Below are 288,358 nucleotides of genomic sequence, written 5' to 3' on the forward strand. Positions count from 1 at the left end.
GCTACGTAACATTTGAGGTATATTCATTTGTTAGAATATAGTGCAGCCATTAACATGAATGAACTGGATAGATACAAGCGTGCGTGTGTGCGTGGGTGTTGCAGAGATACAGGCAACATGATAGATAACTGTATAAAAATATTTTAAAACAAACAGAAAGGGTAATTGTTGTCTGCTGTTTATACCCACACATATGGAGTAGAAGTATAAAAACATGAACAGAAGAATATGTGAAGTCAAAGAGACCAGAATTATGGTAGCAGTTTCCTCTGGTAAATGAGGAAAAGGGAGTGACATTGGGGAAGATGGAAAAAAGACCTTCACCTATATTCTGTATTCTAGAAAGATCTGTAGCAAACATGGCAAGTCCAGTGATCACTGTTTCAAAGGAAAAGAAAAGGCAGAGGAAGGAGATAGACAGCATGGTGAGTAATACTTGCAATGTAGATAGAGGGGCTACAAAAGCCCTCCTGGGTAGGTGACATTAGAACCGGGACCCAAATGCAGGGAGAGTAAAGCAAGTGAGTGCCCGGGGGCACCACTCTTGCAGGCTGGGGGAGCGGCAGGTGCAAGTGCTGGGGGGACAGCATGTCTGACCTGTTCAAACGGGAGGCCAGGGTCCATGGAGGATGGTAAGCAAAGGGGAGGGTGATAGGAAAGAGCTCAGCGGGTCAGGCTGGGGACCAGTCTGATAGGCCTGGCAACGAAGGTGGTAAGAGGGATGAGGAATGGACAGAAGGCAAAAAAAAAAAAGGGAGAGTACCTAAGAAGGGGAGAAGAAGAGAGTCAGCGGAGTGGTCAGTCTCCCCTCAGGAGAATATAACTAGGTCTGCCCCCTCATGGAGCAGCTCCAGTGCTCGGTGTTGAACAGGATTAAATAAATAAATAAATAAATAAATAAATAAATAAAATATATTTTATATTATATATTGCATGTAAATATAATTTTTTGAAATTTAATGTAGTGAGGTGAAATTCACATAACACATGCTTAGCCATTTTAAGGGAACAACTTGGTGGCATTTAATACATTCACAGGGTTGTGCAACCACAGTCTCTATCTAGTTGCAAAACATTTCCTTCACTCCAAAATAAAACTCTGTACCCATTAAGCAGTTTCTCCCCACTTTCTCCTGCCCCCCAGCTCCTGGCAACCACCGATCCACACACCATCTCTATGGATTTACCTATTCTAGACATTTCGTAGACATAGAACCATACAATATAAGCTTTTCCGTCTGGCTTTCTTCACACAGAATAATGTTTTCAGGTTCATCCGCGTTGTAGCATATATCAGGACTTCTCTTTATGGCTCAATCATACATCATTTAAATGTATTTTGCGGTCATGATTTTTATAATTTTTGGTGGTCGTAAAATACGCATGACATAAAATTTTCCATCTTAACTGGTCTTAAGTGTATAATTCAGTGGCAATAAGTACATTTACATTGTTATGCAACTGACGTCAGCATGCATCTCAAACTGTTTTCTTCTTCTCAAACTGGGAAGTATCCATTAAAAGATAATTCTCAGCTCCTCCTTCCCCCAGTTCCTGGTAAGTACCATTCCGCTTCTTGATTCTGTGAATTTGACTGCTCTAAGTTCCTCCTAAAAGTGGGATCACACAGCATCTGTCCTTTTTGTAACTGGCTTTTTTCACTTACCCTAATGTCCCCAAGGCGCGTTCGTGTGACACCACGTGTCAGAATTTCCTCCCTTTCTAAAAAAATTTTTAAAAATTTCTTTTAAAGGGGCTCCTGGGTGGCTCAGTCGTTAAGCATCTGCCTTCGGCTCAGGTCATGATCTCAGGGTCCTGGGATCGAGTACCACGTTGGGTTTCCTGCTCCAGTAAGGAGACTGCTTCTCCCTCTCCCTCGGTAGCTCCCCCTGCTTGTTCTCTCTTACTCTCTCTGTTAAATAAATAAATAAATAAATAAATAAATAAATAAATAAAATCTTGTAAAAAAAATTATTTTAAGTAAGCTTCATGCCTGGCATGGAGCCCAAAGAAGGGCGTGAACTCATGACCCTGAGATCAAGACCTGAGCTGAGATCAAGGGTCTGATGCTTAACTGACTGAGCCATCCAGGCGCCACAGAATTTCCTTCCTTTTTAAGGCTGAATAATATTCCATTCCAAATGTGTACACCACATTTTGTTTACCCATTCAGTTGTTGATGGACACTTGGGCACTTGGGTTTTTCCACTCTTCGGCTATTGTGAATAATGTTGCTATGAACATGGGTTTCCAAGTATCCATTCAGGTTTCTGCTTTTAATTCATTTGTGTACTGTATTACAGTCCTCCAGAGAAACAATAGGATATATATGGAAATTATATATATGGAAATTATATATATGCATATAATGTATATATGTATATGTATAAATGTATATATTTATACAACGTATATATGTATTGTATATATATAAATGTATATATATGTAAATGTATATATATAAATGTATATATAAGTTATATATATGGAAATTATATATATGTATATAATGTGTATATGTATATGTATAAATGTATATATTTACACAAGAAATTATATATATATATAATGGAAATTATATATATAATGAGATATATTATAAGGAATTGGCTCATGTGACTGTGGAAGCTGAGAAGTCCCATGTTGGGCCATCTGCAAGCTGGAGACCAGGGAAGCTAGTAGTGGGTTCTAATCCAAGTCTGACAGCCTGAGAACCAGGAGCACTGATGATGTAGATCCCGTGCTGGGAGCAAAAGGCTGATTGCTCAGCTGAACTGTCAGGCAGAGAAAGAATTCTTCTTCCTCCACATTTTGTTCTATTCGGGTCCTCAACGGATTAAAAAGTGACCATTCACATTGGGAAGGGTCATCTGCATTATTCAGCCCACCTGTTCAGATGCTAATCTCATCTAGAAACACCCTACAGACACACCCAGAAATAGTGTTGAACCGGACATCTAGGCATCCTGTGACCCAGTCAAGTTGACACATTTCAGGTATACACCCAGAAGTGGACCATCACAAGTATACACCCAGAAGTGGAACTACTGAATCACATGGTAATTCTATCCTTAAATTTTTGAGGAAGCGCCACTCTGTTTTCCATAATTGCTATACTGTATCACATTTTTACCAACAATGTTGTGGTCATGGTATTTTAATGTTTTCCAATTCAGTGTATGGAGGGAAGGCTGGGCAGTTCTGGAGCAGATAATCACCTGCACATTGCCTGATGGGCCTCTCTCACTGGTGCAAGGGGGCAAGACCAGGCAGATCTCAGTAAACCAGGTGCTTATTTCGTATAACTGGGGGGTTGGGGACAGACAAGTACAGAGGTAGTGTGGAAAAGTGCTTGAAATCAGGGACCAATGGACCAGTTGAGGGCTTAGACTAGATGATGCCTCTTGGAAAGGGAGAGATGGCAGCTAGAATCAAAAAGTTATATAACAAGTGTTGGCAAGGATATGGAGAAATCAGAACCCTTAGCACAGCTGGTCAGAATGTGAAACGGTGCACCTGCTTCGGAAAGCAGTCTGGCAGTTCCTGAAATGTTTACACATGGAGTTACCATATGACCCAGCAACTCTGCTCTTAGGTATATGCCCAAGAGAAATGAAAATATGTGTCCACTTAAAAACATGTACACAAATGTTTAGTGTAGCGTTAGTCACAATAGGCAAAAGGTAGAAACAAACCAAATGTCCTTCAACTGGCAAATGGATAAACAAAATGTAGTATGTCCATAACTGAAATATTGTTCAGCCGTAAAAAGGAGTGAACTACTGATACATGGTACAGCACGAATGAACCTTGAAAACAGAATGCTAAGTGACAGAAGCCAGTCAAAATACCACGAGTTTTTTGATCCTATTCTTATGAAATGTTCAGAACAGGGAGATCTATGGAGCTAGAAGGTAAATTAGTGGTTGCTTCAGGTTGAGGGTGATGGGGATATATAGAGGTGATAGCCAAAGGGTGTGGGCTTTCATTTGGAGATGATGAAAATGTTTTAAAACTGACTATAGTGATGATTGTACCTATCTGTGAATATACTAGAAACCATAGATACTTTTTGCTGTATACTGCAATTGGGTGCAATTATAATTGTAAATGAGTGAACTGTGCAGTATGTGAATGATATAAAAAGTTGTTGAAAAAAAAAAGGACAAGAAAATAGAACTTTCACTTCATGAGGGACTAGTTATCGGGGCTACAAAGAGAATGTCAAGTATCAGCTCATTATGATAGGGAGAACGTGATGGTGATTTCCACCGATGGAAATAGGACAGTGTGGAAACCCGAAGAATAAAAATGCAGTTTGGAGGAAGAGATCTAACAAGGTTAAGAAAAAAATATCAGGTCACTGTAAGTTACTTTTAGGATGATTTGAATTTTACTTGCTTCTTTCCCAGAAGCTCCCAGGAAATGTGTTTTTCACATTTTTTCACATCTCGTGGGCCTATATTAAAGTCATGTTCCCCAACCGAACCCTGACTCAATCTAGGTGTGATAAAGATATGAATTACCCCTCAGTTTCCACACTGCCCTTTCTCCTTTCCGCAGAAGAACCAGCACTTTCCCCACTTTCAGCTTAAAACGTGGCCAGTACCCAGTTTCTCTTTTGGGTGGACATGATCGTGGGTCTAAGTTCAAGTCAATGGGGTGGGAGGGAAAATGATGTGTACAACATCTATTATCCCTTTAAGGCCAAAAACTGCTTGCAGTGCATTGTCTCTTGGCTCTCCCTGCAGGCTGGAACCAGGGCGTAGAGCTGATGCAGTCTCAGCCACCGCAGGAGAGTGGCACCTTAGGAGAGACGGCACAGGAAAATGAAAGTGATCTGTGTTACTTAACGGCAGGCGGCACAGCATTACCCAGCCAGCCCCACATCTCCGACCACTGACCTTCCCGAGAGTTAGAAGTGAATCTCCATCGTATTTAAAGCACTATTTGGGGGTCTCTTTGTTACCATAGTTTGGCTTCTAACGGAATGAATACACTAGGGGAACGGGATGAGCTGATTGGCTTAATCAGTTCAGCCCCACCCCCGGGGGGCTTGGGGGTGGGGTCAGCTTCCCCTAAAGCACGTGGTTTTATAGTAAAAGGTGAACATCTGAATGAAAAAATCAAGGTGCTGGGGTGCCTGGGTGGCTCAGTGAGTGAAGCGTGGGACTCTTGATTTTGGCTTGGGTCCTGATCTCTGGGTGGTGGGATAGAGCCCACAATGGGGCTCTGTGCTGGGCATGGAGCCTGCTTAGGATTCTCTCTCTCCCACTCTCCCCTGGCCCCTCCCCCCATCAGTGCACGCAGGTGCGCGCACTCCCTCTCTCTCTGAAAGGAAGAAACAAAGAAAGAAAAGGAAAAAAAAATCAAGGTGCTTTTCCAAAGAAGAGGGAACAGACATCCAGCAACCCAAAGCAGAAGCTGTCCACTTACAGCCTAGAACAGAGTTTCTCCACTTTGGTACTGTTGTCATTCTGGGTTGGATCATTCTTTTTGGGGGTGGGGTATGTGTGTGCTGTCCTGTCCATTGTAAAATGTTAGTAGCATCCTGGCTTCTACTCACTGTATACTCCAGCTGTATACCACTGGCTCCTCTCTTCCCTCCACCCCCGTCATGAAATTAAAAATGTCTCTAGCCATTGCCAAAGATCCCCTGGAAGCAAAAATCTCCCCTGGTTAAAAACTGTTGCTCTAGAAAGAGTCTTGAGGCTGCCTTTTCTGCCCCTCACCTCTAGTCTTTTCCTCATACAGTTGGTAGATTTTCTTTCGTAACAAAAACATACCATGTTCAGAAAGAATGACTTTGTAAAATAGGCTAAAATCTAAACTATCAAGCAGGCTTACAAAAACCCTTGCAAAACACTCCCTTGCTAGTCTCTTGTATAATCCTATCCACAATACCCATTGCACTAGCCACACTGAACTTCTCACTAATCTCGAAATTGCCACGCTTTTTCCGTCATATGCATTTGTACGTACTATTCTTTCTGCCTGGAGTACCATTGTCTGCCTGCTCTTAGGGAAACTCCCATGTATCTACTCTTCAAGACCCAACTTGAACGTGACTTTCCCTATTTAAAAAAAAAAAAAAGATCTTGAATTTCCTAAGAACACTTCATTTCTCCATGCTACTTTGTTCATACGTCTAGGATCATTGTGGCACAACTTCTTAAAATCGTGTATGGTCTTTGTTTTTTTTTGTTGTTTGCTTATTTGTTTTCAAAGATTTTATTTATTTATTTGACACAGAGAGAGGCAGCGAGAGAGGGAACACAGGCAGGGGGAGTGGGAGAGGGAGAAGCAGGCTTCCCGCTGAGCAGGGAGCCCCATGCGGGGCTCAATCCCAGAACACTGGGATCATGACCTGAGCTGAAGGCAGACGCTTAACGATTCAGCCACACAGGTGTCCCCAAAATCGTGTATTGTCTTTGAATCACCAGTTCCTAACACAATGCCTGACACCAAGCTGTTGCCCGGTCACTGCGTGCTAAATGGATGAGGGAAATGAGGAAAATTGTCACAGTACCGCCTTCAAATTTCACTAATAAAAATTGTAGATTGGCCAGAGATCATTGGCTTTTATGAGCTCAGGCTGCCTTTACGACAGGTGTCTGTCACTGAACTGGAAAGCAGGTGGAAGGCTAACCTCAGACAGGGAATTAAATACTTTCAGCACTGTGCCTTGGTAGCCCATGGATCAGTGAGCATGAAGTGTTGAAACAGTAATTTCCAGCGGCTGCTGCCAGGGGGATATAGAGATGTTCTACAGAAAGTATCGTGTTCAAGTTTGTTACAGGGGAACCTCTGTGAGGGTGAACTGCCCAGGATGTGCCTGCGACAGCAGGGGCTCAGTCTTCAAACATGTCCATTTGTCTGTTATCTTTATAAAGTCTTCCTGTTTGAAGGAATTAAAAATATATGTTTGGGGCATGTAGGTATATCTAGTTCCAGAACCATATGAGGCCTGCATAAGTCTCTAAAGCAAAGTTCTGGTGTCCAGAAAGCACAACAATGAGAAGAATACGTCTTTTTACAGAATTACAAGGCTTGTTTTAATCTCATCGGGCCACGTGTCTCCCTTCACTTTAGGATTTCCGAATATGCCCACTATACTCTAGAAACAGCCTCCAAACTTCCTTTCTGCCTCTCATTACTGGTTCGAGAGAATAATAAACATGTCACACATGACCCCCCATCCTCTGGTGGGATTTTTATTTTTATTATTTTTTTAAAGATTTATTTATTTATTTTAAAGATTTATTTATTTGAGAGAGAGAGTGAGGGGAGGGGCAGAAGGCAAGGGAGAGAGAGAGAGAGAATCCTGAAGCAGACTCCCCACTGAACACGGAGCCTGATACAGGGCTCTTTCCCAGGACCGTGAGATCATGATCTGAGCCAAAGCCAAGAGCTGGCCACTTAACCAACTGTGCCACCCAGACACACCATTATTTCTTTGAGAGAGTGCAAGAGAGAGAGAGAGAGAGAGAGAGTAAGAGTGCACGTGCGTGTTTATAAATGGGGAGGGGGCAGAGGGCGGGGAGCTTGCTGTGGGCCTCAATCCCAGGACCCATGAGATCACAACCCAAGCCAAAACCGAGAGTCAGACACTCAACTGACTGAGCCACCCAGGCACCCCTGGTGGGTTTTTTAAAATCAAAGAACCTTAATTCTGTATAAACTTCATAGCACAAATATCCACTTTATAATATGATAAGCCAGATGGAAATTCAAGAAGGAGAAAGATGGAGAAAGGACAGAGGGAAAGAGAGTCCCTTGAGTTAGTGAGAGACAGGAGCTCTTGGGGTCTATTGTCCTGGCTTGCTTGTCCTGTTCCTGTGGGTCTCAACACTGTCTGCACACGAGGACCACTTGGGGAACTTAAACAATATGGAGCCCCTGGCCCCAGTTGAATCAGAATCTCAGGGGATGGTTCGTACAGCCAGTGCTTAAATAGCCAATCACATATCTGGAGTCTGAAAGTCTTATTTCATAAACACATTGCCTCTCCCCATGTGAGGGAAGCAGAGCCCTGTGAGAGCTCCACCATGACTATATGGAGCCAGGGAAGAATGGTTCCCCCACTTTGCCCCTTCCTCTCCCCGAGACTCACCAGAAAGAGAGGAAAGCGTAACCATGGAAGCAGGAGGGATGCTGGGCAGGGGAAAAAATGAAAAATAATTACTAGAGTTGGTCTAATTATGCCTACTGCTTAAAGTCTACACACCACCCGAATAACAACTACTAGTTGTGCCTAAGTCTTATTTTATTTCAGGATCAGGGCGGAGTTGAGCTGGAACTATAGGTACAAGGCTGGGAACACAGGATCCAACACAGGTAGCAGCAAATGGTATGGGCGTATTTTCTCAGCTTTCAGCGAAGGGCATAAAAATGGGAAGGGAAATTCCCTTTCTTTTTCCTGTTATGGTTGATATAACGTTGGAAATTTGAAGGTAAACATTTACAATCCCTCCCCAAAAAGTTTCAACTGGGTTATGTAACCTATAGCCAATTGGATTAAGATGTGATTCATAATCTGTGTGTGTGATTCTGCTTCTCAACCATAAAATGTATAATGTTTGTGCACATTATGATTTAAGGCTGAAGAGAAGAAAGTGAACTCTGCTTTGAATCCCTCTTATTCCAACAGAGACCAATGAAGGCAGTAAAGCCTCCTCTTTACAGGCTGCACGTGCAGGTGTGATGCCGAGAAGAAGCTCCTACTCCAGGTGCAAAGCCTTGCCCAAAGATAAAATAATCCACATGTCATTATGAGGTCCCCTTGACCTAGGCTCCTGCAGGTCTGGAGGGACCTGTGTCCCAGGTGGACTTTACTGAAGAATTTCTAGACTTGGTCCATTAGGCAAAATGTCTGGGAGGAACATTGATTCTTTTTTTTTTTTTTTTAAGATTGTATTTATTTACTTGAGATGGAGAGAATGTGCACAGGAGTGGTGGGGGAGTGGGAGGAGCAGAGGGAGAGGGACATGCAGACTCATGCTGAATGTGGAGCCCGTTGGGGGGCTCGATCTCACCACCCTGAGATCATGACCTGAGCTGAAATCAAGAGTCAGATGCCTAACAGACTGGAGCCACCCAGGCGCCCCAGGGAACACTGATTCTTAACTACGTACACCCAAGTCCCCATTTGATGAGAGCTGAAAAAGCACTAACATTAGTAACAGCAGTGACTTCAATTTCTTTCTACTACGTAGGCTCTGGGCTGGCTATTTCATCTCCATGTTTTATTTTCTCTCCAGCATAACCCTGTGAGGTAGAAAGGAGCACAAGGTCGCTTGGCTGAACTGAATATGTCTGAGGTCGGTCTTTCAGATATGTCTCTGAGACCAAGGTTTTCCCATTTTTACCCACAGTCTCTTGAACCGAGGGACCGTGTGTTGTTTCCTTCTTTGCCTCAAATCACTCGTAAGTTCCAGGGACTGGAGTTGGTGCCTGAGTCCCTGCCTCTGAATCTCCCTCTTGCCAATGGCCTCTTTGGCCTTCTTCCAATCAGCTGCTGCTGCCTGCCCTACCCCAGTTTGGGCTGACTTTCAGATTCTACTGTGACTTGGTTTATAGAGGTCAAAGTCCATCTGTCTTTTCCCCTTAGGCTTATCTTTTGGTTTTGGTATTTTCTTCAAGGCTTGCATCCTTAGCCATGCACCTATGTCCGGGCCAGTGGCCTCCACCTGTTCCCACTGGTATCCTGATTTCTGGCTTCTCCTGGTTGTAGTTTATGAAAGACCTGTTTGAACAAGGAGATGACTTCTCAGACTTCAGACGCATGATTAGATATTGAAACAGTGGCTATATAAATTTTCATATTTATATGTGCTGTAGCAAATGCTCCTTCTCCAAAAAAAATGTAAATTGTGGATCCTTGTCTTTTTGAGGGGCTGAGAGCTTCTGCATTAAAAATATAAACGTGGGGAGCGCCTGGGTGGCTTAGTCTGTTAAGTGTCGGGCTTTTTTTTTTTTTTTAAGATTTAATTTATTTATTTGACAGAGAGCACAAGCAGGGGAGCAGCAGAGGGAGAGGGAGAAGCAGACTCCCCACTGAGCAGGGAGCCCGATGCGGGGCTCAATCCCAGGACCCCAGGATCATGACCTGAGCCAAAGGCAGACGCTTAACAGACTGAGCCACCCAGGCGCCCCAAGTGTCTGACTCTTGATCTCCGCTCAGGTCTTGATTTCATGGTTGTGAGTTTGAGCCCCGCATTGGGCTCCACACTGGGTGTGGAACATACTTTAAAAAAAAAAATTTATTATATATATATAATGATATTTTAGTTTTTTATAGACAACATGTGAAATACAGATAAATATAAAGGAACAAAATCACCCAAAGTCCAATAGCCCAAAGATGGATAATCACCCACAAGTGTTTTGGTATATTTGGTCAATTTTCCTTACACACACGAAAACACAAGTATATACAAAATGGGGATTAAACCTAACATGGTCTCATATTTCATTTAATATTATCCCACTAGCATTTCCTCATATCATTAAAATTCTTTCCCTTCCAGCTTTATTAGAGTATAACTGTCGAAGTTATAATAGATTTAAAATATACAACATGATGATTTTATATACATATATACATGCATTTTGAAATCAAATCAAATTGATTAAAAACGAAATTAACACATCCATCACTTTAACAGTTATCTTTTTTTAATGTAACAATGCCTAAGATCTACTCAGCAAATTTCAAGTATACAATATTATTAACTATTGTCACTATTCTGTTGCATTAGATCCTCAGAAATTATTCATCTTACACCTGAAAGTTTATACACTTTGACCAACATCTTCCCACTTCCCCCTCCCCCAGGTCCTGGTAACCACTGTTTTACTCTGTTTCTGCAAGTTTGACCCTTTCCTTTTCTTTTTTCTTTTCTTTTCTTTTCTTTTCTTTTTTTCTTCTCTTCTCTTCTTGCTTTTGGATTCTACACATATGTGATACTATGGAGTATTTTCTTTCTCTTTCTGGTTTATTCCACTTACCATAATGCCCTCTGTGTTCATCCATGTTTTTGCAAATGGCAAGATTTCCTTCTGTTTAAAGGCTGGATAATATTCATTGTATATGCAGATATATACCCACATTTTCTTTTCCATTCGTCTGTCAAGGGACACTTACATTATTTCCCTATCTTGGCTATTGTGAATAATGCTGCAATGAACACAGGGGTGCATATATCTCTTCAAGGTAATGATTTCATTTTCCTTGGGAACACACCCAGAAGTGGGATTGCTGGATCAAATTGTAGTTCTATTTTTAATTTTTTGAGGAACCTCCGTACCGGCTTCCAAAATGGCTGCACCAGTTTGCATTTCCACCAACAGTGTAAAGGGTTGCCTTTTCTCCACATCTTTGCCAGCATTGTTATTTCTTGTCTTTTTGATACTAGTCATTCTGACTGGTGTGAGGTGATATCTCATTGAGGTTTTGATATGAATTTCCCTGATGATGAGTTATGATGAGCACCTTTTTGTGTACCCGTTGGCCATTTGTTTGCCTTCTTTGGAGAAATGTCTATTCGGGTCCTTTGCCCATTTTTTTTTTTTTTAAGATTTTATTTATTTATATGACAGAGAGACAGCCAACGAGACAGGGACACAGCAGGGGGAGTGGGAGAGGAAGAAGCAGGCTCCCAGCGGAGGAGCCCGATGTGGGACTCGATCCTGGAATGCCAGGATCACGCCCTGAGCCGAAGGCAGACGCTTAAGGACTGCGTTACCCAGGCGCCCCCCTTTGCCCATTTTTTAATCAGGTTATTTGGGTTTGGGTTGTTTTTGTTTTCGGTATTGAGTTGTAAGAGTTCTCTATATTTTTGGATATTAACCCCTTATCAGATATGTGATTTACAAATTTTTTTCTCATTCCATAGGTTGCCTTTTCATGTATTGATGGTTTCCTTGACTGTGCAGAACGTTTTTAGTTTGATGTAGTCCTATCGGTTTAGTTTTGCTTTTGTTGCCTGCTTTGGGGGTCCTGTTCAAAAAATCATTGCCAAGACTGATGTCGAGGAGTTCTCCCCTGTATTTTCTTCTAGAAATTTTATGGTTCGGGGTATTAGATTTACATCTTTAATCTATTTTGAGTTGATTTTTGTGTATGCTATTGAGTAATCATCCAACATCATTCTTAGCAGGTAGATATAACATCTTCCCAACACCATTTTTTGAAGACTATCCTTTCCCCATCCATGTATTCTTAACACCTTTGGCCAAAATAGCTGTCCGTATTCATTAATATTCTTTGGAGATATGTTCAGTTAACTGTACAATATTATACCCTATGAATATAATATGAATTATATAACTAATCCTGTTCAGAGACTTGGGTTGATTATATATTCATTGTGCTTCAATGAACATACTATGCATGAATTTCTATGTGTAATTTTATGTTCTGGACTACTGGGACAAAAGGTAATGTTGTCTAAGGCAGTGATGAACAAATTTCTTAGTCTCAGGACCCCTTTACACTCTTCACTATTACTGAAGACCTAAAGAGATTTTGTTTATATTGGTTATAGCTATCAATATTTACTATATTAGGTGTTAAAAATGAGAAATTTCAACGGTAGTGATTTAAAATATTTAAAATTTCACTAAAAATAACAGTAAGAAACACATTGTTTTTGGATTAAGGGGTGAATTCGTGAGAGGTAGAAATCAAGTACTCAGCTTCCCTCTAGGGGCTTACAGAAATTCCCACGTTTCTCCTGGTCCTGTCACGGACTTGGGAAATAGAGAAGCAGAGGTGTGGGAAGCTTTAATGGAAGTAGAGATGGGAAAGATGGTGAGTCTGAGGAAGTGTCAGCCAGTCTCCTCGCAGGACACATGGAACATGTTAAAGGTTCTAGTCCACTAGGTGAAACTTTAAAGGCATAATCTTCCTTCCCACGCTTCTAGAATGCCTCCTAAAATACCTGCTTTGTAGCATTCAAAATACCTGCTTTATAGGGTCCTAGTATGAATATTAAGCCACTTACTTTTTTAAGATCTTATTTTTAAATAATCTCTACCCCCAACATGGGGCTCATACCCACAACCCTCAGATCAAGAGTCACACATTCCACCGACTAAGCCTGCCAGGGGCCCCGAGCCACTTATTTTTAAAACCAAATGATGAGATACGCTACACAGGTAGGAATTCGCAACATATTTGTGAGGAAACTGGTAGGTTATGTGACTGGTCTCAGGCTGGGTTTTGGGGATGGAAACAATAGAATCATCACATCTAGAACCCAGTTGTCCTAACTACGAGTCTAGTGGTATGCCCATTGATTCTGGGGAGGGAATACTAGTAGTTCAGGAGTGTACGAGTGCTGCTTCTAAAAGCGATTGAAAGGCATAAAAAGTACAAGCTACTTCCTAGACTACGAGGCAGGTGCCTAGTGGTATCGGTGCGTATTTGGATCCCTCCCACCTTTCATTTTCCACCGAGAGACTGAATGTACAAATAGGCAATGGCCAAATATATGACCCATATGTCAGCAGAACTCTGACCCACAACCTCTGTTGCAATCAGAGGAAGAAGCCAAGCAACTTGGCTTCCAACTCAGGATCCCCACCCCCTTTCCAACCAGGACCAACCCGGGAAAGCCAAATACGCTCCCCATAGCAATCACTTCTAGATAGTCCGCCTCCACCTCCACCGTCCCCAGGCCAATACACTCCAGTCAGGGATTAACCTGAAGCCTCCCCTCTTTCCCACACTGGGGCTTAGCTAGTCCCCTGCCTGGCTCGAGTCTCTGCCAAAGGCAAGGGATGGTGGCTGACTCCCTTACTGTAGCAAGCTCTAGATAAATAGCCTCTGTGCTCATTTGGCCTGTCTTTCTTTATTTCCACATCGCTGAATGAATAGTGAAGGACATTATAAAGCCAAGTTATGAAGAAAGCATGGGTGATTGAACGTTCGTAAAGTGCTTTTCAATCATTTTAGTATGCCTTGTAAACACCTTGTGAAACACTGATATCCCCGTTCTAGAGCCGAGAAGGTTGAGAAAGAACCAGGAGCTTAAGTGATTTGCCCAGAGCTGGGATCAGAACATAACCCCCCCTCTGTTTGACGTCTGTTGTTTATCCACCGAGCTCAGACTGCCCTTTGGAATCATTACCATTTTAAAGCATTTTACTCTGGGTTGAGTGAATATTAAGGAGTAGATCACATTTCAGCCTGGCAGACGCTAAACTATTGTTTTTAGTTTGTTTTTCTAAGTTTTAGTAGACGACATATGGGCTCCATTAACTTTACTATGTAGCACAATTTCGAAGATAGTTTCTCTTCCAAAATATTTTTCACCGTAATTTAACATTTTAAAGTTCAGCACACACCATCAACCCCTGATACTTTGTTTTTCTCAAAGTCATGCCCTTTTCCTCTCCCCTGCAGGGGGGAGGAGTAGAGGTCATAAATCCAGCCAGGGGGTACCCTTGTGTTATTGCCACTGCGTGGGAGGGGGGGAGGATGAGGGTAACTGTGCCTACGTTGGAAAAAGTCCTCCTAAGGGAAGGGCTTTCCATTTTTTTTAAATAAAGATTTTATTTATTTATTTATTTATTTGGGAGAGAGAGTGAGCATGAGGGAGGGGCAGAGGGAGAAGCAGACTCCCAGCTGAGCGGGGAGCCCCAATGCGGGGCTGGATCCCAGGACCCCGGGGTCATGACCTTAACCAACTGAGCCACCCAGGCGCCGCTCCATTTATTTTAAGATAAGCAGTTTTTTGTGCACACTTCCCCTGCGCCCCACCCACCACCACCAAGTCTTAAGATGGTTGATGATGTTGACTGAAGGCGTCGCGAAGAAAATCGGGACGTAGACCCTGACTAGAGTCTAAGGCCCGCCTGGAAGGCAGGGGCAGGCGGGAAGGGATGATCCTTGGTAGCTCCTTGCTGTTGGCCAAAATGCACTGATCCCTGTTCCTCTGGACCCTGGGGCACTCCAAAAGGAGATGTGGCCGCAGCTCTGGGGCTGTGCGCCACTGGACGTGGTCGGTCCAGCGTGAACGTCTCCTGGTTTGTTAGGGGTCACTGGCCAAGGCCGATCGATTTACCACCATGTAGAGTTTCATTCAGTGTAAACCAATGACATCGATTTGCTGGCTCACGGTTCATCCACCCAGTGCCTGGAATCCTCTCCTTCCCCCACTCTCCCTCCCTCCCTTATAAACATATACGCTAGCTCCAAATTCTCTTCCTTCCACATTATCCTTTCAGATTTCTTCATTTTTTTAAAGCTCATTATGCATAAGCCGGCATTAAAAGGCCTGCCAATGTGTAGGGCCGGGTATGTGTTGTGATAGCTGGCAGGGTTTTCCTCTGATGCGGCAAGCGCGTGACTTTCCGTGACTGTGAGAACAGGTGAAGGTTCTGGGGAGACAGGTAGCTCAAGCGGAGTCTGCCGGCTCCACCAGTCTCCCATTTCCCGTGGGAGCCCTGCCACAGAAGGCAGAGAGGATTCTGGGAGGGAACGCCGCTCTCAGGGCCTGGGGGGTTGAGGGCGGTGCTGGGAAGGGAGGAGACAAGAACAAGACGGATGGGGGGCGGCACAGACCAGAAGTATGGAAGAGTCCACCACCATTCCTAATTTTTATCACTTTTGTCTAGCTGCATTTGGGCTTCCTTTCATCCCACAAAAGAAAGGCCCCAAACCTTAGGGTTCAGAAGTCTGCAAGATGTCACAAGTAACAGATGCTTATAGATCACCCATTCAAGGCCCAGGCCAGCAGGAGTTGTCGCAGCAGAAAAAGCAAGGATGGAGAGGCCGAGGGACAAGGTTGGGCAAGTCCTTCAATTCTCTGAACTGTATTTTTCTTATCCTTTAATCCACTGTAATTAGGACTTGGGAAGAAAAAAAAATAAGCCTGAGCCTCTAGCCACAGGTGGCAAGCAATAGATGACACTAAAGATAAAAAAGAAATGTAAGAGGAAGTGCTCCTTTTCCAGGCACTTTTCCATACTGCTGGGAAGACAAATTAGCCAGCTAAAAAGATGAATACAAAAGGTTGCGTAGGTATTGTTGGTGGGAATGCAAGTTGGTACAGCCACTCTGGAAAACAGTGTGGAGGTCCCTTAAAAAGTTAAAAATTGAGCTACCCTATGATCCAGCCATTGCACTACTGGGTATTTACCCCAAAGATACAGACGTAGTGAAGAGAAGGGCCATATGCACCCCAATGTTCATAGCAGCATTGTCCACAATAGCTAAATCGTGGAAGGAGCCGAGATGTCCTTCAACAGATGACTGGATTAAGAAGTTGTGGTCCATATATACAATGGAATATTACTCAGCTATCAGAAAGAACGAGTTCTCAACATTTGCTACAACATGGACGGCACTGGAGGAGATAATGCTAAGTGAAATAAGTCAAGCAGAGAAAGACAACTATCATATGATTTCTCTCATCTATGGAACATAAGAACTAGGATGATCGGTAGGGGAAGAAAGGGATAAAGAAAGGGGGGGTAATCAGAAGGGGGAATGAAGCATGAGAGACTATGGACTCTGAGAAACAAACTGAGGGCCTCAGAGGGGAGGGGGGTGGGGGAATGGGATAGACTGGTGATAGGTAGTAAGGAGGGCACGTATTGCATGGTGCACTGGGTGTTATACACAACTAATGAATCATCGAGCCTTACATTGGAAACCGGGGATGTACTGTATGGTGACTAACATAATATAATAAAAAATCATTTAAAAAAAAAAAGGTTGTGTAGGTAATTTTGTTGACCCTTCATAAAGACAGTATTTTAATATAATCATTGAGACAGAATTTAGGCTTTAACAAGTCCTATGTGTCCTTGTTTGCTATTATTTAAATGTAAATGGCCATTTCCCATGGAGAAAAGATGACAAATAAATATTACTAAAGACATGATAAATTGCGTAATGTACAATGAGATTCAAACTCAAAATGGAACCTCCCCCTCACCTTGGGGTGCCTGGCTGGCTCATTCGGTACAGCGTGCAACTCTTGATCTCAGGACTGTGAGTTCGAGTCCTACGCTGGGTATAGAGATTACTTAAAAATAAAATATTAAAAAAAATTGGACCCGCCCCCTCCTTAATGTTTGGGTGAGTGTAATACTAGATGCATTAACTCTATAGGGACACATTCCTGCTGACAGTGATACAATGTGGTGGACAGAATATTGAATCCGCAGGCTAGAGCTCTTGGTTTCAGTTTTGACTCTTGCTAATCAACATCATAATTTGGGGACAGATAACTTCGATTCTCAGCCTGATTGTGGCTATAGAGGTATTCTAAAAGTTACCTTTAAGAATAACCAAAAATAGAGACGCCTGGGTGGCTCAGTCCGTTAATTGTCTGCCTTCAGTTCAGGTCACGATCCCAGATCGAGCCCCACATCTGGCTCCCTGCTCAGCGGGGAGCCTGCTTCTCCCTCTGCCTGCTGCTCCCTCTGCTTGTGTTCTCTCTCTCTTTCTCTCTGACAAATAAATAAAATCTTAAAAAGTAAGACAAATAATACAAAAAATAAAATTCACCAAAAATATAAGAGCACAAGCAAAAACAAACTCTGCCCGCTCACCCTGTCTACAGGCTGGGTAAGACACACTACCTCACTTCAAAGGAGAGAAAGCAACAAAACCAAAATGCTTATCCTCAGCACATGGTCTTACTTAAAATAAAAGTATACACTTCAATGCTGTATACCTGGATTGTATCCCATTCTCCTAAGAAAGGCATGTAAGAGGGGTCTTGACTGGGTTTTCTCTTCATGATACAGAAGTGTCGCATGCACAGCCGATCACATTACCGTCCATTGCTGAAAGGAATGAACTGTAACGAACGGGCTTTAAAGTTCACACATGATCATTTATCGTGTGTCTACTATGTGTCAGGCCCGCTATTAAGAATGGAGGACCCGGAATAACATTGCCCTCTAACATATCAGTCCAGTGGTGGAATATATAAACTGATAACTTACATGTGAGTGTCTCGCTGATGGTATAAATCAACAGCCATGCCAGAAATCTGGGAGGAATAATGCTCTCCTGGGAGACTCTGGGAAGACTGTGGTGGAGGCGATGTTTGAGCTGGGTCTTGCGAGATGAGTGGAAATTTGCCAGGTGAAGAAAGAGAAGGGTATTTATGAACAGAGAGACTAGCATGGCTCCTGAAAGTGCCTAGCACGTTCGAGAAAGAGCGAGAGAGATGTGTACTGAAGCCCAGGTTTTGTGGGAGGGAAGGTACATGGACAGTTTGGGGCTAGAGCATGGGGAGCCTTGTTATGCCACCCTCAGTGGGGAATCACCCCTGTAGGCAACAGGGGGGCCACAGAGGTGTAGCACGTGGTGTGTGTGTGTGTTGTGCTTTTATCTTACTTTTATTTTTAAAAATATTCTATTTATTTGGTTTTGTATTTATAGCACATTAGCACCAGCAAGTGAGGGGGGAAGGGGCAGAGGGAGAAGAAAAGAGAATCTTAAGCAGGCTCCACACCCAGCGCGAAGCCTGAGGGAGGGCTGGATCTCACGACCCTGAGATCATGACCTCAGCCGAAATCGAGAGCTGGATGCTTAACAGACTGAGCCACCCAGGTGCTCCAAGATGTTATTTTTAAGTAATCTCTACACCCAGTGTGGGGCTTGAACTTGAAACCTTGAGATCGAGAGTCACCTGCTCCACTGACTCAGCCGGCCAGGCACCTCACGTGACTTTGAAGGTGCTCAGTACAAGGGAGACTGGCTGGCTGGCGGTCCTGTTAACTGCGGTGCATGAACACAGAACAGGATGGGCTCTCTACCCCAGTGTGCTCCTGTCTAAAGAATCACCATTGAAGCTGACACAGGTGGTCGGTGACCAAACAAGAAGATAGGATGTCAGCGGCTGAGAACGGGCATGGAGCCTACCCCAGAATGAGACCACTGATCTTAATTGCCAGGCTTTGAGCTCAAGGGAAAACATCACTTAAAAGCTCTTTAAGGGGCACCTGGGTGGCTCAGTTGGTTAAGCATCCAACCCTTGGTTTCAGCTCAGGTCATGATCTCACAGGTTGTAGGACCAAGCCCGTCTTCCCCCACGTGGGGCTTGGAATTCTCAGCCTCTGCCCCTCCCCCTACTTGTGTGGGTACTCTCTCTCAAAATAAATAAATAAATCTTTTTTTTTTTTTTTTTATTTCTTTAGGGGTGCCTGGGTGGCTCAGTCGTTAAGCGTCTGCCTTCGGCTCAGGGCATGATCCCAGAGTCCTGGGATCGAGCCCCGCGTCGGGCTCCCTGTTCTGCTGGGATCCTGCTTCTTCCTCTCCCACTCCCCCTGCTTGTGTTCCCTCTCTTGCTGGCTGTCTCTCTCTCTGTTGAATAAATAAATAAAATCTTTTTTAAAAAATCTCTTTAAATAGTTCTGAACGGTTCAGTTCAACACCATTCAAAAGCTGTTCTCTAGAATATGTCTCATCTATTGCAAACCTCTTGTTTGGTTACACTGCGTATGATTTCCAGTTATAAGAATGCGTAGAGTGGGAATTCTGGAGCCAGATTACCTGGGCAGGTGCCCCTAGGCAAGACATTTCAACGTCTTGTGCTACGGTTTCTTCTCTTGCAAAAGAAGAAGTTCTTCATGAGGCTGTTATAGGAATGAGTTCGTAAATGAGTTCATAAATGTAAAAGTGTGCCTGCCACATCCTCGAGTACCTTGTAAGTATTTGCTATCATTATTAATAAGTAATAGAATACTCAACTAAAAATGGTACAAATGTTAGAGACTTATCACGGAACCAGATTTAAAGTGGGCAGTTTCAGAGCTGGTGCTGTTGCTTGATAACCAAGTTATCAAGGACCAGACTCTTCCCATATCCCACATTGCCACACTCAACTTGTTAGTGATTTCTCCCCCTCATGGTGGCAGAAAGGCTGTAGTTGCTCCAAGTATCGAGCCCTTACACGACCAGTATTCCAAGCAGGAAAGAAGGAGTTGGAGGGAAAGGGGACCTTCTTCTTTGTGCAGCCCTCACTTATCAAGGAGGAGACATTTTCCTGAAGCCCCCAGTAGGTTTCCTTTCAGCTAGAACTAGGCCACAGGCCCTTCCCTAACTTCAAGAGGGGCTGGGAAAAACTCTGACACTTCTAACCTACAACAAACGAGGCAAAAGTGGAATTGGGGCTGGCCGTTGCATGGATAACCTATAGTGCCTACCACAGTCTGAGAAGCAGTTTCAAGGATGCCTCACTCAGGCCAGGGGTAATTGAGAAACAAGAACGTAGGAGTATTTATTCAGAGTGAGTCAGCCACAGGCTTCACCCTTCAGAGGTCATCAACTTTTTTAAGAATAGCTTTTTAACCCAGGTAAGTGTCCTGTTGGTAAAGTATGGAGAGGATATTTTTGAGCAGGGGGTCCTTCCTAATATTCTTGCTTCTTCTAGGCTGTCACCTTCTCTTCCCACAAACCAAAGGAGGGGGCTCATAATTCAGTTCGCTTTGTCTAAAAGGTTGGCCAGCCTAGTCACTGTTAAAGTTATTTACAAGAAAGCATAGGCAGCCTTCCCCTCCTTTACTGACCTTGCAGCAGGGGGTAACAAGCAGGGAGAGCTGTGTGACAGGAGCTACTCTTTCCTTCCTGGAAGCATGTCTGAAATCCAGCTCCTGCAATGCACATCCCCACACTCACTGCCAGAGTCAGGGCCCAAAGCATCCCTCATCTGGGCTCCTGCTCAAGTGTCTCCTTCACCAGAAAGAATGCACTGCAGGAAGGTGGACAGAGAGCTACGAAAGAACCAGAAGAAAACTCTTCTAAACACCCACAGAAAGCCTGATTCCCACTAACCAATTCTGTAAACAAAGAGAGGAGAAATTTTAAAATTCCAAGGCACTTAGTTACTAATCTGATTCTGGCCTACATGTGGATATTCAATAAATACTTGTTAAATTAAATTGATTCAAGGTTTTATTTATTCAGCCTACTTAAAGCTTATGTAAACCCCTTGGAGATTTGTGTCAAGCTGTTAGGTTGGAAAATATATGAAAAGTAGAATTTTCACTAGACCAGCTTTCCTCTTAATGAGCTTTATGAGCTTAGTGTAAATTGGTGTGTGTGTGTGTGTGTGTGTGTGTGTGTGTGTGTGTGTGTGTGTGTGTCCAGGAGAGGGGAGCAGAAGGAGGAGGTAAGGAGAAAACAGGAGAAAAGCCTGTTTCTGTCATTTCCTACTGTTTGTCTTCATCGCTATACTTACCAACCAGCTACTGCCCTCTAGTGCTCACTGGGTAAAGTTCCCTCCTGAATTCCGTTTGTATCTAAAAACCCTGGACTCCAGGAAGGGACCGTCTCTTGTTTTGCAGATGAGCTAACTAAAGTCCAGAGACTGAGGTGCCAAACTGACCCAGGCAGTTTCCTGGATTCTCAGGCACCTTGCTGCAACTCATCTGGCAAACCCGTTTTATTAAAAGCCATTCCTCAGACATTTCAATAACTAATCAATGAAAATTACAGCATACTTATTGTACACCAGAAACTAATATAACACTGTGTGTTAACACTACTAGAATTAAAAAATTAATAAATGTTTAAAATGCACATAAAAATTACGGCATAGTAATCATTTAACAATAATGTTAAGTGTTATGTTATTTCCAAGGTTATTCCAAATAAAGCCAAAATTGACTGTTGGCTAAATTTAGGTAAGGATGTATAAATATCACGGTTATGTTTTAAACTTGGTGAAGTTTAGAAAATTCCTGTATTACTTTTGGGGGGGGGGCGCGCAGGATCATGAACTAGAATGGACCCGAAGTAGATTTGGCTATTTATCAGAATTGACTTATCACTGTCTCCGTGTAGGCTAATCTTTTGCTAGAATTCTCCCAAAGGAACCTCTTTGCGTACTGATGGGAAGGGGGGGGGCGTCATTTTAACTTAGAGCACATATTTTCATCATTTAATCATTTTGCTGGTGGGAATAAATTGAAAGTTATCCAGCTGGATGTGTCACTTACAAGAACATTACTGAGTAACAAAAGATTTATTCAAATATTTAATTGGAAGGAAATACATCTGGAATAACTTTTATTGGAATTCATATAAAAAGGAAAGTAAATCCATTAGAATTAATGTCATAAACAGTTGACTTTATCTGGAACCAGAAATGTTAATGAACTGGAGCCTAAAAGTCCTAACCACTTTTCCTTGCAAAAAGCCAGTCATTTTTGAATTTATATGCCAATTATACTTTATTACTTCAGGTAGAGCTTTGTTTTCAGCAAATATTTTAGAGATAGATCACTCAAATTCCCTAATTTGTTTCCTTTCTCCCCTTGTCTTCAAAAACCAAACAAAAAGAAGGTGGGAGGGGGCATCTGCATGTCTTCAAGGCGCTTCAGAAATCCTGCTAAGATCCGAGAGTCAGCAGGAAGTCACTACATTTGGGCTACTAGTAACTACGTGAATTAAGAGACATCTAGTTTCCACCTTAGATGTCAACATAGATCCCATTGATCAAGTAATCCAGCCTCGAATAACGTCTCCTGCGGAGGGAATCTGAGAAAATTCTACCCAAGAGGACAAGGCCTATGGCTAGGAACAGAACCCCAAAGAGCAGGGTTCCGATGAGGAGCCATTTTTCAAATGGAAGGCCGTGTCGACTTTCTGGAACACTGTTCAGGGAGGAACCACCGGCTCTGGCCTTCCCATTTTCCTGGGAGGCAGTTTTATTTGGAGAAGAATCCACATTTGACGAAAGCGGCATAGCAGTGGACGAATCCACCGCTGACGAAGAAAGTGTAGCAGGGTTACTATAGGCATCCTCTGTGTTTGAAGTGAGGTTGGAAATTTCTCGAAAGGGCACCATCTCTGCGGGGGTTTTCCAGTCCGTGGGTGCCTCAGAGACGGTGTTTGAAACGGCTGCTGTAGTGGTGCTCGCTTTGGGTATAACCACAGCACGGGTCAAAATGGTAGACAGGAGGGTTGTGGGGAGCTGAGACTTGCCCGGGGCGAGGGCTGGAGCTGAGGTGGCCATCTCTGGTTCAAAAGTCACAGAAGGTATCATTGGAGCATTGGCGGTGGGGGGCAATGCAGGCTTTGGAGGGGCAGAGGTGATATGCAGAGAGGCTACGGTCACTGTGGTGGGGAGTGTTGTCCCGTGTTCAGGTAGCAGGGGAGCTATTTTTTGTTCTGAGGAAAACTGTGAACTCTGAGAATGGCCTTTCTCTTTATAAACAGGGAACGGTGTACTCGCTTGACCTATCTCGAATAGTCTCTCCAAGTGATCTGGGGACCCAGCCTTCAGAGAAAATGCATCTCTCCAGAAGCTATCAGTGGGCTTTGAGTGCCCTGTCACGGGAGGCGGGGTGGGAGAGATTCCCTGTGAAGACTGGCCACGGATGACAGACTCTTCTTGGGTTAACTCTAGGCTTGGCGAGTTAGTTCTGGCCGAAGTTGGAAAATCTGAAAAATGTAAAGACGAGTAAAAGGAGACTTAAATATTTCCATGCTAAGGCAGGTTATAAAAAGACAAACATATCAGCTTGTTCAGTAAATCCCCAAACTGTTGAAACTTGACATTTCGTAGAAACTTGCGCAAAATGGAAAAATACAAATTGCTAAATCAGAATCTGATGACACTGCTTCTCTACCAGATGCTGTGGTTTATTTCTAGAGTGATGGGACAGAGGAGAAATGTGTGGAGGAGGACCAGGCAAATTAAGGAAGGGGTGGGAGGAGCAGCACAGGGGAGCTAAGAGGAGCTCAGGAGGTTTAGGAACATGGGGACGCATAGGGGGCCGAGGCCAGGGAAGAGAGCTGGGCCAGGGTGACATGGCAGGAACCGGCGGAGAGACGGCTCCCCGGGAAACCCGCAACCACCAAGGGCAGACTGCACAGCAAGGGCAGCCCACAGGCACGAACGGTAATAGAGGCCTCGGGGCAATGAGGAGCCGGGGCAGAACCCCGCCGTTGGCTGCCACACGCAGGAGGAGGATGGGTCGGGAGGGAAGTCTGGTCTCCTCCCAGGGCACAGAGGCCAAGGCAGCAGCAGAACTTCCAATCAAAAAAGAAAAAAAAGGTTTCGGCACCACACTCAGGGGAGGAAGGCAATCTGGGAGATTTAATTTGGACTCTCAAAGATGAACATTTCAGAGCCAACGTTTTCGAGTCTGAGGACAATGGAACCAATGTCTGAGATTAGGATGGCCACCATGCTGACATAAAGAGCAGAAAGTCACGCAGTTCTGAGGGCTGTTGTGGGGAACCAGCCTCAGATCCTCCTCAGGGTAAGAGAGCGCTGAGAATTGTGCTCTTCGCCTCACACGCCATTCATCACAGCTCAACCTGGAAAGGCTGTTTGGGGCCGTCAGGGGCAGGGAATGATCATTCGACTGACTCTGCATCACTCTGCTACTTGGCTACTCATTCCACTTAGATTTGAACTGCAGCAAACACAAGGAAGGAAGAAAAGGAATTTCTTAGCATTCCTTGGTTCATTCCTCCCTGTTCTCTTTCCCCTTTTCTTCAGCTCCTCTCGATGCCAGTTTCTCAACTAGACCCCACTCTCCTCTCTGCTAACAGAGCCAGAGACAACCTCGGATTTGTAGTATCTTTCACTGCTCTGTAAGCTTCACACTTCAAAGAGGTCCTTTCGAACTGTCACTTACAGGGGCGCCTGGATGGCTCAGTCGGTGAAGCAGCTGACTTTTGACTTTGGCTCAGGTCATGATCTCAGGGTCATGAGACAGACCCGCACGCTGGTATCAGTGTGAAGTCCGCTTGAGATTCTCTCTTTCCCTCTCCCTCTGCCTCTCCCCCTGCTTGCCCACATGAGTGTAAATAAATACACTTTTTTTTTTTTTTTAAGAACTGTCACTTATTATCTGGGACAGGGGTCAGCAAATTATGACCCGAGGGCCAAATCTGGCTTGCCACTTCTCTTTCTATGGCCTCTGAGCTAAGATCTACATTTTTAAATGGCTGACAAAAATCAAAAAGGATAATATTTTGTGACACGTGACGATTACATAAAATTCAAATTTCAGTGTCTGCAAATAAAGTTTTATTGGCATGTAACCGTGCTCATTTGTTTATACATTGGCTGTGGGTACTTCATACTACAAGGACAGAGGCGAATACACACTGGCCTGGAAAGCCTAAAATACTTACCATTTTGCCCTCAACAGAAAAAGTTCGCAGACACCTGCTCTAGGATATAGTGCTTTACTCCAAAATAGAATTGTCTCTCCTCCGACAATGTTGAAGAAAAGAGTTTCTGCTGCAGGTTATACCACATTGACACATATAACATCACCATGAAATAAACAGCATCTGTATTTTTAGGTAGTATCCGATATTTTTTAAAGAACAGGACTCAACATATTAATTTTTTGATTTTTTTAAAGACCTTATTTATTTATTTGAGAGAAAGAGATAGCATGAGCGGAGGGAGGGGCAGAGAGAGAGGGAGAAGCAGACTCCCTGCTGAGCAGGGGTTCATCCCAGGACGGGAGGGACCGTGAGATCGTGACCTGAGCCAAAGGCAGCTTCTTAACTGACTGAGCCACCCAGGCGCCCCAATATTTTTCATTTTAAAGTTAAAAAAAAAGACTAGTTAAGTAAATGCTCTGTGATGTGTATGAACTCAGAACTTAAATAAAGCCATTGACAAAGAATCACCCAAACAGCTGCTTTCTTTCTCAAGAATGCAAGCTCATAAAGAAAGCAAGGCTAGGGCTAGTCCCATTTCTTGATAAGATCCATCTATTGGCAAAGATCCTAGAACCACACAGGGATCTTCAACGCCTGCTCCGTTCACCTCACCCACTGATGTTTGCCATTGGGGTGTGGTGCTTTTTCTCGCTCATGCAGAGACGAGCCAGAGGGGACTGCGAAACAGCCCTGTGCCCTCAATCCCTCTTTTGAGTTTCATTCTCAAGGGACTTCACAAAATAAAAAACTTAGGGGCTGACTATTCCTTGGAAACCAGCTGAGCAAATAGACTCCCAATTTATTCTATCTCTGAATTCCCCTATTCTAGTCCTTGGTAGACACGACAGACCACGAAGCTGAAAAAAATATTCAATAATGCCAAGTTGCAATGGTTTTATAGAATGAATAGAATACACTGTCATCTTTCAAACTTTTGGTCTGTAAATATTAGCCAATGAGTTATAGGAAATGGAGTTCATCTGGAAACAAACCACCAAACAGATATCTATTTAATTTCACTCTAAACAGGAAGCAGATAATTTATTTTTATAGGGAATCTTAATCCATCAACATGGGCAGATTCATAAATAGAGTTACAAACATAATTTGTAAACATCCTGTAGTTATAAAGTCAGCGGGACTCTAAGTCCAGGGTCGGTACCACTTTGCTCTGAGTTATCAATCAATCTGCTCTGGGCTGAGGGCGCCCCCTGGTGGCTACCACAGGCACTGTTTGATTCTAATTCCACTTTTTTACCTTCATACCCTCCCTGTAAAGGTTTACACACATGCCAAGTTCCGTTTTCTCCCGTTGCCGCTGGAGAGTATCTTTACCACATGCTCCCTCTTTTACACATGCATTATAAAAGCAATAATATTACAAAGTATTATGAAAATTATAAAACAAATTCAACTATAATTTTTATCATTATGTCCCAACAACTATTCATGTAATTGAAAAACAATTGGGTGTTTCTCACCTGAAATTTTGTTTATTTATATACCTCATTTTTATTTTATTTTATTTGTTTATTTGACAAAGAGAGAGAGCACAAGCATGGGGAAGAGCAGAGGGAGAGGGAGAAGCAGACTCCGCACTAAGCAGGGAGCGCGACATGGTGCTTGATCCCAGGATGCTGGGATCATGACCTGAGCTGAAGGCAGATGCTTAACTGACTGAACCACCCAGGCAACCGCCCCCCCAACTTATTTTTTTGAATATCTGCATCATGTTCTTTCAAGTGGACCCATCATATTTCACACCCAACCATTCTCTGGCAATTGGACCTTTATGCTGCTTCTAGTTTTTCACTCTTTAAACTAATTATACAATAAACAGCTTCAAACCAATAGCTTTTTCTTGTTTTGGTGTTGTGTCTTTAGATTTTATGGAAGTAGAATTACTGGAATAAATTAGCTATAATTTAACATTGTGCTGTAATGACAAAAAAGAAGACAGACATAGGGAAGCACACGGATAGTGGAAGAAGGGACAGAATGAAGAGGTAGTGAGAAGGGATAACAGAGGCAGAACGTTAGGGTCCAGCTTCCATATGACAGGAGTTCCAGAAGGAGAAGAACAAACGTTCCAATCAGTGTCTTGAGCCCTGACCTCTTTGGAAACTAAGACTGGGGTATCCATCTCCTGCTAGATACCACCCCTGGCTGTCTAATGCAATGTTGCAGGTGATCAGAGAGGAACAGCAAGAACTATCAACACCACCCCGTGGGCCCCAATGTTCTCAGCCAAGATGATATATATATAGGCATGAAGTGAGGGAGCCACGCAAATCAGGGGCAGCCACTCTGGCCCCTGAAGCCCCACAAGGGCAGGCAAGAGACTGTCCACGTAAAGTAAGGTCTCGAGTGTTTTGAAAAGCCGCATCTGTACTATGCCTAGTGTTTTTAACAACCATGATTTTACACTGTGCGTGTACGTTATTTTACATTATTGTACATACAACTTACCACTTTAACTCTGTGTAAGCATACGGTTCAGCGGCATTGAGTATATATTCACTTTGCTCTGCAACCATCACCCTCATCCATCTCCAGAACTTTCTTCAACTTGCAAAACTGAAACTTTGCACTTTGGGCAAGTTTTCTTATACTTGGGTTTATATCACTACTTGGGAAGAATTTACACAAGTAATTTGTGCTTTACGTTCCTGCTTAAAGGAATGTTTGATACATCTGGTTCATTAACCAAAACTGAGACAGTCTCACCCAGGGGACATAGCAGAGTCTGTGCCCAGGTACTGTGGGTAGTTCGTTCCCCAGGTACCTCACACATAATACAGTTAAGAGAGAACCCTTGAGGGGTGCCTGGGTGGCTCAGTCAGTTAGGCGACTGACTCTTGATTTCAGCTCAGGTGAAGATCTCAGGGTCCTGGGATCGAGCCCTGTGTCGGGTTCCACGTTCAGCATGGAGTCAGCTTGTCTCTCTCCCTCTGCTCCTCCTCTCTCTCTTTCTCTCAAATAAATAAATAAAATTTTTTAAAAAAAGAGAGAGAGAGAACCCTTGATTGCACTCCTCTCCCAACCCTAAAACCAGTCTCCTCAAACCTTCCCCCGCTCAGTACATGGAGCCAACATCCATGTAGACACTCAAGCCAAAGATTAGAACTCAACCCTGATGCTTCTGCCTTCCCTGTCGTCACCCCCCACCCCACCCCTTCGGCAAGTCCTGTCAGCTCTACCTCTGAAACGGCCATATATTTACTTCTACCTCCTCTGTCACCTCCCTAGTCCACAAGGCCACGGTCTTTCACTTGGGTGTTGCCCCCACCTCCTACCCGGTCTTCCCACTTCCCCTCTTGCTGCTGCATCGTTGTCCAGCCCCAGTAGAGCAGGCCCAGTGGGCTTTGAGAAATCACCTTGAAAACACCGTGTTGCAAGCCTGCTCAAAATCTCCCAGCGGCTTCCCATTATGCACCTAAAATAAGAACTTCCTACCCTGGCTTCCGAAGCTTCACGTGATGTCCCCACTTGTCAAACTTTTGCATAGCACTCTTTATATGGTTCACTATGAGTCAGCCAGCAGGGACTGAAGTGTTTGTTCTTCAAATACTCCAGAACTATTCTGCCTCAGGATACTGGAAAGGGGCTATTTCCTCTGCCTGAAGTTCTTCCCAGCTCTCACATCTGACTTCTTACTGTTCAGATCTCAGCCGAGGGGTTACTGCTTCACAGAGGCTTCCTCTGATCGCCTCATCAAGACTGGCTACTCAGGGATCATCTATTATATTGGCTTTGCTCATCTGAATAGCACTTGTGACTGTATTTTTCTTGACTACTTTTTTTTTTTTTTAAGATTTTATTTATTTATTCGACAGTGTTAGAGACAGCCAGCGAGAGAGGGAACACAAGCAGGGGGAGTGGGAGAGGAAGAAGCAGGCTCATAGCGGAGGAGCCTGATGTGGGGCTCGATCCCATAACGCCGGGATCACGCCCTGAGCTGAAGGCAGACGCTTAACCGCTGTGCCACCCAGGCGCCCCTTGACTACTTATTAATGACGGTGATGGTTTCTCTCCTAAAACATAAGTTCCAGAGGTGAGGACCTTGTGTTTCATGTTTAGTGTTATATTTTTGTGTCCTTAGGGTGGAAAAAATGTTTGGCACCTAGGAGATGCTAAATAACATTTGTTGTTTATTGAGTAAATGAACAAACAGAATATTATTAATCGTCAAGGCTGTAATGACAAAAACTTTCTGAAACTGAAATAAAAGGAAACTTGATACCAAAAGCATTTCATTCTGAACACCTATCAAGCCAAAATCTCACCAAGACACAGCCGAATAATTATACTGTTTTTCAGTTGTTTATTTTCTGCATTCTGAACAAACGCGCTTAGTATGGAGACTATATTTCCAATGCCTTGCACAGAACTTGGCACGTGGCAGATAACGCAGTAAATACTTCCTGAATGAACATCCCTCCAGATCTGGACATAAAATCCAGTGGGTTTGATTGCAGCTACTGTTCTTATAAAATCATTGGAACCTAAAGACAAACATACTGGAATTTTATACTCACATAGGTCCTAATTAACCCTTTGGAAACCGTCTCCCTGGGCCCTGGAGACCTTATTCCAGTGTTGTTCACATTGTTCTCAAGAGGTGTTTCCAAATGCTGTTATGAAAGGTCTGTGTGCCTTTAATCTCAGGAAGGCAAAAACAAAAGCTGCACAGCCCAAAATGCTATCATTCAGAGATCTTTGATTGGAAAAAAGAGGTTTGATTTAATGCCCTGAACTTGACCTCATGCGAGTTTTCCAGGGCGCCTCTACAGTTGTGGCCACTGTTGGCGGTTCTCCTTAAACTCTTTTGTAGAAAATCTTTCACACGAACCACATCCTTAAATAATTCTAATCACCAAAGAAAAAGAAGAGTGTTTTTCTTACCTCTAATTATCCTGTAAGTCATAAGTCCCTTTGCTGCTTTCAGTGGACAAGCTTCCTCGCTGGGACAAAAAAAAAGGTAGCAGTTGGGCTGTCTAGCTGTTTTTCGAGCGTCGAAGATCATCAAGTTACATGCTTTGTCTCCTGCAATGAAAGGCCTCGTAAGCATTATATTGAAATAGGATATTTTAAAGAGTAGGCCATGATTTATTCTGCCGCCCAACACAAACACCTTCATTCCCGTTGTTCCCTTGCCGGCTGACTGCTGATTCATTTCCTCTTCCTTCGTCACGTAAAGCGATTTGTAAAGGCCTTGGGTTTACTGAATTAAGGTAATTCTGGCCAAACCAACTTTAAATGATACACTTAATTCTTTTTTAAAAAATAGTACATTTAATTCTTTAGATAAGCCTTCCATTTGCTAAAATATCCAACAAAACATACTCAGAAATATTGACTTCGCCGTTTTTTCTGAAAGATTTCGTGCGAGAGAGAGAGAGAAAGCACAAGCAAGGGAAGCAGCAGGCAGAGGGAGAAGCAGGCTCCCCGCTGAGCAGGGAGCCTGATGTGGGACTCGAATCCAGGACCCTGGGATCGTGACCTGAGGCAAAGGCAGATGCTTAACCGACTGAGCCACCCAAGCATCCCTGACTTTGCAATTTTTACACACCCCACAACTGAGCTGGGACTTAAGAAGTGGATCTAACCTAATGGTTTTATGTATCTCTTATATCCCGAAGGCAGACACCTATCTCAGACACCTATGAAGCCATGAGTCTGGCTTTCTTGGGTAGAATCACTAAATTCAGCATCATTCTACCATGCCTCCTTCCACAGAGGATCTATTTTTTACTATTTTTTACTTTTATCAGTACCGTCCTTCTTTTGATTTTGTTTTCTTCACATTTCTACTCTTCCTTATCATTTCTGTTTTTCCATTTTCCTTCCTTTCTGGCTCTTCACTCTTAGCTTTTATTTCTGGCTTCTTTTTCTCTTCCTCTTCTGCCCAATAGAAGTCATTCTTTCTATTCATCATGGCCTAGAGTTGGCTTTGGCCTCAATCTAGTACAGTCTCACTTCTTGGCCTATGACCCTTGAGGGATCAGTATACCCCCGTCAGGATGAAGGTTAAGAGACATATAGGCTAATTATTAAAAATGCATGCTCTTTCTCACCACACACACACACACACATAACCATGTGTTAACTAACCTTGTTCTGGTAATCATTTCACAATACATACATGCATCAAATCACCACACTGTATAACTTATGTGTACACGATGTTAAGTACCCAATATATCTCAGTAAAGCTGGGGGAAGAAACCCTGCATAATTGACCATCAGCACCACGTCTTCAAATCAGACAATGGTTAAGATCAATCTTGACTCCCACGTTTGGAAATAAGACTCAGTGAGTTTCTGTGCGGGTCTTATCATGTCAGGTCTCCACTACCCAGGCAACAAGAAAGGTACTTCAGCTTTTCCTTTCTCAGCAATGGGATAATTCTGCAATACCATTTTGGGGGGTACACATAGGTAAAGGGGAAGGCCCATAAGCTCCCCAAGTTGTAGGCAAACCGTTGTGTCCTTTCTACTTCTGGGCATTTTTCTACAGTCTGTGGCTACAAGCAAATTATCAAAGTGCTTTTTTGAACACAAAGCAGTTAAAGACCATCGCTCAATAAAGGAGGGAAAAGTCTGAGATCCATCAAATGAGACCCACAATTACCTCTGCTTACCGTAAAGCATAACAGTAATTTTGCTTGTTCAATAAAGCAGCAAACCCCCATTTCTTACTAAACACCCATTGTGGAACTGAAAAGCAATGCCAGGCTTCCCGTGTTGCCAGCAGACACCCACACGGCATTCAGTCCTGTTCGCAGAGGATTTTCTATTTCACCTAAATGTTGATAACATTTAAAGAAAAACTGGCAATTTAAATTATATCTCTGTAATTTCCGTAAACCAGTCTATAAAGAATGTCCAAAAGCACACTGCCGAGTTTGAGAAGACCACTGAAGGGTTTTTTTTGTCCTCCTGACATCAACTACGTGGTATTGTTCCCACACTAATTGTCCAATTCTCTGATTCTCTGACACCAATGGAGTGTCTTACAACTCAATTCAGTTCTTACACTAACTACCTGGAGTTAGCAGCAGACTCCATAGGTTCAAGCGCTCAGTCCCATAAGACTCTCCTCACTTAGGTGCCAGTCAAAAGATGCTCCTGGGCGGCTCAGTTGGTTAAGCGTCTGACTTAGGCTCAGGTCATGGTCCCCAGGTCCTAGGATTGAGCCCTGTGTGGGCTCCCTACTCAGAGGGAGTCTGTTTCTCCCTCTCCCTCTGTCCCTCCCCTGGTTTGTGCTCGCTCTCACTCTCTCTCTCAAATAATAATAATAGTAATAACAACAACAAAAGTATCAGGTCCTAGGTTACTCACCCTCTGCCCAGTGCGGCTATAAATTCAGGTTCCCACAACCCCCCACCTCAGGTTTGATAATTTGTTAGAACCGCTCACAGAACTCAGGAAAAAGCTCTACTGACTGTTACAGTTTATTGTAAAAGACAGAAGTGAATAGCCAGAAGAAGGGTACACAGGGCAAGGTCTGGAAGGGTCCTGAGTGTAGGAGCTTCTGTCCCAGGGGAGCTGGAGTGCACAACCCTCTCGGACACATGGATGTGTTCGCCAACTTGGAAGCTCCGTAAAACTACGGTTTCAGGATTTTTATGGAGATTTTATTGTGTGGGCATAATTGATTAAATCACTAGCCATTGGTGACTGAATTCATTCTCCAGCCCCTCTTTTTTACTTGGAGGTGGGGGTGGGGCTGAAAGTTCCAAACTTCCGATCAAGGCTTGGTCTCTCTGGTGACCAGTACCCATGCTGAAGCTATCTAGGGAGCCCCCAAGAGTCATCCTATGCGCAAAACTCAGGTGTGGTTGAAAGGGGCTTATAATGAATAACAAAAGCAGTTCCTCTGCTCAGGAAGTTGCAAGGTTTTTAGGAGCTTTGTGCCAGGAACCAAGAATGAAGATCGTATGCATCTACTTCTTACTAGACCACACCCATTATAGAAAGAAAAGAAACCAAAGATAGAAGAGAAAACACAGGATTTGGTTGGCTAATAAGTGAGGTAAGAACCATTAGTCCAGTGTTCACTAGCTCTTCTAGGCTCCTTGGTGGCAAGACCTCGTCCATCTTATTCATTGTTTTGTCTGTAGCACCTAGCAAGGCATTTGGTGATCAATAGATCTTGTGTGTGTGTGTGTGTGTGTGTGTGTGTGGTGGTTGTTGTTTATTTATTTTTCACTTAGGGGGTTAGAACAGGATCATAAACACCTGAAAAATGATCACTGTTTCACTGTTTCTTTTTCAAGTCATAGGTCTGAAACTTGAAATATGTAAAGGTATGGTTCAAACCTGTGGGCCTCAGTTTCCTTCTGTCACACGAATGGGTCAGACCAAACAACTTCCTATGTCCCTTAAGGATTTTTGTTTCTAAGATATTGGAAACATCTTCGATACCAATTAGAACATAACACCAGTGGTTCTCAGCCTTTTTTCTAACCAGACACCTGGGTGATACACACACACTCATCAGTAACTTCGCCTCAGCTTAGGGGCAGGACACACTTATGGAATATTCTCCCAGTGATTTTGTTACCCACATTTCTACCCCATTGAAAATCACTAGTATAATCTATGCAGCCACATCAACCAGCTACTTGTGTCACAAAACACTTGGAATAAAGAGTTGCCAAGAGACTATTACTTACCTGTTATGTTTTTTGTTGAACAGCAAGAATTAATGCAGTCTTCCTGAGTTAATGTATGTATGGGTTCATTGCCTCTTATTCCCTTAGAAAGAGATGACTGGATGTCAATGACAACATCTTCTAGACTCTTGGTAGGGCAATTCTGACTGGTGGACAGCCTTAGTGTCAGGAAACAAATTATTACACAAGTATAGGTCAAGCTCCATTTGTCCCTAAAGAACATTTTAAATTTCATTCAGTCTTAGTCTTCAAAGGTCAAGGATAATCCTCCCTCTGGTCTGAGTTTGCTTCAGGAAGATTGTACAGGTCATGCAATTTCTCTCTAGAACAAAAATAGAACATCAGCAATGAGTTTTGTTTCTTTTAATAAATCTAGCAAAGAGACAGTTCGTTTCCTTCAAGTCAACGTAAACGATTTATGATTATAAAACAGAAATAAACAAGCATTTTTTATGTTTCCCTTTTAATAGATCAAGACAATCTTTCATTAAAAACTTGGTAAAGAGGGGGGTGCCTGGGTGGCGCAGTCATTAAGCGTCTGCCTTCGGCTCAGGGCGTGATCCCAGCGTTCCAGGATCGAGCCCCACATCAGGCTCTTCCACTAGGGGCCTGCTTCTTCCTCTCCCACTCCCCCTACTTGTGTTCCCTCTCTCCCTGGCTGTCTCTGTCTAATAAATAAATAAATAAATCTTAAAAAAAAAAAAAAACTTGGTAAAGAGGGGCGCCTGGGTGGCTCAGTCGGTCGAGTGTCCAACTCTTTGATTTCAGCTCAGGTCATGATCTCAGGGTCGTGGAATCAAGCCGCACATCAGGCTCCACGCTGGGCAGAGAATCTGCTTGAGATTCTCTCCCTCTCCCTCTGCCCCCTGTGTGCACTCTCGTTCTAAAATAAATAAATAAATCTTAGGGGAAAAAATTTGGTAAAGAACTAATTAGCACCAACACATAATACTACCCCATCAACACTTAAACGCTGACCAGTGTCTATGATGGAAGAGGTATAAATAGCAGGCCTGCCCCCAAGTTCTAGAATCCTTTTTCTTCTCGCTTCTCCTAACCAGGAGGAGAGAGGACACAAAATTTCTAGTCACTGATAAAGCAGTGTTAATAGGCTTGAGCATAGTTTCTTTCTCGGTAACAGCAACTAGCATTTTAACGTCACCTACTAGGTGGTGGGCAATGTGCTATGAAATATACATGTATTATCCTAGTTAATCTTCACACCAGGTCTGCAAGAAAAGCTATTATTTTCCTCATTTATGGATGAGGAAACTGGGGATGCCTTTCTTGTTGCTGCCTCTCCTTGGGTATCAAACCAGAGACCGGTAACTCTAATAATTTAATTCTAACAGTTAGCTGGTCAGTAGAGGGAACTCATTAATTTCCAGAATACAAATTGTTCACTGAATGATAGTCTAGAGCAGAATTATTGCTTCTTTGGGGCACCTGGCTCGCTCAGTTGGTAGAGCATGTGACTCTTGATCTCAGGGTTGTGAGTTTGAGCCCCATGTTGGGTGTACAGATTACTTAACAATAAAATCTTTAAAAAAAAAAAAAAAAACCTCCTAGAATATAACAGAGGAGAAAATCTTTGTGAATTTAGATTAAGCAGTGAGTTTTTAGATACAATACCTAAAGCACAATCCATTGAAGAAAAAAATTGATAGGTTGGATTTCATTAAAGTTAAACCATCTGCTCTGCCCACGACACTAAGAGAATAAAAAGATAAACCTCAGATTGGGAGAAATATTTGCAAAACATCTGATAAAGGACTAGTAGCTAAAATATACAAAATATACAAAAACTCAGAAAACAACCCAATTAAAAATGGACAAAGTATCTGAGCAGACACGTCACCAAAGGAGAAATACGGTTGACAAGCATGTGAAAAGGTGCTCAGTCATTAGGGAGCTGCAAATTAAAACAACAATGAGATACCACCATACACCTCTTAGAATGACTAAAATCCAGAACACTGACAATACCAAATCCTAAAAAAATCTACATACAAATGTTTATAGCAACTTTATACATCATTGCCAAAAACTGGAAACAACCAAGATGTTTCTTCAATAGGTGAGTGGATAAATAAAATGTGGTATATCCACACAGAATAGTATTCAGTAGTAAAAAGAAATGAGCTATCAAGCCACAACAGGACATAGAGGAAACATGATTGCGTATTGCTAAGTGAAAGAAGCCAGTGTGAAATGTAAGGCTCCTTGTCAACTATATGACATTCTGGAAAAGGCAAAACTATACCAAGAGTGAAAATATTAGTGGTTGCCAGGCAGAGGAAGGGAGGGATGAATAGCTGGAACACACGGGATTTTTAGAGTAGTGAGGTCGTTCTATAGGATCCTGCAATGGTTGTTACATGACTTTACATTTGTCAAAACCCACAGAACGGCACAACGCAAAGAGCGATCCCTAATATTGGGGGCGCCTGGCTGGCTCAGTGGGTGAAGCATGCAACTCTTGGTCTCTGGGTTGTGAGTTTGAGCCCGACGTTGGGTGTAGAGATAACTTAAAAATAATATCTTAAAAAAAAAAAAGAAGAGTAATCTCTAATATAAAAAAAATAGATGTTAAAAAGCAAAAAAAAATATTACCCACATACAGTAACAGTACAAGTCCAATACCTTCCTTGCTATTGTGTCCAACTTTTATAAACAGTCAAATAAGTAACATTTACGTTTCTCACGCGCCAGTCTCTATGTAAGCACTGTACATGTGTCATGTCATTTAATCCTTATAAGAATCCTAAGGAGATAGATTCCCAATCCTTATGAGATAGATCCCATTATTAACCCCATTTTCAGGGGCGCCTGGGTGGCTCAGTTAGGTAGGCAGCTGCCTTCAGCTCAGGTCTTGATCCCAGGATCCTGGGATCAAGCCCCACATCCAGCTCTCTGCTTAGCGGGGAGCCTGCCTCTCCTTCTCCCTCCTCCCTGCCCCCTTCATGTTCGCTCTCAAATAAATAAAATCTTTAAAAAAAAAAAATTAGTCCTATTTTCAGTCAAAATAGAAACAATTGTGGGATATTTGTGCTTCTTTATTAACCTATTGAATAACAAGTGGTACATCTAATAACTGCCATAATCTTGAACATTTTATTTATTTTAGAGAGAGAGAGAGCCCAAGTGGAGGAAAGATCAGAGGGAAAGGGACAAGCAGACTCCACGCTGAGCACCGAGCCCCACTGGGCTTGATCTTACAACCCTGAGATCATGACCGAGCTAAAATCAAGAGTTTGAGGCCACCCAGGCGCCCCAATAACTGCCATAATTTGCAAGAATTGTTGAATGTACATGATACTTGAGATCTGTGTAATAAGTAAAATCATATGAAAACACCTGTGATTCCTGCTGGTGACAAATTACAGCTGCCTCTAACTCTACTATGGCTTTTGACTCCGTGCCTCTTAGAGGACAAGCTCCATTTCAGTTAGAGGCTACTAAAATGATAAATGTTCGCACTGAAGTTCTCAGACTTTCTGAATACTCTCCATGGCTTCTCCAGGTTAAGACTCCTGGCACAAGCTATCTGTTTATGCTGTCACAATTCCCTAGGCTCTTTTCTAGCCCTCGAGAAAACCAAACAGGAACGAAAGAGGAAAACCAGGCCAATACTTTGCTTTGAACGGATTCTGACAATCTCTCCTGGAGTTCCTGCCAAGAAGCCGGAACTACGCGAGGGGATGGGGTAGGAGCTGTGGTTTCTGCAGGCAGCACCTTTCTAGCGCCGGGACTGCAAGAAGTCCTGAAGTTTACCTCGCTGAAGATGCTCAACAACCCTTAGGTAAAGTCATTCTTCTAATCATGAGTGCTTAAGCCTTAAAGGTCCACAGCCAAGTTGAATTCTATTGAAAGAGAGGGGGAAAGGGATACAGGTGGGAGCGAGAGGAAGCACCTGAGCTTTAACGCCTGCTTCCTATCCTCCCTAAAACGCACTTGAACAGAACTGTCGAATACTGGAAATCATTTTCTTTCCCTTCCTTTGAGGAAATGCAAGTCGCTTACTGAGCATTCTTCTGCCCCTCCTGATGACGACGCGGAGCCAGTGCCATTTATGACAGGTGCTGCTGCGGGAGACTGGAGATCCCCTTTGGGGGGCCGCAGCCCCACCAACACTCCCAGCCAGCCCTTCCTCGCCCCAGCCCGGGTCTTGGCGCTCCCGGAGAGGTAGAGGGGAGCGCCAGGAAAGGAGGGGTGCTCGCTCTCAGCGGTGGCGGCGCAGCCCGCGGTCCGCCTGGAGAGGAGGGCGGCGACGCCTTTACCTGGCAGCGACAGGCCCCGGGGGCCCCTGTGTCCTACCCGGGCGAGGCCAGCTCCGGCGCGCTCGCGGGCAAGGAGCGGCAGATCCGCGCGCGCGTCTTGGCCGGGGCCGCAGGGATGCTCTGCAGCTCCCGCCCGCCCGCGGCTTATGTGCTTAGCCAGTTCCTGCTTCCGTTGCTGCGGCCGAAAGTTGGCCGGAGGGGGAAGGGCACATTCCTGCCCTGCAACCCGGAGCTGCTTCCCCGCCACTTGGAGCGCGGTCCGTCCCCCGGGAGCCTCTCCGCGCGGTGGCTCCAGGCACCCTGCGATCGCGCTGAGCCCGGGACCGAGCCGGCTGCTGCCCCTCACCCCCCGCCCCGCAGCTGCCTCTGCGAGGGGCGTGGGCGCGACCCGCGGGGGTGTCCGCAGGTCTGCAGCCGCGCCCGCTCGTTCCGCAGGCCGCAGAACGCGCGATCACACCAGAGGAAAGTCAAACCGCACAAAATGTGCGCACTGCAGTCTGCCTCTCCGCGCTCTGTCCTGGTCTAGTTCCCCTTCCCAGAGCCACCTCTGAGCGCAGTTTCTCTACTTGGGAGTTCACAGGGCTTTCTATGGGGCGGGGGGGGGGGGGTTGTTGCTCGGTAATGGGAATTCTGTTTCGATCATTCCAGGCATGGGGGGTCCTCAATGAGAGTTGGCAGTTCTCGAGTTAAATGTCCTGCAAGTCAAGCCTCAGCGAAGCCATCCGGATTCCGCCCGAATTTACCGTTTATAGGTGTAGATAACAATGAAAATAATGTTGTCTGCTATAGTTACTAAAACGTATCCCCTGACATTTAGCATAGTACTTGGTATGTGATAGGTACTCAGTAAATATTTAACTAAAATGTATTTGTTGAGTGAACGAATGGAAAGGAACTACTAGGGCATAGGTTGTAGAAATGTGTTTCTAAATCCATGCTCGCTCACCCCCACCTCTTATAAGTGCAAACAGATGCAACTTGATCAAACCACTGGTTTGGTAACTCGCCAAAGGTCCAAACCTTGGACAACATCTCCACCTGGTCAGTGTGAAGAGCTTGCAAACCTAAAGCATTAAGCCATTGTACCTTATTATTCTAGGCCTGATACAGCCGTTCTGGTTTTAACCAATAGCTACTAGGAAGCATACCTTGACTGAGAATACATGTGAACAAAGGTCCTTTGTATGAAACTAACTCTACCAGTTGAATCCAGAGGATGACCTGCCTTTGAATTACAACAATGTTGCAAATACTTGGTTTTAAAGAGTGACTTACCAGGGGCTCCTGGGTGGATCAGTGGCTAGCATCTGCCTTCTCTGCTGAGGTCAAGATCCCAGGGTCCTGGGATCCACCCCCAATCTGGCTCCTGCTCAGTGGGGAGTCTGCTTCTCCCTCCCCCTCTGCCGCTCCCCCTGCTTGTGCTCTCTCACTCTCTCTGTCAAATAAATAAATAAAATCCTTAAAAAAAAAAAAAAGAGTTTCCAAAGTAAAGGAAACTCCAGAGTGATTTCTCATTGGAGTAATTTTCCCATTGCAGCAAAAAACTGCTGTAAACAATACATTTTCTCTCTGCAGATGACATACTTGAGGGTCTAGGTACAGAAAGGTCACGCGCTTTGTATCGTTTCACAGGATAGTCCCTGCTAGTCACTAAGTAGACCTTCCCTTCACTTAGAAGCTTCAGATTTAGGGTTTTAAACAAAGAACCTGTTACCCTTGAAGTGACATATTACTTTTTCAGTTATGACAGTGAACAGAGGCCACAGATCAAAATGATGATTCAAATTTCTCTACTGATATGAACTAGGTGTTTAAGTTAGAAATAAAATCTCTTTTCATCTCATTGCCTGAAAAGATTCTTGATCCTCTTTTCCGGATACCTTAGAAGTCCCATTTATGTGGAGGCAGTTCCTTTTTTTTTTTAAAAGCATTTTATTCAGAAAACGTGTATTAAACAGGTGCAGGGGAAATTAAAGACCCATAAGACATTGGCGCTACCTTCTAGATGCTTACAGTGGGGAAGACAATCAAACCAATTGTGTAAAGAACAAATGTAGTGATAGAAAATGCCAAGGAAGTTCTAAAGAGGGACGTATAATCTGGACTTCTGGGAGGAGATGAAAAATTTAATCTTTTTTTTTTAAAGATTTTATTTTTTTAGAGCAGTTTTAGGTTCACTGTAAAATTGAGAGGAAGATTCCCGTATACCTCTTGCCCCTACACATGCACAGCCTTCCCTATTAACAACATCCTCCACCAGAGAGGTACATTTCTTGCAACTGATGACCCTATACTGACACATCATCATTACACAAAGTCCATAGTTTACCTTATGTTCACTCTTAGTGTATTACACTCCATGGATTTTGACAAGCGTGTAAGGATGTATATCTATCACTATAAGATCATACAAAGTATTTTCTTTTTTTTAAGATTTTATTTATTCATTTGAGAGAGAGAGAGCGAGCCAGCATGAGCCGCGGAAAGAGGCAGAGAGAGAAGCAGACTCCCCACTGAGCCGGGAGCCTGATGTGGGGATCGATCCCAGGACCTGGAGATCACGACCTGAGCCGAACAGAGAGGCTTAGCTATCTGAACCTCCCAGGCGCCCCCAAGGTATTTTCATTGCCTTTTTTTCTGTGCTCAGCCTATTCATTCCTCCCCCACCACAACCCCTGGCAATCACTGGTCTTTTTATTGCCATAGTTTTGCCTTTTCCAGATGTCCTATAGTTGGAATCATACAGTGTGTAGCCTTTTCAGATTCTGTGCTTCTTTCACTTAGTAAGATGCATTTAAGTTTCCTCCATGTCTTTTCATGCCTTAATAGCTTGTTTCTTTTAAGCATTGAGTAATATTCCATTGTCTGGATGTACTAATTTGTTTATCCATTCACCTACTGAAGGACATCTTGGTTGCTTCTAAGTTTTGGCAATTGTGAATAAAGCTGCCATAAGCATCCATGGGTAGGTTTTGTGTGGACTTAAGTTTTCAACCATAAGTTAACCCTGAAGGATGAAGTTTGGTTAGCTAGAGAGAGAGGAAAAAGGCTGAATATTCCAGACAGAGATAATGGCGTGAGTATTCAGAGAATTGTATCCTGATTGGCACGAAGTTTCCCTGTGTACATAGAGGAATAGAGAGAAAGACCGGGGTCAGAGCAAGACAGTTCTCAGATGCCAAATTTTAAACTGTATCCTGGAGCCATGGGGAGTTATTGAAGGTTTTTATAGGTCCAGAGAATTTATTAATATTCTAAAAATTCTGTCTGCTAGCCACATGTAGGATGGATTGAAGGAGGTGAAGCCAGAGGCCTTCTGCTTTCCAAGAAATGGAAGAAGTGAGGAGGCCCTGAACAGGGTATGGAGGTTAGAAGAGAAATTAAGGAGAGAGGCTCTCCAGACTTGTGACTGGCTGGATGTGGGGTAGGGGAGAGCAGATTTATGGTGTAGGGGACTGGCTGGCTGGAGTGCCAGGCAATACAGAGATATGGGAGGAGGAGCTAGTCTGGAATTATAGAGGCATAATGAGCTTCAGAAAATTTGAATCCTGGTTTTATTACTTACTAGCTTTGTGATCAAGAATAAATTCCTTCACCTCTATGTAAAATTAAGACACCGTAATCTAATTTATAGGCAGGTCATACAGGGCCAATATTATTGATGCAATTTGGAAGTTTTGGGGTTCGTGAGCAAATGGCCAAGAAAGAATTCTTGAGACCTTTTTGGTGCAAAAAGGTAATTTTATTATAGCGCAGTGACGGGACCCATGGGCAGAAAGAGCTGCACTGGGATTGTGAGGAGTGACTGGTTATATATATTTTTTAATTAGCGGAGGTTAGGGGTAGCGTAAGTCTCTAAGGAATTTGGAAGCAAGGCCTTCAGGACCTTGAGGGTCCAGCTGCTGTTAAGATAAGGTTACTTTTAGTCTTTAATAAGACATAAACATTAAGGCAGCCATGGGTTCCTCTGCATGTTTCAGTTATCTATCAGTGGGCTGCAAGCTGTAAGGAGATTTAATTTAAGCTACATTTCTCTTGCTTCTGTTTCCCTCATCATTATGAAAGTGCTTTATAAACCCAAAAAGTCCATTCCATTGGGTCTATAAGTCACATAGGTTGCTGTTCATGCGGAAATGATTTTAAAGGCGCTATAAGGCGTCAGTTCCAAATGTCTTCTACCTCTAAAGCCCCTCCAGCAGAATCCTTAAATTATAAATGCCCAGTTAATTTTCTTGCTACCAGACTGTAAGCTTCCTAAGTTTAGGGACCGGGTCTTGTTGGATCGCTTATTCTTAGCCTCTAGCAAATGCCTGGCATCTTATAGGCTATCAGTAAATGTTGACTCAAGGAATGAAGACATTTTGTATTTCTATATCCATTCTCTGATAACAGCTTTATTGAGATATAATTCACATACCATGCAATTCACCTAATTAAATTGTACAATTCAGGGGCGCCTGGGTGGCTCAGTTGGTTAAGCGTCGTCTGTCTTCGGCTCAGGTCATGATCCCAGGGTCCTCGAATGGAGCCCCATGAGGCAGGCTTCCTACTCAGCGGGGAGCCTGCTTCTCCCTCTCCTGCCCCTCCCCCCTGCTTGTGCATGCGGGTGTACAGGCTCTCTCTCAGTCTCTTTCAGATAAATAAGTAAAATCTTAAAAAAATAAATTGTACAGTTCAGTGGTTTTTAATATATTCAGACTTGTACAACCATCACCACAATAAATTTTGAACATTTTCATCACTCCCAGAAAGAAACCCCTATACCCATTAACAGTTACTCCCCCTTTCTCCCTCCACACCCCTCCTCCTCAGCTTTACGCAACCACTCATCTATTTTTGTGTCTATAGTGCCTCTTCTGGATAGTTCATATAAATGGAATCTATAATATGTGATCTTTTGTTATGGGATCTTTTCCAATAGAATAATGTTTTTAAGGTTTATCCTTGTCGTAGCATGTTTTAGTACTTCATTCTTTGGTGGGAGGCAAATAATATTCTATGGATATACCACATTTTATTTATCTACTCGGTGGGAAAAAAAATTGGTAATGTAGGAGATCTCAGCCACTGTCCCCACAAAAAGATCAACAATTAGACGTTTACCCACAAACAAAAACAGCCCTGGGAGAGTTCTGGCATCCACTTAAGGAGCATCAGCCATACAGGACAACAAAAAAAAACTTGAGAATAATCACACGTGAGGAGGAGGAAGATAGCTTCACTTTGATTGCATCGTCCCATCCTCCAAACCAGCATTGCTCAGCACCAAGAGGAAACCTCCCAGCTAGAAAGAGTTCTCCTTCCCAGGAAAGGAAGAGTAGAGTGAATGACCAGCTTCTCCAGACTCACAGGAAAGTGCACAAAGGTCCCACTTCAGTCTCGCCCCACCGGCAAAGCTGAGACATATAGACAGATAGAGACTGCTAGGAACAAGGTCTTCCTTGGTGCCATGCGATGGGAGCAATCATACTTCACAGTGACCTGCTCTGCAGCCAAACTGAGCAGCTTTTACCCCCGAAGGCACCAATAGCAAGCACAATTGCCACGGACCCCTTGCAGATCCTACCAGCTTTTGTCGCACAGGCATTCATATTCACTGACATCAGCCACCTGAGTCCCTCCCTGCTCCTTCCTACCCTCAGCCCAGGCCAGGAACCACAGTGGCTGCCAGCCTAGACCTCTGCAGCTGTGCAAGTGCAAGACGCCAGCCTAGAGCTCCGTGGCTGACCTCCACTGTGTGTGTGCACTCAGGGCTAGTCCCCCCAGCTGCACACTTGCACGCAACCTGCCTGATACCCATAAGCAGCCTCCACTGCAGTGCCCATGCCTGAAAGGAGACAGCATAACCACAGGAGAGCACACTGACAGCCAGGGCCTTTGCAGCTGCTTGTGGGCCTGCATCACTGTCATGGCCTGCATCACTGTGCTTACCGGCAGCCGGACCCTCTGGCTATGTACCAGCATACCCCTAGCCCTACCCCCGGTCACTAGTCTCCGTGCTACATGCCTGACAAGATCTAGCAGTCATTGTTAGTGCAGACTGACAGCCAAAGTCCCTGAAGCTGTCATTGAGCATGGAGTTGACATCGACCCTTGCTGCCTGCCCTGGCTTCCACCACTCCATGTATGTCTCAGCTGTTTCCCCACAGCCAAGTGCATATCACCACACACTACCACAAGCCCCTTCAGCTGCCAGCCCCAGGTTCCTAGCTGCTGGACCTAGAGGTGCTGCTTGAGGACCCCAACTGCCCTCGTAGACATTGCAGACCCCCTGTGCTGCTCACCACACGGTCGTCAATGCTGTAGACCCCAGTGGCCTAAGCCAAAGAGACATCATGCCCTCTCCCTTCCAGAGTTGCTGCACCCCCCACACTTGGTACTGTGTACCACTAGAGCCAGGGTCACAGCATGCTCTTAGCAAGCCCCCACCCACAGGTGAAAGTCTTCCTTTATCAAAGTTGGTCCATAAAGTCTGGAGGAGGTGACTGCTTCTTTAAATGTGCAGACACCTATTCAAGGCTACAGGGATGATGAAGAATCAGAGATACATGACTCTAGCAAAAGAATACAGTAAACTTCCAGTAACTAGTCCCAAGGAAATGGAGAGCCAGGAATTGTCCAACAAAGAATTCAAAATAATTGTTCTAAAGATGCTCAGAGAGCAAAAGAACATGAACGGACAATTCAATAGTATCAGAGCAACAATACAAGAACAAAATGAGAAGCTCAATAATGATACAGAAAACATAAAAAAGAACCAAACAAATCCTGGAGCTGAAAAATACAATGACTGAACTGAAAAATTTAGTACAGAGCTACAAGAGCTTAGTTGACCAAACAGAAGTAGGAATCAGTGAACTAGAAGACAGATCAATTAAAATCACCTAGTCAGAGGAGCAAAAAGAAAAGAAAAAAAAAAAGAATGAAAAGGAATGAAGAAAGTCCCTACGGTACTTACTGGGCCCCGTCAAGAGAAACAGTGTACATATCACTGGAGTCCCAGAAAGAGAAAAGAGGAAAAAAAGGGGAGAAAGCATATGTAAGGAAATAATGGCTGAGAACCTCCCAAACCTGGGGAGAAATTGGGATATCCAAGATTATGAAGATAATAGGGCAACCCAAAATTTCAATCCAGAATAATCTTTTCCAAGACATGTTACAATGAAAACTATCTAAAATCAAAGACAAAGATAATTTTTAAAGCAGAAAGAGAAACACATTTTTTCTCCTATAAGGTAATGAGATTTCCCAGCAGAGATCTTGCAGGCCAGGAGAGAACAGGATGATAATATTTGTTCATTCTTCAGTTGAGAATGTTTACAATGGTGAGTGTAGAATGAAATGTTCATCCAATGGGAAGCATAAAAAACACGATCACATCAGTGTGAAACACAAAATAAATATACTTTGACGTGGAAAAGAGGGGGCAAGAGCCAGAACATATGTTGTATTCCCCTATTCCCTCCTCTCTTGCCCACGCCCAGAGATGGCAGACATAGGAGAGGAGCCAGGGCTTTCTCCAGGAAGGAATGGTCCCATCAGCCTGGTGGTTTATGGAAGCCTCAGGACTATAGTCAAACACCACCTCCTAGAGCCTACTTGATCTCTCAGGCAGGTTTTAGCTCTTTCCTCATATTCCCACCAAGTACTGAATTTACATTCATTTGCACTTTGCTCATAATATTGCAATGGTGAGTAGAGGAAAGACCATGAATTTGAAGTCAGGCAGTCCTAAATCCTAGTTCCACCATTTACTACCTGGTGACCCTGAGGAAGTTACCCATTTGTGGGACTCAGGGTTGCTTTGAAAACCAAATACGGTAACATAGGCAAAATGTCTATGATACGGTAGAATAGAAAGGGCTTAATCATACAGTTCATTTGGTATTCCTTCTGAGATTATATTTATAAATATAAAATCTTAGGACATTTGCTTGAAATTTCATGAGGGAAATAATATAAAACAAGTCGCAAAGTTCTGAGAATCCTAAAGCCACCCAACTTCCGTGGTGGCACTGCATTGCTAGGTCTCCGTCCTTGATTTGCCCAAAACAGAAGTTCCCATTTTGTATTACTTGTAGTCTACCTTCACCTTTGCTGGTTTCGGAATGGCTATTGGATAATTGTTAAGGTCCCCAGAAACCGCTTTGGGGCATCCGCTTTCCCCTGAGGGTGCATACACACCATAACATGTGAATCGGTATTTTTTTATTTCTTCGTTTTTCTCTCACTTCCAGCTCCTTCCTTCACCATCTATATTTTTTGCATGGTTGTCCACTGCCAAACTCCTAGCTTCTGGAATTGAAACAGAAGATTTGTATGCAGACGTTATGGGTTCTAATCCTCAATCAATCTAGGACCTCTCTCCATCTGTAAACAGGGTTTAAAATTTTGCTCTCTATATAAATACTGAATCACTAGGCTGTGCACCTGAAGCTAATAAAATGTTATACGTCAATTATATCTCAACAAAACAAACAACCTCCCCCTTAATAAAGTTCTAACAATTAAGTGCCAAAATATGGGTAATGCTTAAAGGCGACACATCATTACACTAGGGAAAGCCTTACTCTTTCGGGCGGTCTGGCTTTGAGGCGGTCGGGCCCTTTAAGGCTGCAACCCTAGTCACTCTACCCGCCCTCCCTCGGGCGGGGGCGTAGGGCTCTCCAACCCGGAACTGACGGCCGCGCGCAGCCGGCGCCGCCAATCCGCGTCCCGGAAGGAGCGAGCTTGCGGCGCACGAGCGAGTGAGTGAAAGCGGCGCCGCCCGCCGCCCGCTAGCGCGGATGAAGCCGGGCGTTCTCCACCCCCTCCCTTTAGGGTCCCCCGAAGAAAGTGGGCAAGCTTCGTGCAGCCGCGCTGCGCTTCCTTGCGCGTCTGTTCCCCAAATAAGGGCTCCCGTCCCCCGCCGCCCGCGCACCCGCGTGGGCCGGGTGCGCCGTCTCCCCAGGTCGGCCCTGCAGCGGCGCCCACACTCGGTGTAGCATCCCTGTCCTTGTCCCCGGCCCCTGCCCGGTCGTCCCGCCGCCGGAGCGGTGACCGCCTGGCCCGCCGTTCCTTCGCTGCCACCGCTGCCGGCACCATGGGCAGTGAGCAGAGCTCCGAGGTCGAGAGCCGACCCAACGATCTGAACTCCTCAGGTCGGTGTCCTCTAACTTCCACCCTCCTCCAGCCGGCCCTGTCTGCTTGCTGAGGGGGCTGCTTCCCAGCCTAGTGGGGACTGGGACTGCGGACACGATTGCACAGAGAGCCCTCACCGTGCTCTTTTCTTGAAAAAAGAAAAAAGTCACCGTCTGTCCTAGCCGTCATTCCCCTGATGGGCGTGAGTGCCTGTGACTGCAAGCTAAACCAGCTGTGCGCCCAAGCCTATTATTTATTTTCAAAGCACCTGTTTCTCCCAGCTCCGCCTCCTCTTTACGGGACGACCTAATTAATTTTTGGCGTTAATACTTAGAACTGACACCGTGAGATTTGGCTCACACAGTGGATGGATCATAGACAGGACCTCTAAGAACATGTTCTTTCTTAAAGTGGGTCTTAGAAGTTCCTTTCCAGAAGGGATGTGTGACAGGTGTACAATCGCTCTGAACCCTGGGGTGCAAACATCTCCAGAAACTGCATTTTCCCTTGAAGAAGTGTCTCGACTCCCTTTCTGATATTATAGCAGTTGGCCAGCTCTGGTTGTTTTTCTCTATTCTTCCCCTGTCCGAATTTAAGATTTCTCCTAGCGTTTCAGATAGGAATGGGAGGATTATTGTGCTAGGAATATAGTAAGCACTCAATAAATAGAACAGCTGATGCTTAATTGAGGATCATAAGCTCCTTTTTGGGGGAGAGGGGCCACAAACCACAGGGCAACTGGGACTGCTGTGGATACACTCGAGTTGCTAATCCAAATTGGCTTAAATCTGGAGCCTAAATATAACCTATTACTTTCAGGTGGACAGTCTAATGACTTGATATTTGTATATATTATGAAATTTTAAACCTTGTTTTACAGATGGAAAAAGGGAAGTGCTAGATGGTCTTAGAATCCACAACTGTCTTTAAATACATAGAACTGCTCTCTGCGTGGTAGGATCTGTAATTCAGAAATGTAGAAGCTGACAGATCTAGGGTTATTCCACACTGAAGTGTGTCCTTCAAGACTAGTTCAGACCCTCATATGGGGGCTATATTGGGACAGCTTTTAATGGTGAGCAGCATCTACTAGCTTTGCTACATCCTTCTATTTCCCTGGAAGGCCCAGAATATTTTATCTGTTACAGAAAATACAGTAATAGTTGTTACCCTTTATTTTCTTGCCTCTGTGTCAGTCCAGAAGCATATTTGAGGGGAAGAAGTGTGGCATCTTTTTAATATGCTTGCTCACCTACTGACCAACAGCATGAACTCTAGTACTGTAGCATACTAACCAATAGCAGGTTAGAATTTGCCAATTCCCCTTGTACTAAGTGGTTTACATGCATCTGCATTTAATTCTTACAGCCCCATTTTACAGGTGATAGAGGTTAGCTAGAACCCAGTGAAATCTGTTTTCCGCTGGGTTCTGGGGAAGAAGAAATCACTTAATTTATAGCAGAAAAGATTTCTGGCTTGGGATTTGTGAAATGTTAGGGAAGTTCCAAAAGAGGTTAAGAGGTACTTCTCGAAGAGCAGTAAAAGTAGCAGAGATTTTAAAAGAGTAAATGCCAATCCACAGGAGACTCTAGCCTCCAGGAGGCAGGGCAGTTCCCTGATATCCCAGCGTCAACCTTTGAGACATGACTATGATGAGCTTGCCTTCTAGAGGGTAAACCACTTTAAAGGTTTGTTCTTGTCCTAACCAGGAAGATATTAGAGGAGAGGAGGATATATTGGTCTAGGAAGTTGTTGGTAGTTTGAATCAGTTCCCTACAAATGCTTTACTTACTCTCAAAGGACCTGATATTGAACTGCCTGTCTGGCAGTCCTACAAATTTCTGAATTTGGCCTCAGCCTAGAATGGACCTACTATTTATTTCTGCCCTTCTTGGACTAATGCTTGTAACGGTAAGGGGGGGGGGCTGATGCCTCAGGAATAGACCCATCATAGAGGGTTAAGAACCAGGATTTTTTCCCCCACGAGTAAGATGTATTAAATATACCTGGCTTGCTGTGATAAAGTGGCTAGACAGCTTGCAACCTCAGTTTCACAGGATGGGCCACATATACCGATATCCCATAGACCTCCAATTCCTTTCCTGTTTTTCTAGCACTATTGACTTTGGTGGGTCACAGCCAAATTTTACACCCTCATTTTCTCATTGGCAAAATAAGGACAATGTCAGGAAGATCAAAGAAATAAAAATTTAAAACATAATCTACCTATATTTTTGTGTGCTGAATAATAAGATATTTTTAGTTACAAAAGCAACTTCATACATGTTATAGGTTCCTGTAACGTTTGAGGTTTTCTTAAGTAGAAAATAGAGGTCCCTCATGATTCATCTCCCCTTTTCCAGCCCCCACTGCAGGATAGCTACAGTTAGCATTTTTTCGTATAGAAATACTCTTTTTAATGACTGTACTGACAACAGCTTTGGTAAGGCGGCGGGGGGGGGGGGGGCAACTAACTTGCAGCTCCTGAGAGTGTAACTTATTTGCAGTGACACCTTCTCCAGCAAAGCATAGAGCCAAGATGGACGATATTGTGGTTGTAGCTCCAGGCTCCCAGCCCTCCCGGAATGTCAGCAACGATCCTGATGTCATCAAGTTGCAAGAGATTCCAACCTTCCAGCCGCTTTTGAAAGGTAAGAACTTGGGTTTTTGTCTTATCTGGACCTGCTAGAAAGGTTTGCATAGCTGCGCTACTCTCCCCAGATAGCCACGTGCCTTCCTCATCTCCTTTAGGTCTTTGCTTAAATGGCATCGTCTTGGTGAAGCTTTCCTTGGCTACCCTATATAAAGTGAAACCCTTCTGGCTGTTTTTCTCCGTAGTAGTTAATCACCATTGATCTGCTGCATTGTTTACTTATTTGTTTACTCTCTGTTTCCCTGTTAGAATGTGAGCTCTATGATGGTAGGAACTTTCTGTGTTTTGTTCACTATTGAATCGTAGCACTTGGAATAGAGCCTGGTGTCAAGTAGGGACTGAGTAAATGAATGATGTTGGAGCTGGCCTTTACCTGTTATATTTCTATGAAAAGATTTCACTCTTACTTGTGGTCTGGACTATGGGTTGACTAGTTCAGATCCATAGAGAAAATCTCTATAATCATTGATACACTTATAATTAATCCTGACAACCATTTTGTATGAGAGGAGAGGGTATGTATGAGAGGATTAGTGTATACTGAGGTAGAGTTACCTTTTTTAATTTGTATTATTTAAAGATTTATTTATGTGTTCGAGAGACTGCGAGCGAGTGTGCATGAGCCGCGGTGGGGGGGGGGTTGTTGGGCAGCGGGAGAGGGAGAGAAGCAGACTCCTCGAGGAGTGGAGAGCTGGATGCAGGGCTTAATCCTGAGATCATGACCTGAGCCAAAATCAAGAGTCAGATGCTCAACCAGCTTTGCCACCCAGAGTTACCTTTTAATATGAATTTTATTATTCACCTGATAATTTCATTATGTATTTTAATTTTATATTAATAAATTTATTTTATGTTATTTTCATATCCGTTAAGTAGTGGCAGTGGTTTTCTATTAACTGAACGGGGTTTTTTACTATAAGAATCCCTCTTTCTGTCTCTTTTCCTCCAAAAGATTAGGAAATATAAATGAACATAGGCCCTGGTTTACTTAACCTGGTACTATATAATATAAAATTTCTGAACATTTATATAGCTTTGTTTATTGGAAGGTACCCCCTACACACACACACACACACACATACACACATGCCATCCTCTTAATCCTTACGTTGTTAAGTATGTTTGAATGATTTGTGTCAGATCAGACAGCTGGCAGATAGGTTGAACTTGAACCTTCAGCACTGATGTCAAATACTAGCTACGCTATTCCTCACTATACCTAAAAAACAAAAATAACGAATAGTGCTTTATAGATGAGCCATATATCATCTCATTCTTCCCAGCACTTCATCTGCTTTACAGGTGAGGAAATACAAGCTTTCAATCTTTTCCCACAGGCCTCAGTGTTAGACTTTGGGAACTTCTTTGGTTCTTACGTGAAACAACACGTTACATCCTGTTCCCCATCTTAACAGTTTTCATTATTTTGAGAGATAATGTGATTCTCCAGAGAAGCCAATGTTAATGAAATTTCCATCTCCACATGTCTTTGTACAATCAGATTAAAAGACAATCAGATGTAATTTATCTGTAGAAACTTAGAGGTGGACACTTGTATTCTGTACTCCAGCCCTTCCGGGCATGCACATAGGACTGCCCACAGGCACACAGGTCATGCCTCTGCTTCCTGTTAACTATGTCCTCCCAAAGTCTTCTAGTCCTGGGTGAAGCCTTTATGTGACCAATATTTGTCCTCCACTTTAGGGAAATACTAAAAACAAGCAAAAACAAAACCCAAGAAAACTCCCAGCATTTTGAGATATATTTAACACTCTCCTGGGTTAGTGTTTCTTTTCCAAGCGTTTGAAATATAATTCTTATTTTATGATAATGAATTGACTAGTAGGGGAAGCATCTAGGAGAAGGCTTGGTGTTCAGGGAACCTAACCTCAGATTTAAAATCATCACCGGGAACCCTAACAGTGAATGATGAACACAGTGCAGTTAATGCAATGCAGTTGGACTTGGTTGCATTGATACCTGGATTTAAATTGGGGCGTGGCTACCCACTGGCTGTGTTGCCCTGGCTTTGTTTTTCCCCTCTTTGAACCTTGGTTGTTGAGAACATTGAAAATAGGTGTGAGAGAGAGGAAGGCTGCGGAGGGTCAGGTTGCAGTGAAGCAGTGATGTGGGATTTGGCTAAGAAAGGTGGAGAAATTACTTGCTGAGGTGGCATGAAAAGAGAAATGGCCGCATGTGGCAGGGGCCAGACTGCAAGAAGAAAAAGAAAGCCAGCAAGCGTTTAAGTGAGTGCTCGTGTTTCACTGGTGAAGAAGAAACCTACTGATTAGAAAAGACAGGCAAAGGGGACAGTTGGGTGGAAATAATAAGTATAATTATGATAATAGTAGGAGCTAACCCCTCCCCTCCTTCTTGTACCTCTGCATGATGTTGTTATTCTTCCCATTTTATAGATTAAAACATTGAGGCCCAGAGAGCGTGAATGCATTACCTCAAGTCACATGGCTAGAAGCGATAGCCCATCTCAGGATGGCATCGGGACATTGAGTTTTTAACTGTTTTGTACATGGAATAAGACAGTTTCCAATTCTAGCAAAGCCAATTATAAAGATCACTGGGCTGTAAAAGAAAATAGGGTGATGGGTGTGAGGTTGTTTGGATTTTGAGGTGCAGCATTTGTTGCAGAGCCTCCTGCTTTGACATTGTTCTGCCTGGTAATTTAAAGCCCCGCCGTCTGCCTGCTGGGCTGCTGGAGGGGCCACTCATCACTGTTGCCTTTATACTCTAATCTCTTTTTTCACCCTTTACTGCTTTCAGGATGAGGCTATTTTTCAAAGTAGTAAAAAGGCCACACAGTGAGGGCTGTACCCCCCAGGTTTGATTTCAGAAAGCTTTTTATTCAAGTTAATGACAGTTTATTCTTTCAAAACAATATATTCAAGTATTACACAGAGTTCACTATTGTTCCATAATGTCATGTGATGTAGTGCTAATGCTGGTGGGTGATCTGCAGAGGCAGGGGCTGGGCGAGTTTAGGGGCTATTCGTATGACTGAGGTAATGTTTGCATTTTTAATAAGCAGATTCTTTCCTTGGTCTTAACCCTTTTGGATAAATGTGCCAGAGTATAATTTATGCTCTATATTGGTGCCAAATATCTGTTCCTCTTTTTATTTAAGCCAAAAGCATTTCTATTTTTCATAGCAGTCTCTGAATTAGCAATTTATTTTGAAGTGTGAAGCATTTACTAGAAGATGAAAAGTTAAAAAATTACAAGTAGAAATAAATGGCCACATCAGAACACAAAAGCAAAATGTAGATTTGATGCAAATCAGATTCCCAGGGTTAAACAAGCCCTATAAATCTCTTAAAACTCAACCACTTGTATTTTTTAATGAATCGCATGATTTTTTTGTCAATCTATAGAAATGAAGTATTCGTAAGAGAAATGCAAAATTGAAAAGTTATATAATTTTTCTGTTCACTCCTAATGATGAATATATGCATGCGCGCACACACACACACACACACACACACACACAACATATATGACCTTCTTTACAACGGACCTATCATTTTTGTTACTGACTTTGGATACAACATAAGATTGTCTTGCTGCCTAAGGAAGAAACTGTCCTTCTTACTGGCAGAGAAAGTCAGACATATACAGTGTAGATGCTTAAGTAATGCTAAGCAGTTTTGTTGGGAGTTCTGTGTTTGGTTGGTAAGAACATGATGAATGTGAAGTAGATTTTGACAGTGAAAAAAGAGCCTGGGCCTTTTCTTGGTGGAGCAGAATCTCATGGAACAGCGGTGAAGGCTCTCAAATGACATAAAACATTGAGAATTAGTGCATGAGGCTGGAGCTGGGAAGGAATGAATCCATGGAAAAGGGTAGTGAGGAGAACATGAGGGAGCTACATTTCAAATGACGAGTTTATTCACATCTTTCTCACCCACTCATCTCTTAGCCAGACAAATAAAATAAAGGTAGAGAGTCTTCGCATTCATCAGACACCTGTCTCTGCCAGCTGTCAGACTTTAGCTCTGTTTTGGAAATGGGATGCCAAAGGAGGGGAAGAGAGAATGGATTAGAGCTTGGTCCTCTTTGAATGGCGTAACGGTGACCTCTAGCTAGGGTTGATCCTGAGAGTCTGTTTCCCCCCCCCCAAATACTATATTTGAAAAGTTGATGATGTATTCCTGATTACCTCGTAGGTTATTTGTGTATGTAAAACCTCTTCAGTTAACCTTTTATTTTATTTTATTTTTTTAAGATTTTATTTATTTATTCAACAGAGATAGAGACAGCCAGCGAGAGAGGGAACACAAGCAGGGGGAGTGGGAGAGGAAGAAGCAGGCTCATAGCGGAGGAGCCTGATGTGGGGCTCGATCCCATAACGCCGGGATCACGCCCTGAGCCGAAGGCAGACGCTTAACCGCTGTGCCACCCAGGCGCCCCTTCAGTTAACCTTTTAAACATGACTGTTAACCAGCAAGTGTCAGCCTTACTCAGAAGAGCTGGAAGTACTAGGCGAATGATCCCTTTAAACCAATTGAGAAGACAGAGCCATTTAACAAGAGCAGCCTCACTTTCCCCTCACTTCAGTGCGTCTGCGCGTGCATCCGTTCTTGTTTCTCTCCATCAAATCTCAGAGCAGGTATGTCGATGCCTTTCTCTGAAACTTAATGCCTTTCCATTTCACTTTCTTCTCCATTTGCCAGGACTTTGCTTCTGTACTCTCCTTGTCTTTAGCATCTAGCTTAGTGAGCCTCTTTCCTCTTGTGCCAATATATAGATCTTCCCATCTTTTTTTAAAAAAGATTTTATTTATTGAGAGAGTGCGTGAGTGCGTGAGCGGAAGGAGAGCCAGAGGGAGAGAGATGATCTCAAGCTGACTTGGACTCCATGCTGGAGCCCTGATGCAGAGCTCCCTCTCAGGACCCTGGATCATGACCTGCGCCAAAGTCAAGAGTCAGATGCTCAACCGACTGAGCCAGCCAGGCGCCCCAAAGATCTTCCCATCTTTTTTTTTTTTTTTAAAGATTTTATTTATTTATTTGACAGAGAGAGAGACAGCCAGCGAGAGAGGGAACACAAGCAGGGGGAGTGAGAGAGGAAGAAGCAGGCTCATAGTGGAGGAGCCTGATGTGGGGCTTGATCCCAGAACGCCGGGATCACGCCCTGAGCTGAAGGCAGACACTTAACCGCTGCGCCACCCAGGCGCCCCAAGATCTTCCCATCTTTTAAATGGAAAAGACAAAAATACCTTCTTTTGATTCCATTGCCCCTCCTGCTACCATGCTTTCTCTTCTTATCTCTGCTGCCAGATTCACTGACTTTGTGGCCACTACACGATGTCACCACGTCCTTTCTACTTTTTCCAATCTTGAGGTTCTATGGTCTGGCTCTCACATATATTGTTTTGTTAACATTTGTTTTGGAGGGTTATATTGAAGTGGTCTTTTTTCATGCTCAAAGTTTTTCTCAGTCTACATTCTTCTCTTCTTTTCCATATTTAAGTTTCTGCCCCACTTACTAAACCTATAGCTTTATGATCCACCCCCCACATTGTGTTCTGGTTTTTTGGTCTCACTCACTAGCCTCTGTTCTCTGCACAGCATTGCCTAGTACTCTTTTGAAGAACAGTGGTTCTAAGGGTTTTATTTTGAAATATAGACATGTAGATGATTCTAAGTCCTCATCATCAGCTTTGCTGCCTTTTTTTTAAAGAATTTATTTATTTATTAAAGAGAGCAAGCATGAGTGGGGGAGAAGCAGAAGGAGAGGGTCTGAATCCAGAGGCCAACGTGGGGCTTGATCCTAAGATCGTGACCTGAGCCGAAATCAAGAGTCAGACGCTTAACCAACTGAGCCACCCAGGAGCCCCTTGGCTTCAGCTTCTTGTACATTTCTCCAACTATGGACTGGTCAATACAACCAGGAGTTGTTATTTTAAATTCAGCATGCCCCATCCTCCACCTATGTATGTGTTGGTTCGTTTCATTTATTCAGCAAGCATTTATAGGACCTTATTTTATTAGGTGAATAAGACACATTCATGTACCCTGGAAAAGAATGTGTTGTGCAGTTGTTGGGTGTACTGTGTTACATTAAGGTGTGGTTGATGGTATTTAATTAATGAGTTCTACCACTTAAAGAAAGGTGTTAAAATCTCCTGCTGTGATTGTGTTTGTCTCTGCCTTTTATTCTCCCAGTCTTTTGGAAGTCTGTTATTAGGCATGCACACATTGAAGTTTATTATATTGGTCCTTTTATTATGAAATTGTCCGTCTATCTATGGCATTATCTCCTATCTTGAAGTCTATTTTGTCTTGTGTTAATACAGCCATTGCAGCTTTCTCACACTTATTGTTTGCATAGTATATATCTTTTTCCATTCTTTTATTTATATGTTTATCTGTTTATGTCTTTAAAGTGCATCTCTTGGGATGCCTGGGTGGCTCAGTTGGTTAAGTGTCTGCCTCAGACTCAGGTCATGATCTCAAAGTCCTGGGATCAAGTCCCACATCGGGCTCCTTGCTCAGTGGGGAGCCTGCTTCTTCCTCTGCCTCCTGCTCCCCCTGCTTGTGCACCTAATGTCTCTCTCTCTCTGACAAATAAATACATTTTTAAAAAATAAAGTGCATCTCTTGTAGACAGCATGTAGTTGAGACTTACTTCTGTACCTGCGCATGCAGTCTGTCTTTTAACTGGGGTGTAAATTGATCTAGTTGGATTCAGGTCTACCGTTTGTTCTTTGTTTTCTATTTGTGTGGTCTGCTTTTCGTTCCTCCCCTTCCTGACTCTTTTGAATCAACTGAATTTTTTAGTATTCCATTTTAACGCCTTTGTTAGCTTTTTAAAATATTTTCTTAAAAATTTGTCAGAGAGAGAGCACAAATAGAGGGAGCAGCAGGCAGAGGGAGAAGCAGTCTCCCCACTGAGCAAGGGGCCCGATGCAGGACTCAATCCCGGGACCCTGGGATCATGACCTGAGCCGAAGGTAGACGCTTCACTGACTGAACCACCCAGGTGTCCCCGCTGTTAGCTTTTTTAATTGTATTTCTTTTGCATTATTTTTTTAGTGGTTGCTCTAGGGATTAAAATACACTTTTTTTTTTTTTTAATTATACTTTTGAGGAATCTCTACACCCAATGTGGGGCTTGAACTCACAACCCTGAGATCAAGAGTCACTCCACCAACTGAGCCAGTCAGGCACCCCATCATACACATCTTTAACATCGTAGTTCACATAGAGTTATATTGTACCGCTTCGCATAAAACCTAAGAACCTTTCAATGGTGTGGTTCCATTTACCCCACTTCTCTTTTTTTCTTTTTTTAAGATTTTATTTATTTATTTGACAGAGAGACAGCCAGCAAGAGAGGGAACACAAGCAGGGGAGTGGGAGAGGAAGAAGCAGGCTCCCAGCGGAGGAGCCCGATATGGGGCTCGATCCCAGGACTCTGGGATCACACCCTGAGCCGAAGGCAGACGCTTAGCAACTGCACCACCCAGGCGCCCCCTATTTACCCGACTTCTCTGTGCTATAATTGTGTTAGTGCATCTCCATATGCTAGGAATCCCTTGTGGAGTTTATATGTATTATTTATTTATATATAAATTTATAAGTTATATATTTATACATAAATATCTGTTTATTAGATACAAAACTTATATGTTGTATCATGTTAAATAATTGTATATATTATATTTAGCAATATATATTTATGTTAAACAATCACATATCTTTTAAAGAAATTAAGAGAAGAAAAAACTATATATAGAATGCTATGTACCCCCACGTATTTACCATTTCCGGAATTCTTAGTCCCTTTCTGTAGATTCAGGTTTCTATTTGATGTCATTTATTTTTAGTCCAAAGACCTTCTTGTAGCATTTCTTGCAGTGCAGATCACCTGGAAATAAATTCTTTCTGTTTTTATCTGTGTGAAGATAAATTTTTGCCCAGTTTCATTATCAAGTTTTTGCCCCTTTTTTGGTAAGTTTTTGAGGAAACATTGTGGGACTCTGTGAAATCTCATTTCTCAACACACTTTCTCCTTTGCTGGTTATAATATCCATTGCTGTTTCTTGTTTGAATTAATTACACAGAGACAGATGCCAAATAGTGATTTTTCTACCTTTATCATTCCTTCTACGTTTAGCAGTTTGTGTTCTGCTGTCAGGAAGAACTTTCTCATCTCCCCACTTACTTATTCATATATTTATTTAAGTCCATGTGGAGTGGTAAATTCTTGTTTTATTTGATGAATTATAATCGGTGACAGTCACTACTTATTTTTAATCTCAAAATGCTCCAAATTTAGGGGTGCCTGGCTAGCTCACTTGGTAGAGCGTGCAACTCTTGGTCCTGGGGTTGTGGGTTTGAGCCCCATGTTGGGTGTAGAGATTACTTGAAAAAATCTTAAAAAAAAAATGCTCCATGGGGCACCTGGGTGGCTCAGTCGTTAAGCATCTGCCTTCGGCTCAAGGCGTGATCCCGGGGTCCTGGGATGGAGCCCCGCACTGGGCTCCCTGCTCTGCTGGGAGCCTGCTTCTCCCTCTCCCACTCCCCCTGCTTGTGTTCCCTCTCTCGCTGGCTGTCTCTCTCTCTGTCAAATAAACAAATAAAATCTTAAAAAAAAAAAATCCTCCAAATTTAGCCAGTTGGAACATTGCTGGTGTAGCTTAGCGTCCTTTTGACGTATTCTCATTATTCTTTGAACATGTTTTTATTTTCTGGTGGAAAATAATGTTCCAGATTTTTCTTATTCTTCCTTGGCCCCAGCCCTAGAATTAGGCATTTCACCAAGAGCCCTGGTTCTTTTAGTGGAGAGTGGTATTTAGAAACCACTCTTAGGCCTTCTCAGTGGATTTAGCAAGGAAATATATATATATATATATATGTGTGTGTGTGTGTGTGGATATACATAATATGCACATTTACACTTGTATATTTTTGTATTTATCTGCATATATTGAAAATGCTGAGTTCACATAGATGTGTTCCAGATGTTCTTGGATCTGTAGGTTTATAGTCTTTATCTAATACTTTGGCCATTATTTCTTCCAATTTTTTCTGCCCCCACCCCTGCTTTTTATGGGACTCCATTTTCTATGTTAAACCACTTGATGTTGTCTCACAGGTCACTGATCACTGGTGCACCTTTCAGTTTTTTTTGTTTTTTGTTTTTTCTCCTTTCTGTCTTACTTTGGATAATTTTACTGCTGTATTTCCAGGTTTAGTGGTCTTTTTTTTTCCTGTCATGTTTATACTGTTCTTAATTCTACCAATGAATTTTTAATTACAGATAATTGTATTTTTCAGCTTTAGATATACCTCCCCTCCTTTCAAAAAAGTCTTCATTTTTTTGCGTATCATGCTTATGTTCTCCTCTACTTTTTGGACATAAAGGGTGTGTTTATAATATTATTTTAACTCTTGACTGCTAGTCCATCATTTCTGGATCTGTTTTTTATTGAAGTTTCTCTGTATTACAGGTCATATTTTCCTGCTTCTTTTCATGCCTGGAAATTTTTTTGTTGTATGCCAAGTATTTTATATTTTGTGTTTCTGGGTGCTAGATTTTGCTTTGTTCCTTTAAAGTATATTGGACTTTATTCTGCCATAAACTTACTTGTAATCAGTTTGACTCTTTCTGAACTTGCCTTTACATTTTCGTTAGGGCTAATCCAGAGCAGCCTTTAGTCAAGTTTAACCGAGCTTTGTTACTAAGGCAGTAGCCTTCGGAGTGCTTTGCCTGTTGCCCATGCATTACGAAGTCTCTCCACTCTGGCAGGTGGGAATGCAAACTGCTCTTAGCCCTATGTGAATTTCAGAAATGGGTTGGCCTACTGCTTTCCTGTAGTTCTTTCTCCAGCCTTGGGGAATTTTACCTCATAGAGCTTAGTGTGCAGCCAGAGACTTAGGGTGCCCCGTGCAGTTCCCCAGAATGCTCTTTTATTGAGCTCTCTGCTTTCTCAGATTCTGTTGTGTAAACGCTGATCCCTTAGTGTCTCCGAACTCCACATTCTCTCTCTTCAACGCACTGACTGAGTCCACTGGGCTCTTTATGGATGTCCCGACCTGCTCTGCATCCTGGAGACTGCTTTTCTCTAAGAATCTGGGGAAATGATAGGACTTGCTTGTTTTCCTTCTGGCAGGGATCAAAGCCCTATACTGCCTGTGATATGATATCTGAAAAGAGTGTGTCATATTTTTGGTCTGGTTTCTAGTTGTTTATGGCTGGAAGGCATGGTAGCAATTAATCCTTCACTAGCGGAAGGAGAAATCCTCAAAAAAAAAAAAAGTGCTTTGTAATCTTTATTTTTCTGTCCATTAACAGTTCTGTTTTACTTAATAAGCACCTCATGCCAGCAACTTTTGATTACTATGTTGGTCATTGATTTCTGCAGTATATAATTGACTCTTGAACAGTGTAGGTGTCAGGGGCGTGGACCTCCCCACAGTTGAAAATCTGTGTATAACTTTTGACTCCTCTCCCCCCAAACGTAATAGTGTTCTGGTTTTTTTTCCCTAATAGTGTTCTGTTGACCGAAAGACTTACCAAGAACATAAACTGCCGATTAACACGTATTTTTATGTTATACATGTTATATACTGCATTCTTACAAAAGAGTAAGCTAGAGGGGCGCCTGGGTTGCTCAGTCGGTTAAATGTCTGTCTTCGGCTCAGGTCACGAATCCAGAGTCTTGGGATTGAGCCCCACATTGGGCTCCCTGCTCTTCGGGGAGTCTGCTTCTCTCTCTCCCTCTGCCATGGGTACTCGCTCTCTTTCTCAAATAAATAAATAAAATACTAAAAAAAAGGTAAGCTAGAGAAAAGAATTTTATTAAGAAATTCATAAGAAAGATAAAATATATTTGCAGTTCTGTATTTATTGAAAAAAATCTAAATCTTAAGTAGACCTGCACAGTTCACACCTATGTTGTTCAGGGGTTCAACTCTAATGATAAACACCTGCCTGGTGCTTGGCAGTGTTCCAGATAGTGGAGGTACAGAGAATGTAGGACACAGTTGCCGCCCTTAAGGAGCTTACAGTTTTGTGAGTGATATAGACAGGTAAGTAACTTACAACAATATAGTATGAGTAATAGTGGCCGCATGACCTAAAGATTAGGTATGCATAGAGAAGAGAATCATTAATTTGCCCTGGGAATTTGGGGCAGGCTTCACAAAGGAAGTAACATTTGAGCTGGGCTTTGAGGGATAGAGAAGATAGGGGTCACGGAGTAGATTTATGACTTAAAGGATCTTCCATATAAACCAAAAGTTATAATTAAAAGATACCAAAAGAATTCTTAACCAAAATTATACCTGGGATGTGCTGCTTTGATTTTCTTTTATTACTCTAGATACCCATATGTATGCAGGTTAAATTCTGATTTTAATTTTGAGCTGTATTAGACCTTTATTTCCTAGAATAATTAACTTTTAGTTTGTATACTGTTACTCTTTTTTGTTTCTTTAAACTTTTAATTTGTGTTACGTTATGAATTTAAACAAGATATACATGGTTTACTTTAGCTAGTACCCAAGGACTTATCTTTCTAAGCAATATCATTTCCTGGATAAGCTAGCCGATTATCACCTGGAATATGACAATAAAGATAGATGTATGTATTTCTTTTTAAGGCTCTGGTTTGTCAATAGTTTTTGCTAAGTGACAGCCTAAAGACATTCCAAAGTTGCATAGTATAAAATTCTGTTAGTCATCTCTAATTTTTCTACTTTTCCAAAAATCACATATAAAAATTTTTCTATTTTTAAGCATTAGCACTTGAGACTGAAATGTTTATTTAGGAAAGCCAGGATTTGAGAGGTGTTTCCAGAATTAAAAAAAATTCTATCCCCTACTCCCCAAATTTTAACTCATTATTGGAAAGATTAATTTTTCCATTCTGGGCAAAAGTGAAAGTCACATACTCTTTATAGAACTGTGATGTTTCATGTATTTATTTATTCATTTAACCAAGTTCATTGAGCTGTTGCTGTTTATCATATTTTTAGGCTAGAGATATAAAAGCAAAAAACATTATTCCTTCCTGTGAAGAGCTGACAGTCTAGTGAGGGGAACTATATTCTTTTTTAATATATTTTTTATTATGATATGTTAGTCACCACACAGTACATCATTTTTGATATAGTGAGTACTATATTCTTAATAGATAATTGTGATTCAACATGGTACGTACTTATAAAGCTTAACACTTTAGACAATCTAATGGGTGGAATAATTCTGAGAGGCAGGAATGGTTGACTAGAACAACTTACAATTTATATTTGTACTCTTGATAGTAATCACTTCCAAAACTCTAGTATGCATAAACACGTGGAGAAACTTTTTAAAAAATGCTGATTTTAGGGCCCCAAACTCAGAAAGTCTGAGTATGTTAAACTAGCATTCCAGGTGATTCAATTTGGAAAACACTGAGCTAGATATTTCTGCACTTTATCTTAGCCAAAAGGCTGAAAAGCAATGAGCTAGACGTTTCTGAACTTAAGTACTACTTGAGATCACCGAAGTGTTAGATCATTGAACTAAATGATTTTAGATACTTTTTAAGAGATGTGGTTATCATAAGAGTATTTTGAAATATGTCATTTTGTTTTTACTATTTTTGGATGAACTCCATTGTTAAAACTGATTCACATCTAATGCCTGTACGTTACATTTTGGACTCATTGTGAATTCATTATTTGTAAAAAGAATTTGTTAAAAGTCACTGGGTTTTAGTAATGTTTAAATATTTTTCGGATCAAAATTTAGTTTCACAGAAAGCCAGTGAAATGCAAAGTATTATTTTAAAGAACGACTTTGAATAGATAATCATTTGCCTCATATGAGCTAATGAAAATCATTAACAAAAGATTCTAAACACACTTCTAAGCGTGCTTACCCACATATGAAAATGTCAGTAAGCAAATACAGAATAAATAAAAATGGGGTTTTGAGTTGCAAGATTTTTTGAACAGGCATATTACAATCAGGGGTTGGTTTGTTCTTCATTTAGTCTTTTTAACGGAGGACTTTTCTCTAACTTACAGTTCTTTAAAATAGTAGTGCTTTTTATTTCAGTAAATCTTATATCAATATTAATGTTTACCAGCCTCAAGGGAAGGGAAAAAAAGAAATCCCGTTGAGAGGAGTAAACAGTTACATAGACCAAAGAGACGTTAAAACATACTTTAATACTAATAAATATCATAGTTCATTTTACTATTTTGCCATATTTTTTTTTTCATAAGATGGCCTCTCTTTAATGCAGTGGAACTTCTGGCAGTGCTGTCTTTAACAACACTTTGGCCACTAGATGTCACTAGACTGTAACAAGTAGTAAGTTGCTTGAAACTGCTACAACCTGTGGCAATATTCACAAAGGCCTCTGGTTAATTAAGTTTACTCTGTAGCATCTGAATTTCTCATAAAACCGGATCACAGCTTGCTTCAAGCAAAAGCCAGTTGGAAAATATGTCAAATTTTGTGACACATGAGTAATCTATAATTAGATATTTTAGTGTTTATCAAGACAGCAAAGGAAATAAAATATTGCTACAGGAAACCTTTAGTGACCTTAATTTTTTGGAGAGAAAACTCTAGTTTTAGTGTATCACTGTACTCAAAGAACTATTTATTACACCAAAAATTTCTCAAGCGTTGGATTATGTTCGAATCATCTCTAATTTCTCAGGACCTAGCACACAAGGCTTGGCACTTGATAGTATTCAGTAAATGTTATTAAGCATTAAGGTAGTCTGTAGTACATGTCACAAGGGAGAGGAAGCCAAGGGTCCTCTATCTTAAAAAGTCTCGTTTGGGAGATGAGAATCTACAAAAAACATGTACCCACAGCTCAGGATAATGTGTATGAGCCAAATGAGCAGTACAGGCATTAAATTCTGTGAGATTTCAGAGGATAAGTAGCTCTTGGGGCAATGATTAGAGGTGTCCTCATGAAAGTGATTTGGAGGTGAAAGGGAGGGCCCATACAAGTGAAGAAGTAATGAGCCAAGGTTTAAAGGTGGGAGAATGTGGGCGGTAAAGATTCAGAAAGGTCCTAAGTTTAAGGGCTCTGAACTTAAGGCTTATACTTAGACTTAATATTTTTTTAGGGGGCAGGGGACATTAAAGGATATTGGGATGAGTGAAAATAATATGTTTTATAATGCTTTGTAATTTACAGAGCACTAACACTTGAAGGGTGAATTAAAGAAGGTTACTCTTTAAGTTTAGTATGCTTCTGCCTTAAGTTTTTAAAAAAATACTTCTGTTTAAAAGAGAATACGGGTAGAGGGCTTAACATAGTGCCTGGCATGTAGAAAACCTTCAATAAATGATTCTTGAGGATATCAAATTATTAAATCAGTAAAAAATATATGGACATTCTACAAAACAGCTGACCACTGTTTTTCACAAGAGTCAAAATCATGGAAGATAAGGAATGACTGAAGAATTGTCATAGATTGGAGGAAATTAAGGAGACATATAGTGTGGGGTCCTGAATTGGTTCTTAGACTAGAAAAGGACATTAGTGGAAAAAATGGTAACTTACGATAAGGTGTATAGTTTAGTTGATTGTATTGTACCAGTGTCAATTTCCTGGTTTTGATAATTGTGCTATGGTTAGTTAATATTAGGGAAAGCTGGTGAACAGCATATAAGGATCCTATATTTTATGCAACTTTTCTTAAAGTTAAATTATTTTGAAAATACAAAGTTTAGGACATCTGGCTGGCTCAGTCAGTAGAACATGTGACTCTTGATCTCAGGGTTGTGAGTTCAAGCCCTGTGTTGGGTATACCGATTACTTAAAATCTTTTTTAAGAAATAAAAAGTTTAAAAATATAATGTCGTCTTAGAAAAGATTGCAATTCCATATTTGGGATAAGTTTTCTACTAAGAGGTTCAGATGTTAGAAGAAAAGTTTTAGAATCTCCTACCCTGTATAATTTTTAGGATAGACATTTGCCAGAACAGCTTAAGACAACAATGAGTTCCCTTGAAAACAGGGAAGTAGAACTTCTGAGGACCCTGGATTTTAACACCTCTCTCTATATTTTAGCTAATAGATAAATTTCCCCAATCCTGGCCTCCCCCCCAAAAATTGAAGTATAATGGACACACAATTACATTTTTTTTTAATTTTTTAAAATTGAAGCATAGTTGATATAGAGTGTTACATTCCAATGTCCTGGCCTTTAAGGCCACTTAAACTTCAGCTCTTCAAACTGTTATTTAATACCCCACCCCCTTTTTCAGGATGTTCACGGAAATCCAATGAGGCTTCCCAGGGCTTTACCACCAACCCATACCCTATATTTTAATAAAAAACACTTTATTACATTTCAGCTTATGGGCTTTCCTTATATACTTCATCATCTCTACGTAGATTACCCTGTGGGCCAAGGAGAACAATGGAGGAACACCTCATGTTTGTAGAGGTGTTGAGTATAATTAGGTTCTAAAATCAGTGCATGAATTTTATACAGTTGATCCTTGAACAACATCGGTTAGAACTGTGTGGGTCCACTTATATGCAGATTTTGTTTTTCGGTAAATACAGTACTGTAAATGTATTTTCTTTTCCTTATGATTTTCTAAATAACATTTTCTTTTCCTAGTTTACTTTCTTGTAAGAATACAATATATAACACATAACATAGAAAATATGTGTTGATTGCTTATGTTATTGGTCAACAGTAGGCTACTAGTAGTTAAGTTTTTGGGAAGTCAAAAGTTATGTGTGTTTTTTACTGTGGTGGGTGGCTGGGGGGGGTTGACGTTTCTAACCCTTGATTTGTTCAAGAGTCTACTGTATATACATATAATATTGAAAAAAAAATTTTTTTTAAAGATTTTATTTATTTATTTGACAGAGAGAGACAGCCAGCGAAAGAGGGAACACAAGCAGGGGGAGTGGGAGAGGAAGAAGCAGGCTCCTAGCAGCCTGATGTGGGGCTCGATCCCAGAACGCCAGGATCATGCCCTGAGCTGAAGGCAGACGCTTAACCGCTGTGCCACCCAGGCGCCCCTGAAAAAATTTTTAATCCTCAGTAAAGCATACTTTTAAAATATATATACTCCTGTACTCTAAATGTTTAGGTTAAAAGAAAAGTCTGCATGCACACATCTGGACATTCAGACCTTTTTGACCTATCACAAACTGAGATTTGTTTGTAATTTTTGTTTTGTTTTTCTTGAGATACCTTTGTTATGAGGGTAATACTGGATTTATAAAATCAGTTGGGAAGAATTTCTTCCTCTCTTTAAGACTTTTGTATTATTTTTTATTTAAATATTTGATATAATTCACAGTGAAGCCATTGGCATGGAGATTTTCTTTACTTGGTGTAGGTCTTGTCTATACACATTTTCCATTTCTTGAGTCAGTTTTGGTAATTTTTGTCTTTCTAGGAATTTATTTTATATAAGTTATCTAATTGTCAGTGTGATGTTTTTCATAATATTCCCTTTTAATCTTGTACGTTTGTGTGAGGTCAATAGTGATGTCCCTTTTTCATTCCTGCTGGAATTGGAAATTGAGCGTTCGAATCAAATTGATCATTTGAGTCTCTCTCCTTTTTTCTGAATCAATCTGGCTACAGATTTGTCGGGTTTGTTGATCTATTTAGTGAACCAACTTTTGGCATCATTGATTTTCTCTTTTTTTCTGTTTTCTATTTCACTGTTTTCTGCTCTAATTTTTATTATTTTCCTTTCTTTTGCTCGGTTTGTTAATTTACACTTCTATTTCTGGTTTCTTGAGGTATAAGTTTAGTTTATTTACTTCACATCTTTTTTTTCTGAAATAGGCATTTGAAAGCAATAAATTTTCTTCTAAGCACTGCTTTAGATGTATCTCATAAATTTTGATACGCATTTTTATTTTTATTCAGTTCAAAACACCTTTTAGTTTCCATTCTGATTTCTTCTTTGACCATCTGGGTGATTTAGAATTATGTTGTTTAAGTTAAGAATATTTTGGGATTTCCCAGATATCTGTCTGTTGTTGATTTATAATTTAATTCCATTGTCATGAGAGAATATACTTTGTATCTTTAAATCCTATAGAGACTTGATTTATGGCTTGGTGTATGGTCTATCCTGGAAAATGTTCTATGTGCACTTCTTAAAAAATTAATAGATTTTATTTTTTAGAGCATTTTTAGGTTTGTAGAAAAATATAATGGGAAGTACAAGAGTTCCCATATACTCCTTTATCAACTCTCCATCCAATTTCCCCTATTATTAATATTCTTATATTAGTGTGGTACATTTATTACAATTGATGGATCAAATTTGACACATTATTGTTAACTAAGGTCCATAGTTTACGTTAGGGTTTACTCTTTGTGTTGTACATTCTGTGGGTTTTGACAAATTTTTGAATCCACCGTTCATTTGTTATCATACAGAATATCATATCATTCAATGTATCATACATTGCCTTAAAAATCCCCTGTGCTTCACCTGGTCATTCCTCTCTCCCTAGTTCCTGAACCCTTGACAACCATGATATTTTTACTGTGTTGATAGTTTCTTCCTTTCAGAATGTTATGTAGTTGGAATCCTACAGTATGTAGCCTGTTTAGATTGACTTCTTTCATTTAAAATATATATTTAAGGTTTCGCCATATCTTTTTGTGACATGATAGCTATTTCTTTTAACTGCTGAATAATATTCTGTTGTCTGGATATACCACAGGTTTTTTTTTTTGTTTTTTTTTTTAATCTGTTTACCTTTTGAAAGACGTCTGGTTGCTTCCAAGTTCTGGCAGTTAAAATAAAGCTGCTTTAAACATTTCTGGGCAGGTTTTTGTGGGGACATTGAAGTTTTAATTCATTTCAGTAAATACAAGGAGTATGATTGCTGATCAGATGGCAAGAGTATGTTTATTTTTGTAAGAAATTTCCAGTCTGTCTTCAAAGAGGCTATACCATTTTGCATTCCCATCAGCAATGAATGAGAGTTCCTGTTGCTCCACATCCTTGTCAACATTTGGTGATGTCACTGTTTTGGATGTTAACCACTCTAATAAGTTCATAGTGATATTGTTTAAATTTGCAGTTCCCTAATGATGTTAAACATCTTTTCGTATGGTTATTTGCTATCTGTATTTCATCTTTGGTGAGATGTCTGTTGAGATCTTTTGCCTATTTTCTAATTGGGTTTCTTTTATTGTTAAGTTTTAAGAATTCTTTGTATATTTTGTATACCAGTTCTTTTTTTTTTTTCTAAGATTTTATTTATTTGAGAGAGAGAGCACGTGCATGGGGGAGGCAGAGGCAGAGGGAGATGCAGACTCCCTGCTGAGCAGGAAGCTCGGCTACTTGAGGCTCAATCCCAGGACTCTGAGATCATGACGTGAGTGGAACAAAGGCAGATGCTTAACCAGTTGAGCCACCCAGGTACTCCATGGATACCAGTTTTTTTTTTTTTTTAATCAGATAAGTGTTTTATAGATATTCCATGGCTTGTTTTTTCATTCTCTTAGCAATGTCTTCCATAAAACAGAAGTTTTAGATTTTAATGAAATCTAACTTATTTAATGAAGTCCCAATTTTTTCTTTGTTGGATTGTGCTTTTGATGATGTCAAAAATCATCACCAAACCCAGAGTCACCTACGGTCATTTCTCTTGTTATATGTCTAGGAGTTTTATAGTTTTGTGTTTTATATTAGGTCTTTGATCCATTTTGAATTAATTTTTATTTTTATTTTTGATTTTTAAAAAATTTTTATTTTTTATTTTTTGTTTTTTTAAAGTAAGTTGTGTCAGGGTGCCTGGCTGGCTCAGTCAGTGGAGCATGTGACTCTTGATCTCAGGGTTGTGAGTTTGAGCCCCATGTTGGGTGTAGAAATTACTTAAAAATAATGAAAATCATTTAAAAAGATTAAAATAAGTCTATGCCCAGTGTGGGACTTGAACTCAAAATCCCAACATCAAGAGTAGCATACTCTGCTAACTGAGTCAGCCAGGCACCCTATTTTGAGTTAATTTTATGAAAGGGGCGAGCCATGTGCACTTCTAAAGATTGTGTACTCTGCAGTCTTTGGCTGGTGTGTTCTGTATGTGTCCGTTATGTCAAGTTCATTGATAGTGTTCAAGTCTTCTATACCCTTACTGATTTTCTGTTTAGTTTTATCAATTATTGAGAGTGAGGTACTGAATTATACCTATTATTGTTAAATTGTCTATTGCTCCTTTCAGATTTGTCAGTTTTTTCTTGATTTGTTTTGAGGCTGTGTTGTTAGGTGTGTGTACATTGATAATTATTATGTCTTCCTGATGTAGTCGCTCCTTATCATTATGAAATATCCTTTGTCTCTAATATTACTTTCTGTCTTGAAGTGTATTTTATCTGACATTAATATAGCTACTCTTTCTTGTAGTTCTCTGAATAGTATACATCTTTTTTCATTCTTTTACTTTCAGTCCATTTGTGTCTTTGAATCTAAGATGTGTCTCTTATAGAAAGCATGGAGTTGGATCTTGCTGTTTTATGCAGTCTGACACTCTCTGCCTTTTGGACTTGAATTTGCCTTTTTGCTATTTCTTTTACAAACATTCTATTCTTGTCTGTTTTGTTCCTGTTTCCTCCTTAACTGCCGCCTTTTGTATTAAGTAAATATTTTTCATGCACTGTTTTAATTCTTCTGATTTTTTTTCTAACTATGTATTTTTTGGAGTTGTTTTCTTAGTAATTGCTCTAGAGATTATAATATGCATTTTAATTTATGAGAATCTACTTCAATTAATGCTAACTTAATTCTGGTAAAATATATAAGCTTTGCTTTGGTTTTTTTTGTCCCTCCATTGTGCTGCTATTATATATGGTAATAATTATATTATTAAGTATGTATTATAAATATATTAAAAAGTATTTACATATGTTATAAATCCAAAATATAGTGTCATAGTTATTGCTTTAGAAATGTTTATGTTGGGGCGCCTGGGTGGCTCACTCAGTTAAGCATTTGTTTTTGACTCAGGTCATGATCTCAGGGTCCTGAAATCGGATCCCACCTTAGACTCCCTGCTCAGGGAGTCTGCTTCTTCCTCTCCCTCTGCTTGTCCCTCATTTGCACGTGTGTGTGCATACACTCTCTCTCAAATAAATAAAATCTTTAAAAAAATAAAATAAAATGTTTACATTTTTCAAGGAAGAGAAAAAATGAGTAAAAACATATTTATAGAATCTTTTATATTAGCCACATATTTACCATTTTTAGTATTCCTCATTTCTTCTTGTGGCTTCTAGTCATCACCTAGTGTCATTTTCTTTCAGCCCAAAGAGACTTCCCTGAGTATTTCTTGTATTATAAATCTATTAGCAATGAATTTTCTCAGTTTTTGGTTATCTGGGAATATCTTATTTTATCTTCATTTTTGAAGATATAAATTTGCTAGATGTGGAATTCTTGGTTGACAAATTTTTTTCCCAGTACTTTGTGTATGTCATTCAACTCTTCTAGCCTCCACTGTTCCAGATAAGTCACTTTTCTCTTGCTGTTTTCAAGGTTTTCTCTTTGACTCTGGTTTATAACACCTTGTTATATATTTAGGTGTCGATCTCTTTGTATTTTTCTTTTCTTTCTTTTTTTTTTTTTTTAAAGATTTTATTTATTTATTTGACAGATAGAGACAGCCAGCGAGAGAGGGAACACAAGCAGGGGGAGTGGGAGAGGAAGAAGCAGGCTCACAGCGGAGGAGCCTGATGTGGGGCTCGATCCCAGAACGCCAGGATCTCTTTGTATTTTTCTTAATTGCATGTCATTGAGTTTCTTGAATGTGTATTAATATTTTTCATCAAATCTGATGAGCTTCTCTCTTCTATTTTTCTGGGATTTCCATTGTGTATATGTTGGTACGCTTGATGTTGTTACACAGATCTCTGAAGCTCTGTTCATTTTTTTTTCAATCTTCTTTCTGTGTTACTAAGATTGGATGATTTATATTTTCAGGTTCACTGATTCTTTCTCCTGCCATCTAAAAACTGCTGTGGAAGTGCTCCAGTGAATTTTTCATTTTAGTTATTGTACTTTTCAACTCCAGGATTTCTCTCTCTTTGTGGAGAATCTCCATTTATAGATTAATTGTTGCCTACTTTTCTTTTTCTTTCATTATGATTTTCTTTGGTCCTGTGAACTTATGCATAATAAATGCTTTGAAATTTTGTCTAATATAGCCAGTACCCCTGGGGTACTCTGTTGGTTGCTTTTTTTTCTTGATTATGAGTCACAGTTCCCTGTTTCTTTGTATATCATGTAATTTTTTTTTTAAAAGATTTTATTTATTTATTCGACAGAGATAGAGACAGCCAGCGAGAGAGAGGGAACACAAGCAGGGGGAGTGGGAGAGGAAGAAGCAGGCTCATAGTGGAGGAGCCTGACATGGGGCTCGATCCCATAACGCTGGGATCACGCCCTGAGCCGAAGGCAGACGCTTAACCGCAGTGCCACTCAGGCGCCCCTGTATATCATGTAATTTCTTGTTAAGAACTGGACATTCTAGAAAGCATAATATATCAGCTCTGGATTCTGATCTCCCCAAGATTTTTGTGTGTTTTTTTTTTTAATGAGAAATACTTGACAGTTAAAAATCATATATTTAAGATGTACAATTTAGTAATTTGATAACTATTCATTGTGCAATAATCACCAGTCAAGCTCATTAACGTATCCTGTTGTAACTTTTTTGTTCGTTGTTTTCTTGTTTTTAGTAACATGTTTACTACACCTGTGGAATCTCTCTTCCCTGTGATTTGTGGCCATTGATGTCTCTGCTTATTTTTTAAACTTTTTATTTTTAAGTCTGCTTCTCAAGGCATTGTCTCTATGTCTACATGACTTATTAGTCAGCCAGTGATTAAACAGAGGTTATACTCAACCACCTAGATCCAGTAAGGTTTGTGTCATCTGTCAGTGGATCTGTGTGTGAGTACGTGACACATTCAGAGTTCAGGCTGTTTTCAGGTCACTTCCATCTTTTACATTTTCCTGGGCCCATTTACCTCTCCTTTTGGCGTCCACATAGCCTCTGTGTCAGCCAGGAGTGAGTGACTGGTTGAATCCTCTTGGGTCTTTGCTGTAAATGCAAGCAGCCTCAGCCAGGAATAAAGTTGTGCCAGCCATGACCACAGCCTTGTGCTAGTGGAGCTTTTGGCCCTCCTCGCTTGCCCATCTCCGAGACAGTCTATTCCACTGATCCCCCACTGTTGGGCATGGGTGTTACCCACTGATCCAAATCAAGTGAGCTTCTTCCTCCTGCAACAGAAAAGCTGCTTATTCTCATAACCTGCCCTATTCTGGCATAACTTCTGCTTCAGCTGAGACAAGAGGGATGGAAGAAGCCTCCAAATGCCACAGATTCTTACTATCTTATCCACGTTTATCTGTTTTTAGGCATAAATGCTTCTCAGATTATTGTATCTCTTTGGTTAATTTCTCAAACCTCAAAATGGTCTTTATGAATTTTGTCTAGCTTTATAGTTGCTTTTTGTGGAGAGGATTTGTTGATAGCCTTACTTGGCTATAGCAAGAAGTCATACCCGACCCATCCATTTGCTTTTAGTCTAGCTATATGTTTATATTTAAAGTGGGTTTCTTATAGCCACCATATAATTGAGTCTTGCTTTTTTATTCATGTTGAAAATCTCTGTCTTTTAAATGATACTTAGTCTTCTTATGTTCAATGCAGTTTCAATGTGGTTGGATTAAACTCTTCCATCTTGCTGTTTTTTATTTTTCCATCTGTTCTTTATTGCTTTAACTCCTCTTTTTATGTTTTCTTAAGCGTTGATTGAATCTCTTTATGAGTAATTTTTATCTCCACTATTGGCTTATTATTTAAATCTTTAAAAACATTTTTTTTGTGGTTGCCCTAGTATTTCTAATACGCATCTTTAGTTAATCACCATTTCATATTTAGTGTAGTTTTTATCACAGGAAGGTTTTATACTCCAATTTCCTTGTCATATTTTATGCTATTGTTTTTATACATTTTTCTTTTACATATGCTATAAACCCACAATACATTGCTATTTTTTGCTTTAGAACAGGGGCGGCAAACTTCTTCTGTAAAGGGCCTGATAGCAAGTATTTTAGGTGTTGTAGGCCATCTGGTCTTTGTCTCAACTACTCAACTCTGTCGTAGTCATGGTGTGAAAGCAGCCATAGACAATACATAAAAGAATGGGTGTTACTGTGTTCCAATGTAACTTTACTTACAAAAACAGGAAGTGGGTGAGATTTTGGCCCTTGAGCCATACTTTGTTGACCCCTGCTTTAGACAATTATTTAAAACTATTAAAAATTTTTAGAAAGGGTATTTTATATTTGCGTTATTTCATCCATTTCTTTAGGTCTTCATTTCTTTATATAGATCCAAGTTTCTATTTGATATCATATTCCTTTTGCCTGAAGAACTTCCCTTAGCATTTCTTATAGTATGTATCTGTTGGTAGTGAATTCTTTGTTTTCTTGGTCTGAAAACCCTTATTTCTCCTTAATTTTAAAAGATAATTTTTTTCTTTTATGTGTGTAGTTCTCTTCTCTGGCTACTTTCAAGATGCTGTCTTTTTTCCCTTTTTCTTTTTTTTTAAATATTAAGATATAATTTAAATGTAATAAAATTTACCCATTTTAATGTATAGTTCTTTGAGTGTCGATGAATCTGTATGGTGTTGCAAGAATCCTAGCAGTCAAGATATAAAATGGTTCGTTGTTCCCAGAAACTCTTCCTGTGTCCCTTTGTATACAAGTTAGTTCCCCTCCTCATCTCAGTCTCTATCATTGATCCATTTTCTGTCCGTATAGTTTTGCCTTTTCCAGAATGTCATGTAAATGAAATCATAACGTATGTAGCCTTCTGAGTCTGGCTTCTTTCACTTAGCATAATGCATTTGAGATACAATTACATGGGTGTGTCAGTAATTTGTTTCTTTTTATTGTTGATCAGTATTCTGTCTTACGAATCTACCGTAGTTTGTCTATAAAGCCACCATAACAGCGGTTCTGTGGCTGTAACAATGTATGGCAGGATTGTTTTCCAAAAGGTTTAATAAACAGATTTGTAGTAAAACCAGCAGTGTCTGAACATAACAGTTTTATAATATCCTCTTTAACACTGGGAATCATTTAAATGTATTTTCTTCAGAATGAAAGTGTCTTTTATTCTGATCATGAAAGTAATATGTACTCATTTAAAAGTTGTGGAACAGTCCCTAGGGTAAGAGTTACAGTTTCTTTTGTAACATGATTTAGTGTCACCTAGCCCTCAGATCTAAAACTTAAATGTACTCCATTTTGGCCCTTTTAGAGTGTGGCCCCAGCACTGAACAGAGTATTCCAGGTGTGAACTACGTCTTCAGCCTTGCTCAGCATTCTCTGTTTCTTTGAATGCAGCTCAAGTTTGAAATCCCCTTTTTTTTGGTAGCCACAGGCAGTTGAGTCATACTGAATTATCTAAAACCTTAAAGTCTTGTTTCTTGAATTCCACATATGAGTGAAATCATATGGTATTTGTCTTTCTCTGACTGACTTCACTTAGCATAATATACTCTAGTTCCATCCATGTCATTCCAAATGGCAAGAGTTCATTTTTTTGATGGCTTAGTAATATTCCAGTATCTATAGCTGTATCTATGTCCCACATATACACCGCATCTTCTTTACCCACTTATCAGTCGATGGACATCTAGGCTCTTTCCATATTTTGGCTGTTGGACATTGCTGCTATAGGAGAAGGGAAGGAAAAATAAAATAAGATAAAAACAGAAAGGGAGGCAAACCATAAGAGACTCTTAACTATAGGAAACAAACTGAGGGTTGATGGAGGGGAGGTAGGCAGGGGGATGGGACAATTGGGTGATGGGCATTAAGGAGGGCGCTTGATGTAATGAGCCCTGGCTGTTATATACAACTGATGAATCAGTAAATTCTATCCCTGAAACTAATACTACATTATATGTTAACTAACTTGAATTTAAATAAAATCTAAAAAAAGAAAAAAAAAAAACCTAAAGTCTTTTTCACACATGCTAATGTTAAACCATACCTCTTTCACTCTGTATTTCTCCAGATAGTTTTTTTGGATCTCCACTGGAAGACTTTATAATCACCCATAGTGCAATATCAGATGTAGGCTGTGTTTCTAGCTTGTTGAGGCTTTTTTTTTTTGGACCCTCATGATTAACATACAATGAGTGAGTCATTAAAAAATGTTTAACAGATCAGAGAGCCAAAGGAGAGCTCATGCCACATCATAATCAACTCTTGCCATTGTGTTAAGAATTTTTTTTTAATTTCCTAATTTTTATTTAGTATTTTGGAGGATGAAGAGATTGCCGTCTTTATGTAATTACTGAGAGGTAATGTTCAATATTGTAAGATTTATTGAGACTCCTTTAGGTATCTTTTAATCAGCACTATGTTTTATTATATATATCATTGATATAGTATCTGTTGTGGTATCATGTGTATTACCACTATGTATGTTTATTATTACTACCATTTAAAATGTTGAAGTGTCTTTTCTGAGACTTTTTTTTTTTTTTTTAAGATTTTATTTATTTGTTTGACAGAGACACAGCCAGCGAGAGAGGGAACACAAGCAGGGGGAGTGGGAGAGGAAGAAGCAGGCTTCCAGTGGAGCAGGGAGCCCGATGTGGGGCTTGATCCCAGGACCCTAGGATCACGCCCTGGGCCAAAGGCAGACACTTAACGACTGAGCCACCCAGGCGCCCCTCTTTTCTGACACTTTAAACCACGTTGTGGACCACAGTTCCAGAACATATAGGGGCAGCCACCGGAGAGATTAAAAATCACACCATTGAAGAGAGTAAAAATTCTATTTTAAGACCTGTCCCAAACCTAGATAGGATAGCAGTCTCATGGCTGCTGCTAATTTAGATTGTATGAAATCGCCAAGGAGGAACTGCTAGCCAGGAACAGTTAATGTCTAAAAGCAAAAGAAATATGTATGTCAATAAAGAAGATAAAGTAAGTTTCATCATGGCATCCATTGTTTACTTTGAGCAATAGTAGATAAGCATATTCGTAAAACCATTGTATCAGGCGATGTTCCATAATAATGCAGTGAGGAAAAATAGGACAAAGCATGAAAAATTATGGAAAGGAAACCAGATTCATACGGAGTACATATAAAAAAAGGCAAGAGTCATTTGGAAGTCTGGTCTGAGTACCAGAGGAAGGCTAATATTAACACTGCGGCCAGATAGGCTTTATCTTTCTGCTGTTCTTTCCATTTCCTGCCAATATACTGGAAGAGATTGAAACAGAATATCAAGGTGGCCCCACACATTAAAAGTGTAGATGGAAATGAAAAAAAATGTTCCCAGCTATGAGCATAACTCCCTTTGGTTAAACAACTAAGCCATTCTTTTAGCAAGGTGAAGCCAGTCTTCCTCCAGCTTGAAGTAAATTCTGACAAGAAGCTACAGTTCTGTGACCTCTTCATTTTGCTTTGTTTTATCTCTGCTTTTGCTTTAGTAAGACCCACTGAGTCTTAACTCCTTGCAGCATTGGGACAGGACACAGGTTGTTAAGGCAGATGTTATGGGTTCAAATAGAAAGTGTGTACAGAGATATTAAGTATCTCTAGCCAGTTTTTTCCTAAGCCTGTATGAATAAATACATTTTAATGAACATTTATAATTCCTTTTAATCAATTTTGCATACCTCTACCAGAATCTTTCTTACGCCTACGTCAAATTACGCGATTCCTGCTCGGAATGTTTGGGTGCTCCATACTGCCTGCCTGATTTGCTCCTCCGTTTGACCTGAAGATCTCAAGAAGTCGCATATCCTCATCTCCCACTGCCTGCATGTGTCTTGAGGTCTGGGCCACGATGGGCTGCTTCCTTTGCTTTACAACCTCCAAGTCTTTGCTCGTGCTGTTCTGTCTGAAATCTGTCTCCTCCATTGTGACCTGCTAAAATCTTACCATCCTTTGATTTTGATTGTTCATTTGCTCAACAAATATTGACTGGCTACTGTGAGCTGTAAGCATTTCTCTAGTCAGGCAATCTATAGAAAATATAAAATCTTTGCTCTTATAGAGCATACTTTCTAATAGTTCGTCCCACTGGGATGTAAACCCATCTCCTTCATCATCTTTTTAACTTTCTCTAAATTAATGTGGTCCATCTTTACACAAATCATGGTAGTGAGGAAGAGGAAGGTAAGATATTTGAAATCTTCACTGTGGCTGGGCAGAGAACATTCCAAATGCTCTTGTTTTTAAAGTGTGTATCCTAAGTGTAGAATAAAGCAAATGTAAAACCAAAGATAGGTACAGAAGAGTGGTAGGGACTCGTATGAGTAGCGTCAGGATATATAAGAACTAGGATAAACAAAGGTTTCTGAGGTGAGGGACACGAAGGATAACCAGAAATATAAAAAGTTATGTTCAGAGTAACGCAGCAGTAAGTAGATGTAGCCAGCTTCTTGTGCCAGATGAGGTCATGTATGACAGAGCAGAACTATTTAACACCTCTTCTGCTTCCATATTTTATGTCAAGAAGGAAGATAATTAACTGGAAGTGATAGAACAAAGGAGCAGCTAACATCCCAGATGGCAGACATTGCAAGTGCAACTAGCTGTTCAAAATGGATTGTTTTCTGGTGCTCGTCTCCTCACCCCCACTGTGTCCTGTCACCCTGTCCCCGTCCCTCCCACCAGGGAACTGAAAGAACTTGTAGCGAACTTGTAGATGAAATTACCGGACTGTCGTCTTTAATAAATTGTGGAAAAACAAAGAGGTGCCAGAAGCTTAGACACAGAAAGAAGTACAGTTGACCCTTGAGCAAGACAGGGGATAGGGGTGCTAGCCCCCTGCACAGTCAAAAATCTTCATATAACTTTAAACTTCCCCAAAATTTACTAATAACCCACTGTTGCCCAGAAGCCTTACTAAGAACATAAACAGTCAATTAACACCTATTTTGTGTATGTATTATATATTGTATCTTTACAATAAAGTAAGCTAGAGAAAAGAAAATGTTATTCAAATCATAAGGAAGGGAAAACACATTTACAGTACCGTATGTACTATATCGAAAAAAATTTGCTTATAAGTAGACCCACATAATTCAAGCCCATGTTGTTCAAGGCTCAACTGGATTTGCATTAAAAAGGGGAGGGGGCACCTGGGTGGCACAGTTGGTTAAGCTTCCGACTCTTGGTTTTGGCTCAGGTCAGGAGATCCCGTGTCAGGCTCCACCCTCAGCACAGAGTCAGCTTAATGGTCTCTCTCCCTCTCCCTCTGCCCTTCCCACTCATTCTCTCTCTCCCTCTCTCTCTCTCTAAAGTAAATAACTTTTTTTAAAGGGAGGGATGGGGGGATAACTAAAATGTGTAACATTATAAAACTGTAACATTTCCATCCATTGGTTCCAACTTTGTGCCTTTTGAGTTTGCTCCCTTTTAAAATATTTATAGGCTGCTATTGTGTCTCCATCAGCCTTGTCTTTTGCAAACTCCAAAATTTTCAAGATTTGCCCTTGAAGTATCACAAGTAAGAGGCTACAGGGTTCTGACCTTGATCTCTGTCTTATTCAGTATCATATCAATTGACTTAGCTCCTACCAAGGAATCTTGCACATACTCGATATTCATTTAAAAAATTGTTTATTGACCTTACATAAAGAGATAGAGGCATATTAATTAAATATGCAGATAAAATGTTAGAAAGCATGAATGACCGATCCAAGATTCAAATTATCTCAACAGACTTGAAGATGGGCTGAAACCACAATGGCATTTAAAAGGAATAAATGTCAAGTCCTGTGTTTAGATTAAAAACAATCAGTTGCATAAGAACAAAATGTAGGAAAACTAGCTCAGTTGTAATTCAGTGAAGGTGGGGTCACTCTATGCCTGCAAGAGTGCTCTGGGTGTCATGTTTAAGGAGATATTTATAAATTTGGTATATCCTAAACAGAGTGACCAGAAGGTTGTTGTCTGGAAACCTTGTCACTTAAAGAGGTCTTGAAGCAGATAAGAATTTTTAGGTTGGAGAAGAAATGACTTAGGAGAACACATCTGTCTTCTGACATTACATGGCTGCTGAATGGCCATAGAATTAGATCTGCTTGTGGGAAGTCCCAGTGATCAGAACTGAGACCAATGGGGAGAAGTTATTGGGAGGTAGTTTTGGTTTGATGTAAAGAGTAAAGAACTGTCTATAAATAATCATTATGGTGGTGATATTTATTGAGCAGTTATAATACATCAGGCAATGAACTAAGCACTTTTCATGCAGTATTTCATATGTAATCCCAGCAGCCGGCTTTTCAGAGGGGTACTTTTTAGTCCCTAGGCAAATAGCTGTCCTTAACCTAGGTCTGACTGGTCTCAAAAGTCTGTGCTCATAACCACTGTGCTGTCTGGCAAAGTAATGAATTCTCCATTACTACATACACTTAAGCAGAAGGATCCTCTTTTATAACTTAGAATCAGTTCTTGCAATTCACAGGAGTACGGAGGAGCAGTGTGGCATAATGGGAAAACAGCACAGGCTTTGGAGTTAGTTCAGGGATAGAAAATGTCGCACATTGGCCATATGATCTTGTGCAAGTCACTTAACCTCTCTGAGGCCTGTTTTCTTCATTTCTAAGATAAGGATACTAATACCCACCTCAGGGAGTTAATGGGGGAGGATTAGTTTATGTGAGCAGCATGGCTTACGTGTAGCATGTATTTTGTACATATCGAGGGCTCAACAAATGATTGCTATAATTGTGCAAAAATTCCTTCTAACTTTAACAATTATGATCATTGGACTTTGACCACTATCATTTTAATTTTGTACATTTCTCTCAGTACTTTCGTTTTTGAAGAAGGGGGAGAGGCAGAGAGAGAGAGGGAGAATCTTAATCCACACCCAGTGCAGAGCCCAACCTGGGGCTCCATCTCACAACCCCGAGCACATCAGCATAGAGGCATTTGCCAGGACTATAATACTGCATTCGATGGACCCACAGCAAATCAAGTCAGGAGAACAGAGCAAACTCAGATCATGACCTGAGCCAAAATAAAGAGTTGGATGCTTAACCGACTGAACCACCCATGCACCCCATTTCTCTCAGTATTTTTTAACATCAGAGCTACTTTATCTCTAAAACAATACTTGCTAATATATCAATTGGAACAGAGGCTTTGGCTGCTGGCCTCTATTTTGTTTATAATTTTGAACAGATCAGGTGTGTATGTTTACTTTTTATAGTTTTTTTCTGTTGTTTCTTTTCTGATGGAAAGTAGCAGCCACTTCCTAATTTGATCCTGTCACCTTGGAAACCAAAAGAAAAATCAGTAGGCCTTTGGGGGCAGTCTGAAGGGCTTCTTGTTACTAAAATACATAGGCATTAATGCATGGAATTTATAATAACTATTTGGATGACCTGTAGGCCGTTTGTTTTCTCTGTTTCTTGACTGTCCAGGGAGTTGAAATTATTAAATAAGTGAGATGCAGTTGGATGTGACCAAAGAGGTGGGCCATAGTCCTAGAAAACAACCACGTAGAGGAATTATTAATTGAGCTGAGCCTAAGGAACAGCGAGGAGTTTGGTGGGATGTGTTGGCTTGGGTCAGGAGGGGTGGAGGAAGGAATTCCAGGGAGGCAGTTGGTAGGAGAAGAGCGGGCCTGAGCATACTGCACTAGGGGAGGTGGGGTGGAGACAGCGAGAAGCTGCTTGGCCAAAGAGACACCTTGAAGAGGAGTAAGAAGTAATTTCAGAAAACTAAATTGTGGCCAGATCATAGATGCTCTTAAAAGCCCAGGAAAGGAATCTGGAGGTGATGCTGTAAGAAGCAATTGTCGTTTTATGTTTGTTCCAGTAGGGAGCAGGGTATTGACTGTTGAAAGGTGTGGGAGTTTTTTTGATGATTGGTATGACGGTAGCCAGAGATGGGCACACCAGTTAGTTAGGAGGCTGCTGTAATTTTCTAGTGATGAGCTGATGAAAGTCTGGATTGGTGTGGGGACAGTGGAAGGAAAAACAAATTTGACACATTTTCAAGGAAGAAGTGACAGGACTTGACAGACTGAGTGCAGGAAATAAAGGAAAGGGAAAAGAGCTTTAGGGCGGCTTGCTGGGAGGAGCAGCAAAATGGCAGAATTGGGAAGGGAGTGTTAACCTTCAAAATAAAACTGTCAGTGCTGCTATGAACATCGGGGTGCATATGGCCCTTCTCTTCACTACATCTGTATCTTTGGGGTAAATACCCAGTAGTGCAATTGCATTGTCCACAATAGCCAAATTGTGGAAGGAGCCGAGATGCCCTTCAACAGATGCCTGGATTAAGAAGATGTGGTCCATATATACAATGGAATATGACTCAGCCATCAGAACGAACGATTACCCAACATTTGCAGCAACATGGACTGTACTGGAGGAGATTATGCTAAGTGAAATAAGTCAAGCAGAGAAAGACAATTATCATATGGTTTCACTCATTTATGGAACATAAGAAGCAGGAAGATCGGTAGGAGAAGAAAGGGAAGAAGGAGGGGGGGGTAAAAAGTAGGGGGAATGAACCATGAGAGACTATGGACTCTGGGAAACAAACTGAGGGCTTTAGAGGGGAGAGGGGTGGGGGACTGGGATAGGCTGATGATGGGTATTAAGGAGGGCACGTATTGCATGGTGCACTGGGTGTTATACGCAAGTAATGAATCATGGAACTTTACATCAAAAACTCGGGATGTACTGTATGGTGACTAACATAGCATAATAAATAATTACTATAAAAAGTGAAAATAAATAAAAATAAAATCAGGGACACAAAAAAATAAAAAAAAATAAAACTGTCAGTTATTTTACCAGCAAAAATGGTTTTATTCAAGAATATTAACGAATTGCAGTTTGGGACTAGCAAGCTTATGGCAAAACCCTAGGCAGGCCATGAAAACAAAGGACGGGACTGCTCTTTTATCATGGAAAAGGAAGGGAGTGGGGAGAGCTGTTAGAAACAAAAAGTGAAGTGTAGCAGCTTTTCATTGGCTGAGTTATGATTGTCTCTCACTGGGTGGGCTATTGCGGGCAAGGAGAAAAATCTTTCTTCCTCCTGCTGGGGTAGTAAAGTAGTTTTCTTCCTGTTGGGATTGCAGGGTGTGTCTCTTCCTGTTGGGACCTGCAGTTGACAATGGGAGGGTGTGATAGATCCCCCTTCTGGCCTTCTGATTCCATATTATTTTATTTTACTATTTTTTAATACAAGTTCTTTGCCCAACGTGGGGCTTGAACTCATGACTCTGAGATCCAGAGTCACATGCTCTAAGGATTGAGCCAGCCAGGCGCTCTGATTCCATTTTAAATTAGCTTTATTCGTTTTGACAGGACATTAATTTTTTAAATTGACCCTGTACAACTGTAGCTGGTAGTCAGAGTCATTTTGGTGTTGCACACTGAACATTCCCTGGCCTAGCACCATTATAGTGCTGTTCCTGTCATGGAGGAGAACTCTTGAGGTGGTGCTGGGGATGGAGTGAGGTGGGGAGTGTGGGACAAAGTAGAAGGGGCAAGTGTTTATCAAAGTTTGTTCTGTTCTCCTGACTTGATTTGCTGTGGGTCCATCGAACGCAGTATCACAGTCCTGGCAAATGCCTCTATGCTGATGTGCTCAAACACAGAGGTAATGTTTTATAAAAGGCAAGCTAACAATCTTGGGTGGGAGTTGAGGCGATCATGGACCTCCATAGTAGTATTTTACTGAACATGCCAAGGACCAGTTCATCCTTCTGGGTCTGTATCTTTGAACACAGTGATTGCTAATAGGAATGTATGGTACTCATGTTGGAAATTGCTACCCTCATTTAGAAGCCATTAACCTTTATGTTGATAAAATAATGTTCTGAAGTGAGCATGTGAAATCTGTGCTGAACAGCTGCGGCCTTTCCGGAACACTAACTTAAAAAGTGCTCGTCATACTTTATGAAAATCAAAAGCATGTGGGTGGGATGAAGTCACCTGAGCAATTTTCTATAATTACAACTTTCAAGGCCTTTTCCTTTGTCTTTTTCAGGCTGATTTAACACACACACACACACACACACACACACACACACACACACAGACACATGCATGCACGTGTACACACCCCAGAAGCACAAACATGATTTTCCTATTTTCGTCTATAGATTTTTCTGCACTTCTTTTTGTTAAATAGTTGTAGTTCCCAAAGAAGGTATATGCTTTCTTGTTCCTCTCCTAGTTTATTTGATACCTTGTATCTCTGAGGACTTTGGAACCCCCCAAACAGAGCTACCTAAAGACTTCTGAGCCATGAGTGACCCCTTTGAAAGTATAATCTGGGTGTTTCGGATCTAAACCGACTTCTCTAGGGTAGCACCGGAAACCCCCAGATATCATGACATCCTAGAAAATGAACCAAGAAAATGTTAGAATCATCACACAACCTTTTAAGTGATTAGGTTTCTCAGTGCCATTCTGGTCAGCAAACACTGGAATTAGAATTACCCATGCCTAGGACCAGCCCATGCTGGGAACTAACTTCTACATTCTGATAATTAAGGTAAGTTTGCTGCTAATGTTCCCTGAAAAAAGGTGAATAGGGAATAATATTGTTTCCATTTGTGCCTATTAATTAACCCGGGAATGGAACGGAAAGGGTTTTAAAGACGACTCCATGAGGGAGGATTAGTACCTGACGTCGTTCAGTAGTTCCATCATAGTTGGATACACATTAAGAATACCAGCACCAATTTTTCCAGTAAGCTAACTGAAAATCGGAATTTTAGCTTATTTTATGTGTGGAATAAAATTGTTGGCTTTCCAAAATTATTCATCAAGTAGCGCTTTACCAAAGCGATGTTAGACATGAAGCAGTATAGTATATCTGTCATACGATTTTAAGAGTCACTCATTTCTCTTCCTTTTTTTTCCTTCCTAAGTAACAGAAGTTCTTCACCTAGTCTTGAATTTTGGGCTCGCATTTTCTATAAAATTAATACCTCCTTCTTGTTCCTGAAACCAGAGTTATCTTTTTCAGGGAGGTTAAAATTATTAATTTCTCTCATTATGTTATCTTTTCCCTTTCCCACAACAGAAGCAGTACATGGCTTTCCTGAAAGTATTTGAAAAGATCTTTGTATACATGTATAGTGCCTTGGGTGGTAGAAATGAGGTGCAGTGTTGCTTGTGTCAGAAGATATACTAATGCATCAAAAACAAGTGACAGGAAAAACAAACTGCAGTTAGTAATCTTGTTGCTTCAAAATGAGCAAACGTTTTGGGAGAGCAAGTTCTCGCTGGACATCACTAAATAAGAATGAGTTGATGTCACACTTGGCAAGAAGCAACTCTTAAATTTTTTTTTCCATACAAATAGTACAACATGGCGGGGAGGAGGGACTGCAGGCAAAGGGTAAAGAATTATGGGGGGAAATAAGCTAGAGAAGGAATGTGAGAATGAGTTGCTTGCTACAAAAGAATTACTATGATATAAAAGCCATGTTTGTTTTGTCAAGAGGAATCTGAGCTGGAACATGAACTGATGAAGGGGAGAGATGTTTACCGGTCTCCTCCCTCACTGCCTCCGAGGCTGTTGTGCACTGATCCCTGTGGAGGGTTGTGTAACTGCCTTGACTCATTTTCAGGGAAAAATGGCCCCTGTAGCTGTTTTGGCTCATCAAAGTGCTACATCGAGTATAAGTGAAGAAGTCCCTAAAACATAATGATATCAAACTCAAAACATAGTTATTTTAATTAGGATTTCCAAGCACTGGGAGGTAATACAGCAGACTGCAGCGTATGCCACCACCAACCTAGCCCTTCCCAGAATTCTGTGCAGCATTGGGAATTTGGACAATCCGATGGCCAATTTTACATATTCCTAAAAGGAAATGTTAAAATTAGCTAAATATTTATTGAAATTAGCTGGAGTTATCTGCCCAGTGAATGTTTATGGTCCAGTGTTTCATAAAGTAGTGGGAGAGTGGGTTGGGTGAATACTGGCATTTTGGGTGGACCAGTCTTCATTGTGTTGGACTGCCCTGTGTATTGGAGGATGATTAGCATCCTTTTCCACTAAGTACCAGTAGCGCCCCCAGTCTCTGTGACAGCCAGACAGGCCCTTATTTTCCAAATCCCCTCCCTACCCCCCGGGCAGAACGAAAACCAGTATGTGCTTTACAGTTTTAATAAGCAGCAGGATTTTCTTTGTTATTGTTTGTTTTGCATGGAGTTCTTAGAAAGTCTTAGGAAGTTGTGCATTTATAGTATAGGCTTCATTCAGAATAGATTTCTTAAAAACAACAACAACACACTATTAGAAAGATGGATGGCAGGGAAGGACATTACCAGGAGAGAAAAGAGTGAGCTGGCAATGTCTTCTTTAACTAGTCCATTGTTCCTGCAGATCCCAGTTCTGCAGGTGGCTCCTCTTTTTCTGAGAGGCAGCAAATGTGTCCCCAGGAGGAGAGGCAAGTGTAGGAGATCAAGTAGGGGGAGATCACGGGACAGAGGGACAAGATTTGGACTGGGATATAAAGATGGAAGACATGGAGGTGATGAAAGGTGATAACAAAGAAATTGGAGATTTCACGTGGCATTGTTAAGCTCACAACGTTGGTATTTCTGGGACAGTTTTATGTATTACAGATCTAGAATTTCCAGGGGGAAAACTCGTCTGGGATAATTAAATCGGGTAAAGACTTCCACATGCATGTCAAATTATAGTATTTACTGTCCCTTCATAGGCTTCAGTTTTTAAGCCTCACCTTCAAAAGATTTCTGTGTCCAGAATTCTAGGTACTTAGCCGGCAATTTAGGTACTGTCAGCTGTTGCTTTCATTATAGGTTTTGTGGTGTCAATAGCCATTTTCCTTAGCTTTAGTTCACTGAATCAGTAACTGAAAGTGACATATTTTTCCATTCATCTGGACTTCCCGAAAATAATACAGGGCTTTTGGGGAAAAGTTAAGCATAAACCTTAGCCAAATATTAGTATACAAATTAACCAAATTAAATGTTATTAAGCAAGAAGTGCAAACAGAGAAAAGTTTTGAGAAATATGAACAAAAATCTCACTCCTCTATCATTATCAGTCACTGTTTAACTTAAAACTTTGGTTTTGCACCAAAGCTCAATTAATTGAGTATAAGAACATTCCTTTTAATGCTTCTCAAACCTTTTAAGTTAGTTTTGAAAACATTCAGTTGTATGCATATCACTGGGTTTTTAGGCTTCTCACTAGCTGTCAAACACTCTGCTTGTCTTTCTTCAGTGGAAGTCTTGTTTTTGTCACAGGCTATCTTTCTGAGCAGCCAGCCAGTGCGTCACTCCCTCCCTAATTGTCTAGAATTGTCTAGTTTTGCTAACTCAGCATGAGTAGAAATTACCTTGGCACCACGTGGCTAAAGAGTGTATGTTTTCGGGGCGCCTGGGTGCTTCAGTTGGTTAAACGTCTGCCTTCGGCTCAGGTCATGGTCCCAGGGTCCTGGGATTGAGCCCCGAATTGGGCTCCCTGCTCAGCAGGGACCTGCTTTCTCCTGCCCCTTCTGCTTTTTCCTCCACTTGTGCTCTCTGGCACTCTCTCTGTCAAATATACAAATAAAATCTTAAAAAAAAAAAAAAAAGTATATGTTTTCCTGAAAGGCTGCTAAGGTGGCCAACGATGGATTTGTGGCAGTATCATAAACCTCTGTCGGAAGCAGAACCATAGCTTCCATCAGGTTTGCAAAGGGCTCTCAGACCTCAAAGAGTTTAAGAATTCCTGCTGTGGATAGAGAGCCTTGTTCTCAATAGAGATTGCCTGCCACTACCTAAATTTTTTTTTTCATTTGGAATATAGCAGCATATAGCAAAAATATCAAACACCTGAGTCTTCATTTACCAACTTTGTCAGACTTTAATATTTTGCCAGACTTTAATATTTTGCCATATTTGCTTCAGATTTTTTTTTTTTGCCCCCAGAAGAAAAACATTTCAAGTAACTTAAAGCCCCCTCACTACCTTTTATGACCTTCCCTAATATCCCCTCTCCCTTCTGCTCTACAGGGAATAAATGATCTGACTGGTGTTCATCGTGCCTGGGCATTTTTTTCATCACTTTGCCTTCTACTACATCTTTACATAACTCTAAACAGTGTTTAATATTTTTTAAGTGTTTTTACTTTATATAAATGGAGTCCTATTGTATGTATCCTTTAGATATACTTCTATAACTCTTCTTCTTCCTTTTTTTTTTTTTTGGTGTATACTTTTGAGATTTATCCATGTTGATATATACCTTATTTTCACTGCTGTCTTATATTCCATTGAATGACTATTTCACAATTTATTTATCCACTGCCCTGGTAATGTTTGAGTTATTTCAGATTTTTCTCACTCTTAAACAGTTTCTTAGGGGGCATGCTTGTACATGTCTCCTTGTGCACATGTATGAAAGTTTTCCTTAGGGTATGTAACTAGGAATAAATTGCTGTTGAGTAGGGGACAGATATTTTCAGCCTTACTAGATACCGTCAAATTATTCCTCAAAGTGATTATGCTGATTTATATCCTTTCTAGCTATGTATGGGAGTTCCTGTTGTTCCACATCCTCAATAAAACTGATGTTGTCCCAGCTGTTCCTTGTTTACTGATTAATTTAAAGACCGCACGGTGCATAGCAACGGTCTCAAACATAAGGTCAGATGCAAACTTATTTTTTTATACCAGGCTTCCTCCTTTAAAGGAATTGTTGTTGCTTTCAGAATTACAGATCCAAGAAAACTGTAATATAACTTAAAAAAATTATTTTAAATAAATATTTTTTTAAATATTTATTTTTTAAAATAGTATTTTTTACAGTCAAAAAATGAAAATATTATTTTAGATAATTTGGAATACAGTTACAAAAAAGAAAACTAAAAATTCCACCACTTAGATATAGCTTTGTTAACATTTTGCTATGTATTTCCTTCTGGTATAAACATGCATATGATAGTTGTCATTGTATATCACAATTTCACTTAAAATTGTATTTCCCATGTCATTGAATATTATTTGGAAACACCATTTATTATCTGCATAACATTTCATGTTACAGTTTAATTCTTCCTCTGGAGGACCTTTTTTATACTAAAATAATGCTGTAGTAAAAATTCTTGGTATATAGATCTTCTGAGTCGCAGTTTGTTAGTTTGAGATATATTTCCAGAAGTCAGTAAATATTTATGGAATTAGATTGACTAGATGATAAGCAAGGCATCTAGGGGAAAATACAGTCAAAAGAGAGGAAAACAGGACATGTTTTGGGGGCAGGGAGGTCACAAGATCTATTAATTTAACTTCTCTCATATTTGAATTGAGTGGCAGATGTGTCTCGTACCTGAATTTGGAGACCTTTGTCTTATTAGGGACCATGTTAGAGATGAACTTTATCCTACCGTGGACACTAGAGAGTTGGTTGTACATTATAGCGTTCAAAGATTATAGAATCTTAAAATTGGAAGGAATTTTTGTTTTTATTTTATTTTTTTAAAAAGATTTTACTTATTTACTTGAGAGGGAGGGAGAGAGAGAGAGAAAGAGAGCACAAGAGCAGGGGAAGGGAGAAGCAGACTCCCTCCTGAGCCAGGAGCCTGACATGGGACTCGATCCCAGGACCCTGAGATCATGACCTGAGCTGAAGGCAGATGCTTAACCAACTGAGCCACCCAGGCGCCCCTGTTCTGTCGTTCTAGTTGCAAAGTCCCTGAGCTGTATTTTATAGAATATTTCATCAAAGTAGACTTCTAGCCTTGACTTGTTTAATATCTGATCCCAGACAGCTCACTGTCATACAAGGCAATTTGCTCCTTTATCGCACAGCTTTGATTAGTTGATTGTGGTTCTTTTACTTAAACCCAAAGATTTCGTATAACTTTCATTTGCAGTTTAATTTATTCTTTTAATGAAGAGCTCCCTAAAAATAATTCTGGGAATATTTTACCTTTACATGTTCATCTATTAGCTTCTGCTGTAATTAACATGAAAACAAACGTATGTTTGACCTACTTTTAGTCTTTGCTTTCTTCCAAAGTACAACTCATCTTTTTAGTAAAAATGACATTTGCGAACACAGGCAAGATAGAAAACTTTACACATATGCTTATAGGTGGCGGGCAGGAAAGTTCTGGAGTGTTTATAGAATATACTTGTCATTTTATTACTATTTATTAGAAGTTGCATATAAGCGGTGATCTTGGTAGACACAGTCCTGCCTTTCTGCTAATAATAACAACGTTTTTCTTCCCTTCTATCTGTCTCTCTCTCCTTTTTTTTTTTTTTTTTTTGCCTGGAGGTGTCAACATACTATCTCCTTTAATCCCTGTCTAACCTCTTAGGGTAGGCATTTTCCTTTTGGCAGATAAGGCTCAGAGAGGTTTAAAGACCTTTCCTGTCACACAGCTGTTAAAGGTAGAGCCAGCATTTAAACTCGGGTCTAATTCTAAAACCTTTTACCCATCTAACTTACATTAATTTCAAAATAAAATCAGATGCATTTCTGTTCAAAAGATGTTCATGTCTTTGGGTATCTCAGTTAGTGTATCACCTTGGTAGCATGTTGTGTCACTTTGGGAGGTACATTGCTTCTGCTGGCTTCTATTTCATCATCCCAGTTCCTCTTGCTTTGGTTTGGGCACACCAAAGAGTTTCTTCCCCTGATTGCCCATTTCTCCCTAGTGCCCTACGGGGAGCCTTCCTGTTTCTGGGGAAACTGAAGCACAGAATGAGAAAAGAGTAACAAATGATCACATAATTTTTTTTCGGAATATTATCAACTGATATGTTCCATAAAGGAGGATGTTTTCACAGCTGTGTGCTTTAGGGGTAGTGGGAAAAGTTTGAATTTTTATTGCTTGAATATCTTCTGCGACAAAGGCACATGTTTGATGGACTTGGAATGTGGAAACCTGTTCTCTCAGTCGGCCCTATGATAGAGATCTTTGTGTTTATTGGTCACATTGGGATTCAGATATGTTATCTCTGTGAACTTCAGACCAAGGGTCAGAGAACCAAGGAGTGGACTTGCTGAATATATGATTTAATTACCCTAGATCAATCAAGTTTTGACTTGGTGATGACGGGATATATTGTGTGTGTATTATTATGTAGTTGCTAGGGGAAAGGAACAAAGTTTAATCCTTGGTTTTGTTGACCTTTGGTATCACTTTTATCTGTAGTTCCATATAAAACTGCCTTTGCCAAATTTTCAAAAGGCTGCAGTCAAGTGATTTACAGATAAAGCCTCATTCACTACTTGCATAAGAAGAGCCCATATCTTCAAACATGGGTGACGTAAGTTTACTTTAGAGACAGGAATGAGTTCATTTCTTTGGAGAGATATGAACAGAATGTCTCTTGCTCTGCTGAGAAGTAAATTTAAATCAGGACTTTGCTTAGAGGAAATGGAATGGAGTTGCGGAGCACTGAAGCCTTCACATGTTAGGGATCCTAAGCCAAGGCCCAAGAGGGCACCTGTTGTGTGTTGTAGAACTCATCGAGATCTGAGCATTCCTCAGTGCTACACAGGAAGCAGCAAGCATCTGCGGACAACTACTTCGTATACGGCAATAAGGTCTTGGGTCTTTCAGAGACAAAAATACATGATTCCTTCCCTCAAGGACCTTATCAGGTAACTGAGGAGAAAGCAGGAATGTCAATAATAATACACAAAAAGATGCTACGGTAATGCCAAAAGTGAACCTTCAACCGAGTATATTCCAGAGATACAGCCCATAAAACGTGAGATTCAGTTATAAATGAGCTGTGCCGCTACTGAAAACATTTTGATTCCAAAGTATAATCAAAGCTCAAGGAAAAGTGTCTTAAGCATAAGTTAAGAGGAAAATGGTATTTTAAATTAATTCCTCAAGTAAGTTGCCAAATTAGGGACACTAGAATTTCAAGAGTTGGCAACTGTAGCTCTCATGGTTTGGCTAGTGTATTATCTCTCTTAAATTATAGTAATATTTCTGTCACCAAAAATCATTAATTTACAGTATTTTTTCTGTTAACTCTAGTATATATTTCCATCATATGATATGTTGTCATGATTATTGTTACTATTACTCTACTTACTTTGTATATGGGATAATAAAATCTGCCTTTTAAAGTCATCCTGACAATTAAATAGGATAAAATATGTAACATGGTTAGCACAGTGCTTGGCTAAGAAAATGTCATCATTAATGTTAGCTATTGTTTTTCTTACCCATGAAATAAAATTCCTTAGATAGCACCTGACAGAGAGTTAAATTTTAGTGAATTATAACAATATGTGGCTTATTGTTTACAAAGGGCTTTAACATGTGAAAATGTGTCAAGGAAACCTAAGTCAAAATGCGAGTCAGGAAATCACAGAGGGTGGGCTCTTATGCACGCACCACTCGTCACAACTTGCATAGTCCAGCAGGAAGAAGGAAGATTTCCTCTGGATCAAGCATGCTGCCTTTGCCTGCAGCCAATGAGAAGCCACCACCTCTTCAATCACCTGCAGCCAATGAGAAGTCGTCTCCACTTTGAACTCTCATTTTCCCCCAATGAACTTTTGTTCAAAACAACCCCTCCCAACTTCCTCCTTTTCTCTATAAAAAGATGCTCTCCTCCTTTGTTGCCCAGACTTGCCCACAGTTCACCATAGTTTGCTTGTCCCAAATTGCAGTTCTTCTGTTATTCCCTAATAAACTCAATTTTGCTGGCTGAATCACTTTTTTTTCTTTTAAAAAGTTGACAAACATATATTATCTCATTTAATTCTCTCCACTACCTTCAAGGTATATAGTATTACCTCTCTTTCATTGATAGAAAAATTGAGGTTAAATGTATCAGTCAGATTTGATGGCTGATCTAAACATACAAAGAATTTGTTGGAAGGATAGTGAATAGCTGACAGAATCTCTAGAAGAGCTCTAGAATCAGATTTTGGGCCACCTGCCTAAGCATAATGGCCAAAATCATGCTACAGAACTTAACCCATTGACGTCACTGCTGCTGTCATGACCAAACACTTGACACACCCTGTACCACAAACAGTGCTGGCTGGCAGTGTAGACTGAACTTTGCCATTGGCCCTGCTTCTATTGCTGCCTCAGAAACAATTTTTCCAGAAACTGCTGTCATGAGGGAATGCACCTTGTAGGAGGTCCCTGTTTTGCAACATTTGCTCCCTATTTAGAGTTGGGGGTGGATGCATAAATCGGTGTAATTTTAGCTGCAGGGCAGGTGGGAGAAAGGCCCTTGGTTCTTAGCTTCTCTGTATAATAGGCAAACTGGCTCTCATATGTGACACTTTGCTTTACTGCAGCTCCTTAACTCTCTCTTTGTAGGTCTTAGCTCTATATAGAGAAGGAATATTCTATATTTCCTGCTAATTGTATATAAGTGGAATAGAAATTGAGATTTTCTTTATTAATAGACTTCATGTGTGGAAAATCAGTTTTTTTCTAAAATCTGTCTTGTTCTTAGTAATTGGCTGCTGTCAATCAACAGAAATGCCTCAACATTTTAAGCTGTCAACAAGTGAGAACTTTCCATCTGACCAGGGTGTTTTTTCCAGTATAAACATTATCCATTATCTGTACATAATCTGTGTTTCCCATTATCCATTGGAGTGCAGGGCATGTAATCCTTCAAGGAAGCCGTGAGTTAACACCTACAAGAAGGGTGACTCTTTTGAGCAGCAAAGTCATGGCATTAATATTTCACATTTCTTTTTGGTTGTGTCCTTTTCCTAAGACTTCATTTGTTTTTATTTAAAGTGAATCTGTGATTCGTCTTTGTGAAAATCTAAAAAGGAAAAATTTCAGGTCCCCAATGTGATTTGCTGTTGACTCTAAAGATAGCCTCCCCTCTTTTATCGTCAGTCTTGGTGTGCCTTGCAAAGTCTGTATGTTTAGGAAGTTGTGTATACTTCAAACTACTGTAAGTAGCATTGTGTTAAATGCCAATTTTAAAAAGAACACTTTAGTTCCTCAAAGCAAACTCTTTCAGAAAGGGAAGGATCGTTTGGTGCTCCAAACAGCCATCCTCATTTTGTCTGGAAAGCTGCAGTTTTGGGGTGTTGATATTTCAGCGAGTGGAGAACATCAGGGTGTGCTGAACACTAACTGCCAAGTTGCAGGGAGGACTCAGCTGCTGCATTTTTCCAGGCTGGCATTCGTACTTCTAGACAAGCGAGACCGCGTGGGCTTTCTGTGTTCATTTATTGAGAGATGTTGAAAGGTCGTGACTTCTGAATTAGGAATGCATTTCTTTTATAGCAGTAGACTGCATTTCTTTCATTTTCCTACTCAGAGTAAGGGTCTTCTGAATTTAAATGTTTCTTTCTGCAAATAATTCTAAATTAGTCTTGATCTTGTAATAATAGTAATAGTAATAGTAATAGTAATAATAATAATAGTAATAGTAATAATAAAAACCCAAACCCTAGTCTAGCAGTATAGAATACTACTTTACCAGGGCGCCTGGGTGGCACAGCGGTTAAGTGTCTGCCTTCGGCTCAGGGCGTGATCCCAGCGTTCTGGGATCAGGCCCCGCATCAGGCTCCTCCGCTGGGAGCCTGCTTCTTCCTCTCCCACTCCCCCTGCTTGTGTTCCCTCTCTCGCTGGCTGTCTCTCTCTCTGTCGAATAAATAAATAAAATCTTTAAAAAAAAATGCTACTTTACCTTCCTCCTCATAGAAACATGAGATTTTCAAAGTTTAGACTTGAAAGAAAACATGGTTCAACTCCCTCAGTTTTCAGAGAAGGAAATAAGACTTGTTTTTCCCTTGTTTTATCCTTTCATACTTTAGATTTTGTTCCCTACTGACCACCTTTTTTTTTTTTTTCTTGGCTGCTTTATTAGAGTGGTATTGAAATCTATCTACTTGATTATGGTAAAATATACATCACATCAAACTTACCAGTTTAACCCTTTTTGAGAGTATGATTTGGTGGCATTAAGTATATTCACACTGTTGTGCAGCATTACCACCATCCTTTCCCATCATTCCTAATTGAAACTCCACACCCATTAAACAGTAACTTCCTATTCCCCCCTCCCCTCAGCGCCTGGCAGCCATTGTTCTACATTTTTTCCTTCATGAATTTGACTATTCTGTCTGTGTACCTCATGTAAGTGGAATCATACAGCATTTGCCCTTTTCTGTCTGCCTTATTTCACTTACCATACCATTCTCAAAGTTCAACCATGTTGTAGCAAATGTCAGAATTTCCTTCCTTTTTAAGGCTGAATAATATAAATCGTAAGTATTTACTACGTTTTGCTTATCTGTTCATCTGTTGCTGGATGCTTAGATTGCTTCCATGTTTAACTACTGTGAATGTGAATGTACAAATATCTCTTCGAGAGCCTGCTTTCAGTTCTTTAGGGCGTGTACCCAGAAGTGGAACTGCTAGTAATCATGTGGTAATTCTGTGTTTAATTTTTTGAGGAACTGACATGCTCTTTTCCACAGTGAGTGTACCATTTTACATTCCCATCAACAATGCACAAGAGCTCCAATTTTTCTACATCCTCACCAACACTTGTTATTTTCTGGGTTATTTGTTTTTTGCTTTTTTTTTTTTTTTTGGATAATAGCCATCCTAATGAGTGTGAGGTGGTATCTCATTGTAGTTTTGATTTGCGTTTCCCTTATGATTAGTGATGCTGGATTTCGTTTCATGTGCTTATTGGCCATTTGTATATCCTCTTTGGAGAAATGTCTATTCAAGTCTTTTGACTATTTTTGAATTGGGTTTTTTCTATTTTTTTTACAATGAGTTTTAGGAGTTCTTTAAATATTCTGAGTATTAACCCTGTATCAGATACATGCCCTTTGCAGATATTTTCTCTCATCTTGTGGGTTTTTTACTCTGTTGATAGTGCCTCTTGGTGCACAAAAATTTTAAATTTTCATGAATTCCAATTTGTCTGTTTTTTCTTTTGCTGCCTGTATCTTTGGTGTCCTATCAAAGAAATCATTGTCAAACCCAATGTCATGAACCTTTTGCCCTATGTTTTCTTCTAAGAGTTTGATAGGTTTAGGTCTTTGATGCAATTTGAGTTAATTTTTGTTTGGAGTGTTAGGTAAGAGTTCAACTTAATTATTTTACATGCAGACATCTAGTTTTCTCAGTGCCATTTGTTGAAAGGACTGTCCTTTCCCTTATTGAATGGTCTTGGCACCCTTGTACAAAATTGTTTGACCATGTATGTGAGGGTTTATTTCTGGGCTCTTTGTTCTATTCTGTTGATCTAGATGTCTATCATTCTGTGAGTACCATACTGTTTTGATTACTATAGCTTTGTAGTAAGTTTTGAAATCAGGAAGTGTGAGTCCTCTAGCTTTGTCTTTCTTTTTCAGGATTGTTTTGGCTATTGGAAGTCCTTTGAGATTCCATATAAATTTTAGGATGGGTTTTCTACTTCTGCAAAAAATGTTGAAATTTTTATAGAGGTTGCAGTGAATCTGTAGATTACTTTGGATGGTATTGTGAACTCAGTACCAGAAAACTAAATAATCCAATCAAAAACGGGCAGAGGACCTGAATAGACATTTTTCCAATGAAGACAAACACATGGCCAACAGACAAAGGAAAAGATCCTTGACATTACTAGTCATCAGGGAAATGCAAATTAAAAGCACAATGGGTGAGTCAGTTGGTTAAGCATCTGACTCTTCATTTCAGCTCAAGTCATGATCTTGGTTTTGAGATCTAGCCCCGGGTCAGGCTCCATGCTCAGTGCAGAGTCTGCTTGAGTTTCTCTCTCTTTCTCTCCCTCTGCCCCTCTCCCTGCTCTCTAAATGAATGAATGAATGAATTTTTTTTTAAAGTACAGTGAGATATTTTACACCTGTCAGAATAGCTAAAATCAAAACACAAGAAATAACAAGTATTTGCCAGGATGTGAAGGACAGGGAACAACTTGTGCACTGTGGTGGGAATACAAATTGGTACAGCCACTGTGGAAAACAGTATGGAGGATCTTCAAAAAACTAAGAATAGATATTGTTACCATATGATCTAGTAATTCAACCAGTGGGTATTTATCCAAAGAAAACAAAAACACTAATTTGAAAAGATATAGGCACCCCTATGTTTATTGCAGCATTATTTACAATAGCTCAGTATGGAAGTGTCGACTCATAGATGTCCATTCATAGATGAATAGACACACACACAGAGGAATATTAGTCATAAAAAATAATGAAAACTCACCATTTGCAACAACATGGATGGACCTTAGGGGCTATAATGCCAAGAGAAATAAAGACAAATAGCATATGATTTCACTCATATGGAATTTAAGGAATTTAAAGGAATTTAAGAAACAAAACAAAAATAGACAAAAAACAGACTCTTAAATACAGAGAACTGGTGGTTGCTAGAGGGGAGGTGAGTGGGGGGATGGGTGATAAAGGGGATTAAGAGAACACTTTTCTTGATGAGCGCTGAGAAATGTGTAGAATTTTTGAATTTACCTGAAACTAATGTAACACTGTATGTTAATTATACTTGAATAAAAAATAAAACTTACAAATCCTGATATTAAGTCTTCCAATTCATGAAACATGAGTTGTCTTTCCATTTATTTTTATCTTCCTCGGTTTCTTTCAGTAGTGTTTCAGAGTTTTCATTGTAACTGATTTTTGTGTGTTAACTTCTACTTTGCTGAATTCATTTATTAGTTCTAAAATTTTTTTGTGGAATCTTTAGGATTTTCTATGTATAAAATCGTATCGTCTGCAAATAGAGACAATTTTACTTCTTCCATTCCGATTTGGATGTTGTTTATTACTTTTTTCTGCCTAATGGCTCAGGCTAGAACTCGTAGTACTATGTTGACTAGAAATGGTGAAAGTGGGCATCCTTGCCTTGTTCCCGATCTTAGAGGAGAAGCTTTCAGTCTTTCAGCATTGAATATGGTTTGCTCTGGGTTTTTCATATATGGCTTTTATTAGTTTCCTTCTATTCCTAGTTTATTGGGTGTTTTTATCATGAATGGGTGTTGAATTTTGTCAAATACTTTTTCTGTTATCAATTGAGATTATCATTTAGCTTTTATCCTTTGTTCTGTTAATGCTGTGTGTTAATACCATTCAAGTTCCTATGTTGAACCATCTTTGCATTATGGGACTAAATCCCACTTGGTCATAATATATAATCCTTTTAATATGCTGTTGAATTCTGTTTGCTAGCATTTTCTGAAGGCTTTTTGCATCACTGTTCATAAGTGATAATGGTCAGAAGTTTTCTTGTAGTATGTTTGGCTTTGCTATTAGGATAATGATGGCCTTATAAAATGAGCTAGAGTCTTCCTTCCTCCTCAGTTTTTTGGGAAATTTTGAGGACTGGTGTTAGCTGTTCTGTAAGTATTTTGTAAAATTTGCCAGTGAAGCCATTAGGTCCAAGACTTTTTTTTGTTGTTGGGAGATTTTTTTTAAATTACTGATTCAGTTTCCTTGCTAATTAGAAGGTGTTCTGATTTTCTGTTCTTTATGATAGTCTTGGTAACTTTTGTATTTCCATGAATTTGTCCATTTCATCTAGGCTATCCAATTTGTTGCTGTGAAATTGCTCATACTACTCTCTTATAATCTTTGTTTCTGTAGATTCAGTAGTAATGTCCCCTTTTTTGTCTCTGATTTCAATAACTGAGTCTTCTCTCATTTTTTCTTAGTTTCATCTAGCTAAAGTGTTGTCACTTTGTTGCTCTTTTTAAAGAACCAATTTTGGGGGGCGCCTGGGTGGCTCAGTCGCTAAGCGTCTGCCTTTGGCTCAGGGCGTGATCCCAGCATTATGGGATCGAGCCCCACATCAGGCTCCTCTGCTGGAAGCCTGCTTCTTCCTCTCCCACTCCGCCTGCTTGTGTTCCCTCTCTCACTGGCTGTGTCTCTCTGTCACATAAATAAATTAAAAAATCTTTAAAAAAAAAAAAAAACCAATTTTGGTTTTATTTTCTCTATTTTTCTGTTCTCTGAGAGATTTCATGTGTCTTTTTTATAATTGTTACTGTTTCCTTCCTTCTGCTAGCTTTGGGATTGATTTGTTCTTTTTCTAGTTAGCTTGTTGATTTGAGAGCCTTGTTTTTTTTTTTTTTAATATGTTTAGAGTTATAAATTTTCCTCTTAGCACAGATTTGCGCCATCCTTTAAGTTTTGGTATATTGCATTTTAGGTTTCATTCATCTCTATTTTTAGATTTCCCCTGTGATTTTTTTTCTTTGATCAGTTGGTTGCTTAAGAGTGTGTTGTTTAATTTCCACACACTTCTGAATTTTTCAGTTTTTTCTGTTATTGATTTCTAACTTCATTCTTTTGTTGTTAGAGAAGATATTTTGTATGGTATTTATCGTTTAAAATGTATTGAGAATTTATGGCCTAACAAATGGTCTATCCTGGGAAGTGTCCCCTGTGCACTTGCAAGAATATATGTTCTATTGTTGTTGGGTAGAACGTTCTGTATATGTCTGTTAGATGTAGTTGGTTTACTGTGTTGTTTAAGTTCTCTGTTTCCTTGTTATCTTTTGTCTAGTTGTTCTGTATTGAGAATGGGGTGTTGAGGTCTCCAGCTAGTATTGTAGAACTACCTATTTCTCCAGTTCTGTCCATTTTACTTAATATATTTTGATGGTCTGTGATGAGGTGTGTAAATAAATGTCTTACAATTGTTATGCCTTCTTGCTGTATTGAACTTTTTATTAATAATGTCTTTCTTTGCCTCTTGTATGTAACCGTTTTTGATTTAAAGTTTATTTTTCTGAATTTGTATAACCATTCCTGCTCTCTTTTGGTTACTGTATACATGGAACCATCCTTTCAGTTTCAGCCTATTTGTGTCTTTGGATATAAAGTGAGTCTTTTGTAGATATCATATAGTTAGATCATACTTTTTACAAATTCATAGTGCCAATCCCTGTCTTTTGATAAAATAGTTTATTCCATTTACATTTAAAATAGTTACTAAGGAGGAGGGACTTCTGTGATTTTGCTCCTATTTCATTTATGCCTTATAGCCTTTTTTTTGCCTTTCATTTACTGCATTCTGTCTTTTTTTGGGTTGAATTTATTTTTTTGTAGTAAAATGTTTAAATTCCTTTCACATTTTCTTTTGTATATTCTATAACTATTTTATTTGAAATTACTGTGGGTATTATATTTAACACACTAAAGTTATAACACTCTAACTTGAATTCATGTCAGATTAACGTCAGTAACATAAAAAAACTCTGCTCCTTTACAGCTTCATGTTCACCCCTTTCAGATGTTGATATCACAGCGTTACATCTTTATACATTGTCCAAAATTATAAACTAATAATTTTTAAAAATGCGTCGATCTCTCAAACATGTAAAAAACAAAAAAAAAATGGAGTTACAATTGTTATAATAATGCTAGCCTTTATAATTGTCCATATTTACCTTTACTGAAATCTTTACTTATTCGTACAGCTCAAAGTTACTCTCAACTGTCCTTTCATTTCTACCTAGAGGACTGTCTTTAGCATTTCTTGAAGGACAGGTCTAGTGGTAATGAACTCCCTCAGCTTTTGCTTATCTGGGAATGTCTTAATTTCTTACACACTTTTGAAGGACGGTTTTGCCACATACAGGCATACCTCGGAGATACTGTGGATTCGGTTCCAGACCACTGCAGTAAACTGAATATTGCAGTAAAGTGAGTCAAGTGAAATTTTGATTTCTGAGGGCATATAAAAGTTATGTTTACACTGTGCTGTAGTTTATTAAGTGTCCAATAGCATTAAGTCTAAAAAAAAAAACAAAACCATGTACCTTAATTAAAAAATGCTTTTTTGCTAAGAAATGCTAACTATCTGAGCTTTCAGCAAATCATAATCTTTTTGCTGATGGAGGATCTTGCCTTGTTGTTAATTGCTGCTGACTGATTAGGGTAGTGGTTGCTGAAGATTGGGGTGGCTGTGGCCATTTCTCAAAATAAGAAAACAATATGGGGGTGCCTGGGTGACTAGGTTGAGCATCTGCCTTCAGCTCAGGTCATGGGATCGAGTCCTGTGTCCGGCTCTCTGCTCAGCTGGGAGTCTGCTTTTCCCTTTTACTCTCCCTCTGTGCTTTCCCTCTCTCACTCTCTTTCAAATAAATAAAATATTAAAAAAAAAAAAACAATATAGTTTGCTGCATTAACTTACTCTTCCTTTCACAAACAATTTCTCTATAGCATGCAAGCCTGTTTGATAGTGTTTTACTCACGGTAAAATTTCTTTCAGAATGGAAATCAGGCCTCTCAAACCCTGCCACTGCTTTATCAACTAAGTTGATGTAATATTCTAAGTCCTTTGTTGTCATTTCAACACTATTGTACATTCTCATCACCAGTGCACAGGAGTTCCAGTTTCTCCACATCCTCACCAATGCTTGTTATTTTCTGTTGTTTGGATAGTAGCTATCCTGATGGTTAAGTGGTATCTCATTGTGGTTCTGTTTTGCATTTCCCTAATGATGAATGATGTTGAGCATCTTTAATGTGCTAAGTGACATTTGTATATCTTCTTTGGAGAAATGTCTACTACACCGTCTGCCCATTTATGAATTGGGCTTTGGGACTTTTTCGTTCTTTTTAATAGCTTTTATTCACGTCTGCATTGTATTTAACTCCTGCTGCTTCTGGTAATCTGCTTGAGGAATAGGATGACTTCTTTATGATTTCCTACGGTGCTGGTATGTAGAAGGAGGTGCTAGCAAATACTTGTATTATGGTGGAGTTGGCCAGTCATCCAGGCAGATTTTGCAGCCTGCTTATTTGCCTATGGCAGTAGCTGGTAGTTGGAGACTTGGGGACAGTGAAGAAATTAACATGAATTGAGTTCCTTTTCTGTGCCAGATACTATGTGATGCATAACTTCATAGAATTCTCATAGTACTACTTTAACTAGATAGTATTAAATTTATAGATAAAACTGAGTTCAAGGAAGTTAAATTCCTATTCTTACATCACATAGGTAGTAAATGGCTGTCTCTGGATTCAAATTCCCAGGTCTACCTGACTCCAGAGCTTATACTTTTTTTCATTATATCTTGCTGCCTCCCTTCCCTGGCCTAAATTTAACCAGAGAGCAAGCCTTTGAACCTGGATATTGTTGAAGGACAATGATGAGTTGAACATTTTACCTCATTCTTTGGGAGGAGAAAGTGGAGAAGATTGTGAAAAGCTAAGTTCATAACAGTGGACAGGATTGCTTGAAGACATGGAGGTGTTTCATCTGTAGGTACTGATCACCTTTGGAAAGGTTATATCTACTTTGGTTATGACATCCTCTAGTTTTGTATCTTTGGTACTATAAATCAAAGTCATTAGTCATAGACAAATGGGTGCCTGGGCCTAAATGGATAAACTGCTTTCTATAACCTACCACAAATTCCCTTGACGCCTGAGGGCCCCTCTACTTCTCTGAGTCTTACGAAAGGCAAGAGTAAAGGGAACAAATATTTTTATCAAGATCCTACTGTATGGTGGGCAAACTAAAAAGGAGGTGATTATTATTCCATCTTTACATATGAGGAAACTAAGGCTCACAGATCTAAAGTAAACCATCCAGATCACACAGCCAGTAATAATAGGGCTGAATTTGGCTTTTTTCAGGGACTAAGTTCCCTGTCTTAGAAATCCAGGGTCAAGATGCTGGGAGATTCAGTGTCTGGTGAGGGCCTACTTCCTTGTTCATAGATGGCCACCTTTTTGTTGTGTCCTCACATAGTAGAAAGGGTAAGTGAGCCCTTTGGGGTCTCTTGTAAGGGCACTAATCCCATTCATGAGGGCTCCATCCTCTTGACCTAATCACCTCCTAAAGGGCCTGCCTCCTCATACTATCACATTAGGGAGTAAGTCTCAACATATGAATTTGGAGGGATACAACATTCAGTCTAGAGCACTCAATGAGAAGGTTCTTTATTGGCCCTTTGGTAGTTATTGGAAACTGTTAGGAGGTTGCATCTCTTCACACCAAACACTGTGGTGAGTTGACATATTATTGTGGGCTGGTCTGCACTTGTGGTCTCTTATGCCTCATAGTTTAAGCAAAACCATGATGATAGCCTATCTGGATAGCTTCTTCTCCTCGGTGAGATTGGTGCTCCTCTGAGGTGACTGAATGGAGATAAAATTTCCTAAGGGAACCAGTCATGGAGGGTACTCTTTTTCTAAATACCCCAAAGGAATTGATCACCAGTATATATCATAAGACCCTGTCCAAGTTGGGCTGAAAATTTTCAGACTTTTCCTTCCTTTAAAAGAAGAGAACTTTTGAGAACTGGAGTTTGTTTATTTTTTTAAAGATTTTATTTGTTCATTTGACAGCACGAGAGAGCACAAGCAGGGGGAAGGGCAGAGGGAGAGGGAGAAGCAGGCTACACACTGAGCAGGAAGCCTGACATGGGGCTCAATCCCAGGACCCTGGGATCACGACCTGAGCCGAAGGCAGATGTTTAACTGACTGAGCCACCCAGGCGCCCCGAGAACTGGAGTTTATATTAAAGAATACACATGGCTTATGTGCTTCTGTCTTTGAAATAGACCATGACCAATAGAATAAAAAACCTTATTGGGGGCACCTGGGTGGTTCAGTCCGTTAAGCATTTGCCTTCAGCTCGGGTCATGATCCCCGTGATCCTGGGATCGAGTCCCGCGTTGGGCTCCCTGCTCAGCAGGGAGTCTGCTTCTCCCTGTACCCCTCCACCCTGCTCGTGATATCTCTCCCTTTCTCTCTCTCTCTCTCAGATAAATAAATAAAATCTTAAAAAAAAAAAAACAAAAACCTTATTGGTTTGGGGGAGAATTTCTTTTTTTGTAATCTATTGCTTAATTATACCTTCACAGTAACATTAGTCAAACTTACATAGATTTCAGGATTCTGTAGCAGGAAACGGAGCTTATTATACTGTTTCTCAAATAGGGGCCTCACTACTCATAATACTCATTTTTAGTCTTGGAAGCGGCTAAGCCTTTAAAAGTTAAGGAATTCAGTTTGGTAATAGCCTAGATTAATACCCATATGGTTCTGCTATATACTTTAGAAAAATGTTTTTTTTCCTACCTGATATTTCAGAAAGAAAAAGATTGCTCAGCAAAATATTTCCCAAATTTTTAACCTTGATGATTTTTCCACTCAGCACTTTACACAAAGAGGTAGGTACAGATGGCAGCTTGCTGGATCTGTGTAATAATCAGTCTTGGTCCTCGCTCATTCCCCGGAGCCCACTCTCCATTCCTGTGTAAACAAAGTAGTTTCAACCAGGGTCTGATAGGGTCTTAAGAAATGCCTCAAGTAGTTACCGCTGGTAAATATGGAATCTATTAGATCAGGTTTTTAACTCAGTAAGTACTCCGTGTGTGTCACTGTTTTAAAGCTAAAGAAGAATTAGGAAACTGAGGGTAACGAGCCTGTTGTCTTACACAGTAAGGAAGACATAATTTAGAAATTTTAACATGAAAAGCTAATCATAAAGATGTGGAAGAATAGAGGATTAGGACTGAAGTGTCATGATAGCTATAATTTTTTAATGGCTCAGGAAAAGAAAAAATAGAAAAGGGTGAAGTAGAATAAAATGTTAGTTGTTGAATCTAGATGGTGAAAATTTGGGAAGATGTATATATATGTGTGTGTGTGTGTATTTCTTTTTGTATGTTTGAAAATTTATATAATAAGTAGAAAAATATCTTAACTGTAAAGAACATTTATAAAACTAAACAAAAATAACTTCAAGATGATTTATGGTTCATTCTCTATTACCCAAAGGCTTGGGTTCTCTTTAGAGTTGGTAAGTAAAAATTAAAACAGAGGTGTAACCCTAGCGGCTCTCAGAGGCCAGGCAGCTAATGTGCTGGGGGCAGCGGGCTGGCCATAAGGCAGTAAGAGGTTGGGGGGGGTTAGAGAGCAGGAGAGTCTGCACCTCACCGAAAACATCCACAGTCTTTAAAAAACAGTAATGTGCATTCAGAATAAAAACAGTTCGAAGGGCTGGCAGTTTGTGGTCTCCTACAAATGATAACATTTACCATCTCTAAATTTACCCAGCTTTCTGTTCTCCCTCCTCCTTCTATCAAAAGATAGTAGGAGTGGTTCAGTCATCAAAATGAGGGAAATGGGTTCCTTTTTTAAAGAGGAAGAGTAAAGGTTTGGTTTTGTGAGCCACAGTTGAGTTGTGGCTCCTCTGCTTTAGCCTTTCAACCCTCTGGAAGCTTGGGGTGGCTCTCACTTTACCCTGTCCTTTAATACAAGCTCCCAGTGGTCTCCTCAAGCACTGGGAGCACTCATTCACTTTAGAAGAGCAGATTCAGACTGTGACCAGGTCTCATTCTTACATACATGTGGAGAACACAGAGTAGTACCTACCTCTAGAAAGCTTTTTCTCCCTAAGTCTTCCTCAGCTTACTCTTTGCTTGGAATTTCAACAGTAGAATGCATCCTCACCTGTGGGATACACTCCAAGAGAACCTTTTAGGTACCAAGTGCTGTATGATAGACGTAAGAGGTAAATAGGTAAGTAAAATAGGGTCTCCATCTTCTACCAGTTTACAGTTTGTTGCGAGGCTTTTAATTGCCTTGGAGAAGTTACTGCTTTAAGGTATATTCAGCCATATAAACCTTGGTGAGAATGAAAGATAAGGAACTGGTTTTGGCTTACGTAGTTGGGGATACTTGAGGCAAGGAAAGAGGGGAGAACTGCCCAAGACGATGTTACAGATGAGAAAGACCTTGGTTACTTTTTTGTTAAAATGAATTAATTTGCTTAAAAGTTTTGGAAGGAAAATACGGTCATATGGTTTTAAAAAATGTTAAAATTATGCCCCTTACCCTGGCTCTCTATCTTTCTAACTCTTGTCATTCCAGAATCTTTATGCAAATATAAGCATATACGAATATGTATTTTTATTTACTTGTATATCCCCCATTTTTTACACAACGGTAGCTTACTCAATACACTATCCTTTATACCTTCTTTCATTACTTGATATCTTTCCTTTTTTTTTTTTTTTTTTAAAGCACTTGTTAGCATTTACTGAACCTCCCTCCCTGTGGCTTTAAGCTACCAGGACACAGCACTTCCCCCCCCCCCCCCCCCGCCCACCTCCCGCCCCACCATCTTCTCAGCTCTTGTGCTGAAGACTTTGACCTTCACAGTGACAGGCTGCTTTGAGACCTTCCCCTTCCCCAGAACTTTGTAGCAGCCTGATCGCACCACATCAGTGATAGCAGCAGCTTTAGGCTTGTTTCTGACAGCATTTGCCCGTGTCTGCTCACTGACCAAGGTCCACGGTTTATCAAGGTTGACAGTTGGGCAGAAGCTCTTGTTCCTAAGTGGTAATACCTCATACCAACTTTCCCCGAGTAGCCTGAGTGATGTCTGTTTACCCCAGCCTCCTGGGTGCTTCTGCGGCTTGCCCATGTGGCCATGGCCATGGATCACATGATTCCCTACTTTCTGGGTCTTCCTCAGTCTGGATGGCATGTTGGCAGCCTAGGCAGAAGAGTTATTACCTAATATCTTATGGAGACTTTTCTGTGTGAATACATACAGAGCTCCTTTGTTGTTTCCTGTGGTCATGTATTTATGGATGTACTTTGATTTAATTAACAAGCTCCCGACTGATGGACACTGAGTGTTTGCTCATCTTTTACTGTGACAGTCACCATTGTAACAAATAATCTTATATATATATCTTATACAAATTTAGCATGTGTGCTAATTTGTATGTAAATTCCTAGTAGTGAAACAGCTGCATCAAGGGCTTTACGGATTTGTAATTTTGATATCCATGTCAAATTGCCCTCTCTGGGGGTGTTCATGACTTACACACCAATCAGCAATGCCTGTCATAGTTCTGTCTACAGAGTTTTTATCATGCTTTTGGTTTTTACCAGTGTGAAAGTGAAGAATGGCCTTGCAGTGAAGTTTCGATTTCTCTTTTTCTTAGGATGAATAAGGTTGTACATCTTTTCTTATAGCTGAGGCATTGATACTTCCTCTTCTGTGAAATGCCTATTCATATCCTTTGCCCATCTTTCTTTTGCTGATTTATTACTTGCCAATTTCTAGGAGCTCTTTGTGATATGAGTTGCAGACATTTTTCCCAGGGCTGTTGTGTTTTTTGTTTTTTTTTTTAACTTATGGTGGGTTTTTTTTTGCCATGAGGATTCTTGATTTTTATACTGTTGAATTTATCAGAGTTTCCATATGGCCTTTGCATTATCCTGGCCCAATACTGATAGCACAAAATCATTCGTTTTTCTTTTCATGGTGCCTCCTCACTCTGTTCCTTCTTCTTGGATTGACAGCAAAAAGCTTTGGGTACCTTCCTCCTCAAGTCTGTTCCTGGGACTGTATCTTTGTCAGTTTTAGTCCTTGGTAATTAGTCCTTGATAATTTTGTTTGGAGATTTTAGTGGTCTGAAAAATCCCCCATTTTCTTGATTTCAGGCACTCCAGAAAAGTGTTTGGCATTTTCTTATAAAACTAAACATCTGATTACCATGCAACCCAGCAATTGTAGTCTTGGGCATTTATCCCAGAGAAATGGAAATTTGGTTGTACGAGACCCTGTGCACCACTATTCATAGAAGCTCTGTTTTTAATAGCCCCCAAACTGGAAACTACCCACATGTCCTTCAATAGATGGATGGTTAAACAAACTGGTACATACATACTGTGGAATACTGCTCAGAAATGAGAAGGAACAAACTACTGAAACATGCAACAGCTTCGATGAATTTCTAATGTAATATGTTGGGTGGAAAAAGTCAATCCTCAAAGCTTACATATTATATTATCCCATTTATTAAACATTTTTGAAATGACAAAATTTTAAAAATGGTGAACAGATTAGTGGTTGCCAGGGGTTAAGGATCGGGAGAGGAATGACAGAGAGGTGGCTGTGGTTCTAAAAAGCAACACAAATCTTTGTGGTGATGGAACAGCTCAGGATCCGACTGCGGTGGCGGATACATGAACATACACATGTGAAAAAATTGTATAGAATTAAATCTAGTAGACATCCTCATCTGTGGGATACACTCCAAGACTACCAGTAGACACCTGAAACTGTATACTACCGAACCTTGTATACTAGGTTTTTTTCCTATATGTACATATCTGTGATAATGTTTAACCTAGAAATTAGGCACAGTAAGATTAATAATAAAATAGAGCAATTTTAACCCTATACAGTAATAAAAGTTACGTGAATGTGTGCTCTCTCTGTCTCAAAATGCCTTACTATACTGTACTCACCCTTCTTGTGATGACATGAGATGACAAAATGCCTACGTGATGGGATGAAGTGAGGCGAATGACGTAGGCATTGTCATATACTGTTAGGCTACTATCGACCTTTTGGCAATATGTCAGGAGTATCATCTGCTTCTGGACTGCAGTTGACCACTACTGTACGCAGGCGTGCATGCTCGTGAATGCTCACGCACGCACACACACACGAGTGCAAGTAAAATGAGGACATCTGATAAGATCAGTGGATCGTGTCACTGTCAGTATCCTGGCTGTGATAGTGTATTGTAGGTTTGCAAGATGTTACCTTTGGGGGAACTTGAGTAAAAGGATACACAAGATCCTATATGCAGGATCTCAATAAAAGTTTCAATTAAAAAAATAAATCCCCATTTCTGCAAACAGCAGCTTCATCAAAAGCTACTGTGTGGAGGCAGGTTCAGCTGGAGGAACTGGTGCTCTGCTGTGCCAGGATCAGCAGTGGGATGTGGGGGAACAGAGCAGTGCCTCAAGTTCAACCCCGCACCGTCAGGCGAGATGAAGATCTGAGAACACAGACTGGCGTTTCCAAAGATTCTCTGGGATAGCCCAACTGGGTAGCGCATTGTACGGCCTGTTGAAGTGGGGGTTGGGGGGCAGGGAGAAGGCTGGTTTTAGTTCTAGTACCTCAGAAATCAGTGAAGGTTTGGCATCGGTGATTAAGGGCAGGAATAAGGAGCGAAGACGAGCTTTGATGTGGGTGGGTTTATCCTGATCATGCCCAGCATGTGCCCCATGGCCATATTTATTTTGGTGTACCTCATGCTATATAATTGGTCTGGTATGAAACAGAGTGTGGCCTAGCATAGTGGTTCTCAAAGTGTGGTAGGGTGATCCCTGAGATCCCCAGGACCGCTAGGGATTCTCTGAAGACAAAACTATTTTCACAATAATGCATAGACATTTGCTAATTACTCTTACTCTCTTAGAAATGTACGATGGAGTTTTCCAGAAGCTACGTGTTGTAAAAGCAACATATTAAATGCAGAAGCAGATATGAGAATCCGCTTTCTGTTAAGCCAGACATTGAAAAAAAAACTTATAAATTTAAACCAGTGCCACTCTTCTTTTTTGTTTTGGAAACTGTAGTTATTTCTTTTAAAATATGTTATTTATGTTAACATGTAATGAGATTGTTATTTTAAAATAATTGAATATTCAAGAATTTTCTCAGTTTTAATTTTTAATAGGTGAATATATTATAAACCACATAAACAAAAACTTTTTGGGGTCCTCAATAATTTTTGAAAAGGTAAAGGAGTCCTAAAGTTTGTGAACCTTTGGCTTGGCAGAAAGTATTTGACCAAAAGTTGTTATGCTTGAGTTCTAGTTAAGACTTTGATGTGTGACTATGGACAAGTCATTTAGCCTCTTTAATTGATCTTTCCTTACATAAATGCTAATAATTATCCTGATCTACTTACCACACCTTAAAGAAAAATAAGTTTATATGAAAGGCTTTGAAAATATAATGTCCTATAAAATGTAAGGAATTTAATAGTTATGCAACAAAACTGATATTGGAAGAATACATAAAGAATAGGAGTTTCTGGTGTGTTCGCTGACATTCTATTCACATTTTAATTTTTTTCATTTATGCATCTCCTCCTAACAGGGTCCTTTACATTTTATTTCTGTTTCTCAGTTTTTCAAACAACCATTTTAAAAAATCATTACTGAAGTATAGCTGACATACAGTGTATTAATTTCAGTTGTACAACATGGTGATTCCACAACTTTGTACATTACTCAAAGCTCACCACAAGAAGTGTCATCACCATCTGTCACCATACAACATTATTACAACATTATTGACTGTATTCCCTACTCCCTACTTTTGATCTCCATGACTTACTTACTTTATCACTGGAAATGTGTACTTCTCAATCCTCTTCACCTATTTCACCCATCCCCCCACCCATGTCCCCTCTGGCAACCACCAGTTCTCTGTATTTAAGAGTATGTTTTGGGGCTCCTGGGTGGCGCAGTCGTTAAGCGTCTGCCTTCAGCTCAGGGCGTGATCCCGGCGTTCTGGGATCGAGCCCTGCGTCCGGCTCCTCTGCTATGAGCCTGCTTCTTCCTCTCCCACCCCTCCTGCTTGTGTTCCCTCTCTCACTGGCTGTCTCTCTCTCTGTCAAATAAATAAATAAAATCTTAAAAAAAAAAAAAAGTATGTTTTGTTTTTTAGATTCTACAAGTAAGTGAAATCATATGTTATTTGTCTTCCTCTGTTTGAATTACTTCACTTAACATTATACCCTATAGGTCCATCCCTGTTGTCACAAATGGAAAGATTTCATTCTTTTTTTTTTTTTTACGACTAATATTCCTGTGTGTGTATGTGTCTGTCTGTCTTTGTGTCTTCTAGATCTGCGTATCTTCTTTATCCATTCATGTATTGATGGACATTTGGGCTGCTTCCATAATTTAGCTACTGTGAATGTTGTTGCAATAAACATAGGGGTACATATATCTTTTCAAATTAGTGTTTTCATTTCTTTGGATAAATTTTCAGTAGTGGAATTACTGGATCATATGGTATTTCTATTTTTAATTTTTTGAGGAACCTCCAAACTGTTTTACACAATGGTTGCACCTATTTACATTCCTACCACGACACTGAGAGTTCCCTTTTTTCCACATCCTTGCCAACACTTGATGTTTCTTGTCTTTTTAATGCTAGTCATTCTGACTGGTGCGAGGTGGTTATCTCATTGTGGTTTTGATTTGTATTTCTCTGATGATTAATGCTGTTGAACATCTTTTCCATGTGTCCATGAGCCATCTCTGTGTCTTTGGAAAAATGTCTGTTCAGGTCCTCTGCCCATTTTTAAATGAGATTGATTAGTTTTGTTTTTTGGTTTTTGTGGGTTTTTTTTTTTTTTTGGTGTTGTCTAAATTCTTTATGTATTTTGGATATTAGCCCCTTCTCAGATATATCATTGGTAAATATCTTCTCCCATTCACTCGGTTGCCTTTTTGTTTTGTTGATGGTTTTTGTTTTTTGTTATACAAAAGCTTTTTATTTTCATAGAGTCTCAGTAGTTTATTTTTGCTTTTGTTTCCCTTGCCCAAGGAGAAATATCCATAAATATGTTGTAAGGCTGAAGTCCAAGAGATAACTATGTTTTCTTTTATGGTTTCAGGTTGCACATTTAGGTCTTTAATTCATTTTGAGTTTACTCTTATGTATGGGATTAAGACAGCGGTCCAGCTTCATTTTTTCGCATGTAGCTGCCCAGTTTTCCCAGCACCATTTATTGAAAAGACTGTCTTTTCCCCATTGTATATTCTTGGCTCCTTTGTTGTAGATTAATCGACCATATAGGTGTGGGTTTATTTCTGGGCTCTCTGTCCTGTTCCATTGGTCTGTTTTTGTGCCATTACCATACCATTCTGATTACTATAGCTTTGAAGTAGATCTTGAAGTGTGGGGTTATGATTTGTTCTTCTTTTTCAAAATTGCTTTGGCTATTCCATGTCTTTTGTGGTTCCTGTATAATTTTAGGATTATTTGTTCTTGTTCCATGAAAAATGCTGTTGGTATTTTGATAGGGATTGCACTGAATCTGTGGATTGCTTTGGGAAGTATGGACATTTTAACAGTACTAATTTTTCCAATCCAGGCAGGTGGTAGATCTTTCCGTTAGTGTCATCTTCAGTTTATTTCATCAGTAATGTCTTACAGTTTTCAGAGTTTAGGTCTTTCACCTCCTCAAGTTTATTCCTAGGTATTTTATTCTTTTGGGTGCAATTTTATTTTTTTAAAAGATTTTACTTATTTGAGAGAGAAACCACAAGCAGGGGGAGGGGCAGAGAGAAAGGGAGAAGCATACTCCTCTGCTGAGCCTGGAGCCTGATGTGGGGCCCAATCCCAGGACCCTGGGGATCATGACCTGAGCTGAAGGCAGACGCTTAAGTGACTGAACCACCCAGGTGCCCCTTGGGTGCAATTTTAAATGGGATTTTAAAAATTTCTTTTCCTGCTACTTCATTTTTAGAGTATAGAAGTATAATAGGTTTCACTGTATTAATTTTTGTATCCTGCAGCTATATTGGATTCATTTTTTTTTTTAAGATTTTATTTATTTGAGAGAGGGAAAGCACGAGCAGGGAGAAGGGGGCAAAGGGAGAGGGAGAAGCAGGCTCCCCGCTGAGCAGGGAAGCCTGATGTGGGCTCAATCCTAGAACCCCGGAATCATGACCTGAACCAAAGGCAGATGCTTAACTGAACCACCCAGGCCCTCCTCGTTTATTAGTTCTAAGAGCTTTTGTTTTTTGTTTTTTTGTTTTGTTTTTTAAAGATTGTATTTATTTATTTGAAAGAGACAGCCAGCGAGAGAAGGAACACAAGCAGGGGAGTGGAAGAGGAAGAAGCAGGCTCCTAGTGGAGGAGCCTGATGTGGGGCTCGATCCAAGAACGCTGGGATCACGCCCTGAGCCGAAGGCAGACGCTTAACGACTGCACCACCCAGGTGCCCCATTCTAAGAGCTTTTGGATGGAGTATTTAGGGTTTTCTATATCATATATAGCATGTGTTCTGCAAATAAAGACAGTTTTACTTCTTTCTTACCAATTTAAATGCTTTTATTTCCTTTCCTTGTCTGATTGCTGAAGCTAGGACTTCTAGTACTATGTTGAATAAAAGTGGTGAGAGTGGACATTCTTGTCTTGTTTCTGATCTTAGAGGAAGAGCTTTCAATTTTTCACCTTTGAGTGTGATGTTAGCTGTGTTTCATACTTTATTATATGGAGGTATGTTCCCTATAAACCCACTTTGTTGAGAGTTTTTATCATGAACAGATGTCGTATTTGTCAATTGCTGTTTCTGACTCTACTGAGATGATCATATGGTTTCTATCTTTTCTTTTGTTAGTATGATGTATCACATTTGCTGATTTGTGAATATTGAACCACCCTTGCATCTGTGGAATAAATCTCACTTGATTGTGGTGAATGATCTTCTAACGTATTGTTGAATTCGGTTTGCTCATATTTTGTCGAGGATTTTTGCATCTGTGTTCATCAAGTATGTTGGCCTGTGTTTTTCTTTTTTTATAGTGTCTTTGGTTTTGGTAATGGTGAAGCTGGCCTTGAAGAATGAATTTAGAAGTTTTCCTTCCTCTTCTGTTTTTTGAAATAGTTTGAGAAGACTAGGCTTTCACTCTTTTTAAAATGTTTGGTACATATAAAAAAATAATAAAGTATCTTTGGAGAAGTGAAAAAAAATAAAATGGTACAATTCATCTGTAGCCATCTGCTCCTGGACTTTGGTTTGAAAGGAGTTTGTTGTTGTTGTGTTGTTGTTGTTGTTGTTGTTTTTACTACTGATTCAGTTTTATAACTAGTAATTGGTTTGATCAAGTTTTCTATTCTTCCTTACTCGGTTTTGGAATATTGTATGTTTCTATGTATGATTGGATGATAAATTCATCCATTTCTTCTAGGTTGTCCAATTTGTTGGCATATAAGTTTTAATTGTAGTCTCTTATAATTCTTTGTATTCTATGATGTCAGTTATTATTTCTTCTCCTCCATTTCTGATTTTGAGTCTTCTCTCTTTTTTTCTTGATGAGTCTGACCAGAGGTTTATCAATTTTGTTTCTCTTTTCAAAAAACCAGCTCTTGATTTCATTGATCTTTTCTCTTGTTTTTTAGTCTCTATTTCATTTATTTCTGCTCTCATCTTTATTATTCGCTTCCTTTTACTAACTTTGGGCTTTGTCATTCTTCTTTTTCTAGTTCTTTAGGTGTCAGGTTAGATTGTTTATTTGAGATTTTTCTTGTTTTTTTAAAGTAGGCCTATATCGCTATAAACTTCCCTCTTAGAACAGCTTTCGCTGTGCCCCAAAGATTTTGGACCATTTCATTTCATTTGTTTCCATATATTTTTTAATTTCCTCTTTGATTTATTTATTGACTCATTGGTTGTTTAGTGGCATGTTGTTTAGCCTCCATGTGTTTGTGTTTTTTTCCAGTTCTTTTTTTTTTTTTAAGATTTTTTTTTATTTGTCAGACACAGTGCGCAAGCAAGGGGAGCAGCAGGCAGAGGGAGAAGCAGGCTCCCTGCTGAGCAAGGAGCCTGATGCGGGACTTGATCCCAGGATGCTGGGATCATGATCTGAGCTGAAGGCAGACGCTTAACAGACTAAGCCACCCAGGTGTCCCTCCAGCTCTTTTCATGTAATTGATTTCTAGTTTCATACCATTGTGGTTGGAAAAGATGCTTGATATGATTTCAGTCTTCTTAGATTTATTAAGACTTGTTTTGCAGCCTAATGTATGATCTGTCCTGGAGAATGTTTCATATACACTTAAAAAGAATGTGTATTCTGGGGTGGCTGGGTGGCTCAATCTGTTAAGTGTCTGCCTATGTCTCAGGTCATGAGCCCAGTGTCCTGGGATAGAGCCCTGTGTCAGGCTTCCTGCTCAGCAGGGAGTCTCCTTGTCCATCTCCCTCTTCCTCTCCCTCCTGCTTGTGCTCTCTTGCTCACACGTGCGCACTCTCTCTCTCAAATAAATAAATAAATCTTTGAAGGATAAAAAAAGAAGGCATATTCAGCCATCTTTGGATGGAATGTTCTATGTGTATCTGTTAGGTTCATCTGATGTAATGTGTTGTTCAAAGCCATTGTTTCCTTACTGATTTTCCATCTGAATGATTTATCTATTGATGTAAGTGTGATGTTAAAGTCCCCTACTCTTCACCTCCTTCCTTTATGTCTGTTAGCATTTGCTTCATGTGTTAGGTGCTCCAGTGTTGGGAGCATCAATATTTATAATTGTTTTTTACTCTTATTGGATTGATCCCTTTATCATTATGTAATGGCCTTCTTTGTCTCTGGCTGCAGCCTTTGTTTCAAAGTCAGACAGTCATTGTAATTATTAAAAGAAATTAAATAAATATATCTTCCAAAGTTTTCATTCAAGAAGGGATTTATATTACTAATGCCTTGAAATGGTGTCTTATGGTCAGGAGCTGTATTCTGGAGAAACCACTTACTAGTCACTGTGTGACTTTAGGAAAGTGACTTAATCTCTCTGTGTGTTGAGTTTCTTATCTATGAAATGGGACTAACAATACCTTACTTTCTAGGGCAATCATGAGTATGAAAATAATGCATATGAAACACTTTGCTGAGTGCTTGGTATATAATAGATGCTCCATAAATGATGGTTGCTGCGATTGTCATTAGCATATAACAAAAGAAGCAAGATTAAATTTTAGTCTCCTACCCCTTCTTCAGTGAACTTATTAAGTTACTTATAAAACAAGTTTGTTAATAGTAACTTCCATTTCATTTAATTTTTTCTGTTTCTGTTTGAAGGGCTATTGAGTGGCCAGACTTCCCCAACAAATACCAAATTGGAGAAACTGGATTCCCAGCAGGTGTTACAGCTCTGCCTCCGATATCAGGACCATCTTCATCAGTGTGCGGAGGCCGTTGCCTTCGATCAGAATGCTTTGGTTAAACGAATCAAAGAGGTAAGGTACTGTGGGAAAATAACGTCACTGGCTCATTATTGTGATTTCCTCTGACTCCGAAGTCCTTTTCTACTGGGCAGTAGAGCCAGTGATCCAGGCTTTATGGGAAATAGTCATTTTCTGATTTAGTCTTGACATTTGTCCCCAGTGCTTTAGATAGATTGTCTTTCCTAGCAGTAAAATGTAATGATGAAAAGGAGCAGTCCATGGAGCTGGACGAATCTGGACTTTGAATCCTGGTTCACCACTTATTTGGGGGATGAGTTACTTCACTTCTCCTGGTCTCAGTTTTCTCATCTGAAAAAGAGTAGTAACCTATCCCAAGGGCTGAATGAAGATGAAATGGCTCAGTAAGTGTTAGCTACTATTAGTGTGTAAAGTCCTGCCATACCTAATGTGCTCTAGCTAACATGATATCTTTGAGTTGACTTGAGCTGTCTCCTATATGTAATTTATATTTTGTTTTCCAGTAGGGTATCAGTTGTTTGAGAGCGGGAGCCTTGATACCTCTTTCAATTATTTTTTCACAGTATGAACGCATGAAAAGCTCAGCGATTTTTATTGGTTGAATGGAAACAGTTACACCTGTTCAACCCATAAGGCTTTTGTGAGGGAAGGAGCAAGATAATTCCTGTGAAAGTACTTAGAAAACTAAAGTGCATGGTACAGATGGTTAGTAATTATTAAGAATAATAAGGTCCTTCTGTTAAACCCTGAACAATATCGTTGACGGGGCTGCTGCATATCGATACGCAGCTCTGTGAGCACTAAGGTGTAGTACATACATCTTCCAAAGTTTTCAAGAAGGAAGGGATTGAGATCCCTGATACCTTGAAATAGTATCATATAAAGAAAAGGTCAGGGGCTCTGTCTTGGAGAAACCACTCATGTTAATGGCAGCTCCTGGAGTTCTTTAACAAAATAGTCTTGGTCGGTGACTCAGGCGTGAGAAGAAGATAGGTATGAGGAAGCACACAAGTAAAGGGTTGAGAATCACTACAAATTCATTAACAATTAGTAGTAGATACAGTAAATCCTTGAGATTACAAAGTTGTCGCCAGGTATATGGATAGATTTAAATTTGCTAACACCTCCAATATTTTACTGCTTACCTTTCATAAAATGTATACATATATGCTTCTTTCATGGCTTAAATACTTTTATTTGGAAGAGCATTCCAAATTGTCATTTCATATTTTCGTATTGGTTGGCATTGTTGTGGCCTTTAAAATATTATAAACTTATTTTACTATATTATGATCTACAGAGATTTAAATCCCAAACGTGACTATGTATCGGAATCTCTTGAGTTTTTTTACTTGTTTGTTTTAATACTGAGTTTTCGTTTCCTGCCAGTAGGTCTAGGATGTGGTCTGTGAATCATTATTTTAATAAGCTTATCAATGATACTGAATCCATTCTCCATTACCTGAGATTTGGGAACCACTGGTCTAAAGCAGTTTCCCAAAATAAATTCTGCAAAACTAGTCCCATGTGAAGAAGGCCAAACTTTGTGCACATTCCATCACCACACTTGGAAAGTCATGATGCATATTATCTTATTAAAAGTTCTTAGGAATCTTACAGGCAATAAAACTGGTGTTTTTCAAACTTATTTGATCCCAGAACCCTTATCTTAGGTAATATCTTATAGAAGTAGTGTTTTTTGGAACATTCTTTGGGAATTGCTTTTGCAGACACAAGACCTTACCATTTTTGATTATTGTGCTAGAATTTAACTATGATAACTCTTAGAAGATTTTAGAACAGTAAATCTATTTCATGATGCTTCTTGTCTTCTTTTTGAAAGGTCCTTTAGTCCATTTCTGGTGTTTCGTAGTTTAGGAAAGTGTAATACAGAAAGATTAAATGACTAGCTCAATGTCAAAGAGCCGGGTATTTTGTAGCTTGTCGTACTGGATAGAGCTCCTCATTATACCTCGTTTCCAAGACTCTCGAGCAGTATTTCTTGGCCCTGAATGTGTGTTAAATCATCTGGGGATTTCTGCCTCCAATATTTAGGTTGGAAGATTTTACGCGCACACACACACTGAAGTAAACAAATATTGTGAACCCTCATGTACTCATTGCCCAGCTACTCACTACAGGCATCAATTTGTGTAAGGTCCTGTTTCATTTATACCCCCACTCACTCCCTGACACCTCTCCAACTGATCTATTTTGCAGTGAATCTCAGGCATATAATTTCATTCATAAATATTTAAGTATGTATCTTTTTTTAAGAGAGAGAGAGCACAAGCAGCATGTGGTTGCAGAAGGATAGGGAGAGAGAGAATCTTAAGCAGGCTCCATGCGGGGCTCAATCTCATGACCCTGAGATCATGACCTAAGCCAAAATCAAGAGTCAGACGCTTAAGCTTAACTGACTGAGCCACCCAGACGCCACTAAGTATGTATCTTTAAAGGTAAAGGACTCTTTTAAATAACTTTTTAAAATTTGAATTAGTTTTAGACTTAGAGAAAAGTCACAAAAGAATTGAGTATTCCTCTGTACCCTTCACACAGCTTCCTCTAAAGTGAGCATTTTGCAGAACCTTAGTCAATGATCAAAATTAGGAAATTAACGTCAGTGCCACACTATTAACTAAGCGGAGATCTTACTTGAATTTCACCGGTGTTTCCACTAAATAGTAATACCTTAATTTATCAGTATAGCTGAAGTGCTTTTAAGAAGTAACTGATGTATAGATCTCACTCTAAACCAGTTAGATCCAAATCTTTGGAGGGTGGTGAGTGGGGAAGGGAGGCAGGTAGGCGTTGGTATTTATGGAAGTGCTCTAGATGGTTCTAACATGTAACCAGGGTTGAGAACCAGTGTTTCAGAGCATTCATTTAAAACAAACTGAGTTTAAAATTGTTTGAGGAACTTTGGAATTCACTTTGAGTGGTCAGTAGTTAACCCGGGATTGGTACAGAACAGAGAACAGTACTCACAGTATGTGGTACCTCGGTAGTTCTCTGCAGGTGAAGGAGGTGAGCACTGTTTTAGGGTTTTCATTAGTGACTTGGCATCTCTGTTGGTAAGTGCTAGCAAACTCCTAAAACATACACATCCATCTGTGCTCACTTCTAACCTCAGGGTTGAAATTAGTCACTTCCAAATGAATAAAGCAGAGGATGTAGTTTTGATATAACACCAGCTCTCTAATATTATTCCAGATGTTTCCTGGAAATTTGGTTGCAAGTGTGAGGAAGTAACATAATGCTGTATGTGTTGAAAAGTAAGGAACTTAATAACCTTGGAGAATATGTATTAGTGGAAGTGTAGAACCTGGATCAACCAGAGACTCATAAAGTTACAGGCCTGCAGTCACTTTAACTTTGGATCAGAGGAAAACATGGCTATAACTGTTCTGATTCAGATAAAAGAAAATCAGGGAGTTAGCTAAGCTTTCCTGTGCCTAAATTTGGATGATGCTCTTGAATGAAAAGTCTGCGTTGTACAGATTAGTGTGTCTGAGAGAGGAGTAGGAGATCGAGGTAGCCTTCCTTCCCAGAGAGCCTTGTAATCAATGCACACTGACCACCAGTTTCCTTGGTGGCTCCTGGGGGACCCTTCAGTTAGCCGACCAGCCTCGCTGAGCAACTGTTGCAGACCTACTCAGTGTGAGGGTTTTGGGGGGTTACAGAGAAATGTGACAAAGTGCCTGCTTGCTGAGAGCTTAGTCTAAGTGAGGGAACAAAGATACACAGGACAGTAATGTGAAAGATAAGGCACTGTTGATAGGAAGTGCTCCATTGTGGTCCCTAACTGAGGTGCTGTAAGAGTTAAAGATCAGGATATCCTGGAGCCGTTGAGGTTGAAGCTAGCTCTTAAAGGGAAATCAAAGTTTGGGAAATGAATGGAAAGAAGGAGGGGGAGCATTGCTGGCTACAGGAACAGCTTGGCAGTCTTAGAAGAAAATTAACTTTGAGGCTTCAGGGGACAGTGAACAAACTCAACTTGTTCAAAAAACTCCACTCTGCATTAAGAACCATAGAACAGTGCAGTTCAGAGGACATTAGAAATCTGGTCCAGCGCCCTCATTATTTAGATGCAGAAATTGAAGGCTAGTAGAGAGGGTAAGCAAGTTATCCAGGGTCACAGGGTGAGGTAGTGGCCAAAATTACGGAATTACAAGTGGATGAAGATCAAAGGAGGGTTTGGTGTTTTGTTTTGCAGGTGGTTTACTCAAACATGTTCACAGGTTGACAGGGAAAATACAGAAGAGACTGAAGATGAAGGATAGAAAGAGTCTTAGAGCAGGGTCCCTGAGACGGCAAGAGAGGGTGGGATTTAGAGCCCGAGGGCATTTGTTTTGAGAGAACAGGGAGAATTTGGAGAAGTTTATAGAGGGGAACTGGCCTAGATCAGTCAGGCAAGGAACGTGCGTATTCTCTCTGAAGAAGAGAGGCGGTCATTCATTGAGAGTGACCACTGGGCAGGAGTACGGTTGTGAGCAGTGAGTCATGGAGGGCTCAGCCAAGGGGGGATAACATGTACCTCATATTTGTGGGTGCTTCTGCGTAGCAGTTCTGCATACCAACTCCAGAGCCTCGATGCCGGGGTTCAAATCCTGGCACTGCCTCTAACTTGCTGTGTGACCTTGAACAAGTAACTCAGTTTTTCTGAGCCTCTCTTTCTTCTTCTGTTAAAATAGAGTAAGAATAGTATCCACCTCAGAGAGGTTTTGGTGCGGGTTGTATGAGTTACTCTCCGGGAAGTACTTAGCACTTTGTCTGCCATATGGTAAACACTATAATGTTGGCTCTTGTCGGCTGTTTTTAATATAAATAATGACTGAAGAGAAAAGCCTAACCCTAATGCCATGAATTGGCCTATATGTAGTTTCTTGATACCAGTAGCAGCCTGAATGTTGGTTTGTTTTAAGCTGTACTCTCAACAACCCAAGTGTGATAAAGCACTAAGTAGAGGCAAGACACAATTTTTAGCCCACTCTGGTTTCTCTCAAGCCCTGCATGATTTCTTTCATGCCGTGGGTATGTGAGTGTGTAAGCTTTTGTAGTTAATTGTTTCTTCTGCTTTGTGAGTAACAAACCAGTGCCTGGGAACATGGATCATGAGAAATGTGAAACTGGATGGCAGCAAATGATTAGTCCTTGGCTTCTAGGCTATGGACACATCACTCTTGTCATTTCAGTGCTTTTTCTGTGATATCATTATTTCTAGTGAAGGTTCACATTCGCAGGCACACACGTTCAGTTTTAGGTCACATCAGCCACTGAAATTTGGGTTAACTGAAAAGTGTGAAAGAAACATACATCTTCCTAGTGAGGTTGCCTTCCCAGGGGCAGGGGATTTGGGAGAGGAGGGCAGGTGGCGAACACACAGTCCCAGGAAGACATAGTTGAGACATTTGGAGCAGCTCTTGTCAGTGACCTGGATCATGTTTCTGTCTCACTGTAGTTGCTGTCAATGGGTGAGTGTGTTCCTAGATTGGAATACTTTGAGAACTAAGATAAAACCATGAGGCTTATTTTGTTACAGTTATTATGTGCTGGCTCAAAGGCCTTGAGACTAATTCATGGTATGACTCTGGTAGTCTGTGTTTTTCATTCTTAGATGTGTTGATAAGCATGCTATTCCAGCATAAACCAATATAAAGCATTGAATGGAGGTTCAGATGACCAGGTGTAAGAAAGAGTTTTAGTTCTGAGAAATCCCACGTGATTACATGGGATTACAAAGAGACCCTAAAGTTTTTCTGATTCAGCCCTTTCATTGCACAAATAAAGAAAAGAAGGTCCTTGAGTTTCTTTGGGATTTGCCCAAGATTTTTATTCTAGTTAAAATGATAAGATATGGTAGAAGACCGCCAGCCCCCTTTTCCGACATTACCATACTACTTATGTTCTACTTCTTTGGAATCTCATTTTTATTTTAGTTATTCCTTTTTCATGCAGTAGATACTCAGCTGGTCTTTGAAGGAGTGAGCTACCAGGCAGGGGCCAGCACACACAGCTGGGCAGGGATTTCTTTCTGTTGACAGTACTGTAATGTGTAAGACCTAGCTGGAGCCATTTTCCAAGTATTTGACCTGACTTCCTGTACCATGCTTCCTCCCATGGGGCTGGGGAAGAGATTGGTCAAGGTTAAATGAATCGCTTACAGTGTTGCACAGAGAATCAGTGTCTGAGGCGGCCATTTGCATTCATTGTGAGCTCCTGCAATTAAAAGCCTGGTTCATGTGGATCACTGGCCAGGTGAGGCTGTTATTCTTTACCACCTTGAACTGAATCTCCTTTAAAGTTCAGCCTTGTTAGATTCCTGTTGCTGCTTTTAAACATACCTTCACCCTGTTGTCTGTTTGCTGGACTTCAAATTATAAAATGGGTTGGGAGTGTTTACTTAAAACTACAAATTTTGACAAGATCATTGAGATGTTGGGCTTCTTTTTGCTAATGTACCGAGGGCATTTGAAAGAAAGTTTTGTGTTCCCTATTTTACAAGTTACTCTGTTGTAAATTTCGGGTTGAGACCTTACAATATAATTATAGTTCTCCCCCATTCTTGTCCTTTGGGCAGCCTTTCTTTTTGGTAAGAAAATCAGCTGGTCCCTTGGGTGGCAGGAAATGCAGATGGGGGACTGGGCTTATTCTGGTTTGTCTGGCTGTAAGGTATACAGTACTTCCTTGGGTCTGGCCCCACACTTCCTTTACACCAGCACTGTCCTGCCAAAAGGCTGAAATCCTGGACGAGGGCCCAATCTAGTTTATTACTTGCCTTTGGAAGTGTAGGCTTGTATTTTTTGGCGAGGCAGGAGCAAAACCCAGTTATTTGACTGCTCCAAGATTTAACTCCATTCTAATTCTGGATACTGACATATGAGCATGTGTGAACAGCAGCCCTATTTCCCCCCTAGTTTGCTTGCCCTAGACATGCCCCTAGACAGCTGGAGCTGCCAGCTTTTCTAGTACTCACCGCATGAGCCAGCTACTAGAGCCCCTGTCCCTCTCCCTCTTGTAGGTCATTTCCAGTCTGCCAGAGTGGGCAAAGGTAGAGGCCCCTTTAGCTGCCTCTGGAATCCAAGAGTAATTACAGTCTGTAAGCTAGAGGGTAAGCTTAAGGGCACATGGGTTATAGAACTGGAAGTGGGGCTGGGAAAGGCTATTGCCTGTCCTGTATCTCTTTCAGTGAAGAAAGACAAGGAATTTTAGCAAATTTGAATGTTGCTGCAGTGTTTGGAACAATGCCTGGCACATAGTAGACATTTAATAAATGTTTGTTAAGTGAAGAACTCAATATATTCTTCAATTATTTCACTGTCTTTATCGTAGTGCCTGAGAAGCCTCTTTATTCTATTAGGGAAAATAAAGGTTTGAGAGTTGTATTAGGTAGGATAGGCTAGACTGCAGCTATAAGTAGATAAAGAAATGTGTAATGGTTCAAATGCAACAGAAGTTTCGTTCTTGCTCATGTTCAGGGTAGATGTTTCTGGATGTTAGCAGGTGACTCTCCTCCCTTGAGTTCAGGGATTTAGGCTCCTCCCATCTTGGGGCTCTGCCATCCCCAACCAAAGACCACGTCCTGATAGCACCCCAGTTGGCAGAAGAGGAAAGAGAATGGAATAGCACAGATGGGAGAGTCTGTGGACCAAACCTGTCACACATCACTGTGGCTGGAATGCAATCACGTGGCTGCAGCTTACTCCAGAGGAGGCTGGGAAATGTAGTCCATATGCGTGCCCAGGGCTGTATTACATTTTGAGCTGTACTTTGAACATCTGTGTCATCTTTCAGCTTATATTCCTAAAATGCATCTGTCGCCCAACTTTGAGATTCAGAAGGGCAAATTTTTATGATAAATTTCACTTGATCTAAGTCCTGTCAATGAAAACCAGGTGATACTATGAAACCACTTAAGCTTTTCACATTAAGTGAAAAATCAGAACACAGTATTATACAAGCTATATGATTTCAACTATGTTAAATATCTTTTTAAAAAAAGATTCAAAGGAAACATGCCAGTTAGCTGTGGTTTCCCGTTAATGATGAGATGATTGGTGGTATTTGTTTTTAGCCTGCTTCGTTCTATTTTCTGTATTTTACATATGTCTATCTTGAATATATATATTTTTTCCCAACTTGGAATACTTCTATTCTTTTTTCTCCTCATAATATGTCTTATCAGGGTTCTGTCTCCCGGGGTGCAGAATTTTGACTCACTGAGATAAGAACGTGCCTTTCAGAATTTCGCATGCATGTGCCTTTACATGCCTGCTTCACTTATGAACTCATTCAGCTCTGTGCCAGGCTCTGTTTTAGCTGTTGAGGCTATATCACTGAACAAAATAGAATTCTTTCCATAGAACCTGATGTGTCTGGGGAAACAGACAGTAAAGGTAAAAAAGTAAAATATATAGCGTGTAAGGGAAGTGCTAAGAATGAAAATATAAGGCAAGAAAAAGGATTGGAAATGTCAGTGGGATGGAAATTATAGGGAGGGTGGGCCAGGAAGACCTTTCTAGAAAGGCACTTGTAAGATTAAGATCTCCTGACTAGTATAGAGTGAGCCCGGAGACTATTCCTCAAAATTCTCTCTATACCTAAAATTTATCAAATTTTTTGACCAGTGACAATTACAGTACCCAGAATTCTTGTCCTTATTAACAGTCTGCTCATTGTCATACTTATCTGGATGTTCTGAACTGGAGACTTATTTGCTGTCTCTGTTGTTAGTAGGGAGGACAACTTGCAGATCCATATTTTAAAAATATCGCTAATTCTTTCAGGTCTCAAAGATTCCCAAAGAATTTTTCTAGGATGTGTTCTTAGAGCTTGAGGCAACAGTTAACTTTTTTCTGCCCATGTTGACAAACTCTATTTTAAAGATTTATTTATTTAATTTTGAGAGAGAGCACAAGCACAAGCAAGGGTTAGGGGCAGAGAGAGAGGGAGAGAAGCAGACTCCCCACTGAGCACAGGCCCAACGTGGGGATCAGTCTCACGGCCCTGAGATCATGACCTGAGCTGAAATCAAGAGTTGGATGCTTAACTGACTGAGCCACCCAGTTTTATGTAAAATAAAACTATATTTTAATATTGTAAGCCTTTAGATACCACCCTGGCATCACTCCACAGTTCATTCTACACTTGAGGAGAGAGGAGAGAGCTTTCACCTTGTCTAAGGTCGCATCAAACCACTACTAGAAACCGCTCACAGAAAGTTAAGGTGACGGCCGCCCTGCAGCCTAGAGCGAGTGGAATCATGACCGTGAAAGTACTCTGCAGGCCTACAGGGAGCTATGTAACGGAAGGATTATTTTAGGGAGTAAAAGACATTTATCTCAAATGCAGCAAGACCAGGAGGAAGTGATGTGACTCTGTAGAAGTATGAGTATTAGTGGCAGAATTTCAGGAATGATTTCCCCGTAACCCTAAGGCCCCTCAGCTGCTCTCTCTTCATCCTTGCTGAGACCTGGAGTCTCTCTGTGAGCACTCCCTCATCTGCCTTTCCATCTCGTAGCAGTCACAGTCGCATTCTCCCACATCTGCCACATTCACACTGCCCTCCAGTCTCCTGCTGCTCCGTGTCTTCCCTCCTACTGGCATCCGCTCCCCATCTCCGCCTGGTGGATCCGGCAATCCCATCAGTATATGCCTGTGCATGGGGCATTCCTGGTTTCCCCTGGTCAGAGGGCATCTCCTGCCTCATTGCTCACCTCGTGCTCAGGTGGTGTCTGCTGGCTGAGTGTGCGTGTTAAGCTGAGCTGTCCCCTTGGCCTTCTGTGTGGGTAATGCTCCGGCCCTCACATGTCCGGTGAGGTCTTCCAGCATAGCGCTTAGGGGAGCACACCCTCTGGCATCAACCGAGATACGCCAAGTGAGTATGTTCGTATTCTCACGTTCTTTCTTCAGGCATAGGGTGGAATATTTGACAGTAAAATATTTACTTCCACACCACCTGTAAGGTCTGTTCTCTACTCTGAATTAAAAAAGGGACTATGTTCATGGACAGCTGGGGTGCACACATGGAATCATAGAGCACATGACCCAGTTTAATCACCTTAGCTCAGCTTTTAAATACTGAATGTGTCACTTAGGTTCATACAGGCGTCCCTTTATTTCCCTTTAGTCCTGGATGCTGGGAGGGGGAGTCCGGGTTAGTGACGTGGCTCCCGAATTCTCGTCACCATCCACCCGCTCTATCTACCAGCACAGCTTCTCCACATTCTCTCTTAACGTAGTAGTACTAGTAGTCCCACTAATGCAGCTGTCACTTTTTACATGTGGACCAGGTGCGGGTGTGGAATGCGCATTTTATGTGCACTGTCATCTGTGTTGGACAGAAAGAGAAATTGAGGTTCAAAGACCTGAAAGTTAAACCGTTCAGGGTGACCCCCCTGTGAAATGGTGGAGCTAGGACTCAAACCAAGATCTAAGACCCATGCTTTTTCTACTGTTCCACTTTCTTTCTCTTCCATTCTTTATCCTAACGCTTTGACTCCCCACCTCCTCTCATCGTTTGTGGGCAGTGCTCACGTACTTTCCCTGACCCAGCATTCCTTTACAATATTCTCTTCATAATTTCATGATATGCTTTTATATTTCAGAAGCAATCCTGACAGGATGTGTCCACATCCTGCAGGCCCCACATCTACACATTTGAAATGCCAGCTCTGCCTTTGTCCGGGCTAACTTTCCACATTCGCCACCGATCACTCTTTTGAGAAGAGGGCCTTTTACCGGGATCTTGGGGGACCGGTAATAATGAGGGTGGACAGGGAGAGGTGCCTTCAGGGAAGCCAGAGAGGAGACCTGCGCTGAACACGAAGCGTGCTCCCCCCGCTCCCGCTCCGGGACTGCAGGGAGGGGCTCTAACTAGAGAGGGAGCAGAGCAGGGACTTCTCAAGGAGGCAGAGTGTCTGTGTCCCCAACTACTGTCTTGTGTAGCGTACAAAGCTCTCCCAAGGGGAGGGAGAAGTGGGATTTCTGCTCTGAACTTTTGTTTTTACCCTGATCTTTTTTTCTTCACCTGCTGCCTTTCAGAGGCCCTCACTAGCCCTTTTCTGAGAGATGGGGAAGGAAGGGGTATTAGGCCGGACTTTCTCGTACTTAGCATTGGAAACCACCTAAAGACTTTGAGACTTCTCTCCTGCCTTCCCTCCTAGACCTAACACAGAGGGTAAGAAGGCGTTCGGGGAAGTTGGGCAAGTCATAAAATGACTATTGGAGCAAAGTGATGCAATTCAAATTCCTGAGGTCCTGGTATGTCTTAATTCTCTTGAAGGCCCAAATAAAATGTGTTTCTTTTAGGAGACATTTAGATACATTGTTTGAAAAAAGGAAACAGGGTCACTTCAAAATGTCCATTATGTGGTAATCAATGCCATTCAGCCTGTGTTGTAATTAATGAAAACATTGGTGACAGTCTGCCCATTGTTTGTTCTTTCGCAACAGGAAATAGCAGACTAATAAGGACCCAGGGAAGGTTTACGTAATTCCAGAAGGAAGTAGAAACTGTGCACGGTTTTGACTGATACCCTCCTAATTTGCAGACGCAGGCCCACCTGAGCAGGTTCCCATTCCTAACGGACTTAGAGATGTTTGATTTGACTTTGACATCCATTAACGACAGATTTGGGGGGTTCTTTATGGACAGAAATGGTGACCTGAAAAACTTTGAAGTCACAGTTTTCAGACAGTTTAATTCACTTGACGAGGTAGAGCTAACTATGGAAAAGGAAATGTTACTGGCCGACCTTCATTCCTTGGGATGGTTGACAGCGATCAGGAGATGTGGAACCCAGCCCAGGCTCTGGCAGTACCCACCCAGTGGGCTTCTGCGAACCACTCAAGCTCTCTGGAGTAGTCTTCATCTGTAAAGGACCCTTGCAGCTCCAGCATTCTGTGTTTAAGCCCCCTTGGTGAAGTCAAGGATTGTGTAATGCTTGTACAAGTGAAGTGTCAGAGTCCAAAGTGTGCAAATAGACCATGCCAGTGAAAATGTCATTCCAGTTTATTTGCTGACAGTTTATTCCCTCTGGTCTCCTCTCGGTTTTTGTTTTGTAAATATCCATGCTATACCTGGTAATTTTTTATTTTGGTTATTAAAAAAATAAATCTTGGTGGTTAAAATAGAAACAAAACTGTGTCCTTTCACTCCACTTGAAAACTGTTATTTGAGAACAGATTATTTGCTGAATATTATATACTGTGTTCTGCCTACCTATCATCCTAATATGTACATATATTACAAAAAGTCCCACTAGTATGGATTTCAGTTTTTGGTTTTGAGAGATCATGTAGATTGAGATTTGCTAGAGAAGAGTTTCTCTTCTTGTCTGATTTACAGATCAAAGATACGATATTAGAATAAATGGCAGAAGTTTACTTTTATAAGCTGTCATTGCAAACTGCTGCGTTCAGAAACAGGATTGCTTCAAAGTGTCCAATTTGTGATAATTGGTGCCATTTAGCCCATGGTGTAATTAATGAAAACATCTTCCCATTGTGTGTCCGTTGTGCAAGAGAGAGGCATCCTAGAGAAGATTGCCTCAGAGAGCTCCCAATTCTCTGTGGGAATGATAATCAGGAGGAGGGTCAGAAGCCCAAGAAAACACATAGTTGACCCAGAAAAGTTTTTGTCACAGCCTAGCACATGCTAACCTTCATAATCTCTGAATCCCCAGTAGGGGCAAGTGGTGAAGATGTGGCAGGGGTAGAAGATGGAGAGTTGGTCAGAATGGGCCAAACTGGTGGCAAGGGGCCCTCGGCTCGACTCTCTGAAGTGGAGACAGCTTCTCATGTGAGTCAAAGACAAAATCAGGTGGTAACTAATGTGTGAAAGCTAGAACAACTAAGCCCAAGCACCAGGATCTGAGAGTAGAAGAAAGATCTTAAGAAGCACTGTTGAAGTGCCAACTGGTGCAGCCACTCTGAAGAACGGTATGGAGGTTCCTCAAGTTAAAAATAGAATACCCTATGATTTAATATAGGTATTTACCAAAGAATATAAAAATACTAATTTAGAGGGATACATGCACCCCGACGTTTGTGGCAGCATTATCTACAATAGCCAAATTATGGAAACAGCCCAAGTGTCCATCAACTGATGAATGGATAAAGAAGATGTGCTACATATATACAATGGATAGTACTCAGCCATAAGAAAACAATGAAGTCTTGCCATTTGCAACAACATGGATGGAGCTAGAGAGTATTATGCTAAGTGAAATAAGTCAGAGAAAGACAAATACCATATGATTTCATTCATATGGAACTTAAGAACCAAAACAAATGAGTAAAGGGGGGGAAAAGAGGCAAAGCAAGAAACAGACTTCTAACAATAGAGAACAAACTGAGGGTTATCAGAGGGGAGGAGAGAGGGGTGGGTTAAATGGGTGATGGGGATTAAGGAGGGCATTTGCGATGAGCACCCCATTGTTGTACGTAAGTGCTGAATCACTGTATCGTGTGCCTGAAACTGATGTAACACTGTATATTACTAACTGGAATTTAAATAAAACTTAAATTTAAATTTTTTTTTAATTAAAAAAAAGAAGAAAGTGCCTCTGGTCAGGAGCCAGATTTAGAATGTGGCCATCAAGGGGTTAGTTTAAGAACGAGCAAGGAAGGTTCTGGGAGATTGCTGAGAACTCGGCTTGAAGGTACCTCTCACCTATTTGTAGTGGTGTAGTTCAGTGGTTGTTGGTATATTCACAAAGTTGTTCATCTAACACCGCTGTCTAATTTCAGAATATTTTCATCACCCATATAAGTTAGCAGTCACTCCCCATCCCCCATTTTCCTATTTCCTGCCAACCGCTAATCTACTTTCTGTCTTTACGGATTGCCTGTTCTGTACATTTCTTATACACGGACTCATATAGTATGTGGCCTCTTGTATCTGGCTTCTTGCGCTTAGCATACTGTTTTCAAGGCTCATCTCTTTTGTAGCTTAGATCAGTGTTGCATGCCTTTTTATGGCTCAGTCCTGCTCTGTTGTAGGGATATACTTTTTGTGTATCTGTTCATCCCCTGATGGCCATTTGGGTTGTTTCTGCTTTTTGTCTGAACAATGTTGTCATGAACATTTGTGGGCAAGTTTTTGCATGCACGTAAGGTGTAGTTCTCTTGGGCATCTACCTAGGAGGGAAATTGCTAGATTCTGTGGTACTTCTATATTTAACTTTTGGAGAAACTGCCAAACTGTTTTTGAAGCAGTACACCATTTTACGTTTCCACCATCAGTACACGAGGAGTTTCGTTTCTCTATATCCTCGCTATTGCCTGCCATTTTATTTTAGCCGTCCTAGTGAGTGTGAAGTAATATCTCTTTGTGGCATTGATTTCCAATTCCCTGATGACTGATGATGTTGAACGTCTTTTCATGTACTTACTGGCCATTTGTTTATCTTCTTTGGAGAAATGAATTTGCAATAGCAGATTTTGCTCTTGGAACAGTACTAATTTATACAGCTATGCTAATGCTTTCTAGTCAGGGGGAATCGGTAGTTTTGGCACTTAGAATATGTAAAAAGGTGAAGCTTTACGTAAAACACTGAAGCATTTCCAAAGAAGGATGTCTGTCCAAAGGAAGAACAAAGCTGGGGCTGGATTGGGAATATGGGAAGAGGCGCAGATGCCCTTGGGTAGCTGGCCTCAGCCCTTCGTGGCCTCTCTTTCCCACTCCCATATTCCTAAATTGATCTCCTTGGGAAACAGGAACTTAAATGCAGAATGAGTACAAAGAAAGTAAACTATTTATTGAGACCAAATAAAAATTGACCTTGACGCTTAAGTTAACTGAGAGACATTATTACATTAAAAGCTCAACAGTGCTTTTAAAGGGTGGGAAAGATGCATGATTTTTTTTTTTAATGTAGCCTCAATTGAGTTCTTAAGCAGTCTTTTTTTTTTTTTTTTTAGATTTTATTTATTTATTTGAGAGAGAGAGAGAGAGAAAGCAAGAGTGGGGAGGAGAGGGAGAAGCAGACTCCCCACTGAGCAGGGAGCCTGATGCTAGGCTCGATCCCCAGACCCTGGGATCATGAGCTGAGCCGAAGGCAGATGCTTAACAGACTGAATCCCTCAGGCACCCCTTAAGCAGTGGTTTTTTTACATATTTTTTTAAAACTGAAGTCACTAAGAGATAGGAAAACAAAAGTCTATTGATCATGTAAACTTGAATTTTGTTGATTGTGGTATACAATTTACTGATTTTTCTTTTGATCTGTGAATAAGTTACTAAACTACTTTTGTGACCATCTTGTACATATCTACAATTAAGGATTTAAGAATTTGGAAGACGTACAGTATCTTTGTGAAGCTCGTCCTGTGTTACACAGCTAACTTAAAACTACAGCCCTTTGTAGTATGTACCACTACTTTGAAAAGATTGCAATTACATCAAGCATTTAGATATCTTACATAGAATGGCCCACCTGTGCCAAACCAGCATCAAAGCTTATTTTATCAGGAAATATTTTTTAAAGATTTTAAGAATCTCTACACCCAACGTGGGGCTCAAACCCGCAACCCAGGATCAGGAGTTACATGGTCCACCCACCAACTGAGCCAGCCAGGGCACCCCATCAGGAAATTTTATGTAACACATTTTTTGAAGGAACGGAGTCCTGGGGCGCCTGGGTGGCTCAGTCCTTAAGCGTCTGCCTTCGGCTCAGGGCGTGGTCCTGGAATTCTGGGATCGAGCCCCAAGTCAGGCTCTTCCGCTGGGAGCCTGCTTCTTCCTCTCCCACTCCCCCTGCTTGTGTTCCCTCTCTTGCTGGCTGTCTCTCTCTCAAAAAAATAAATAAAATCTTAAAAAAAAAATAGTATTGAAGGAATGGAGTCCTGTTGGAAAAGATATCATCTATTAGAGTTCTTTGCCTTGCTTTCAAAATATTTTTTGAAAAAATGTATATAATGCATGTACGTCTATATATTTTTTATTGTACCACAAACAGTGGTAGGAGTTACTCATTCTCATGGCTGAACATATAAATCAAAAACACATGGAAGGACTTGTAGGTAAATAATGATTTTCGTTATTATGTAGTGTGAAACTACATAGGAAACTACAAGATGAGTAATGTGACTCTGTTGTAAGATTTTCAGTAGGCAAAGTTTAGAACAAAAATAAAACATGTCAGCGAAAAACACAATGGTAAATTGTCATCTGAGTGGTTGTGTAAGCCTTGAAGATACTTAATGTAATAGAGATGGGGCATTACAATAAGCTCTCTTGCCCTTACAACAAAGCTATATTGTATCTATTTGGATACCTCAAGATGTCATTTTTTTTCCTGCCCTTTTTTACTAAATTTCTTACCCTGTTTTTCCATTCGTCATGTAAAAGGAGTTTTTAGACATAGTTTCTATTTCAGTTCACATATATGTTATAATTTATGGTGCTCTGTTTTTCTGGGGGCTATTCTAGGCTTTTTGTACATGTTATCTCATGACTCCTCACATCAGCCTTCTGAAATAGATACTATCATTATGACCAATTTAAGGGTGAAGAAGCTAAGACTCAAAGAGGTTAGGTGACTGGTTTAGTCACAAAGGTAGGGGTGCCTGGCTGGCTTAGTCGGTAGAGCCTGCGACTCTTGATCTTGAAGCCCCATGTTGGGCATGGGGATTACTTTAAAAAAAGTTACAAAGGTAGTCATATGCAGAACCAAGATTTTGACCCAATTCTGACACCGCTGTCTTCATCTGCAAGCTATATATTGTTGGTTGTAAATGTAGAATGATTACTCAGCCTCGCCTTAATTTTTTGTTTGTTGCTTCCACAGAAGGCTGCTCCTTTCAGAGTGACTCTCAGTCACTCAGCTTGAGCTTAGGAATGCCTTCGGGTATCTACATAGGTCACTTGGAGGGTCCGAACAGTCAGTTCACACCTGAGATAGAAGCTCTGGCTAAACCTTTGGGAAGTGAACTACTGAGAATTTAAGGCAGTGGTTCTGAAAGCAACGGAGTCTGCCACTCCAGCTCAGTCAAGACCGGAGTTTCCATGAAACAGGTCTCCCTGAGGTTCGATGTGCTGTGTTATGAATAGTCACTTTTCATTTGGCATCAGTAACTATCTAGAGACAAGGAATGGGATTTAGGATAATCTTGGTCATGAGCTAGAAGCCTCCAGAGTGATTTGAGAACTGACTGGAATTTTTTTCCTACCACACAGAGCTTCAGCAAGGGAATTCTATTGAGAAAACTGGTTAGCATCTAGCTACTCTTTTTATTCCTTTCCCTTTTTTAAAAAAAAGATTTTATTTTTAATCTCTATACCCAGTGTGGGGCTTGAACTCACAACCCTGAGATCAAGAGTTGCATGCTAAACCAACTGAGCCAGCCAGACACCCTGTTTTTTTCCCTGATCTATAGTCCAATTTACTTAATAGTGCCCGTACGTGCAATCTTCAGACAAGTTTTACTTGTATATGCTTTGAATTCTTTGTCCCAAGATGGTTAGATTCCATGGCCAGATGATCTCCTGGAGAATTCTTCACTGACCCCTTCACCCCTACCTTTCTTTTTAATAAACTCAGTCCACGTTCAGCTGATCAGTTGGAGGCTTACTTTCCTGAAGGGGTCTTAATTTGCCTTTTAAAGATCTTAAAAGCTGATTTTTTTTTTTCCCTTAGAAACTCAGTTAGTGTTTTAGTGAGACAGAAGCCCCAGGGTAGTACTCTTGAAAACAGCCCAAATTTGGATTTTTGGTCCTTCCTTCCTTCCTTCCTTCCTTCCTTCCTCCCTCCCTCCCTCCCTCCCTCCCTCCCTCCCTCCCTTCCCTTCCCTTCCCTTCCCTTCCCTTCCCTTCCCTTCCCTTTCTTCTTTTCTTTTCTTCTTTCTTTCTTTCTTTCTTTCTTTCTTTCTTTCTTTCCCCCTCCCCTCCCCTCCCCCCTCCTCTCCTCTCCTCTCCTCTCCTCTCCTCTCCTCTCCTTTCCTTTCCTTCTTTTCTTTTTTCCCAAGATTTATTTTTTTAGAGAGAGTGAGCATGGGGCAAGGAGCAGGGAAGGGCAGGAGGAGAGAGAGACTCTCAAGCAGACTCCCCACTGAGTGGTGTCTGAGGAGGCAGGCCTTGATCTCACAACCCTGATATCATGACCTGAGCAGAAATCAAGAGTCAGATGCTCAACCAACTGAGCCACCCAGGTGCCCCTGGATTTTTTTCTTAATATTGGGTTGTAAGAATTCTTTACATATTCTAAATATGTCTATTATCAGATAGATATACTGTAAATATTTTCTTTTAGTCTGTGGCTTGACTTTTCTTTTTCTTAATGGTGTCTAAGAAAAGTTTTAAATTTTGATGAAGAGTCTTTGCCTATTCCCGATACCAAAGGTTGTTATCCTGTTTTCTTTTTAGAGGTTTTATAGTCTTAGCTATTATGTTTAGGACTGTGATCTATTTCATGGAAATTGTTGTGTATGGGGTGAAGTGTAGGGGGTCCATATTTATTTATTTTTTCCATATAGATACCTAGTTGTTCTAGCACAAATTATTGAAAAACTTTACTTTCACCACTGAATTACCTTGGAATCTTTGTTTAAAAAAAAAACAAAAAACAATTGACCATATATGTCTAGACCTATTTCTGTACTCTGTTCAGTTTCATCAATCTATGTGTCTGTTTCTATGCTAATATCACACTATCCTGATTATTGTAGCTTTATTTATTTATTTATTTATTTATTTATTTATTTATTTATTTATTTATTTGACAGAGATAGAGACAGCCAGCGAGAGAGGGAACACAAGCAGGGGGAGTGGGAGAGGAAGAAGCAGGCTCATAGCGGAGGAGCCTGATGTGGGGCTCGATCCCATAACGCCGGGATCACGCCCTGAGCCGAAGGCTTAACCGCTGTGCCACCCAGGCGCCCCTGTTGTGGCTTTATACTGTCTTGAAATCAAGTCTTCAAACTTTGGGGTTTTTCTCAAAATTCTTTTGGGCATTTTGTGTACTTGGAATCAGCTTACCAAATCCGTGCAAAAAATTCCTTCTAGAATTTTGATTCAGATTGCAATTGACTCAGCAAGAATTGATGTCTTAATGATATTGACTCTTCCAATCCATGAACATGGTATACTTATCCATTTTTTGAGATCACCTTTAATTTTTCACAGCAGAGTTTTGTATTATCAGTGTACAGGTCTTGTATATATTTTGTTGAATTTTCCCCCTAAGTAATTGTTGGATGCAATTGTAAATAGTGTTTTTAAATTCTATTGTCTAGTTGTTCATTGCAAGTTTATAGAAATACAATCAATTTTTGTATATTGGCCATGTATTTTGCAACCTTGCTAATAAACTCACTTGTTAGTTTTACTAGTTTTTGGTAGATTCCTTAAGATTTTTCTCAGTACACTGTCATGTCATCTACAGATGAAGACCCTTTTATGTATTCCTCTCTAGTTCCTATGCCTTTTATTTCCCTGTATTGATTTACTGCACTGGCTAAGACTTCTAGTACAGTGTTGAATAGAAGTGATAAGAGTGGGCATCCTTGCCTTGTTCCTGATTAGAGAGAAAAGTATACTTTACCACTGTGATGTTAGCTGTAGGTTTTTCATAAATGCCCTTTATTAAGTTGAGGAAGTTTCCTCTGTTCCAGTTTTTCAGAATTTTTCATAGATGAATTTGTTGAATGCTTTTTCTGCATCTACTGAAATGATTATATAATTTTTAACCTTTATTCTGTTGAAATGGCAGATTATTTTTCAGATGCTGAAAAGGCTTGCATCTTTGAGATAAACCTCACTTGGTTATGATGTATGATTGCTGGGTTTGATTTGCCAATACTTTGGATGTTTCTGACAGTGGACTGCCCAAATGAGCAAATAGCCTGTACTATCCAAATAAGGTATTTGAAATAATTTTGAGCACATTCTACAGATAACTAATGTCTTCGGAAAGCCTGTAGTTACACCCACAAATAATTTCAGCTGCTTTTCCACTTGTCCTTTGAAGTGAACTGCCATCAGAGACTGTATGTACATGCGAGGTATGCATCTGAGGAAACAGTGAGTTCCTTGAGGGCAGGGACTTTATCTCATTCATTTCTACCAGTATAAGATTAAATTCAGCTGGTGTTACAGAGATCCAGAATCCCAGTGGCTTCTACAGAATGGAAACTTCTTCCTCTCTCCCGGGCCTGGTACTACTCTGGTCCACAAAAGTCCTCCTAGACCTAGTCTTCTGTCTCACCGCTCTGCCAGCCCGAGGATGTGACCTTACTTATTCTCGTGGGCTAAGGGGGCTGCATCTGCGTTCCTGCAGGAGCAGAGGGAGGGAGGAGCTGGAGGAGGAGGAGCAGAGTGGATGCCGAGGAGGAGCTGAGTTTTAAGGAAGATACCCAGAAGCTGCCATGAGAGACTTCCACATATACGTGCCACTGACTAGAACTCAGTCACGTGGGTTTCGAGGCAAGAGTTGTGGAAAATAAACAGTCATTCTCTCTCTGTTGGAAAATCTCATAGTTTTTTCACTTAGATGGTTTTCCCGAAAGTTCCTGAAACAAAGTTATTTGTAACATTTCCCTTTCTGGGCCTGAGTTTTCTGGAAGAGCCAAGATACGTTAACACAGACAGTGGAAAACAGAAGTCATGTTAATGTACGCAGTAAGCTGTGTGGGGTACAGACAGTGTGGTTCTCAGTATCTGTGTCCCCAGGACCCTGCGTGCAGGATGGCACGTTGTCCCAGCGTAGGGCTGTTGCCTGTATATATTATATATCTGCTTCCTTATCAGAATCTTTGCGCCAAAAATAGAAATAGGAAAGGTGAATAGGGATATGTTCCAGATTGTCAAAATGGTAAGATTCGGAATTGCATCGGATACTGCCTTACTGCCTTGAAGTCTGGTCGCATGTGCTGGAGTAAGTCTGTACACACATGGGTGCGTGCAGGGGGAGGCATTAGGGATCGGCAGCAGCGTTGCCTCGAGAGAGCGAAGGGCATGGAGGTAGGCATCACCACTTTTGTTACACACCCCCAGGTTTTCAAGTCTTACTTGCACCAACGCGAGACTCTCCTGGCAGCGGTCAGAAAGAAGGGGAAAAGGTTTAAAAGGCAGTAACGTCTCCACCATGCAATTCGATGTCCTTTAATGCCATGCCATGCACGAATCTCATGCTCAACCAATGGCACACTTTCTTGCTCGGAGAATATAGGTGAAAGGAATATGTGAGACTGAAGAAGTGGGGGTTCTAGTTTTGGCTCCGTTGCTGTGAGACCTAGCGGGTCACTCAGCTTCAGGTCTCCTCTTCATGGACCGTCAGGGAATTGACTCTTGAGAGACATTCTGTCAGTGTGTGTGAACAGCATGCTCGAATTATGCGTGCTCACCCAGGCACTAAGCGTGAAGTGGCTTTGGACAAAAGCTCCGATACATCACACGTGGGCCCCAGTCGGCTGTGGAAACGTGTGGGCGAGTATATGTCATTTGAGCAAATGCCACTGTCTGATCAAGTATAAATCGGAGGGAAGTGGTTGATTGCCAGGGGCCTGACACAGGCTGAGTTAGAGTCTTGGAGGCCATTTCAGATGAACTTCGCAGGTGTGTGTCTAGTCTGGTAGACTTGGGTGTGGGGAGGACGGGATGCCGCCGCCAGGCGAAGCGTGCTAACTCCAGGTGGCTCTGAACGCTGGGGCAGGAGTGCCGCGAGCGCTGCCGGTTCTGAGGAGGGTCCCAGCACGCTCCGTCACCCACTGTCTGTCGGAAGGAGTGTTTCTAGGTGCTGGGTCGAATTGCCATTCTGAAAAGGCCCGGCGGTTGACTCTTAGGAACACTCCTATTTACTGGCCCACTCCCTTCAGTGCTGAGTGTCTGAACAGAGTTGCAGAGAACCATCTGAAGGTATAAACTGCTTCCACAGTATTGGGGGGTGGCTGTTTCCCTCCCTCCCTCTTCTCCCACCCGCTGTTTTTTTGTCCCCTGAGCATTTCAAAACAAGTGAAGAAAGAACCAGCATAGAAAAAACAAGCACGAAGTTCTTCTGACACCTCCCTTACTCACCATCCTCCCCCCCCCCCGCCCCCACTCCAACACAGTGTAAAAATAGAACGGGTTTTTTCTTGGGGCTGGCTTTGGTCTCCTCGCGTTTGTTTCGTTTGATATTTGGGGTTTTTTTCTCGAGGGAGGGGAGGGGCAGAGGGAGAGGAAGAGCGAGAACCTCAAGCAGGCTCCCTCTCCAGCAGGGAGCCCAGTGTGGGGTTTGTTCTCAGGACAAGATCGTAACCTGAGCGGAAACCGAGTGGATGCTCGACTGACTGAGCCACCCAGGCGTCCCACGGTTTGGTTTTTATCACACCGTTTCCAGAGGCTCTGATAACGTGTGTCAGGTGGCAGTACTTTGCATGAGGCTGGGGGTTGGCAAGGGTCACGCTCCTGGAGTGGACAAGAATGAGGGACTGAAGTAGCATTTGAGTTTAACTTAAGGGTAGAAATTGAGGTCTTGGTGGTTTGTTTCTTCCCTACACAGGAGAGTATAGGCACCTGACAGGCTGGAGGTTCCTTTCCCTTATTTTTATCCAGGTGATATGTTCCAGAGAACTTCCCCGGGGGAAGAAAATAGTCACAAAAGGGGAGCGCAGAGCCTAACATTTGTTTAACTGGGGGAGAGAGTGCAGGGAGCAGTTTGCCTCACAGCAGTGTGGTCCACGGTATGGACTTGAGCCTTGGTTGTCAAAACCACCCCTGTCCCTGCACTTGTCCCCAAGGGGCTGCCACCCTGCAGCCCTTCAAGGAAGAGAGGGAGGAATGACAGGTGTGTTGTGAAGCCCCTCTGCGTCATGCCAGGTCCTGTGCTGGGTGTGTTCTCTCGCTCCATCCTCACAGTTGGGGAATCAGTTCCCTGGTGTGTGTGTGTGTGGTTTTTTTAAGATTTTATTTATTTGCGAGAGAGGGAGAGGGCACGCATGAGCGGGGGGAGGGGCAGAGGGAGAGGGAGAAGCAGGCTCCTCGCTGAGCAGGGAGGCTGAGCAGGGAGCCTGATGCGGGGCGGATCCCAGAACCCCGGGACCATGACCTGAGCCGAAGGCAGACGCTTCACTGACTGAGCCACGGTCCCTCGTTCCCGGTTTCTGGCGGATGTGGACCCCGAGACAGAAAGGTAAGTATTATCAGCTCAGGTGGCAGCGCCATGTTTAAACCCCGGTCTAATTTCCAAGCACAGGATTCTTTATGTAGAGAGAGAAAAATCTGAGGGTCTCAACAAGGCCTAAGTGGCTCACATGCCCAGCACAGAGCCAGAAACCGTGGTCTCTGGGTCCCCCTGCAGAGATGGCAGTGGGGCGCCGTTGCTAGAGCCGAGCTCAGCAGGGGTTTCCACCGCCGCTGCTGCCTGTGAGCCGCTCAGCTTCCGTTTGGCCCGTGGGTCTCACGCCGGACAGCGGTCCTCTTGCGAGGCTTACGGTCTTCGCTTCTTCCGTCCCGCTGCAGATGGATTTGTCCGTAGAAACTCTCTTCAGCTTCATGCAAGAGCGCCAGAAGAGATACGCCAAGTACGCCGAGCAGATCCAGAAGGTCAACGAGATGTCGGCCATCCTCCGCCGCATCCAGATGGGCATCGACCAGACGGTGCCGCTGATGGAGCGGCTCAACAGCCTGCTGCCCGAGGCCGAGAGGCTGGAGCCCTTCAGCATGAAGCCGGAGCGCGAGCTCAAGCTCTAGAGCGCCGCCGGCGGAGGGCCGGGCTCTTGGCCTCTGCGGGCCGGCCTGGCGCCGCCTCCACCCCAGGCCGTTCGGAACCGACGTCGCGGACGTGAGTGGGTCCGGAAGCGGGTGGGAGGCCCTGGGGCTCCCTGCGGGGCTGTGACGCGGTGCGGCGGCCTGCGAACGTGCTGCTGCCCCCTCCCCTCTCCGTGATGCGTTGTCCCCTTTGCAAGACGAACCCAGCTAACTCTCGGTGCTAACCGGAAGTTGGAGCGTTTGAATTATTCGGAATTTGTTACAGAACTCTGTGTCGGGAATTCTCTTTATTTTGTTTAGATTTTTTTGTTTTAATTGAGAGTGTATATTGTCACGTCTAGCTTGCGGAGTGAAAATATGGAGAGAAGGGGAGAACTAATTTAAGAAGCTCTGTGTCCTCAACGCCTTCATGAAATTTTACTCTGGGCTTTCCGGGTTATGAATTGTAAACATAAAGAACTAATTTAATCCAAGTCTCGGTGTTGTTACTGTTCCTACCCTGTTGACGTCACATCAGGTCTTTATCTGGGGCACCGTGTTCCTGGCGCGGCGGAACACTGGTATTTTTGTTGTGTGCTGGGTTGTGGTGTCCCTCGGGTGTCGTCATCAGAGACCGAGGACTTCCTTTGAACGCCCTCCTCAGGCTCATCTCCCACTGATAACTGGTTTCCTTAGTGCAGACGTGGTTCAGGTTTCTTTGTATTACATCAGCACTGGCAGGACTCCGATTTTTGTCACAAGGTCCTCACCCACATTTACTAGCCTGGGAAACCTGTGGCGTGGCCAGGCTTCGAAGGGCCCGCGGCAGGCGTTCCCCGAGCCGCTTGATGTGCCTGACATCGTGCCCGACTACAAGCAGGGCTCTGTAGTCCCGGCCCTTCTTTTCTGAACAGAGGAACCTCACAAGCCTGCCGCGCTTCTGTGGGAGTTCGGGGAAGGAGGCCACCTGAGTAGCCACGGAAGTGCTTAGTGCAGGAGTTTGCACAGTGTCACCGTCCCCAGGGAAGGAAAGGCTGAAGGCGCGAAAAGACTGGAAGAACAGATCGAGGCAGGCACATTGCGACCAGGATGGGGGGACAGGGAAGCCTCTGGGGCCAGGATATCCTGTCAGGACTCACCTCGTTCCCTTTAGTAAATTCTCCCAACTTCAGAAGGTGCTTTTTAGGTGTCAGAAACAGCCTTCCGTAGATTTATAATCTTAAGGTTGATCCACTTACTTTAGCATTCTCTCTGGTGAACTTGATCTGATTCTAATCTCAGCTTTTAATCAGATACTATTTTGTAAGATTCGTAAAACCCAGAATAAAACATAGGACATAAAACAACCGGATGACGGAAGAAACATGAGCATTCAAAACTAAATGGAAAAAATTTTTTGATTCCGACGCAGGAAAAAAAAAAAAAAAAAACCCAGCTTCTAGGATTTTCGAAGGAGCAACGAAAACATGTCAGGATTGTTCATCCCTCTGAGCTGGGAAGACCAGATGGACACCGGAGCCCAGGGAAGAGGCCAAGGCAGCATTCCCCCCCCTTTCAGGGGCGACCTTCAAATCCCATTTCTGCCTTCCTGGGGACCGATGCCTTCGCATTAGGAAGGCGGGCTAGAGGTGGCCAACTTGAGGAGATCAAGTGGCCTGAGGGAGTCATTGGGGACTAGGCAGCCGGAGCTGAGGAGGGAGGAACTCTCCCTTTCCCCTTCATTGGGTCGCACTGGTGAAAGAAGTTTGTGTTTCTAATGCCTTTTGATGGTCAGGATTTTATTGTGTCTTAAATCATTTCTAGAAGAATCTATTTGAGGGTACAAATCCAGAAAGATGTTTTGTTTCTTAGAAACCTATTAATAGCTAAGGTTGTTTTAGGAAATGTCACAGGGGAGGGTGGCCACGTTTACTGACTAATGTGTCTTCGCTCCGCTGACGCGCTGTACCCCTTCGGTCCTGTATCCCATTTCCATATGACTGAGGGGCTAGTTCTGAGCTACACTCTCGTCCGCTCATCTTTCTCCCCACCGTTTCGTGTGGTTCTTCATTCTTCTATACTGTTTTAATATAATTTCACAATATGTTTTAATATCGGGTATAGCTAGACTAGGTGCCACCTGTGTTCATCCCTGTTTTTTCCTTTTTTTTTTTTTTTATTTCAAACCAGCAGAAATTGTGTTTTGAAAAAATAATACAAGGAATACTTCTATTCCCTTTGCCAAGACTGACAAGAAGTGGCTTTTTAAAGCCATCGCCATCGTTGTCTTTGTCTGAGTTCTTGGAGTGTACGGCTCCCAGCTACGAACACGGACGGGCTTGCAGCTTTCAGAGAACGAAGAGCTGTAAAAGCAGCTCAGGCACCGCACTTCGTCTAATTTACAAATAAAAGCACAGGATGAATAAAATGAGACACAGACCAAGCCTACTGAGGGCTCACTGTTTCAACAGTTCATGGCGTGAGCATGGCAGGAAGGCGGACCGACCACGGCATGAGAACATTCTCGGCCAGCCAGCCAGCTCGCCAGCCAACCCACCACCCAACTCAAAAGCCAACTCTTCTTCTTATAAGGAAGTTGGGGGCGCCTGGCTGGCCCAGTCGGTGCAGCATGCGACTCTTGATCTCAGGATTGTGAGCTCAGGCCCCATGTTGGATGTAGAGTTTACTGGGGAAAAAATGAGTTTAAAAAAAGTTAGACAAAATGATAATAACTTACGTTTGGGTCCTAAGTAGCGAGGCTACTCATTAACTGGGGAGAAGCAGAGAAGAACAATAGGCAAATTCAGTATTTTTTTAAAGAATTCTAGTGAGTATGATGTGGGGGGTGGTTCTGCAATGTTGTCAACTTGGCTGAGCTGAACTGTTTGCCAGAATCCCCTGCCTTGTTTGTTTCTGGTTCGGTTTGGCTACAAGAGCCGTCTGCATGCGATCTGGAAGTGGACAGAAAGCGGCAGCCGTGCTCCCTGGCCGGAGGCCGCCGACGTCCAGCCCCGCTGCATCTCAGGCTCGCGGCCTGCGGCACCTGTAGCGGGCCTGGCAGCCGGGCTCACGGCTCCACTGGCTCCCAGGGCTCTGCCTTCGGTTCTTCCACATCCCGGGCCAGGTGGGACTCGAGCTTCTCCCGTAGGTCCTCTGCAGCGGCAGGATGAAGGCTTCGAGAAGAGGGGAGGCCAGCGTGGGTCCCGGCGAGACGTCGCGTGCACCAGAAGCAACTCGGCGGGGGCTCCCTTAGCAGCACCTGGAATGAAGTGCTTAAGGTCAGTCCTTTAACACCCCCTCCCTGATTCTGGGTCATTCCTAGTGCTGCTTCTCTGATTGAACCCTGATTTAGGTAACATGGCGCTACCAGTCCTTTCCCACCTCAGAATTTTACATTTTCGGGCAGATTCTGGGAATCTGAGTAATTTGCTATTTGAAGAGCTCATTCTGCTGAATCTCTGTTGCTTAACGCCCGGTGACCTGTCTGGAGCCTCTCGGAGCTTTGGGAATAAAGAGGCAGCCTGGCGTTGTGGGGGGCCCTGGCTGTAGCTCTCCAGCCTTGATCTCTGGCAGATGGCTTCGTTTCCCTGAGCCTCTGTCCACCTCCCTACAGCGGGAGCTGGTCTGGATGGGCTCTCGGGCCCCTTCCAGCTCCAGGATTCCACTTCCGTGACCCCTGATACTCCAGCAACATCTTCACCTCTTGTCTCTGAGCACTGGCCCTGTGTTTCGGAAGTGACTTTAAATTCTGAGCTCCCAACAGAGAGAGCTCGTTTCTTTCTGTTAATTAGAAATTAGAAAGTGTCCGGTGGCTCCCTCCTTTTGAGCACCTGTTTTGCTATCTCCTGACCTATGTGTGCGTCTGTACGTATGAACACTGTCCAACAGGTCCCTACAACCACAGTGTCCTTGTTTGACTCAAGGTGGAAGTTGGTAGAAGCTGGCCTTCACCCCGTGTCGTGTATGCACGTGAGTTTACAGCGAATGAGTTGTGGGGTTAAGAGCCAGGGATTTCATGAGAGCCTATATAATTCGACATGTCACGTCTTTGTTTCCCTTCAAGCTCTGTCCTCCTCAGGAACGTAATTTCTATTCTCCTCAGAGTCAGCATTTGATGAAATGGATTTTGAGGACTCCATACCTGAGATACGGGAGTGCACTCAAGGAATGAGAGGGGCTTTTTGCTTGGTGAAATCCCCTCTGGGTATCCCTTTGCTTTTCCCACTGACAGACAAGAAGGTAGGTGATGGGTATTCCAAGCATGCTGTTTCCAAGGTTACATACACCAACGGCGCTGGGGGACTGACCTGTGCCCCTGCTTCTGTGGGGCTGTAGAACTTACCTAGCTTTGGCATTTCCCTCAGCAGGTCCCCAGGCAAACCCGGGAAACTTCAGGAATGGGAGCTGGGAGCAAACACGGATTAAGATTCTAGAGTGAGTGAAATTTTGTCTTCCCAATTTGTTTATACTAAACCCAGATACACGGCACTCAGCAGGCAGCTACTGAAATGTTAATAAACCTATTAAAGATCGAAGGGTAGCGTGAAGGGACCGTTTTTCTTTTTGGGGGGCGTCGTTGGTGTAAATTGTTCTTCACACCAAGGGAAAGAATTTGCTCTTCTTTCCCCTGCCCTTTCGTTCCTTAGTTAAGAGCCGCATAGCGCCCCCGAGGAGAGGTCACTGGGGTTCACTAATGTACAGTAAGGAACACTTTCTTGCACACACACGAGGCGTGTCGCTGCCATTCAGATGGCCCAACTCCAGAGGGGAAGGGTGACCGGATAACTTCCTTATTCACATGCCTCAAACTAAAAAAATCAGAATTTTTGGCAACTAAACGTAGCCGCTTCCTAGTCTAACCAGTATGTCCCGGGTGCGCTGACGTGTGCCCATTGCTGTTAGGAATTTGGGCAGAGTTATCCGGGTCGCTCTGAGGCCTGATGGAGTTCACTAAGGACTCCATTTTCTTCGCCAGCCAAGGCATCCTCGTCCTGCTGCCTTTTATCTTCATTATACAGTGAGCGGGATTCACGCTCAGAGCTTTGGTGAACCAAGGACTTTAATTTCAGCCTTTGAAGCTGTCGCAGCTCCCTCGAGCAGCGAGAACCGAGCGCGCAGCCGGACTCCCCGTGTGCCAGCTGCCGTGTTTGCCTGGGACACGGCTCCCGCCGGGCCACAGCCCGCATTTCCCGTGGGACTGCATACCCGCGGACCGTACTGTTTTAGCTGGAAGCAGAGGAATGACACTGGGTTTTACATAAACCCAGTTCAACGCCTGCGCGTAAACCGCAACGACTGGACCGACTCGTGAACGTCTTCCAAGACAGTGACGTAATTTTCCAGTTGATTTTGCAATACTTTAAAGATACAACCGGGTATAATTATGTTGTCCAAGGATGAATGGGCCCCATGGAATGCTAGAAATAACTCCCTTCCCTCTTCCATTTATAGCTGCAGGAGTGATATTCAGAGAAAAGCACCTAGACAAATGTTACTAGATCTAAAACATGTCTGCGTGGTGTCAGAAAACAAAACCAGCCAGCGTTTGAAATGACAGTGACGGCTTTGAGGTGGAAAGCTGCTGTCCCCTAGTCCCAGTATGTCCACCCTTCCCTTGCCATCTCTGTCTTCCTTGTTTCCCCTCAGCCCGAGCCCTGAGCTGATTTTCGTTGTCAGACCCAAACTAGTCCTCCAGCACTAGCCTGCTCTTACTGGTCTCTGAGAGGCCCCCCAAATCTGTGCACTCAAGTCGTAAGTGGCTTGACCTTCAGGACTTCCCACGATCTGCCCCTTCTTATGAAGCCTCTCCCTGAACACCTGCTTGCACAGGCCACCTTCCATGTCTGGAGGCAGAAGTATTCGACACTCTGTTCCCTCTTCAGGCCCGTGCTGGCCTCCGGGTCTCTGCGAGGTCCCGGCCAAGGCAGCTCTTCTAGTCTTGGCTCACCCAGTGGCATCCTTGCTTTTAAATTTTCTTAAATTTTAACTTCAACTCAGAAGCCTATCCCAACCAAGTTAAATGACATCACCTGTGATTCTCCTCTTACTCCGCGGTAATATGCTTTATTATGAAGCATATTTATGGAGGTAAATGCTTTATTCCTTTGATGCATAAAATTCTTTGACCAACTGATGAGACTAAGCTCCTCGTCTCCTGAACTGTGCTGTGCAGTGTCATTTATAAGCAGAGGGGTCATGAAGATGTACACGGCAAGGATGGAGAACCGACCTGTAACCACTAGTCTCCATTCTTCCTACAAGAATGATACAGCCGTTGACCTTTGCCATCAGCGTGTACCATGAATGTGCCTCTGGTCGTTCTTCCTACCCTGTCCTTATTCTCGAGTCCGTCAGTCGGCAAGTATTTACCAAGTGTCTGTCTCTCCACCGTAGTGTGCATCTGGGACACGCAGTGAAGGACGAGGCCAGCAGGGAATCGTTAGCCGGGGAGCCGCTGTTTCATGTGACGACGGAGCGCTTCCTGTGTCTGATGCCCTCACCACTGTATTGAGCTCAGTCCCCCTGGACACAAGAACAGCGGGACAGGTTCTGCTGCCACCACCTCCTGCACTCGGATGTTGCTCTTCCCACCAACAGCGGCAAGGAGAGGTCCTTTCTCATTTATGTATAAACAGGTACCAGTTTCGATTTTATTTCATATTAACATACATGACCATCAAAATGAGAAATGCACAATTTAACCATTCAACAGCATCTTTCTCCAAAAGAACTATATTCATATTAAACATTTATACAGTCTTTCCACCTCACTTTACAAATGTCCTAAACCATTGTCCAGCCTTTCTAACAAAAGTCTAGTTTTGCTCTTCAGAAATCACCGTTCAGTGTCATGCCAGTAGATTCCAGGGTGTCCCCTACGATTCCATACTGAAGAGCGGCCAGCCGACCCACGCAGTGGCAGGGCTCGCCCCGGAGGCCCGGCGGTGTCGGGCCCCAGGACTGCGTATTTGACATTCGCAACCAAGGACGAAGGCTGTAGGGTAAGACTACCTCATAGTCACAGGAAGGAAGGGGACCATGGCCAGGAGAAATCCCGAATGCTGGACGTCCCCTCAACCCTCCTGCGACATACGTAACACTGGAGCTCTTGCTTTCATTTCTTAAAAATGTCCCACAGCTGTGACCAGACTCTGGAAGAGGTGAGCTCTCCCTCGCTTGGTGTATATACAACACCTCGAAAAGGACTGACACCTTGAGAATGTCTGATTACATCCCGAATGTAAGTGTATGTAGAAAAACTCAGATCATTTCACAGAACTTCTTCCGTACAGTAACCCCGAGCTCCCTACGCAGTGTCCGCTCTTCCTGCCTTCGTTTGACACCCGGATCACAGCACATTATTCGCGTGCAAGCAGTTATGTTAAGGGGCGCTCGGAATCATCGCGAGCAAGTCCGTTCTGAATCACGTCATTCTGTGCTGGTTTCAGCAGTCATCATAGGAAGCATGAAGTCACATCCTAATCGAAGGACTATCCATTTCTCGAACACAGAAAAACCTGAGATATGAGTCAGCAACTAGCTACACTTACAGTAAAGAACAATGACAACCCCCCCCCCCCCAAAGCTGCTGACGTGAATCAAGGCTTCAAAAGAGGACCATACTGTAGCTGACAAGACCCAAGCCAGGAAGTCTAAAAGCAGATATGTCCTAATCACTTGTGGACTTGTTCCAATCAACTCCTATTTTCAGCTGCCAGGACTGATTCCATACAGTGATTGTAGGTCAGAGACTGAGAGACCGCCTTGGTCCCGCTCCATTTTGATATGTCCCTTCTACTAAAAATATGCTGGGGAGAGTTTCTGAGAAGAGCCTGGCTGTGGCTCTCCACTCTGCTCACAACGAAACAAACTCCCAACACCTCCCTCACCCTCCTGTACCGTTTCATCCTGAACCCTCCTCTCTGAATTAGCCTCTCAGCCCCATTACAGACTACCTCCCTCATCACATGCTCAGGGGAACAAAACCACTGAGAAAAAGGAGTTTCCTGCCTCTCTTTAGCAATTTTAATTCTTTAATCTTCCCAGAGCTTTTCTCCCTCTCGGTAGTTTCCTATAAAAGTCTACCTGACTGTTCGGTTTTTACAAAATGTATCTGTGCAAAGAAACCGAAATGGAAAAAATCTACTTTGGCTGAGAACTTCGAAGGGGCTGCTTATCCTGCTACCAACCCAAAGAAATTCACATCTGGCTTCAAGCAAGTTCACCTTAATTTAAAGGATTAACAATCCCATTTGGAACAATTCTCTGCTTTACATGGAGGGAGGTAGACTTGTTTAGCCTCCCGACCGACCTTAAATCATTATGTGGCCAGATTCCTGGCTGCTCAATTGAATCCTAGATGGCTTCCCTTCTCTTCGTCAAGCTGAGAAGAAAAAATTACCTCCATCCAGGCCCAACTGAAAATTTGTGCAGAGATGGTCTGAATTGGTCTGCAAAGCGTGACTAGCTCCCTGCCTGTTCACAATGCCTAGAAGGCAGGCTACCGGACCTGGTAGTGGTGAAAGCCCCGACTTGCGGTCTGAGGTACTGGGTTTGCTCTAAAGTCGACCTTGGCAAGGCCCCTGACTGTCTGTGCAGCAGAACGAGGCTCCCATCGCTCGGCTGCCGGGCGAGCTTGGACGTGCGGATCCGCCTTGCATGGGGTCACTGCTCTTGCGTTCACCATGAGGTCCTGTCCCTGATGGGGTCTACCCGCCCAACCCACGAGCTGGCTCAGTCTCAGCGCTAAGGTGCACTACGGAAGGGGCCGGACAGAGACTAGGGCTCGAGATTCGTGTAGCACACCACGACAACGGGAGGGCACGGTGTCCTCCAACACCAGATCAAGCTGGATTCAGTAAGAACGAGGGGATGTGCGCCGCGTACAATGTTTCATCTGTCTAGGAGGAAATCTAGGGTCTGCCCTTCCACTCTTGTTGAGAAATAGCTGCTCTCTCAAGTGCAGACGCTGAGAGAACAGCCCTGTTGATCCATCTTTTGCTTTTACACCATAGCTCCATTTTCCAAAAATATATATGTATGTACATATATATATTTCAGATTTACAGGGAATTTTTTTGTGTGTGTGTGAAGAAAAACATTGTCCATAGAAGTCACAAGTGTCTTCCTTCTCAGGAGACCTCAATGATTTCCATGCTGCCTGAAAAGCTAGACTGGCTGCCCACTTTCCCCAGTTCTTCCCGCGACCTGTTCTCCGACATGATGCTCTCGCCAAATTCCATCTGGCAGCTTCTGCGTTTAAACTGCTTTTCGAAGGGGCTCTCTTCGTGCCAGCTCCGCCGGGAGTCGGCTCTGTCACTTGGCTTCTGCCGCCGGCGCACGGAGTGGACTTGGTCGCCGCAGGTGGGCAGCTGGCTGCAGCTGTAGGCGGAGTAGCCGGCGCTGCCCCCGTACACGGCCGAGGCCGAGTAGAAGTGAGAGGACTCCGTGGCAAAATACCAGCTGCTGGTCAAGGAAGGGGTGGAGGTCTGGGGAGCCAAGATGTCCGAATGCCAGCCCTTGAGGCCCAGCCCGGCGGCAGACTTGGCGAGGTGTTGCTGGCTGGTGGACAGGCCGAAAAGGAAGTTGGGGTGGTAGTTGTCCTCCACGCTCCCGCTCCGATGCAGCGGGGAGAAGAGGGCCCGCTGGGCGGCCCCGCTGCTGCTGGCTCTTCCTGCATGCAGTCGTTTGCCCTGGCCATCGGAAGGCCTGGCCGGCTGAGGCTTCCTGGGAAGGCTGGCTTCCTCCTTATCTGGGCTGGTCTCTGGGGTCTGCTCCGATACTTCCTCGACTGGCGAGAACTGGCAGAGCTTGCTGGTCCCCTCCAGGGTCGTGGAAGGTTTGTAGTATTCCAGAGCATCTTCGGAGGAGGAGAAGCCATGCAAGGAGGCTGCCATGCTGGCGGAGTACGAAACGGATTTGATGTCCAGAGAGAAGGAGCGCTTGAGCTTATTGCTGTCTTCTAGCTTGCCTGAGGGCAGGTGGAGGCCGCTCAGCGCCTGGACCAGCGCGCTGTCCTCCAACAGCGGGGGCTGCGTGCCGGGCGCGCTGGCAGGATGCGCGGGCCTCTGCCCTGCCGCCTCTGAGGTAGCAGAGTTGGCGCAGGGTGGACTGAGGCACATCTCGCTCTTCTGTCCACCCTCGGAGACCGCGGGGCCAGGTTCATTTGGCTTCTCCAGGTGCAGCAGCTTGAGTTTGCTCTTTGGCCCCGATGCGCCGGTCTGGTTCTTAATCTTCTTCTCATAGTCCAGGAGTTGGCCCAGAAAATTGAAGTTTGGAGATATAGTAGGTCTTTTTTCTTTCACAAATCTATGAAGAGAGGAAAGACATAAAAGTCTTGAATTTTGCAACTATGCTTTATCTTAAAAACAGCTAGACAACAGAACAGTAAATGAATAAATAAGGTAGGGAATTATTAGCGCCTCCCAAACACCTATGGCAGATGACAGTATGAAAGTTTGGGGAGACAGCGCATGTCCCTGGAGCATGCGGGGGGGGGGGGGGGGGCCAGGCCCCCAAAGCTCTAGTTTTAGCCTCCTTATTCTCAAGGACCCAGAGTTTCCAATGCAACTGACAAGCGAGGATTCTGGCCTCAGCACCGGGGCCCACCCTCCACCCCGCCCCCTGCCAACGCTGGTGCCGCCATCAGAATTACAGGGTAGCGGCCACTCTCCAGCTTCAGCGTCCCAGTATCGTGCCTTCTCAAGGTCCCCACAGTCACTTCCTCAGGACAGTTCATGTTTTAATTAATGACCAGAAAAGCGGGTATCAGATGACCTGAGCACCATAGCACACCCTCGAGTTCCTTCTCCTCGCCTCCAGCACAACAGAACCGTCAGCTCTCAGGCGGCCTGTGTGCTGAGCACTAGGCTGAGGCGTCACAGCATCATCTCTCAGTCCCCAAACCACCCCGTGTCCGGTGGTGCATTACCCCCATCACACAGGGACACGAAGTCCTTAAGTGACTTGCTCGAAATCACACAGCTGGGGTTCAGAACCAGGCCTAATGTCTGGGTCCATTTTTGTAACCACTGTGTTAAAAAAGAATCATCAAGGGGTAAAAACTAGTAATAAGTCACTTTTATGTTTAATTGTGGAAACACAAACTCTTAGAGATCGTAGACAGATTCCCCAGTGGCTCGTGACCTTCACGGCCACTCCGCAGAAGATGCAGGAGTGAAACTACACTGAAGATTCGTATTTGAACGTGGAAAGAGAAAAATCACGAACTCCCTGGATATCAAGTAACCTAAAGCAAATGAACGAAGCCAGAAACAACTGGCTCCACTGTAGCAAGTGCAAATGTAGGAAATGAAGAATGCCTTTCCTTCCAGTTTCTACGAGGCCCCAGACCTGCAGGGAGAAAAGCCTGACGGGGGGACGAGGGAACTGATGCAGACCAAGGCAACACCCTTCTGAGAAGCTGCTCCGGTAGCTCATTTCTTTCCAGACCTTCCAATTTGAGGGGCAAAAAGTCGAATTGTTACAACAGGCCCGTGTCTGTATTTACTGGCTCTTTATTGCATGAAAACTAACGCCCTCTACCCTGTAGCACGAAGAGGCCTCCGATTCACCCGCTAAACAAACTCTGGTCTGTGCGCTCTTGTCACGTGCCTGCCCTCCACCTGGACCAAGGGTGGGAGGAGCAACCCAGTCCAAGTGCAGAATCGGGGCAACTCTAGAATACAGGAATTTTACTCGGTGAACGGACTTTGACAATTTGCTCTCGGCTTTTTCCTCACAGGGACAGAGGCACAAAGTTTGAAGCAGAGGAGGAATTCTGGAATGGGCATTGCGCTGGAGCTTTTTTCCTCCTAGGTACTTCCCCAATTAGGAAAAGATACAAACTCACTTAACAGGATGGTGATCGGTTTAGATTTGTTGTTCCTGAAAATTCAAAAGTAGCCGAGGATGAATCTGACACGTGTGGGTGGAATTCTTGCGAACTTATAAAAGTGTATTCTTCTCTGGTCTTTGCAACACCATTAAAAAACCCAGTCACCTGTAAAGCGTGTAACTAAAATAGTCCTCATTTGCTTTCATTTGGTTACCTGCCCTCATCTCCCTTCACGCTTCAGGTCAAATGAAAAGCCCATCATCGCACAAGACGAGTTCCGGCTCTCACCTGTAAGCTTCGTCTAAGGACATGTCCATCCTCTTCATGATGTAGGCGATGGCGATGGTGGCCGAGCGAGAGATGCCCGCTAAGCAGTGCACCAGGACACGACCGTTGGAGGCCTTGGCTTTCTCTGCGGGCGTCAAATTCAAGTAGGGTCACAAGAACAACCGTGGTCAACAGTGAGATCTTGCTGCCATGTACTTCCTTTCATCTGATAACTCAAAGTAGAGCTCATCTACTTACACGTTGTTCCCTTCAGTAGTTTCTTAGGGAGATAAAGGAAGAGCACTTTCCCACCATTTACATACAGGACAACGAGGGCCAGACGTGTTAGTCAGCAATGAGTCCCTGACTCAGGCTCTCCTCTTACTGAGTATATTTCCCAATGGGTTTTTTACATGATTTTTTTTTATTTTAAGAACTTTCCCTGGGTATAAATCCTACATTGTGATGACATGATTCTACTTGTTTAGTGTGGAAAATTTCAGAATACAGAGAAGTATAAAGAAAATAACATCCCAAATCCTAAGATGTAGCTAATATTTTGTTTACCCATGTTGTCTGACACTTCAACTTTTTTCTAGTTAGGTAAGAGATACTAAACTTTTTTCCAGTTTTGAGGTAGAATTTTCAGTTTTGAGATATAACTGACCTCTAACATCGTATTCAGGTGTCCAGTATGGTGATTTGCTACATGGAAGAGGTATGACATTTTTAAAAATATTTTCTCATTTCAAACATCTGCGACATACATGACTAATTTAAAAAGCAGAAGGAGGGGGAGAGAGAGGACTTCATCACCGTATCGCAGCAGAATGCAAGAAGATGCCAGGTCAAGCTACTTTTAAAATGCTGACTCACAGAACATATCTCCTATAGTTTCCTATTTTTGTTTAGACTTTCCTGTATGTCATCAAGTGGCTCAACAACTTTATTTGCTGAATTTAAGAAGAAAACCAGGTATATGCTATGAATCAGGGTTAGCAGCCCACTTTAGCGAGGACCAGGGGAACCTGAACCTTTCCTGGGTATCCAGGAGTTCCTGACTGCATCATAGATATTCCGCACAACATGGCAGGACTTGTGGACACTTTGTTAGAGCCAAGAACACTCGACCCAACGGCACTGCCATCTCTCCCTATTGAAGGGTTAAAAGCGTACTTTGTAGGAGTAAGTGAAGTTACCCCACGCAGCCTGGAAGCCACTAACATTTTAGCCAGTACTGGGCCTGCCTCGATTCTAAACGACACGTGTGCCTTTCCCCATGAGCCGCTGCTGTGGAGCTCAGCTCTTCCCTTTCACTCGTTTTAGCTGATACCAGCAAAAGTTACCAAACCTTATATTCAAATTCTTATAATTAACAGATACGCTGGGAGTCTGCTCTGGCCACACCAGTCTCCCCACTTCTGCTAGAAATACTACAAATTCCTCACGTATGGGATTTATTCTTCATTGTGTACAAAACACATAGGACGTTTGGATAGTATATGAATAATCAAACAGCTAAGCTTTCCTTTAGATAGTGAAATCAAACACAATGAAACAGTAACAAATGAATATAAATTCTTCTTGAAACAAAGAAATATGTACTATGCAACATAAGATATAAACCCATGTACGTAGAGCCCCATGCCTTCCTGGGCCTGTTCCGTTCTCTTGTCTCACCTACACCGTCCTCAGCCTGTACTAACAGTATTTCCCCTTTGCCGAGGCTGCTAAGAAGCTCGAAGCTGAGATTTTTCACTCAATTTCAATAGGTAACTGTAATTCAGATTTTATTGTAGCTTTTCTAGCCCCATATTACTCGGTTCTTGCCCTTTGATCCTGTTTTAATGTGTAATGTGTGTATTTTTTGATCCCAGTCTCATGCTGTAAGCTGCTTTAAATTCTTATTGGAAGTAGGCTGGGTTTCAATTTTTTTTTAATTGTATTTAGTTAGTTAGAGAGTGTGTATGTACTCAAGTGGGGGGGGGGCAGTGGGGAGTTGGAGGGGCAGAGGGAGAGAGAGTCTTCAGCAGGCTCCCTGCCCAGCACAGAGCCTGACGGGGCTCCATCTCACAAGCCTGAGAGATCAAGAGTCAGACGCTTAATGACTGAGCCACACAGGTGCCTCTCAAATTTTTAAAAAATGTTGACAATATTCTCTCAATTATATAAAATAGTTATCTCAGAACAAGACTATAAGGACCTAGAAGGGTCTTCCTTCTACCTCAGAGGGCTTCACACTGGGCATATATTATGCACCCAGTGAATACTGGCTGGCTAATACAGACCTTAAAAAGCAATCTTTATACAACATGTGAAAAAGGTTGAGAGGAAATAAAACAACGATGATAACAGATGTGTTAGGATGTTGAGGTTATAGGTTTCCTTTTCTCTGTTTTTCAGATACTCTGGATTATACTTACATTGCTTTTACAATCACAACACTTTTGAGGATGTATTTTAGAAATCTTAGGGGTGCCTGGGTGGCTCAGTTAGTTAAGCATCTGACTCGATTTCAGCTCAGGTCATGATCTCAGGGCTGTGGGATCAAGCCCTGTGGGCTCCACACTTGGCAGGGAGTCTACTTGGGACTCACCCTCTCCCTCTGCTACACACCGCCCCCCCCATGCGAGAGCTCTCAAATAAATAAATAAATCTTTAAACCAAATCTAACGAGTATTACACTGGATTGGGGTTCTGCTCTTGGCAGAAAGGAGTGCTAAAGGGAGTCTTAAAGCAAAGGAAGTCACATACACAGAGACCTGGCAGAGAGAAGGGAAAGGTGAGCGAGGGGGCCGTACAGTGGGACCCGATGGGCTTCTCAGACAACAGTCCACGGTGGCTGCCTTGCACGCGCCGTGGGGCAAGGGGGTAATGAGAAAGAAGGTTTCGAAGCTGGGGAGGAGGTGCCAGAGGGCCTGGGAATGTTAGGCTAAGGACCGCAGGTTGCTGAACAGGGGACAGCAAAAGCGCTGACAGTGACAACGGAAAGGAGAAGAGTAAGCTGTCACTACAGCAGTTCGGGAATAAAAATCTAGCTCAAAAAAAAAGGCAGGATAACAAATGAAAAGGGTTAGGGGGAGCCAGTGAGGATGCGACGTTATAAACGCTAAAAATAAAGAAGCAGTAATTGAGCGTACAGAGAACAGCGCTAAGAAAAAAACCCAAAGAACTTCTCAGATGATCATTTGTAAAATTGCTACTATTTAGTAAGAGTCAGTTATGAGTTAGGCACTTTTCAAGGTATTCTCCGTCCGTTATCTATTTTAATCCTCACAACGCCCCTCTAAAGTACATACACTATTGTCAGTTTCCAGTTCAGGGTACTGAGAAACTTACCCCAAATCACTTAACTAACCAAGGCAGGCAGGACCCAAATACAGTTTGGCTCCAAAGTACATGCCTTAGTCACCTCCCTGTATGGCCTACACGCAAACTCAAGAGGCGGGGCAGGAGCCCCGGGCGCGGTGGGGGGCGGGGGGGAGCAGCCAGCTGGCACCGGGCACCTCGAGAGTGTCCCCTAGTCCCAGGCAACCCCAGCTCACTGTTGCCCATGGGAACTAAAAATAAATTTAAAACTCCGTGAACACTTGAGTCCTTCCAACAAACCCATAAATTTATTGAAATTTATCTTAATAATAAAAAGACAACCCCCCCCCCAAGCCTGTAAGTCATTCAGCCCTGGTACGGGGGCAGTATTCCCACTGTGCACCCTGCCAGGACTGACCACAGCAGAGAGCCCCGCGGAGCCCAGCAACCACCCTGACCGTGCGCTGGACTCTGAAGAGTTCACCCTGAATTACCTGGGGGCAGGGTGGGGGGGGAATGGTGGCCCTAGTAAATGGGCCGAGCAAGTGAAATACTGGGAAGTATAAATATTTTCAAGATACTACAAATAAATTACAATACGTATTTGGGTGTGTTTAACCAAGTTGGAATATGGTAAATTCCTTCTGTCTGAATTAAGTGGCAGGGTGACGCCAATGTCTCCCAGGAAAGAAAGAAGCAAGCTGGGGCAAAGTTACTCATATTCTCTTCTCTGCTGACCCTCCTAAAGCTTGAACACTGACGAGTTCTCTTCTAAACAGATCCTGAAATTGCACTTTCAGCTGAAATTAGAGCCGAATGTCTTTGGATTGACGTGACACGCAACAGAACGTTAACCGTGTTATTTCCTAAAGAGGCACAAACTGAATGATAAACTGAACACTTCCTAGAAGTGGGGGTGATTCATCTGGGAGTTTTGTTTGTGAATGTTATAATGTGAATTATCTAAGCGTTTATCTTCTAACGTTTCAAAGAATGCATCCTAATTAAAGATGAAAATTTTTGGCAATCTGGAATCTTGAAGGGAACAAAAAAGGGGGGGGGACTGTTCTGGAATCACTCAAAGTTCCAAAAGCATTATCTAGAAATTCCTCTCACAGATGAAAGGGTACAGCTGAGAGGCTTAATGTACATAATTTCACATTTTAAAAGGAACTAGTTCTTTTTTTAATTACAGTAATAAATTGAGAGTATTTAATTATGGGTTAGCATGCACACGCTTATGTGAGTAGAGGAAGAAAACAGCAGAAACTTCTCACATGGGACACAGGAGTGAAGGTCATTGCGCTGCTCAAGAGCGAACAGCGTATCTCCCTGGTGCGGCCACTCTCCGCTAAAACTACATTTCAAATACGTCACCGGTTTCCCACAGCAGACCTGACCTCAGGCACCGCAGTGTCACCACGCACCCGCAGCTCGGCGTCAGGAGGCTGACTGGCCGGCCAGCGGAACACAGCACAGGACGGATCAGAGCCTGTCACAACCACCCCCAAGGAAGTGACTGGGTGTGTGTGTGTGTGTGCTGGGATTTTATTAGATCCCACACTACTTGAAATTACTGGCACATGTGGACTGAGGCTTACAAATCTTGTGACATAAGACTTTAAATGGAATGGGATTTGTTTTCACAGGATTTGACTTTTCTCTGGGGAGAACCCAGCAGCGAGGTAAAAACAGTTTAAGGAATGCCACCAAAGTTTCCAAAAGTCTTTTATAGGATTTGAAAAAATGGCTAAAGTTTAATCCCAGTAGTTTAACTGATTTTCAAACACTTGCAAATCCACAATCACAGATCCCATCAGGCTTCACCTTGGTTGTGTGAAGGTAGCTAGAATGTCACAAGGCAGGGGCTCAGGAACAGCATGGCACACACAGCACCTGGGCCACCGCATGAGATCGGCAGCCTCACGTGTTGTTCTGACTTACGAAATCTCTGAAATAGGAGGGAAGAAGGGGTACACCTGCACACGAGACTATGACCCAGAGGGCTTGTAATACATTCCTGCAGCTACTTACCGATGAAATCTACGGATTTGTCCAACCATGGCAAAATTTTCTCACAAAAGCTGTCATTCACAGGCACTCGCAGGAAATGAGACTCGGGGATAAAGTCAGGCTTAGGACAGGTATTGCTGGCATTTAACACATAACCAATCCCATTCTGCTGCATCAGCTCCTGTAGAGGGAAAGAGCAATTAAGGTGATTAACATATCAGCACAATCATTTTGGAAGAGTAAAGTTTAATGATAAGAATTACTAGTTTCCTTGAAATCAGTTAATTCAGTCGGTGAAATCCAAAAACCTAGCACGGTGACATTTAGAGACTTTTTAAGGCAGAATTGTTTTTAAGGGCAAAAGAGAGGCTGTTTAAAATAGGGTGCGTGAAGGGGCGCCTGGCTGGCTCAGTAGGTTGAGCACGTGACTCTTGGTTCCGGCTCAGGTCACGATCTCATGGGTCAGGAGATGGAGCCTGGTACTGGTCTCCTGGATCAGCGGGGAGTCTGCTTGAGATTCTCTCCCTCTGCCCCTCCCCCAACTCTCTTGCAGGCACACGCACTCCCTCTCTCTCTCTCAAAAATAAGTAAATCTTGAAAATAAAATAGGGTGCTTGAAGATCAACCATCATTAATCAACCCTGTTATCTTCATTACTGAGAAAGAAGTGGAAGAATACAAAATCAAACCATGGTAGTTTACTACGACTTTAGAGTATAGGTACAACAGGAACATTTTCTTCCCAAACGGAACATTCTGGTTGTTCTCAAAGATACAGTCCTAGGTAGTCTCCTTGTTCTAAATACTTCCTGTAAAGACTGAATCGACGGCCATTGCTTTAATTAGCAGCTCTACATGTGGACGACTGCTAAATATACATTCACTTTCATTCCCAACCTGTCTTTCCAACCCGGTATCTCTGTTCGTATGTTCCTCAGGCCCTTCAAACTCACACTGTCAGACACGCAACACATTCTCTCTCTGGGCCCCAAAGTCCTGTTTCCTCTCTGTAACCCAAAGTTGGTGTATGGTAATACCATCTACTCAGACACTTGAGCTAGAAAATACGATCGTGTCCTTTCTCCTTCCTTCACGACCCCCATCCAAATGGTTGCCAGATCCTTTTGGAATCAGCCTCCCCTTTGTTCTCTCCTGTTTCCTATCGCTGCTCCGTCAATGGGCAGCCACAACAACAAAAGAGCCACCAGGGAGCTCTTGGAAGTTTGTGGAGTTTCATCTCTAAACCATACACTGAACGAAACCCAGAGTAATCTTTCTTATAACCAAACATGGGCTAAGTGCTCTGCCCACACTTTATTTTGTATTTTTTTAAAGATTTTATTTATTTATTTATTTGACAGAGAGAAAGTGCACAAGCAGGGGGAGCAGCAGGCAGGGGGAGAAGCAGGCTCCCCACCAAGGAAGGAGCCCAATGCAGGACTCGATCCCAGGACCCTGGGATCATGACCCGAACCAAAGGCGGCCACTTAACCAACTGAGACACCCAGGCGTCCCTCTGCCCACAATTTAACGTCATCATGTCACTACTTGCTCCTGTCCAAAGGACACCCACCCTTCCATGCTGCCATTCACAGCACTCCAGTGCTTCAGAGGCCCTGTTCCTCTTCCTGGTCACTCTCGTCCACTTTTCTGACTTTGCTGAAATTAACCTCGCCGTGCATTCCTTCCACTGACGCATAACTCACCGTTCCATTCTCTGCCCTTCTAAAGTACTTTGCTCACTGAGCACACTGTTGTAATGAGCAGATAATTCTTATCTCCTATTAAGTAGTGGAGTAGTGAGATCTTGGACGGATTCGCACTTGTTTTTCTACCGTCCGCACCGGGTACATGGTTGTACTCGATCCGTGTTTGTTCAGCCGACACCCTGTCTACCATTTTCTGGGCAAGCCTACACAACCCCACGTCCTTTGGTTTGAAATGTTCCAAACCTGAAATAATTCTCTTTTAAGCGACTCTGGTCATGTATTCCCTTTCTGGGAATGGTACCTCCTCTACAAACGTTTTCCAACTACCTGAAAGACAGTTGGTCAATTTCTTCCTATGTTCCTTCCTGAAATATGCCAATTCCCTAAGCCTCTTCCTTTACCACACCTGGCACAATGAATATATTTTACATAAAAGCTAGGCTTAATAAATCCAAGTCAGATATGCAACCCTCTCTCAACTGTGAGATGACCATGTCAAGAAACAGCTTTGGGAAGCAGGTGAGTTTCCTGGAGTGACCGACTGACGCTGGCGCTGCGCCAAAGCCCCGTCTCCTCATGCTCTCATGTGCTTCTGTTAGGTTCACAATCAGCCTGTGAAGATCTTAACTTACAACTTTTCAACTTTTGTACAGGTAGCAAAGGTCACATTTGTTTTCCATGCTGAGATTACTACCATTGCAGTATCTCCCACGTAAGAACAGCAACGGGTCACTGGAGTTAAGGGGCCTTTCAAGCCTTTCTTGCCAATGGTCCGTAAAGGAATAATTTCATATGTCCTTCTCCTACCCACCAACAGGACTACAAAGATTTATTAAATTAAAAGTGAAGGGAGATAATAACGTCACTTTCCACCCAATTCAGTAATGAAGACCTAGAAGTTTCAGAAGATAACAGGCAGTTCTCAGGACAAAACATGTTACAAGTCTATAATGACTGTCAAATTTGATTTCCCCATAGAAGGAGTATGACAATGTACACTTCTGACAGTAGCCTCATAACCTACAGTTTATAGAAATGGCCACCGAACCTAAATTCAGTCAAAAAATATTTGTTGAGCACCTTTGCTAGAGGCTTAATAATATTACGGTACATAGTACATATTAATAAAATAATATCTACCAGAATACTATCTAACGGTTAATGAATCCCTACCATTTCCAAGTCTGTGCTGAACATTTAAATAAACAGTCTCTCGAAGATGTGGAGAAAAAGGAGCCCTCTTACACTGTTGGTGGGAATGCTAACTGGGGCAACCACTCTGGAAAACAGTATGGAGTTTCCTCAGAAAGTTAAAAATAGAACTACCCTATGACCCAGTATTTACCCAAAGAATACAAGAGCGCTAATTCAAAGGCATACGTGCAACCCTATGTTTATAGCAGCATTATCTACAAGAGCAAAATCATGGAAGTAACCCAAGTGTCCATGGATAGATGAATGGATAAAGAAGATGTGGTGTGTGTATATATATATACATACATACGACAGAATACTATTTGGCCATAAAAAAGGAAATCTTGCCATTTCCAACAACATGGACGATAAGTCAGAGAAAGACAAGCACCATTATGATTTTAACTTCTATGTGGAATCTAAGAAACAAGCAAAGGGAAAAAAAGAGACAAAGCAAGAAACAGACTCTTCACTCTAGAGCACACACTGACGGCTACCAGAGGGACGTGGGTGGGGGATGAGGGGACTAGATGGTGGGGATGAAGGAGGGCGCCCGTCATGAGCGCCGGGTGACGTACTGAGGTGCTGAGTCACTACCGCGCACATCTGAAAGTAACAGAACGCTGCACGTTAACTAGACTGGAATTAAAATTAAAAACTTAAATACATAGACGGTCTCATTTAATCCTCACAACCACCCTCTGACATGGGTACAATTATCGTCATTTTAAAAATGGGGAAACTGAGGTTTGGAGAGGTTGCACAATGTTTGCCAAGTCACACAGCTAGCAGGAGGTGCGGAGGCAAGATTCAAATCCAAGTACATTCGTCTCCAGAATCGGCCCTGAGTCGCATGCTCTCGCTGAAGTTCTGTGTAAAGCAAGTTAGATGGCGCAGCAAGGTAACCAGCTACACACACACGTTCTTTTTAACTAGATAAAGTAATATAAAGTTTAACTTCCTTCTTTATGCCCTTTTTAACGTCACTAATTAATCAGAACGTAAAAGGGCACCACTCTGGCCGTGAGCTTCTGTGAGGAGGCTTTCAGAGAGACTCAGGACACCGTGAGGACATGCAGTCAAGGTGTTTACGTCGCCCTCTGCTCCCCCTTACTGTCCCAGCCGCTGCTGCAGGCATCACTGCGCTGGCGTCTACCGCTGCTTGGTGAGGACGGGCTGCCGGCGTGCCCGGTCCCTGCACTCGTGCTCCCCGCAGCCTCGCGCCCAGCTGCAGCAACCCATGATGCTGGACACAGCGGACACAGGAAAAGGACGCCCCTTGACAATCCGAGCTTGCAATGCTGTCGTAGCGCAAAAAAGTGTTTTTCACTTATAAAACAATGTACCATAAAAGATGCATTTAAGTAGCTGCTTTGTTTTTTTTTTTAAGGTTTTTTGTGGGGAGAGGAGGAGAGTAATCTCTAAGCCCAATGTGGGGCTCGAACTCATGATCCTGAGATCATGAGTCGCATACTCTTCTGACTGAGCCAGCCAGTTTTACTTTAAACAACTGGCAAAAGGGGAAAGGGGAAAATTTATACGTTTTGTATAAATTATACATTATGTAAAATTATACTTTTATATAATTTATATTCATAATTTATAATTATAATTTAATTATAAAGTATAAAATTAAAACATTAATGTATTAAAACTGAGTGATGGTAAAATAAACACAAAATGAAATAAGAGGAAATGATCTCAATGACAAATATAACTTGATTTATAAAAATTTACTGCAAAAAGAATCTACTTAAATCAATTATCAGTTACTCCCTGAAACTGTTTTTGTAATAAGATAGGACTTGATAAATAAAACATGGCCAATTTTTAAATCAAAGAGAAGCAAAAAATCCTAAAATGTTACCATGTGAGATTTAAATATGATTTGGCTACTAAATTAAACACAATACATAATCTGGATTGGCAGTTACTACATCAGTGAAGAAGAGGAGGAAATCAAAAATGATACATATATACTTGAAACATTTTAATTTAAAACAAATAAATACATTAATTCACTAATTTCTGATGCAGGACCATGCTTTGCTTTTTGGGTTTTTTTTTGTTGTTTTTTTTTTTTGGTAGGCGTTAGCTGATTGGCGTTCTTAAGCAAATCACAACCAAATGGATCTCCTACTTAGTTTCCAGGGCTTTGAAGAAGAGCACAAACTTGTGGAACGACATCAGTACAGAATCCTGGATCATGACCCCGGGTATTTTACAGTTGCCTTCCTGCCTAGTTTAGACAGAAAAAGATATAAAGCAATTTGTTTTTCCTGAATCTTCCCAAAACATTTACCTTAGGTCACAAAAAACAACGCTCTTCCTTCCCTCATTCATATTTCATGGGTGTACGTAAGATTTTAATTAATGTGCACAATTATAAGAACAAGGACGCTGGCCTAAACACACTGCGAACAAACACAGGGCCTCCCAGTGAGCATCCTGTCCCCGCGGGAGGAGTAGGCGTGCCTCAGCCAAGCGCCCCTGCCAAGCAGGGGCGCGTGGCACCTGCTGGGCCTCAGGGTTGAGGTGGCGGCGAGTCTCGGAGGTCTGAAGTCTCACGGAGCTATACACACTGTTAACCTGCGCTCCCGACTATTTTTACAAACGTCCGTATACGTGGCTGAGGGGGCATCTTAGTCAATGTTTCTGACAGTGGAACTGGGATGGAACTAGAATTATGAAGAACGGGTCTGTTTTACAGAATAATGATTGCTTTTACTCACAGATGAATGTCCATGACTTCTTACTATGTTTTAAAGAGATATTTAGGAAACTCATTCCTTTTTTAGTATGTTGCATAAAACCTACACAACTGAGTACTACTCTGTCCCATAATTAAACATCGCAGTCTGTAAGCTTCCAGAGGGCACTCGTTATGCTGTTTAATATTTAGCTCAACTTTGTGCTAAGTCTGCTAACACGTGCTTTCTACTGACAAAATAATCTGCCCTGGCCTTCAGATATACTTGACACCTTGGCCTCTGAGTTCTTTGAACTTCTCACCTTGACCACTCACTGAGACCCGGTCTGGTCTCGGTCGTTACCAACAACCACCATCCAGCCCCAATCTCGACCTCACACACCCCACTCTTGGACTGTTCCTCCTCGCTTTCCTGCTTGCTGTCGCTTGCTTATACCACCCCTCTTGGAATCCTTCGACTCCCCAGTATCTACACGCCACTGATCCCACCTCCTTCATCCTCGGGATGTCTGTCTGCCTGCCTCGCTCAAGTGAAATTCTGTGGTCAGTCTTTATAAACTCCTTCCTTGCTTCCCCCCCTCCTTTGTGCCACTACAGCTTCTTCACACTCACTCGGCAAGACTGCAGCCCGGGGTAAATCTAGTCCTCCACCGGGTCTGCGCCTGTACCCACGCAGCTGAGCTCAGCCCGGAAAACGCTCAGCAACGCTCCTCAGTCTCACTTCCGACTCACGCTCCTCAGCGGTCATGTTCTTTCCCTGGTCCCTTCACTTTCCCTCTCTCCTAGACGCCGTTCCACCCATTTCCCTTTCTCTTCAAATGCTCTATGTATCCCTTTACCCTCACTCTCAGCCGATGGACGATCTTGTTTCCTATGACACTGAAAAATGTGAAACAATCAGAAGCAAATTTTTATATATTTCCACTAATCACGTTTACCTTTCCAGCAGCACATGTCCCCGTATGCTTGACCTTCCCTCCTGCGGCGTGGATGACCTCAGTGTGGCAGGAATAATTAAAGTAGGTGGGTACTGGCCCCGGAAAAGCCAGAGCACCACCCAGCACGTTACGGTTCGTGACCTGCATGATCTTGGCTAAGTTACCTAACCTTGCTCTGCTTTAGTTTCCTCACCTGTGAAACAGGGCTAATGTCTATTTTGCAAAGCTGTATGAGGACAAAGTAACTGGCACATAATACATGAGTCTCATTAAACATTAGTTCACTTTATCTTATTTTAAAAAGAACTTGTGGGAACATAAATTGGTACAGATACTATGGAAAACAGTATGGAGTTTCCTCAAAATATCAGAAATAAAACTATCGTATGATCCAGCAATTCCACTTCTCAGTATGTATCTGCAGGAAATGAAAACACTAACTTGAAGAGATACACGCAGCCCCGTGCCCACGGCAGCATTATTTACAACAGGCAAGATGCAGAACAACCTCAGCGCCCCACCGACTGGTGAGCGGATGAAGATGTGGGATGTGTACACAGTGCAGGGCTCCTCGGCCACAAAAAAGAACGAGATCGTGCCACTGCGACAACATGGATGAGCCTTGAGGACATTATGCTCAGTGAAATAAGTCAGAGAAAGACAAATACGGTATGATATCACGTGGAATCTAAAGGAATCTAATCTCACAGATACAGAGAACATATGGGGGGGTTGGGTGAAGGTGGTCAGAAGGAACAAACTTCCAGTAATAAGTAACTACAGCACAGCAGCCGTAGTTCATAATTCTCTATTGTATATTTGAAAGTTGCTAAGTGAGTAGATCTTAAAAGTCCTCATCACAAGAAAAAAATTGTGACTATGTGTGGTGACAGATGTTAACGAGACTACTTGTGATCATTTTATAATATATACAAACGTTAAATCATGTTGTATACTTGAAACTTTATATGTCAATTACATCTCAATAAAAAAACAGCTTATATATAATACAGTATATGAATTATGTCTCAAAAAGCTGCCCCCCCCCAACAAGTCATGGGCATTTTTCACGAATTCAAATTGTCTTCTCCTCATTGGCCTTAAGTAGGGCAGTTACACTGAATATGGCAGGCTGGATATAAAAAGGGTTCAACTGCAAAGCAGAAGAGACTGCCCCTTAAGAATTTAAAAAACGGATTCTGGCTTCAATAGACAATTAAGAAAACTTTCAGAAATGACATTTTCTAGTCAAAAAAACAAATCTTAATTTTATTATCTTATTATTACTTATGATTTCCATTCACAATTCTTTCCCTTTAAAAGTCTCTCTCTCCTAAACCATGAAATAAACTTTGCCCTGTACCTGGACTAATTTCTAAATATAGGCTCTATAATCTGTTGATGCGGACTGTGGAGTAGTATATGGGACACCGATTGGTATATAGCCTTAATAAAACTGCTCTACTGATCAAGTTTCCCATGTTCAGCTAGACCGAGGAGAGAGATCACATTACATCACCACAGGCATCACAATTCTAGATAATGGAATTGTAATTTTTCTTTCTGAAGTCAATTCAATAAATAATTTTGGATTTGCCACTCCTTCTGCCTTCAAAACTGACCTTCAGTCCTACTTCCTCCATCCAGCCTTCCTCCACCAACCACACCCACTGTATCCAGCACTCACCCTAGTAGCCTGTACACCGGGCAGCTTGCTGACAGTAACCAGGGTCCCTACAGACCAGGAACTGTCCTTGGTGCTTAGCACACGTTACTTCATTTGAACCTCACAGGAACACGAGAAGGCAGTGATCATTACGGTTTGTAGGTGAAGAGGCCAAGATTCAACTTGGCTAACGTGATGCGGCTGGTCAGGCGGAGCCCTGGGATGCAGGACTGCTCACGTCCGAGCCGGCTCTCACCATGAGCCATGCTGCCTTGCTCACGGGAGCTCTACTGCCAGTCATCTTGCCTTCGCATCACTGTGGAATGAATAGGTCTTGTCTAACCAACTTGCACACTCCGTGGTGTATTTTTACTGATAACTTCGGTCTTGTGTCTTCCTAGATCATACGGGAACCCAGTATTCTATGTCTAGGCTAACTGTGGTAAGAAAACAACAGAAACAGCAGTCATCCCAGTGCCGGCAGAGTGACCAGGGAGCACAGAAAAACCAATTTTACATGGTAAATGAGTGAATGAGCAACACCAAGAATGCTGACCACACACACTGTTTAAGGGGGGGGGGGCGTGCAGAACCGCTTCAAGCGGCAGCCCTTCCCTGCAGATACAGCTCTGGCTTACTCACTACTGGCGACAGGTTATTCCATCATCTGTTTCATGTATTTCAGTGTGAAATTAACGTGTCTATTGGAAATGTTAAGTGATAAGGCAGAAAAACAAGAAGTTTGGTCTTTCACATAGTAACCGGAGAGTCTTGCTCAAACGCTGCTCAGTTCAGATGCAAACCAGGCATCAGCAAACTACTTGTAGTACAATAAGCCATTCCTCTTCCAGACCCCGTCCCAAGACCAGAAAATAAAGGAACAGATTGTGAGAAACAAAAGTACAGTCCTGAGGGAAAAAGAAACTGAAAGTATTCTTTTGGCGACCGATGACTTCTTACCGTCTTTTACAGAAGAGCCACGCCTTTGGAACCAGAGTAAAATGAGTACATGTTGAAAGCACTGACCTGCACTGTCCACTATGGCAGCCACAAGCCACGTGAGGCTACTGAGCCCTGACATGTGCAGAACATATAATATCTGCCAGATTTTAATGACCTAGTACAAAAAAAAAAAAGTTTTTCCTCACTGATTGCATATTGAAATGCTAATATTGTAGATACACTGTGATAAATAAAATGTTATCAAAATTCCTTTCACTGGGGCGCCTTAACAGTCAGTTAAGCACCCACTCTTGGTTTTGGCTCAGGTCGTGATCTCAGGGTGGCAAGATCGAGCCTGGCATCGGGCCCCCATGCTCAGCGTCAAGTCTGCTTGAGTTTCTCCCTCCCCCTCTGCCCCTGCCCCTCCACACTCCTGTGCTCTCTCTCAAATAAATAAATAAACCTTTAAGAAAAAATAATTTCACCTGTTCCATTTTACTTTTTTAATAAGACTACTGGAACATTTTAAACTAAGTCTGTGGCTCGCATTACATTTCTAGTGGGCAGTGCTGATACAGAATGTGCTGTAGGAAAACCAGGGAGGGGAGACCTCAGCAGTGATTCGTCAGTCCTTCATAACAGCCTGTCACAGAGAATTCTGTCTTCCAGAAGATGGGCATTTCCAGTCTTACATAAACATAGGACTTAAAGCCAGAATAGTAGCTCGAGTTTGAGGATGATTTCTGCCACTGAGCACATGACTTCCCAGTCACAAATCTTGGGTGACAACGACTCAAGGTCAACCTACCTCCTCATCCTAATATGAGGGTTAAATGCAATAATATAAAGAGCCTAGCATTTTAAACAGTAAACAGTATGATCCTCCTAAGAAAATTTCTATAACATGCTTTCCAAAGAGTTTGGTGGCACTTTATTAAAAAAAAAAAAACTAATAAAATTAGTGGTCTTATAGTTGCTATTTTTAAAGACCTCAGCTTCTAAATTCTAATAAAAAAAGAATGTACTACTGGGAAGCTTATCAAATCTTCCTGTTTGGGGATCTTCAGGAGGGGAAGCAGCGTATCATTTCTCCCGTAAAGTTTACATCAGAGAGCTGAGCAGAAAGATTAGGTCCAGCTATCCTGAAATACAGGCACGTCTGGTCCCCAAATTCACCTGCTGAGTGATGTTGTGGAATTCACCTAATATTTCTGGAATATCGGCTTCCTCATTTATCAAAGAAAGAAGACTGACTACACGATCGCTAAAATCCCACGCAGCACTTCGATTCTTCTCAACCATGAATCCAGAGGTCAGTATGAGTTTCTACTCACACTTTCAAAGCATGCTGACTTCTCACCATCCTCTAGTCTACACATCTGCTTCAAAGAAGTTTCCTGACAGTCTCCCAATGCATCTATGGACGTTTCCTGTGCAGTATACACTAAGAAACCAATTAAAGGAGGGAAAAAAAACCACGCTTTTCCCCCATCCTCAACTCCAGGCTCCAGTTTAACCACAGGCGTTCACAAAGTTAATAACTGACACAGCTGTTAAACCTGGAAACAGTACATAGCAAAAATGTGCCATTTAATATAATGTCAAAGGCAACAAAAATGATCTATAATGCAATTATTTGTAAAATCACCTGCTGACTGGTCACTTTTTTTTTTTTAATGGGGGGTAATTCTGAACAGGATTCTTAACTAGGAATTTTATTTCATTTTCTGATTGAGGATAAACTAAAGCATCTTCAGCTTTGCCCCAGTCATGCATATGACCCTAGGAAATTAGTTCTGCTTTCTGTGTCATAGTCTGCTTATCTCTAAAAGAGAATTAATAATAACCACATGTTCAAAGGAACTGGGACCCCACCAGAAAAGGCTCAATACAAGTATAAACTATCAAATTTCAAATATCTCACAGTAAAAGCAAACATATTAATAACAGTGCTGAGGCAAAATTTTAGAAAGGCAGGAGTTTTGAAAACAAGAGATATGAAAGAATGCCTCATCGCTGCCCAATGATAGGGTATTTTTGCTTTTCACATGCTAACTAACCCAAGCCAATGTGGAAGCTAGTTTTAAGGTCAGCCCAATTCTTTCTGTTATCCAAGGAGAAAACATTAAGGTATCGCCCCTCCTACAGGAAAGTTGCACCTGTAAACCACCAATAGGTGAATTAACAGGCTTGATTGCTCTTTCAATTACAGGTGGTGTAAAAAAGAGGTTTTAGAGGAAAACCACTTTTCTGGGCAGTGAGGACACTGGTTCCCGGCACTGCTGCTTAAGAGCACATGAGCTGGCAGGCAGAGGTCAGTTCTACCACTGCTAACGCGCGTACTATCAGATGCTCAGCGGTACCAACACGGGTTCCTGTGTTAGGCACACCATGCTCAGTATGGCCCACATCCTTTGCAGCGAGAATCCATGCTCTTCCCTCTTCTGTCTCAGTGAAACCGCTCCAGTGAGCCTCTGACAGGCAGCCTGAAATGCATGCCCTTAGCCCTGGCCTCACCATCTTATTCCCACCCCCATCCCTCCAGCCAGAGGTCCTTCCTCAGTCCGGAGCCGAGTCCCTTTCTAGTGTGCCTCAGTAAATACATTTCTAAATGTGAAATCATCTAGGAAGGCTTAGCCTTCCTGAGTGCGCCCAATTACTACAACAGAACAATGAATACCCTAAGAAAATAAGGCTAAACTTCTGAAAAATCCTGTCCTATCCCAGGTCTCCTGGACCTTCGAGAACAAGCCAATATGACAACAAGATTCGGTTTCTTGTGGCGATCGATAACATCGAACAAAATCACCCTCCAGAAGATAACCCGACCAACTGCTCGCAGGGAGTCACACCGAGCATGGTGTACCTTTCTGGAAGCAGCACGTGCTTAGAATGACAGCCAACGGGCAACTGCAGTTTCTCCAGCTGCTGACAAGAAACCCTGCAGGGAAGGAGGTTTTCAAAGCACCCACCTTGTTGAGGACATCTCGCTGGCAGCCAAGATAAAGATTGGGAAGAATTCGGGTTGGCCCGATGTTGGCAACAGGTAGGCAAGGCTGAGAAATGCAGGTAGGGACTAGAGCAGATTTTCCTTCACAGAGGCCAGGGAAACAACGGGAGAACTCCGCAAACCCACCTAAGAATAAACATCATAAAATTATGCCATGTACAAGGATAAAAATCAGCCCTCCGTGAACTGCTCAAATAAAACAGTTTAAAAAGCAAAATCAGGGGCGCCTAGGTGCCTCAGATGGTTAAGCGTCTGCCTTCGGCTCGTGTCATGATCTCTAAGTCCTAGGTTCAAGCCCTGCATCAGCTCCCTGCTCAGTGGGGAGTCTGCTTCTCCCTCTCCCTCCACCCCTCCCCCTGCTCACACGCTCTTTCTCTCCCTCTCTCTCTCCCTCTCTCGAATAAAATCTTAAAAAAAAAAAAAAAAAGCAAATCCAAATCCCACAGATGCACATGTACACCTGTCCACAGTCGCCAACCGCTAAGTATGGGGCATAGCCCGGCATGGAGCCTTGGGCATGGAGCCTTGGTTTACCGGCCTCCTGAGGATGAGGCCCTGAGGGCACTTAGAAGGACTCCTCTCTTTCTCTCTCTCACTCTCCAACATCACACACCCTACATTTTCTCCCCGCTCCCCACCCCCCAAAGGAATGCTTTTCTATGGAACTTAAAGAGAATTTAAAATAAGTAGCAAATAACCAAGCCAAGATAAATATTCACAGGAGCAAAATGAGGATATTAAAAAAACCCGTGAACTGAGGCCAGATGTTATTTCTTCAAAATAAAATTGCTGAAGTTAAAAATTCTTTCTAGAGTTAACTTTAAATCTTCCTACTACGCAGGTTTTTATTTTTTTCAAAGGTATCACAAACATACACACCCCTACTCTTGCAAATATTCTCCACAAAAGCCCTTGAAATTTCTGGGCAGTTAATCAAGGTTCCCATAATCACCACAGATTCCTGGGCTCCGCGGTTCATTTTACTGAGCACTATGAAGAAGTGGTGACAGACCCTAACTGCTTAGGGGACATAAAGGCCTCGTGGCAAGATTCCTAGGCCCAGGAGAATCCCGTTTTTCCTAGTCTAGTCCTTACAACGATCTGCTCTCTGACCTTCAGTAAGTCACCATCTTGCCATTTCGTAATGAAGAGAAATCTGTCCAGCCACAGGAGGTACGCTCACCTCCTCTGGAAAAGAAAACATGGTAAGGTCTTCCCTGGGTTTTCCAATCCAAATATTTCTTGCTACCCAAATCCAAACCCAGCACCTAAAGATTCTGATAAATTTTCAGATAAATCCCCTATTAGCCAAACCCTCACTATGCTGAGTTCAAAGTCAGGAAGCAAAGAGATTTGGAGCACAGGAAATACTTGTTTATTTTCAGTAGTATTTAATTAAAAAACAATTAACATGTTTCTAGGAGGCACTTTTACCTCTTTAATCAAGCCTTAAACAAGATACTAAAATCTCTCTAAATATTTATCTCCGGATCCTTGAGTTACATTCTATTAGTCTTTAGTCCACTTCTAGAAGCGTACAAAGCATGCCCTCAAAAACTGCAGGTGCGCAGGGAGCTGGGAGGGGAGAGTGTCATCCCTTATGACCCCTGTGGTATGTTCAACTCCAGCTGAATCTGGACTCTGCTGTCTAGGCTCAGTACAGGTTCCACAGTGCAGCAAGCTAGGGTGGCAGGAAGTTGGTGACAACTATGCCACCTGCAAAACGCTGAAGTGTGCATTCCTAGCCTTCTGCCTAAGTGCATGGTTTTTACTCGTCAGCAGTGTGTGTCCTGGAGTTCTTAAGATAACCTGATGGAAAGAGTAGGTGGTTCCATTGCAGAACTCCCGAACTCCTTCACGAGATAGACGCAGCCCTCAGGACGTGTCGCTGCACAGGTCCGTGGCTTCACTGCCTACCATTTCCAAGCATGACCCCCAGCCACACAAAAGCCACTGTTATTTCACACTTGGGTGCTATTCTCTCAGCCAGGAATACCACCACCACTCCCACGCCGTGTCCGCACATGCAGCCAGCAAACCACAGACAGAGGGATCGTGGGGCAGAGAGCGCGCCCAGGCCGAGCTCACGTGCGTTAGGACCCAGCCTCAGCTGTGAGGCCTTCCTCCACGTTTGATCTGCGGCTAATTGTTCAGCTACATCTTGCTAGGATTCACCAGAGACACGAAGTGAAAAAAGCAAGGCGTCTAAGGTTCCATTTCCCAAAGTGTGCTCCAGAGCACTGGGGTCCTGCCGGAAGATGACAGACGAGACACGCCCAAAGAGGAAGAGAAGTACTGCATGCCCATCCTGTCTCCCTGGGAGAATTACAGTACACATTAGCATATTAAAGGCGCCAAAAAGTTATCTCCAAAAAAATGAGTTTACTTTAACTCAATTAAGTTTGGAAAACTTAATTTAGGACTGCCCCCTGCCTGCTTCCCCCCCCCCAAATCTATTAATAGCTAGGGCAACTCACACTTAAGGAAATGCCACACTAGGGCAAGTACCACGATGGAGTCAGTCAGAATTCCTACACCCATGAGCATCACCCATGGGCAAGCTCAAGAAAGGGGTCAGCCTATATTGGCCTATGTATATGAGGTTCACGGAGTAGGATTTATAATTCTGTTTCTATTAGTGTTCTGTTCCTTTTCAGTCTAATTACATAATACAGTTATATTTAAGGTGAAGTGTGTTTTCCCCCCCAAAGTATTTCTTTAACAATGTGTTAAAGGGTCTCGCCATTCTTTGCCTATCTCATACCTACCCACCATAGTAACCGACAGGCACTATTTTGATTACAATTTAATTGTGTGAGTTTAAATGTTAGCTTCTACTAACTTCTGTGGTTCTGGTGTTTCTACAAAGAACTGTTCTCACATTTTTTTTCTATCCTAGCTTCGAAACAGTTCATGTACTAGCCTCTCATTTAAACCCAAGAGAATATTTCAGTAAACATTCGCAGAAAAGAGACAATCCAAGGAAACTCTACTTGAATTCCATTTTAAATGTGTAAGTAATCAAAGAATTACCTAACATTTACTAAGTGACAAACATTGCCCTAAGCACTTTACAAGTATTTATTCAATCTTTACAACCAGGAGGTGGGTGCTATTATTACTCCCATTTTATAGATAGGAAAACAAAGGTTCCCCAGCAGCCTGGCCCTGGAGACCGTATTGTCAATCGCTGTGCTCTGTATCTTCTCCAAATACTACAGGATTAACTCTTGGGATGCAGGGACAGCCTTGCTGATTTCCATGCGGTCCTGCCCTCACTAGCCGTGACCTGCTAGGTCTCAATACCAGGCTAAAAATGGCCATGGGCCTCTCCCAAACTGAGGGCAGAGCCTCACTTCCCCAGAGCCATATATGGTTCCAAAGCTTCAACGAGGAAGAAAAAACGGAAAGGGGTCTGACATGACCAAAGACACAAGAGACTCTAAATGCACTCATTTCACATGAAACCAAGAACGGAGCTGACAGATGAACTAGTTAAGATAGAAATACAGTCACTGGTTTGTTCATGATCACAGTGTGCTCTTAAGATGGTAGTGAAACTGAAGCTGTCCTGGGGACTTTCAGGCCATCCTCCACAAGGCAACTCTCAGAGGGGATCCAATTTGGCAACAATCATCAACAGCGTCAGCCAGCCTGGGCTGTTTGAGGTCGGCTTTATCACTAATTACTACCGTGATCCTCAATCACTTTAACTTCGGGGGGATCTCAAAAGTGAGGGTGGTTCTAGAAAATTCTAAGAGAACAGAAATAAATGAGGGCAAGAAACCAGTTTTTAACCTCAAAACAAAACCAAAAAGCCAAACAAAACAGCAATAACACACTGTTGGACACATTATAAAACAAAAAGAAACTTCTTTTTTACATATCTTTTTCACTAATCTCTGGCACAAACCCGAACAGCCTTAAAATACTTAACAGATTTCGTTGAAATCGGAGCATTCATTTAGTGCTCAGTCTGGACTGAAATGTCCCAAACTATGGCTCCTAGTCACTTTCAGAAAACACTACCTCAGCCAAAGAGTACATTTTCCCTGATCTTTATCTAGGACAATGTTCCACTTTGCTAACACCCTCCTTCATTGACAGTTTTTTCCATTCACTGACCTTTCATTCATTGTTGTACTCTAGTGACCCCAGTTTCATTTCATTAATTAACAACAGATGAGACACTGCCTGATTTCCCCGAACTCTTGAAAAACTATCTGTGGCCTCATCAGCCACTCAGTTTTGAAATATGTCTAAAATGTCCTTCTTCCTCTTACAAACCAGATCTAACACGAATAAAAGTATAATTCATCTATGCAAACTTTTTGTTACAAATGGCTGACAGATACAGAACAGTCATCTTCCCTGCCCTGTCATAACTCTCCGCTGTCCCCCAGACTCCGTGTTCAATTGCATGACAAGAACACACAACATCAGTTCATTATCCTCTTTTGTTGAAAAGCTTTTAAAGTACTTTTAAAGTTGGTCAAGAATTTAACTCCCCATCCACTCTCACCACGTTTCTCCTCTCCCTAGATTTTGTGCTGTTTATCATCTGGGAGTGTAGAAAACACCAAGTCATGCAGCCCGGACGAGCTACCCGCATTCAGACCTGAATCTAGAAATGGTGGTATCCACTCTCCTCCCCTCATGCTCAAGTATTTGTTTTCCAGAGGAAGGAAGACGTGTATGCAGACACGCCCGACCCGCAGAGAAATGCGGAGGAGGGGCAGGCAGGTAGACGTGCAGACACCTTTGGCCTCCACAGACTGGGACAGGACAGGCAGGCAAACTACAGTTTCTTTCAGTCTTCCACAAATCCAACCAGTAGAATGTGCGTTTATAAAGAAAAACATATCTATTACTTTGAACAGAGAAAACGTTTGGTACAAAGGCATTCATAACTTCTATACCATTTTATTGTCATTCAGCCAAGAAAATCCTCTTCCTTCAGAGCACCACCTTCACAATTCTAATCACAAATACCATTTTCTGTAAAAGCCACTGTGAACCACCATTTAATTTGGGGGGGGGGTCTGCCAAGTAAAATATAATACATAGAACAACTCTACTAAACAATTCCAGGGGCGCCTGGGTGGCACAACGGTTAAGCATCTGCCTTCGGCTCAGGGCGTGATCCTGGCGTTCTGGGATCGAGCCCCACATCAGGCTCCTTGCTATGAGCCTGCTTCTTCCTCTCCCACTCCCCCTGCTTGTGTTCCCTCTCTCGCTGGCTGTCTCTATCTCTGTCGAATAAATAAATAAAATCTTTAAAAAAAAAAAAAAAAAAACAATTCCAATTAGTCACTCTTCTCTCTGACCCTTGCAACCAGTTATAAATCAGTGATTTTTCTTAAAAATATTTGTAATAGCACTTTACTACAGCTTGGTGATGTGAAATAAATGTTGAAGCTTCAAATTCTAAAAATGGATTCCCTAAAAATGGATAAATGTCAACTCCATTCCTTTAGCGACAGCTCCCTGCAGGGAGAGACATGGGGCGTCTCCGCGGTCGCTTCAGTTCCAACAGGTGGCCGGTCCTCGGAGCTCCCTCAGCCCCACAGAGCCAAGGCTACTCCCTCCCTCACTGTGAAGGGAGTCCACAGCTCTACACAGACTTAGTATTTATACCAAGCTCAACTTTATGAAAGACATGCTTTTAAAAAGTCAATGCAAATTAATTTTTCATATTAAATCATTTTCACATAGTTTATATAGTTTCATACTTTTCAATATAGTTCTCATGTAGTTTAACCTTTGTAAAACAAAGGCTCCCTTTTTGTGACATAATACAACCCATTCACACTTACTTCTTCCAGAGCACATGTCTTCACACGTACACTTTTTAAGTACACTCACCTGTAGAGAAGAGTTCTCTCCATCCTGAAAATACAATCTGCCACTTTGCTAAAAGGAAACAATCCTAATACTAAAAACTAAATAGCTGACATGTATATTTCGATTGTTGAAATGTTATTTCACAACAAATGTACATTTCACTGCACAATGAAGTGACTGATTCCGGCAACTTTGTTCTCTAGCCACTCACAAAAAGACTCAAGTGTGGTGGCCATTCCTCCAGGGTCGTGAGGCTGTATACATGGAGAGCTGGAACTAAAGAAAATGAAACAAAAATGAAGGCACCATAATTTCGTGCCACTAGAGAAAGCAAACACAGGTAAGTAGCTGTACGGTACTGGTCTGGGTAAGCCAAGCCACACATGTTCGATAAATCATTTCTGGGAGGGTAGAGAACATGGCAGATTTTTCTCAACAACTTTAGCAGCATTCCATCTTTGTCTTTTTCAGCCAATCTCCACTGAAAAGCGCTGACGAGAAAAATCCCTAATAACATAAGGTATTAACTTCAAGCTCCAATTCCATCTGCTCCGTATCTACCAGAGCACAGACCAAGAGGAAAGCAGACAGATATGCACGTCTGTGGAACCATCCAGGAAGCCGGACAAGTAGTTGAGGTCTCATAAAACTTGTCCCGTAAATGACATCTCCAAAAAAGCTCCCTCTGTATCAAACAACTCTCTCACCTGGCACAGTCAGGGAATGAGAAATTCCATCGAATCTAATTTTTGGATTAATATGGTTATCACCTAGACAACAAAACAGATTTTAAAATTTCAAAGTACTAGCATAAAAAAAACCACCAAATACTATAATAATGCAATTTCTTGTCATTCAGAACTTCTAGATCTTATTATTCCTCAAGATAACATTATCTGGATCCATTAGCAAAATCCAGAAGTGTTGTTTAGTAAAGAATTCTCGGAAGATGTAGAGAGACAGCTATTTTACTGATCTTTCCAACTGGCAATATGGAGCTATACCCGGAAACTCCTGCTCTTACAACACCCAGAGCACACAGCTAGGACCCCTAATAAATGCCCTCAGACAAAGATTATTCTAAAGAGTGCAACCAGAATAACCAAAAAAGAATATGGCCAGAATCCGCCACTTGCTGAATAAAATCCACAAGTTCTGTAGGAGGGGAGCCAGACTCCCAGAGGCAGCCCTGACTGGTCCTGCAGTGACGTTAAGATGTGAAAGACAAGGGCAAGTGAGCAGTGTCCGGGGACTTCCCGAGAGGGAAGGATTTACGAGGCCCATACTGCCATAGGCATGGAAGGGGAGGCTATTCAAGAGACCACAATTGCTCATTTCACCTAAAAATCAAAGATTTCCAAGCCTGTACTGTTTGATGTCCCAAAATCCAATCTAACACTTTCAACTCCCTTTGGTCATTTTCACTTGAAAGACTTACTGACACTTAAAGTCAAAGCCAATGTGTCCCTTTCTTTTCTTCCGCAACCCCATCCATAGTAACCCTATCCTCCCAGTTCAGCTCAGCAACATCCAGTGGCTGTGCCAACACACTAACTTTCCTTTTTTTTTTTTTTTAAAGATTTATTTATTTGAGAGAGAGAGAGAGAGCACACGCGTGTGCACAAGCAGGGGGGAGGGGCACAGGGAAAAGTGGACTCCCCACTAAGCAATGAGCCCGATGCGGTGCTCGATCCTGGGACTCCAGGATCATGACCTGAGCCATAGGCAGACGCTTCACTGACTGAGCCACCCAGGTGCCCACACTGACTTTCCTTTATGTCTCTTCTATCTGCCCTGCCTTCCCATTCTCCTGATGCCCCCCTGCTCCAGGACCTTCATCCCTCACTCTTAGACAAATTCTCTCTGATCCACTTGTCCTCCTCCCCACTCACGTCCACTCTGCTGCCAAATTAAGCATCCTAAAATAAAGTTTTGATGTGGTCTCTGCTCTCAAATGCCCACAGAATAAAATCCAAAATTGTGAGCCAGACATTCAAGACCCTTCCTAATCTAATCCCAATCCACTGTCCAACCTGATCGTCCATGCCACCACCCTCCGCAGAAAGGAAAATCGGTCTTCTGTTTTCCTAACACACTGCCTTCCAATCCAGGGCCTTTGGCAATTTAATCTCTCCTCCAATCCGTTTCATTATTTCCTTCCTAACCATAGGCAAGCACAAGTCATACCTCTTCTACAGAAGTACATTCCAAAGATTTTTTTATCATAACCAATATACTATAGTTTATATCAAAACCTTCTAAACCCACAGGTGACATCAGTGGCAGCCAGGGGCACCCAGAGCTCTGGGGGAACTGGCCAGGGGTCCCAGGTCAGTGCTGGGAGCCAGGTCCCGGGAACAAATTTCACAATATGATCTTCCCTTACTGAGTTACTCTCTGACAGTGTCAATACTCTTCTGTTGCATTAAAAAACAAAACAAAACAACCCTTTCCTGACCAGTGCATCTATATACGATCTTGCCAACTTAGAACTTCCATAAAATTCAGGGCAATCAACTGGCAATGAGTATTTGCCACTGACTTGGTAACCGTGAACTATCTTCGTGCGTGTGTTGTAACCTCTGTTTCTCCAGCTAGAACACACTGTGAACTGCTTGTGGGCAAGAATTATGTTTCACACTCCTTTGTAATCCCCTCAGCATTTAGCACAGTGCTTGGCACATAACTGAAATTCAATAAATGTTTACTGAATCCTTCCTTGTTACAATGAATAGCTGTTGATGGACATAAGTCTTGTATATTTTTGGTGTTCAAAAGGATTTCCTGATTCCATTCAAAGCCTAAAACTATGTTGGCATGGGTGGGGGCCCAGAATCTGCTTCCTATTCCTAGACCACAATGCCCTAGAAGACTCTCAGCGTGTGAGAGGCAGCACAGGGCAAGAAAAACATTTTTCTGCTACTAAAGGAAAAAAGGTAGGATTGGGGAATGTTACTTTGATCATTGAAAAGCAGCACCGAATCCTCACTGCGGTTCTGCCATACCCAATCTTTAGTGTGCTGGTGACTTTACATTAAAGGTGGAGAGAGAACATTTTTTCAGATGTTCCTAAGTGGCTCGGAACTGGAGAGCCCAGTAATACCCCCAAGGCTCAGAACTCCTATGACCTGGAAGGTCCAATAATACCCCCAGGGCTCAGGGAATCAGGGCACATCCCTTAGGGAACTAATCAGACCAACTGCAATTAGGACCCAGATGAGGATGAGGTGGCTGCTGGACAGGTCTACAGGGATCATCAAAGGGCCTGGCGAAATGAGGTTATTAATCAGGAGATAACTCTATGAGTCAGAGGGAAAAGGGCTATGAGTCTGGTCTCTGGGGAATGACTCTTCAAAATCCAATTTGACTAACTTGTACGCTGTCCATGAATCACCATATAACTCATCTCTCAGGCCTTTCTACATGAAGCTCAAAGCTTCCTGATCTAGCCCGTAGCAGGCTTTCCCACAGACCACTTCTGTGTATTCCTCTCTATCGACAGTCCTCTTTGGCCATCTGCACAAAGCAGGCAGGCAGAAAGGGCTACCTGTTCGTCAACCAAACAATTCAAGACCACTGGAATCATCTGTAAGTTCAAAGAGACATTTAATGAGCACCTACCATGAGCAGGACACAGCACTAGGTGAGGAAGGCAGTGGTGACCAAAACAGAGACCCTCGCTGGAACAGACAGTTTAGCGGGACAAATGTTAACCAAGTAATTAGGTGAATTAACTAATTATAGGTAGGTAGTCAAAGGAGTGTGTATAACAAAGAAAACCAATTTTGCCTGGTAGCTAGGGAAGGCTTGATGACGACACTGAACCCAGCAGGAGACACGAGGGTGAGTGAGTGGAGGACAGGAGAGGGCCTCTGCGAAGGCCCAGAGACACTGACACCGTAGGTCTGCAGCAACTGGGGTGAGGCCTACAGAAGTGAAACGAGCGGAGGACTTAAGTGGCATTAGATGAAGCTGGAGAGGTAGGCAGGAGCCAGCCACTATAGGGCCTTGTGAGTCAGTGAAGGATTTGGGAATTTATCCGAAATGCGGTGACGCATATTAGACCAGGGAGCTATATAATCTGGATTACATTAAAATAGAAAATAAAAATACCACCTTGGCTCCAGTGTGAGTAACGGATTGTAGGTGGCAAGGTAGAAGATAGGAGAAGCCCAGTGAAAAGGCTCTTGGAGCACTCGGAGTGGGGGGGGGGATGCTCTCGGCTTGACTCAGCCGCTGGCAGGAGAGGAGGAGAGCAGACACCTTGTGAACTCAGAAGACAGACTTGGGGACTTCGAGGCGGCAGCGGCCGCAGCCAAATCCCCAAGAGCTCACAGATTTGTCCTTCTGGTTTAAAGGGCTTGCATAATTTGATTTCATTTCTTCTCAATTCCCACATCTCCCCTTCGCAAAAGAAATCCACTCTAGTCCCCCTCCTCAAATCGAAGTTCAGTCCTGACATTTTGAATCGTGTTTCTGTCCCTAGTCTGAATGCCAAGGTCCCCCCCCCCAAATCTTACTCATCTTCCAAGGTTCAGTTAGAACCCCACTGCCACGATCAAATCTTCCCCAGCCTCTGCAGACGACACCCCGTCACCGTTTTCACTGGGTCACACAGTACAGCGCAGGACCATACGCCCCTCTCTTTCGTCCACTTCAGGCATGTTTCCCCAAATTGGTCTCTAGGTTCTCAAGGGCAGGGCTGAGCCTTTTGCTTTTCTGGTGGCTCAGCCCAGGGCCCAACCACAAAAGTGCCCAGGAAACCCCGAGAGGGGGACTGGATGTAAAGTCCTGGGTCTGGTGCGTCGCCAGAGCCACAGGTGACCCAACTACGGCAAGGCTGAGGCCACTGCGGTCATCGAGGCTGCCGTCATCTGGCTCATGCAGAGGATCGGGATGAGAAACCAAGGAACTATCTTTAGTCTGGTCTGCAGTCCATTTTTAAAAAAGACTCGGCCGCGGTTCTGTCTTCGGCACCAGGAGCCAGGGGCAGCGACGTAAACTGGCTCACCACACGGGCAGGGGAGGCTGAGACAGAGGATCCAGGCTGCGGGGCCTCCCACAAGCTGGGGGTCGGGGCACGGCCGCCGACGGGCAAGACGGCACCTGTGTTTAGTCTGCTTTCAGGGGCTCTCAGTCACCGCAGCTTTTTAAACCCAAGAACAGCCAACCCCTGAGAAACTGGAGTACTTTTACTGAAATCCATTTCATTTCCATCTCTTTTACCAACTACTGCAGGATTTGAAATGGAACGACTGCAGATGCCCTCCTCTAGACAAAAGGACAGAAGAAATGTCAAACTAGGTCACAGAACTGATCTAGTCATAGGTCATAGGTCACTGTCATAACAGCGTGCACAGCAAAATCTGTCACCAGCAAAACAGGGTCCTACTCTACTTCCATCAGGAAGGACAGTAATTGATTCCACTAAAACCAAAGCTATAGGTTTATTATACAGATCGATGGACTGAATCTAGATCCCTGTTAAATTGAAAAAGCGTAGAGTCAAATACACTTTTATTCCCTCCTAGTTCTAATTAGACTAGCAAATCTAACGCAAAACAAAGAAATGTGTATTTGGCCTTTAACCACAGCAAACATTAAGCTAAGACCTTAGCTGTATTCTGGGACGAAGTGTTTATAAAAGCCCTTAGCACTCTACTAACATTGTACCTACCAGTAAATGCTTGATGAATGCTATCTTCTGTCATGATTCAGACTACCCTTCAGCAGAGAACAGAGGGGGTCCACTTCTATGTGATGATCACCCCAACTAAAATAATTTAATGCTTTAAAAACTGTTATATACAGTATATTTTTATACATTGCTTCATTCCATAAAATGTGAAGTAAGAATAGGATTCTGAACTCCACAAAGAGTCTGAGAAAGAGCTTCCACAAAAAGAGCCTTCAGTCCAGCCTCCTGATGGAATTCCACAAGACTCTGGAATTACTGTGGATATGGGCCTTGGGCACGTGGTGGGAGTGAGAGCTTGGGACAGTCACTCAGGGCTGGGTTATTGTCCTCGCCTGTCGATGGAAGGGCTGAAGCCTGTGATTCAGGTGTGGCGTTCTGCTGTAGGGCTGGTTGTCCTCTGTCTCATCACAGGACAGAAATGAGTGCTGCAGGTTAATAAACCTGTGGGTCCCTTTTGCTTTTACTCAGAATCACAGCAGTGAGGAAAGAGAAGGAAATAACAGTATTTCTCATCTGTAGGTTGATCTTTATTTCTACTAACGACCCATCTATTCTCTTTTCTCTATGTTAGCAAGAAATAAAAGTCCCAGTTCATGTATTTTTCCTTTTCTCTTCTAGACTTATGTTCAATCTGGTGCCCTCAGAAATATAACAAAGTAAAATAAAGTGATACACAATGAGTAAGGCCAAGAAACAAGACTATTTTTTAAAAAGAACTCGTTTTCTGAACATCACCAAGACCAAAACAACTGATCAGTAAGTCAGTGACGGCAATTATTTGTTTTCTAACTCAGAATGATAACAGCTTTTAAAAGAAGACAGCTGATAGAGAGGTTCCCCGTGCATCATCTAAGCCCATCCTCGCAACCAGGACCCTCCTTTATGGTCATTTCTGTGACACAAATGTTTATGTCACCCGTTCTGTCACTCCACTCACTCAAATTCTTCGGTCTTGTTTTCACAGATGGCTGTGGGAGCATACATGGGTTTTTATGTCCCTATAACTAGGTCCTTTAGGTAGGCACGGGTCTCCTCCCGTTGCAGGGAGACAGCTCATTAGAATGCTTCTTCTATCAGTTCACTGGGCATGTCTTTCTGTTCCCCTTCTCTAAAGTCATTTTTTCCCAGGCAAGGTGGCCCTGAGAATGGGAATGGAATTCGGCCCACAATTCTTTACCTCCGTGTCTAATGACCATCAAAACCATCTTCTTCCTGAATAATCTCAGAGTAGCTGAAAGCTCTAAAAATGGAGAAATCACCCCCAAGAAACCACCACATCTTTCTCTTATGAGGCTGACAACCACCTCCCATTGCTGAAAGCAACAGCAGTGGTCTGTAGCGGAAACTGTCTCCAGTTACCTCGCCATTTTCTGTAGCACCTGTGAGAAGCTTGTGTGCTTTTCCAGTTCTTTCCCCCCACACAAAATACTGAAACATCTGTCATGCTGTCCTTCTACCCCACATCCCCGGAACATCCTACGCGCAGCTGGACCTTGGCAATCAAACGGGCTGCCAAGAACTGACGGCCAGAGCCACCTGGGCACCCTCTCCCACTGACGCCACTTTTCTGCCTACTCCGAGGAGCAGACTCACTAACCAAGGCAATTTCCAATTGGCCAGGGGCTTCTGGATGGTTGGGAGGCTTTCGACCATCCAGAACCGTCTCTCAGGTATCATAAGAGATCTGGCTGCTCAGAAACTCCCAAACAAGGCAATTCAATTCGGTCCCTGAAGCTACCTGCTAAACTAAAAGACACACAGGATTCTAAGCTGTGGATCGGGATTTGGTGCTATCGATACATTCAGTGTGGTTCTTGGTGCTGCCTGGATGAACTCTCATTTAGACCCAGGCAACCCAGGCAACGTCCTGTAGGACGTGGGAACGTCAGGGTGTTCTGACTCAGCGTGCCATTCCACGGTCGTGCTGATCTAGCTGATTAGCCGGAGTCCTTCCTCTTCCTTGCCCGAGGAGTGCTCCTCCCAACCTGACACACGGCTAAGAACCCTCCAGGTAAGTAAAGAGTGCTCTCTGTTAATGCGGGGAAAGGGCATTCAAGAGCTAGACCTCCTGTGCTAGAAACTCAGCCTGAGCTCATTCCTCCACGGGAGTGTCTGTCTGGCCACGCTGTCAAGTCAGGGCCCCCCATGGGGAAAGTGTCTGGAACAAGAGTGAGGCGGGACAGTCACTTTGCCGTCCCAGTGTGTACCCTCTGTAAGAAAAACCCTGGGCCTATTAATAGCACGCCAAGGTAAAGTCCTCACAGTGCCTACAAGCAGCATGAAAGGAGCTCCTAAACTCACCAAATTAGTTTAGCGGAACTCCGATAAAAGGGGTATTTGCCACAGTCCACTCCCAGTAAAAGAACACGCCGATCAGCAAGGCACAGAGCCTGGTACTAGAATTCTCGGTCACGGAACTCTGAAAACCTCTTCCTAAGGCACGCGGGCTTCACTTAAGGACACTAGCAGAGCCATCAGGCAGCACCACCGCATGAGCAAAGGTGTGGCAGCGGATGAGCTGACAGAGACGGGAAACCATGCCTGCTTTTTGAGACGTGAAGCAAAAGCTGATGAGCGAGAACTGGAGACATGGAAATCTTATCTAAACATTCACAGAGTCGAAGTGTTAACACACCAGCAACTGATTAATCCTGTTCTCTGAAAACCGAAATGTTTACACTTGTAACAATCAACTGCCAAGGACATCAAGTTCACGGCACCCTACTTGCAACAATCACTAAAGGTGTGAAAACGATAACATCTACCACATCTCGTTTTCTTAGATGGCATTTTTAAAAGCCCTCTTGCCTTTCACGGTGGCAGAATCTGTGGGACACAGCAGCTTTGAGTTAAAGGTCACTGCGCATGTCACACTGTATTCCCCACTCTGTGAGCCCATGTCAGTGAAAGGGCTTTAGTAACGTCTGCAAAACAGGGGAAGCAAAGGATGAACACTGCTCTGGAATTCGATGAAACGGAACTCACACACAGCCCCCTTTTCAGACAGACATAAAATCATTCTTCCCAGGTATTTTATAAAATCATCTGCTTAGTATGTGCAAACTGAGACCTTTTCCAGTTGTAAAAACAAAAGGATAATACACAACTAAATGAGTTTTTAAACTATCTTCCTAATTACTAGAAGAAATAGTTTATACACGGTCTCCCCCTTATTGCTCATAATGTCTAAGAATGGTGAGCTGTTTGCTGGAGTCGCTGTAACTGTTTAATAAGACTTTGACACGATGACACTGGTCTGCTTCTTGCCACAGGGGGTGGGAACCAAGAGCAGGAGCTGAGAGGTAGAGCATTTCGTGTTTTTAGATCCCAGATGAATGGAAAAATCCCCAGCCAGAAGCAGCGCACAGATCTATGTGACATTTCTAGCTAACAAATAAATACCGAATGAAGAGGCATTCGAGCTAAGTAAAAAACACACTGACTACTATGGAAGAATGGTAGTATTGAGTTAAATAAAATAGTTATGTCAATCAGAAGCTATAAATAAACCAGTTTACCCAGGACACTCACAGTTGTGATGACCTATTGTACTCTGAGCTCTCTATGAAATACTGCTTACGGGGAGGGCTCCATGAGATACAAAGTTCTTTCAATCTGCCACATGCCTTACCTGCGAGCAGGTGAACGGAGCTGAAGCTCTTCTCCAGTTTACCCAGAAGTACAGTGAGAAAACAGTCTGAAGACAGAGAGGCAACATCCTGCGAGCTTTGATCGTAAACTACAACCTTCTGACTGCAGTCGATATCAACCTGCAGTGCAAATGGGGGCTGTTAGGAAGGAAGCTGGAAAAAATAATCCCAGAAGCAAATAACTGCCCCCCACCCCTAGCACACGAATGGTTTAAATACTTGTAAAAAATCAACTTTTAAAAGGCAAAACTGATGTTATTTGTGTGTACGTGCGCTCAAATCTCCTTGGTTTAAAATCCTTTAATGCTACAAAAGGCTAAAACTCATAAAACAAAATCATATGTAAAATAAACATAACAATCCTTGAACTAAAGAAACATTTTAAAAGGTTTCTACCTAACAAAGAAACCAGTTGTTCAGTAAAATCAAAACATGAACTCATTTTTATTCCTGAAGAAAAGAAATAGCCTTACCTACCACAAAGGAACCCCAGAAACAATCTTCCTCGAAGATAAATTACATCCCTACATCCTGAGCAATGGTACCTTCCCTTCCCACAAATAAACAGCACTTCTAATATAATTAGTTTCCACTTTCTTCCCAAGGCACTTGAAAAGAATGATTTCCTTTCAGTAAATTTGTAGATAACACAGAATATATTAATTTAGTAACTGTTGATACATGTACTATAAATTATTATATACTAAGTTACTAATAATTAATACCACGTTATTAACTATTCTTACTTGTTAGTGTTTAAATTTTTTGAAAAGTTTAGTAACCCATGAATAGGAAAGCACAGCACTTGCCCAAGTTAAACAAGTTAACCTTTCTGTATAGTTTAGAAATATTCTTAAATGTGACAGTGCGTTAGTAAATTACTTTGAGGTATCCCTAAGGTACCAAAGTTTAAAAAGCAACCACAACTTCCTCAGATTACTTTTTCCCCTTGAAAGTGAGGCTTTGTTTTAAAATTATTCCTCATTCAGGGTGTCTGTTTTAAAAAGGAAAAAAGAAAGCATTTACCTTATGTTTCGCCGAATGCTGGATGAGCTCTGTAATTAACACTTTGTCCTGTTGCAACCTTCGCTTCATAAGCTTGGAGCAGTTGATATTAATGGCTTCCAAAATGTGGGATGTATTGTATTCCACAAATGGCCGGCTATCAATTAGCAGCACTTTCTCTGTTCCACTTTCCAGCAGAGCCACCAACCTCTCAGTAACAATTTGAGTTCCAATCATCTCATGGGCCATGACAACAATAAGTCTTCTTTTCCCACCTCCTTCTTTAATTTGCCACGATGATGTAATGGTGGTGTACTCAAAGGCTCAGTCACTCCATTGTACTAAAAATGTATGAGGTCAGGCTGGTGGTGACTGGCAAAAGGAGAGTTAAACCCATTTTCAGCAAGAGCCCTCCAAGTGAATGTCCCTTTCTCTTTCCCCGTTGATGTGCTCTTGCAAAGGACTCCTTCCACAAAGCAGCCCCTCACATTTGATTCATAAAGAGATGACTGGAATAACCATTCCACAACAAAAGATGCTTTGGGGCGGCCAGTGCATTACATCATTCTTTACCTTTGCTCCTCGCTCCAACAGCTTTACACGGGACTGAAAATCCTACATGAAGAGAGAAAGACAGACAGAAAACAAAACACGGGGTCAAAAAAAAGAAAGAGCATCGGATTAGCGAGAGTGTATGATTCATAATATTTACTCCATTAATCTAAGTCCATACTTGATGCACTGTTTCATTTGGACAAAAAAAGAACAAACAGGCATGGCTTCAGAAAACCTACTGATGATAATTCACTTTTACGTCAAAATATTAAAAACTCAAAGAAGACATAGTCATGAATTCTAGAGACCTGGGGCCCAGAACTACACGCTTGTAGTAGGAGATTGAAAGAACTAGAAAAAGCTGCTTGAAGTAGTATTTTTTTCAAATGGGTTTCCTCCATTTTATTTGCTTATTTCTTGAAAAGAGCACAAAGAACAACAGCCTACAACCAGGTAAGCAAGCCCACACAATCAGGACGACACGATCTGTTCTGCTGGCTTGAGAACTGTATATGAACACGTGTACACTCACACGTAGGCACACCAGGGCACCACAGCAACCCCTGTTGCCCCTTAGGAAAACTTTTCATACATTTCAGCTGCCTTTTAAGAAGAGGAGGAACAAAAACGGCTGATATTCTTGTCATACCAACTGCTGAGCTCCGGCTGGGGGCCTGTGATGTACCCAGCTCCAACCAAGGCAGTCTCACTGCTGTGACCCTGGCCAGTCCATCCCCCCAGTTCCTTGACCCTTCACAGGCTTACCCCTCATTTTCTTGTGCCTCATTCTTCAGAGAATCACTGATTCCCAGCCTTAGAAACCCTCACACATTCACCTGGGACTCGAGGTCAACAACCATACAGCAAACATGCAGAACCCTTAGAACCTGACCCAGTGCTTCCATCTTCTTGCCAAACCCCTATAACTGACAACTTCCTAATCGGCGCTAGCTGGAGCTTTGTGCCCATAGCTTGGATCTCACCCTGACCCTCAATATTGTCAGATCCCTAGCTCGCCGGCCCGTCTCTGCTCACAAGAAACCCTCCGGCGCATCGCACTAGATGCTCACTGCTGGCATTCACCTTCCACAGGGTGAACGACGTGACCGCAGAGGTTTTGTACTGTATTTCCTATCTCCGTAGCGCTTTGCACAGAAGATACTCAACTCACACTGTAGTAAGTACAGTCCTCCACAAATGACTGAAGATACTGAATAAACATCTAATTAACTGACTTCCGATCAGGATGGTGTAAAACCCTCAAACATTATTGGGGTCTGTTCCTAACTTCAGACGTACAGATGAGAAACTGAAGCACGGGGAAGTACAGGGAGGATACCAAGGGGAGTGGCCGTGCCATTTACTACTTAACTCTGGAAAATGATATAACCTCTCTGACCCATGTGTTCCTCGTCTATAAAATGTAGCTATGATACATTTTATATAATAATCTCCTCCTTGTGAGGAGACAAGGTCTGTTTGGAGGACAAAATTATCAAAGTTATCTAAAGGCAGTAAAAACACAACTGCTTATATGGAGAAAAGAGGGAAACCGCTCTAAAGGTAGCAGTGGTGGTCAGAGCTGCCTTGCATCTGGAATCTAAAAGACCTCATTCAGCAGATAAACACAGAAGCAATTCCACCCTCCTGTATAATCCAGCTTCAACTGATCTGTGCCCTTTCTCGAAATCCGAGCCAGACACACACGGAGTTAGAGGCACCTGAGAAATCATCTCTTCCACCACCGCACCTTACAAATCAGCTCCACAGAATACACTTCTTGTCCATTTGTTGTCTTCATTAATTAATGTATTATTAGTATAGCTTACTGGCAACGAGTTACAAAAACCATCTCTAACTCCAACTGAAGAAACTAAAACGGAGACTCTGTATAGTGAATCAACGAATATACTCTGGCAAAGTGCCTACCAAGCGTGAAGCATCGAATCGAGTCCCGACTGCTCAGTGACATAGTTCGCAGCAGTGTGAGGTCCTGTACTCAGATTGTCTGAGTCCCAGACCAGGACTCCCACTACTGGGTTACCCTGTTTTCCCTGAGTACCCGTTCCCATAATGAAACTGGATGGAGAAAGAATGGCTCGACTTGTCCATGAGGGTGCCCAAGTGGCACAGAAAGTGGAAATCTGAGAACAGGAGCAAGAGGATTCCAACAATGGCACTGGGTATCCAAGTCTGATTGGCTCCACTCAGTGATAAAATCCGGATGGGACAAAGCAGTTATCTGGGTTAGCAGATCAAGGGACAAAGGGAGGGAGAAGACAACAAACATGCAAACGTTGAATTAGAAAGTTCTCATCTTTGCCTCCCTTCATCCAAATCTCCTCAGCCCAAATCACCAAAACCAAAGACAGGCTACAGCAAACAGCTCTACTGGGCAGAAAATGGCCATCCCTACCCAGACAACAAGAGTCAGGACTTCCAGATACAAAAAGACCCTTCCCCTGAACCAAGAAAAGCTCTGGGCAAAGTGACCCTAATATAAGGATGTAATTGAAGCAAAGCACTGAATGTGAAATGAGGATAGAGTTACACCCAGCTGGAGCCCTCCTGTTATACCTTTATGCCCAAGCTCTGATGTTTTGTAATCCCAAATAAATTATGTGAGAGGCAGAGTCCTGCCAAGGGGGTGAGGGGCATAGGGGAACAATAAGCTTAAACCTTATTTACAGCTAGAGAATTTTGGTTAAGTCCTCATCCTAGGATGCAACTCTAATTCAGAAATTTCTGGGCATTCAGTGTTCACTCTGAAGATGTCAATACCTTGAGATTGGGAACACGTATGTGACAGTTTTGTTTTTGAAAACTTTTGCATCAGGTAGGATTTAAAAGATGACAAGAGAGCATTTTATTGTTGGCAAAACTGCAAAGCTAATCTTACCCAAAATTTCTACAAGAAGTCAAAAGGAATAAACATTCTTAGATTGAGCCATAAGGCCCAAATGCATACTACAAAACCCAGAGCAGACCAGCTTTACTATTCATTGACTTATTTAAATGATTTTTTAAAATTTTAACTCTTTTCTTTCCTTTTTAAAAGATTTTTAAAAATTTTTTTATTTATTCACAAGAGAGAGACAGACACAGCACAAGCAGGGGGAGAGGCAGAAGGAGAGGGAGAAGCAGACTCCCCGCTGAGCAGGAAGCCCGACGTGGGGCTGGATTCCTAGACCTGGAGATCATGACCCGACTGGAAGGCAGACACTTAACCATCTGAGCCACCCAGGCACCCCAAGATTTTATTTTTTTAAGTAATCTCCACACCCAATGTGGGGCTCGAACTCATGACCCCGAGATCAAGAATCACACACTCCACTGACTGAGCCAGCCAGGAGCCCCTTTTCTTTCCATTTTTAATAGATAACATAGTCACGGGTTCAAAAAAGTTATAAAATGTATGCAAACCATGAATATGCACAGTTTACTGTATGTTTGTTACACTTCAACAAAGCTATTAAAAATTGCCATGATAGGGGCGCCTGGGTGGCACAGTTGTTAAGCGTCTGCCTTCGGCTCAGGGCGTGATCTCGGCGTTCTGGGATCGAGCCCCATTATCAGGCTCCTCCGCTGGGAGTCTGCTTCTTCCTCTCCCACTCCCCCTGCTTGTGTTCCCTCTCTCGCTGGCTGTCTCTCTCTGTCAAATAAATAAAATCTTTAAAAAAAAAATTGCCATGATAATGAAACTCCAACAAATACATTAAGTGAAAAACAGGAAAACACTGAAAATCCTTCTCCTACCCTTGTCCCACCTGCCCAGGCCCTCCCCTCGCCCTCTACTGGAAACCATGTGAACAATTTCTTCTGATTTCTTCCAAAGATTTTCTTTTAATGAATACAGAATAAGACAAAAATACATAGTCTTTCCCCCTACCCCCTTTGTTCAACTGGTTACACAGTACATATACTGTGCATCCTGCTTTCTTCTTTCACTTAAAACACCACGATGTGATTTCTTCCCATTGCCCTCTTGGCTGCCTGGGGACCATGGTGCAGAGCCCTGGCCCAGCCCAGATGCCCAGGAGACGGGGCAGGTGGCTGGAACAGCTGGAAGACTCTTCCGAGGAGAATGATGGGGTGCCCCAGTCTTACCATCAAGGAAATCTGGGTGGCAGTAGGCCCTTCAGAAGACAACTAAAGAACCCTTTTCCATGCATATAATAAAACTTTCTATTTCTCTAAAAAAAAAAGGTCAAGAAACCAGTATTTATCAGACCAAAGACTAGTAACCTTAACCAGGGCCACTAAACAAATATTTGCAGAGTATCCCACTTTCAGAAATGAACGTTTTAAAAAAGCCTTATTTATGAAGGGAGAAGAGCTAGGCTGTGACAACATTTTAGTATAATAAAATGATTATACGGGTCAGTAAACAAAATGGGCAAACCCCCTTAAGAAATATATGTCACATTTTACCAATTTTGTATTTTAATATTTAATATTAAATAAATTATATAAGAACCTTCCCCTTTAATATATAATTTTTAAGTTTATGTATAATTTATTTCATGTTTTAGACTTCATTTGGTTACCTATGGAAATTTATCTATGATTTTATCATGGAAATTCGTGGCATTTTATTTACTGAAATTCACTCTACTCTGCAGAGACTGATGAAATGAATGAATGAATCAGTTATGTCAGAGGACCATAAGCCTATTTTAATGATAAGGTGAACAAGTGGAATCTGTTTTAATTAAAAGAACAATGTACAGCCTGACTATACAAAAACCAGTATTTGCCTCTAAAGTAATTAGCTAAAAGGAAAAATTTCTTTCCTTTGACTTTCTTCACTACTCATAACATAGCCTTCAAGCTAGTGCCCAAACAGAAAATTTTCTAAGGATTAAGGTTGTTTTTAAATTATTCCATTAAGCATCTCCCTCCCTCCACCACATCATGTGCCTGGTCTAGACATACTCCTTGCACCCACAGCTCCCTGACTTACCCTCTAACATGTAATGCTTTCTCCAGGCACCTTAGTCCAACTAAGGACTCTACTCCCTGGAAGAGGGGCCTGGATATGAGGTGGTCTTAAGAGAATGGGAATGGGAGGATCCTTGGATGAAGTCTCTGGGTAAGAGATAAAGTGGCCCGTGGTTGGTGTAATCTGAGAGTCAAGACACAATGTTTTGGAAAGGTAACTGCAATAAACGTGGGCTGGAGGCAGGAGAGGAAAGATTCAGACCACACCAGAGGTCAGATGGGGACTAACCTGGACATCTTGGTTTCCTTGAGCACCTGTCAGGCCTACTGTAACTCATTCACTCAACTAACAGATAGTTGTTGGGCACCTAGTAAGTGCTAGGCACGGCCGGAGAAAGGCAGCATAAATGAGCTAGGGGAGAAGTCCTGTTCTCCTGGAGCTTCTAATTCGGCGATGGGAGACGCAAGAAACAGCAACAACACAACAGGCTGTGGGACAGACGGTGGCAAGCGCTATGGAGCAAAAACAAGGCAGGGAAGGGAGAAGGAGAGCTGCGGCGCAGACGCAATTTTAAACAGAGTAGTCAGAGAGGGTCCTGCTCTGATGGCGAAGTACAAATCAAGAGGAGGGGAGAGTGAGCTCTGCAGATACCAGGAAGACTGGCTCTCTCCCTCAACGGCCTGAGGCCAATGAAAATAGCGCTGGCCAAGGTAACGCGGAACTGGGCGAGTATGGACAGAGGGTGTGGCAGGTGCTCCGTCTTTCTTCAGAATGATGGTTATATCTTTTGGAAATGAAGCATTTCCAGGCACTCAAAGATTTAACTTTGGTGTGAAATACACACACACATAAGTTCAGTATAGTTTGTTCTTAAAACTACAAAGGGAGAAGCTGAGGTTCCTGTATTAGTGCGTTCCTTGGCAAATGAATAAAAAGAAGGTTCTGTACGAAAAGACTGTAATAAGAAAGATTACTATTAATATCAATTTAATACAATTTTTCCAACTCTACAAATGTGTTGTATCTAAGAATGGAATCCTGGTTTTATAGCACAGAATGCAGAATGTAGCAAATGCAGCACTGAATGCAGGAAAATATCAAAGACAGGTTAAACAAGACGTGTGCTCGGACACATCTGAACCAGAAGGAAGCAGGTTAAAGGATCTTTAAATTAAAAAAAAAATTTTTTTTAGTATATCACCAGTTTATTGTAAAAGAATAAAAATCCAGAATAGCCACATGAAAGAGATGGATAGGGAAGGTATGTGGGAAGGGGCACAGAGCCTCCAAGCTCTCACCAGATGTGCCAAATTTATTGAAATGCATTCAAGGAGTTCTCCCTGTCAGAAGGTGTATCAAATACTTACCACAAGGACTCTGTTAGATCACTGTACTCAAGGGGTTGGTTAACACTAAGGCAAGCTTATGACCTTTATCCATGCACCACTTTTAGCCCACTCCATCCCAATACAACAAAATTCCACTACATGAAAGATAAGGTGTACTTTCCTGACAAAGAGTGAAATTACTACGGATATAATGACCAGGACAGACATCTGGACAATTTGGAACACAGTCTAGTGTTCCAAAGAGAGGATATAATTTAATTTTTCCAATGAAGATCAGAAGGTTCTAGGAACAAACACTGGAAAACAATTAGAAACCATCAACACCAAACCTTCCATCACATCCACTTGAGCCCAAGTTTGTACTGGAATGTTATCTACTTTAAATCTCTTAATACTAAAAGAAGTAAAGCGAGAATGCCAAACTGTATTCTCCTGAAGATAATTTCAAAATGGCTTACAAGGATGTTTTCCAAGAGACTGCCAAGAAACTACTTCATCTTTCAGTTAAAAGACACATGAGAAATACTGGGAAAAGCCTACACATGCAACAGAAGGGGACCAAGTAACTTACAAATTATAATAAATCCTGCAACACAGTACCAAGCAGCATTTTTAAATCATGGTGTAAAAGCATACTTCTTGACAATGAAAGATGGTCATGATACATGAAGAGAATAAAATCAAGTTACAAAACAGGAGGTAAAGTAGGACCTGCCCAACAGCGACATACACACATGCACACAGGATGGATACATTCAAAGTGTCACAATAGTTTTGCAGGGTAACCAAACGTAATATTTATTATATTCTTTTCCACAATCTTGGGAAGTAGAAAAAAGTCTCAGAAGAAGGGTGTGACACAGAGCCACTAACGTGGCCACAGCAGTCCTGTACGTTGCTCCTTATCAGGACTGTTAAGAAAACCGTGCGTTGGAACAAGGTAAAAAGATGAGCAAATACAATACAGGAAAACTGATGTTTACCCTCAAGGTAAAAGCTGTTTTTCTGCTTCACAAAGGAAGTTACAGAGAATGATTTTCAATAACAATAATGTTGGGGGGAGGGAGACAGGAAAAATTAAATTTTAAATCACACACTTAGAACTATAAAGCTGGCCTTGCAGTAGGTCAGTTGGGGTATGACTCTTCATACAAAGGGTTTCTTCTGTACTCAAAGAATTTATAGCTAGTTTTCTTTTAAAAAAATTAATATATTCCCTAATACTCTTAAAATGTATTTCAACTTATAAGGTTTCCAAAATAAACCTGCTTAAAGCATCACAAATGAAACCCAGTATGACTTTCATTCCTCTCGCTGGAAAAGCACAAATTCTTTTAACAAAGTATATACAGCAGCCTCGTCACTATTCTGAGCTCCTAAACAGACACGCACAACAAGACTTGAACACATTCCAGGCGTGGCCTTCAAGCCTGGACCACACCTGCTTCCAAGGCCCTGAGGCTAAAAATAACTCCGGGGCCTCCCACTCGGGCCACCAGCCAGGCCCGGGGGTAGCTGCAGGCCCCTTGCTCAGCACCACCAACAGTGAAAGCAGGAGCTACCTAAGTCTACAACCACAAAAACCTCCAGGACAGGCTTCTTTCCCTCTGTGCCCATCACCTCCATCCGAGGCCTGCTCGTTTTCTTTGCCGCTCGACGCCCAAAACAAATCTGGGAATTTAGAAACAAGTAAGGTTTTATGGTGTATTGTTTTTAAAGACAACAACCACCGTGGACCACAAGACTAGAAAGGATTCAGGAGACCCTGTTCCTAATTTCAGCTCTTCTACAAAGACACTAAAATGTCACAGCAAGAGTCACTTGACATCCCCAAGACCTGTGAAGGAAGGACTCCTGTCATCACTTAACATCTGAGGACATGATGATGTCACGGTCAGCGCATCCCGGGCCTCAGCACGGTGCTTCCTCAGGACAGTGCGCCAGGACTGATCTGACCATGGAGCCATCATGTTAAGGACTTACAGCTTATGTCCTACAACACACAAATCAGAACGGGTAACTCCTGGGCAGTGGGGCCACAAAGAGTGGGGCGACGGTTGCAGGTCATTTCTTTTGTGGTAAGGGATTTCTAAGGTTTGCTCCAAGACAATGACTTCCACTTTTCTGCCAGCCCCGCCGCAAGGCACGCAGGAGCCCCCTCTAGGCTTGTGACTCTACCAGGTAAAAAAATATCGAGGGAGGGAGGCCAGGGGCAGAGGAAGATGGGGCGGCAGCAGCAGCACTGCTCACTCCAGGCTCCGAGGCTGTGCTAATTTAAGTCCCTGCATCTGTCCTCCCACCTCCCCTTCTGGGGCCCGGGGAGCTAATGATATCGGGAAGCTGCACCACAGGGCAAAGTGGGTGGCAAGGCCGGGACCCAAGCAAAGAGTCGCAGCACCCCGGGACAGCCTCCTCCGGGATCAGAATCCTCCCTGTGCTCATCCTACAGTTACTTTTTCCATTCTGTCCTTTTCGCCGTCTATCTTTTCCCCGTAACTTGGCTCCGTCCCATCATCTAACTGTGCTGTGTCCCCGCCCTTATTTGTTCTTAGAAGCTCTGCTGCTCCCCTGTCTCTCTCCCTCCCTTCCTCTCCCCTTCATCTTCATCTTCATTTCTCCCTTCCCGATGATACCCAAGACTCTTCTCCGGTTCAGCCCTTATCATGAACCCACTTTCTTTGTTGGGGGGAGAACTGCCAAGGCCCTTGATAAGGGTCGCTATTATAGGGAGCACCCACAACTGCTCCAGACCGCTTTGAGACAGTCATCCATAGAGTCAGGTGTTCAATCAACCTTGGAAATCTTTTATTTGTTACTGTAAAATAAAAAGTTTCATTTCAGAGGAGAGAGAAATGATCTCCGGTTGAGTGTTTCACACATGGCTACACTGAAATGATTAACCTAGTCTCCTCCGTTCTCACCAGCTCTCAAGTGCCCATCTGATGATCTAGATACCACGGGTAAAACCACTCTCTAAACCTCAGAGGAAGACCCAAATCCTCAATGTTTCCATACTAGATTGCTTAGAAAATGAACAAGATCGGAATTATTTTGTCATCTAGTGCTCAGATTTTTAAAGCAGAAAGCAAGCTCTGCAAGTGTGGATGAAGCTGTCCTCATCAAGGGTCTGACTGACACCTGTGCCCACAGCGTCCCCGCCCTGCCCTTCCTCCTGCACCACTGGCCTCAGAGGGCCACTAGTTCTCTTCTCAGTTGAGCCCAAGCCCATCCCGAGGACCTTCAAGGAGAAGAAAAGACAGAGTGAAAACGAAGAAACTACAGGCCCCTACCTCAGCTCCCAGTTCTACTGGCTCATATTTTAAAACGATTTCCCAATTTGAAGAGCAAATAGATAGTAATGGATTAGAATTCACAGAATAAAATAAATACCCATGACTGCAAAAAAACAGATTTCCTGAAAACACTTGCTCAAGAATGAAAGTGCAAGAGGATGGTGTTCCTATTCGTTATCTGGTTCTCTTTTAAGAGGTTACTGTGTCGCCTATGGGACGGTACTGCATTCTGGTGTGACGTCAGCCAGGCGCAGGCATGCCACGGGCAGCAGGTAAGCAGGGGACACGTTCCTATCGAAGCCTCAATGTCCCGCTCTGAAAAATACCTGTGTCTGTATTGGTTTAAGTTGAATTAACTTAGGTTTCTAAAACAATATGGGGTACTGTGGGGGAGAAAAAACAGAATGGACGGAAAGCCCCGATATTATTTAGTTGAAAAAGCACATTTGTGCAAAAATAAAAGGACAACACGCTAGCAGGTATACAGCAAGTCGAAGAAGGATTTTGAAGGAAAACAGGGACATGAACTGCCAGAGAGAAGAGGGAAGAAAATTCCAGATGAAGATCACGCATGAGCAAAAGTAGAGAGACAAACTGTGTGCAGATTTTCCTGGCTAGAGCACAGATTATAACAGCGAGGAACAGAACTGGTTGGTGAAGTGGAATGGGCCAGCCGGTGCGGATTCCTGAAAGTCCAAAGCCACACAACGCGAGCCTTATGAACGGAACATGAGAACACTGCTGGAAGAATTTCACCAGTAACTTTCTATGGATCGAAATAAGGAGAAAATCGAAGCAAGGAGACGACTAGTTAGAACCTGTACAGTGTTCGTTGTCTAAAGACAGGCTCTGCCTAGAGTGGGGACTGCAAAATCTGACAGCAAAGGAAGGAGCCAAGGAACTGGTGATGGTCTAAATCCAAGGCAGTATGCCTGGCACAAAACACGCCCTTATTAAATAACTGACTTCCTGACTGAAGGTGTCTGCGGAAACGGCTGTGTAGACTACATTATCAAGTCATTCTACGATAAAAACATCCAGAAACATCTCGGTAACTTATTCTGTCCCTGCTTCAGATGAACCAATATCAAGCAAAATGAGCAGTATGTACAAGTTCAAGTTTTACTAGTCAGGTCATTGTTCATGAAACAGAAGCATTAGTCATATTAAAAGGCCAAAATAAGTAAAGCAGAACGCAAACAGAGGTAGATACTGGATGCTGGCATTATGGGTGACTTCCTCCTATATATTTTTCAGTAATTTCTAACATTTCCATTTTATATATATATAAATATTACACACACACATATATATATGCACATATAAAAGGTATATATCTTCTGCAACAAAAAATCTAAGACATATATATATTTTAATCACTGGTAACTCATGTCATGCTATTCAGAGGAAGAAAGTAATTATTTTGTATGAATCACTAATCAAAATAAGTTTCAATACAGAGTCATGGGATTCATCCAACAGTGCTCAGTAGTGTGAAAAAAAATGAGAGATTTGTAAAAATTTAATTACATATCCCTATAACAGCCCTGCTTCAAGGTGGGAAGCATTCATATGTAGTCCATACAAAGCAATATAAACATATACGATTTAGTACAGGGCAATGTCCCTTTTCCAGAGGTAACCTGCAGTACCAAAGACCACTGAGTCAAAATTAAAATTGAAAGCACAATCATTACAAATCAAATAAGTTTGCCAAAAGTGAAATTTAGTATAAAGTAGACCGCAGGATTGTCTATTAAGAACTCAATGACTTAAATACCAAAATATCTAGTTTCACCATCTCATATAAAAGGTAGTCCATGGCATAGACTCCAACGATAATGCTTACAAGGCTCCAGTGTTTTATCTCACTGCACACATTCCCAAATAGGCACAGAAGAAACCTACCACCATTTGCTATCAATATAATTAAGCATCACAGAACACTATCAGAGACTAAAAGGCCCTCTAAGCAAAATGTAAATGTTCAGTTTGTTCTCTTGCAAATAGTGTTCATCCTTCTGAATTCTGGGGTTTTGGACCGTAGCTAAAATGTAAAGCTCCAGAAGAAAAATTAAATAGATTAGTGGAATAGACATGTGTTCGTTTATTGACCACCTACTATATTCAATTTCCTATAGAGCAAATTCTCAGTTGCTTCTTCCAAGGATCACTTAAGGAATTTGATTTAAAATATGATAAAAATGATCACCCAGGCTCCGTTCCTGGAGACTGATACTTGAGGTCTCAAGTGGAGACTGTGACATTTAATAAATGTCCAAGGAGGTTCTTCGGGTCAGGCAAGTTTGAAAAACACGGTCCTAAAGATACATTTGGTTCTCTCAATGTTCACATTCAATCAGTTGTCAAGACCTACTGATTCTCAGTCTCTCTCTCTCTCTCTGTCTCTCTCTCTCTCTCTCGCACCTGGAGGACAAAAGGTACAAAAGCTGTGTTTGAACTGAAAATGGCAATGGGAATTGCCAATAATGGGAAGAACGGGATGTCAGTCTGAGAGAAATTCAAGTCTCATAGCTGAAGCAGGCATTCCATTCTACTCCTAGTACTTGCCTTCTGACAGGTCAGTAACATCCCTTTTATAAAATGTTAAGTACTTGCCCAAAGTCACATAATTCATTAATGGTGGAACAGAAACCAGAGCTCCCACAAAGCAGTGCTTTCCACAACTCTATAGGTCTTACCAAACATTTGCAAATTTTAATAGGCTCCTGAAAGGCACAGAAAGCAACAGATTTCAAAAGATGAGAAAAAAATACATCCTTTTAAACACCTGGTATGTGTGGCTGTGAGGGGAGATGGCCTCATCACTATCTGCAGAGAAATAGCCACGTTAGGGGCACCTATGACTCTTGATCTCAAGGCTGTGGGTTTGAACCCCACATTGAGTGTAGAGATTATTTAAAAATAAAATATTAGGGACGCCTGGGTGGCTCTGTTAAGTGTCTGCCTTCAGCTCGGGTCATTATCCCAGAGTCGTGGGATCGAGTCCCGTATGGGGAGCCTGCTTCTCCCTCTGTTTGCCCACTCTCTCTCTGACAAATAAATAAATAAAATCGTTTTTTTTTTTAAGTTAAATAAATAAAATATTTTTTAAAAAAGAAGAAATAGGGGCACCTGGGTGGCTCATTAAGCATCTGCCTTCGGCTCAGGGCGTGATCCCGGTGTTCTGGGATCGAGCCCCACATCAGGCTCCTCTGCTGAGAGCCTGCTTCTTCCTCTCCCACTCCCCCTGCTTGTGTTCCCTCTCTCACTGGCTGTCTCTCTGTCAAATAAATAAAGAAAATCTTAAAAAAATAAAATAAAATAAATAAATAAAAAAGAAGAAATAGCCATGTAAGAAGTAGAGAACAAAATGATGAGACGACAAGCCCCACAGAACATTCATGAAGAATAAGGAACTCTGAAAGCAGAAGCTTGTCTGCTTCACTGGGTCACTGTGAGAACACAGTTAAGTATGCAGAAGAATCGTACTTTACAAATTGTAACACTTGCTAAAAAGGGAATAACTCAATCCAGGATTAATGGAGGAGCATTTTGGCTAACACAGTTCTGAACCCTGGCTGCACATTAAAATCACCTGTGGAATTCTTAAATAGCCTGACGTATCTCAGACCAGTAAGTCAAAATCTCCGGGGAGTGGGACCCAGGCATCAGCATTTTTTACACAAGTAGGTAGTGGTGGATCCTTTACTGCCTCCCAAGGAAGGGTCGCAAAAGACAGGCCACTTGGAAGGCAGAGTTTAAGGAGAAAAGGAGAAATTGGGTGACACACATTATACTGAAATCCATCTCACCTACATCTTGAAGCGATATCTGCTCAAAGTCGGGTTCTGACTATACCATCAAGTCACAGAACACGTTCTCAATATCATAGTTCCTATAATTCCAATAATAATGAAGGACCACAATTCACTTATGATACCCAACAAAAGTCCACAAGGATGTGCTGGGGCACAAAACCCTGTTCTGGCTTCATAAAACAGTTTATGGTCAAAGCAATCTAGTTTCCAATCTTTCTTCACTGTTTTTTAGATGTATCAAGAAAAGATTTTTCAAGGTTGAAGGGAGACAAGACAGAGTTCAGTGTTCACCTGTGAATGAATGCAAGTTAAATAAATATCTCCACCCAGGAATTTCCCATTACTAAGGACAAATCACAGGGCATACAATCTTTTGTAATCCCTCCCTCTGATCCAATCCTGTAAAACTTCATTTAATAAGCTGATGATGGAAACCAAGATTTGGGCCACCAGCCAAACAATCTTTATTACATTAAATAAAGGACATCTCCACCCTTCTTAGGGTTGTGCCAGTAGTTACTTTAAAAAAGAAAAAGAAAAAGCGGGGGGGTGGGGTGGAGAAAAGGTAGCATTCAACCAGAGTCAGAAATTTCTATTCATAATATACCTTATTGACATACAAGAGAAGAAACACCAGACTAGAAAATGCTCACGCGACTCTCCCCCTTGAGTACTGGGTCAGACCGGCGGCTCATTCACTTATATCACCATTTCTGAACATCTGGATTACGCAAACCTTTCTGTCCAGGCATCTTTGGATGACACAACACCATAGAAATAAAATGTGTGCACCAGATACCCGGAAAGCTGTGGAGAGGGGTGCACCAAGACTGGGAGAAGAGAAAGAATTTCTAGTGGTGGCGTCTGAAAGTCAACAAGGAGGAGATGATAAATCTCACCGACCTGTATTTACCCTGGATGCTCTCCTACCCCAACTTCTTAGGGTGCTATACAATCTCTTTGTATTCACAAATAATTTTTGGCCAAGAGAAATTTGGAGGGAGCAGGGACATTACTAGCCAGCACACTCTTTTACAAACTCTGGAGGCAACCTCTTTTCCGCTGGACCCCGAGGCTGACTGCTTCCTGCCAGGAAACACTGAACACAGATTCATCCTCAGGAGGTAGGCAGTTTGCAGCACAGACTCAGCAGAAGGAAAGGGGGCAGAGGCAAGACAGTCCCCTTCCTTCAGATCCCAGGTACACGCAGCCCCCTCCCCCATCACAAATACAAACCCAAAGAGAAGCGTAAAAGGGAAGGACGGCTTTACGACTCTGACAGTTTTCTGACAAGATCACACTGACATTTCTGCCCGTTGGCATCTCCTACAAAGCGTAAGCAGGAAAGTAAAAGAGGAAGTCTTAGTAAAACTAGTCTGCATTATTGCAAGGCCCAGTAAGGTAGGCAAAAGGTGTAGCGCTCAGGAGCTGGACAAACTAGAAGAGTTGTAGACAGAAGTTAGCTGCCTAGACTTTACGATCCTCAAACTTTTTAGTCAACAGACCACTTTAGAATGACAAAACTGCCATGTCTTCCAACAATTGTGTCTCTGATTACTCATGACCCATTACAAACACTAAAGGAAACAATGACCAAGAAAGTTCTGCTGACTGGTATAATGACATATGAAGCCTAGATCAGAATTTAGATAAGAGAGTATTGAAAACAGGCACAAAAAATTGTACAAGAATGTCCACATGATGAATGGCTATGCAAAACATGGTATATATCCACACAATGGAATATTATTCAGCCATAAAAACAAATGAATATTGCTACCTGTTATGACATGGACAAGTTTTGAAAACATTATCCTAAGTGAAAGAAGCCAGACACAAAGGCTACATAGTTAATGAATCTGTATATATGAAATGCCCAGAATAGGCAAATTTATAGAGATGAAAGATCAGTGGTTGCCAGAGGCTGCCTGGGGTGGGAGGATGAGGGTGACAGGGAATGACTGTTAATGTGTACCGTGTTTGGGGGGTGATAAAAATGTTCTGGAGTTAGGGACACCTGGGTGGCTCAGTTGGTTAAGCATATGCCTTCAGCTCAGGTCATGATCCCCAGGGCCCTGGGATCGAGCCCCACATTGGGCTCCTTACTCAGCGGGGAGCCTGCTTCTCCCTCTGCCTGCTGCTCCCCCTGGTTGCATGCTCCCCCCCCGCCGACAAATAAATAAATAAAAATTTAAAAAATAAAGTTAAAAAAAATGTTCTGGAGTTAGTTGTGATGCTTGCATAGTTCCATGGGTATACTAAAAAACACTGATTTTTTTTTAACTTTAAAAAAATGAATTTTAGGGACACCTGGGCAGCTCAGTGGTTAAGCATCTGACTTCGGCTCAGGTCATGATCCCAGGGTGGTGGGATCGAGTCCCGCATCGGGCTCCTTGCTCAGCCGGGAGCCTGCTTCTTTCTCCCTCTGCCTGCAGCTCCCCCGGCTTGTGCGCGCTCTCTCTCTCTCTGACAAATAAAATCGTTATAAAATTTTTTTTTAATTAAAAAAATGGATTTTGTAGTTGTGAATTAGATCTCAATTTTGTTAAAGGGTAAATTGCATGGTATGTGAATGATAACCCAATAAAGCTGTTATTTAAAAAAAAAAAAAAAAGACAAAGAAAGGCCAAGAAACTATACCAAATAAAAGGAAATGAAAAAGATACATGACAAGTAAATGCAGTATCTGATCTTCAACTGGGTCCCATACTAGAGGGAAAACATGCTATAAAGAATCTTATTGGATCAACTGGCAAGACGAAATACAAAAGACAGAAAGGATAGGGGTATTAAATCAATGTTAGGTTTACTGGAGTTAACAGCTCTACTATGGGTAGAATGCCCTTGTTCTCTGCGGAGCCGCTGAAGTGGATGGGGATAAAGGGCCATGATGTGTCCAACTTATTCTCAAGTGGAAAAATATATCATGTATATACATGAAGACAGAGCAGATGAGAAAGCAAAGGGGGCAAACTGTTAACAGTATATGTTGATTTTTTTCTTCTCTGTATGTTTAAAATTATTTCCAAAGAAAAAGTTTAAAACACAAAAACAAAGAAAATATACATACGCTAAGATACAAAAATTCTACTTCCAATAATTTATCCCATATAAATATTTGCCCAATATATTATATGTGAAATACTGTTCACTGAAAAACATGTTTAATATTGTAAAAAGTCAGAAACAGACACAATCTCGAGTCAGTGACCAATTAACGGGTTAAGTATATTATTACCAATGTGGTATTATTCCCTATGGCTGTCTAAAAAGAAAGATGTTTATATGTACTGATGTCGAATGGTTTCCACAAATATTTTCTTTTTCTTTAAGTTCTCTTTTTACTGAAGTATAGTTGACATGCAAGGTCATATTAGTTTCAAGCGTATAACACAATGATTTGACAATTCTGTGTATTACTCAGTGCTCACCACAATAAGTGTAGTCACCATCTTTCACCATATGATGTTATTAAAATATGACTGACTCTATTCCCTATGCTGTACTTTTCATCTCTGTGACTTATTTCAAAAATGTATTATTTTGTGAAATAGAAAACAACAAAACAGGGGCGCCTGGATGGCACAGCAGTTAAGCGTCTGCCTTCGGCTCAGGGCGTGATCCCGGCATTATGGGATCGAGCCCCACATCAGGCTCCTCCACTATGAGCCTGCTTCTTCTTCTCCCACTCCCCCTGCTTGTGTTCCCTCTCTCACTGGCTGTCTCTATCTCTGTCGAATGAATGAATGAATGAATAAATAAATAAATAAATAAATAAATAAATAAATAAATAAATAAAACAGGGATATAGGAAGAATGGGGCTCTCCCTAACAGCAAAAGCAATGGAAACCTAAGCCGCTCAGGCATGCGTTGACTTAGGAAAGGATTTAAAACTGTTCTCTATATGTATTTATGAAGCTAGTTATTTATTTGTAGATAGGAATAATTTTCTCTCCTACAACACTGGTAATATAAACTTTCCTAGTGAAAAAAGAAACTGATACAATCTGGATGCCATTCTGTCCTAGTTAACTCAAAATCTCTCTTAATAAACTTTTAAAAAGTCAAATACAACATGCATACTAAAAAGCATACAAATATGAGCATACAATCGAAGAACTCTTAACAGAGTTAGCATATTCATGCAACTACCATCTGATCAAGGAATAGAAGACTCCAGAAGCTGGCCTCATATACTGCCCCGTCAATTAATCTCCTTCCCTACAAAGGTCACGGCTATCTCGACTTCTTACACCACAACTTAGTTTTGCCTGTTTTTGCCTGTCTAAACTCTCTTGTTCGACACTATTATTTGAGCCCATGTTGTTGTAAATAGCAATAGTTTTCCCTGTTCACTGCTATACAGTCCTTCACTGAATATATGACAGTGTACCTATCCTTTCTTCTACTGGCAGGCCATCTAGGTTGTTTCCAGTTTGGAGCTGTTATAAATTGTACTATGAACATTCTTGTAGTTTCTGCTGGGTACACACTGAAGAGTGGACTTACTGGATCGGAGGTATGACGACTAGGAGGAGCTTTACTACAATACTATCAAATTTCCGAAGTAGCTATACCAATTTACAACTCCACCATCAGTGTTGGAGATTACTAGTTCTAAGTCTTCGCTGATACTTGACATTTTCAAGTTTTTGTTGCTGTTGTATTTGTTTGCTTTTAAATTTTAGCTATCCAGGTCAGCGTGCAGTGGAAATTCACCACGGTTTTATTCAGCATTCTTTGATGACTAATATGTTGAGCCCCTCCAGAAACGTTCGCATTTAAATCTACAGTTGACTTGAAATCTATTTTTATGTATGAGGTGAAACAGGGGTCAAAACTGATTTTTTCTGGTATGGACAGCATATGCAATTGACCCAGGATCATTTACTCAAAAGATTTTTCTTTCCACATTGCTGTATAATGCTGCCTTAATTATAAATTAAGTGTGTATATGTATACATGTACATACAAATATACATCCTTCTATATATTTATTGCAAACACACACATTTATTTTTGTAGGTCTATTTCTGGTCTTTATTCCACTGACCTGTTAATTCCACACTGTATATCCAGTAGTGCACATCCTGCAATTTTGCTTCTCTTTGATATTATTACCTTGGCTATTCTTGCTGTTTGTGTTTCCATATAAATTCTAGAATCAGCTTGTGTAATGATTTTAGACATCTTTCACTAGATTTATTTAGTCCTAGGTATTTGAATTTTTTGATATTATGTCATCTTTCTCAAAACTTCATCTTCCGGTTATTACCATCACACAGAAATACATATTTCATATACAGACGTGGTATCTAGGAATATTACTGAACTTACCTTTAACAAAGTATTATTTTTAATTTACATAAAATAAGATTAATATTTTCTGCTGTACAGTTCTAGGAGTCTTGACTAAATGTAACCATCCACTCCTTTGTAATCAACACTTTCCCCCCACCCTCAAACCCCGGCAACCACTCACCTGTTCTCCAAACCTACAGTTTTGCCCTTCTAGAATATGACTTAGATTGAACCACACAGTGTATAACTTTCTGAGAGTGGCTTCTTTCACTCACTATAATGCCTTTAAGATTTATCTATCTATTAAACTATACATCAATAGTTCGTAGGGATGTACCACACTCTGTATATGCATTCACCAGTTGTAGGAAATTTGGGTTCTTTCTAGTTATTGGTGATTACACATAAAGCTGCATAACCATTTGAATACAGGTTTTTGCAGGAACATAAGTTTGCATTTTTAAGTAAACACCTAAGAGTAGGGCTGATGAGTCATATGAGAAGTGTACACTTATCTTTATAAGACACTGCCAAACTGTTTTCCAAAGAAATTGTACCATTTTGCACTCCCACCAGAAACACATGAAAATTCCATTTGCTCTCTATCCTCACCAGAACTTGGTATCATATTTAGGAAGTCCCTAGTTTCGTCTGTTAAGAGCATTGTATCATGAACAGATATTAGATTTTAACAAATGCTTCGCCTGAATATATTGAGATAGTCATATGATTTTTCTACGTTTACAGGTAATGTGGTGAATTACATTGATTTTTGAATACTATCAAAATCTTATGTGTTCCCTAATTAGAAAAAGCTTACTTACTATCACACAAATCATGATCAAATTTTAAGTTACTCTGATAAAAAGGTACATGGACAATGAAGTCTAATGCTATTCTAAAAGCTACTATCCAGCCAAAATTGTAGTGATCGCTTCAGTCACATTTCCTAGCAAATCTTTCCCCACCAAATACAAAATGGATCAGAGAAATGGTGACCAAATCAGTCTCAGAGCCATATGTACCACTCTAATGTTTAAAATGTGGAATCTGAAGCAATCAAATGGGAAGAGAACTTCTATTTCAAATGACATTAATGTTGTTAAAGAGTAACACTGTAGTGAAATTATAGGATAAAAATGTTACTTTTCCCATGCAACATAAATAAATGAATGAAAACACCTGATAGTTGTATACATTATAAATTTATGAAATGGTATCATTTGGAGGGGAAATCTTACACCCTTTTGATAATGATGACATTAACGAATTCTGACCTACTAATTACCAACCATAAGTTAGTTTTATCTTTTCACTTTACCTGTTCTTTGGGTTTGTGTTTTTTCACAACCAAATGACCAACCATAATCAGAGAGATGGGTGATGAGAAGCCCCACAGGGCCGAGATAATCTTTTGCAATGAAATTGTCATAATGTTATCAAATGCATTTTCAATCCTCGAGTTCTGTATAATCTAGGTTAAGAATGACCTAGGGTAGCTCTGTACATTTTGGCAGCTTCCCACACTGTAGCTCTGAAGTTACCTTAGTCTTCTGTATTACCTCCCCTGTTCACACACTCAGCTCTTTTCAGTATCTTAGCAAACGAAGAGATTGGTAATGTGCCATCAAGACCTGACAACACACCGGAAAGCAATGCCGACGCCATGGATAGCCAAGCACAAAGGCAACACTGGACTGGTTATCTTGAGTTCTACTGCGAGCACTACGAATTCCTCCCTCTTTCTGGGTCACATTCCTCACCCATTCGTATTTGGTTTTAACTGGATTTTACTTGTTGCTCTTATTACCTCGTAGAGTGCTACTAGCATTAGGGCATTTTAAGTCACGGCACCATATGGTGATAATATATAACTCCAAATAACTAAGATGAGCTCCCTGAGGACTGGTCATCTGCCAAACAGTATCCATAAGATGCAAAAAAAAAAAAAATTAAAAATATCAAGTACCTGAAATCTAAAAGTAATTCTATGCATGTTATAGCACAGTCCACAGTATCCTTCAACCTCAACCACCACAATCACATTACTTCTTTTAATTACTACCACCATATCACTAGAAAAGCCACAACGAATAAACAAATCAGTTGGGTAATACTTCTTTAAAGCTGGCATTTAACCCAAAACTTCAGCTGGTTTTACAGAAATAAAAATTCACTGAATTTAAACTGGGTGTTCTGTTTGCTCTGTGAATTTAAAACGACAACAAATACGCTGTCCAATGAACTTTGGCTTCTATTTCCTCATGTGAGTAGGTTTTTAAAACACAACTGCCATCTATCTCCAGGGCAAAGTACAACACACCTACTGAAGGACTTGTGTGAAGCAGCAGTAAAAGAGCGAATCTTTAGGCTCAGGATTTGAGAGTCATACCACCAGTATGAAGAGCAAAAGGAGGAAAAATTTGTAAAAATTAAAAAACCAAAGATCTGACAAAGCTTTTGTGGAGTGCTTCTTATTAGCCATCGACAAAGACTTCTCACTCTAGGGGTCAGTATTACTTAGGATCGAAGGAAATGTTAGCTGCTCGAGGTCAGGTGGTAAAAGGCAATACTCTCAAAACTAAGAATTTTAACACCCCAGTTATCATCTTGTCTACCCCCACAGGTAATGGGGAAGAGGAGGAAGAGTAGAAGAATGAATCTGAGGCCTCAAATGCTCTTTGGACTACAAAGCCCTCAACTAAGCCAGCTGTACTGGCAACAGCTAGAAATGGGTGAGTGAGGCAGCTCTGCAGGCGCTCTACTCCGCTCTTTCCATTTTTGTATCCCGGCGTTATCACACCTGATCTGTGAGTAGTTCTAAGTTGCCAATCCACATTTTAAAAACCAAATGGCGGGGCGCCTGGGTGGCACAGCGGTTAAGCGTCTGCCTTCGGCTCAGGGCGTGATCCCGGCGTTATGGGATCGAGCCCCACATCGGGCTCTTCCGCTGTGAGCCTGCTTCTTCCTCTCCCACTCCCCCTGCTTGTGTTCCCTCTCTCGCTGGCTGTCTCTCTCTCTGCCGAATAAATAAATAAAATCTTAAAAAATAAATAAATAAATAAATAAATAAATAAAAATAAAAAAAAATAAAAACCAAATGGCATCTTACCAAAGAAAAATCAAATAACCCAATTAAAAAATGGGTGAAGGACTTAAACATTCCTCCAGAGAGGATATACAAATGGCCAACAAGTAAATAAAAGATGCTTAACACCTTGTGCACTCTTGGAGGGATTATAAAATGGTGCAACCATTATGCAAAACAGCATGGTGGCTCCACAAAAAATTAAATATAGAACCACCAAATGATACAGCTATTCAACTTCTGCATATATATCTAATGGAATTGAAAGCAGGGTCTCTAGGAGATATTTGTACACCCATGTTCATAGCAGCATTATTCATAATGACTAAAAGCAACTCAAATGTCCATCGACAGATGAATAAACAAAGCGTGGTTATACATAAAATAATACAACATTAATCAGCTTTCAGAAGGAAGGAAATCCTGTCACATGTCACAATAGATGAATCTTGAAGACATTACTCTAAGCAAAATAGGTCACCAAAACACGTAAACACTGTATGATTCCACTTACATGAAGCATCTAAAATAGTCAAAATCATAGAAACAGAATGTAGAATGGTTACCAGGGGCTGGGGGCAGGGAGAAATGGGGATTTGTTGTTTAATGAGTAAAGAGCTTCAGATTTGCAAGATGAAACAGTTCTAAAGATATGTGTAACACCAAAGTGACCGTACTTAACACTACTAGTTAAGATGGCAAATTTTCTGTTGTTTTTACCACAATAAAAAGAAAAAGAATGACAATAGATCTCCTACTTTTTCTTGCTGTGTCCTTGCCAACCTTTCATATTCTCAAGGAGCCAAGAACTGCTCCAGGACGGTCTTCCTTCTCCTGAACTACCCTACAGAAGCAGCCAGCTACCACACTGCTCCGAGCAAGGAGGCAGGTCGCAGTCACAGGAGGGTAGGAGAAATGGCCAGGAGAGGACCTCAAGCAGACTGGCCTCCACTTCTAACTATGACTTTATCCCCCAGCCTAGGAAAGTGGAGACTGGTGTGCTGGACCCCCAGTTGAAGAACGTCCAGGGAGAAGAATAAGGAATCTTTTATGGTGATCTGTTTAAATCATGAAGAGTAGAAAATACAGAGATGGTGCCAAGCGTAAACTCCTTGATGACCGAGTACATGCTATTCTTCCTTGCATCCCTTCTAATACCTCACTCTTACAAGTCACTCAGTAAATACTTGTTCATGCTGATAACAATGACATATTGATGACCACTGGCAGAAAGAATGGATCTTTTGTCCAGAAAAAAAAAGCCTACCAGACTCAGAAGCCAAAGTGCTTATTTTAATGAATGAATGAAGGGTCATTTCCATAATAAAAATCTCCAATGATTTCACAATAACTTTTACTAAAAACTTGTATAAAACTACTTTTTCCTGGCAAGTGAAAACCACACTGCCTAACATTTGTACTTGGAAATTCCCCAACCCCCTCCCAAAATACTGTATCTCCTTAAACTAACATCATTAATTACATTCTATAATGAGATAGCCACTGACAGCATCTAAGATCCTTCAACATGGGTCATTCATCTGCTAGAAAAAAATGCTAGAGTTTGTCTTTCAGTTGGACTGTAGACAAGAGAAGAAGGGGTTTTCCACTGTACATGATTTTTATTGTTGGTTATAAAATCAAGCTTCCTGAATATTTACATTAACAAGGCTCTTAGTCACTCACATAAGGAAAAATGAAAACAATTGCTTTAATTACATACTTACGAGGGTTTCAGTAGAAGAAAAAGTTTCTGATATTTGGATATTCTGTGGTAATGAAATTAGATGCCCCTAAGCTACCCCTAAGCTGTTTAAAGCAGCTGTTAAAGTTGTATACATACATGCATTTAATTCTTAAAAATACACTCCAAAGCGCAGGTGCCTTTTGGTCCCTTAAATGCCACAGTTTAACAACGTTAATCTCCAGGGTCTCCCAATACTGATAAACCACAAATAAAATGCAGTGGGATCACTCTACAAGATTTTTGTTGGATAGAAGATGAAAACTTTTTAGGTTAACATTTTAACAGCCTCTTTTATAAGCAGTGTAATTGCTCTGCAATTTACTAGAGTTAGGAATATGATTTTCAACTCACTGTATGTCCAAATTCATATAATCTTGACAGGATTTTATATGAGGAAGCAGATCACTGCTCTCGCTGAAACACAAGTAGAATCCCATTTAAAGGCACTTGAAACCTCAAAGGTTCTGCCTCATTCAAGTAAAATTTAGTTGCCATAATGCACGAAGGGAATCACTTTCCTTTAGTTGTCCTTTAATTTTATCTAAGGCAGATACGCAGTGCGAACAGTATTAACAAACAAGAACATATGCCCAACAAGCAAAAGGGGATTTCTACCAGGTTTTTAACCACAGTGTTTAAAATTAAGCCTCCTAGTAGGACAACTTGCATTTTCTCAGAACACTGTATGAGGGTATTTTGATTATAGACTACATACACGTATATACATGTTCCTCTAGAAAAATAAAAATGTATTTAGTTTTCCATTTTCAGTGGACATTTGGGGCAGAACATAAGTAACTGCCCAAAAGTCAAAACCTCATTTTAGCTTTAACCTTCTATACCATCAAGATCTTTATTAAAGATACTACCCAGCTAGCAATGCAACTAGGAAACACCACACATTTTCCTATCTTCTCTCTAATCCTGTCCACTTTTTTGATAAAAAAGGTAATAAATGTGAAATGGTCAAGACAGGGGGAAAAAAAAAGGAGAGACAGGAATTTTAGAACTGGGGACTACATCTGAGATGATCTTCATACAATATTCTCACTTCACACTTGAGAAGACTGAGACCGGCCTTTAATCAGCTCTACACCTAATTAGGATAAAGGTCTGTATACCATTCCGCTAAAATCAGAAAGAAAATGGATGTGGCCTTATTTGAGGAGGAACACTTAAAACAGCCTCCAGACTAAAGGAAAGTTGTCTTAGCAAGTTACTTAACCATCTTTGGGCTTTCCTTTTTGCGTATTTATGACAGACACACGGCTACCCAATAGATATGGCTTTCCTTCTAACTTGCTAACAGAATCCCAATTTCTCCTGGGCTCATGCAGTGTGCCAAACCCTAGAAAATGATACGCCAACACGGTAATCCCATTCCCCTCAGCCATAAACATTTCCCCAGTCTCTCCTGTGACTGGGGGCAGTCTTGTAATACAGTTCAAGCAAATGAGACTTAAGAGAAAATAGGATGGATGCCTCCGGAAAAGATTTTGTTCTCTGTTAGGCAAGCACAGGGGGAGGGATTGCTTGCTTGGTCCCCTTCCTTCTTCTTGACTTGGAAAGGAATGTGATGCCTAGAGCTGAGGCAGCCATTTTGTGACCTGGCGTCAGCAAGTGAACATGCAAGAGACGGCAGAGTCAAAGACCACAGTGAACCAGGGGCCTTGAGGACACTGCTGAGCAGCTACACCAACCTCTGAACTTCATGAACCGCACAGTGACAAACAGCTTACGGTTTAAACCTCTGCTAGTGGACTTCCGTTAACTACAGCTGAAAGCAGTTCTGAATTTTTAAAAAATTTTTTCTCTAGCTTGCTGTGATTTTCCTGCCCAATCTCACTCCCATCACAATATATTCTGCTTACACTACAGGCAACTAAGAGGTGACAGGATTATATTTCTCCTGAATAGTTAATAGAGACCAATTTAACTATCGTACAGTACCTCGACTATATGACTCGACTAAAATGTCATCAATAGGGAAAACGTTAGGTGAAAAAACATGATTTAGAATCATGTTTGTTCTTCATTACTGACGTTGATCCTTCCTTCTGCCATCTCAAATCCTTTTTGGAAATAAGTACCACATATATAACAAACTGATAAATGATACCTATTGGAGCCAAACTCTTCTGTCTCCTGTTAGTAAAAAATAAAGTATTACAATTTCACCCTTGAATCTGCAGTCCCAAACCTGGCCCAGTCAATATTTCCATATACTGATGCTCACAACCAAAGCTTAGAGACTTACCAGCACTACACCAAACTCATGGCATTTCTATTTTCTACTATAATGGAACACATACGGGTTGTTATAATAATAAAATTTAAATGTTGGTAAGACATTAAAAGTCAAACTATCCAGTGCAGTTATTTAAATAGTTATTTTAACCATATTTTGATGGAAGTTTTTCAAATATATGTTCATCTCCATGACTCCTGCTGCACCCAGCTCTGTACTTCCCTGGGGCCCCATTCTCCCTGAGCCCAGCAAACAGGAGAACCCGCTTCACCCGCCAGCCCTCTCTGCCCTCCAGTGCTTATCTCTCCACTCTGTCCACAGCCCAGTCCTGCCTGCAGCTGTTCCCATGATCACCAATGTCTACACCACTCACTCTTTCATAATTTCTTCCTTCTAACCTCATTTGTCTTCTGTCATCCCTCAGCTTCTTTGGGGAAAAAAAAAAGGTCAACAGCCTCCCTAGTTGGAAGGAACAAACAACTGCCATGAGCACCCATTCTCCTCTCAATTATGAAACCATCTCTTCTGTTGCCATTCAAGAAGAAAGTGAGCAAGTACTCCTAATTTTGAGCACAGATGTAAAGGAGTATGAACAGATATCTACGTATGTGCATATATGTGGGCTCAGTGCTTTTCTAGTTTAAAAAAAGAAAAAAAGGGAGAACAAATGTTCGTTTTTTTGTTCATTTGCAGAGTGCTTTTACCGACTCCTCCTTGCTGTCTGTCCTTTATCTAACCACTTTCTGATATTATATGACCTTCCACCCATTATGGTCTCTGGGTCGCATGGTTCATCCCACACAGTAGCATATTCCCTTCTTCCTGATAAATTAATCAGTTAAGATAGGAACATTACTTAATTTATACAGATGTCTATGTCAGACTTCTCTAAAATATCTTAGGACATGGTGCTAGTTTATATCAGCATTATAAAAGTATAATCCTGAGACCCCAGGGTGGGAGGTCCCTGGGACCCTTTCCAGAGATGCACACTGGCAAAACTATTTTTGGTAATAACGAAGGTGTTATCTGCCTTTTTTGCTCTCATTCTCCCCTGAGCGTACAACAGCAAATCCAGAGGACACATGGTGTGTGATGATAATGTATGCTGCTGAAAACTAGTGGAACATATGCTCATACATGCTTGTGCTTTTTAGAATTTTCTAAGGTAGTAAGATTAAGGCATAAATACATATGTTTTCAGAAATCAGCTGAGCGTGTTCTCAGTACTTCCATGCGCCTAGCAATAGCAATCTTTGGTAGTATCTGCTATAATCTCCACAACTTCAATATCGTCCAATGAATTCATTTAGTGTTTCAAGGAAAAGAAATTGAATGTTTTAAACATTGACAAGATGAGCTCTTTAAAAGCAAAAGACTTTACATATTAGAAATAAACAAGCCACTGAAGCATTATACAGGGTAAATAACCAGATTGCTCTGGTTGGGACAGTGCACACAATAGCTGAGAAACTAATGAAGTCTGGTATAGTTAACACTGCTGAGTGTCTGCTGGATGGAAAGCCAGTAAAAGAATTCATAGCAGTGCCACTTAAAAATGATACAGTATCTCCTCAAATTAAAGATTTAGTTCCAAACATGAGTTAGAAGTTAGTCTCTCGCCTTAAGGACTGTACTTATGCTTTATAAGTGGACAAATCCGTAGACGTGGGTGGACTTACTGTTTTGTTTTCACTATTCCAGTATCCATGCCAACTAATCGAAGAAGGTCTTCTTTTATGTGAATGGTTGCAACAAAGAGGAATGCTGTTGAATTACTCAAAGTATTAAATAACTTTTTTGAGTCTCACGATTTATCCTGAAACAACTATGTTGATACCCGCGCTCTGATGGTACAAAAGCAAAGCTGGCCAAAACTGCTGGTGCTTTAGCCTGAATCAAGGCAGAAGTATAAAACAGTACTGGTACTAATTATACTCTTCACTGTATTAATCATTTTTTTAAAAAAAGCCAGTTTCACTTCACAATATCCTTGATAAAACATTAAGGGTTATTAATTTTATTGCATCTCACTCTTGAAAACTTGGTCTTTTTAAAAATATTCTGTGTAATGAAATGGAAGGTACACAAAAACACTTCTGCTGCGTATTTAATACAACGGCAGTCTTAAGGAAAAGCGTTTATACAATTGTTGGAGTTGTGAGCTAAACTGTACACTTTTTTCATAGAATACCATTTTTGCTTAAAAGAATGACTGGCAGACAACAGCTAGTTATTCAGACTGAGGTATTTGGCCAACATTTTCTCTAAAATGAATAAAGTGAGCCTGACACTTCAAGGAAAAAATTGACAATATCTGTTGCCAATGACAAAACTTGAGCTTTCAAGAAAAAATTAGAATTTTGGAAAACTTGAACTCAACAGCAAAAATCTTGACCACTGCCCAATTCTCAAAGGCTTTTTTGATGAGAATAATGGTCATATTAATAAATGTGATTTGTTATATATTGTGTAATCAAATGTGTCAACATTTGTAAGATCTGTATAACTCAGTAAACCATTTTTTTTCAAATGACCAATGCATGATGTTACAAAATCACATAGGGTCAAAGAGCCATTCAAAGTTCAAGATGGACCAATTGAGTTTTAATGTTATGGAATATAAAAAAAAAAAATCACTGGTATGGTTTCAGATTCAACACTGAAACTAAATTTTAAGAATCTACCACTTGTTGAGTTTTGATGTGACAAAGGATATTCACAATTACAAAAGCTATTAAAATAGTCCACCCTTTTCCAACTATGTATCTGTATATAGAGGGCTTTCCCCACATAATTCAAACCAAACTATCACAACAGACTGAAATATAAAAGCAGTTATGAAAATCCAACTGTTTTCTATTAAGCAACACAGTAAAAAAAAAGTGGCAAAATGCAAATGTCACACTTCTCACTCTATTTTTTGTTTCGGACTTTTTCACGAAACTATGTTATCTATATTAACCTTTAACGAGTTTGTTGTTTTTAAATGAATAAACATTTTAAACATTTCTTAAATTTCTAGTATGTTCAATATTGACAGATATAGTCCACATAAACAAAAGATCTTTGGGGTCCTCAATAATTTTTAGGAGTACAAGGCGTCCTGACACCAAAATGTTTGAAAACCAGTGATTTGGGGCGCCTGGGTGGCACAGCGGTTAAGCGCCTGCCTTCGGCTCAGGGCGTGATCCCGGCGTTCCGGGATCCAGTCCCACATCAGGCTCCTCCGCTATGAGCCTGCTTCTTCCTCTCCCACTCCCCCTGCTTGTGTTCCCTCTCTCGCTGGATGTCTCTATCTCTGTCAAATAAATAAATAAAATCTTTAAAAAAAAAAAAAAAAAAAAAACCAGTGATTTATAACCCACAAAACTTAGAAGAATGTGTGTATAAGAAAATAAGCACCTGAAAATGAATCAGAAGATCTCGGCTCCAGGTCTAGCACCACTTCTTACTTGCTTTGGGATCTGGATAAATTACTTAATCTCTCTAAGGTCTTAGTTTCCTCATCTGTAAAATGGATAACTCGTATCTTGTTCTGAGGATTAAAGAAAAAATATGTTAAAGCAATTTATAAACTACAAGTATGTTATTATTACAAAGTCTCAAAACTAAGAGTTTTAAATACTTCTAATGACTAAAATTCTCCTTATTTTAAAAATCCATTAGTAAAAGCATAACTTATAGAAAATGTGAAGGGGGGATTTCTGATTAGTCAATTAGCTCAAGTGTCCAACCACAAAATTTTACTGTATTAAATTTCTCCCTCTACGGTTATAATTGGCAATGTGTATTTTAATTATTATGGGTATTTCCAAATATAGATAAAAATATAGACAATAATAACAAACCCCAATGCACCCATCACCTAGCTTCGACAATTATCAAAAATTTGCCGACATTGTTTTATCTACTTCCCATTTGTGTATGTTTGTGCCTACCCTGAAGTTTTTTAAAAACATGTTAGGCATCATTTCATGTTGCCTATAAATACTTCCATATGTGTCTCTAACAGATGAGAATTTTTTAACATAACCACAGTACCATTAACGTGGATAAAAACTTAATGGTTATAACTCTTATATATCATCTAACATATAATTCTTATATATCATCTAATACACTCCATGTTTCCTGATTGTCTCCAAAAAAAAAGTCTTGTTAGTTCTTAGTTGCTTTGTATCATTCAAAAAATCATTTACCAGTTCATTTTCAAGTGAACACAAGATTTTTAGCTAAAGATAGGAAGGAAAAGGAAATAATACCATGCTTTATATACCATGTACGGTTTACAAAACAAAGTCAACAACTATCTTCCTGAGGAATGTGCTACTCTCCCAACCAAACAACAAACAAAAATAACACAAGAAACCCACTATAAAACAGGCCAGACTGGCAACACTTCAGTGTTCTGAGAAGTGACCAGAAGAGGACACAGCTCAGCTACTCAGGAAGAGAAGGAGCTGATAGGAGACAACCACCCACCACTTCGGAAAAGACGAGCCCAGGTCAGCCACAGCATCAGGCAAGCTGGAGGTGAGGTCAGGGTCCAGGTTCTAGAATGAGCATACTGCTCAAACAAGTCAGGTGCCCAAGGTTGTAAGGCAACCCCCTACAGGTTTCAACTCAAAACTCAAAAAACAATGCTCTAAGCTAGAGACCTAATGGAACCATGATCAAAAGGAACAGATGTGAGAATTTACTCAATTTATTCAGCAAACACTTATCACAAGATGACTCTACTAGGCACTATCTAGGATATGAGTGGTATTTTTTTAAATTTACACAATGCAAACAAAAAGCAGCATATACCTCTCTACACATATCTTTCCCCATTAATTTTAAGGGGGAGAATGGAAATTATTTAGTATTAATGACCTTGCCATTTACCATTACAACTTGTAGTGCATCTTTTTTCTGTAAACTGCAGTCAGCCCCACTCCTCATGCAGTCACTAAAACGAATCTGAGTTCTATTGTCCTTCTCACACACACCACAGACCCCTAGTGTTATATCTACAATTCTTCTCAGAATATTTAGTTTAGAAGGAAACCAAGGGAATGCTAAAGAATTTCCCACCTCCTCTGAAAACTTTTATTTTCCATAGGCTTATACCAAGTACATCAGAATGTATTGTAGAAGCACGCGTAATAGACACTTAATATAAATCCTTTTTAGAATCCTTTACCTCAATTTCACCTATAGATTTTTTTTTAATTTAAAACTGCAAAAAGTGCAGACAAGAGGAGGGAACATATTTCTTAAAGAACACTTGAGAAGTACTTCATAAGTATGAATAAAAACATGAAACAGTCACTAAAAAAATTTTAGATGACACGATGAAGAACATCTCAACAATAACAAAACATGGTGGTCAGATAACTACGGTGAGTCCAGACTTCCCCATTTCGGAACTGACATTTCACTTCAAGTTTCTACTATTTGTAGAAAAACAGCGTAGGGGTGCCTGGGTGGCTCAGTCAGTTAAGCGTCTGTCTTTGGTTCAGGTCATGATCTCAGGGTCCTGGGATCAAATCCCACATCAGGCTCTCTGCTAGGTGCGGAGTCTGCTTCTCCCTCTCCCTCTGTGCTTTCTAATAAATAAAATCTTAAAAATTAATTAATCAATTAATTAAAGTATCATTAACACTCATCAGAATATCATATGTAAAACTGAGTAAGTGGGCCCATAACTAGCCCTCTATAATTTCCTTGATCCTGCCCATTATCTTCATTAGACATCACAATTTGTCATCAAATTTTCCATGTAGTGTTTACTTGTTCACTATCCCTCCATCTTCTCCCACTAGAATATAAGGTCCATAAGGACAAAAACCTTACCTTATTTTCCACAGTATGCCCAGTTCCTAGAACAGTGTCTAACACATAGCAGAGGCTCCAAATAAAGTTGCTGAATGAAGAGATGGATGAATGACCTCCCCCACTTCCTTTCCTCCAGACACACGTTAACCACTCTTTAAGGCCAAGGTCAAATTGTTATCTCTATGAAGATTACCTCCCCATTACCTCCCCCAATGCTCTAATCTTTCTCCCTTATACCATGAATTTGGCACTTCCCAGCTGTCTGATACTTGTTTATTTTTACCAATGTACATGCTTCCCTTAAAATTCTTATAATCCTCCTCTCCTTATTAAGGGCATGGATCCATGTCTCCAGCTTTTGGTATCCACCTCAGTATATATAAATAGCATATCATTAATAATTGTTTTGCTTGATCAACTTATACCTATAGTTAATCTAAAAATCAATATAGTCAATAGTTCCAACTTTTTATAACCTATCCCTCACTTTCTAATAACTCGGTTGAAATTTCAGTGGGTCTCTATATTTGGCAATTTCAAGTTCTACATTCTCACACAACTTATGCTCATAATTTATCCATCCCTTCTCCCTAGATTAAATTTTTTATGTCATGAAAAATCTCGTTGACTTTTTGATGATACCTATAATGAGGTATCTAATCCCAATCAAGGAGGAGGTGAAGTTTCATTACTCCCTTCTTGTTGAAGTATTGAAGAGTATTTTTTCCCTTTATCCCTTTTTTCTTTCATGCCAAGAGGTATCCCATTTCCTTCTTTATTGATCACACCTCTGGCAAGCTTTTATTTCTTTGTACCTGTCCTTAGTAATCTCTCTTAGATCCTTCCTTTTGAGACACTTGTTTCCTCCAGTCATTTATTTGATTAAATTTCAAACTCCCTTCCTCAGTCAGTGTATGAGAATGGCCTCTTCTTAAAGCCTGAGCTTGCTTCTTTAAATCCAGCCAACCTTTATGAACCTCATCCCTTCACATAGCCAACCCTTGATCATCTGGGCTAATGAAATATACAAAAATGAGACTATCCACAACATAAGAAAATTAAAAAAAATTGACATCTGGCTTTGGAATATATCATGTGGCTTTCGGCAAGACTTACTTTCTTAATTATGTTTTTGCTTAAGCCAACATTAGTAATATTTTCTTTTATGATGGTGGATATCTGTCTTGGTTTTAGATTTTCATACAAGTTTTAAAAAGCCAATCAAGCATCAACTGTGGTTTTTCCTATGAAGTCTTTTAACTAGTTTTTTCAATCTGTTAAAGTCTGTCATAAAATCTGGTTTCTGTTTCTCCTGATTTCTTTCCTCCCTTTTCTTGGAATTCTGATCCAAATCAACTTACTCTATATTAATTTACTTCTTCAACTTAAAATAGCACTTGCTTGAGAATGCAAAGCATTTTAAAAACAGTTAAACGTTCAGTGAAATTTTTAGTCCAAATAACACAGGATAGAAAATCCCACTTTTTTAGATAATCCAGGAAAAGTTAGGTTTCTGGGGAAAATTGCACTAGTAATTCTAGCAAAATATATTTAGTAGGATATTGTGATTGGCTGAAAATAGGAAAACATTAATATTGGACAGCTATGTAAATCTGCTTCATCAGCATATAATCTCATACACCAAAACCTCTACGGAATCAAATTCTCAATACAAGCATTTATAGAAAATAGCATCAACCCTGGTCCTTCTCCTGGCCCCAGACTAAACTCTGCACCCATCTCAGACCTGATCTCATCCTCACTTCTACAAATAAGGTTTAAAATGTGTAAGAAAAAGGAAAAGAACTGGGTTAACAGGATCTTCTCTTTTGCCCCCTTCTCAGTTACAGCCACTAAGTTTTTGGCCGGAGAGACCCCTAACCCTCAATTTTACAGGACTATTTTTACTTCATAGCCAATTCAATTATTTTACATATGAATGTAGGTCTACAGTACTTGAACTCACTTTCCTTCATACACTATTCACCATATTGCCAGGAGAATTAATAAACCATTTTTAATTTTCCCCCCATGTGGAACTTTGATAAGTATGCATTATTTTACCCAAAAACTAACTTTTGGGCTGGTGAATTTGGCCCAAGTTTTTATATAAAACGTTCACTGTTAATTGGCCCCCCTCAATTTTTTGTAACAGCAACCTTCTACACAGTCCTCAAACTCAGTAAATTCTACAACTTTATTTAAAAAAACAAAAATCAAAAAACTTTCATGGTGCCTAGTCACATTCTGAAAGCCACAAATTCCTAGTTTTTCAATTCACCTCTCCAGCTTTCTGCCTTCACCAAATGAGAGAACTCCACAAGTCTCAATTAACTCGGGCCTCCCAAGCTGTGTGTCCACCAATATAGGATTCTCAAGGAAAAGTAAATAATTGAAACTAACTAAACTGGTAAGAATTTTTTTCCTTTAAAAATTTACCTTAACTTTAAAAAAAATCTCTCTTCTTCATGGAGTTTGAAATAGGATACAACCTTTGAGGAAAGAGTTGTCACCTATGTGCACTCTCAATCAGCCCCACAAAACGAGTGGCATAAAGTGGGATTTTTCTGACAGCCAAGTTCCCCAAATAGTACTTAGAAGGTCTTTCAAGGATGGCACATTTCTCAAACACACACACACACCCCGGAAGAAAGAAAAGAAACATACCTGGTCATTTTCTAAACAGGTTTGATAGGTTTGGTTGACTTGTAAGAGCAGAGTATTTACTTATAATCTTTTAAAGCAGAAGTGGCAGCCAGAGCACTGGGTAAATAAAAACTTCAGAGAGTTTTAAAAACCCTGCATCTTAACTCACTTCCCCTTGGTTCAAGGGGACGGCAGAGCAAAGCCCAGGGCAAATGAGATTATGCAACAGGTTTTTCCTCTCCTTATTCATCATGGGCTGGTTAGAGGTGTGCTTTCTCCAAACAATTTGAAACACCCAGGACCTGAGGATCTTTGCAGCTGGCGTTTAATAAACTCCTTTAGGATTTTGCAGTATCCATTCATTTTCAGATCTACTCGTATTTTCTCAAGTTAATCACCGGGTTTTTGCTTGTTTGTTTTAGGAAATTAACCCATTATCTGAAAGCTTCAATTGTGTATAAATATTTTCCTTCCTGGTGTTTTATTACATGAAACCACACATGATAAACAGATCCTCGGCTGTCCCCTTGGGTTTTTTTATTTCTCACGTTTTATGGCTAGTGTAAATAAAGAAGTCACGGGCGCGCTGGGCCCCCAACACGGTGACTCGGGCCCCGCATGAAAACTGAGTTTTTGGTTGGTCGGTCGCGTTTAAGAACGCAGCACCGTCACCACCCAGGTGGCCTCGCTGCTTACACCAAAGGCGAATTTGGGATAATGGGAACAGTCAGGCCGGGGCCCCACTTGGCAGGCGTGTTGTGTAACAGTCGCGCCTGGAAGTGAGCAACTTCGTCCGCGAAGGTACCGCGTCCCGCGGCGGCTGCTCCTCGCGGCCGGATCCGGCGGCCCGGCCGGCTCGCCGCGGTGCGGCCGGGGGGCGCACGGACCGAGACCCCGCGCCCGGCCGCCCGCCCCCTTCCCGCTCGGCCCGGCCCCCTGCAAGGCCTACACCCCCCCCCCCAACACTCGTGCGGCTCCGGGCCACGGTCGCCCCCACCTCGCCTCCCGGAAAGGTGGCCCGGACGCCCGCGAAGGCAGAGCCGGCGGGGCGAGAGCGCGGCGCCCGGCACCCGGAGTCCAGGCGCGCCGCGGAGCGTCCATGCTGCCGGCGCGGCCGGGCGCCCCGAGCCCCGCACCCTCCCGCCGGCACGGTGTGCGCGGCCGGCCGGAGACCACTTACTTTTGGGGCCGCCGACCTCCCAACTCCCTCCGGGGGAAATGAAAGTTGTCACGGCGTCGCCCCTCGGGCCCCCCTCGCCTGCCCGGCTTGCGAGGCGCCGCCGCGGAGCCGGGAGGGCGGCTGCGCTCCCGCTCGCGTCCGTCCCGTCGCGCTCTCCTCCTCCTCTTCTTTTCACTATATTATCTTCTCCTTCTCTGAGGGGTGGGTGGGGGCGGGAAGCTTAGAAAGAGAGGAGACGTTTGCAACTTTTCTTCACTCTTTCTCTTCCACCCCCCCCCCAGTCAGCCTTGAAAAAACAATGTTGAAAAGGGTGAAGAACTTGGGGAGGTGAAGGTGGGGGGCCGTGTGGGGAAAGCGGAGGGGGGAGGGAGAAGTGATAATAATCGTTTAAAAACTGATTAAAGCCCCCCAAACAGTGATACACAGACAGAGGGGGAGAGGAGGGGGGTGGGGTGGGGGGTTGGGGGAAAAGAGAAAGAGTCGCTGGTCAGGAAACTTCAAGCGCGGATGAGGTCATTGGTTTAAAAATAAAGAGATGGCGTCACTTGAAACCAATCCCAGTGAATGAACTCAGCGGAGCCCCGGGGAAAGGAGGAGACAGGCGAGGGCAGGGCGGTGGGCGCCGGGCGGGGCCGCGCGCCCGCCCGCCCATCCCGCGGCCGCCCGGGTCCGCCGCGCGGCTCCGCGCCTCGCTTCGGCCGCTCGGGGAGGGGTCGGGTCACGTTCCGTTCCGGAGTTCGGCGACTCGCAGGCAGGTTCCGCAGGCGCCGCTGGGAGGAGCTGGGGCTGCCCGAGGAGGCGGCCCCGCGGCCTCCTCCTTCCGCGCCCGCGCGCGCGCCAGCCCCGACCCCGGGCCCCCGGCTGCGCCCCAACAGGTATTTAAGGGTGCCCCCCCCTCGACCAAGACCCGGAGCCCTTTCCTCCTGGTCGCGCTGTTTCCAGCTGCCTCACCAGCGTGAGGAAACGCAAGGATCTGAGAGAATTGCAATCACTCCTTCAAAAGTCTGATGAATCCCAAATGCAGGGCACTGCCATCCTTGTAAAAAGTATGTTACAGGTACTTTAAGAAAAATCACTCCAGTGTTGTCAAGCATTCAGCGATCTACACGTGTTTGTCGTTGAAAGACCCCACAAGAATGTTCCTAAGTTTCATTATTTTACTTTAGGTTTACTTACCTAGGTTCACAAATTTAATGAGTACGAGCAGTATGAAATTCTCTTCTAAAATGATTTCTACACCGGGCAGCACAGAATCATTTTTAAATCAGACCAGAGGTTCACTGCCTCTTGAGAGGGGCGAGCCCCTTGTTGCTTTCACTCCACACATTTCGTGCATTTTCTATGTGGATTAATCAAAATAGCTGTGTTTTGAGATTGCATTACACTCTGGAAAACTGGAGACCTGAGTTGGTGACAAACCAGGACTTGGAATCAGAGAATAGGACAATCGGAGCTTTATTCTAGTGTTCTTTGAGCATTTGAGCATGAAGCTGCTTCTACTGAGACGTACTCACGTGGATATCACATAACAAAGATGTGATTAACGACGGAAAAGCACACTGCGAGTGGACTGCTCCATGAGCCAGAATTTATGTGTAGGAATAATCTAGCTCCTAAAATACTCCATTTACAATGCCCTGGATTTGGGACATTGGTCCCTAAAGGCATCTTTGTTGTGGAATGTCCATTTGGACACTGCCTGAGGGACTTTTTTTTTTTTTAACTAGCCAAAGAACTGAGAGTCAGGTTTGGGGTGGGTTAGAAAGATAAAACATCTCTGCAGTCCTTTTCTGCCTTTAAATCCTGCAACTAAAGTGCATTGCTTCCTACTGATAATCACTTAAGGTTAGTATTGGGGTAAGCCTCTGGGAACCTCCAGCTCATCTTTCAGAGGAGGAAAAGGAGCCCATCTGGGGATGGGAGACCGCTGAGCACTTGGGGCAGTAAATTAAGCCTGAAGGCCACAGATGCAGAGCCCAGGTTCTGCCTCTGCCTTTGACCTCTAAGACCGGCTGGGAAGAAGCAATCTCTCCCTCCGCTCCCGGTCCTCTAGTGGCCAGGAGATGTTACTGCAGCTTTAATGGGACTACCTGTGCTCTTCCGAGTAAACCTCCAAAGATCTAATCATAGACTTGCTGCTTTTAGAACATTTTTGAAGGGGTAGTTTAAAATGATCGGCATCTCAAATCTACTTAGTTGGAGGAGATGGAATGTGGGGGAAAGAAGGAAAAGAGAGAATCCTCGTCCTACAGGTGAAGAGCACAGATCTTGCCTAGATGAAAGACGCAGCGAGAATGTATTGTAATACCCTTTACCTGGGCGCCTGAGGGCTTAGTCAATTAAGGTTCTGCGGCTCAGGCCATGAGGCCAGAGTCCTGGAATCGAGCCCCACGTGGGGCTCCCTGCTCAGTGGGGAGTCTGCTTTTCCCTCTCCCCCTCCCCCGTTTGTGCTCTCTCTCCCTCTCAAATAAACAAATAGATAATTACCAAAAAAGACTCTCTCCCTTTGCCCCTCCCCTGTGAGCATGCTCTCTTTCTCTCAAATAAATAAGTAAATCTTTTTTTAAAAAAATGCCCTTTACCTACTGCACATCTTGAAACTTCTCTCTCCTTCTTTATGGGCCTTCCATGCATGCGGTACCATGATAGCTATTATGGGAGCCTCCCCAGTATATAGCATCCAATAAGGGAAACAAGATGTAGATGAAAACTAATTAAAAACTAAATTAGTGATTGAGGGGCACATAATATTGGTTAAAAGAGTCCAGCAGAAAAAAAGAGCAATGTAGGCTGGGGTTGTCAGGGAAGGCATTTTCCAAAGAGCTTTGACCTCATCCTTGAAGGAGAATTAAGATTTAGTTTGGATTAAAAGGGCTCAGGGGGAGGACTATTCTAGAGGAGAAATTGTATGAACGAAGACATGGAGATGGAATGAATAAGGTGTATTCAGGTGAGGCACCAGAAGACCCTTCAATAGCAGAAGAGATTGGTGGGTAGCAGTTAAGAACTGGGCTAAATTTAGATTTAGAGGCACATTATGAGGTACTTGAATGTTAGGATGAATAGCTTGTTATTCGTCCAACGGGTTAATGTGGAACAAGTCTACTTTGTTAAAGAGCACATTTCTCTTTGTTCTACTAAAAGAGCTTCTATATATGCTGACAACAAACACGTGGAAACAAATTAAAAACTAAATACCACTTACAATTGTTCCAAAGAATATGAAATCTTTAGGTATAAATCTAACAAACCATGTATGGGATCTGTATGCTGAAAAATATAAAATGCTGGTGAAATTAAAGAAGGCCTAATTAACTGGAGCAACTCACTATATTCATGGATTGGAAGAACCAGTATAATAAATATTGTCAGTTCTTCCCAAATTGATCTATAGATTTACTTTTTATTTACATTCAATTAGCCAACATATAGCACATCATTAGTTTCAGAGGTAGAGTTCAGTGATTCATCAGTTGCATACAACACCCAGTGCTCATCATATCACGTGCCCTCCTTGATGCCCATCCCCCAGTTACCCCATCCCCCCACCCAGCAACCCTCAGTTTCTTTCCCATAGTTAAGAGTCTCATGGTTTGTCTCCCTCTCTGATTTCTTCCCATTCTGTTTTTTCCTCCCTTCCCCTATTGATCTATAAATTTAACACAATACTTATCAAAATCCTAGCATGGTTTTTTACAGGCAGAGAGAAACTGAACCTAAAATTGCTTCTGGCACGTTTAAAGGGATGAGTGAGTGCTAGATTTCTCAAAAGCAGAGAAAGAGCTCATATACTTAGGACACCAGCAAAGCAGGGGCTCCATGACCTACAATCAGCCAATCTAGAAGGAAGCTATTTTCATTTCAGTACACGCGAGTGTGTAGTTCAGTCTTGTTTTCAGCCAGAGTTAAATATGGGGGAGCAACGCCATAATCTTTCATGCTTAGACCTTGTTGAGTTTTTAATCCACTTCTGGCTGAAGCTTAATCATTCATTCAGCTATTGGTTATTGAGTGCCTACTACCAGCATGAGCCAGGCACCGAGCCTGGCTCTGGGAGTTCATTATAAATAAGAGAAGCAAGGCCCCTTCCCTCATGGAAGTAACATTTTTGTGGGGAGAGAAGACAATAAGCAAATAAAAACAACAGCCAGCACTGTGAGAGGACTAGTGGGGAGAAAGCTGGATGATGTGATAGCAAATGATTGAGGGTAGGGGCCAAGGTGGCTGAGGAAGACATTCATGAGGAGGGGACCTTTGAACCCATCCTCAAGGGTGGCAAACAGAGAAGTGGTCTGGGCAGAGGAAAGAGGTCATTCTGAAACTTCTGTAGAAGCAGAGTGACTTGGAGGGAGTTGGTGTGTTTCCAGAGCAGAAGAAAGGCCCGTGGGGCTCAAAAGTGTAAAACGAGGTCAGGAAAGAGCCAGACTGTGTAGGACCTTGTAATGCATGGTAAGCAGTTCGCATTCTATCCTAAAAAGATTGAAGCCAGTGAGTACATGATCTGATTTATGAAGAGGGTATTTGTAAGTAATCATAGCAGTTTAGTTTTGAAAAGAGAGTTTGAATAATATTTTATAAATATTTATTTAATCTGGCAGCTCCCTTTTCCAATAGGAAGGAGGCATTTTTGATTCCTTTAATGTCCCCAAATCAAATGTTCTTGCCCTAGGATTAATGTATTCCTAGGGAGTATATGGATGGGCTTCTGAGGGTCTGGGAGGCCCCTAAAATTTATCCTTATGTGTGTTTTTCTGTGAATGGGTCCCTAGCTATCAACAAATTTTCAAAGGACTGTCACACAGACACACACACACACACACACACACAAATAAGATCTGCGTTACATTTAAGTCTTGGCTGTGACTTTTGGATGGTAGTGGCTGCTATTGTCCTGGGGCTCATGGCACTATGCAAATGAATCACAGTTCTGTAAAGTAGCAAGTTTTGCCTCAAAGAGATGACACTGTATTGGAGGAGAGCACTATTTGTGGTGGAGTAGAAGGGAATATTCCAAGAGTTTGCCTCCAAGGAAACCTCATGAAAGAAAAATTTTACCTATGTGATGTGAGAACTAGAAGATACCTAAAATAGTACCATCCCACTCAGGTTACATATAAGAAAGCAAAGGTCCAGAGAGGTGAAGTGGCTTGCCCAAGGATGCACAGCTGGTCAGGGACTAAACTGGGATTAGAAACAGGTCTTCCAACTCTCAGTACAGAGCTCCAGTTTCCTCATTTAAAAAGACAAAAACATATACTTAAAAGTCTTAATAGGAATTAAGTGTTCAATTTCATTCAATTAAGTTAAGCAAACACATGCTCATTCCTAAGGAAATGGAAGGAAAGATGGAAGTAAAGGAGTTCAAAAACATAAAATCCCAGCTCTGAAAGAAACAGAAAAAAACCTCAATGTCAAATTAAGACATACAACCAAGAAAAAGTAAATAGCAATAACACTGTGTTATCAGTGTATATCTGATCTTTCTGTAAGAAATATGTAAATAGACAAAATAAGTTATAAGAACTAGAAGACTTTTCACTTATCAATTCAGCAAAGGTTTTTTTAAATGGGTAATCCCAGGATTAGGTCAAGAGTGTGGTGAAAGAGGCCTCCTCAATGCCACTGGTGAGAGTATAAATTGGGGTAACTATTCTGCAGAGTAATTTGGCAATATGCTTTCCAAAGTCTAAAAATGCATACCCAGCAATCCTCCTTTAAGAATTTATCTTAAGGAAATGATAGTACTATTTTCCAAAGACTTACCAATAAGAATGTTAATTGTAATTTAAAATAATAGCTAACACTTGTTGCAAATGATCTCATTTAAGCCTCGCGATTACTATTACCTCCATTTTACAGTGAATTTGTTCAATCACACAGTAAGTGGAGGGATTGGGATCTGAATAATATGTCCTACACATCTCAGCAGAAACAAGATCATGGGGGCGCCTGGGTGGCGCAGTCCTTAAGCGTCTGCCTTCGGCTCAGGGCGTGATCCCAGCGTTATGGGATCGAGCCCCACATCAGACTCCTCCGCTAGGAGCCTGCTTCTTCCTCTCCCACTCCCCCTGCTGTGTTCCCTCTCTCGCTGGCTGTCTCTATCTCTGTCAAATAAATAAATAAAATCTTAAAAAAAAAAAAAAAGAAACAAGATCATAGAGACCATATAAGCTATACCAAAGGCCTTGGACTTTATTCAAGGCAAGCGGTGAGGAAGCCGCTGGAAGATTTTAAGCAGGAGAAATGACAGGATCAGGTGTGCATTTTGCTGTGTAAAGAATCGTTGGGTAGGGAAGACATAAAGCAAGATGAGAGACGCTTGTACAAGTTGGAGAACTAAATATAAAGGGAAAGAAGACATATCGGAGAGATGTTATAAGACTAGAATCAAAAGAACCAGTCGCCAGTTAGATCTGGTTCTGCTAAGGGGGAGGGCAATATCGAGGCTGAGTCAGCTTTCTGACTCTAGCAAATGGGTGGGTGATAGTGCTACTTACTCACATCACCAGGGAACGATAGGCCGAATTTTAAGCATGTTAAGTTCAAGGTGCCTATGGGACCTCAAGAGGAATAGACTGTTGCATTCATGTGTCCGAAGCTCAGAGGCCATGTTTGGGCAGGAGATTAAGATTTGGGATTCATTAGCCATATTTTAGTTTAGTTATGGCCAATGGATGAGGTCATGCAGGGAAAGCAAGAGAAAAAAAAAAAAAAGATGTTGGGAATCAAGGGAATTAGGGAATTACTGATGTTTTAGGAAGAGACAGTCCAAAGGAAGCTCATAGGAAGGCTGAGAAGGAGAAATGAGAAAAGCAGCAAGAAATGCAGCGGCCATGGCTGTTCAAGAATGTGGAGAAAAGGCTTTCAAGCACGGAGAGAACTCCACTGAGTTCACGCTCAGAGAAGCCCCAACAGTAAGGTCTAAAAAGTTTTACTCTGCGTTAGCAATAGACTGTCAAGGAAAAAAGGATCATATATCACTACAGACAATGTAAGATGTAAGACACTTAAACCCTCAAAGACCCTCATGATTCCATAACCAGACTGTTTGTTTAATCAAACAATTCATAACAAGCAGGTATGAGAGGAGTGCCCTGAGAAATGAGAATTTCTCTATTGCAAGTTGGGAAAATTTGCGGATGGACTTTTGGTATTTACAGCTCAAACTTTATTTTCAATTTATGTAGACCGCACACTGGGGGGTTTTGTCAGGGCTGTTTTGATGAGTCTTTTAATAACTGTGAGATACAATTTTAAGAATAGAGGAATTATCATTTCTAACATCAGAGGTACTTATTTTCAAAAGTCTGAATAATGTTTTCATAACCAGGAAAAGATGCTGGTGGTAGTAGGGAGTAAGTAAATAAATAAAAGACTAGAAAGTATTTGTGAATTTTGCTTCTTTTCATCTGGCCCTAAGGAAAAATAATTGGAATAAATATAGTGATGTCCTTTTTCTCTGATATAAAGAATAATAAAAAAAAATGATGTTTGTTTTTGAAGGCCAGCAATCTTTAAATGGCTTTCTTTCCCGTTTTCTGAGTAAATACAGGACTCGATGTGCTCCATTTCAAAATTCACAGTGGCTTTCTGCACTAAAAATGACAACATTCAATAACAATATTCATGTTTATAAATGTAAACATTTACCTTTAGGAACAATCTTTAACCAGTAACTGACCCTCTTGCTCAATATTAGCTAAGCTAAACAGCAAGATAGGAAATTCTGGCCAAATAGCAAAATGCTGTTTTAATTGAAAAATGCTTTTTAAATTTGTGCAGGGGTGCCTGCGTGGCCCAGTCAGTTAAGCAGCAGACTCTTGATTTCAGCTCCTGTCTTGATCTCAGGGTCATGAGATCAAGCCTCACATCCGGGCTGGGTGTGGAACCTCACTGAGATTCTCGCTCCCTCTCCCTGTACCCCTCCCCCACTCACACACATGCGAGCTCTCTCTATAAACAAACAAATAAATAAATAAGCTTACTTATTTATTTGTGTAAAGCCAATCTTTGTATTGAAGAAAAAGTTCTAGTCCTCTTTAGGACACCACGTTTTAGGAATATATCAAACCACTACTATAAAGAAACTAGAAATTAAATGGAATTTGAAAATTAATTAATATCACCATGTTAAGTGCACGACAGTCAGCTCTTTTGTATAAGATGTATGTTGGGATTTTAACTCCCATGACAACCCTAAGAGTTAGGTCACATTATTACCTGACTTGAGGCTGAGAAAGGTTAAGGAGCTGACTCAGACACAGAGCTGGGAAATGGCAAGTGAGAACTCCCACCCAAGTTATCTCACAGGAAGTTTTGTTGAGAAAATAAAATGCAAAATATAAGTAGTTCAAAATAATAGTATAAGCAATGCCACTCTCTTAAAATGCACTTCTGTGATTATTGGTCAAACTTAAACACAGATACGAGCTACAAAAGTTGGAACAAATGGGAGAGCTCTAGAGCTGGGGAGCAGGCAGCCAGCTACAAATTTCAGCTCTGCCACATACTGGCTATGTGACTTGAAGGAAACTTAGTTTCCTCATCTGTAAAAAGAAGGTAATTAATGCCAACAAATCAAGAGCTGTTGTGAGGTTCTAATGAATACCACATAACACACCCAACATAGTGCGTAGCCCACATAGCGAATACTGACTACACACTGATTCCTTCCTCTTTAGGAAAAGCTCTATGTAGAACTCACTTAGATCTTGCACAATAGATTGAATTGGGATATTAAGAGAGAATGGGGACGCTCATTCCAGGAAGAGAAAACACACAGTAGGAGACACAGCAGGGAAAATGTGTTTAAAATAGTTTCACTGAAGCAGAACATTTGTATTGAATAGTATATAATAAGCCTGGAAAGCAGTTTGGGGCCAGATTACATAGGGCCTCAGCCAAAGAATGTAGCTTTTATGTTATAAGTAGCAGGGAATGATGGAAGATGTGGTTCATTTTAAAAATTATGCTTTATTAGCTTTATTTTCTATTCTGAAGCAGTACCTGTGCATTGCTAAAAGTCTGTGAACTACAGAAATGTGTAAAGAAGAAAATACAAATCACCTTATTCAATCTTGGGAGAAAAATAAATTTTTCTATTGTTAAATCCTTTGGTGGTATTTTGATTCAGTTTCTCTTTTACTGTATACGTTTGTTATTTTAATACTAATAATGACATTTATAAATATGCATCCACGTATTGGAAAACAGGAAGCACATTTAAAAAACTGCTTTTTTTAGGCAAACACTTGCCTCTAGAAAACGTAATTGCATATGTAGGATGGTCAGGTGACCAGTAAGAGCTCCCTGATGCTGAAACAAATGAAGTTTGAGGACATACTTATTGAGTACAGTGTTTGCTTATCTTTATGATGTGTCTTATCCTATAACTTTAACCTAAAGCTGTAACATTTTTTCCTTTTAATTATAATCTAATGAAGCTATTTAATTTTTTCAAAAAAATGATTGCTACCATCACACTAAGGATCGCCTCCAGGGGTATTTGGATATTTCTCTTCCAGTTTAAAAGCTTGAGCTTGGAAATGGATGGGATAGAAGTGGGCTTTTAGGTGGCTTGGCCTGACCAAAGCATATCAGAAAGACCTAAGGAAGGGAATCATGGAACAAGAGAGACCACGTCGGGCACTGGCAACAAGTCAGACATAAGTCAAAAAGGGCTAAGACTGGTGCAGTGGCAGTAGATGGGGAACAAAAGCGACAAATGCGAGAAATAGTAGAGAGAGAGAGAATTGAGAGGACTTGGTGATTCATGAGCTACGGAGGGTGGAGATGAGTGATGACAGATGATGCTGAGGTGTCACCTTTGGCGATTTACATAAGCTTCCATTTCCGTATCTATAAAATGAAGTTAATAAGTGTACCTTCCTCATAGGGTTGTTGAGGGGATTAAATGGGTGACGTCTAAGATGCTTAGCACAATAACTGGAATGTGTTCTCAGGAAGTGTTGGCTGTTACTGTTTATATAGCTGTTGAGTATAGATGACTGGGTTAATAATGATGTTCTTTTTTCTAAAAAAAAGCTCCACACCCAGCATGGAACCCAACGTGGAGCCTGAACTCACGACCCTGAGATCAAGACCTGAACCGAAATCAAGAGTCGGACACTTAACCGACTAAGTCTCCCAGGCACCCCAATAATGACATTCTTAAAAGAAATAGCAAAGTCAAGGTTGGAGGTCTGATTGGGGTTGGGGAGGTGGGTTGAGCTACATTTTAGACATGTCATATTTAGATGTAGGATGGACAGTGAATTAAACATGTTCACAAGAAACCACCACTGGCCAGTGATGTTTTCGACAATAGGTAAGTTCTAGGAAGATTCGTGAAAAGCAGACATCTGGAGGATGGATCCCCACCACAAAGTATTATCTGCACCTCTCCCCACAACCTCTATTTATTAGTAGGAATTACCCTAACCAATGCACAACACCTACATAGGTTGACTTCTTGGCTGAGCGGCTCTCCAGGCAGGATAGATATGAAAGTAGTGAAGTGCGGAGGCTCCGGAGCCAGATCTGTTTGCTTTCCACCTCTGCCACTTACTACTGTCTGATTTCAAGAAAACTAGCACTCCGAACTTCAGTTCTCTTATTTACAAAACGGAATAATACCAATTTCCATCTCATAGGATTGATGGGAGGATTCCACGAGACTCTTGAAGTGTAGCCCTTTATAAAAGGTTTATAAGATGTGGTATAAATGTCAAGTATGGTTATTAATCCTGTCTCTCCTGGAGGTTATGAGTTATATTTATATTTTGTATCCATCCCTTATGGTGCCAAACATGAGAAGTACTTTCTTCTAACTGCTGATCACTTTGCCCCCTTAACAGTGGTCTTCTGCCTCTCCCTATGTCCCAGTACCTTTGGGAACTTTGTTACCTATGATTGTGTGAAGTCCTTGAATGTCAGGCAGCATCTTTGGGGCAAGATAGTCTGTCCGCCTCGGGAGAAACCCACTGTATTAGTTTTCCATTGCTGCTCTAAACAAATTACCACGTTCTTAGTAGCTGAAAACAACACAAATATATCATCTTGTAGTTCTGGAACTCGGACACCTAAAATGGGTCTCACTGGGCTAAGGTCGTGTAAGCACGGTTGTGTTTCCCTCTGGAGGCTCTAGGGGAAAATCCATGTCCTCGTCCTTTCCAGCGTCTATAGGCTACCTGCATTCCTTGGCTTATGGCCCCTTCTTCCATCTTCAAAGCCAACAATGGTGGGTTGGGTTCTTCTTACATCACCAACCCTCCTTCTGGTTCTCTTCTGTCCCTCCTCTCCCCGTATTAAGGACCCTTGTGATTACATTGGGCCCACCTGGATAATCCAAAATTAAGATCCGCTAATTAGCAACTTTAATTTCCTTTACAACTTTAATTCCCCCCTCCCCTTGTTATGTAGCCTAACATCCTGTTCTCAGGATGGGACAAGGTTTTTGAGGGATCACTATTCTGCTTACCGCACCTTCCACAAAGAAAACTTCAAGGACGTTTCCCCTGTTTTGTCCCTCTGCCTTGTAGGACCTAACTGATTCACCAAGTGATGAAACATCCATCACAATTTGATAACTGTGGGGCGCCTGGGTGGCTCAGTCAGTTAGTGTCTGCCTTCAGCTCAGGTCATGATCTCAAGGTCCTGGAATCGAGCTCCACGTCAGGCTCCCTGCCCAGTGGGGAGTCTATTTCTCCCTCTGCCTTCTCCCCTCTGCTCATGCTCTGTCTCTCTCTCAAATAAATAAATAAAATCTCAAAAAAATAATTTGATAATTGTTATGGTCACAATTAGGAGGCATTTCATGCTAAGGTTTTTCTTCTGGCCTAATCCTGATTCTGCTAAATGCTTAAAGATATATTTGCAGCCAAATACAGTGAATATTGACTAAAATTTTTAGAAGAAATAGTGATCCTCATAAACCTTCTCCAGCATGGGAAAGAAAGGTTTAAAGTATTAAAGAATTTAAACCTCAAGTATTAAATTTTATAAATGATATGAATATCCATTCCATTTCTGGGACTAAACCACCTCACAAGTCCACCATGATCATTACCAATACATTTCTTATTTCTTTTTTTTTTTTAAGATTTATTTATTTGAGAGAGAGAGAACACGTGCAGGGGGAGGGGCAGAGGGAGAAAATCTTCAAGCAGACTCCCCACTGACTGCAGAGCCCAGCACAAGACTCGATCTCAGAATCCTGAGATCACAACCTAAGCCAAAACCAAGAGTTGGGTGCTCAACTGACTGAGCCACCCACGTGCCCCCTACATTTCTTATTTCTTTACCAGAACCTCAACAGCCGTGTTTTCATTTTAGCTCCAATTGCTGATTAATGGACGGCAGAGTATGTCTTAAGAAAGACAGGTGAAAAATATCAGGTTGCAAGGCAAAGCATTTAAATATATCAGAGAATGGAATTTTTTAAGGGGTAAAAGGCCATCAGTACTATTTTAAGAGTACCAGGAGCTCAAACACTTGTAGCTGAAAAATGGGTAAAACCTCAATACCTTTGAGTTTCACTCTGACAGTCAGTATTCCTGTCTTTCAAGCTCTTTCACCTCCAACACATAAAAATGTGCTCAAAATAAATTGGTCCAAACGCTCAGTGAAGATAATTTTAAAACATTTTAAATCATTGATCCTAATTTCCCAGCAGATAGGAGGCTAGCCTTAGTATGGGATTGGAAAAATATTTAGCTTGAAAAATGGGAGAGGCTAGCACTTTAGCTTTGTGCAGGACACTCAAGAGAAAGCAAGGGGAGAGAGCCAACTAATATTAAACATCTCTTATTGCCAAACACTGCATTTACATGTATTGTCTCAATCAATTCTCACAACTCCAGTAGGTATAGGCATACTTATCCCCACTTCAAAGATAAAGGAATCGAGGCTTCAAGATGTGAAGAGACTCTTCCACAATCACTCAGCTAGAAAGTGGAAGAACTGGGATCACTGTCCAATTTCACCTGAGTCAACACCCATTCATCCTCTTCCCACTGCCCTCAACTGCGCTTCCCTGAGTCCCAGTTTCTTCATCTACAAGATGAGGGAGTTGAGTCAGATAATCTCCCGAGGTCCCTCACACTCTTACTGTAGGGCCTCCATGTTTGGGAGGGGAACGTGGAATCAGGAAGGGGTCTCTGGCACCAGACAGAATGTCTTTCTCTCTTAAGTGGGAAAGCACTGGGACTCTGTTTTCCTGTACATCCTTATTCCCTGACTTCTGAAAGGAGCCTGCCACTGAGGACCACAATACAAATGATGAGGGGACCCCCAACGCCCACCACTTAAGAAAAGAAACAAGTTCTCCTTAGTGGAGCTGCTTTTTATGAATTTACATTTTCAAAACCAAGTCCATCAACCCTTATTGTTGAGAATCTTACTGTGCCCAACACTGAGTTAAATTGTATTGAGAGGCTCCATAGGGGACAGCAAGGACGTGTAGAGATAGTCTGTTTTCTCCAGAAACTTACAACTAGCTAGGGGGGACATAACTCATAAAGCAATTTTCAGAAGACAATGTATAATACAGGACAGATTTGTGTGGTCAAGACAATATGTACTATAGGAGTCCAGAGACCAGAAGACCAACACAGGGTACAGTCCTCAGAGAAGGCTCCGTGAGAACTAGGGCAAAGACAACGTTCTTTACCTTGCATTCTGCACTAGTCTTCGTTGGCCTTCTCTGTAATTGTGAAATCCTGGTATGAACCTTTTGCATAGTTCAAACATTCTCAGTTTTGGACACTGCAGTGATGTCCTTCATACCATGTCATCTGAATGTCACTTCATCTTTATTGGCACATTTGGGAGGGGTAAAACCCCAATGGTATGCAAACACCGTCATGGATACTTGCTTCAAGCCATGGGAAGTTTCATGCAAAACCTGTTTCTCAATAGGGCAAATGTTGTGTAAGGTGTAAGAAGCTTGAGAAACTAGTTAAAGGCAAAGCCTGTCACAGCAAGAACGAGATTTGAATGGGGACACTTTCCTGTCTTAGTCACCTCTTAGTCTGCCTCTGGCCCCTTACCTGTGGAGACCCCATGCTTAAGCATTTCTTCAATACTTTGGCCCAGAGGCCATAGGACCTTGTCCCAAGTAGTAGGAACTTCTTATCGCTATAACAACCACCCCCATCTGCCCACTCTCATGCGCACTCTACTGATAAGAGACTCTAGGTCTGAAAAATTGGTTCAAAATTCTGGATCCTGCCTTACCCTTGAGGACAACGAAGTGTGTGTCCCTTTCTCCAACCTCTACCTAAATATAATCAGGGAATGTGATCCCAAGAGATGGTCTGACTTGATACAGTACTCTTGTAGATGAATTCACTATATTTACTGGGGTACTCCAAAACAATACTAGACTGAGGGATATTTTCCAAACTAGCTGAACACACAAAATGAATATACAGGAAACGGTATCTAAGCATACCATATGCTATATCAAGGGTAACTAGTTCAGGAATGTGAGGAATTGATGAATACAGAATTAATAAGGGAAAGATTTATAGGGGCAGGGTTTAGGATCGACCTTAAAGAACGGGAAGAATTTGGACAGTCAGGGAAGAGAAATTATGACATTCTAGAAAAGAGAAAAACTCTAACCAAAGACAAGAAAAGTGGAAGATGTATTCATGGAAAGCCAAGGTGGTCAGTCTGTCCAGAGGAAGGGTAACAAGAATGTGCATAGCAAGAATTCGTGGGAAATGAGATCAGATGGATATGATGAACTCATACAGAGTTAGCTAACATTAAATGAAGTGCCGCTTAGGTGTCCAGCACTGTACTAGACCTCTCGCACATAATAATAATAGCTTATACCTACTAGAGTTTATAGTGTGCCAGGCACTGTGATAAGCACTTTACATATATTATCTCAACTTAACCATCACTACAGACCTATGACATACACACTGTTAATATCTTCATTTTACAAACGAAGAAGATGAAGCCCAGAGAGATTAAGGAACTTGCTCCAGGTCACATAGTCCTTGAGTGGAAAGGCCTGGATTCAGACCAAGGGAGTCAGCTCAGATGTGGGTTCTAAGCACAATACTAACTTGCTTCCACACATATTATCTCATTAAATCCCCATAAAGTTCCCTATGACGTAAGCATTATTATCTCATTTTGCAAATGGGGATCCAAGGCCCCAAGAGTCAGTGAATCATTGCCCAAGGTATTTCTGCTGAGTACAGCGCTAGCATTTGAAAGCAGGCCCACTAATTCCAAGTCCTTTAAACTTTCCATTACAACATAGCTGCCTGGCAGAGAGTTTGTCTAGAATGGGGTCAAATTAGGGGAAACTCTAATAGCCTGGAAAGGGCAAGAAGACTAGATGATAAGACAAGTTAAGAACTTCGGGGTTTGGAACAGGCATGACTTCTTGAATAAAGATAGGTCTAGGCCTGGCACAGGAAACTGAACTGGGGAAAGAGTGGATTTGAGCACTAGATGATAGTAGAGTTGGGAAGGACCTAAAAATGGGCATTGGGAGGGAGGGGCAGAAGGACAGAAACAATGACCAATATTTGAAGGAAAATCTGATGTTCTTAGGGATTGAATGGCTGAGGGCCATGAAAGGAGATTAAGTCAAAGAGGACTTTGCTTCTGGTCTCAGTGACTCAATGGACTCTTGACAGGGGGACAAGAGGTTATTAAAGCAGCTGGTTTGTGGCAAAAAATGAAGGTTGTTTTTGAACATGTTGCCATCTGCTTGGCAGAACAAACGACTGGCACATTCCAGAGGAAATGACCAGTAGACAGTCATTGATGTGGGACTGGAGCTCAGGTAGAGAGCAGAAGCTGTCAATCACATCTGACAGATAAGCTATGCAGGACCACTGAAGGGACAGGGACAGACCAGTCAGGTCCCAAGGAAAATAGGTTTCTCATAGTCAGAATAAGCCAGGAGTCGGCAGAGAACAAAAACGCAGCATAACAAAAGAAAGTAGGCCCAAGGACAAGCAAGCCACAGGTCTGGACAAGTTGTTAGGGCCAAGGCAGAGAGATAAAAAATTAAAGGGACACAGCAACAAATGAGATCTCACTCCTATCAAGGAGAAATGACCGCTGAATAAGTTCCTGTCCCGTTGCTGGTATTTGGGAGCGTTTCCCTATTGCAGGAGCCAACGCGGCCTAAGCGAGGAGACCCTACAGTGAGTCCCCGAAGAATAATCAGGAATTTTGCAACAAGGAATATACAATCGACATCAGTATAGGAAGAGAACCGAAGTCATCAAAAAAAGTCCTCTTCTCTGGAATGTACGGCTGAAAACCGATCACTAGGGTAAACTTCAGATTATGTATCTTAGACCACAATAAAAAAAAGGAAGTCCTCTCCCCTGAAAACATAAATGTCTATGGATCCCCCCTTCTGATTTCCAAAAGCCCATTTAATTTAGCAGCTCTTGGACTTACCCTTTTTTGTCCAAGACCTTGATTTCCTTGCCGGAGTTGGTGGCTGTGCTGCTGCAGGCATGAAGGTCCTGAAGCCAGGATGTCACAGCGATGCGGTTCTCCTGTCCCTTCCGATCTGGAAAAAGAATGGGATACTCACTTACGGTCAATTGTCAGTGGAAACTCCTCTTCTGGCTTTTCTGCTCCCTCTGTCCTTCCAGAACATGGACAGCATGATCCATTGGCCATAGCCCTACCCTCTGAGACCTCTTCGGCCTGACAGAATTAAGAAAGTGAGACATAGAGCAACTCAGCCAATAGCTGGGAGGGACTGAAATGAGATGAGAACCCGGGAGTCCCGTGATTTCAGTTCTTACTGATTGCTTTTAAAGTTCTAGGTCCTTTTTAATTGGCTTCACGGACATCACCTCCAAGCCTACACACAATCCCTTTCCTGTTCAGGATACAACCTGGTTCTAGTTCAGGGGTCATCCATAAACCTATATTCTTGGAGCTACACAGGGTTCCTCTCCATTTACAAGGAAGGAAGCAGGGCCCAAGGTTATGGAGTGGCTTCCCCAAGGGCATACACCTGGTTAATTGCAGAACAAGAAGGAGATACAGGCTTTCTGATCCACTCTCTAAATCTCTTTTAGCTAGACAAAGAGATCCCAGCTGAAATACTTGGAATTGTATTTTTATAAAAGCTTTGCTTTCCCCATGATGGGTCTCCTCTGCTGCCTTTTTCTCAGAAGATGTTTGAGATGCCTGAAAATGCCAGATTAGGGGTTCAGAAGAGAATGGTAGCAGCAGGGGTGGAGTGGGGGAATGCACTGGTTACCCACAAAACCCTCTCAGACTACCTATTATGTTGTGGCTACAACTCAGATCCCTGCCCTCCCTCAGTCCTCATACCGTGGAGCTTCGTAAGCGGCCCCTGTGTGCTAGGGCTCTCTAGCCTGTCTGCCATTGCCCCATATTGACCTTGATCTCCGCCTCTCAAATCCTTGATTACCAAAGTCAATAGGCAGCTGGTCGGCTTGGGAGGGGCCCTCCAAGGCTATGGCAAGATAGAAGAATGACAGTACAGCTCATCATCAAGAGATTTATCGGGCAAACTTCAGGAAAAACTGGTTGCTCGAGCTTGCCATCTCAAGAAAAATAGTTTTGTGTAAAGCTTGACATGACGGGAAATGCACATTCGCAAGTTACTTCCATTGCCGCACTCATCGTGGGAGCTCTCTGTGGGTTGCTTCATACAAAAAGATTCTCCCCACCCCCCACCCCGACCTGGAGATAATTCAAGCTATAAAGTTAAACAGAGAAATGGATTATCTTTTTCATCAAGCCTATCAATCTTGTCTATGGCCATTTCCTGAAAATGCAGGAACTCCAGTGTAGAACTTGAAAGTTATAGTCAGATATTCATAAAATAACAGAGCTCTATGGGACGTGGACGTCATCTAATCCAGCCCTTAATCTTGCCGATGAGGAAACGGAATTATTAGGATATTGTACTTCGCCTCTGCAGCCTGAGATTGCACTCATTTCTTTCCAAGCCAGAACTGCACTGTTGGCTCCAAGGAGCTAGTGGTTAGCACAAAACCTATGGTGTTTTTCACGTAATCACTGCTCAGCTAGATTTTCCCCACCCCAGGTTTTTACCATAAATTTCCTAAAATTTTTTCAGGAGTTTACATTTTTCCTTTCCATTCCTTTTTTTTTTTTTTTAAGTTTTAACTCCATATTCCAGCCTCTGGCTTGAATTTTGGTTCTGTCTTGAGTTTCCTAAGAGTGTTTGGGAAAGGGGAAGATCATTCGCTAAAACACACTTTGCAGGTGCTTGCCATCTCATATTTAATAGTTAAATTGTTCTAGATAAAACTCTATAAAAAGCATGTAATTTGGAATTCTACCACCTTGTTTTTTTAGATCCTCAAGGAAAGTGGACGATTTTTCTCCCTTGTTCCATGAAGGAGCTCTAGAAAGGGCCTTTCTTCCACAGGGCAGAAGAATATTCTCACAGCCTGTATCTTATCGGGAACGGGTGTTCCCCGGGGGAATGTGATGAAAGGCCACCCTCTCAACTCCAGAGTGGAGGAGTCTTTTTTATGCCCATTTTGATGTATCATTTAATGATTTATCTTCCATTAGCCATGAAAACTGGAGGAGGCAAGAAATTTAGGAGTAGGGAGGAAAGGAAGGATTTCCTAATCTCTTTTGTCCTCAAAAGGGTTGTCTGTTATATGCAAAAGGAGAATTAACTTGAGTGAAATATTGTGATCACTTTATATATTGTAAACAGCCAGAAACCTAAAAATTACCTCTGACTTCTTCTTCTCCTTCATCCCCCATCTTTAGTAATAAGAATGGCTAAGATTTATCAGGCACTTGCTATGTGCCAGATACTGTGCTAAGTACTTTACAAGCCTGACTAATTTAATCCTCACAACAGTTATCACGATTTTTAGAAGATTTTATTTATTTATTTGACAATGACAGAGAGAGAGAGAGCACAAGTAGGCAGAGTGGCAGAGGGAGAGGGGGAAGCAGGCTCCCCGCTGAGCAGGGAGCCCGATGTGGGGCTGGATCCCAGGACACTGAGATCATGACCTAAGCCGAAGGCAGATGCCCGACCTACTGAGCCACCCAGGCGTCCCACAGTTATCATGATTTAACAGACCGCTCACTTGAACTCACATATTTAGCAATGGTAGGGCCAGATTCATACCCAGGTTATTGTGACTCCAGAGCCCCAAAGCTTACCCACTATGAGTTTAATCCAGGTTCTCTGGGAGAGCCATCAAACTATAATGTAGGTTTGACCCTATGAATTATGGGAGAAGGAAGGAAGGAAGGAAAGGAGGAAGGGAGGGAAGGAGGGGGAAAGAGGAAGGGAGGAAGGGAGGGAGGAAGGAAGGGAGGGAGGGAGGGAGGAAGGGAGGGAGGAAGGGAGGAAGGGAGGAAGAGAGGAAAGGAGGGGGAGGAAAGAAGGAGAACAGGGAGGGAGGAAGGGGTGAGGAAAGGAAGGTTGGAAGGTTGGTTAGGTGGAAGAATCTTAGACTGCGGTTCAGTTCTAAGAAAGTTCAGCAAAGCTGATGGAACATCTGGAGCTAAAATGGCTTGCAGCAAAGTCCCACATTTCCCGGCAATGGGCCTGCCTTAGTATCCCTCCCATACTCAGTAATAAAGCGGCCTGCCCAGAAGCATGACCTTGACAAGAAGCAGTGATGGACTTCTGAGCACAGAAGCCGGGCTTGCCAGTCAATTGTGATTCTTTCTGAGAGGTGCATTTTCTTTTTCTTTCTTTCTTTCTTTTTTTTTAAGATTTATTTATTTTATATTATTTTAGAGGGGGGAGGGAGCAGGGGAGGGGGAGAGAGAATCTCAAGCAGACTCCCCCCTGATCACAGAGCTCAAAACGGGGCTCAATCTCTTACCCCTGAGGTCATGATCCTGAGCTCATGACCTGAACTGAAATCAAGAGTCGGATGCTTAACCGCTTGAGACCCCAGGCGCCCCGAGGGTACATTCTCATTGCTGTCTTATTATGTGACACTATCTCTTCGAGCAAATCTGCTGATTTTGTCTTCAACAAATGTCTCTACCGACTTCCCTAGTTCAGGCTTCCATCGCTGCTTATGTAGACAATTCCAGTAATGCTTTAAGTTATTTCCCTACCTCCCATCTCAATAGCCTTAAAACATTTTTCTGCAAGGTTACCAAGATGATCCATTATATAAGCCCAGCTATGTCAAAACCCGGTTTAAGAAGCTAAGTAGAAACTTCTTTTGGTTAATCTTAGAATGGGTATATGATGATCCTCTGACATATAAAGGACAAGAATACCATCAGCTTTCATTAATTAGGCTAATTTCAAAATTGTCTTGTATTTTTTGGGTAAGGTCATCATTGTGACATTTATATATGGGGCTATTCCATGTTACCACATATCATTCCTCTGTTTAAAAACGCTTCAAACATTTTTAAGAAAAAACCCAAGTTTTTGATGATGGTGCACAAGGACCCCCAGGACCTGGCCAGTCCGTACTCCTCCAACATCATTCCAGCCATTTTACCTGGCATTCAATGCTCCAAAAATTAAGTACTGAATTGTTTTTTAAGATTTTATTTATTTATTAGAGTGAGAGAGAGCACGAGCAGGGGGAGGAGCAGAGGGAGAGGGAGAAGCAGACTCCCCACTGAGCAGGGAGCCCCATACGGGGCTCAATCCTGGGACTCTGGGATCATGACCTGAGCTGAAGGCAAATGCTTAACTGACTGAGCCACCCAGGTGCCCCAAAATACTGAATTCTTTGTAGCTCCTGCTTTCCTGTATCACATATCCAAGCCTTTGTTTATACTCTTCCCACTATCTGGGATGCTATTCTCTCTTCTTCTCCTCTCCCTTTTCTGCCTATTTGAATTCTATTTTAGATTTGGTTCAACTGCCATCTCCTTGGGGAAGGTTTCCGTGGCTCATACACACCCCAACTCAAAGATCATTTAGTCCAATTTCCAGCCCAATTCAGGAATTCTATCTAAGGCATCCAGGCAGAAGGTCATCAGAGGGAGAGCTCATGACTTCACAAGGCAATTGGCTTTGGCCTGCCCTCATGGTCACATAAACCACTCAAAACCATTTCTTATTTTGTTTCATGAAGGAGTCTATCTGTTCCTGCTTCCCTAGCTCTTGTGTGGATTGTGGTTAAAATAGTACCCACCTGAAGCTTCAGGACGAATGGGAGCTAGAATTTGGAAGCCTAACTGAGAAATTCTCTTGGCAGGTCCTGTAGGGGTGATCTCTAGCTTTGAATTTCCAGATCTCATTGAGGGTGACGTGCAGAAGCATGGTGGAAATGTTAATGAGGAAAGACAAAGCTTGCCAATGCCATTTGTCATTTCCTTCTGGTTGTAAAATTTCTGAGCTTTCTGGCTTTGTATTTCTGAACCCCCTACCTGTAACTCACAGATGTTCCACGAGCCCTTCAGAATGTCTAAGGACTTCAAGAGGGAGGATGTAACCTATGGTAAACCACATAAGGGATGGAATTTGGCCATAGTGACTGCAGTTGCTGAGTGTTCAGATGTTGCCTTCGTGCTTTTTGGTAAATCTCTCTTCTTCCAAGACTGCAAAGTTGTGTCTCTAACTAAACACTTAGAAGGGAGATGCTGTGGTATGGAAAAGATGGTGAACAAAGGCTGATTCTGGGATCCTACACTTATTGTAGGGGTGAGAAGCATGTGAACATCAGCTTTCTTTATCCACATTCTAGCACAGACCTGGTGTTTCCAATTTCCAATAGGTACTGCCTGATGCCATGCATTTTAGAGGGTTCAGTATGATGGCTGAGAAACACCAGGACATTGTCAAGTAGTTTCAGCCAAAAGTTTATTTATACAAGAAAAAATATAATACATATGATCAAATCAGAAAAATAGGTATGGATCAATGCTGTTTATACTGCAATATTAGAAATGAAAACAACAATAAAAATCACACGGGCAATTAAGAATCATGAGATTATCCTACCAGCCATTGTTACTCAGTACAGAGCATATAGTTACATTTCTTACTGGCACTTGAGTATAGATCATCTGAAAATATAAACATGCAAACAGAGTGATGAAAGGAAATTAGTTCTATTAGAATTTTTAAATTTTTAATTTAACTTTTTAAAAGACTTTCTTTTTCTAGAGCAGTTTTAGGTTTACAACAAAATTGAGAGGTAAGTACAGAGATTTCCCATATATCCCTACCCATCACACATTCATTGCCTCTCCCATTACCATCACTCACCAGAACGGTTCATTTGTCACCAAGGATGAACGTACTTGAGACATAATCACCTAACTGCCATACTTTACCTCAGGGTTCACTCTTGGTGTTGTACAGTCCATGAGTTTTAACAAATGTATAATGACATATATCAATCATTTAATATCATACAGAGTATTCGCACTGACTTAAAGCCATTTGGTTTTTAAAATGTATTCCAGGGGCGCCTGGGTGGCTCAGTCGTTAAGCGTCTGCCTTCGGCTCAGGGCGTGGTCCCAGTGTTCTGGGATCGAGCCCCACATCAGGCTCCTCCGCTAGGAGCCTGCTTCTTCCTCTCCCACTCCCCCTGCTTGTGTTCCCTCTCTCGCTGCTGTCTCTCTCTGTCAAATAAATAAATAAATAAAATAAAATAAAATAAAATAAAATAAAATAAAATAAAATAAAATAAAATGTATTCCAAAGCTACTACTAAAACCATTGATATACTGCAGATCAATGGAAAGAGGCAGATGGGCTAGAAATGGACCCAAGTGCAAACAAAATAAGTTTTACGATAAAAGGAGCATTCCAAATCAATAGGAAAAATATTCCATAAATAGTGTTGGGATAAGTGGTTAGTTTTTTATTCATTTATTTTAATTTTTAAACTAGATTTTTTAAAATTTATTTCGTAGAGAAAGAGAGAGAGAGAAAGAGAGAGAAAATGAGTAGGGGGGAGGGGCAGAAGGAGAGAGAGAAGCATGTCCCAGGACCCCAGGATCGTGACCCAAGCCAAAGGCAGACGCCACCCCAGGTGACACAAGTGGTTAGTGTTTTAGAAAATATAAGTAGAGCTGTATTTTTCTCTGAACATCCAAAATAAATCTCAGGTGGACAAAAGACTTAAATATAAAAATGAAACCATAAAAGTACTAGAATAAAACAACGAATTTTTGTAATAATCTTGTCATGAAGAAGGCTTTTTCTTCTTGTATGACATAAAATCCAGAAGTCATAAAGGAAAGATCAATAAATATGACTACTTAAAAATGGAATCTTCCAAATAAAACATCACAACCAAGAAAAGACAACAATCTGGGCAAAAAAAAAAAAATAGTTAATGCATATGATATCACTACCAATTCCTTCAATACAGAGAGAGCTTTTAGAAATCTGTAAGGAAAAGAGCAACCACCCATAAAATAATAAGCAAAAAACATGAACTGGTAGTCCCCAGAAAAAGAACCATAAATGCCCCAGCACAGACACACACACACACACACAGACACACACACACACACACACGAAGAATACCCAACCTCACTGCTAATTCAATACATGCGAATTAAAATTGCGCTAAGATACCATGTTTTAACATATCAAGTTAGCAAAGGTTTAAAAGTTGGGTAACAAAACATGTCTGGCGAGTGGGGAGATGTGCACTACTGGTAGAAGAATATATTTCATCACCCTTTTGGAAGAAAACTTGGCAATTTCTGCCAAAATTTAAGTGCCCATATACTTGACCTAGAGGCCCTTCTAGAAATCTGCCCTACAGATAAATTCACATGACAACGGAAAGATCTATAGTCAAAGCTGTGTGTTTCTGCATAGTCTAACTAGTAAAAATAGAAACCGGAACAAGAAATAAATTCTGAAGGGAAAGAAAACGCTGACGGAAGAGGACCCTGTGTCATATACAGTGATATGGAAAAATATCCGATGCATGTTGTTCATTGAAATATGCACCACAGTGTGTTCTATGTAATTCCATTTGTCTGAAAATGAAAGGGAGACACCTATACTTTTTGTAGTACATGGAAACTTTGTGGAGGGATATACATTGGTTGACGCTGGAGAGTGAGTCAGAGAGATGGCGGTAGAGACCTTATAACCTTCTCTACTGCTTGAATGTTTTTTCAGGGGCACATACTCCTTTTGAAACAAAAAGCTATCTTTTTTTTACTTTTACAAATGAAAAAGAGAAATTCCATCTGGTTAAGGAAAACTCCTGTAGAGAACATTGAGTTTTCTTTTATTTTGTCACCTTTCTTAATGTATTTTCAACTCTATTGAGTAAATGGAAGATTCTAAGTTCAGTCTCTCTTGTCTATCATCCCCTCTATCTATCTGCCCATCCAACAGTTCTTGTTAGCACTTGTTATAGGCTCAACATGGGGAACTGGAGGGCACTCAGAATTTTTAGTCTGTCTTCTGTATATCCATTATAGGTATCACTCACCTTGCAAGACGACATAGCTCAGCAAAGTTGGAAATAGAAGGCTTCTCTGGAGTGAATTCCGTGACTTAGTGACATCTTAAAACCTACTGTCCTTTCCCAGAGAGATTACAATAAGCAGAATTAAAATTCTGGGTGATGGACGGGTTAAAATAATCTCTGGAACATATATTAGGCACTGTCATGTAGCTACAATGCTATACCTACGGACACAACCCAATTTGTTGCTTGTCCATGATAGAAAAAGCCTTTTCAGTCAGGAGGTTGTGCCTGCACCACCAACATCTGACCAAGGGTGAGAGACTTATGACGTCCAAGTCTTCATTCAGTCATCAGATATTCAGGAAGAGCTTAATATAGCCCGGGCCCTTATACTATACTATTAAATTCTATATGCCATAGACCATGCCATCAATAGCATAGCCTACAAGCGTGGCATGATATGGTATAATAAAATGTTCCAAAATAACATAAAAGGTATTGAGGAGGTGCCAGCCACATGTGAAAGAGCCAAGTTCCCCCAGATTTAATTACTGCTCTCCTACTTAAACTCTCAGGAGTTCCCGTGTGCCCTCAAATGAAGTCCCCACTCCTCAGCTTGACGTTCAACATGCTTCATCATCTGTCTCCCATCTACTCCTTTGGCCCTAGCTCTTGACACTGGTCTTCGCATCTCCTGAGATGCCCATGTGATGAGGAAACCCAATCGTCTGCAGGCCCTCATTGTTATTTCACACTGGTATGCCTTTGCAAATGTTTCTTGTCTTGCCTGCTTGAACAACTTGTACTCATCCTTTGAGACCTGGCTCAGAAATCAGCCCGTCAGCAGAGTCCTCCCCTAGGTCCTCTTTGTATTTTATGGTATCACACCTGACACACTGCCATGCAGTTGTTCATTCACATACTTAGAGAAGTATGCAAATGAATCCTCCTTTGGTGTGTAAGCTTCTAGAGGGCAGAGACCCTGTCTCATTCATCTTTGTGGATCTAGCATGTGGCATAATGCCTGGCGAGAAGGAGCTGCCCAGTATGTTTATAAAGGAATGGATGGATTAAAAAAAAAAGAATTAATTACACTACAACTGAAGGACTTCTTTGTAGTTGACACTTCTTAATAGTATAGTAACAAATCTAGTAAAACTAGATCTCTCTTGGATTCCATCTTATCTCTACCTCAATCCCCGTGGAACAGTGACCACCCAAGCCATTATGGTGAGATTCTAGTAACGATTGCTTGTCAGCCGTACTGCTGGTGCGGTCTTGCACAGGGAAAGGTTAGCTTAAAGACACAAGTCACCGAGTATATGTCATTTTAATCTTGACAGTGTACTTCTAAGCGGATGCCTGAGTTTTTCTTCCTTCCCATAACTAGCATCTCTCCAAACAAGCTTAGATAGCAACCTGTTTTCTTTGGCAAATTGATTAATGGGGGCATTACTCCTACGCCTGGTTGTATGACGTGTCCAATAACATTGTCATTTTGTTTATGGGGTGTTGGGTAAAAATATCCAGGAATTCACCTCCAGTGGAGGGACCACCTGTTTGCTGGAAACATTGCAGAGGGAACTCTGGGGAGGCAGCCCCCTTGAAGAATGCCGCAGGGGGTCTAATTCCATGACCGGCCTCCCGCACAACAAACTGCCTCCTCCAACCTTAGCAGTAGCACCTGTGGAAACACGAGAAGAGCCGTGTGGGGTACCTTAGCACTTCGGTTGGCTGGGAACCGAGCTGCCCTGCAGGCACCTGGAGAAACTGCCGAAGTTGCTCTTCCCAAGCCCAAGGGATGGCAAAGCTGGGGAAGCTGTCGAGCGCCACGCATCAGTGGCCCGGAGAGAAGTCAATCTTGATTTAGGAGTAGAAACGGGGGAGCAAAGTGTGAATGAGAAAAGGCATTGGAAATGGGGAGGAAACACAACTGCAGGGCAGAACCCTGGGCAAGTGTACCCAGTACTCCTTCCACCTTATCCGGGGGGCGGGGGGCATCCTACAGTGTAGGTGGGGGAGGGGACCTGATGCACAGGAGGTGTGACCTTGCCCTCTGGAAGCTTATGAGCAGGCAGGAAGGGAACAAGCATGGATTCAGGCCTCCCCTGCTGCAGCTAGAACTGAGCAGAACAACAGACAAATTCCATGCTGAGTGGGAAAGGAGGCTATCTAAGGGAAACAGAAAGCCTGAAGTTTTCCAGACAAAACAAACTGGAGAAAATCTTACAGGATTAGGGAAAGGATAACCCCCTTCCAGGACCTACTGCCTGCAAACACAGAAGGGCAAAAACAACAGAGCACAAGAACCGTATGGGGGGAAAAAAAGGAAAGGGCGAAGCGCAGAAGAGAGGGTAAGAGTCCAGGCTGACGACCGAGGTCCATACACACTGCCACAAATATCAACATGTCTTGCCCCATCCCGAGCCTCGTGTGCGTCAGCCAGCACAAGGCCATCTTGAACTGGCATCAGTGCCACTCAAGAAGCGTATTTGAGGAAGGCAGCGTCACTTAAGGTGCAATGACTTTCTATTCTAGCTTAGAAAATCCATCTAGGGGCCACAGCTTTAAAGTAAAGTAAATCTATGACATGTGCAAGGACATGTATGTATCCCTGGTGAAAAGTGGAAGGAGGGTGTTCCGTGTTTTGAGTCTCATTACAGGAGTGCCAGGAGAGGCTGTAGCATCAAACTCTGAAGACTTTTACATTCCTGGGGCACCTGCATGGCTCCCTGCGGAGCGTCTGCCTTTGGCTCAGGTCATGATCCTGGTGTCCTGGGACTGAGACCCGCATTGAGCCACTCATCGGGCTCCCTGCTCGGTGGGGAGTCTTCTCCCTCTCCTCCCTGCTCCTGCCTCCTGCTCTCTCTATCTGTATCTCTCTCAAATATATAAATAAAATCTTAAAGAAAAAAAGACTTTTACATTCCTAAAATGAGGAATGAGAATTATAAAATGAGAATAGCTAGCTGTATAAACTCTCAGTTCTGATAATACTACCTCGTCTTAGTATTTGCATAGAAAATGTGTATATGCCTATGCAAAGTTCCTATAGATAACTGCGGTTATGTGGTTACATGCCCCAAAAGTTCTAGTAGGAGGCCCCAGAACATGTCAGGCAGCTCCAAGTCCAGAAAAGAAATGAAAACAGAATAATGATTGCAATCAGATTAAAACATGAACGAACAAACAAGCAAAACTATGGTTCTTCCACACATATCCACACACGTGGGATGTTACTGATGTCTTGCCCCTGGAAACAGAGGTGATGACGTCAGAAGCTGCTCAGAAGTCAGGCATGGGGAAAGACTTTCCTCTTGGATAGGCAAAGACTGAGAAATAGCATGGTTTGAATCTGCAAAAATCATAAACAGTGCGGGGAGAGTCAACACACACTTGTTTACAATACAAGGATCAAAGGTGTCCTGTGAAACTCGGTTGAAATAAACTTAGAAAACATCTTTTAAAGTTTATTTATTTAAGTACTCTCTACATCCAGGGTGGGGCTCAAACTCACCACCCCAAGATCAAGAGTCACATGCTCTTCTGACTGAGCCAGCGCCTACAATACGTATTTTATTTTATGTATTTTTATTCTTTTATTTTCTAAAAGATTTTATTTATTTTATTTGAGAGAGAGAGAAAGAGAGAGAGAGATTGAGAGAACTGAGTGGGAGGAGGGGCAGGGGGAGAAGCAGACTCCCGGGATCAGGACATGAGCCGAAGGCAGATGCTTAACCGACTGAGCCACCCAGACGCCCCTAGAATACATATTTTTAAAAGGAATATTTCACATAGCACAGAATAAAATCTTTAAATGATTTGGACACATTTATGAATGACAGAGACAGAAATGGCTACTCAGCAGAACCATGCTATCAAACTTTAAAGGACAGCCTTAACTAGAACCACCACGCCCTTCTACCAAAGGACTGCTGTTGATGACAGAAGTACTGTTAGCACAAATGGTTGGATTCCATCTGGCAATACTTTCATTCCAATGAGATAATATTCACACAAACATTTTTGGAAACTGTCAAGTGATATTACTACTACTGTTATTATATGTTATCAAACAAAATATCGATGCTATACCATTCCGGTAACATTGTATATTGACCCAAGAAGACTGACATCAACCACCTTCAGACTTAGATGTCTTAAAACAATGCTGTGTATAAGCAAAAAGGTTTCAAGCTATATCCTGCAATAGAAGTCTTCTTATGGAGATGAGGGAAACCTTTCAAGTCAAAGGAATTGAAAATATGCTTTAACAAAACTTCTTAGCCTAAGTATGTAAATGAATCAAAAGATAAATGAAGATATGTGATACCAAACAGAAAAATCAGAATATCTATAATATTAAAAGATAATAGCAGAAAGAAAGAATCAAAGGGATTTTACATTAGCAGTGGACAGCATCTAAGCACATGCCCAAAATACCGCTAACTCTCACATGCTCATAAATACTGTTTGTGCCTTTTTGAAAATATCTTTAGGGTCATAAGTAGGTCTGATAGGGTCCCAAAAATAGATTTTAGGTTGTGGGTGCTTTTTTTCCTTACGAATGGAGATTAAAGCAAAATTTGGAGCAGTTAAGGCTGTTCATAAAACAAGAGGTGGGGTGCCTGGGGGGCTCAGTCGGTTGAATGTCTGCCTTCAGCTCAGGTCATGATCTCAGGGTCTTGGGATGGAGCCCCTGTGGGCTCTCTGCTCAGCAGGGAACCTGCTTCTCCTTCTCCCTCTGCCCCCCTCCCCACCCCCCGCTAGAGCGCCTTTGCGTGCCCTCTTTCTCTCTCAAAGAAAATCTTAAAAAAAAAAAAAAAAAAAAGGCCCAAGTAACAAGAGGTAATTCCCCCGTTCCTCTCGTGAAGTATTCAAGTACCCAAACCACACTTCCTCCTGGATAACTCAGGAATCATCTTTTGTTCCTTAAAAATGCAAGATCCCAATGAAGAGCCCTGTCAAATTTCCATTCAGCAAACAACTCCAGGTTTACCAAAGCTTACACTGGAAACAAGAACCTCGAAAGTGAACTTTGAGGGAAGTAAGCTGCTTTTCAAAAAATGGTTTCCAAGCTTTAAATGCAGGCTGAGTTTTTTTACTTACTCCATAACATGTGCCATAGTAAATTTAAACTTCTACAGGTCTGAGTCAATAGAATAAAACATGCCTGTCTTATGTGTGTCTGTTGGGTAAGTCCTCAGGAGAATTGTGAAAGAAGGTACCTGGTCAGTTCTTCATTCCTTACGGCTCTCCTATCGCCCCCCACCCCAACCCACAGTAGCCATTTGCTGCTTTTTCAATGCTCAAACCCGTGCCACAGGAATCAGATCTACCCAGATCTCTCCCCCCTCTTATAACACCTATCCTTCAAAAGTATATATTCCTCTTTTCTCCCACACCTCAACCCCATGTTAAACTAACCTTTAGGTAGCACATAAGAGAGAAAAGAAAGAAGTTCATACTAAAGTGTAAATGACTACAAGTGATGTTTGCAAGCCATCTCTTACAAAGAGTGGTTCAGTTTTAAACAGCTGCTTATTGGCCACATAATTATCCTCTTATTTCCTCAAATAAGGGTACACTTGATTCTTTCCTGCTGGGTGAGATATATATCTGGCTTCGGAATAGCTGCAGCGTTTGAAGTAGAAATGGAGGTTAGGACAATCTGAAGACAAGCGGTTGTTGAGTTTGAGAGAAGCTCTCTATGTTGGTGAAGGGGAAGAGGTATGGGAAAGTTTGAACATGGAAGGTTTTGGTTCCGTGAGCTTCATTTTCTCTTCCTTATTTTTATGCTGATTAGGTATTTTTTTCCCTTCCTTTTTGACAGACTTGTTTCAGTCCTTCTCAGCCTTATTTATTTACTTTGCTCCTGCTGACAAGCTGGAGGCTGAATTCCATGCTCACTCTTAAAATGTTCCTTTATGCTCTTTCCCCTGAGCTTTCTAGCCAATGCCCAGGGTCAATAGGTACTGTGCTGTATGCAAATCTAGACATATTTGTCCGTGTAGGCCAAAGGAGGGGAGGCATTTTGCAAAATGCCTTAAGAACAGAAACAAACTTCTGAAATGGAATATCTGATAGCCTCATGAAAATAAGCTAAACTTTTCAGAAACAAAAAGTACAGAGGGATACTTCTCTATAAAATAAGTTGGGGGGGGAACCGCACACAAAACAAAACATGACTAATACTTGAGCAGTGAGTTCACCTCAAGCATTTCATGAATTTCACATGACCCGCCCACTTTTTCTCTGTACCTCTGCAGACTACCATATCAGCCGGAATAATACTCTGTTGTTCCAGCGCCAGATTTACATATCGACGTAGCCATGGCATTCCTGAATGTAGAATATTGTACTGTTCCCCTTGTTTGTGGTTTCTATAATAAGGTTAATTTTGTTCCCTTGCCTTCTTCACTTAATCGCATGCCACCCCCTACCTCTCTTCAATCAGTGGTTTGTTTTTCCCTTTGAATAGCTACCCTCCTGTCCTCTCTCAGCCTGTGTGTGGTAATTTGAACTACCCACAAATTCACTGTACATTTTAAAATCCTTATCACTCATTTCAGAGATGATCAACTCTCTGAAATGACAAGGCAGGGACAGAGAAGTCACGATGGGTCACTTCTGGGCTGACTCTGGGATACCTTCTTCCCCAAACGTATGGTGCGCGTTAGGGTGGGTCAGAAGTTATCACGGTAGATTTCATGGCCACCTTTGTTTTCTTTCTTGGTAGGCTTTGTTTTTAATTATTGCTATTTCGAGATTGGAGATGGGTCTAACCAAAATTCCATGCCAGGACTGAGTGAAACAATTTTCATTTCCAAGGAAAGTTTGGAAAGGGCTCGATAATTTTTAAATTCTTAGACTCGTGTGTCAAACTTAGTGGGAAGCCAGCTGGAGCCTAACAAGTTATTTTAATGAGCTTCCTTTCTCTCTGATGTTCCCCAGGGGACCTGTGCCAAGCAGACCCATGTGGCCCAGGGAGTAACATGATAATCTTGGCTCTGTTTAGACACCTGTGCTCCTTCAGCCCTAGTGGTAAGGGGAACAGGAGAGAAAGATGAGGGCATGGAAGGCATGCAGACCGAGTGGGAGTGGGTGTGTGCCATGCTGCTTAGGAATTCACTACAAGAAACTCTGCAGCAGAGGCAGGATGCATCGTAGGCCAATAGTGCCTCTACGTGGGGTGTCTGGGAGTATATGAAACGTGTTGTATGTGTGCTGGGGAGGGAGGAGTGGGGAGGGGAGGGAGGAGAAAATTATATGCATTTTTAGAAGGAATTGCGTGCCTGGGAGTTTCTTTTTGAGAAGGAAGAAAAGATTGAATATCGTGAATATAAAGCAGGCTCAGCACCCTGAGAAAATATTCTTCTTCTAAACTTCCGGCCACTCCTTTAAAAATAAAAAAGTACATTTGCTGTGTTCACCTTACCTTTCCAGGGATCAGTCTGGTGCTTGGCGTTCCCTACCCACTCTGAACAATCTAGCACATGGGTATTAAGTTTGGTCTGTATCATTTTCACCAGATGCCTTGTTTAGTGATTGCCCTTAGTCCCCGTATGTGCGAATTTCTTCTTGGATTATAAACTCCTTGAGGATTTATACTTATAGAAACTAATACTCTCTCTTGTTCTTCCTCACCTTTTTGTTACCAATTCTGGGTACTTCTCAGCAAATGTTTAACATGACTACACGATACTTCTTCGTAAGATTTTCTGTCCCTTACAAAGTCTTATTTTATGATGTGATTAAGGTTTATTTTTATAAATTAAATTTAAAAAATTTCTAAAGTAGTTCCACACTTTCTAAAGTGAGCATGTTTATAATTCTTAAATTTAAATTTCTATTTTAAGGGGTGCCTGGGTGGCTCAGTCAGCCTTGGCTCAGGTCATGATCCTGGCATCCCGGGATCCAGCTCAGTGGGGAGTCTGCTTCTCCCTCTGCCCCTCCCCCTGCTCATGCTCCCTCTCTTGCTCTGCACTCTCTCTCTCAAATAAATAAAATCTTTAAAAAAATTAAAAAATGAATTTCTATTTTAATTGTGTAATATTTCAAATGTTCAGAAATACAAAGACAAAAACACAACTCTACTTCCAGAGTTAACATAACTGCTCCATCTCTTTAAAAGTTAAATATACAACTAACCACTCCTCACCCCAAGTCCCTCCCTCCCTCCCTTGAGAAAACCACTCTCCTGAAACTGGTGTACATACTTTCCTGCATGTTTTTAGATTTCCACTACATGGTTCAAAAGGTCTTAGCTCTCCTTCCTGAGGGGCTGGTGATTGAGTCTGCAAACAGCTCACACACAGCGTCTGTGGAAGGACGAGATGGGTAAGTACCATTACAGAGGACTGGGTGCACTTTTGTCAGATGCGATGCAGGAAGAGAGAGTGGTAGAGGATTAACCCAGGAGAAAAGCAGTTCCACCTCAAAGAAGAGGACTTAGCGACAAGGGCATAGCTAGGGAAGCAGAACTGAGGCCAGGCTGGGCACAGCAGAAGGAAGCTACAAAGTGGTGGAAAGCAGCCCCTGGAGGTGTAGAACAAGAGGGGTATTGGGGAGGCAGAGGAAGAGAGCTCTTCCCATGAGCACAGACTTGTGCTCCCCTGATCATCAGAAAGGATGTGGCTAGGTGTCTCTGAGACCTCCATGAATGCAGTTTGGGGGGTTACAGGTGTGCCCCTGGGTGGGCCCAACTGCTGAAACCCCAGCATGCCAGACTCATTACCAGCCTCAAGACCTGGCTACGTGGCTTTTACCCGGAGGAAGTGACCTGCTTTAGTTCCTCTGAAGCATTATATAGATCAGTCAGAGATGACTCAACTTTCCTGTTACAGGCATACCTCGGAGATATTGTGGGTTCAGTTCTCAGACCACTACAGTAAAGCAAGTCAAATGAATTTTTTGGTTTCCAAGTGTATGTAAAAGTTATGTTTACACTATATTGCAGTCTATTAAGTGTGCAATGGCATTATTTCTTTTTAAAAAAGTATACATACCTTAATGAAAAAATCTTTATTGCCAAAAAATCATCTAGAGCTTTCAGCAAGTCATAATCACTAATCACTAATCACAGATCACCATACCAAATATAATCATAATGAAAAAGTTTGAAATACTGTGAGAATTGGGGCACCTGGGTGGCTCAGTCAGTTAAATGACTGACTCTTGGTTCTGGCTCAGGTCATGATCTCAGTCAGGGTCATGAAAGCAAGCCCCACCATGGACTCTGCTCAGTGGGGGGTCTGCTTCTCCCTCTGCCCCTCCTCCCTGCTCTCTTTCTCTCTCTCTCAAATAAATAAATCTTAAAAAAAAAAAGAAAGCAAGAAAGAAAGAAAGAAAGAAAGAAATATTGTGAGAATTACCAAAATGTGACACAGAGACACAAAGTGAGAAAACGCTGTTGAGAAAATGACATCAATAGACTAGTTCAAGGCAGGGCTGCCACAAACGTTTCATTTGTAAAAAGCACAATAAAGTACAGTAAAACAAGGTATGCCTCAATTACCCTTCCTCAATTTGGAGTTAAAAGATAAAATAGAAGGCACCCAGTTGAATTTGATTTTCAGATAAACAACAAATACTTTCTTTTAGTAAAAGTGTGTCTTAAATATTGTATGGGACATACTTATACTAAAAAGTTACTTGTTTATACTAAAATTAAATGTGAGTGTTCTGTATATTTATTGCTAAATCTGGGAACTCTACCTCAATGGAATTTTGGAAGGGTTTTAGGAATCTTTGAAAAGGACTGGGTCAAAGAGTTCTCCAGAATAACATTAAGGAACATTAATGAATCTTTATCAAATTCTCAATGGTTTAATTTAGGCTAAAACAACAAAAAACCACTGACTTTTTAAAATCAGGGGTATGCAAAGACCCTCTTAGTTATTTCTTAATGGTTTTATTAAGTTACATACTGTAAAATTCACTCTTTTTTTTCATTTTTTTAAAGATTTTTTTTAATTATTTACTTGAGAGAGAAGTAGAGAGAGAGATCATAAGCAGGGCGTAAGGATAAAGACAGTAGACTCCCTGCTGAGTAGGGGTCACCACGCAGGACTCGATCCCAGGACTCTGGGATCATGACCCAATCTGAAGGCAGACGCTTAACCAGCTGGGCCACCCAAGTACCCAAATTCATTCCTTTAAAATGTACAATTCAGGGGTCACCTGGATGGCTCAGTCAGATAAGTGCCTGACTCTTGGTTTCGGCTCAGGTCATGATCTCAGGGTTGTTGGATCCAGCCCCACATCTGCGCAGGGTCTGCTTTCGATTCTATCTCCATCTGCCCCCCCACCCCGCTCTTGATCTCGTTCTCTCTCTAAAAATAAATAAATAATAAAATAAAATAAAACATACAATTCAGTATGGAGTTTTGTTTTGTTGTTGTTGTTTTTTTTTTTAAAGTAAGTTCTATGCCCAATTTAGGGTTTGAACTCAAGACCCAGAGAAAAGGAGTCCCACAATCCACCGACTGACCCAGCCAGGCCAGGCGCCCCACAATTCAGTAATTTTAGTATATTCACAGAGTTGTGCAGCCATTGCCAAATCAATTTTAGCACATTTTTCTTCCCTTTCTTCCGTCCTTCCTTCCGAGATTTTTTAAATTAATTGCTACACCCAATGTGGGGCTCAAACTCATAACTCGAGACTGAGTCCCATGCTCTACCCAAGAAGCCAGCCAGGTGGCCTTAATTTTTGAACATTTTCAGCACCTCAAAAAAGAAAACCAGTGCCCATTAACAACCCCTCCCCATACCTGCCCCGCCTCCCTGCTATTCCCAACCCCAGCCCCTGCCAACCACTTGCTAATTTGTTTCTTTCAATTACCTATTTTGGACCTTCCATTATAAATGGAATCTACAAAATGAGGCTCTTCATTTCGCATGTTGTCAAGGCTCGTACACACTGCAGCATCTATCAGTACTTCATTCCTTTTTATGGTCTAATAAAATTCCTCTGCACATACCACATTTATCCGACCCATTCATTCGCTGACGGACATTTGGGTTGTTTCCACTTTTTGACTATTATGAATAATGCTTCTAGGATAGAACATCGGTGTACAAGTTTTCATGTGGAGGTGTGTTTTCATTTCTTTGGAATTGTTGGCTATATGGTAATTCTATGTCTAATATTGGGAGGAACTGCCCAAGTGCTTCCTAAAACAGCGGCAGCATTGTACATTCTTAGTTTTCTTTCTCTCTCTTATTTATTTATTTATTTAATTATTTATTTATTTATTTAATAAAGAACCTTCAGAGTTTCCTCGGTGTTCCGGAGGAGGGCCGACTCCCAGAGCTCCTCCTTGGGGCGGGCTTCTGCGGAGCCCCAAACTCGCCCCACCGGTGCCCAGAGCGCTGGAAGTCCAAAGGAGCTTGCTGTCGGAAACGTAGTGTGGCCTCCTGCCTGGCTCCTCCCCCGCAGCGCTCGCCGGCAGGAGGAAAACAGACGCCTTGCCGAGGGTATGTGGACATTGTAGTTTTCTTCCTAGTCAGCCCTGCAGATAGTGCCTTAGGGAAAACTACAATTCCCAGAATGCGGCCGACTACGGCACCCGAAGAGGCCATTTCGCGTGCAGTGCTCCCGCCCACCCTCCCGTCCGGGCGGCTCTCCAGGGCGTCTGTAAACACACCCCGAGACTGTCATGGAGGGGGAGGAGGAGGCGGCGGCGGCGAAAGGAGGCGTTTTGGGCCGCCTCCAGGGTCCGCTCTGTCATTCCTGAACTGGTCCCTCGTCCCCGTGACTGTGGCATCAGGGAAGCGAACTGTTAGGCAAGAGGAGGAGACAGTCAGAACCATATCCCCTTCTTCCCCCGGGGCGGGGGCCGGGCCGGGCCAGGCCGGCTGAGCCGGGGGAGGGCAGGGGGAGGGAACGCCTGGCCAGGCCGGCCTGTCCGCCGAGATGGATGACAGTAAGGTAAGTCCTGTGGTTTGCACGCGCAGCTGCCGCCGCCGCCTGCTTGTCGCTAAGTGCTAGACCCGCCGCTGAACCTCAGCCTGGTAGCCACGCCAACACCCAGGAAACACCTGCCTTAGACATCCCTGCGCCTCCAGTTATTACCCCATGGTACCCAGCCAGGAATTCAGGGAACAGGGGGCTGCGTCTTTCCAGAAAGGGCCCTCTCCTCCGGAAAATTTTCACTCCCAGGGCAAGCCTGTTTGTCAGCTTTTCCAGGTAGTGCAAACCCTAGTCCTTGACTTGCCTAGCGAAGTAAATGAAGAAACTACCGTGCATTTTCTTTTTGCCTTTCCCTGCCCCCCTCCCAGACTTTCTCCAGTTTGGAGACCTTAATTAGGGCACCCTGAACCAGCCCTATTCCCCTTAAAGGTTCCCCTTTCTTCTCTCAGGCTCCCTTACTCAATGCCCCATTCATATAATCAGTTCACTCCCCCTCTGAGCTATTTTCCTGTGGTTGGTTGGAACACTCTGCTAAGCTCCTGTTGCTATTCGTCCAGAATCTAACCTCCTCTAGAAAGCCTTCTCTAAGAAAAGTAGTGAATTCCTTCCGTTAATCTATCTCAATATCCTACCACCATCCCCCTTTTGCCATCCAGATCACTTATCTCAATGATTCTAAGAGGCATTGTTCATTATTGGCTAATTCATATAGTTTACGTATAACCTATTTCTTTCTTTACGTCTGTCCACATTAGTGTGGTCTAGTTTTGTTTCATGAAGGTAGGCATGGCCAGCTTATTGGTGTTTTAGAATGTTTAGGATATTGACTTTTTTTTTTCTTTTTAAGGAGTCAGACTAATAGACTTTGGCAGTTTTGAAGTAGAAATCACTCCTTCTCTATGCCTTTCAGAAGTCTTACTTTCCACAGTCTGGCATACTGCTCGAGCTAGCTTTTTCCTTTGTTTGGGTGCCCTTTCACCTTCCACCTAACCAGTAACACTTTGCTGCTTTCACGTTTTTGTTTCACCCATCCTTGGAATGAAAAAATTTCTAACTTCTCTGCGCTGCTTGCGTTATTCTACATTATGTCGTCTTCCTGCTCTTACAGAAGGCTCTGAGCAAAGTGATGGATGGAAGGGAAAGCCCAGCACAGTACTGTGGAATTGAGACTCACCTGGAGAAACAGTTTGCTTGTGAAGTAGCAAATCCTAACAGGAAGTGGTGTTTTCAAGACAGAAAGGGGGAGTTCTGAAAGTTTTCCAGAAACATCAGAAAATAATTTTTCCATGAAAGTCTTGCTAGCTTGATTGTTCAGTATTAATTTTGATAGTAAATCTGAATACTGTATCCATTATCTTTTGCAGAAAATAACATTTGGCTCTTTAAGGTTGCTAAAATAACATTGTTCTTTAATTTCCTTAATTCGAGGCTCTCGCGGTATATTCTATAAAATTTTTAGTTTCCGTTTCAGACTTTTGAAACATTTAATAACTTTCTCAAAGTCTTCAGTAGTCTCAAGTCCAAGAAAAATACATAGGATTTGGAGTTATTTTACTTACCTATAAAATCACATAGGAGTTATTTCTAAAACTAGCAAACTGTAGTGGAGGGTATAAAATTTTATTGTTTTTCCCCAAAAGAGTGAAGTTAAATCTGGGGAGTAGACTACCCATAACTTCCTATGGGGTTCTCAGGTAAGCAAAAATGAACTCAGTTCTCATTCTTTTTAATTGGTTGTTTTTAGAAACCAGCAGTTTCTTAAATCTTTAATGATTACGGAAAAGAAAATCCATTCCACATGTCTCTGGATGGATAGTGCCTCTGTGAATACACTACTTTCACTTTGAATAAACGTCGCAGTTGTGGATGAGTAATATTTAAATGCCATGTACAGCAGGATCGGACTGCTCTTCCAGCAGTCAGGCAGTATGAAACAGCTCTTAAGTCTTTGGCAGCTCCCAGCCCTGCCTGTCTCTGTGCTCTAGTTGTTACAGTCCTGCAGAATTATATTGTCTTCCTAGCATATACATACATAAACACAAAACATTTTCTCCTCACGTTATGTATAGGTGATGGAGTTCCATCTCGGGTTCCATTTCTCCTCCATAAGGGAGGTGAGTTGGAGCTTGGAATTATGGTGGTTGTGCTTAATAATGGTGGGAGAGCATAAAGGACGACAAACTGGCTGACCATAAGGCCAGGGGAATAGGAAGAGGATGAAGTGGGCAGGAGCAGCAGTTCTAGAGAGACAGTATTTGAATGAGCAGGTCAGGGAAACAGGTGATGATGATGTGAGGACTTCCCTATATAAAGATTCTGTATTCTGAGTTGTTTTTTTTTATATATATATAATTTTTAAAAATATTTATTTATTTGACAGAGCACGGGGTGCAGGGCAGGTCAGAGGGAGAAGCAGACTCCCTGCTGAGTGGGGAGCCCCACACGGGGCAGGGCTTGTTCCCAGGTCCTGGTGACCATGACCTGAGCCAAAGGTAGATACTTAACTGACTGGGTGCCCCTTCTGAGTTGTTTTCATCGGTGCTGACCCAGGCTTCCCTTCTGAATTGTTTTCATCGGTGGTGAGGAATGATTTTGCCAGGAGCTCTCCACGTTCTGTCATCTAGCTTTCTGGAGTCAGAGTAGGACAGATTTGAATGGGAAATACAGCTTTACCTTTCTACCATCTAGCAATGTGCCTGATAGAGTGCCTGATAGAGCATAGAGTACTCACTCATAGTGATTGGATTAAATTGGAACAGAGGCATTAAGAAAATTGCCCTGATGTACCTGGGCTTTATTAATCAGTGTGCTCCATTGAGCCACCCAGCCAGAGTACATATAGACAATGGCAAATGGCAAAAATAAAGCACGAGGTAGATGGGCATCTAAAAGTGGGGGCTTGGGAAAGTGCTAAGTAGCAGAGTTCAAACACCGAGTAGATCTCTACTAGGCTAGTTTGGAAAGAAAAATCTTGGCTGAGTTAATTAACCTTTCTGAGTTTCCGTTTTATCTGTTAAATGGTCAATACCTTTTTCACAGGCTTTGTTGGGGATTAGGGATAATGCATTATTATAAAGCATTGAGTACAGAGTCTAACACATAGTAAACACACACAAAAAATGTTATCGTAACCTAGGAGTGACTTCTTTGGTCCTTAGCACAGTGCAGTAGGTACCTAAGATGCTTATTTTAGTAATTCTTAATCGCGTGTTATTCTTAACATTTGTAGCCATGTTTATACCTATACTGCCCTTTGCTCCTAACTGTGCCCCCAGATGGGATGGGGCAATGGGATGGATGATGAAATAAACTTAAGCTGTGTATTTAACTGTCAGATTGTGTGAGAAAGGTAGTCTCCTGAGCCCACCTGCACGTCTACCACTAGGAAGAAGCTCTTGTTTTTATGAAAGCTTCTTCCTGACCTGCCGCATTCAATTACAAAGAAAATAAAAGTGTGCTATTTTCAGAGGCTTTGATCATAGGCAGAAGGTTCTTATTTTTTTTATTTTATATTGACTTTTATGTTTATTGAATCAATGACTGATATAAATTGAAATATCCTAGACCAGATGTGTTCCTGCCACAGACTAAGCTGGTAAAAGACTGCCATACTGTATTGCCTGACAGTTTAGGGCATCAAGATTCAGTTGAGCAACTGACAAGAGTGTGGTCCAGACGCTGGCCACAGTATGCTAAGGTGGGCGCTGTTCTCCTTCATAGACTTCATAGACCTCCTGTCTACCTGTATTACACATGATCATCTGAATATAAGGTTTCACACACCTTCCATACCTCTTAGGTAAGAAGACAGGGTCTTCTGTTCCATTCAGTTCTGACTAGCGTTGGTTCTTGCAAAAATTTTAACTTGGCCAAAAAATGTCTTTGACATTCCCAGATGTGTCCTTTGGCCCCTGAATCCTATTAACCCTTTATCCATCCTTTGCTATAGTTGGAGCTGCCCGTCTTGAGCAGTGCCACAAAACCCAGACATTTTCTGCTTTACCTATCCTCCTCTTCATCAGTGCTATCCACAAGACCAAAACAGAAGAGCCAGCGACTCTACTAAACAAATCTCTGACAGATGTAATGTGCCTTCCTTTCCTGTCTAGGTTACATGCACATTTTACCTAGGGCACCTGAATAGAAAGTTTAACCCTAAGGAGTGATTTCAATAATACAGAAACCAGTTGAAATCTAAGTTTACATATTCTTGTTCAGAATGATTAGCTCTTTTAAGGTTTTCAGGAAAGTTTATTCATTCATTAATTCATTAAATATTTGTTGGACACCTAATATGTACATGCATTATGCTAGACAGAGATACAAAGGTCAAAAAGTTTATAACTATTCTTGGGAACTTACATTTCAGTGGACTAAGCAGACAGATAGAATAGTCATTACAATATAGTGAGGTAAAAAATAAGGGCAATAGAGGCAAAGTGCTTTTGGAGCAGTAAGAATGGGTGCCTCTCTGGGCATGTCAGACACGGGTTCATACAGTAGGAGTGAATCTGTGAGGAAGAATAGGAGTCCTCCAGAAAATGGGAAAGAAGAAATATCTTGCATTAAAGCATACTGTGCTGGATAATAAGTATTATGCTATAAGTTAGAGCAGGAATTGGCAAATTTTCAGTAAAGGACCAGAGAGTAATTATTTGCCGGCCATTTTGATCTCTGTTGCAGGTACTCAACCCTGCCATTTTAGCACAAAAGTAACCATAGGCAGAACTTAATGACTGGGTGTGGCTATGTTCTAATAAAACTTTATTTACCAAAACTGGCAATAGGCTGTGCCAGCAGGGCTGTAGGTTGCTGACTTGTGCATAAGCACAAGTAGAGGCGTGGGCAGAGATAAGGATGGAAAAATAAGCAGGGGCCAGATCATGATATGCCTGGCAAGTTAAGCTAACAAATTTTGGTCAGTATTTTTCAAAGTGTGGAATAAAAAAAAAAACACCTGCTGACCCACAATCTTGGGAATGAGGCTTGGGAATTTGAATTTTAATTAGGCTCCCTAGTTGAGTGGCTCATATGCTTACCGAAGTTGAAAACCAAGGCCGTAGGTGTTGGGGAGCCATTGAAGGATTTTAAAGCACAGTTGACAATATCGGATATGTGTCTTTGAAGGAAAAAATGCTAATGGCTATATGGAGAATGGATTAGGGTAAAGATGTAGGAACTGCGATAAGACTAGAAGCCAGATGGTCCAGTTAGGAAAGAACATGGATTTTGGCATATAACCAGAGCTCAAATCTCCTTTCTACAACTTTGAAGCTGTTATGATTTTAGATAGATTATTTCATCTCTTCCAAATTGAATTTCTTCATTGGATGGGTTAATAAAACTTTAATGAATTATTGTGAGAATTAAAAGTAATAACAGTTGACCCTTGGGGCATCTGGTTGTCTCAGTCAGTAGAGCATGCAACTCTTGATCTCGGGTCCTGAGTTCAGGCCCCACGTTGGGCGTAGAACTTACTTAAAAAAAAAAAAAAAAATCAGTTGACCTTTGAGCAATGCAGGTTTGAACTGCACAGATCCACTTACACGTGAAGTTTTAAAAAATAAGAACAGTACAGTACTGTAAATATATTTTCTCATCCTTATGATTTTCTTAATAACATTTTCTTTTCTATAGCTTTATTGTAGGATTACAATATATAATATATATAACATACAAAATATGCATTAATTGACTTTTTATGTTATTGGCAAAGCTTCCAGTCAACAGTAGGCGAGTAGTAGTCAAGTTTTGGGGGGAATGAAAAGTTACAGACGGTTTTTTTGACTGCTCAGGGGTTGGCACCCATCACCCTCACATTGAACAAGAGTCAGCTGTATATATGTGAGCCCGTATCAAAAGAACTTAGTACATCATGGGTTCTCAACAAATGCTAGTGCTTTCCGACTCTGCACCAGCTTGGTTAGATTGCTCATAAGAAAGGCCTGAGCCGAAGACCATATTGAGACTATTACAGTTTGGGTTGTGGTTGATGGAGCATGCATAAAATCCTTCAGGGATGAAGAGTGTGGACAGAAGAGAGAGCTAAAGAGACAAAACCCTAGAAAACAATAAAATGATCAGAAGGGGCTGAGGAATAGGACTCAGCAACATAAATGGGAAAGGGGAGGTTAGTGATACAGGAGAACGAGAACAAAAAGGGCTAGCTAGTATGCCATTTATCTAAGGGAGCAGAGAATTTTAAAGAGTAGACTTAGTCTACAGTATGAGATGCTACCAAAAAAAAGGGGTCAAGTAAACAGTGAAAAAGTATCCGTTGGACTTGGAAAATAGGAGATTGTTTATGAACCTAGGAGAGAATTTTCCCTGGAGTGATAGGCTAGAAGCCAAAATGTGGCTGTTGAAAAAGAGGTGGGCAGGAAAGAAGCAAAGACAGTTAGGTATAGACCACTCGTAGTCAGTTTGAAACAGTTTCAGGCGTTGCTCGAATATATGTAGTATAACTTCAAACAATCCTAGCTGGGGGCCAGGACAGGCATAGGTGTCGGGAGAGGAGAGGCAGGAGTTAACTCTCAGTTCAGAGAGGCCTACTTTATCTTCTTTGTCCTTCCGTTGACTAGAAAAACTGGCAGAAGGGTTAGCAGCAGGAAGATGTGATTAGACTTACTTTCTGAAGATCTGGTAAATAACAGGCCTAACCCACAGCTGTGAAGGAAGTTTTGGGAGTCTTAACACCAGATGAAAATGCAGCTACTTGTTTTTTCTTTAAAGTGGTAAAGAGCACTAGCTGGGAACATTCATATCTATCTTATTTTTCTTTAATCAGTTGGAGATAACTTTTCACTTCGTGTTTTTAAAAAGAGTGAAACAAGCCTTCTTGTTCTTTTTTGTTTTTAGCCGGAGCTGTTGCTACCTACCCCTTCGTGTAAATGCGATAATTCTGTTAGACTTAACAGCTTGAAACTTTTATGAGTTGCCTTAAGAATTAGAGCATTAGGATGTAAATAAGTGTAAAAAGGGTGGTAAAGTAGTTAAGAGTTCTGAACTGGTTTTTCAGATTTTATATCCCTTATGAGGGAGCTTTTTTTTTTTTTTTAAGATTTATTTATTTATTTATTTATTTATTTATTTATTTATTTATTTGACAGAGATAGAGACAGCCAGCGAGAGAGGGAACACAAGCAGGGGGAGTGGGAGAGGAAGAAGCAGGCTCCCAGCGGAGGAGCCTGACGTGGGGCTCGATCCCAGAACGCCGGGATTACGCCCTGAGCCGAAGGCAGACGCTTAACGACTGCGCCACCCAGGCGCCCCCCCCCCTTTTTTTTTTTTACAACTTCTATAAGTTGGCAGTCATAGTAGTGATATCAACTTAAGTCAGTTTCAGAATATTCCTACTTTTTCTTTGCATTTATTTATTCAACGATCAGTCTTGAATAAGACTTGAACTTGCCTCCTAAATGCCTGGCTCCGGGCTGGATACAGTTGAGGTTGCGGAAGTAAAAAACACAAGTTTGGTGCCTGAGGAGCTCACGTTACTTGGAGGAGATAGAACTTAAATCTGTGAGGCCACTAAAAAAACCAATATGACATATAAATTCAGTGTGTTCACTCTATGTTCCAGACATGGGAGAAGAAAAATGACGTATGGGATGAGGGTGATTGTCAGGGACAGCTTCCGAGGAAGAGGGCTGGAGCTGACCCTAACCAAAGAAAGCATAACATTTGCTGTTGCAGATGTTGGGGAGATGGAGGGAACATTTAGAGAAATGGTGAAGATAGGTGGGAATGCAGAGGATGGGGTGACTGGTCCTAAGGAGGCATGACTTGCCCCTGTTGGGAGTAAGAAAGAGAAGATTGGCTTGGTGAGCAGCAGCCTGGATGTAGTGGGCTGAATGGTGGCCCCTAAAAAGATACATCTGTGTCCTAATCCCTGGAACCTGTGAATATCACCTTGTATGGTAAAACTGAATTTTACCTTATTTGGCAAAAAAAAAAATGTGATTAATGATTTTGAGAGGAAGAATTTATCCTAGATTATCTGAGTGGGCCCTAAACCCAATGACAAGTGTCCTCAGGAGAGTGAGGCCGAGGGAGATTTGGCAGACAGGTGTGGAGGTAGTATGACCACAGAGGTGGAGATTGGAGTGACAGGGCCACAAATCACGGCATGCTGATAGCTACTAGAGGCTGGAAGAGGCAAGGAATGGCTTCTCCTCTATGGTCTCCAGAGGGAGCGCAACCCTGCCAAACTTGCGGCCTCCAGAGCAGAAAGAATACGTTTCTGTTGTTTTAATCGCTACCAAGTTTGTGGCAATTGTCACAGCAGCCACAGCAAACTGATATACTGGATATGGTGACCTAATAAGCAGTGCTGAGTCAGAGGTCTTCTCTTGAGCTGGAGAGTAACATGGCCAAAAGGCCATTAAAGTTTATTCTTTGTATAATGATCAGATACTACTTTTTTACAATGAAGGAAGATACAGCAAAGGTATTTTAATAAGCTGAAAAGAAAGGTTAACTTGGCAGCTCTTTGCAAGATGGATTAGCTAGGAAAGGGGGAGTGGAAAAGGAGAGCTGGTAGGAAGACCCACTGAGAACCTATTGTAATAACCTGTGAGTGGGGCTCATACTAGTATAGGTAGTAGGAGTAGAGAGGAAAAGCTAAATCAGAATTTTTAAAGGAATAGATTGGCATGACTTCAGTTGGTGGGCATGGAGAGCCACAATAGTAGAGGGAAATTTCAAGGAAGCATAAAATGAAAAAGTTTGTTATTTAACCTCTTCGCCACCACCCTCCGTCAAGTGCCTAATGTCCCAGTGAGCTGCAGTAGATGACCATGTAGCATTAATATAGCAGTGCATATAAAGCACCTGTCAGTTTTAGAGCCTTTTCAGGGCATGATATGATCAAGTCAGTGAATCCTACCGTGAAATCTGGGGGAATAGTCATACTTGATGATAGTGAGTTAACTCATGACAAGTTGCTATGATGCAAATCAGGGGTCTTAGGTTCTAGACCCTGCTCTGATACTGAAATTCTCTGGACTACAATGTTGTCATATATACAATAAAGAGATCACTGTGCATCTCTGTATGTGTGTATATACATGCGTCCCTGCACTCTGATATACACTGATATCCTGCCCTTTATGGTGTTTTTGTTTATTTCCTGTCTGCTGTGTTTCATGAGCCTATATACCTTACAGTTTAGGACCCCATCTTCTTATGTTAATATTCCTGGAGTTTCACAGTGTTTGGGGTGTGGTGGTTGTTCAATAAATGGTTGTTGAATAAAGGAATTAATTTTCCCCTCTTTACCTGAAAAAGATGAGTGTGATGCTGTGTCCCTCACCTGAAATGGTGTGAAATAACATGAGATAACATGCAGAGTGCCTAACTCAAGACCTTGTCCATAGTGAGTGCTCTCTCCCTGAATACACTGATTTAGCCTTGAATTTTTTTTAAAGATTTTATTCATTTATATGCCAGAGAGAGAGCGCATGCACAAGCAGGAGGAGCAGCAGGCAGAGGGAGAAGCAGGCTCCCTGCAGAGCAAGGAGCCCGATGATGCGGTTTGACTGAGCCACCCAGGCATCTCTTAACCTTTTTAAGTGTTTGTTGTTAGCTCCTGAAAAGCTAGAAGTAGAATGACCCAAGAGTCTCTGGAATAGTATTTAATCTGGACCCTGGAGCCTTCCTCATTTTAAGAATCCCCTACAGAGCACACAACTCCTCTTTCTATGAAAGTTAAACTTGTTGGGACGCCTGGGTGGCTCAGTCAGTTAAGCATCTGCCTTTGGTTCGGGTCATGATCCCAGCATCCTATAGAGGTAGTAAAACTATAGAGGTAGTAAAAAGGTCAGTGGTTGCCAAGATTTTGGGGGCGAGGGAGGGAGGATTAGGTGGAACATGGGATTTTTAGGTCAGCGAAAATATTCTGTATGATACTATAATAGTAGATACAGGATACATCCATTTGTCAAACCCATAGAACTGTACAACACAAAGAGTGAACCCTAATGTAGACTTTGGATTTATTAATAACATTGGTTCATCAATTGTAATGAACGTACTACACTAATGCAAGATATTAATAATAGGGGACGCTGGAAGGGTGGAGGAAAAGGGGATATATGGGAACTCTGCACTTTCTGCTTAATTTTTTGTAAACCTAAAAGAGCTCTAAAAAGCAAAGTATATTAATTTTAAAAAGAAAAAAAAGAAACCCTTTAGCAGCCATTCCCCATTCTTTCCCTCCCTACACCCCCCCCCCATCCTAAGCAATCAATAATCTACTTTTTATCTCTATAAATTTGCCTTTTCTGGACACTTTATGTGAATGGAATCACACAGTTTGTAGCCATCTGTGTTTGACTTCTTTTACTTGGCATAATGTTCCCAGTGTTCATCTGTACTGAATCATATATCAGCATTTCATTCCTTTTTATGTCTGAATAATGTTTCATTGTATAAACACACTACATTTTGTTATCTACTCATCAGTTGGTGGACATTTGGGTTGTTTCCACTTTTTAGCTATCATGAAATATGGTGCTGTTAACATGCATTGTACAAGTTTTACCTAGGAGTGGAACTGCTGGGTCATATGGTAATTCTATGTTTAATATTTTGGGGAACATGCAGATGGTTTTCCAGAATGGCCACCATTTTATATCCCCACCAGCAATATATGAGAGTTCCATTTCTCCACATCTCCACATGTTATTGGCTGTTTTTTATTATATAGCCATCTTAGTGAGTATGAAGTGTTATTTCTTGGTTTTGAATCACAGCTCCAAAATGACTAATGATATTGAATTTTTTTCATATGTTTATTGGTTATTTACTTTATTTTTATTTTTTTTTAGTGATTTTCATTATTTTTAAGTAATCTCTACGCCCAACATGGGGCTCAAACTTCCGACTGTGAAATCAAGAGTCAGATGCTCTACCAACTGAGCCAGCCAGGCATTCCCAGCTGGGATTTTGATAGGGATTGTGTTGAATTTGTAGATCAATTTGGGGAGTATTGCCATCTTAACAGTATTCTTTCAGTCCATTAACGTGTGATGTCTTTCTTTTATTAGATCTTTAGTTTCTTATAATGCTCTTTTGTGGTTTGCAGTGTACAAGTCTCGCACTTCTTTTGTTAAATTTATTCCTAAGTCATTCTATGAGGCCAATATTAGCCTGATACCAAAACCAAACAAATATCATAAGAAAACTGTAGACCAATATGTTTTATGAATATGGGCGCAAATACCTTTGATAAAATGCTATTCTAAATGGTATGTTTTTATGCTATTCTCTTTTTTTCTGATTTATTTTTTTATTGTTATGTTCAATTAGCCAGCATATAGTATATCATTAGTTTTTGATGTAGTGTTCAATGATTCATTAGTTGTGTGTTACTCCCAGTGCTTATCACCACACATGTTTATGCTGTTCTCAATGAATGTTTTTATAATTTCATTTCAGATTGTTCATTGTGTATAGAAGCAGAGCTAATTTATATTTATTGATCTTGTCTCTTGCAACCTTGCTCAACTCATTTATTACCACTAATAGTTTTTTGTGGATTCCTTAGAATTTTCTTTCTTCTTTTCTTTTTCTTTCTTTTTTTTTTTTTAAATAGGCTCCACACCCAGCGTGGAGCCCAACACAGGGCTTGAACTCCTGACCCTGAGATCAAGACCTAAGCTGAGATTAAGAGTTGGATGCTTAACCAGCTAAGCCATGCAGGTGCCCCAAGAATTTTCTATATATAAGATCATATTATCCCCAAATAGAAATAGTTTTACTTTTTCCTTTCCAATCTGAATGAATTCTTTCTTTTTCTTGCCTAATTGCTGTGGCTAGATCCTCCAATACAATGTTGAATGGAAGTGATGAAAGAACACAAGATCTTTGTTTTTTTCTTCATCTTTGGGGGGAAAGCTTTCAATCTTTCACCTTTAAGTGTGATGTTAACTAGGTTTTTTGGGGTGCCTGGGTGGCTCAGTTGGTTGGGCATCTGCCTTCAGCTCAGGTCATGATCCCAGGATCCTGGGCTCAAGTCCTCAGTTGGGCTGCCTGCTTCTCCTGCTCCCACTCCCCCTGCTTGTGCTCGCTCTCTCTTGTGTCAAAAAAATAAATAAAATCCTTATAAAAAAAAGTTTAAAAAATTTAAAAAAAAACTAAACTGTGGGTTTTTCATAGGTACCCTTTGTCAGGTTGAGGGAGTTAGCTTTATTCATTATTGAGTGTTTTTTAATCATATGAGGGTATTAGATTTTGTCAAGTGCTTTTTCAGAGTCTCTTTAGGAAAAAAATATAACTTTGGCCCTTTTTTTCTATTGATACGCTGTATTACAGTAATTGATTTTTGGTTTTTACACCTACCTTTATTCCGGGATAAGTCGCACATAGCCATAGTGTATAATCCTCTTTATATGTTATTAGATTTAGTCTGCTAGCATTTTATTGAGGATATTTCCATCTATATTCACAAAACTTTGCTCTGTGGTTTTCTTGTGATATCTTTGTTTGATTTTGGTATCAGGCTAATAATGGCCTCATAGAGTGAATGAATTGGGAAATGTTCTTTTCTGGTTTTTGTAAGACTTTATAAAGAATTGGTGTTAATTCTTTAAATGTTTGGTAGAATTCACCAGTGAAGTCACTTGGACCTGGTCTTTTCTTTGTGGGAAATTTTTCAATTACTTATTCAATCTCTTTATTTGTTACAGGTCTATTCAGATTTTCTATTTCTTCTCAAGTCAGTTTTGCTACTTTGTGTCTTTCTAGGAATTTGTCCATTTCTTCTAGGTTATCTAGTTTTTGGCATATAATTTTTCATAGTATCCCATGTAACCATTTTTATATCTGGAAAGTTGATAGGGATGATGTCTCTCTTGGTCTTGATTTTAGTATTTTGAATGTTTTCTCTTGACCAGTTTAGCGAAAGGTTTGTTGATTTTGTTGATCTTTTTGAAGAACCAACTTTCAGTTTCATTGATTTTTCTCTGTTGTTTTGCCATCCTCTATTTTATTTATGTCTGCCCCGATATTTGTTATTTCCTTCCATCAGCTTGCTTTGGGTTTAATTTGCTCTTCTTTGTCTAGTTTCTTAAGGTAGAAAGTTAGGTTATTGATTTCAAATCTTCTTTTTTAGTTTAGGCATTTACAGCTCCCTCATAGCACTGCTTATGCTGCATCTCATCCGGTTTTGGATGTTGGGTTTTCCTTTTCATTGATCTCAAAGTAGTTTTCTCGTTTCCCTTATTATCTCTTCTTTGACCTATTAATTATTTAGGAACATCTTTTGTTTTTTATCTACTGTATTTATTAAATAATAATTGCTGTGTACTAAGATAGAATTATATGACAGTCCCTGGTGCTTACTTTCTAAAAATAACATTTAGTTTTAGCTTGTCACAATGGAGAAAGTATTAAACAACAACAACGACGACGACAACAACAAGAAGTAGTTAACAGAAAAGTAGGATCTTCAGTCTTACTTGCTTATGATAAATAGACTTGAACATTTTTAACATAAAATGAAGACAAACTTGGTATTGCAAAATCCCTACTGAAATCTACCTTTGGGTTAATAAATTCTGCATGGAGAGTAAGAAAAAAATCAATGGCTAGTAAGTTTGTTCATTGTGAGGGCTAGGGAGACAAGCTTTCTGAGTGTTTCCCTTGGGGCTTTCTATTTCTGGCTCACAAATGTGTTTTGGAGGGGGGAGAAGTAATATGGGCAGTGGATAAAGATACAACTGTTTTAAAGATAGCTATTTAAAATTTCACGTGGCTCTATGTGAATAGAAATAAAACTAGAGTAGAAAAAGTGGAATTTTATATTATTTTCATAGTTTTCTTTGGCGTTTGTGTTGGTGCATAAAAATCAGTGCTTTTACTTAGCCACAATATGTGCTTCCTTATAGAAGAAATAGGAGAGAGCAAGGGGACAATATGGTAACCACTGAGTTTGTGAAAATTTTATGAAACATTGGTAAGAATGATTTTTGGCCCAGAGATATGTGGGAGGAATTTGTGAGGTTGATTTCAGTTTTAGTGTCTGGCTCCTTCTATTAATTTCTCCTAACCCTCCCCTAATCATTATGGCTTATGAAATATATGAAGTTCAGTTGTTAAGGCACCTAGTATACCAACCCACATTTGTATAATATCTTTTTCTTTTCTCTTTTTTTAAAAAAGATTTTATTTACATATTTTGAGCAAGAGAGCATGCAAGTGGGGGGAGGGGCAGAGGGAGAGAGAGAATCTCAAGCAGACTCCACACTGAGCATGGAGCCCGACCTGGGGCTCGATCCACAACCATGAGATCATGACCTGAGTCGAGATCAAGAGTTGGACACTTAACCAACTGAGCCGCCCATGCACCCCTATATAATAACCTTTTTCTTTACAAAATGCTCTTATACTTAAGATTCTCAGTAGTCCTGCAATGTACCTGACTTTCTTGAAAACTGGTACACTAATCAGATTTTAGCTGCACCCAAAGCCAAAAATTCAGTCTACCATTGAGGAAAAATTAAACTAGAGAAGTGGTGGTTATGTGGTTGTAATGTAATTTTACAGGAGAGGACATATAATACAGGAACCCTGGATTTATTTACTATGCCTTTCTAATTAAAAAAAGAAAAGGAATAAAATAATATTACTACCGTGAAAACTAAACAAAGGGTTATAACTGTTGTTGGATTTTCTTGACTGTATGAGGTTTGTTTCAAAAATCAGTCAAGTCTCTGAAGTACATTGTGTCCTCTTGCTGGTTTCTCAAAGGCAGCGTCTCGTGAATTAATTAAAAACAGCAATGTATGCGGTATTAGGTTACAGTGTTGTGTGATTGATGATTCACTCCACTACATAGAGAATAGATGTGATTACCACTTATTTTACTATAGACCTGAATTTATGCTGTAAATATATTGCTTTTTAAAAACTGTAGCAATAGCAAATATACTCTATTTCAATGTAGGATGATTTCAAAATATTTCATTATAATTGTGCAGTTTCCTGAAGTATATATTATTATACTGGAATAAAAACATGATGATGCATAGTATAAAAAGCTTTAAAAGACCTGTTTTTTTTGTTTGTTTGTTTTTAAGAGAGAGAGAGTTCTTGGGGGAAAGAAGGAAAGGGGAAGGGCAAAGGGAAAGGGAGAGAAGCCGACTCCCTGCTGAGTGCAGAGCCCCATGCAGGGCTCAGTCCCACAACCCTGAGATCATGACCTGAGCTGAAATCAAGAGTCGAACACTTAACCGACTGAGCCACCCAGGCACCCCTAAAGGACCTGTTTTTGAAACATTGAAACTAATTTGGGAATAGTACTGAAGCAGCTAGCTTTACAGTAGTGCTGGAAAGGAAAGTTTTTTCCCAGAGCTTTGGAGTATTCAGTCTCATTTCAGAGCCACCCTATAAAATGCGCGATGCAGTGGTCGGCCATCATGTTGTCACCCAGGGTCTGGTAATGTGGCTGATTCATATCTACAGTTTGGTTTTCCACCTAACCATTATACTTAGTAATGATCTGATCTTTATAGGGTACTGGGCTTTGTTGGTGTGTGATATTAATAGTGATTTTCAAACAAACAAATGAGAGTTTTTATATGCACATGAATATTGAGTTTGAGTTTTATTACCTGGTAAAGTTGCTACTTTATTCCAGTGATTTGTCAGTGTTCGAGTTTTGCATCTTCTCTTTAACAGTTGCCTTTAAAACCTCAGCAATATTCCTTTCAGAATACTGAAGTTGTGACATTTTTATTCCCTGAGGGTAATTTTCAGAAAGAACTAGACATCATTCACAACCTCATCAGATAAAGTAGATAATCTGAGGCAAACTGTGTTGTAGGTTGTAAGAAACTAGCTCTAAAAGCACTTTCCCAAAAAGCTTGTCCATTGGAATAAATGTAACCCCTTTCAAGGTAATTGCTTTCAAGAAAATTTATTTGATGTACAAGTTCAGGTTGATATATTTAAAAATTCATCACATTTAGCTCATAGTTATATGTTGTGTAAGAACTTGGGGAGGTTCCAAAGCTAAACAATTACTTTGTCAGTCACCGAAAAATTGTGCCCATGCAGGTAAATGAATAACAGAGCTACTGAAAGGATGTCGTATGACCAGTGGGAGCAGGTAGAAATCTGAGACAGTCTAGGGTTATAATAATAGGCTTCTAAAGGCAATTATCCTGAGGATGTCAGGGACCTCCTGTGTGTTCCTTTGGACTCAACAGATTTGAAGAGGGAATTCATAGCCAAATTGCACAAGATACACATTTATAAATATATATATAATAATAGGGTGCTTGGGTGGTTCAGTTGGTTAAGCGTCTGCCTTCAGCTCGGGTCATGATCTCAGGGTCCTGGGATCAAGTCCCACATCGGGCTCTCTGCTCAGTGGGGAACCTGTTTCTCCTTCTTACTCTCCCTCTCTCTCAAATAAATAAATAAAAATTAAAAATCTAATAAATATATATAATATATATTTGTATATACATATAATTTTACACAGATTTTATGTTTCTGATTGTAAACATTTAAAAATCATAAAAAGTACAGATAAGTAAAAAGCTATTTATAATGACGCCTGTCAGAGAAATCCTTATTGAAATATCCTTTCTTCTGCGTGTTGTTTTATAACGTTGAGATCACACTGAACTTAGAATTTTAAATACTGATTTTTTTTTTTTACTTAACTATTTTCTCAAGTCAATAAAGATTCCTTGTGAACAAAATATTTAGTGGCAGTCTTTTAGATTTTAGTATCCAGCTACATATGGTTCATAAAGTTTACTGTTGAACTACTTAAAGTTTATTATTGAAGAAATAATGAAAACTTACAGTATTTCTTCTCTCACACTCATAGTATCAAAAGTATCAGAAAAAAAAATCAGGAAGCAAGACTCATAAGGCATTTCATGGGATTATGCTTTCTTAGTTTCATAGGTTTCATTTATTTATTATTTGTAAATGTTTTCCTTACTAATATGCAGCCATAGCCACTTTCCTAGAAACAGAACTGAGAGAAAAAAACGGTTTCTTTTCTCTCTTGCTGAAGGTGGTTGGGGGCAAAGTAAAGAAGCCCGGCAAGCGTGGTCGGAAGCCAGCCAAAATTGACTTAAAGGCAAAACTCGAGAGGAGCCGGCAGAGTGCAAGAGAATGTCGAGCTAGGAAAAAACTAAGATATCAGTATTTGGAAGAGTTGGTATCCAGTCGGGAAAGAGCCATATGTGCCCTCAGAGAGGAACTGGAAATGGTAAGAAAGTCTACCAGTAAACACATGAAAAAATCAACCTAAGCTTAGTAGTCAAGAAATACACATTAAAATACAAAGATATCAATTTTCATGTATCCATTTGACAAATATGGGAAAGAATATTAATCTGTTAGCCAGGATGTAGACAAATAAGCATTTTTGCACAGCGCTGGTGGAAGCAGAATGTACATGACTATTTCACTGAGGGACTGTTTATGAAAGAAAAATATGGAACGTAACCCAAATGTACAACAATAGGAGATTGGTTACGTAAATTATACCTCATTCATATATTGGACTACTTTGCAGCCAGTGAAAATCACAATGCACATATATATTTACTGATGTAGAAAGACATTTATAATATATTGCTAAGTGGAAGCAATATAGCAGTATGTAACAATATGCATAGTAGACCATTTGTATTTAAACATATTTTATTCAGCATGTTTCATTCGTTCATTAACACTCTGGGTGATGGCTATAGAAATGTAAAAGAGAATAGACATCTCATTACTGTGACCTCAGGGCAGGAGGTGATGGTTGGAGAAGAGGGCATACTACTGTGATCATTACAAAACTGGGACAGGCTACTACCTCAGCATTTTAAAAGGCAAAATATAGGGTTGGGGCCTGAAGAGAGTCCAGATATATACTATTCAGTAGATTTATAAAATATTTATATATATATTTATATATCTGTATCTATAATTTGACTTATGCTGTAAATTATTCCTCACGTTCGTACCCTTTGAACTGACTAATCTTTGTATATCCCCAAAGTCCGTAGTACACATTCTGGTAGAAAGTAGGTGTTCAGTGAACGTTTATGAAAGAGAACAGAAATTACAGAATTATTTCTTTTAGGAGTAGAAATGATAATATGACAGCAAAAAGAGAAGGATTCTAATTAGTGGCACACTGTGGGGAGATGTTCTTTTCCCCAGAGGGGCCTTCTGAATCTAAACACTACTCCAGTGTATCACAGGAAGATCCATCAGCCGTTGCCTACCCTCTTCTGAAAGATGGCAGGCCTCATACGTGTCCTACGTGGTAAATAGGAAATATGGTGGAGGGTAGGATTCCCAGCAGCCAGTCTGACCTCTAGTTATGGGAGTTATTATGTCTAGGATTTCTACCAATGGTTCCTGAACTCTGACTGGTAAAATTTTACTTAAATATATTTTACATATTTCAGTACAAGCAGTGGTGCATGGCAATGGACCAAGGAAAAATCCCTTCCGAAATCAAGGCCCTACTCACTGGAGAAGAGCAGAGCAAATCTCAGCAGAACTCAAGCAGGCACACAAAAGCTGGGAAAACAGACGCTAATAGCAATTCCTGTGAGTACGTTGAGTGGGAGAGTTTATATTTAGAGGAGCGTCTTAAGGTAGGGTTTCCTTTGACTTCTTTCCTTGGTATGTCATTAAATAAATGTTGATGTCATTTGCAATACACCGATAAGCAAGTGAAATGGTATTAGATTCTAAATATTGAAATGAATTTTACATGGGATCTATGAAGAGCAACTGATAAATGTATGGAAATTTTTAAAAATAGACTTAGCCCATAAATGGGAGTATACCATTCTAGTTATTGTTAATAATCATGCCTTTTTTTTAAAGATTTTATTTATTTATTTGACAGAGAGAGACAGCCAGTGAGAGAGGGAACACAAGCAGGGGGAGTGGGAGAGGAAGAAGCAGGCTCCCAACCAAGGAGCCTGATGCGGGGCTCGATCCCAGAACGCCAGGATCACGCCCTGAGCCAAAGGCAGACGCTTAACCACTGAGCCACCCAGGCGCCCCAATAATCATGCCTTTTATTTGTATTTTGATTTACAGTTTACAAAACACTTTCACGTATATTTATCTTATATATTTCCTCCAATGATTCTGTTAAGGAATTACACTTTTTATTTTATAGATGAAGAAATAGCAGAGGAGTTGGCTAAGGTGCCCAAGGTCACACAGCTCTAATGGGAGTACCTGTCTTCACCTAGTCCAGGCTCTATCTAATACAGTAGCCCATCACTGTAGAATTTTTTTTATTATTATGGTGAAATTCACATAACAAAAAATTAACCATTTAAAAGTAATAATTCAGAGGCATTTAGTACATTCACAATATTGTACAACCACCACTTCTATGTGGTTACGAAACATTTTATCACCCCCAAAGAAAATCCTGAATTCATTAAACAGTTACTTGCTCTTACTGCCTCCCTCCTGCCCTTGGCAATTTTTTTTCTATCTCTATGGATTTACCTATTCTGGGTATTTCATATAAATGGAAACATACAGCATGTTTGTATACATACAGACATGACTTTCTATGTCTGGCTTCTTTCACCTAGCATAATATTTTCAAGGTTCATCCACATTGTAGAATATATTAGTACTTTTTCCATTTTATGGCTGTATAATATTCCATTGTGTATGTATACCACAATTGGTTTATCCATTCATCTACTGACATTTGTTTCTCCCTTTTGGCTATTATGAACAGTATGCTTTGAAATGTGAGCATACAAGTATGTGTTTGAATACTTGTTTTCAGTTCTTTGGGGTATATACCTAGAAGTAGAATTGCTGGGTCATATGGTATTTCCATATTTAACTTCTAAAGGAACCACTAACTGTTTTCCATAGTGGCTGAAATATTCTACCTTCCCACCAGTAACATATGAAGCTTTCTATTTCTCTGCATCTTGCCAGCGTTTTTTTTTTAATTTTCCATTTTTAAAAACTATAGCCTTCCTAAGATGTGAAGTCATATCTGATTGTGGTTTTGATTTGCATTTCCCTGAAGACTAATGGTGTTGAGCATCTCTTCTTGTTCTTGTTGGCCATTTGTGTATCTTCTTTGAAAAAATGTCTAAGTCCCTTGACCGTGTTTTAATTGAGTTGTTTTTCATTTTGTTGTTGAGTTGTAAGAGTTCATATATTCTGGGTTCTAGGCCTTTATCAGATATATGATTTGCAGATATGTCTCCTGTTGTGTAGGTTGTCTTTTCACATTCTTGATAGTGTCCTTTGGTGCACAACATTTAAATTTTGATGAAGTCCAGTTTATTTATTTTTTTCTTTTGTTGTTCATGCTTTGTCATACGTAACAATCCATTGCCAAATCATTTAAACATTTAAATTTTGATGAAGTTCAGTTTATCTGTTTTTTTCTTTTGTTGTTCATGCTTTGTCATATGTAATAATCCATTGCCAAATCCAAGGTCATGGAGACTTACCCCTGTGTTTTCTTCTAAGAGTCTTATGGTTTTAGCTCTTCTATTTTAAGCCATTGATCTATTTTGAGTTAATTTTCTGTATGGTGTGAGATAGAGGTCCAATTTAATTCTTTTGCGTGTGAATATCTAGTAGTTCCAGCACCGTTTATTGAAGAGACTGGAAAGATTTTGTAATGAAGATGTCATGGATTGGTTTCTTCATCATCGTGATTGCTTTGGGAGCACTTGAAACAGTTATAAGAACATGTTATAAACGTTTTATCTTTTAAAAGTTTTTAAAAATATTTATTTTCTTAGGGGGCGCCTGGGTGGCACAGCGGTTAAGCGTCTGCCTTCGGCTCAGGGCGTGATCCCGGCATTCTGGGATCGAGCCCCACATCGGGCTCCTCCGCTGGGAGCCTGCTTCTTCCTCTCCCACTCCCCCTGCTTGTGTTCCCTCTCTCGCTGGCTGTCTCTATCTCTATCGAATAAGTAAATAAAATCTTAAAAAAAAAATTTATTTTCTTAAGAGAGAGAGCAGGGTGTGGGGAGCGCAGAGGGGAAGAGAGAGGGACAAGCAGACTCTGCACTCAGTGCAGAGCCAGATACGGGGCTCGATCTCACAACCCTGAGATCATGACCTGAGCCAAACCAGCGGTCAGCCACCCAACCGACTGAGCCACCCAGATGCCCCTCTTTTAAAATATTTTTATAAAATTGAAGGGTTTGCTTTTTGATAGCTTTTCTTAGATGAGGTAACATTTGCGTTAATCTAAATTGAATTAATGAAAGAAAGCCAGATCAGCTCAGTTTTCTTTCAGTCTGTATTTTAAAAAAGCCTTTCTCCATAGATACTAAACAAACGAAATGCATTTTAAAACAGATTAACCAAGCTTCATTGACTTACAAGCATTCTTACATTGGTAACTTTGATTTATCTTTCAGGGTGAAGATGATATAAAATGACGAGTTACTGATTGAAGCCAATATTCTGATTCCTATGGAGGATGATGGGCAAGATTGTACTTCTTGGCTCCATTTACTACCTACTGCTCAGTAGTCATCTCTGTAAATCTGCAATTTCTACCAAAATGTGTGATCATAGATCCCAAAGGATTTTGCTTTAACTTTCAACACTTAGAAAATTTATAAACATTCAGACCTGTTCTGGTTGGCCTTGCCACCCATGGCATTGAACATGTTGCAATGCTTGAAAACACAGGAGTAGAGAGAAGTGGGTGAAGATTGTATTTTTGCACCTTAACTCCACATTGCTTTATTGGTTAATTTATATTCTTTCCATGTATTTCATGTCATTTATGTGTATGTGTGTTTAGGTGTCACCTTCTTTTATGTTTTTGATTGCCCTACAAAGAGAAACCAAATGGGCTGATTACTAAGTTCTCAGCCTTAATGGACCTAATCTTATTTGTTTATATTTACTTGAGTAATGTTTATTTTCTGCATGAACCATGATTTCTCCTGTGAGCCATTCCAGCATAAGCTGTGAATATGTATTAACAAATATATACATTTCTATTTTTATAATCCATAATGACATGCCTGTTTTAAATAATGTATGTGTTAACAAAATCCATCAGGAAAGCCCTCAAGACAGCCTCTATTTAAAACTTTTGTTGCTGTCTTCTCAAACTATATTTATAAAAGTTTGCTAGGGCCTAATCCATACTTGGAGAATAATTAGTCAAATTTTATTTTTAAGCAAGAAGTAACCTTTTAGGCATTTCAGCAGCATACATCATCTTGACAACCTAGAGTATATATGTATGTATGTATGTGTTTCTGTCGTATGTCTGTATATGTATGTGGGGAGGTAGGAGTGAATGTTCACACGCATTGCCTTGTGTAGTCAACTAACTTGGAGAATTTTTCTAAAGAAAATAGGATGAAATTAGCTGCTGAGATCGAGTTTCCGCCACAAGAGATCTGGAACAAAATGAGGGAGAAATTGCTAGTAGATTTAATGGCTGTAGGCATAACCAGAACACTTAGTTTCTTCCCTGACATGAGTTTCCTGAGGAATGTGTTCTGAGCCAGGAAGAAATACACTGTGGGTGTGCATCTGGTTCGGCCCTAACGGCGCCTCCGCTCTGGAGCGAAGCACTGAGCTGGAGTTGTGCACAGCACGTGGCTGGCAGGCCTGGCAGGAGGTGCACAGGGCCAGAGTGGTTCTTTCCAGTTCCCGTCACAGTTACGTTTACTTTCTTTCTGACTGTCAAACAGAGTGATGGTTGAGGAATCAAGCTCATTATACTATACATGCAGATAGACTAGGAATCTTTCAGTTTCCCCACTGAGACACTTTATTACTCTCTCTTCTGTTTCCCATAGGTAAATCAGGAATTGTGTTCTCTGTTGCTGCTAAGTTATAATTGTTCTTAGCTCTAATGAAGCAAATGTTTGGCTTCTAAACAGTATGTTTTGTTATGAAATGGCAGTTTATGAGGAGGCATCATAGTCTAGGTTGTGAGGTGAAACAAGAGATGGACCACATAGTTTCAGATTACAAGGTACTCTCCCCCCTTCTCTTAGGCCGTACGTTTGAATAAAATGCTTCCCCTTAGCCTGAGTTCCTGAAGATCTCTTGTGTGTAGGTTGCAAACTCAGATCTCGTCTAGTCCTGTGTGACTACTGATATACCACTAGCCCAGCCTGTTGGGTCTCTCTGTGTTTTGGAGGACTGGGGGTCTAAGAGTATTTAATGTCTTTTTAGGATCACAAATATAGATAGATTAAAGATTATTAATATTCAGACCTTCAGAATTTAAGTGTTTGAAATATGGTGTTCAGACTGTAATGGGTATGTTTTTGCCATCTGGTCTACTCAAATGTATATTTTTATTTTGCAAAACAACCCAAGATTTACTTCTGTGTTGCTTTGTTCAGTACCTTTTGAATTCCCCAGAAGAGTTGTTTTCAAAGCAAACATTCCAAAATGAATGTGGCTCTTCAATGGAATGTCTCCATTGTGCTTGAAGTATTTCTTCTCTGGTTGTAACTTTAAATTACAGGGTCACTTGAGCTACCCTCCACCCTCACCCCTAGTATCGTTACAAGAGCAGCGACCTGGTCCTCAGGTAGAGGATGTGTAATTTTGGATGAAAGTAAATTACAACTTACCAAGTTTATTCCTAAACTGATCTTTTTGCTATTTTAAAGTAGATCATACCAAGAGAAAGTTCCTGGGTCTTAAAAAGGAATGTTTTCATTGCTTCGGGTATTGTGCTGGCTGCACGTTTGGCCACTTGAAGCATGTTAATAAATGTCACTGAGTAAAACAGCCGGAGCATTTCTTTTCCCATTCCAGTTCAGCAGCAGCATACTGAAATCCTAGCATCTCTCGCTTTCTGTAATGACAACACCCAGCAGAGGGTGAGAGAATCACTGAGCTCTGTCCCTCCGGATCAGTGCTGTTCTCCTTGCTCTCTGAGTAAAGAGAGTAATGTTTCCTTTTTTTTTTTTTTTCTTCCCCCAAAGAAAGGAAGGTAAGGGGAAAATATATATTTGTGTATTTAGACCAGTTATATTCTGTCATTAACTTAGCATAGACCTGCCATATATTAGAACAACTGAATATAATATGGAGTAAGTTTGACCAGGTCAAGTTTTAGGATATAGTTGACATTATTAAAATTTTTTTCCTATTTTATCTAAAACCTATCTGTTGTATCTAAATTAGAATCTGTCTTACTGCAGCAAATTCATATCACTGTATACCAGCTAATTGACAGTATTTATCAGCATCACCATTTAGCATTTTATTTCATCATCTTTGAATTATGATAGACTTGATTTGGCTCATTACAAAAAGCATAGGTTTAAACTGGACTTAGCTTTAGTTAAAGGCAAAGAAAATTTAAAAACATAAATAACTATATTTCACAAGAAATCGGTTGCATATTATCAATTACATATTTAGTTTTAAAAGAGAGGAAGATTATTAATCCACGTGGTATTTGGGGGCATTGAGGGAATTTTTCTTTCTCTGAAGAGCATTGTACAATTATATTTTTATGAAAAATAAAATATCTTCACCAGAGACATCTCAAATGGTCTGTTTCACAATACTGAAATATGTCTGCTTTAGCACAGAGTAGTAAAAAGAGTGAGATTTAGGCAGAAGAACTGGTCTTGGATCCATTTTCTGAGTCACCTTGAATTCTTTCATCTCTTAGCCTGTTTCCTCATCTATAAAAAAGGGGGGAGGATAACTTTCACAGAATAATTGGCAGGCTAAATAGGAGGTACGAACACCTGCTTAATTAGTAAAGAACTACCTTAAATTTAAAATAGTCACATATGCCTGGGTTTGACTATTGTTAGGATTTAAATCACTGAAGATAAATATATTTATTTAATCTCGAATTTAAACATGTAGGGTTGTAGGTATCACACTTCTGAAGTCTTTTTAGCTTTATCATTATGTCTATCCCTGGAATAGTATAGTTGAAAGCCATTTTTAGCAATAATAGCCTTCTGTTAATTAAGCTAATTTTAAGAACAATTAGTGTTCCAACTGGTAATAATCCTATAATCTGCATAAAGCAGGTTTTCAGGCTGCGAGGTAACTTGGTTCTCTTTTCCCTTATTCCATCACATTTTACTTAACTATAAAGTAGTCATGAATCAAAGCCAAGACTGCCATGTAAGGTCGTGCCAATTGTGCACGGCACAAAGGCACCCAGTTGAGGAGGTGAATGGACCTAAAATCTAGCTCACATTTCCTGCAACAGGCCATGTGCAGAGGAAAGGGCACCTGCTATCTCCTCACCAGGGCACCTGTGGCACAAGTCTGCCCAGAGAGGTGCCTTTTTAAAATTTTCCCTAAGGGAGTACCTTTCTTAATTCCTCTACCCAGAGGGTGCCTTTTTTAAAAATGCAAAACAGTGCTGTGCTGCAGCTGGCTTATGGCTGGCTCCCCAGAGGAAAGCCAATTGTGTGCATCTCTTCTCAACTCCACGTTGAGTGACATCCAGTTGGTAGCTTTTAATTGGCAACGATTGGAGTACTGACACCATAGAAATCAGTAAATGCTACAAATCAGGGAGTCCTCCCTGCACTCCCCCCCCACCAGACTTGGTTTCCAGCACACCACTGAAAAAGGCCTAGTGTAGGCTAGAATGGCCCTGACCAGAGCACGCATGTTAGAGGCCTCAAAAATGTATGATTAGAAGACCCACGGAGCTGAAAGGGCTCTTTTTGTGGGTCTGTAGGCAGCTCGGAGATGTCCATATCAAAATCAGATTGCACTGGACCCTCAGGCAACACAGGTTTGAGGTGCGAAAGTCCACTTACATCTTTTCGATACATATAGCACTGTATTTTTTTAATAACTTTTTAAAAAGTTTTATTTATTTTAGACAGAGTGGGGGGAGGGCTGAGAGAGAGAGAGAGTTATAAGCAGACTCCACGCTGAGCACAGAGCCCGACACGGCACTGGATCCCACGACCCTGAGGACAGGACCTGAGCCAAAACCAAGAGTCGGACACTCAACCAACTGCACCACCCAGGCGCCCCGACACTGTATTTTTCTTATGATTTTCTTAATAACAATTTTTTTTCTAGCTTACTATATTGCAAGAAGAGAAAATATAATACATTTAACATACAAAATATGTGTTGACTCTTTATGTTATCGGTAAGGTTTCCAGTCAACAAGCTATTAGTAGTTAAGTTTGAAGGGAGTCAAAAGTTCTTTGTGGATTTTTGACTTCGTGGGGTGTTGGCCCCCTGTCCCCTGCATTGTTCAAGGGTCAGCTGTACTTCACAAGACAGGTGACAGTTGTGACTTAGAAACTGTTAAGGATCGCAGAGAGATACTCAGCCCAACTCTAGAAGTGACTAAGAGATAAATCAGCTGAATTCTTAAAGCAAGCCCTGGGGTCAAAGTGGACAGACTCATTCGCCTATTGGGCTGTGACATGACCCCCAAACAGCCCTGGGCTGGGGGTTGGGCTGGAGTTGGACAGTGAGCTTTGGCCTGCTGGCCATTTTGACTCTGTGGTAAAATACATACTCAGCAGGAAAACCTTCTCGTAGTTCAACAGAACCGATTCCAAACCTGCCATGCCTCAGTGCGCCTCTGCTGAGACGGAAAGCAATGCCTGCTAAGCACTTTACAGCCCCAAACCCAGCACGGAATCAAGTTAGCAGGCTGAAAATGACAACTCTGCCTACACTGGGTAGACTTGGATAGTCAGAACCAAACAGGCCCACACAGAGTTTTGGATCATACCACTTCAATGGAATGAAGACCATGCCTGCCAGCACCACAAGGAAAGAAGATATAGGATTTGGGGGGGGGGGGGAAGTGTATATATTACATAATATATATATAGTTCCCCTCAAACATCTGGTCAGGACACAGCCCTAGGCCCCACCTACCACATAGAAGAAAGAGCATTGAAAAAGGAAGGAAGGAAGGAAGGAAGGAAGGAAGGAAGGAAGGAAGGAAGGAAGGAAGGAAGGAAGAAAGCCAAAAACAGGATGGCCAAGCCTTCTCCCAAAAGGAGGCCTTCACATAGGTGTCAAATACAAAACGAAAGCCGGCAGTGCCTCTTCCCTTGCGAGAGTAGCCCCATGTATTTACCACGGAAAACCTGCATGCCCTTGAGCCTTTTTGGGGAGGCAGAGGAAGAACCCTACCTAGCAGGAGCCCGTGCTGTGTCTAAAGCAGAGCTACGCTCGCAGCACCCTCCCTGGAATGGGGCGGAGTGAAGAGAGCCAGGAGAGGTGGGGAAAGGGAGTCTTGAGCACACAGCAGCCACCCTAGCACGACTGGGCTCAGGACACACTGACTCGGTACCCAGCCAGAGATACTGCAAGTGTGAAATAGGAGAAGGTCCTTTTTCAAATTTTACTAAGGGCTCATCACGGAGTTCCTTTCCATTTATCCCGCCTTGAGTGAAATTAGATGTTTTCCAGATCATGAACCACATCATTCTGTATCTGGGGAGTGACAGGACAACATCAAGTTAAAATGGGCTCATTCGTTTGTTGTCAGATAAAGTGAAAATCGTGCATCTCTGCAAGTGTAATAGGTACCAATGGCATTTTGAGTCAGATGGCTTTTTAGGAACGTTTTTGTTGAGCAAAAAGTAGCCCGTTGTGTGCTGGTAGATGCTGAATGAATGACTCTTGGCTGGGGCAGCTCTGATTTGTAGTATTTACCAATTTCTGAGGTGGAAAAATTCTTACAGTGGTTGATTTCATGCTGTGTTGTCAACCAGCAGCCAACATTTTTGAAAATTAAAAAAAATTTTTTTTTAAAGATTTTATTTATTTATCTGCCAGAGATAGAGACAGCCAGCGAGAGAGGGAACACAAGCAAGGGGAGTGGGAGAGGAAGAAGCAGGCTCCTAGCGGAGGAGCCTGATGTGGGGCTCGATCCCAGAACGCCAGGATCACGCCCTGAGCCGAAGGCAGACGCTTAACCGCTGTGCCACCCAGGCGCCCCGAAAATTTAAAAATTTTCTTGCAACACGTATGAGCCACCTTCACACCACTGGATAATCTATATAGAGCGGGAATAGGAAATCTGTTAGGAGTCTTCCAGGTGAGAGTAAATACCCAACTGAAATTGCTATAAACAATCATGAGAGTGAAAGCTACGGCGGCTTGACAATGTCATTAAAGACACTTAAAGTCATTAAAGACAGATTATTTCCTTCCTTCTGCTCTACGGTCCTCAGTAGGCTGGCTTTCGCCCTTGGCTTACCCTCTCATAAACATCCCAAACAGCAAACTCGTACATCTTTTCTTTAAAAAAAAAAAAAATTAAAAAGCCATAAACCATTCTGTTAGTTTAAACTTTTCTTCAAATAAACTTAAATATTCCTTACATTATTTGTGTTCTTAAGTGTGAGTCTTTGGTTTTTCATTGTGCTTCTTTCCCCTTCAACTCCAATTACCAAGTAGCTTTTTTTTTTTAATACCCTCACTTTGGTTTCACTTGATTTCACTGAGATTTGTTTCTAGTTATAGTATAATTCATTTATGGTTTAACTGAAAATAGACAGTTGTTACATGTTTTAGCTACATAGTTGCCTCTGATTAACCAAGGCCTACAATGAAGTAAGTCCCATTTCATTGGTTTTTCATATTCTGCTAGAATGAACAGTTAACAGTCAAACTGATTCTCCCGCATTAGTTTTCTCTTCCATATAAGTGGAAACCCCAACAGAAAAGTGATGATAAAAGTCTACATTCTCAAGTTGTTTGTGTACCCTGTTTTTAGACTGTCCCTTCTTAAGAAATATTTGAAGAGGGAATAATTTCCCTTGGGGTGAGTAGAGCAGTAGCTGTACCACCATGGAATGTCCCTTCCATTCAAGTTCCTGATTCCAGTTGTTCCTTCTGCTTTGAACCTGTAAAATCTTAGCAGAACTTAAAAAAAAAAAAAAAAAAAAAAAAAAAAGCTAAAGGAGAAAAACAATGCCACAATTTGAGAGTAGCATTAAAAACCTGTTTCTACTAATGTTAATACAGGGCAATCGGTGCCTAGTAACTTGAAAGACAGAAAAATTCATTGGGTTGGCTATGACTAAAGTAAAATAACCATAAAAACCTTTATTAAGGGCTTCTTGTGAGTTCAGCAAAGCACTGAATGATTTATATGGGTTTGGGCTCATTTTATGACTACAACAATTCTATAAGGTGGTGTGATGGTTAGTCTTACACATCAGTTTAGCTAGCTGTAGTACCTAGTTATTGATCAAACACTAATCTAGATGTTGTTGGGAAGGTACTTTGTCGATGCGATTAACATCTACAATCAGTTGACTTTAAATAAAGATTATTCTCGATAGCATGGGTGGGCCTTATCCAATCAGTTAAAGGTGTTAAGAACAAAAATGAGTTTCCCAGAGAAGAAATTCTGCCTCAAGACTACAGCTTCAAATCCTGCTGCTGCCCCGTCCTATAGATTTCATAAACGGCAATACCAACCACATACCTGAGTACCAGCCTGCCTGCCTGCCCTACACATTTCAAGCTTGTCAGTCCCCTCGATGGCCTGAGCCACTTCCTCCAAAAATTGTCATCTAACTACGTCCTACTGGTTCTGCTATTAGGGTTCTAGAGAGCCCTCACACAGGTGGGCACTGCCATGTTCCCCATCTTAAAAATGGAGAAGTTGTGGTTTGACACTAATTTGCTGGTTTAAACAGATGGTAAGCAGAACCTGAACTTCGACACAGAAGTTGACTTTGGAAACTTTGAAAGCGACCATCATACTATTTGTGACTAAGGAAAACTTTGCTGGCTGGATATATCACTGGAAGGTTGTGCCTAATTTTCACTAATGTTTATTTTTTAAAGATTATTTTATTTTAGAAAGAGAGAGAGAGAGAAGGGGCATGGGGAAGGGGTAGAGGCAGAGGGAGAGAGAGAATCTCAAGCAGACTCCCTGCTGAGGGTGGAACCCACACAGAGCTCCATCCCGGGACCCTGAGATCACGACCTGAGCCGAAATCAAGAGTTGGATGCTTAACCGATTGAGCCACCCGGATGCCCCATAATTTTCACTAATGTTTAAAGAGTCATTCAAGTAGAAAGCATCTGCCTAGAGAATCAGAGAGCCCAGAAGTGTAAACGAATCTAGACAGACAGAATATACATCTGTTCTTCTCAGCTACGGTGCTGCTCGTCTCTCTCCCACACAACTCCTCACATCGACTTCTCTGCTGCCCAGCTCTCTTTGCCATGTCCTCATCTTAGCACACTCAGCGGCCTACCAGCAGAATCCAGTCTTCTCAAAGAGACTGTTCTTGGAAGACACAGCAGGGAAGCAGAATAGAGAGGATACATTCAAAATTCCCCCAGAGGAGTTTTAATCTATATCTAGCTGTTGTGAGCAAATAGCCAGAACAACTCTATTGACTGTCTGCCTGCTGAAAACCAGATGACGTTCGCAAGCTTCTAGACCTACATCATAATCCTGACGCCAGATACACATGCACCCATCCCTGCAGGGCCCAGAGCTTGCTGGCAGTCTTTTCCTGCAGAACTAAAATCGCCCATTTCTCAAATTCGAGGTGAATCCCAATTGTGGAGCCCCTAACTGTATAACTCAGGGTCGATGGGAAGTTTTTAAAAGCAATCTTTGAAAGAGGCTTCTTCTGGAAAAGAATATAGAACTTTTGAACAGACGTGTTCAGCTGAGCAGAAAGTTCAGAATGGTCCAGACGGTAGGGGACCAAAAAATTAAAGATGGTCTGAGGGGAATGAGAAGGGCCTAAAATAAATGTAACCTAAAGTAAATGTAACTGCTACTTACCAGGAACATAGGCACAGTTACTCTTAGGGCAAGCCTGGATTGCACTGCTGTGAAATGGGCTATGAATTCTCAGAGTGGAATGGTACAGGGAGCAGAAAAGAGAGAAAGAGGCCTGGGTAAGTGTGGGCGGCACGACCGCCCCTTTGGTGTCTGATGGCGTTTTCCGAAAATGATACCATTTGTAAAATGGATTTAAAATACTATTTTGATTGGTGATCTCATGTCCGTAAAGAGCATTAATTATTTTGGGATTTCCTCCAGTGTTTGGATGCTCCGTCTTTTGAACACACTGACTGATTAGCTCATCTACAGCTGCTCCTGTGCTCGGCAATGTCCCCTGTCTTGTTGCTAGGAGACCAGGAGGGCTCCCAACCGGCCCGTGTGACAGGCAGCGAAGTGGCGGTGGGCTCTGCCGACGAGCCACAGTGCCACCAAGCGGTCACTCCGCAAAAAACGGTTCGACAGAGCCGGTTCTCTAATTAGAGCACTCAGGTTGTTTCTGCTCCAGATGAATTAGCCCGTTAGCTGAACCGGGGTGAATTGTTTATTCTCCCCGTACTCTTCCGCACACGGTGAGGGTTTTTCTTCCTTCAATAAGTGAATCATGCCACAGCAAGCAGGATGGTGAAGTTAAAAGAATGTTGGACGGGTTGGTAGAAGGCATTTTAGTTCGCCCCTATTCTGACCTCTCTTGGTTGTAACTTCTTCCCCTAAACAACGAGGGGCGTGGGTGAGGTTTCTCAATGTCCCTTCTAATCCCAAATCTCCAATTCCTTGCTGCTTTTACACACAGTTCTTCCCCAGAGGAGCTTATCCTTGCAGCTGATCCTGGGCAAGGAGCTCCAGCTGACCTTGGTTCTGCAGCTTCACCAATGAGTTTGAGCTGGTGGCAGCAAGGCTGACTGGGGGGGAGGGGGCAGGGAAAGACCGTGCCCACCACCAGAGGCAAAACCGCCCACCTTTTCTGGCAAATGACTCTGCTCCCACATGTTTGATGGAGTCCCCCTGGGTAAAACTCCTTCCTGAGCGAGGAATTCTGACCCAGGGCAGCAGCTCCAGGCATCTTGGGTAAAAACCTGTGATGTAAGGTCAACAGGGAAGGGCATCTGAGCAAGATGTGCTTGTGAACTCTGGACTCATGCTTCCACTGAAGATTAGAAGAGAAGGAGAAATTCGCACTCCACCCAAAGGATGCACCCCTGTCTCTTCCTCTGACAGTCTTT

General features: G+C 41.6%; 4 protein-coding genes and 1 long non-coding RNA gene across 8 annotated transcripts; 3 read left to right on the plus strand and 2 right to left on the minus strand.

Annotated features, from left to right (window-relative positions):
* Positions 1 to 21,994: 21,994 nt before the first annotated feature.
* MANSC1 (MANSC domain containing 1) lies at positions 21,995 to 38,403 on the minus strand. Of its 2 annotated transcripts, none has more exons than XM_026502406.4 (4): positions 38,127 to 38,403; positions 33,847 to 34,168; positions 30,071 to 30,211; positions 21,995 to 23,416 (listed from the first exon to the last, which is right to left on the minus strand). In XM_026502406.4, exons 2-4 carry the CDS (start codon positions 34,079 to 34,081, stop codon positions 22,443 to 22,445), a joined length of 1,350 nt encoding a protein of 449 aa, XP_026358191.1. In that variant the 5' UTR covers positions 34,082 to 34,168; positions 38,127 to 38,403; the 3' UTR covers positions 21,995 to 22,442. The 2 variants fall into 2 exon arrangements, with proteins under 2 accessions (XP_026358191.1, XP_057175021.1); XM_057319038.1 differs by lacking the exon at positions 38,127 to 38,403 and adding an exon at positions 37,870 to 38,086.
* An 8,401-nt stretch (positions 38,404 to 46,804) lies between these two features.
* Positions 46,805 to 138,799, plus strand: BORCS5 (BLOC-1 related complex subunit 5). 2 transcript variants are annotated; one of them, XM_026502404.3, is made up of 4 exons: positions 46,805 to 46,873; positions 49,754 to 49,897; positions 114,513 to 114,670; positions 138,078 to 138,799. In XM_026502404.3, coding segments are annotated over exons 1-4 (534 nt in total). In that variant the 5' UTR covers positions 46,805 to 46,872; the 3' UTR covers positions 138,309 to 138,799. The 2 variants fall into 2 exon arrangements, with proteins under 2 accessions (XP_026358189.1, XP_026358188.1); XM_026502403.2 differs by having other exon boundaries at positions 46,832 to 47,266.
* A 6,105-nt stretch (positions 138,800 to 144,904) lies between these two features.
* Positions 144,905 to 220,545, minus strand: DUSP16 (dual specificity phosphatase 16). 2 transcript variants are annotated; one of them, XM_026502402.4, is made up of 8 exons: positions 220,070 to 220,545; positions 213,826 to 213,958; positions 184,097 to 184,690; positions 183,052 to 183,190; positions 167,841 to 168,004; positions 155,731 to 155,890; positions 150,409 to 150,532; positions 144,905 to 148,592 (listed from the first exon to the last, which is right to left on the minus strand). In XM_026502402.4, the coding sequence occupies exons 3-8, from the start codon at positions 184,322 to 184,324 to the stop codon at positions 147,416 to 147,418; spliced, it is 1,992 nt and encodes a 663-aa protein (XP_026358187.1). In that variant the 5' UTR covers positions 184,325 to 184,690; positions 213,826 to 213,958; positions 220,070 to 220,545; the 3' UTR covers positions 144,905 to 147,415. The 2 variants fall into 2 exon arrangements, with proteins under 2 accessions (XP_026358187.1, XP_044241160.1); XM_044385225.3 differs by lacking the exon at positions 220,070 to 220,545 and adding an exon at positions 218,911 to 219,729.
* On the plus strand, positions 205,649 to 207,774 carry LOC123001218 (uncharacterized). Its single transcript, XR_006409853.2, has 3 exons — positions 205,649 to 205,846; positions 205,964 to 206,072; positions 207,403 to 207,774. It is a non-coding gene; the product is annotated as an uncharacterized LOC123001218 (long non-coding RNA).
* Positions 220,546 to 256,078: 35,533 nt separating the features above from the next.
* Positions 256,079 to 280,897, plus strand: CREBL2 (cAMP responsive element binding protein like 2). Its single transcript, XM_026502401.4, has 4 exons — positions 256,079 to 256,399; positions 273,417 to 273,614; positions 274,813 to 274,957; positions 277,783 to 280,897. Exons 1-4 carry the CDS (start codon positions 256,385 to 256,387, stop codon positions 277,785 to 277,787), a joined length of 363 nt encoding a protein of 120 aa, XP_026358186.1. The 5' UTR covers positions 256,079 to 256,384; the 3' UTR covers positions 277,788 to 280,897.
* Positions 280,898 to 288,358: the final 7,461 nt, after the last annotated feature.

Source organism: Ursus arctos, unplaced genomic scaffold (assembly GCF_023065955.2).
Source record: "Ursus arctos isolate Adak ecotype North America unplaced genomic scaffold, UrsArc2.0 scaffold_26, whole genome shotgun sequence".
Classification (NCBI taxonomy): Eukaryota; Metazoa; Chordata; class Mammalia; order Carnivora; family Ursidae; genus Ursus; species Ursus arctos.

Excerpts from the sequence above, each read along its gene's own strand:
- MANSC1 (XM_026502406.4), bottom strand. The coding sequence starts at position 34,081 with ATGAAATTTAAAATGTTCTTTAGGGACAAATGGAGCTTGACCTATACT. Across the intron at positions 30,212-33,846 it reads TTCAACAAAAAACATAACAG|GAGACAAAGCATGTAACTTG; the intron begins GTAAGTAATAGT and ends CTTTCATTGCAG. Across the intron at positions 23,417-30,070 it reads GACTTACAGGATAATTAGAG|ATTTTCCAACTTCGGCCAGA; the intron begins GTAAGAAAAACA and ends TACATTTTTCAG.
- BORCS5 (XM_026502403.2), top strand. The coding sequence starts at position 47,209 with ATGGGCAGTGAGCAGAGCTCCGAGGTCGAGAGCCGACCCAACGATCTG. Across the intron at positions 47,267-49,753 it reads CAACGATCTGAACTCCTCAG|TGACACCTTCTCCAGCAAAG; the intron begins GTCGGTGTCCTC and ends ACTTATTTGCAG. Across the intron at positions 49,898-114,512 it reads CTTCCAGCCGCTTTTGAAAG|GGCTATTGAGTGGCCAGACT; the intron begins GTAAGAACTTGG and ends TTCTGTTTGAAG.
- DUSP16 (XM_026502402.4), bottom strand. The coding sequence starts at position 184,324 with ATGGCCCATGAGATGATTGGAACTCAAATTGTTACTGAGAGGTTGGTG. Across the intron at positions 183,191-184,096 it reads AGCATTCGGCGAAACATAAG|GTTGATATCGACTGCAGTCA; the intron begins GTAAATGCTTTC and ends TTTGCACTGCAG. Across the intron at positions 168,005-183,051 it reads CTCCGTTCACCTGCTCGCAG|GTGGGTTTGCGGAGTTCTCC; the intron begins GTAAGGCATGTG and ends GTTTATTCTTAG.
- CREBL2 (XM_026502401.4), top strand. Across the intron at positions 273,615-274,812 it reads TCAGAGAGGAACTGGAAATG|TACAAGCAGTGGTGCATGGC; the intron begins GTAAGAAAGTCT and ends TACATATTTCAG.